The 288,358-nt window shown below is 39.5% G+C and overlaps 4 protein-coding genes and 1 long non-coding RNA gene across 11 annotated transcripts; 3 read left to right on the top strand and 2 right to left on the bottom strand.

Annotated features, from left to right (window-relative positions):
• The first annotated feature begins 23,019 nt into the window (after positions 1-23,019).
• LOC128821580 (uncharacterized) lies at positions 23,020-34,742 on the top strand. The gene is made up of 3 exons (XR_008441154.1): positions 23,020-23,107; positions 27,880-27,920; positions 34,607-34,742. It is a non-coding gene; the product is annotated as an uncharacterized LOC128821580 (long non-coding RNA).
• Positions 34,743-56,999: 22,257 nt separating this feature from the next.
• Positions 57,000-59,482, top strand: TMEM252 (transmembrane protein 252). The gene is made up of 2 exons (XM_054002771.1): positions 57,000-57,337; positions 59,152-59,482. The coding sequence occupies exons 1-2, from the start codon at positions 57,063-57,065 to the stop codon at positions 59,480-59,482; spliced, it is 606 nt and encodes a 201-aa protein (XP_053858746.1). The 5' UTR covers positions 57,000-57,062.
• A 6,540-nt stretch (positions 59,483-66,022) lies between these two features.
• Positions 66,023-135,674, bottom strand: PGM5 (phosphoglucomutase 5). Of its 4 annotated transcripts, none has more exons than XM_054002766.1 (11): positions 135,364-135,674; positions 128,663-128,825; positions 125,921-126,067; positions 121,655-121,780; positions 119,420-119,610; positions 118,380-118,534; positions 90,617-90,732; positions 82,033-82,168; positions 80,915-81,098; positions 77,403-77,537; positions 66,023-67,568 (listed from the first exon to the last, which is right to left on the bottom strand). In XM_054002766.1, exons 1-11 carry the CDS (start codon positions 135,622-135,624, stop codon positions 67,479-67,481), a joined length of 1,704 nt encoding a protein of 567 aa, XP_053858741.1. In that variant the 5' UTR covers positions 135,625-135,674; the 3' UTR covers positions 66,023-67,478. The 4 variants fall into 4 exon arrangements, with proteins under 4 accessions (XP_053858741.1, XP_053858744.1, XP_053858742.1 ...); XM_054002769.1 differs by lacking the exon at positions 135,364-135,674 and adding an exon at positions 134,937-135,001; XM_054002767.1 differs by lacking the exons at positions 66,023-67,568; positions 77,403-77,537 and adding an exon at positions 78,346-78,424.
• Positions 135,675-148,357: 12,683 nt separating this feature from the next.
• Positions 148,358-177,591, bottom strand: LOC128821486 (zinc-regulated GTPase metalloprotein activator 1A-like). 3 transcript variants are annotated; one of them, XM_054002600.1, is made up of 15 exons: positions 177,292-177,559; positions 176,129-176,215; positions 175,186-175,282; positions 173,875-173,966; positions 172,746-172,805; positions 171,671-171,708; positions 164,034-164,080; positions 163,354-163,440; positions 162,485-162,529; positions 159,944-160,000; positions 157,172-157,223; positions 155,241-155,309; positions 155,081-155,146; positions 149,533-149,662; positions 148,358-148,870 (listed from the first exon to the last, which is right to left on the bottom strand). In XM_054002600.1, exons 1-15 carry the CDS (start codon positions 177,401-177,403, stop codon positions 148,797-148,799), a joined length of 1,113 nt encoding a protein of 370 aa, XP_053858575.1. In that variant the 5' UTR covers positions 177,404-177,559; the 3' UTR covers positions 148,358-148,796. The 3 variants fall into 3 exon arrangements, with proteins under 3 accessions (XP_053858575.1, XP_053858576.1, XP_053858577.1); XM_054002601.1 differs by lacking the exon at positions 148,358-148,870 and having other exon boundaries at positions 149,542-149,643; positions 177,292-177,590; XM_054002602.1 differs by lacking the exon at positions 148,358-148,870 and having other exon boundaries at positions 149,591-149,678; positions 177,292-177,591.
• Positions 177,592-185,448: 7,857 nt separating this feature from the next.
• DOCK8 (dedicator of cytokinesis 8) lies at positions 185,449-274,839 on the top strand. 2 transcript variants are annotated; one of them, XM_054003222.1, is made up of 48 exons: positions 185,449-185,620; positions 203,707-203,809; positions 208,084-208,259; positions 211,232-211,303; positions 214,621-214,744; positions 215,495-215,707; positions 216,089-216,174; positions 217,336-217,402; positions 217,655-217,804; positions 218,423-218,503; positions 219,319-219,478; positions 220,069-220,202; positions 220,428-220,521; positions 221,670-221,832; positions 227,770-227,887; positions 230,295-230,365; positions 231,046-231,184; positions 232,716-232,817; positions 233,543-233,638; positions 234,785-235,019; positions 235,990-236,154; positions 237,915-238,090; positions 239,812-239,907; positions 240,851-240,946; positions 241,737-241,886; positions 244,237-244,350; positions 245,304-245,459; positions 248,094-248,233; positions 248,825-248,994; positions 250,307-250,452; positions 251,138-251,320; positions 252,003-252,138; positions 252,738-252,825; positions 254,435-254,531; positions 255,231-255,365; positions 257,499-257,651; positions 258,715-258,873; positions 259,636-259,736; positions 260,171-260,363; positions 264,904-265,047; positions 265,892-266,023; positions 267,649-267,783; positions 268,346-268,435; positions 268,883-269,119; positions 269,780-269,923; positions 270,860-270,966; positions 271,760-271,927; positions 272,530-274,839. In XM_054003222.1, the coding sequence occupies exons 1-48, from the start codon at positions 185,568-185,570 to the stop codon at positions 272,591-272,593; spliced, it is 6,312 nt and encodes a 2,103-aa protein (XP_053859197.1). In that variant the 5' UTR covers positions 185,449-185,567; the 3' UTR covers positions 272,594-274,839. The 2 variants fall into 2 exon arrangements, with proteins under 2 accessions (XP_053859197.1, XP_053859198.1); XM_054003223.1 differs by lacking the exon at positions 240,851-240,946.
• The last annotated feature ends 13,519 nt before the right edge of the window (positions 274,840-288,358 follow it).

Genomic DNA, 288,358 nt, shown 5'->3' with positions numbered 1-288,358 from the left:
ACAGAAGCAATGCAAGTAATCAACATATGAGCTGTTATCACTCAGCTATTAATCACATGGGTGCATAGAGCTCCCAGGATAAGATATAAATTGTGGTTCAGCAGAAAAATGTATGCTCCACTTTTTGGCTTTTGAATTTGTGATCTTTTGAAATCTGTCTTCCCTCACTCACCTTACCCTGCAGTAATTTTTTAGCCTTGTGCTTTAGAAGGATGATGCTGCCTGGCAGGGTGTCAGGAGCCCATTTGCCTAGCTGTGTGAACCTTTATGGCACTGACATTGGGCGGATCTTGTCTTGTGGGACCATCAAGTACACATCTGATCCCTCTGAGTGAATATAGCATGCTTACCTTGCTCTTCTAGGAGCAGGCATCATTTTGGGTGTCTTCCTCAAAAATGAGTAACCACTGTCCTATGCAAGATCAGATCTCTGGAATCTGTGGAGATGGACAGCCATCTGTGGAGATGGCACCCAAACTCACAAGCCCTTTGTCAGAGTTTATGGTAGTGCTGACTCATTTGCCTGCACAATATCTGCATCAAGACAGAAACAAGAGATGTGGGGAGAAGTTCAACCAGTCCCAGACATGTTTCCTATTGAAGGCAGTTTTCAGAAACCTTTATAATTCCACTAGGCTGGGTTCTTTTGCATAAGTATCACTGATATCTTAATGCCTTCACCTTCTAACAACTTTCCTTGCTATCTCTTCATTTATTTGTTCAGCATTAACCATTAATTTGTTCAAATACTCGTCAGTGTAACTGCACAGCTGAATCTCTGTAGTCTTTTGTTTACCCTGCCTAGATTTATTTCATACAGAAGATTGGCACAAATCCCAAAAGACACAAAACTAATGGTGACAATTCCTTGCCTGTCCAAGTTGTAAAGGAAGAAAACCTGGCATGTAGATAACACTGGGTGAGACTGTTTACAGTAAGTGTGTGCTTCAGTCTGGTGATTTAATGTAAAACTGTGATAAACACAAACAGAATTAATTTTTTTGTAACAGTGAGGCTTCAATTGCAATATTCTTGTCAAGGATAGCTATTCTACCCAGCAGTGCAACAACTACACCACTCCTATGGTCCTAAGAAATTAGTGGAATATTTTACCTCCCTTAGCTCAATTCCTTCTGAGAACTATGCTACAAATATTATGTCCTTCCTTACTTGCAATTATTTCCAAAGATAACCTTATCTTCACATGTAAGTAGCTTTAAGTAAGTCAGAAATCAAAGAGAAAACGTCACAGGGTTGCTGTAGATAAAGCTGCCTACACATAAGAGACTTACAGACTAAATGGCAAGAAAGATGTGGTGTTGATTATTGTTACCCTATAAGAAAAATTGTAACAACCAGATTAAAATTCATCAGAGTGATATGTCATCAAATGCAGAACTATTCTCCACTGAGGCATAAACATTAGCTACTACAATGATGACAACCTATTTCTAGTGATTTTTGAATACCTAATGTCATTCAGTCATTATAAGTATAGCAAAAAATGGCTGACATCCAGCTCAAATATCAAAATAATACACCCCAAGGCAAACCCAAAGCTCTGCTGGGCTTTACTGTTGCTAGCAAAGGCGATGATATTTCCTAGTGCAACGGACAAAAGAGAAAATATGTGGGCACTTCCTGCATGTTCCCATGCTTGGCTGTGTTCCTAGTTCACCAGTGCATCCCAGCTTGGAAAGGGCAATTGCAAAGCTCATCATCTACTTTTTGAAGATCAGAAATCTTTCCACTGCCAGCTCCTCCTATTTTCTGCATCCTGTCAGAGCTGCCAAGCCATTGCTGAAGGTGCCAAGATGCTCAGCAGGAATGACAGATGGGGAGCAGCTCCAACCCCACCAAGCACAGGGATGTTGGCTGCTTGGGAGGAGCAGGGGTTGCAGGGGGCAAAGAGGGTTGCTGCAAGGAGCAGCAGCTGATCCTGGCAGAGTGCTCCTGCCATCAAAATATCTAGGGCATAATGTGAGATCTTAGTAATGACACAGTTATTATCTATCAGCTCCATGTTACTATCTTATTTTTTAACATGGAAAAGCAGGCAATGCATTTTTCTGGTTTAAAAGAGAGAATATACTCATCTATTCAAAAACAATTCACCATATTTTCCCCCTTTTATTGACTGCCGACTGTAAGAGACTGCATGAAGTCAGCATCCATACCAAGAAAGAGGATAACAGTCCTACACTGAATTGGTTTTTTTTTGTTCTCCATCTGAAAGTGAATACCAACACGTGATGGCATAAAAACTCACCACTCCCATCAACATAGAGTAGTCACTTCAAATAGTGCTGTGAAAAAATGCAGCACTATCAGAAATAGAAATTAATTTCAGTTGAATAGTTCTTGATGTAAACTATGCAGATCTCGATCTTCAAAGATAAAGTAGAGAGTACATGTTTGGGCCATAGATAAGATGTCTTAGCCCTTGCCTGGCTCTTCAGGCACCATTCCACAATTCCCAAGGGGCCACAGTCCACCATCCACTGGCTCTGGTGTGGAGTCATCCATGGGCTGAAGCTGGATCTCTGCTCCCCCTTGGACCACCATGGGCTGCAGGGGCACAGCTGCCTCACCATGGTCTGCACCAGGAGCTGCAGGGGAATCTCTGCTCCAGTGCCTGGAACATCTCCTGTGCCCTCCTACTTTACTAACCTTAGTGTCTGCAGAGCTGTTTCTCTCCTCTCACTCCTCTCTCTGCCTGTCACACAAGGTTTTACCCTTCTCAAATAGATTATTTTGGAGGATCTACCTCCATTGCTGTTGTGCTCTTCTTTGGCCAGCAGCAGGTCCATTTGAGAGTCAGGTGGCGCTGGCTCTGTTGGACATGGGAAACACTCCTGGCATCCTCTCACAGAAGCCACCTCTCTTTGCCCCCTCCTACTACCAAATCCTTGCCACACAAACCAAATACACATAAAGAGCAATCATTTCTCAAAGATGCATGCGACTGTCTGAAATACTCTGTAGGAGGTGATCCAGGCAGGACTGCACTACAGTTTCTATTTCCTCCTTCAACTGGAACTAGTAAAACATTATTTGAAAAATCAAAGGAGTGGTAATTTAAATATGTCAGGGAGTCAAGATAAGTCAATGAACCATATAATTTTCTGCAAACATAAACTGAAGGGGATAAAGCTAAAAACAACTATTTGAATTTGTGAAAGCAGACAAAGCAAAACCAACTGAGCAAGGAAGAACTGCCGGCAACATTGAAAATAGGACAGAAGTCTTAGCATCTGATAGCATTCAATTTCAATTAATGTACAGTATTTAATTTCAATTAATATACTAATACAAGCTGTAGGATCTTGGGCATAAAAAGTTAAAGAAAACAAGACTTTTTGCTGAACAGAGATTTTGTAATAAATGTGTTTGCATATCTGTAACTTGTGCCTCTGCAGTTCTTCCAGTGTTACTAATAGCTAAGTCACTCCTTCTGCTTTGAACACATCTGGCTATATCTAATCCCACACATTTCCTCAATTGCTAGGAGCTTAGAAGAGTACTTCAAGATCAAGTACTGAAGACATCTGTCAGCATCTGCAAATAATGAAGAAATATTTCAAACTACAGTTTTGTGAGCAATAGCAGTTATTTTAATAAGGAAAATACTGCAAGGCCATAGTCTTGTGGTCACTTAGTTTGGAGTAATTCACCAATACGGTGTCACCAAACTGTCAAAGTAGTGAATATTCAAAATATTATTCACCTTGTGCCTATGTGTGATATGTGCAGACAATCTTTCAGTGCAAACTGAACAGGTAGTAGAAAAACAACCATTTCTAAGTCTCATGGCTGTAAATACAGATATTAACTTGCAGTATGGGACTACTGAAATAGATTAAAAAAGTGCTAATTTTTGTGACTTAAAAAAAAAACGTAGCTAACAAAATCATTATTGGATTTATTATGGATATAATCCAGGCAATGAATAGAACAGCATGCTATGGACCCAGGGCTAGGTTCTGTCCTTTCAACATCCTTAGAAACCAGGCAAAGGAAAATAATAAATTTGCTTAATAAAATGGAACTTTGACATGTTCCATTAAATTCTTGCTTCAGGAACTTTGGATGGTTAGTTTGGGTACTTATGTCTACCATTGATCAAAAAATTGACTTTTAATTTTAATCAAATATCTAATTTTCTTTATTTCTGGAAATACAGAATTACAGGAGCTTTATTTCCCTAGTACGTTCTAGCCTCTCTACATTGTATTAAGATGAGATGAGAACAAATTCTTGGAGACAGCTTTTGTAAATAAAGCCAGCAATTCTGTTTCAAACTTTTATGTGTCATTCAAATGATAGAAGTAAAGAAGTATTTTTTATCCCTCACTGAAAATATTTTATTAATGAGAAAAAATAGTAATTTAAAATTTGCATTTAGATTTAATTCTTTGGTTCTGAATGATACCCTGTCACAAGACTAACTTTAAATGTGAGAGTAGTGCTCTAAATTAAATTATTCACTTTTCTAAATTAGATATGCACATAAATAATGACTCTACATTATAGGAACCAAAGAAATTAAAACAATCACTGACAATCAATCCAGTCTCCATACAAGCTACAGGCAGAGTCTGCATCTTTTGTCCACTTTTGTTACAATTCTAAAAGTTATTTTTCATTTATGAATAAATTCTAATAGCAATACATTAAACAGATGCAAAAATGGTGAAAGAACAAATTATCAAGTGCCATTTCCATTTTCTTTTATTGTCCTAAAAAATCTGCCCACCATTCAAAGGAAAAACATTTAACTACAACCCTATTAAGCAGAAATAAAAATCCAAAGGTGGAAATTTCCAACTATCTCTGGTTATGCTTTGCCATGGTAGATGATCTGTACTATATGGAACATGTTCCTCATGAGCTCAAGCTTCCTGTTAGGTTTTCTTTAATCAGGGTATCACAGTTATTTCAAATTTCTTTGTTTCTGAAAGGGGATTAGTTTTACAAGGATCTGCATTAGAAATCTTGCATTACAGGTCTTTCATTATATATATTTCAAAAAGTCTTCGGGAAGAGAAATGTATTTTTCTCCTATTTGTTCCATATTTTGTCTTTTGCACAAAAAAACACAGCCATATGTAAAAACTGACTGTGACTCCAAAATTCTGCATTTAACTAACAGAAAAAGGATTCAAAGGTCAGCCAGCTACAATATATACTGAAATGGATTCAAAACAATGACACTGTCAGAAAAAGTAATAGAATATTGATGTCCCTTCTATTAGTGTAACAAGAAGATAAAGAAAGTGATGAATTATCATCATGTGTCCTTGGAAGAATATGCAAATGCAGAGTCCTGCTTCCAGATCTCTTGTGTTGCTTCTTAGTGCTGATAAAACATTAGTTCTTGGACCAAGCCCCAGGACTAGAGGCAAAACATCAGCACACTGATAGCACACAGAGCGGTTTCAGTTCTAAGGCTATTTTAAGGGTACCTCATAAAGAAACCATCTGTGATCTCCACACATATGCTGGTGGATTACCAGTCTTATGCCTCACTATAAAATGGTGGGGGAGAGCTAAGACCCATTTCTGACTTACCTTTATTACTATCTTCATCATCACAGGTCTGCCTTTTTTTCTTAATGACTGTAAGCAAGTGTTTGCCTTTAGGCTTCTAAACTGATTTTGTGACTCCATAATGCTCTGCCTTGCCACCACCAGTCTTTACAGGCCAGCTCTCTACTGGGCTGATTCTCATGGCATGATCCTATCACTCAGCAAATGGACACAGATACTGCCCCTAGCCCATATTGCTGGTGGTCAGTGCTGGTCATGAATGTACCCTGTTCATGGCAATAACCCCTAACTTGCTTTCTCCCTAGGGTTGCAGGGCAGATGGGTAGCAGTTAGTGAGAAGGAGAGGGTAATTGAGTGGGAAATCAGGCAAAAGCCTGTAAAAATCTGGGAGAAAAGCTTAGCTGGAAGGCTAATGTTTATTATGACTGCTGTTCTTGCCAGTGAACATAATGCACAGATTTAGGCTAGAATAAATGAACAGAATGCAAATCAAAAAACTAAAACAGTCAGGGAAAGCCACAGACAGGAATATATGCTTCATGAGCACTGATTCATCTCATTTATTCGTTAAAATATTTCTTCTCCAGAAGGCACACACCTATGCACTGCTTGCTGCCTTCAGTTAATGTATCTGACTCTGCTCCTTCAGATAAGCTGGCAGTGCTTTTAAGGAAGAGCTAAGCATCCCACAGCATACTCCAACTGTAACACACAATGAAGGCTGCCCACAGGTATAGCAAGGTGATAAAACAAGACAGCCCAGTCCCCAGCAGAACCACAGCAAGAAGAAAGCAAGATATAAACCAGAGGAGGCCAAATACCCCAAGCTGCACCAAAATAGCAAGGAAAAAAAGTGATTATGGACTTAAGTCAAGGTGAAAATAAGATAGTGCTGCCAAAGGGCTGGGTTAAAGAAACCAGTTTGGTCAGGTGGGAGAGAGAAGGAGCAGGAAAGCACAGCAGGGAGAGAGCAAAGTCGGAGAGGGATTTTGTGGCACCATAATACATTGCCACTGTTTCAATTTTTGCACAGTAAAAATTTGTCTTATTTTTCTGTTTTCAGCCTTTGAGACAAGTGGGAATCTTAAAAACTTGAGCTTTTGTAAATATTAAATGTTAAGTCAGTAAATGCACAGCACTAAACCTACTGGAATGGTAGTAGGGTGGTCTCCAAGGCCTTTTCTGTACCTTCCCAAGGGTGACACAGTATATGGTGCTGAAGAGTATCTCAGTCCTCTTCAGTGCCAGCTTGTTCATTACTGCAGTCACTGTGATCCATCTTTCCTCTGGTCTACAACCAGTACTTATTAGCAATTACTCCTGTAAAAACTGGAAAAGGGTAGGCAACGTGTAATGGAATTAATACTGGTCCCACCATTCCTTGAGATTGCAGACCACTCTCTAGTTTATGAAAAGACATAGGCAGAGCACAAAGTAAGAGCAAATAAGTGTAAAGAGCTTTAGAAGCAAAAGCTATTTGATCTCCTAAACTACAAAGAATTGAAATGTGATCTAAGTGTTGCTTTTCTTTAATATATGTTTGCAAATGGAAGATTATGATGCTGTTAATGCAGGTCCATGAAATGTATTGTATTCTTTCTTCTACTATACCAAACATCCAGAAATAATATAGTATTTTCCATTTTAAACATAATGAGCCAAATTTTCAAGTGATATCAAAAGGTAATTTTCAAAAATATATGGAACAATTACATGGCTGATTTTTGTTCAGTTATCTTGACAGTGCCTACATAACAGGTCATTTGTCTTCCAGATGGCAATTATGTATCACACAGATACAGAAATGCAACTGATCTTACACAGACTGTAGCTCTTAGGGATTTGGTGCCTTTCTGATAAGTAAAAACAATGGTGTCCTGGTTTAGGACAAATTAGGGGAAAACATCTCCAAAGGAGCCCCTTATAGGAAACCAAACCCTCCGCAACTTCCCCCCCACCACCGGGTTCGGGAGGAATTTCTTCAGAGGGGAAGTGGAAAAAACTTGTTTATTAAGGAACAACAAAAAACACTCCCCAGCACAAGAGAAATAGCCCGAGATGACCACAGATGTTTTCACCAGTCCAAGGGGGTTGAGCTGTATCTCTCTTCGCCGCAGAGGGTACAGAGCTTCTTTCGCAGACCCCGGGGGAGCTCCTGCCCGGAGTAGGTCCGATATCTTCGGGGGGGGGGGGGGGGGGGGGGAAAGGGAACAACGGAAACCGGGAAAAAGGAAAAAAATGGCAAAAAAGCAAGCGAGCGAAAAGCAAAGAAAAAAAGAGAGGAAAACAGAGCCAGCAAAGCAGGCAGCCAGCAGCAAGCAAAAGCAGCAAGCAAGCCAAGCAGCAAGCCAGCAGCGAGGCGGGGCGGGGGGGGGGGGGGGGGGGGGTGGGGAAGGAAGACAAAACAAACTGAGAACAGGGAACAGAAACCACGATTGGGATAATGAGCATGAAAATGTCCTGTCCCCACGACAAATGGGCACAATGACAACCTGCTTCCCTACTCCTTCATTACTATTAAATCCATACACAACTTTAACATTTTAAATATTTTCTGAAATCATGTTTGGCTCCAGCAGTTCCTGCAAGACTATAATAACAATGCAGTTATAGCAATTGCATTGCTCAATAGCTCAATAGCATTGAGTTCCTCAGAAACTACTGAATTTACTGTCAGGTCAGTCATTCTCATTTATATGTTTCATTCTCATTATTATGTCTGGGGTTTTTTTCTCTCCTTCAAAGAGCTTCTGCAGTTTCTCTTGATACCCATTGATCAGAGTGGTAAAAAGTGCTGCATATCATTGAGCAACGTCTTCTGGTACAGTAATTCCATTAGCCTGAGGCTGCTGCTGCAGATGCGGTATATGCACTTCCACAGCAAACAAGCCTTTTTAAAAAAGCTGTGAGGGTGTGTGGTGACAGTAAGATTCCTGCTCCCTGCCTGGGGTAGGCAATGAGATCTAGATAGCCTCTTTGGCCTCTTTGACTTCTCACAAGGCTTCAAGTGCCACCATCTTCATCCCCTCTCTGCACTAGGATGCTACAGGGAGTTTTATGAATCACCTCCTTCTGAGAAATAGCACCTTTCAAGTCATATAAGCAGCCACCAGAAGAGTTTTGGTTTTGCCTTGATTACTCCCTTTTTGCCCCAGGGCTCCTGGAGAAGGCTGTTCAGCCAGACCTCCACCCTGTGAGTCTGTACCACCTCCAGCCTGTCATTTCCCAGAATGAGGAACACACAAACCCTCCAGTCTGTGACTGTTTTCTGAGTGCTGATGGCACAGTCCAGATAAAGGGTCCTCACCTCAAACATGCGTGTCTTCAAACAAGCAGAATTGGCCCATTTTCTGAGGGCAATCATGACTCCATGCATCACCCACAAGGCACTGAGTTGGTCAGTAAGTCAGTTGCCCTTTTTTCCTCCCAGGCAGCTCATTTACAATTAGTCATTTACAATGCAAAGGGGCAAGATGGGGCAAAGGCTCTCACAACTTCTCTACTGTCTGGGAAGCCCATGTATGTCTGTCCTTCAAGAGGAAGAGGACAAATACAGAGCCACCATTCCTGGGTAAAGACGGGTTCTGGAGGACTGGGGACAGACACTGGCACAGCCTTGGTGTGGAGCATGGAGCATGCTGCATAAGCTGAGATAAAGTTGAGCCCAGGAATGGGTTCAATTTTGCCCTTTTGGTCAATGAGCACTGAACTCCACTTATATGAAAGCCTCCTGCAGAATTGACTTGCAGAATTTTAATTTTTACAGGAATTAAATACATAGATTCAGCGGTGGATTATCAAAGCAAGTGGGAAACACACAACACAAATTTGACAAAACCCACTTCTACATTGGTATTGCAGGAGCTTGGCTGAAAATATTGGTTCTTGCTACAGTATTTTAAAATTGCCTTACTTTATGATCCTTGTTTCACAGAATTGCCACTGTCTTCTAATACTGAAAGGGACAAAATAACATATATTTTTGAAATGTATTTTTACATTGCTATCTAAGGGATATCAAGAGACAGAATGAAATCTGCTGCCCAGCCCCTACAGTACCAGCAATTTGGAGGGCTGACAATTTTCAGGGGCAGAGAAATGCAGAGAAAACAAAGTTTACAAGTTAATAATCAGTGTGGATATGATTGGTAAAATATGCCAAAAGTCTAGTGACCATATTACAAAACAGATCATTCTGCATTTATGCTGACTGTAGAATCATTCCGCATGGTTTTTGACCACTCAGCTTTGGCTATTGCTGCTGCAGGCCCAAGTCTTCTAGAGCACCCATCTATATGCTACCCAAGAGAGAAAGCAGAGGCCTGAAAGGTGGGAGTGAATTTCTTCTCCCAGGTTTAAAAAAAAAAAGAGATTTCTTTACTTGGGTGAAAGACAGATGTGTGAAACAATGCCTGACGGGGTTGTTCTAAAAACAGGCAGAAGGCTTAAAGAGTCACTTTAATGTGTTTTATGGCTTTTGATTTTTTTTCCTGCATTATCAAATTTTTATAGCACCGGGATTTTGTCAACTGTATGTGATACCAAGACAGGAAGTTCTGCCAAAGATTTTGCTTGAAGGTAGGGGAGGAAAGAAGAGTGTTCTTCAATTTAATGTCTGTGATGAGCAGTTTATAAGGTCTGAATATTTAAAGTACTTTACATTGTTCCTGCATAATTCCAGCCTTGCTTTAGAAGCAAAGTCATGACTGATCATCTCAGTTGCATTCAAAAGTTCCCATTTCTTGACATCAGCTGACATTTTGTGAATTATTTACAGTGGGACACTAACGCATACATTACATCTCTCCTAAAAGCTTAACTCTTCAAGGCAAATGTCTAGACTTCCTGTCATTGGAAAAGCTCATCCAAAGACAGTATGCAGAAGCCAAATTTACCCTTATAGCCCCTCAAACCTATTGCCGCCATTTTATGATTCTGCAGATTCAGACAATGTAATTAAAGCACACTGAGCCTTTGAAAATTAATTAAATCCAAAGACTGCATTTTTTTTAAGGCAGGAAACTGCCAGGCTCACAATGGAAACTTTTGAAAGACAGATACAGGCTCTGCTGTGAACATCCTCACCAGCTGCAAATCCTCAAAACTGCTGTACAGAGAAAAAATACAGTCCAGTCCAGCAGATCCCCACAGTCATTCTGCTAAATGATTTTCAGGAAATGATGTTGAGCTCCTCTGGGAGATGTGGGCAGCATTACCATCTGAGGCACCGAAATACATGTGCACAAAAACAACAGAAACCCAAATGCATGCTAAGACATGGCACTGAGTAAGGATATCTATTCAATGGGGTAAGCAGGGGTTAAGGACTAGGACTTCCATTCACAGAATTACAGAAACACATAGTGGTTAAGGTTGGAAAGGACCACTGGAGGTCATATAGTCCAGCTTCCCTACTCAAGCAGGGTCCTCAGGATTCTGGACTGTATTCAGGTGGAATTGTAGCATCTCCAGGGAAGGAGAATCTGCAGCCTCTCTGCACAATCTGTTCTGGAGCTCAGCCACATGCATAGTAAAGAAGTTGTCCCTCATGTTGAGGTGGGACTTCCTGTTCATCAGTTTCTGCCCTTTGCCTCTCATTCTATTGCTCAGCAATATCAAAGAGGGATTGGCTCCATCCTCTGACACCCTCCCTTCAGGCGCTTACATACATTGATAATAAATTCTCACAGTCTTTTCCAGGCTAATCAGGCCCAGCTCCCCTAGACTTTCGTGGTAAGAAAGATGTTCCAGTCTCTTTATACTGAGGAGCCCAGAACTGGACACAGCACTCCAGGTGTGGCCTCAGCAGGGCTGAGTACAAGGGCAGAATCACCCTCCATGACCAGCTGGCAGTGCTCTTCCTAATGCCCCCCAGGATACCATTGGCCTTCTCGGCCACAAGGACACGCTGCTGACTCAGTGACAGCTTGTTGTCCACCAGACCCCCAGGTCCTTCTCTGCAGAGCTGCTCCCCAGCAGGTCAGCCCCAGGTGCCTGAGCCTGTTCCTGCCCAGGTGCAGGACGCTTCATTTGCCTTTGTTGACTTTCAGATGGTTCTTCTCTGCCCATCTCCCCAACCTGGCAAGGCTTTTGAAGGGCTGCACAGCACTCCAGAGTGTTGGCCATTCCTCCCAGTTTTGTGATCTCAGTGAATTTGCTAAGGAGGCACATTCCACCTTTTACAAGTCAAGGATAAACAAGTTAAACAGTTCTGGTCCCAGTATTGAACCTTGGAGGACCCTGCCAGTGACAGGGCTCGAACTGTGCCACTGATTTTGACCCACTGGATTCTGTTGTTTAGCCAGTTCTCAATCCACCTCTCTGTCCACTCATCCAGCCCCCATTTATGAGTTTGTCCATGAGGATATTATGGGAAACATCATGAAAAGACTTTCTAAAGTCCAGGACATCCATCTGCTACTCTCCCCTCATCCATTCATGTAGTTGGTTCATCCTAGAAGGCAATCAAGTTGGTTAAGCATGACTTCCTTTTGATGAATCCATGCTGACTGCTCCTGGCCACCTTCTTGTCTTTGTCTTCAGAGATGGTCACCAGGATGAGCCATTCCTTCACCTTTCTAGGGATTAAGGTGAGGCTGCCTGGCCAGTAGTTCCTTATGTCCCCCTTCTTCCCATTTTTGAAGACTGGGGTGCCATTTGCTTTCTTCGAGTCCTCAGGCACCACTTATCTTTATGACCTTTCAAAGACAATAGTGAGTGAAATAGCAATGAAGCTTCAGTTCCCTCAGCATTTATGGATGCACCCATCAGAGCCACAAGTCCAAACCTGTGGATGTCAAATTTGATTTAATGGTCTCTAACCCAATTCTTCTCAGCCAAAGGAGGGTATTCCTTCTTCCAAGTCTTCTCCGTGGTCTCCTGAGTCAGGGTTTCCCTAAGGGATAGGCTTGGCAGTAAAGAATGAAGCAAAGAGGCATTCGGTATCTCAACCTTCTCTACAACCTTGATTGTGAGTGTCCCTGTTCCATTCAGTAGCAGACCCACAATTTCCCTAGCATTTATTTCATTACTTATATATTTGAAGAAGCTCTTCCTCCTGTCCTTAGTCAGATTTAATTGCAGCTACGCCTTGGCCTTCCTCACTGCAATTCTGCATATGTTGACTATATCCATGTATTCATCCTAGGGATCCTGTTCCTGCTTCCACCCCATGTCTGTGTTTTCCCCGTTCCTTGTTCAACCGTGCAGGTCTTCTGTCCCTTTTTCTCAGTTGCTAGCCTGTGGGGATGAATGTACCTTCCTTGAACGTGGAGGAAGGAATCTTCAAATACTAACCAGGTTGTCAGACTGACTTTCCTGCAGGACCACTCCCATGGCATTCGTCCATGAAGTTCCCTGAAGAGGCTGAAATTAGTTCTCCTGAAGTCTAGGGTTGCAATCTGATGTTCTTCATTCTTGCCGGATACCGAACTCCACAATCCACAGTCCCTCAATCCAAGGCCGCCTCCAGTCTTTCTTGTTAATTAGTATAAGATCCAACAGTACACCTTTCCTTGTTGGATCCTTCACAGCCTCTACAAGAAAGTTAACATCAGGGGTGACCTGAAAGGAACCTCAGGGATTGTTATAACAGCCTTGCTGTGTTTTTCCTTCAACTGACAGCAGGGTGGTTGAAGTTGCCCACAAGAACCAGGACTCATGACTGTGAGGCTACTTCCAGATGTCTGCAAAAGAGCTCATCCACATCCTTCTCCTCATCAGAGGGCTTGTAGCAAACACTCACTGCAGTGTCACCTTTTTTACTCTGCCCTTTAATCCTAATACATAAAATGTCACCTCACTCATCATCCTCCCCAAGGCAGAGCTCCAGCTGCTCCCTGCAGTTCTGTTCATCAGGCTCCAGGCTAAGCCTGTGGGGAGCTGAGTTCCCCACCCCTATTCACAGTAACTCCACTGTAGCATTCAATGTGAATATTAGGATGGTGAAGGGGTTTGCACAGCTCCTTGTGTGTCTCACCAGTATGGATCATAAATACAGACCCAATTGTCTCTGTGCTGCTTTTCTGTAAGAATAAGTGAATATTTTCATAGGAGGAGATTTGCTGTTAATATTTGTGCCTGGAAAAGAGAAAATGGATGAGGCTAATGCCCAAGCATGCCTAAGCACATATTTCCCTATTCAATGCAAGACTCAGGCACACAGAAGATTTAACACAGCACATTTAACTTCTTTATGTCATCCAGAAAATCCATGTGCCACCTGGGAACTGGGCAGTGACCTTTTAGATCTTTGTGGATGTACACAACTCTCCCACTATCAATACAAGTGAAATCCTAGACTGGATGCCCTTGTTTAAGCACATACCTTAGAAAAAGAATATCGTGGGAATCATTCTGCACTAAATGTAGATAATTCAAAAATTTCTATGCCCTTCAGAAGACATGCTGTGCAGAGCAACAGCAGCAAAGGACAATAGTTACATTGATTTTTTTGGTGATTCAGGAAGGGCTGAGGTTCAGCCTGAGCTGAAACAGTTGCTTTCCCTTGTACTGATGGGCTACTATACCAATAGAACAGACCAAGTTAGGCAGATTGCAAGCCTTATCCCACTGAGGTGAAAGTGAAGGCCATTTAAAAGTATTCTTTATTTAGATAACACTAGTGCTTTGATGAATGCTTGCAGGGATGTAGGAAATCAGTAATGAAGCATCTATTTGAATCTGTAGGTGTCTAAAGGTGCAGGACAACCCTTTATCCAGATATCCCCTTCCTTTCTTTCTTTTCAAAATGCCTGTTTTCCAGCTGATAGCATTTGCTTAAGTCTCAGCTTCTGACTAAGGGGTTTACTGGCTGAAAAATTGCCTAAGGGTCAGAATATTCCAGCTCAGTTCATCCTTGGATCACTTCATTGAATCAAGACAGCAGACAGGAGCCTGACCTCTCCAAAGTATTTTATGCCTTATAGAGAAATGCAAGTACTGTACTTGATGTATTGTTTAAAAATGTAATTGATTTTAAAGAACTCAGAGTCTCTTGGATGAAGCCACTAATGGCACTGAAAGTTATTATTGCCATTCTAAAATTTGCTGAAATAAAATTAATGCTATAAAGAGCAAAACCCTACCTACTAGGGTTTTTTGGTGGGTTGTTGTTTTGTTTTTTGGTTTTTTTTTGTTTTTTTTTTTTTTTTGGGGGGGGGTTGGTTCTTTTTTTTGTTGTTTTGTTTTGGTTTTTTGGGGTTTTTTTGGTTTTTTTTCTTTTTTTTTTTTTTTTGTACATCCTGTTCAGAAAACCTACATGAAAAAGTATGAAATTTATACCCTACAGAATCAGGCAATGTGTTGAGGATATTCTGGCAACTAAAGGGCACATTGTCATATATTCATATGCACACAGAAAAGTGTGTGTGTCTGTGTGGTTGTTACCTCTCACCTAAACATGCATTAAAGAATACATGGGTGAAACAAGGTAAATGCATGTATAGGTTCAGCACAAGTTGGAGACCAAGCTTTCCATGTCATGTATGCAAAAGAAATCTTATTTGTCTTCATCAGTTTCAGAAGCTTTGCTCCATTTATGCTTCTGCAGGATCAGCAGAAAAACACCTTATGTATAACTATACTACAATACGCAGACATATAAGAAAAAGGGAAATGGCATTAAAGAATCCCAAGCAATTTGGTCAGTAAAGCATGCTGTGATATCTGGCAGTCTTTCAGAGCACTACAGAGCTGGTTTAACTGGTCAGCTACCTGTACAAAACTTTAAAAACATTTTCTGCTATAAACCATATAATCCATAGACCAGCTCTTTTCTGATAGAGCACAAGCTGTGACGGTCCCATATTTTATGCACAGCAAAATCTCCTGTGTTCCTGTAGATCAATCCATCTGGTATAAATTAGAGTCTCGGTGAAGAGAAGTATTGGCTTTTGGGGTTTTTTATTCATCACAAAGGAAAATGTAAATATAATCTTTGTATTTTTTATTCATCACAGAAGAAAGTGTAAATATACTCTTTCTCTTTTAAAACTGAACATGGAAAAAAAATATGGCAATGCACCAAAGGAAAAGCAAAAGCACAGCATTAAAAACAAGCATGAATGTATTTTTTTTTCCTGCTGTCTGACACAACATACAACCAGAGGCATGTCATATCTTTATTTTCTTTCAACAGCACAACTATATTCTGCATATAAAACTCTGGAGAGAAATTACTATAGAGAAACTCTGCGAAGTCCTGCACCAGCCTACTACAAGGCTTTTTAATCTGCAGAAGGGGCTTTTCCCAACATTACACAGCACAAGCTATCATATGCAGATTTAATGGCCCAAGCCCCAGCTGCTGCTACTCATGAGAGCAGGATTTGGGCTGTGTACACGTTACTGTACATGCTGAAGTACCCAGGCAAAACATCACTCCCCTACAGTTGAACTATATAAAGAAGACTCATATCTTGTGCCTTAGAAGAAAAATAAATTTTTGCTGACAAATGCAGCCATATTTATTTTTTGTTGCAGGACAGAGATTAGCTCAGTTGTTTAAAGCATGGTGCTAATAGCACCAAGATTGCAGGTTCAGTATGGGCTATTCCCTTAAGAGTTGTGGGTCCCTTCCAAATCAGAATATTCTGTGAATTGCTAAACAATGATTTGAAAACAATGTTAAAGGACAGTTTTAAACCAACTCTTTATCCTACAGGTTTTCTAGGCCTAGAAATAGAAAATATTACCTGCAGTTTTATTTTACTCATAGCTTATTTTCTCAGTCCAGCAGCTCCTGAGAAGCACAACATTGATACTGCTGGGGTAAGCTGTAGCACTTGAGACATTCCCGGATACTTCACTGATAAATGCAAACAAGAATCCCCCAATATTATTGATTTTTAAGGCTGGAGACAACATCCCTATTATTAATATATGTGCCAGCATAAAAAAAATTATCATCTCAGACATAATTAATGCTAACAACAAATTGGTAGCATTGCCACTGATTGCTAAAAGGTATAACTCAGGATCCTGGAACTGACACAAAGGGCAGAGGCATTGCTTCCCTAGAATGTGTCAACACTGCCACAACATTTCACTGAGGGATTAATGCCTTTTTCCCTTTCAGGAAATGTAATTGCCTGCTCTCAGAGTCTGTCACCCGAACAAAGAGAGTGAATACCACTCCTTGCAGAACAGCCCTCAGAAAGGCTGGCCTGGGACCCGTGTGATCCCCAGGGAGCAAGGCTGGCTGAGAACACAGTGAAGCTGGAGTAAACCAAGGAGTGGGCTCAAGCATTTACCATGCATCCCTTCATGAAACACATGTGGGGGAAAAAACCCTCTCATGAACATGCAGGTTTCTCAAAATTGTAAAAGGTTGTCCATGCTAGAAAGCCAAATTTATCCTCAGCTGCATCCAAAGCAGTGTGGGCAGCAAGGCCAGGGAGGGGATTCTGCCCCTCTGCTCTGGTAAGATCCCAGCTGCAGTGCTGCATCCAGCTTGAGGTCCTCAGCATAAAAGGTTATGGACCTTTTGGGGAGAGTCTAAGAGAAGGGCCATGTGTGGATGTGACAGCCTGGTCAGAGAGCGAGAAAACTAGGTAAATTTTCCCAGAATCGGCTTGTGAGACTTTAGGGAGTTAAAGATAAACAATGATAGCTTATTACTATAAACAACCTGCAGGTGGTGTTTTCCTACTCTTTGTTTTCTTGTTTTTCTCAAAGATTGTTTATAAGAAACGTGTTTTGTTAATTAGCCATCAGGTGAAATGTATTGATTAATTGACCAATCGGGTCTATCTGTGTCGGAACAATGTATAAAAGAGGATCCAAATTAAAGACATGGGGTGCTGTGCAAACCAGCCTTCTGGTGAGTCTGTGTTGTTTCTTACTCAACAGTGATAGCCATGAAGATGATCAGAGGGATGGAGCACCTCTTCTAGGAGGACAGACTGAGAGACTTGGGATCTTTCAGCCTTGAGGAGAACAGATTCTGAGGGAACTTTCTAACAGCCTTCCAGTACCTAAAGTGGGCTATAAGAGAGCTGGAGAGGGACTTTTTACAAGGGCAGATAGTGACAAAGCAAGGTGGAATGGTTCAAACTGAAAGAAGAGATTTTGATTGGATATCACTGGAAAAAAAAAAAAAATACTGTGAGAGTACTGAGACATTAGAACAGGTTGCCCGGAGAAATTGTGGATGCTCCATCCCTTGAAGTGTTCAAGGCCAAGTTGAATGGAGGCCTGAGCAACCTGGAAGTGGCTTGAGCAACCTAGTGGAAGATGTCCCTACCAATAGTGGGGGATTAGAACAAGGTGATCTCTAAGGTCCCTGCCAATCTAACCCTTTCTGTGATTCTCTGCAATTGTTTTTCTGAAGATTATAAAACCAGATAGGGTCAGCAAGAAGTGCAACCAAAGTAAAAATGTACTAAAAATTGTAGAATGTAATTTTAGGTATGAAAAGATATATTTCTGTCTGTATGTGTCTCATAGTTAGGATAGTTAGGATTTCCTCCCCACTGCTTGTGGTAATTACACACACGTATAGCGAGTTGCAGAGCTCAAGGAAAGCTGCATTTCTTCACACTACTCTCTGCTGACTAGGGTTTTGCAGGTTTTTTGTGTCAGTGTCTGACAAACAGTGTTGCAATTGCCCAGGATTCTGGTGAGAGCAGCAGAATACTTCTGCAATGTCACTCAGTGTGGCCAGGAATGGTTTTAATTTTATGGATGAACATTTAACTTATGCAGTGCCCTTTAAATCAATGTACTAGGTACACGCATTAATAATTAATATTTAAATGCAGTATAAAATGTGATAATGCTGCACATTTAATCCAATATATTTATACCAAAGCTGAGTTTGGCCCACTGTATTGACTTTTGCAGATAAAAACAGAAACACAAATAACCCAGAAGCTGAGAAGAAAAAAAAGAACCAAATATGTTGCTGTGGGGAAAATATATAAAAAACCTGAAAAAATAAGTGTATGAAAGAATGGATTAAAACCTGAAATACAAAACATTTATTTCTGTGTAAATATAGCATTTGGAAAGTGCTTGTACAATGCAATAGCAGAATTTCCCTTACGGATGTATGCGTGTTGAAGAAGAAAGGCAAAAAACAGCTTGTGGTAAGGTGGGGTGAATGTCAGCAATAACCAGGTTCACTGCAGAGAAGTACACCTAGCAGTTTAGAGTCTTTTGTTTTAATAAGCCTCTGAATCTGGAATTTTCACAAGTGCTTTCAAATTAGCTATGCACCTTCCTTGTTGTATGAGAACAGCCTGTGTGTGCATCTATTACCCACATGATGAATGTCAAAAAAGCCAAAATGCAAATTCAAGCTGCAGCCAATTAAATCTGGACTGGAAGACGTGTCAGGGGAATGTGGAGCAGCCGCAGCTCTCTGCTTGTTACTGGTGAACTCATGGTCTATGCTTTCAGCTGCAGACTTGCACACATCCCCCACCCCCAACAAGTCGCAAAGCAAACACAACATGCACTGAGAGCTTGCCTCACCAGGTGTCACCAGGGACCTGGTTTGCCAAGTGCTGCACTGGGAGAGAGTGCAGACCCCAGCACAGCTGAAATGTGAGATCATTTCTGGACAAGACAGTCCCAAACAATGAGTCCTCCCCACCTGCTTGAATGCATAGCTCTGCGAGAAAAATAGTGTAAAAACCTGCTCGTACTGAGACAAAACAAAATCAAGCAGCTTAAACCACCTTAGAGTCAATGTGGTTGTTTCTGTCTTGAACCCTGTAATCCTGTCATTGACCCCCTGCATCACCACTCACCTTCATTTTCATGCTTAACACTTGCAAGCAGGATCTGTTTTGAAACAGTGAATTACTGGGAGACAGAAAGCTTTGCCCCAGTCAAGAAATCAAATAGTCATATCCCTCAGCTATAATACAATTTACTTCCCACAAAGTTAATAATCCTTCCATGTAAAATTATACATACAAACTTCCCATATTGTCTTTCCTTACCTTATCCCCAGGCATCACATAATATTTGCAACCCCAAAGAGATAAAACATTGCAGCTGCTCCAAAATGTTCAGAAGTTAACTCACAAGAGTCACTGTGGTCTTTACAGGTCTTGTTCTGGAGCTTTTAGTTACACTAAATTGTTCACAGACGAACAAAAGTATGATAGCAAGACTGCAGAAAAGAGGAACAGCAAACATGAACAAATCACTCTAAGACAACACAGTAAGCAGCAATTTATTTCAAGAATGGTTTAAACGAAAAATCTTCTCTGCTCCAGACATACTATTTGATCTAGACAGTATTTTGAATTTGGATCACAATAGGTGGAAGAAACAACCTTTAGGGAATAAACAACCCTTTCCCTATGGATATTTCATATCAGCATCTCTTCCTCTACACCTGTATTTTGCAATAGTCCAAGTTGTGTTGTACAAGTGGCTTTTCTGAGAAAGGAAATTGCATTGGACAAACAGTCAGAAGCATCCAGGGGAAATCCAGGCAGATTTCATGCCCCTGCTTTACGATTCAATGTTCCCAGGAAGCAGGCTACTGGTGCCTTACCTTGTGGCACAGAGGCACTGATGTCTCATGTTCAGTGACAGCTGTAAAAGTAAAATGTGCATCTCTTTCACTCACAACAGCCAAGAGGAATTTAGGTACAAATTGATAAAGGCATGCTAAACTTCTTACTGGAAGCAAATACATCATTGCTGTTTGCTCTTACCAGCCCCTACCTTCATAAAAGATCATCACACATTCACATCAATACATCCAGCTACAGCAAACGTTTCTGCACATTTGTAATGCTGGGCATTGCTGCTCGACAGGTGTAGTAGAAAGTCAAATAAAGGAGTACTGGGCCAAATAAAGAGGCCAGAAGTAAAAGTTGGAGGTTGCTGAGAAGGGACAGTGAGAAGACAATGAGATCTGCCTTCCTGGACACTAACAGTGGGTGCAAGAGGGGTTACTCATTGCCTCAGAGACATTTCAACAAAAGTATCACTTTCTCTATCCTTCATGAAACTTTGACATTTCCCTTGCTCAGAAATAAGCACTGTTTTTTGAGTGGACCATGGTGGTGCCGTGGGTGGTGCTCCAGCACAGGTTTATCCCATCTTTGGCCTGTCCTAACTGAAATGGAAGATGAGAGTGTTCACAATGAGATGAGAGCAAAACCAGAAGAGATCACCCATGTATACCTGCAAAGCCAAGCCTTCAATTTACTCAGTACTCTGGGTGAATGCTCCTGGGGTGGAAAAATGTTATTTTTTATTGTCTGCAATAATAATGTTTCCACTCCAATCTCCACACCTTTCAGGATTGATTTGGCTATAAAAGACACTATCTGGCCCTGCTCTCTTCCCACAACTTCTCTGCAATTTAAGGACTCTGCTGTGTGGCCTCCAGTGCAGTCCCTTGCTGGAACCAGCAGCAGCAGGCCTGGAGTAGGGACAGTCTGCCAGGTCTTACCAGGTCCACCATCATGATGTGATGCTGGGGTTCTAGAGGAAGGAGGAAATTAATGACACAAGGGCTTCTTGACAATCAGCAGCTATGAAACGAAGCACATTGCTGTAGAACCATGGAAAGTATTTCATTCACTGTCTGTATGAAACCTGTATTGCCATTTTCCCAGGGCAAAAGCTGTTTTTATGACTTTTGAAGCTCCAAAATGTCACACAAATAATGCATTGATTCTAGGTATGTAGGTTTTGTGTAGGGTAGAGTTAATTTTCTTCACAGGGGCTGGTATGAGGCTGTGTTTTGGTCTTGTGTTGAAAACAGGTTGATAATGTAGAAATGTTTTTGTTGCTGCTGAGCAATGCTCAGCCTGCTCAGCAGGCTTTTCTGCTTTTTCTACTGACACTCTGGCAGGGAAGCTGGGGGTGCTTGGGAGGTTGGGAAGAGACAGAACCAGGACAGGTGACCCAAACTGACCAAAGCGATATTCCAGACCATTGTGACATCATGCTTAGGATATAAAGGGGAAAGAAGAAGAAAGGAGAGGACATTTGGAGTGACAGAGTTTTATCTTCAAAAGTAACATTATGTCAGATGGGGCCCTGCTCTCCCGGTGATGGCTGAACACCTGCCTGCTCATGGGAAGCACTGAATAAATTCCTTGGTTTTTTTCTGCTTGCATGTGCAGCTTTTGCTTTCCGTCAACCCATGAGTTTTCCAGTTCTCACCCTTCTGATCCTCTCCCCAAGAGGAGAGGATTGGCTGCGGGTGGAGGAGTGAGCAGCTGCGTGGGCTTGGCTACTGGTTGGGGCTAAACCATGATACTGGGTCAACTACTGGCCAGATACCCTCTTCCATGGGACTTTGCTGGTGCCCTACCCTGGACCATTAGCAAAGCAGTGACACAGGCAAGCTTCCTGCTGCACACAGAGACAGAGGTTTTAACTGACAAGTTTGTTGTGTTCAGTTATTGTTTCCATTGATGCTTTTACAGATCCTAAGTTAATATATTTTTCTCTTGTCTAGTACAATAACCTGTATTAAGTTTTTTCATGCAAATCAAGCATCTATTTATTTCCCTCTGCATGTCCTGCCTTTAACAACAGATTGATAATGAGAACATATAGACAGACAGAAAACATATGATTAGGCCTTCATCCCAGAGGATATTGTAGTATCTGTCCCAATTTTCCTCCCTTTATTTCTGTCCTTAAGCAAGGGTATCTCCTTTCTCAAGGGTAAAGAAAAGAGAAAGGAGAAGCAGAGGAAAAGGCTGGCTTCCTGAAATTTGGCCCATTTGAGAGTTTTGATACTTAAGCTATTATAAAAATAATTTCTTCTATTCATATACAAGGCTAGAGTCACACATAGTTGCTTGTCTTGGCTACTACATCTTACTGATCTCCCAAACTGTCCTAAAATGAGGCCATGGTGTGTGGCATCTCTTGGCTGGACATGCCTGAGCACTCACACTTTGGGAGCATCATGTTTTAAATACACCCTAGTGTCCATAAAAGGGAAAAAGTAGTTTCCTGACATGACAGTGAAGCCTCAGAAGGAAATTCTTTGAAGGAAGAATTTGAAGGCAGAGGAAAGGTTAATGAAATGTGTGAGGCAACAGAATTTTTTATTTGTCTCCAGTGCTAGTTGGGTATTTCCACTGAAGCGAATAAAGAAAATTAAAAATTAATAAAGCATTAGATACCAGACATTGAATCAAAATTGTGGTGCTGGAGCAATGTTGTCTGGATAATGAAACATTACACAAGCTAAAGATCTGATTGCTGTTGGGGTAGAACATGGATTTCGTAGAAAACTTCTCTCTGCTGCTCCTTTTGTTCACAGTTTGCCTAATTTGGCACTTTTGTTAGTGGGAAAACAGTCTCATACCCTCATTGTTGCTATTTTAATGAACAAGCTTGCACTCCTCAAAGGGCTGGGGGATAGAGAACATACACCTATCACTACATAATGAGGCATGGTGACTTCAACAGGAGTGATGCATGGCCCAGTAACCCTTGCTACTCATGGCTCATGTCTCCAGTAGCATCCAAGGGCAGGCGCCAGCCAGGGAATCACACGTGCCCTAAATATTCAGGGATGGGCCAATCTGTGCCTGGGTACAGGAGCTGCTGCCTCCCCAGTGTGAGTAATGCAAGACACCTCTTTCCTGCTGCACATTGCTGGAGTTCTGCCATGGATCTGTGCAAGTACAGCAGCACTTGCAGATTAGAAACTTATTCAAAAATGTAAGATGAGAGTTCAGATTTCCTGGTGCTTCTGTGTTCCCAGAGGGCAAGGAAGATACCTAAAAACTAAATACATGGCTCAGTAAGACAGAAGAATTGAGAAATACAAAGCCAAGTTTGATGGGAATGTATAATTGTTTGGCACCTGCTACTAAGGTTTTTCACACCAGGAGAAAAAGGAGGAAGAAGAACATGGTGGGGAACACCTTCAATCTGGAAACACATAAATTATAGAGCTAAGTGGCTCACAAAACCACCTTTCTTTAATGATGTTGACAAGAAATCAAGGACTTATCTAAAATAATAACTTACAAACAGTTTGTAACAAAAGCTGTTCAAAATTGTTTTGCTGTGTTTCATCCAGCTAATGAGCCTAAATCACTGCTTTGGCCATGGCAAGGGTTAGACTCAGATTGCTGTTGCAAATTCATCCATTTAATAATTTCAAAAACAGTTTCCCAACACTGTTGCAAATTACTGACATAATTCCTGCATTTCTCCAGTGTGGAGCATAATCTTCATTTTCAGAGCCAAGGAGTGCTGCTCAGAACCAGTAGTCAGAAGCCACAGCAGTTCATCTCAAACCCCACAGCCTTGCTATCACTGCCCTCTGCCTTGGGGACCTGCACTGGATGAACCAGTGAGACAGCTGGAGCTGGAGAGCAGAAAGATGGTGTTTCCAGTGTCACATTGTGTGTTGTCCTGATTTCCTGTGCAGGCACCACAAAGCTTACCAGATGGTCACAGAAAGGAGAGATAACACACACACACACACCTGCTCCTCATTGCCAAACAACAGGAAAACCCAAAGTGCAGATGTTTAGCTCAGGGGACACTTGCCAGACTCACAGATTGGAACTGTAGGGGGTTTTGGGGTCCCAAGACTGAGAAACAGTGAAACACTGCTAATATTCACATGAGCTCAGATTAAACGAGGGCCAAATATGGAGTGGGATCATTCACAACAGAGACCCAAACCTGCTGATAATACATGGACTCCAATATTTCTGGCAGTAATTTCATTCTCTGTGTTTTATATAAGATGAAATCTTATGAAAATGGAAACCTTATGGAAAATAACTGAAAACAAGTGATGGATTATAAGAAAGAATCAAACGAAGGCTGAAAAGAAAGCAGGGTAGATTTTCTGCTTCTTCCCTCCTACACGTATATAAAGAATGGCATACTTTAAATTGTGAAACCATTTCTTAAGCAGTTTATCTCAAAAAACTCATTATGCAGCTTAAAAAAGAGAATATTTTCATTATAGTGACCTTCTTTAGAACTGCTTTGAAAATTACTGGAAAAAAGGCATTATCCAGGAGCTACATGTTCCTCCACCCCAAAGGGAAAGAGCTTCACAGGATCCAAAACAATAACTGAACTACATTGTGAATGATAAAAACTATCATTATGCTAAAACATTTAATTTAAAAAAAGCCATGATATTGGCAATGTTATAAGCTTTCATTATGCAGGGCACACACCAGCTTCCTATCAAACAGGATTATAAAAAGCTTTATTTTCTGGAAAGGTTAATTTATGATTGCCCATATCAGAACCTTTTCATGTGTGTCTCAAAGCTGCTTCATTCATTGCTGAATACTGGTTTAGATCAGAAACTCATCCACTATCGCCATTTTCAAGCTCCCACTCCAAACAATTGTAATAAAAAGCAATGCAAAACCGTCTTAGATTCTGCTTTAAGAGACTGATTTTTGGATATATTTAACATGCTCATATTAACTGAAGCTCATTTTAACTGAAGTTACTTCAGGATCTTCACTAGGTAATCAAGTCATAACCCCTGTTACTGGCAATGCAGTTGTTACAAGATGCTTGCCTTGGCCATGAGGCAGACATGAGGGAATGTGTGAAAGTATTTGTTGTACATCCATCTTCAGCTTTGCAGGAATTGTGCATTAACAAAATCACATTTTTTTCAATACTTGAGAATTAAACACTAGCAACCCTACTGGCAAAAATGACTAATTATCAGATTAGTTAAAAAAAAAAAACAGAATGCCATTATTAATGTATCTGATCACACAGAAATGCTCAAATTGAATATATGGTTCTCTCTACTAAACCTCTGTATAAAGACTTCCTTCATAAACATTTCTCAGTGCTTCATTCAATATTTCTACCATACAAAGAACTAATTAGTATTCTCACAGATGTAAAATATTTAGAATACTTTTTAACTTCTGCAGAATGTTATTTTTGTACAGACATAATTATAATGAAATATTTTTGCTTACTTATTTTACTATATGCTAAACATAGCTGGTTTTGAACTCCAAAAAGTAAACCACTTCAAAAGTCCATTTGAAAACATTAGTGCTACAACCAAAATATAAAACTTGTTCATATTTTTCTTGTCCTGAAGTATTTAAAGCTGAGCTTCAATTGGCAAATGAGTCACCCCTTGTCTTGGGTCACTGTCTCCTATTTAGTTGATTTATTTCTTAGGATGGAAACTCTTCACTGACAAGAAACTGAGTCATAGAGCAGAGCTAAATAACACATCTGAAATGAAAACTGCTGTTTGAGATTTTGAGGCATTGTACCTCTGCCAATGCATCTGTAATGCTCATAATGGAAAGATATGAAGAGGACAAGACTTACGGGGTGGGTCAGTGTGACTTATGGGTGCTAGGGTCCTGTGGATATGGGCATGCAGTTGAAATGACTCAGAAAGAAGGCTGCCAGGCAGGAGCAGGCATGACTGTGACATTGCTGCAGCCAGCTGCCTCCAGCAGGTTCACGAGCTTCCAGAGAGCTTCCCAGAGGTTGGCTATTTCCCAGATGCAGCAGTCAGAGAGCAAGGGAAAGCTGGAACCACAGAGGCTCACTGTATTGCATCACTGTCCTGTTAAACTGCTGTCATACTGCTGGACTGTAAAGGCAAATTTGAAGCAGAGGGGATGGATTTGTAGTTTGTGTGGGGGTCTCTGGTGAGATTTAATAGCTGAGGACATACTTTTGTCCTTTTGACGTTTTTCTCTTTTGTATGGAAATAGCTTCAATCTCAAAAAAAAAAAAAAAAAAAAACCCTCCAAAAAAAACCCAAAACCAAAAACCACCACCAAAACAAAACTATCCAAACCAAAAACCAAAAAGACAGCACCCCAATATCTGAGAAGTATTTTCCAAATAATTCTTGCCTGCCTAAAACAAATCTCTGAGAACTAACCTGTATAATTCCACCTTTTGGCATCTCAGGCTTGTTGTATCCTGTACATTTATTCTAATTTACTTACTGCTTGCATCAAGCCAGTATTAGTCTGGTATGCTTAATGTAGAGAACAGAGAGAGTGAGAATCACCTAATGTTAAACATAAGCTCTATTTATGTTTTTTCAAGTGATGAAGTTAATCTGCGGGTACATCTTGAGTGTGACAGTCACTAATCTGCCACAGCAGTTCAAACCAGCCCTTTTAAAGAAGATATTCTACACCTAGAAGGTGCAGAGAAGTGATTCTACACAGATCTATGAAGATAACAATAACTGCCATAAGGCTTTATGGAAACTTCTCAACCATAAGGCACCATGAAAATGGAGCAGATGATAAAAGACATTCCAGTCTTGCTTCTAGCAAAGCTTGTGAATGGGTTTTTGCTAAGAAATGTGAAAATGCAGATGATGGCAAAGTGACTCAGAAAGTCTGGATTATAACGCTATTCATATTCTTACCCTTGGTACGTTTTATTCAAGATTTTCACACAGCTGTACTATATATTTTGATCATAAAAAATTCACATATAGCCTCCATATAGTACTCCCTCTTAGCAGAGGATAAAACTGGAGTCTCATCTCACATGTACACAGTTATCTATATAGGCACAGTTTGTCTAAAATGCTGAAAATAACCAAATTTTGCCTATCTGGGTTTTATTACAGAATTAAAAATAAACAATCCCAGGATTTGGTAGGATTTTGATTGCTGTTTTGGGTTTTTTTTTTGAGACCAGAGTGCTGCATTATGAATTTTTTTATCTGTAAAGAGTGTGCTACAGTCAAACAACTTGAATCTTGACAACAGATTATGTTTTGCAGATGATTTTGGAACACAGCATGAAAAACACTATCTATTTAGAGATTAATAGAAAAGTAGAGTGAAATTTACCTCTAGATAATTGTTCCATTTAGTTGATAAACTATACAGCAAAATACACCATAGATAGTCATAATTTAATCCTAAAGACTGTAACATATTCTGAATTACTTTTATTCATCTGACAGAAGTGTTTCAGAATGATAAAAAATTCATTTTGTCAAATGTGAATATGCCTGAGTACCAAAGCATTCTCTCACAAGACAGTTATGACTTCTTCCTGCTGCTGAAAGGCTAAGCATGTCTATCAGCTATTATATTTTACTTCTGAATACCAGATCAATTGGAAAAATCTGACTTTGCATGCATTAACGTACACAAACCATGCACTCCTTGAAGAAGAAGTTGGGGCCCAAAGGTTGCTTCAGCACATTGATTTGTTCCAGAGTTAACAAAGTATTTGTTTGGGAACATCTCATCAAGTGGAAACTGGGAAAGTGATTTCACTCCATCATATACCCAATCTCAGGCCTGATTGCATTTTATGAACAGAATTAGCAATCAAAACAGGTTACTCTTGCTTTATTCTATCCCATTTTTTATTTTGTAGAAAAAGATGCTGGCCTTCCAATGTCTCAAGTTTGCCATGAGGTACGGTAGCACTAGTTTATATACATAATATTGTAGGCTGAGAAACACAGTAGTGTTTGTGTATGCATCTTTTAAGACCTTTGCACCATTTGTATCCATCAAAGTTCAATTTTAAATAGTTATATGAAAATCACAATGACTGAACTTTCATTTTTGAAGTGTAGAAATTATACTTCAGTAAAGATGTACTTTAGGACAGACAGCAAGGAAGAATTAAGAATTCATATTAGAACCAGAGACATGTAAAATATATGCACTTAAAATTACAGACTGTCCTCTTCCCTGTTCCTGTACCATCTTCTCTACTAAACACCCAGGACAGATGTAGTCTGAATTCAATCAATCCACAGTAGGAAAGCAAAATTCCCTCTCCATTTTAAAGTGATCAGGCTGTGATCACCTTCCTTCCCCAAGAAGTGTCAGGCTTTACCCTGTTTCTGCGGCTGGGGTACATGGCCTTTCCTCCACACAGCAGACTGCAACTGCACAGGCTCCACCAACAGCATGTTCCCTGAGCTGTGGATGCTTACCCTTTCTCCTCTCCTAAACCACGCTGCTAGGCTGGAATTGCTGGGATGTTTGCAAACCTTTGTCTTGGAATATTTCATGTTCTGTAGAGATCTTCTCTACATCAGATGGCATGTTCCCATTTTCCCCCAAACCCTGTGGAATAACACCTTGCTTTGAAATGGAAAATGCTGCACTGGTTGTACAGACACTGTACTGGGCAATGACTGGTTTCCAATAACTGGAACTGGTAAAAAATATTGCCCAGTACAGTGTCTGGGCAAAAAATATTGTTTACCTGAAAGAGAGCCCAATAGACTTTTAACTACAGTTGTGGATCTGGCTTATGGGCTTTGAAGTGCTCAGCTGGCATCTATATTTTTCTCCCATGTGAAGAATCAGTAAAATTGTACCCTCTGCAAACTTTACTCCTTGAGTCTTGCCATAATTTTTTCTTTAACTGTGATCTTTCCAAAGGCAAAACTGCACTTGTCAGAAGCCTGTGAGAGGCGAATACTGCTCTACACATCTTCTAGACTGAACACAAGAGAGGACACTTCTTGTTGTTACCAGACATAATTAATTAATTTGTGAATTTTAGAGACAAATTTTCCTATGCAAATCTTATTATGACAGGCTCTTTCCTTCCATTATTTAGGAGATTGTTTCCAATGGGCCAGCAGCAATTCTCACTGCCACAGCAATCACAGCCACAGTCAGTCATGTATCTTCACAGACTGAATTTTAAGAACATGTCCCTGAAGGGAATGTCTTTGAATAGCTTAGTCAGAATTGTATTTAGCAACTCTCTTTTGACCCTGGAACAGAGAGGGCTTGAGTCAGCAAGTCTGCAGTGACTGTGTTTCTACAAACTTCTTGACTCAAAGAAAAGTAATGGATGGCCTGATGTTTGAGATATTTAATTATGGCATTCAAACATCTCTCCTCATTTATCAGCAAACAGCCTAGCAAAGACCACAGCTGATGTAGCAGTTGCCTTATTTGCTTTCTCTAAAGTTAAAGCAGAAATCTAGGCTTTCCTTTCCTGCTTTCTATATAGTGGCATTTTGAAAAAGCTGTTCTGGCAGAACCTCACAGCATATCAATAAATTCTTTTCCTTAGAGGTATCTGTTACACCTAATTGAAAATTTAATTTTACAGATAAAATATACTTCTGAAACATGAGGTGGAGGGCCCTTGATGCTGGGGACTTTTCTTCTCTGTTGCTTTTCCCTACAATCCAGGAACAAGAACATCACTGTGCTAAATCCAACTACTACAGCCAAGCACAAGCTGTTGTTTTTGTTTGGTTGGGTTTTTTGTTTTGGGTTTTTTTTGTGGGGTTGGTTTATTTCTTTGTTTGTTTGTTTGTTTATGGTGTCCCTTGTATTTTGAGCTACACTACTCCCCAGCACTGCAGTATATATTCCCACAAAATAGCTACCAGCTCCTGCGTCCCTTGGAAATTGAAAACCAAGCTGTGATTCAGCAAAATAAAAAAAATGGAAAATAATATAATATGCAACCGAGAGTAAACCACAAATAACTCAAAACCCAAAGGACAATAAATGTGGAAGAAAATCACTACTTTTCTATGGAAGAATATTCTTCATTAGAATGGCGTCATCCATCACTAGCTGTTACAGAAGTTAAAGTAAAAACAGCTCCAAACACATCAATATCTCAAATTATACTGTATTATTCTTTCTTCCTATACACGCAACAAGCTTAAAATAGATAACTTTATTAGTGCTTGATTTTTACAATGCCTTGTTCCTGTCAGCCCAAGATTTCACTCTCTAAAAGCTTTTTAAAAGGCAGGCTTCATTTGAGCCTGGCTTTGGTCAAACCGACAGCTACCTTGTGAAATTCCCAAGCTGGTGACTTTAGTCGTTTCCCGATTTCAGACAGCTTCTAGGTAATGAGAGTTTTAACCTTCCCCTTATCTGGCCACCTGAGTGAAGCAGGAGGGACCATCAACAGAGAGGACTCGTGCAGGGTGCATGGTTTACCTTTCCTCTTACAGGTTGGTTAAGAAAACTCTGAGCCTATAGTGAACCCTGGAGGGAGCAGAGAGGAAATATTTTTGATTGTGCTGATTAATTTCTGAGGACCCTAAGGAAGCCAAAAGGGTTTCCACACAAACTGGGAGGTGCCTGGTTAGGCCAGCCTGCTATTCCCAGCCATAAGCTTCTTCCACTGATTTCTTGCATGAAAACCAGCACAGACCTCACTCCATGCAGCAAAGCATGAACTTACTCCTATACATTATCTAATTAGTCTCAGTGGAGAGTGAATCTCAAAATGTCAGCTCCTGCAAGTCATGCTGACCTATATCAGCTAAGAATCTGCCTTCTAAAGGTTCTCAAGAGGACATTAAATGGATTCCAGTATGACATTCTCCATCACAGCTGCATGTTCAAGGAGAGCTCTAGTGTAAAGGGTGAATGGGGAAGTTAGTGCAAGGTTGCAAACACTAAGTGCTTCAATGTCTAAACATCATCTCCTAGGATACTTCTATTTCAGCAGTACCCAAGTCGGAACTGTGAGACACAGTTTCTCACCTATATGCAGAGCAATCTGCAACACTGTGCACACAACCCCTGCTTTTGTTCACTTTCTTTTTAGTTATTATTTTTTCCTTAGAGTTTTGGGTAATGAACTCAAAGATGAGAGAAACACCCTACTCTATCCAGAAATGGCAAAACAAAATCAAGAGCACAGGGAAAGCATTTACAAGATTGTTCCATTATTTTTTGACATAATGTTCCAGAATGAGTCTCATCTCAGACCGTCTCCATGCCACCCTGGGGTGACACATAGCTTCCACCAGCCTCCATTTTGTACTAGCAGTGGCCATAGCCAGATACCCAAGTCAACAGCAATTGCTGAAAGTCACAGCTGGGCTCCTGTCCCTACTGCCCAGCTGAGTCTCTTTGGATAACTGCTCTTCAGAGTTTGCCAGACTGTCAGGTTTTGCTCCTGCCCACATGCAGAACAGCCATGTTCTTTTGGATTATTCTCAGAAGGACTCTGCTGCTGTGGTTTCCTTATAAAACATACACCTTGTCAGGAGCTGGTGCAGGCAATGTTGCATTTGCTGTAACATCTCCCATGATTTCATCATTTCAGACAAACATCACCCAGAAGTTCTCTCTAGCTTCTCTAAAGCACAGGTAGCAAGACTGAGCTGCGCCTGCAACTCTCATCCACCCTGAGTAATAGGACGGGGAAAAGGAAAGGAAGCCCTCCCCTTCCTTCCCACCTGGGCCCTCGTCTGCCTCAAGCTCAGTAACACACTCAGCTGCTTCTTGGTGTGCCCACAGCAAAACTGCTATTTTACATCCATGGGAGACGGAACTAAATCAGAGCCCAAACCCAGAGCTGAATCCCCCAGGACCATGGTGTATACTGGTCTGAGGGCTTTCTTCCATGTGCCACCAAGGCTGAAGACACTCTGCTGCAAGCTAATCCTAAAAAAAATTCTATTCTGCTTCTAAAATCAGCTAATTTCTCCTCCTTGACTAGAGAAATGAAGGCAATTATACAATTTTTAGAAAGAGAGAGCAAAAAGGAATTTCGATGCCCCAGGGAGCAATGCTAAAGCAGATGGTAAGATGTGCTGCAGGGAGAGATAACCAGAAGGATTATAACAGCAAACCATGAGCCCTGACTATTCTCAAATAACTACTGAAGTAGAAGGATCTGTCTGAAATCCAGTGACATACAGACTAAGGCTGAAATTTATGAAAGCAATGCTTTGTTGATGCTTCCACAAGGAACATAGACACACCAACCACCAGAAAAAAACAAGTCTTGGCTGCATAGATTCAATAGGCTACATTTAAAAGGATTTTTAGTGTCAGGTTCAAACAACCAGTTTAAAAAACTGGAGACCTATTACCTCAACAGCTTGTGGGAAATTAGCCTGGATAATGTCCACTTACATTAACACTTGCACAATGCCCTTGTGAAATGCAGAATGCCCGCCCAAAACCACCTGGACACTTGTGTGGGGGAGCAGCAGCAGCAGATGCTTTTCTCTTTAAGATCCAAAGGCTCAAAGCATTAGCAGCTAAGCTTTGCCTGGGCTTCATTTAAATAAAAGAGTGAGGGTGATTTTTACGGGAATCGTGCCCTCTGTTGATGCAGGTGAAACACTTTACTGAGATGGTGTTGCTGGCTGAGGTATGGCTGCCTCAGTAAGACATGATCATATCTAGGAAAAGGTTGGTTTTGCTTGTTTATATTGATTTTTAATTATATTTTTCAAATAAGCCCATAGCAGACATCACCTGAAAAGGTCTTCATAGAAATGCATTAACCTGAAGAAGTTTTTCTGGTCACTACTTATTTGTTTTTCCCCTGGGATGAGTGTGAGAAGAGCAGGCCCATGTGTCCACCTCCCTCTGGTGACTATACACCTGAGATAAGAATAACTGTCTTTAGCAAACAGAAGCAGACAAGGCCATGCACTGCCATGTGAGTGACTTGCACCATTTGCAGGATTTCAGTGCCTGAGTTAAAAAACAGAGCAAGAATGAGAAGACTAATAACAAATTAAATTTATATCACAAATTAAGGCTTCACAAAGTATCTGCATTTCCTCATTTGTCCTTTCAGATATTTGTCTTTTCCAAATCATACTTCTAACAAATATTGTCTCCCCCAAAAAGTCAGAGGAGACAATGAAACTGTTCAAATGTACCATGTCATATTCAGCATACAGAATATGCCAACATAGCAATACAGAATACACATGAATTTTCCTTTAAGAGTGTTCTTTAAGCAAGGCTTTCTAAGCAAGTATTTTATCCTCCTGGTGTATAAGACTGTATTACATTAGCTCAGGTTAGATGTATAATTAAATCATTGGGACAGCCTCTCCAAGCACTCTTTTTGGCCTTCTACTCTGTAGGCTTTTCTAACAAGACCCAAGTGCTGTGTTCATTAGGGAGATTTCTAATGGCATTCACCCCAAACCTTTCTAAAGTCTCACTGCTCTATTCTGGTTTTGGATCCCTTTATTCTACACACCTCTATATCCTTTTTCATGTTTGTCATGCTTGCTGGAGCTGAAAGCTACCCTTCCCAGCAACCAGCCATAGATGCATTATTTGATATCCTATGATATGTATATTTTATATTTTCATTAAAAAAAAAAAAAAAAACCACATTACAAGCAGTGATTTCAAACCTTGGTGCAATTCTTGGATGCGAATTTCAAGCAGATTGGCTGCAGGGTATGTGCACAGACACACACTTGGGTGGAAAAAATCAGGAGTTCTGTAAAGACTTGCTATTTCCATCTGAGATGTGAATATGTTATCAGAGATCAAGACATAAAGCTTGGGAAACAGCTAGTGTGGTTCAGACTTACAAACTTAAAGCCAGGAAACCTGGCATCTGCCCAACAACAATACTGGCTGGTTCTCAACAGGAATGGAAAAGTCTCATAAGGATCAAGGAAACTTTGGAAATGTTAATTAAATGTTAAAGTTAAGATTTTAAGTCAATGCACTTGGCCTGACCCCCTGTTTGCATTGCTGCCTCTGCCTAGCAAGAGACAGCCATCTGTCATGCAGCTGTACCGGCTTTCCCAGGCCTCACCACTTCTCCACAGGGAGACAATATTCATCACCCAGTGCCCACATGTAGTCCCTGAAAGGGATGGGGGAGACAAATACCTTTCCCTCCTTCTTTTCTTACCCGTCTTATCTTCGGGTGGCTGGGACAGCTGTCCCACAGGCTGAGGACAAGCCCTGTTCACCCTGCTCTGGCAAGAAACATTAACATGGAGAGAGTTTCCAGGCTCTGGTCATATTACTGAAGATTTACCATAAACCAAAGGGAAAAGGAATATCAATTCCCAACTCTTAGAGCCTCCAATATATACATATGGGGAGACCTTATGGCATTTCAGTACTTAAAGGGGAGCTGTAAGAAAGATGAACTCAAACTTTTTAGCAGGGTCTGTTGTGATAGGACAAGGGATCATGATTTTAAAATGAAGGAGGTTCAATTTAGATGAAATTTAAGAAATTTTTTACAATGAGCGTGGTAAAACACTGGCACAGGTTGCCCAGAGAGGTGTCCCTAGTCATGGCAGGGGGTTGGACTAAATGATTTTTAAATTATTAATTCCAACCCTAACCCTTCTGTGATTCTATGCTTACAGACACAAATGTATCCTGTGATGACAGATTTACTGAGCACAAATAATGAAATCCAAATGGAAAAGGATCCAAATGGAAAAGTCCAACATTGCAAAGAGACATTGTGGTGCCACTGAGAGTCCCATTGCAAAAGGATTATCTTGCTCAAATATCACAGGTGTTTTTGGAGGTGGTACAGGAGCACATTAGCAAGAAGATTGCTCATAGAAGAGAATAATAGATGCACAGTTTCTTACTTTCTTGCTCAGCTTGTCAAGGTTGTGTACTTTATCTAAAAACAGATATAATCAAATAGTATATTCACCCCCAGCTGTTATTACAGAGCCCACTTACATTTGATTAGAATAGATAATTGTAATATACCATGCTACATTGTGCTCCATTAAACATATCTACAGTCATTGTCATCACCTCACAGATACACATACTGCTTTATTTAAGACATAGGAGGAATGCATAAAGGGAGAGTGTGCTAGAAACAAAACAGGCTTCTCTGTTAAGCCTTTGCCTAAGAGGAGTCTGATCAAACACGCTTTCCCATGTTCTGTATTAACTGGTTGACCTTGAATAGTAAGATAGTCTCTGGGAGTTTAAAAATCACATTGAATAATTAGTCCTAATTTATCAACTTACCTCACCAATATATTCATTCATTTCATAGATTTGTAGAAAAATCTGGAGGTTTCTAATCCAAATCCCTGCTTGAAACAGAGTTGATACCAAAATTACATGAGATCTTTCATGTCCCCACCCAAAAAGGTTTTGTGTATCTCCAAGGACAGATCCCCCAAAGCATCCCTCAACAGGCTATTTTAGTGTAAAGACAGTCAAAATGAGGAACCCTTTCCTAGTACATGATCAGAATTTCCCTTGGTGCAAATTGTGTCCTTTTATCCTTATATCTTGAAAAAGGCTCTGTATCCACATCCTCTATAACTCTTATTAGGTACCTGGAAACAGCAGCTAGATCCCCATCACTAGATCCCCTTTCAGGCTTTTTACTCCCTGGTGAATGCGGTTCACCTCCCAGGAAAGCCAAATTCAGATGTGTTATGCTGCTCCTGGTCTCCTGCAGAGTGCTTACTGAGGTGAGAGGAAACATTTTCATTCATCTAAACCATCATTTTTAAGCCAACTCCTAATTACAGCTGACTATCAGGAAGATTGATTTTAAAAATCAACTTTTTTCCTCAATAACCATGATTCCTATTCTGGTCCCACATCAGGAGTGGCAAAATAACTGGAGCACAAACCACAGTTATTTTTGCTGCTTCTAGCACAGCCAAGTCCAGGAAACAGAGTTTCTCTAGGGACAGGACCACCCTGTGAGTCTGCCAGGCCAAGGTGTTGTGGTTGTAGATGGAAAAAACAGGAGTCTTCCATGGTATGGGCTTTTCAGAACAGCTTGTGCTTTTTCCATGCCAGTACTGATCTAGTCCTCCTTTTGATTGCCTCACATTAGGAAGACACTGATAAAAAAAACCTGGGCACTTGATTCATTAGCATTTTGGAGAAAGGACTGCCTTTCTTACACTTCCAGTACACCAAGCAAACTGCCAGATCTTAAACAAGGGATTCATAAATAAGTAACTGTGTTACTATGTGTATAAGAAAATACTATATAAAAAAATCCTCAAACTTGTCTTGCATTCGGAGCCATCAATGGCTCAGCACTCCTCTCAAAAGAAATCCTGTTAATTTTAACATTGAGTTATGAACACAGGCCTCTTCCCTGTTTAACTTAGGACAGATGAGGCATCTCTGCATCAGCTGTTCACACTGCTGCCTGTGTTATAAATGCCAGGGTGATCAGATTTCTCCTGCTTTTTTAGATATTTCCACTGTAATTTCCTAAAATTATAAAAACATTTAAAAATTACACATTAGTATTACTAGTGGTAATCCTTCTTAAAAGGAGATAAAAAACTGACTAAACTGCTTTTGAGATAGCTCTGTTCCAAGCCCTTCTGTTTGCATTGTCTGCACTATTTGCTGACCATGCAAGTGGGTGAGCGCATTGAGAATGACTACGTACAGGGGGCCCTGTCCTGCCCCTGCTTGCATGGGGCTGGGCTGGCTTCCTGTGCCTACACACTCCTGGGAGGCATGAGGAATAGCCATATGCCCCTGTTGCACTTACATCAGGGGCTTCCCACCCTCACACCCTGAATAATTACTCATATTATTCTTTGCAAAGGAAATAATTTCTTGGAATGACAATAACATACATCTATGCTTTATTCGGCACATGATAGGAAAAATCAGGCTTTTCAAAATGGGAACGAATTAATCTCATAACCACTGTAGCTCTTTCTTTCAGTTGAGCTTTTTTTTAAGCACAGATGAGTCCTAAACCATTAGCCTATCATACAACAGTGCAGCACAGACAACATTGTAGGTTACCACAGTGTGTACTTGTGGCCAAGAAGGCAGTGGTGTCCTGGGGGCAATTAGGAAGAGCACTGCCAGCTGGTCATAGAAGGTGATCCTCCCCCCTTCTTCAGCCCTGCTGAGGCCACACCTGGAGTGCTGTGTCCAGCTCTGGGCTCCTCAGGACAAGAGAGACATGGAGCTCCTGGAGCAAATGCAGTGAAGAACTACAAAGATGATTAAAAAACACAAGCATCTGTTTTTACAGAAAGAACTGAGGGAACTGGGCATGTCCAGCCTCAAGAGATGTTTGAGAGGGGACATCATCCAGGCCTGTAAGTATCTGAAGGGTGAGAGGCAAGAGGAGGGAGCCAGCCTCTTCTGGGTGGTGCTGAGCAATAGAAGAGGCAACAGGCAGAAACTGATGGACAAGAAAAAGGTGTTCTCACCTGAACATGAGAAAGAACTTTATTGTGCAAGTGACCAAACACTGGAACTGATTGCCCAGAAAGGCTGTGGAGTCTCCATTACTGAGGATACTCCAAAACTGTCCGGACGCAATCCTGTGTCATGCACCCTGGGAGGCCCTTCTTGAGCAGGGAGGTTGGACCAGATGACCAGTGATCTGTTTCTACCTGACCTGTTCCTGGCATTCTATAATTCTATAACCTTTCAAAAATATTTGTTTTCCAACATCACCATCCACTCATGTTTTGTGGTGTAAGCACCCACTTATGTAAATAAACATGCTCATGTGTTAGTATTTTTTCTTAAGCCATCAAAGATCTTGAAGAATTAGGCCAAATTCTAAATTCTGGTCTCAAAAACCCATGAAGTTACAGGTCCAGTTAGAATGTTACTTCAGTTTGCATTTGAGATTGGTCTGTATCCTAAAATCTGTTGCAGCTGAAATTTCTACTTTTCCTCTAACTGGCCCTTATTACAGCACTTTGGTCAACACAGGGGCAGGTTGCTTGATGAGGCTGTGAAATACTCACATCCATCTGTGAAAAGGTCTGGAGAAACCCATGGTTGGTGTTGAGCAGGGATTTGACCACAGACCCCTGGTGTTCTCCAACCTGAAGTCTGCTGTGGCTCTCAACATCTCCTTCCAATTTCCCCAGTTCTAGCTTGATTCCCAAAGGAAGTTCTGTAGTTTCCTCTGATATGCACTGAAATCAGCATCACTTGTTCTTTTTGTCCCATCAGCATGTGCCCAAACTCTGTAGCAAAGGCAAATCAGCAACTTCTGGAGATGGCAGGGCTCAGTATCCTTGTTGTCAGCTTTTTGGTCAACACAGATGGTGGTCAGGGGTAAGACAACAAGCAGAACTATTTGCTTTTGGGTTTTTTTTTAGTGTGGGAGGAATTTTTATTTTTAAAAAATAACATTGTCTTGATGACTGCATTAGACTAGATTTCAAGGAAGAAAAATATCATCTTCAAGCTGTAACAACCCAGGGTCTAAGCTTGCTTCTTGCTTTCATTGTGGTCAGAGCTCAACCTGGAGCTGAGGGCAGAGACCTCCCCTATCTTCATGCTCTCTGGCTTTGCTTCTCTTTCTTTCCCCTTTATTCAGCTTCAGACACTCACACATACGTTACTGAAACTGTTATGGTTGTCATAATACTCCTTTCCTGCTCAACTACCTCTGCCTTTTACCCTTTCAAGCTCCCCATTAATAACCCTCTCCATCATGACCCTATTGTAGTCTCCATCATCAAAGATACTGCTAAAGGCTGTGCTTTACCTTGCAGAAATCGAGGAGCTCTTCTTCTCACACTCACATGCCACTGTCTCTGGTTATTCTTTTTGGTCTTCATTTTCCATGGCCTCCACTCCCTTTATAAAGTTGCCATGACAAGAAATGCAGATAGTGTTTGATCTGAATCTGTGCCACTCAGTCTGTTCCTGTAATGGAACTAGGGTCTTCTCAACAGTGATATTCAGGGGAAAAAAACCATCCCTTTATTTCCCCTGGACAACTAGAACCTGTAGAACAGATGTTTCAGTGAACTACACACAATGATGCTTAGTTCAGAAAACAGTAATTACTGTTAGGTCTGGCTGTATGAAATATGCATAGTAATTAACTATGATAGCTCTTTATGCACTAAAGTAACTGGGGCATATTACGGTGCTTTTTATTTGTTTTCCTAATCATCAGTCAAGTCCTGGATAAGGTGAAAAATCAGCTTTCTGTTAAACTATTCAGTTTGTTTTCTATGCAGCTTTATTGAGCAGCCAGCATTAAAATTGCATTCCTTAACTATGCTTTAGGTAAGAGCACCAAAAAAAAAAAAAGAAAGATACTCAAATCATTACATTTTGCAAAAGAACTTTAATTGCTACAAAAACGTGTTGTTACTTAATTTGGTAGCAGCAGAAATACCTGCAACTCCAATTTATTCAGTTTACAGTTACATTTCAAAAAATTGAGGGTGCCGTTTATGTAACCATACTAACAAGGAGACATTCAAAAGTGGTTTAAAAGGGCCAATTATTAGATATATTTCAAAATGAAGTATTAGCTTCCATGGGCCTACATGCTGCTGGTGGCCATCTGTTCAGCAACAACCACCTCTAACATGCAAGCTAGCTACTTGTAAAATGGCAGTGGTGCTTATTTGGGAATCTTCCAGCAGTGATGGAAGTGATGCAGTTTCAGTGTGATTCCATACAAGCTAAGCTTAAGGTTCCTTTTGTCTTCCTTAGAAGGTGATAAAGTAATAAAACAATGTGGAATTAATTCTGCATCAGACAAATGTCTGATGCAGAATTAATTCCACATTGTTTTATTACTTGAAGTCCAAGTAAGCCTTCAGAGATGCTGAGTGGGGCAGTTCTGTTACAAAAAGTCTATCTCTCTAGAATCATAGAATCATTTATGTTGGAAAATACTTTTAAGATCAGCAAATCCAATCATAAAGCCAGCACTGCCAGGTCCACCCCTGTATCATTTCCCTGGGTGCCACATCTACATGTCTTTCAAATAATTCCAGCCATAGTGACCTTTCCCCAGGCACCTTGTTCCAATGCTTGATGGCCCATTTTGTGTAGAAATTTTTCCAAATATCCAATCTAAACCTTCCCTGGCACAGATTAAGGCCATTTCTTCCAGTCCTTTCACTTGTTACCTGGGAGAGGACACCAGCCCCATGGAGCCTCCTTTCAGGCAGTTGTAGAGAGTGGTAAGGTTCCCCTGAGCCTGCTTTTCTCTAGGCTGAGCGTCCCCAGCTCCCTCAGCCCTCCTCCTAGGACTGGTGTTCCAGACCCTTCCCCAGCTCCATGGCCTTTCTCTGGTCTTGTTCCAGAACCTCAATGTTTTACTTAGAGCTAGGGCCTCACCAGTGCTGAGTACAGGGGGACAATCCCTGCCCTGGTCCTGCTGGCCACATTATTGCTGCTACAGGCCAGGGTGCCACTGGCATCCTTTAGCTAGCAATATGTTTTACAGAGAACAATGGAGACTAAAGAGGAATAAGTCTTTGGTGCAATGAAGCTGTGTTTGATTTTTGGTGTTTTGATAGCAATCTGAGCAAAGCTTATCTCAGTGATAAGCTACCCAATCTCATGGTATCATTTAAGCTAAATGAGAAAGTTGAACAGTTCAAAAGGGTACTAGTGATAACAATGGGGTACTGCATAGAAATTCTTCAGCATAACCACACCAAGTTAGATGGGGCTTTCTGCCACCTGTTTTAGTGGAAGATGTCCCTACCTCTGGCAGGGTACTGGGAACAGACTATCTTTAAGGTCATTTTTAACCCAAGCCATTCCGTGGTTCTTTGATAACCAGAGGTCATAAACTCTGGCCCCTCATTTTGATTCTCATAAATACAGGCTGGAAAGACATAGATATTTTTCTGCATTGAGCACAAATGACTGCGGCGTTTGCTTTCGTTCTCCCCGGCTGCACGCAGCTCTTGGGAGCCCGGCTTTGGCGTAGCTTCCACGTGCTGCCGGGGTTTTCTGCCGCGGGTTCCCGGACACGCCTCCGTGTCCCGGGCACGTGGGCTGGCCAGCCTCTGTTACCGTGCGCTAGGGATCCGGTAAAGAGGTAAGGAATTTGTCCATTTACTCCGTGCTGGGCAGGAATGGTTTATTGGTCACATGGCGCGGTTCGATGGAAAGACGCAACCGCTCCTGGCACTCGCATGGGAGAAAATGGCGCCTGGGAGCCGGCGGGGTAGGGTTTTATGGGGGGGCGGGGCGAGAGGATCCACGGCCTCCTGTCCAATGGGGCGGCTGCCATGGCAGTGACGTCAGCAACAGCGACCAACCGAGATGGGGCTGGGCGGTTCCCGGGTCCCTGGGCTAATGGGGATGCGGGATCAGGGAGATTGGCGGGGAACTCTCTGGCAAGGATGGGGAGTGTCTGCAGGAGTGATTGGGGTAAGCGCCAATAGCACGCAGAGAGGAGCGAACAACCACAGGAGGGGAAACATGGGGGGTGCGCGGGATTACAGAACTTGGTTATCTAGCATAAATTAAAAACCCCTAATCTAAACCTGAACCCCAGGATGCAACAATGACCACAAAAGCACAAGTAATCAATTCTGTGTGCATACAGATCACAAAAACGCCTGAGGAATACCTTTTGTAGACTATAAACCACAGACCTCTATGACTATTGACATCCTTTTGAAACCTTAATCAAGGAATATTATCACTGCATTTGCTGCCTTTCTAAATATGGATTATTCTCCTCACTCTGGAAGAGAACTCTTTGGCAAGAAATGTACCAAGTGTTTACTAAGACCACACCACCCTTGTACAAAGATATCGTATATAATCCACAGATATGCTGAAGATTAATTCTGTTCATCATAGCACAGACTTGTAAAGCCACAAGTAATATCCCTTATTTAAGGAGAAAGATGTGACTTTCTGATCTAACTGTGCCTTATCCAGGCTCACAGCATACATCTCTTGTTTCTATCATATTGAATATACAGGGTGAGTACTATCATTGTGGTAATAGGTTACTTCAATCTAACCACAGAACTGTAAATACAACATGTATTTATAAAGTACTGGAAAGGTGTGCAGATTAGCTCAGAGCAGTGCAACATTTAAATGGTGTTATTGTTCACACTTAATTTAACACCTAACATTTTAGTTGTGCCAGAATTACAGCCACAGCCTGCTACTGCCATTCAGTGGGAGTTACTGATATGACACTGGAACAGCACACAGAGCAGGGTGCCAACATTGCCAGATAGGCAGAGATCCTGAGAGAGAGGTCCGTGTCTATTTCAAGGTTTTGAAAAAGTTTTAAAACATACCAAAAAAACACCACGGTATGTGATAAGGTCTGTTGCAAACAAAGAGAGTGTCCTACCACCAAGAGGTTTTCTGTCTCCCAAGTTTTCCTTGCCAGAGGGCTGCTTGTGACCCTCATTTCTTGAAAGCCAGGAGAGTGCATGTTTCTCTGTTGGTATGGTAGCAAGGCCCCACAATTAACCAAACTTTTTTGTTTAAACTTAATTGGTCTCAAGAAGGTCCTACAGCAATGAAAAAAAAACTGTGGCTTTCTTTTTATCTTACCCTCAGTAATGCTGTAGATCAAACACTGCTTATTTCCAAAACACCACAAATGTCATGGAGAAAAATATTTTTAAAAGTTGGATTCTCCAGCATGTAGCAGAAGCCCCACTACATACCACAGTTCTTTCAAAACCCACTTGCAATAAAGGGTTTGCAAATCAAAGCTGCTGCAAAGTACACAAAGCTGTGCAAGAAGATTGGGGAAGAGGGTACTTCTGCGACTGGGAAAGGTACCCTTGCAGTTAATCCATATCACAACAAATTATCAAATGATTGCCACACTCTTCCTAGGTTTGGCTTCACCTGGAGCTAATGTTAGTGCACAACTTTGTGTCAGGTTCAAAAATGATTTTGCAAGAGCTGTTGTTTATCAAGACAGTCAAGACAATCAAGAGGACAAAGATGTTTCCTAATGAGCATGTGCTGTATATCACAGCAAACTGCAAGTGGTGATACATTGCTCTGGTGATGAATGCCCCCACTCACTTACTCATTTGAGTAAGTGCCCAGCAAGGCACTGGCCTCATTGGTGGGGGTGTCAGGATGGTGAGAGATGGTCCTTGCCTTGCCTTGCCTTGCCCTTCTCTCTTTTATAATGATTATACTATGCTGCCTATAAATGAATTTCTACTATATTCTGCAAGCATATGGCACTGGCCTTATCAAAAATATATACATCTTAGGTATTGAAATCATTCTAGTTTGAGGTCAATTTATCCTAGCTTCATGTGTAAGTTTTTCTACAAGCAGCAACTTACCTTCAACAGGACAGTAACTTCCTTAGAAGTTCTGTATGTCAGCCTAAAGATTTCCATACATGTAAGTCCCAGCAAAATAAGCATTTAAAAGTTTACCCTGCATGCAAAGGTACGTGATTAAAATCATGCTTCCACCTGTGCTAAATGTGAGCCTGTGTTAACCTAAGGAGGTCTAGGAGAGAGTGTTAGCAGTGTTATTGCTATTTCAGCAGCTCTTTTAAATGGAGTAGCAATGTAGAGTGTGAAACAGGTACTGTCCCCTCTTCCCATCCCACTGCTCTCCTCATCAGGCAAAACCATCAGCAAGTAGAAACCAGCTTCTGGATGGGCAGTGATGCTTCATGCCTGTCCATTTCAACTACAAGGCATTCTGCTTTGCATTGATCTTGATCTTGTAAAACACATTGTTAGGTGTGCAGCTAACACATGGTTAGCTTTTGCAGAAGAAGGCAAAATCCCTAAATCACTTTGCATGGATAATTCTCCCCCAGGAAAGAGAGAAAGACTGACAAACCATGACCTCACAAGTTAGCATGTATATCACTGCAGCAGTATCATGAACATTTTTAGACTCCTCAGGCAAAAGACTGAGGGAAGATACTCTTTTCCAGAAAGTTTGGGATCCGAAACGCCTGACTCAGAGTATAAACGCCTGTGTGCAATTCTGCCTTATATCCACAGGTGTCAGTGAAAGACCAGCACTTCTGACATTTGTGAGGCAAAAAAACACTGCATTGGCTGGAAACATAGAAGTTTAACATAGCTTAACTCCATGACTGTAGGATCATCACCTGGAAAACACAGTTTTAAAAAGACTTCAAGAGACATTTCCTGGAAAGTTCAGAAAAAGCATTCCTAGAATGAAGCAGGCTGAACAATTCAGCAGAACAGTTCCTTTCCACACTGATCTAATCCTTTCCTTTGTAGCATAAAATTCCATCTCTTTTCATTTAATTCCACAGGATAGACACCTCCCATTTCCCCATCCCTTAGCTCCTTCCCTGTTCTAAATTCCTAATGTGTTCTCCCTTCATTTCCCTGGACTCTGCAGGTCTAGGCTCACGTACTCTGTCAGCATTGGATAGCTCTGCCTCATTTGTACTTTTCCATTCCAATTCCATCCAGCCACCTAGTGCCTCCTGCAGCCCTTCAGATTAAGGCTTCCCAAACTGTTGTTGCTACTCTGAGTGCTACAGGAGGAGTGAAGGAGACGGGAAACCCCTTAGATGTAGTTGTTTCACAGTCCTCACACCCATCCCAGGTTCATGGCATACCTGGCTCTTGCAGTCAAGAAGGCAAGATGGGTCTTAAGGAGAACTGTTGTGGCAAAGAGAGAGAACTGGTCCTGGTAGCTGTCCCCAGGGACATGTGATCAGCTAACAGCTGCACTCTCCGTGGGGTCTGCCTGTGCAAAATGCTGTGCTATTTGCATCTTTGTGATCTCCATTCAGGCAGGGCTCCTTCAAGAGATGCAGTATAGGACATCCCCTTGCAGGAACTACCTGGCACCATTTGGGGATAAACACCTCCTACACATGAGTTACAGATATAAAGCATCTCTTTGCTGTGAGGGAGAAAAAGGTGCCTAATCCTTCCCTAGGAGATCACTGCTCTGTATGTGAGCATACCTCTAGCTGTGTGAGCAAGTATTTCTGACAGGAGCACACTGTGGTGTAAAGTCACCCTCCCTTGTCAAAACAGACTACAGATCAAGCTGGAAGACTGCTACATGGCTTCTCCAGTCATTTCATGATGCAGCTGAGAATGACCTTGGCTTCAGATGAGAGCAGTGCTGCTACCAGCTGCTGAGGCTGGCACAGTCCCAGCCAAGCCAGGACAGGAGGGAGCTCCTTGGGCCAGTACATTCAGCTGCAGGATGAGTCTGAGCTGCTTTGCCTGTGACAGACCTGTCTGGAAGGGATGACGGTGCAGCTCTTCCAGCTAGCCAGGAGCTAGGATTGCAGTGCTTGCCAGTCGGTGGCTTTTCAGAGGTTTTAGCATTGCAGTTCTAGAAAAACTAATAAAAGGCATATAAGCATCATCACCCATTCTGTGAAAACTCTCACTTCTGTGAAATCTTACTTTCCTTGACTTAACTTTTTAAATTTAACTTTTATAAGGAATGCAGAGATTTTGAGAATTAGGAAAGAACTGAGATGGATGTTACCATGAAAAATTGCAACTGTAATGCTGTTAGCATGTTAATTGGGAAGAATAATTATGTATATGGTAGTTTCTGAAGTGTGAAACTTCTACCTTGCAGAAGGGGATAAGGTGCAATGCTTCAGTCATGCAGGTTGCTTAAAGAAATGAGAAGAAAGTCCTATAGAAAAACATGGGAAATTGTTCCCTGAATGGAGGAAATAGTATGCTAAGAAAATTTCCTGTTGTGCAATGAAAGTGAACATAAATTCTTGATTTAAAAAAAATAAATATAATATATAAATGTATTTATAAATGCAAATATAAATATTATGCCACTGTGAAAAATAATGTTTAAATCTGAAGAATGGTAAAAGTTTCCCAACAAAAATGACTGTTCATGAGATTTTATGTCAAGTGTAAGCAGATGTAGAAATACATTCTGCTAACTACTATATCTTTTGAAAACTCTACTTAACTTCCAACTGTTCAAAAATCCTTCTGATGTACTGGAAGAGCAACCAAACCAATATTACAGTCTGCACAGACTTATATTAATCTGCACTATTTATTGTCAGTGAAGTAGTTTCATGCGTAATGATTTACAAACAGTTCTGATTATTGAAAATCTCTCCAGCTGCCACATCATAATCTCTAGAGCATCTACACAGAATTCAAGGGAAAACTCATAATTAATGTATTGTATTGTCCCATTGAGCTAATTTACGGTTTAGTGATATTTTTAATTTAGAAGAAATATGTTCCATTAGAACTAGCTCCAACCCTGTTAGTCTTGCAGACTACTCCAATCATGTGTTAAGAAAGAGAAACAATTTCTGTATAACTTCTCTCTGAGGTTGTTTCTGAGCCCTGCAGCTCTGGTCCTTCACAATGTCCAAACAGTGGCCACCTGTGTGCAGGTCTTGAGCTGAGCCATAATGCAAATGTCTGAGTCCCCAGGCTGTGCACAGCCCTGTCTCACCACCTGGCTGAGCTCTTCTAGGACTTCTAGGGTTCTTTGCACTCTTTTTGAATATTTGAAAAAGAATAAAACAACATTTTCATCTGAAGTTATACATCACCATGCGGTTATCTGGCAATTTATATGATTCATATGTCTATAGTCAGTCAGGTGTAAGGAAACATCTGCCTTTTTAAGCTGCTCATAAATAAGGAAAGAGAAAGGAGGATTTCAGGCTAGTGGGGAAGACAAAGAGATTGATGTTTACCCATAAGTTTTACTTTTGTAAAGAATATTGCAATCTTTTCATATTGTTATTTAAAAGGTGATGACAAGGAAAGTCATATGGAACCTGAAAATAGACATTTACTTCCATAAAAATGATAGAACTACTTAATTATCCACTTATTTCACTCAGTGCAGAATATAAAATACTCCCATGATCAAGTTTTTCCGATGTCAGGGCTGAAGGCACAGTCTCTTTCTTTTGCCTTGACCTGGAACATCAATTTTAACATCCATCTTGTTAAGAAAAAAAATCTTCATTCAAATGAGAAGTCTGGGGGCTGGGGAGTGCGGATGGTGTTACAAAGCCGTATTTTCCACACAGATGAGTAATTAGACTGCAGTGGGTATGGTGGTTCTCCTTTACCACTGCAAAATGACTCCCTTTCATCAGGTAAGTTTGCAAACAGAGCACAACAGAGCCTTAACATTAAATTTGTTGCTAGGAGTTCAAGATGTTTTGAGTTATATCAAAGGAAATAGCTCCCACAGTGAGATCACAAGTTACATGGTCCAAAGTTGTCTTTGTTTTTGCACAGCTTGGGGAGAGATCATTAAAGTTACATTACAAGAAAGTAACAATACAAAATTTAATTATTTATCTTTAATCTTCTGTAGGTATGCTTAAGACAGTAAAGATGGATGCAGACCTGGTCTTCCGCAGGGAATGGAAGCACTGACCAATGGCAAAATTTAAATTGTGTATGGACTGACATATTATTCCAAAGCCTAAATTTTAATACACTCATATGCCCTTCCCTCCTTTTTCTTCCTGAATAAGATCTATATGGAAGTCTTCTAGTTTATGCACAGACATTCTATGTTTGAGGATAATAAGAAATTTCAAAGAGCACTCTCTTTCCTCTTAAAAAACACTGATGTTTGTTTGCATTTGCTGGGCATCATGAGTCTGACAAACAGCAGAGTTAAAATGCTGTTTATCAGAACTCTACACATATTGAGGTGTTTTGTACCTGAGAATTGAAAGGAAAGAGCAAAGTTTCCAACCGCCAAACCTCATAAAATGTACAGGTGTACTTTTTTGTGAGAGCTTTTTCTCTGTCATGCTTCATGTAAATCATCTTTGCTGGCCCGTGGAAATGATCCAGGCGTAAATCAGACATAGAGATTAAATGAAGCTTAAAACAAAGCAAATTGCACATGAACAAAGTACTGAAGGGTATGTAGAAACTTCATCAACTTTGGTAGTTGCATTGTCAAGGGTTAGAGATAAAGGGAAGAAGTATTTCCTTTTTCAGGAACCATGAACAGGATCTATAGAGTTCAGGAGAGTAGATTGCGAGCAAATAGGATGGAGGCAGTTAGAAAAATGAAAAACAGTGAAAAATGTTGAAACTCAACTGGATATATTTTGTCTCTAAAATGTATCTGTCTTCATTAAGCAAATAACAAACTGTAAAGGAAGGTTAGTCTGCAAGGTATCCAAAGTGAGTTGCCATATAATAAACTCTTTCTTTTCAGTAATCTCCCTCCAGGAGATGGAAGGCTGCTTTAGTTTCCCTGCTTCCTTCTGCTCTCACTGGGATGAACAGGAACTCTACCTAACTTTTTCTCATATTTCCTATACTCCAGCTACAGCTATTTAAGTCATCCTTACCACAAGTCATTAAACTATATTGATATATGTTTTATAATCAGGACTTAAAATTGGACACTTACATGCTGCTCAACTTGAAATGCTGCATGTTTTAAAGAAGAATTGCAGCATCTTTAAAGAAAGAAGTTGGCTTTGCAAAAAGGATTGGGTAAGGGGCAGGAAGAAACTGGGAGAAAATGGTGAGGCTGAAGAGCGGGAAAGAAGAGAGAGAATGAGAAGCAGAGAGCAGAACTTCAGCCTGAGAAATAAAAAATTCTAATCAGAATATAGGTTGGAACTCTTTCTCCTTTGAGGGTATAATCAACAAGTGCACAGTTACCAAAAGGTTCACCAAAAGGTGAAGTTGTGCCTTTCTTCCTGACCCAGCTGCCCAATTCTAGCTTTTCCTTCACTTGGTGGAGGAACTGAGCAGCTGTAACTTGAACTGGATGAGTGGAAAAAAAGGAGAAAAAAAAAAGTTCTTTTCTCTGATTCAGACTGTGGCCATTTGAGTGTAAGTAAGGATCAAATGGGAAGGGAGCAAAAGAGGGGCTGGGAAGGACAAAAGGCAGTGACTGTGAGCTAGGACAGGTACATAACCCTTTGGATAGTGGTTTATGCTGACTGAAGGGCTGCAGCATCATTCCAGAAGTTAAATTACATGTGCACCATGTTTAACAGAAGCTGAGAAGTAAATGCACAGGACTGCAATTCTGCTCCTCCTTCAAGGTTAGGTTATTGAAGGCTTTGAAAGAAACATAACCCCAAAAAATCCAGGAGTCGAGTCTGGATAAAGAATATGTTCTGACCATATTAGAAAATACAGACTCTGTTCAGCAGCTACATTTTTGATGGAGAAAGCTCTGAAGCTGTACTTCTAATGTATTTTTAATAGCATTCTATGGGTTCAGTGTTTGAAATGTGATGGTAAAGACAACAGATATCTGGAGCATGGGACATTATACTTATGAGACCTAGCATGGTTCAGGTGGACAGAATCATTCATCAGTGATGGTCATCTGGGAAGAGGAAGCTGGGAAGGCGACTCCAAGTGATTTACCTGGGAAAATGAAGCATTAGCCATCAAGCTAGCATGAGGTTCCTGCATGTGTGTGGCTAAAGGTTCACATTTATTCTTTCTCCAGAGAACAATCAATCAGGAGCAGAAGTGAGTTGCTGACATGATGAGTTGGAGACCAGGTTCACCATAAACTTTGCAGGTAAAATACCTCCAAAAAGCCTTTTATGCTTTCTTGTTTTGGAGGCAACATTCTGGGAAGGATTTTGACACGATTTCTCTCAAAGACTACACTATTGTTTAAATTAGAATATGTTGTATGAGTTCACAAAACAGTAATGTGGTTCAGATGAGCCTCCCCATTGATTCATTCACACCTCCATGATGTTGCAGACCAGGCTGTATTTTAAATATGCACACATCAGCTTATACCATCTCTTTGGCCAGAAACAGGGTCTACTCTGTCACTCCACACCCATGGAAGGTCTTCAGTAGAGACTCTTATTTCCTGGAGAACCTTTGTGACCACTCTAACAGATGTCTGGTCTGAGATGGGAAGTGCCCTTCAGTCTTCTCTAAGAGGAAGTCCAGTGATCTACAAAGGAAACAGTGTTTGCACATGCATTGTGAGGGGCTGAAGAGGTTCCTGTATCATGTATAGTAGGGAATCTCCAAATAATGAGAAGCAATGCCAGAATTGTATTCTGTAGCAGCCTGCAAAGAGAATGGAAATGCTTCCCAGAAGCATGGAATTAGTCAGCTTTTGCAATGGGACTGCCAGCCTCTGCATGCACCTGTGGCTCATGCATTTCACATCCTGCAGTGGCTGGAGACATTTCTCCTTGAATCATCAGGGACATAGGGAGATATCAGTCTCCTGCACTCCACTTTCCTGTAAAGCAGCAAACTAAATATAGGTCTCCTTGCTCTATGCATTAATGAGCAGTGTTGTGTAGGTATTTCCTGCCTGTATTAGCAGTCTGGGTTACGAACTGAAAGTTAAAGAGCCCTGGGGATCTGCTGATGTTTCTGGGTCCACTTGTCAGAATGTAGACCTTCATCTCAAACACCCACCTCCTAAGACACTTCTTATTATTATGGGGTTTTTTTTGGTTGGTTGGTTGGTTGGTTGGTTGGTTGGTTTTTTGTGTGTGTGTGTGTATGTGTGTGTGTGCTTAGCTGACCAGTTCTCTGTCAGTCAGGCCTGTTCATTTGCACAGAAGTGTGCAAACTTTGCACAATGCAAGCTTCCAAGCTTCACACATGCCACAAGCTGTAGTTCTTGTCCATGTGCTTTTCCAGACAATTCAGATTTCTGTTAACTGCTCTTTAGGCCAATGTGCTTAACTCTCTCTTTTTAAATTGTTTTGTATTTTCTTGTGATATCCACCTTCTTCTTTTTTTTTTTTTTGGCAAATCAGGTATGCTGTAAGTTCTGAAAACCTGCTTCTTTACAAACCTGCCTGATTGAAAAGTAGACTGTTGACCTTTACTGGAGTATTGATTAACTGGTTTGGTTCAAATCAGAAATGAGTAGACCTCTGCAAGTAAAATTACATATCAAAGCATGCACTGCAGTTATGGAAACAAATACAGATAACTATAATTTCTAACACCAGATTCACTCTGAAAATAATTTTGAAAGATATTTTAAGATCTCACTACATGAGACCATTTGTCAATTTTGCATAAAACTCCAAGGATTTCTCTAACCTAGAGCTAGACTTTTGCATCTATTCCACTTAAAATTCTTTTAAAAGTTACACATATGATAATTAAACTCTACTGATGTACAATATTTGAGTGTACTGTTCAGCCAGCCTGCTGTAATGATGTCAAATAAGAAGGTCAGTTAGTTTTAAGGAGGTTAAATCTAATTGTGTTACAATATTTTATTGTATTTGAAAGACAATAGGAATCCTTGTTTTAATATTAAACAGTCCAGCACAGCCAAACAGCTAGCTCTAAGCTTTTTGTGCTTTGTTAGATCAAGAGCTACCAGCAGCTCCTTCAAGGTTCACTTTTGATCTGCTTTTGATAAAACTGCTGAAACCTTCAAGCCAAGATAAAACACCTGAGTTTGCCCCTGCTGTCAAAGGCAAATAGGCATCAGTGCCAACGGGACTGTGCTTCAGTGCCTCCCATACCATAAAACTAAAGGCAGTGCTTAAAACTTAAAAAAGTGCTCAAGGCAGTCCTTGCCTTTCCTAGAGGAGAACAGCACTGTTCATTTGGGTGGTATCTTATGTTCTCATGCTTATCTGAGCCCTACTTGGAAGTATCTATACAGGCTATATGTCTTACTTTGACTCCTTATACAAAAACATATTTTAGTCCTACACCTCAATTTAAAAATCCTTAGGACAACCATCTTCTGGAGGAAAGAAGTATGTTGGAGGAGTAAAAGTTAAAAGGAAGAGTGACACTTAATTTTTGAATAGAAAATAATGCTTGTTCACTTTCTCTCTAAGTAAAATTTTTCCCCAGACATTTTACACTGCCATTAAACCATATAATCAGCTAATTACATATAATAGCACTATTATTTAACTGGTAATTTTTTTTTTCCAATTTATGATTGGAATTCTGCCCAAATCCTCACACATGAAATGGTGGAATACACATCTTTCTGTAAAATGAACGTTTCAGCTGGCACATCATCTCCAGTACTGATGCATAAACAAAAGGGACTTTGTCTCATGTACAAAGGATGCTCATTCTTTGGGGTCAAAGTTATCCATATTTGATAAGCAGTGCTGTAAAATTGTTTCCTATTCAGAAGTCATGCAGATGAAACTGTGCTGGAGGCACCACAAACAGCTGGAACAGAACAGAATGGAGAGGATGGCCCTGCACAGCCTCTAATCTGCTCAGCCAGGCTGTCACTTTGTTTACCCACAGCTCTGATCCTTATGCTTAGGTAAACAGACACCAAAACCTTCTGTTTTGTGGGCTTGGTTGTTCTTTTTTGGTTTGGGTTTTCTTTCATTTTAAAATTTCACTGTACACATGATAACTTGTTTAACTCTTAATTCCACAGAAAGAAGCATAATGCTTGATTCAATAGATGTTCACATGCAATTCATAGCTTTCCCAAGCTTCTGGATATCAGACAAGGTATTTTAAAATATGTGAACATGAGACAAATAAGCATGCCAAAGCCTGTATTTTCATTGCCAGAGCCTTTCACTATATCTGCTTGCTAAGAGAAAAAGAAGAGCAGTGTCTACTGTATTTTTTTTTCTGACACAGATAGCATTCTGGTTTTGACATATATAAATTAAAAGGGAAGGCCTCAGATGTCTTGATAATCCATTATGTTCATTTCAAAGTTTTACAAAAATGTACAATTCTGATAGCTATATCAATAAATAGCCTGACAGACCACAGATAATTCCATATTCATTAGGGAACAATTCCATTTATGTGTAATTTTTTCTGACTAGCCAGTTCACATAATCACTTTAAACTATTTAAAATGTTAAAGCTTTAAACTATTAAACTTTGAATTATTGTTAGTTATCACAATTGTTGTCAAACTTCCTGATATATCATTCTTTTACTAAATAACTAAAACAATAAAATTTGTAAAGAATACCTGGGAAAAAAGAATATTTGAATCACCAAAAATAAAGTTTAAATGTTTGTTACAATATAATTTGTTAAACCTCAAAATTTTTGCAATGATTTTAAAACTTAGTATCTTAATTCTCCTTATTTTAAGTATTTATTGCTGTTTTCTGTTACTGTATCTGGAGTAAACTATTCTCAACCGTTTGGGGAAATCTCTCAATAAAAAATCCTGCAGTGTATTATTTTCAATCCAATTAGTTAATTTCTGCTCTTTTTAAGTATTTTTAGAATGAATTTTACCCAGTTTCCTTTATGAAATTCAATTATTCATTCTCAAATAGGAGCCACACCTCCTAAAATTGCAATACCTTCGGACACAAAGAGTAGCCCTGGCTGTGTTCATGCATCTTGTTTTGCCTAGGCATCACCACATTCTCAGACTGGAAACTTATCTGTGAAATATGATTTTGATGTTCATATTGCATCGACTCTCAGTCATTCTTAAACTTTTCTATGCTCTCAAAACTGTCACTAATTCAGGTATGATTTAGAATAGAGACTGCATCTGCAGAGCCCATTACCTCAGATACATATTTTTAAGGAATACTGGAATTGCTAAAGAAACCCATTGTCAAATCTGCTCTGAATTATTGACAACAACATAAAAAATTGTTTGAGTGAGTTTTTACAATAAATTATGTCAGCTAAGGGTGCTAAAGAGTTACAGAAGAAAAAATCAAAACTGGTGTAAATTCAGAGTTTTAATTTTATTAAAAATAATTAATTTCAGACCAGAGTAAAACATATAATCTTCAAATTTCTGGTAAAATATCACTTTTTAGTAGCAAATGTGACTTCTAATATGGCATTATCTTATATCATGCATGTACTGTGATATGCAGCTGGCACTAACACACCCCAAGTATTTGCATTAAACGGTCTATTTTTAAATTTTCTGATTATCAAATTTTCCATTTTATTAGTAGTTTAAAATAAGTTTGTGTTTCTCAACTCTCATAAAAATGTGTATGATATCACAAATTTCTTTTTGAGTAGCAGCGTAACTCTAGAAACTGGTTTGTTGAAGCCTTACATGTTTCAACAGGATACAAGATAAGCAGTGACCTTTCTAAGTGAAACACAAATTGCCAAACAATCGCAATCGTAAAATCATCCAGTGGAACACCCCTTAAGTTCATCTTCAATCAGACTTCCTAAGAACTGCTTTTTCTCCATCTGGACTGCTACCTTTTGACCTTGGTCTGCAGCCAATTCTGCTCAGTAACCTTTACACCATGTTAGTTATTCCCTTTTCCCACCTGATCTCATTAGAAGCAGCTTTCTTCCTGTTTTGTAAGAGAAATAGGAAATCTGCTCATCCAGTCTGATGCAGTCCAAGACACTCACTGCCAATAAAACAATCAAGCTGCAAAATGTTAGGGAAATTGGAAAAGGCCAAGAATAACATTACAGAAAATCTGAAGTGATGGAAAAGAAGAAAAATAATGGAACCCTGATAATTAAGCAGCATTATGGTGCTATTGTCACATTTTTTTTTACCTTTTCCTTTATTTATCCACTGGGTGAGATACAGATGCTGTTTACAAAGATAATATACCCATAGTCTGTTGCCATAGATGAAAATGACCTCTTGGAGAAATCACCGAACTTCTGCAGCCTACAAAAAAAAAAAAAAGCCCTGCAAATCTCCAAATGCAAAACAAGAGGTAGATATATATCTTATAAAAGGGGCTCCTATGTATGTTGTCTTCTCTCACAGCGTTGCAAGGACTAACCCCTCGTTGTCTGTGACCCCCACCCTCAGCTGCTGGGCAGTGCTGAGCTAGCTATTCTCTGGTCAGAGCACCTTGCAGCCCCTCCAGAGGCCTACTCCCACCCCATGGTGGATTCTGCCTTCGCCATCCTCTGGAGCCAGCAGCTGCCATTGACAGGTGTTGCTTGCTTCTCTTTCATTTCTTAGTGTTGTCAGGGAACTGGCTGGCAGAGAAAATTAGGGTTTTTTTGGCTAAAGATTATCCTGCTATCCGGTTCTTCCCTCTAAGTGAGGTGTAACTTAGTCACTGGCTTTTGATTCTTCTGAGAATTATAATATGTATTTAATCTTTTTAATTTCCTCATTAAGGATTTTTTCAGACTATGCTTTTTTATTTCTTTTCCTAGTAGAGGAAGGGAGTGTATTTGAATTCTTAATTTTTTTTTTCACATAGAGAGAATACAATTTTCCATCCAGGTTTCCCTGTAATATTTAACTAATCTTTTATCAGCACAGATATGATGCTATAATGTTCCAGGTAAAAATTTAAATGACCAAACAGGCAAGTGACTACAGAAAACAAGAAGTAAAAATCATTTTTATCAACATCATTCTTTCATAAATACCATCATGTAGCAGAAGGAGTAACATTATAGCAGATGTGAATTATATTAATTAACTAAACTTTAGGTAGCAGTCATTAATAACTCAGTACTTCTACTTAGGTGAGTTAAGATCTGAAACATCAAAAAACCCAGAAGTGATAAAAAGTATTTTGTAAAATAAAGTATGTTTAACAGATATGCAGAAAGTAGAAATTATACAGAAAAAAAGATTATTGTAAATTCAGCTGTATCTGTTAACCTGGGGGAAAACAAATGGAAGGAAGAGCATTCCTTAATATTTGAAACAACAGAGCATGAAGCAAAGGTGTCCTGGTAAACAGTCCTGCAGCAGAAGGAAGATGAACTGGTGGACTTCATATTAGGCAAGACAGATGTAAATTACTTGACTTTTGAAACAGTTTATTTTAATGTGTTTCGGTCACACTACACTTTTGCAGTTACATTTCTGAAAGAGTAGCTGTTGCTGTTGAGTGGGCATTCAGCAGCACTGACTCTACCATTTCACTGTGCTCCACCTGCCTTTCATGTTCTCAGCTCCATTCACATCTTCCCTGCACGAATTCCTACCCTCAACACGTGGCTTTACCCTCCTGGTTATTGATTTCTCTGTCATAACCGGGCCATCTCTTTCAAAGACCTGAATTTGGTGAAGCCAGTGCCTAAAATAACAGTTTTCCCTGACCAACGCCCCACCTCATCCCTGAGAAGCATGCTCTTGCCTATATGCTGAATGGCAACTCACATTAGTGGGAATCTGTTCCACTTTATGTCTTTTCCACTGAAGCAGGTCTTTTCAGGGTAGCAATCTGCTTGTTGTGTCACCAGCTGCTTTTGCAGTTGAATTTTTTGCTGTTTTTGCAACTTGAACCTTACAAGCCAGTATAGGGAGGTGTGAGCTGGCTGTTGTAATACCCATCCAATAATAACCACAGAAGTTAGGCAGCGGAAGAGAAAACTGAGAGTGCTCGTCAGAACCCAGCATATATTTGGGGTAACTCCACGTCTAGGAAACTGCTCAGTAAGAAATATATTGCCTTCTGCTGCTTCTTCTGGGAGCTCATAGACATCCCTCAAGGCTGCCTTGTGTCCCAGTCTGAGGTGCTGGACTCCTTTATGGACTACATAGGTCATGCAAGTGCTTCATGTCAGCTTCCTAGGCTCTTGGGACCAAGGTACTGGATGGCAACATGTAGTGCTTAGAGAAGTAAATCCTTTGTTGAGCCTAGATTGACACCTGCCAGACATTAATATTCTTTAGTGCTACCTTATCTTATCAAGAGACAAAAGGTGAGATGACATCCTCCATCAGAGAACAGCAGTTTTTACCTATGCCTATTTCCCTCCCATGTCAATGTCTGCATTTATATGAAGCATATTTTCCCTTCAAACTTTTAATGGGCATTTATGAACAGAATCTTTGTTGGTTGTTGGTTGTTTTTTCTTTTAAAGTCAAGTCAAATTTAACAAATACCGGTCTCACTTATAAGCAATGAAGTGTAGAAACCACTGCAAATCATGCAATGGAGGGAGCAGTCCAAGTTTACACTCCAGAGATTACAGTGGCAAAGGGATGGTTCAGGAAGCTTCCTTCCTAAAGTAGGTAAAAGGTTACAAATTAATCTCAAAAGAGTTTATAAGTCTCCAAAGAGTTAATGAGTAGGTTAAAACTGCTTGCTTCTCTTAATTGTCAACAGCGCAGTTGGTCCTGTAGCATATAAAGTACCCATACATGAATAGAAGTACAGCAGAGAGAGCCAGCAAACAAACAGCAGACAGGAACAAAGTGCTGTGTCTTCTTCAAAAGATGCCAAAAGGTCTTTTTACATTCATTCGTCTTCTTATGCTTTTACTCAGTTTCTCTACTGTTTGCCTGGGAGTACTTTGCATGTCCACAAATTCCTCCATGTGCAGATGTGGAAACAACAAGCTAGTATTTTATTGCCTGTTAGCTTTGGGGCTCTGCCTCCTTGTTACTGGCATTTTCTGGAGCACTTTCCATGAAGTCCTGAAATACAGGGCCCTTGGCATCTTCATTCGAAATCCCAGCCACAGAGAACCACATGTCTGCACCATAGACAGGTATGTGTTGCAGATGAATTGGGAGGGAGGGATGCTATTTTTTAAACATACCTTGAAAAGAAAGAAGCAATACAAGGTTTTTACAAAATGCAAATCCTATAGCCATTTTATTATTTTTCTGTGGAGAGAACTGTAGTCTCAAATTTTATTTGCTAGAGCAAGCAACAATGTGCAAACAGCCAGTCATGCAAACAATACCTAAGGTAAGATATACTACGTGAAACAGAGAAAGTTTCAGATTTTCCAAAGCTGCCAAAGCCATGCATGGAGGCAGCAGGTGCAGTTATTCCAACTTCATGCAGGAGCATACTGAGTTCCATCTCAGCAGACAATTTAAGATGCTGCTGTGGGGTAGATGCTCATGTAGGTCACCAAAGTTGAGGTATGCAGGGGGCCTCCGCTCATTCTTATGGCTCCTGCTTACATTTTATTGTCTAATTGTCCCCCTGATTTAAAAACCTCACAAAATTCAACCAGGCTAAGTACAAGGTTCTGCATCTGGGTTGGTGCAAATCGAAGCACAAGCAATAGAGAATGGTTTGAGAGCAGGCCTGGAGAGAAGAACCTAGTGGGGGGTTGATGAAGTAGGTCAATGTGACCAAGCAATGTGCACTTGCACCCCAGAAAGCCGAATGTGTCCTGGGCTACATCTAAAGAAGTGTGACTAACAGGTTGAGGGAGGGGATTCTGCTCTTTGGCTGTGTCTTTGTGAGTCCCCACCTGGAGAATTTGATCCAGATCTGGTGTCCTTGGCACAGAAAGGGCATGGACCTGCTACAGTGGGTCCAGAAGAGCGCCATGAAGATGATCAGGGGAATGGAACTCTTCTCCTGTGATGACAGGCTGAGAGAGCTGGAGTTATTCAGCCCCCGAGAAGGTTCCAGTGAGTCTACAGCACCCTATGTTCATGAAGGGAACTTATAGGAAAGATGGACAGGGACTTCAAAAAAGAACATGGAGTTACAGGACAAGGGGGATGGTTTCAAATGGAGAAAGGTTATGTTTATATTAGATATTAGGGAAAAAATGCTTCACTGTGAGGGTGGTGAGGCACTGGAGCAGGTTGCCCAGAGAAATTGTGGCTGCCCCATCCCTGGAAGTGTTCAAGGCAAGGTTGGATGGACAACCTGGTCTAGTGGAAGGTGGCCCTGCCCATTGCAGGAACTGAATGATCATTAAGGTCCCTTCCCAAAACATTCTGTGACCCTATGATTTTGTTCTTAACCAAGTATGATGCTTTGAAAGAGAGAGTCTCTTAAACTGCAGTAGGCCTGGCAAAACTCTGTAAGATGGTCACTGAATAAAAGTTTCTTTTCCTGGACTGTTGTGGAAACCATACTAGAAACACTGACAATGGGTGCTCTAAAGGCACTATAAAAGCAATATTCAGTAAATTTTGGTTAGATAAGCAGCAACATACCAAATTTATTATAAAACTGTGGAAAACAATGGTTATTGCAATAATAAATAACTTTGAACACTGATCCCATTCTTCTTCCAAATTAAACTTTTCTGTCACTTGTTAAAATACTCACAATCATGAGTGTTTGTATGCCATGGTTGGGAATTTTCATGGGGAAGGCTTGTCTTTTTAGAATTCTGTGTTTTAATAAAACATTCTGTACAAAGACAAGGCAAATGATACCAGTTATGCCTACATTTTATATTAATGTATTTCATTCTTTAAACACACTTAGATGTCTGTTTACAGTTAAAGCTTCATCTAAATTTTGGAAATATGACAGATGAAGCATCTAACCAAGCTCTGTGAGATAAATCACACTTCACCATGATATGTTTTTTTCTTATTTTAGGCCTGACTTCTATCCTCCCTCTTATGAAGACAGCATAGATCCTGAAAAACTGGTCTCCCCACTGTCATTTGCCTCCACACTAAAACAGCAAGAATTCATCAATATTCCTCTGTTTCCATACAGTGAAAGCAGTGCAGGGTTTGTCAGTGAAACAAATGAGCAGGAACAGCCACCACCATACACATTATCTCTGGAGCAGCAGCAAACAGCTGGCCAAGACCCAAATCCCAGAAGCGGGTTAAATTCTCATATATTCATGCAAGAAATCAGTTGCCAGGAGGACACAGATTTCCAGAGGATCTCAGGAAGAGCAACACCTGTCAAAACATGAGAGACAGGCAGCCAGTAAAATCCTTCATCTGCAGAGCAGGGAAAAGTGGAAGAAGATTTGTGTCAGTGATTCCTAATAGTACCACTATTTAAGGTGAAATTGCAGAGGAAAAACATTGATCATTTGTGACTTAGAGTGGAGTTGGAGGGGATATGTAAAAGTGCTAAGTATTTCAAATTAGAATAAATCTCCAGAGAAACAGAAATGCTCAGGCTTGTCTAGTAGAAGTCACCATCTCTGGCAATAGAAGTTTCTTACACTGCAAGATAAATGAAGCATCATGGTGTTACCAATCTTGACTTGTGCTTCATAAGGAGTTTCAGAAGAAAGCTCTCATTTTTGGTTTTGAGACATTAACTGACTTGGAAAACCCATTAGCTTAGCTTTCGTTTGAAATTTGCAGATTATTTGTTGCAACTGATTACTTTTGTATTGTACGCCTTTCAAGTTATTTGTTTTATGCGGGGGTAAAAATAACTGCTGTTTTACAAGTGAATTCATGAATAAATTTTGTATTTAAAACAAATGCCTTGTATTTGCTTATATGATACAAGGTGCCCATGATTCAGGATAAGGGCACAATAAAATACACCACCTAGCTGCCAAACAGAGGGCTCTGGTTATGCTTACATCTTCTCATAGGGAACTATCAATTGCAGGAGGAAAAATCATCTCTGATTCCTCTGAACCAAATCTCAGAGCAATTGCTTCTGTCACAGCTTACTCAAGACTGTGGAAACTGAAAAAGGAACCTCATACCCTGTTTCTGACACAAGTGGCTTCATAATTACACAACGAACACCAGAAAAAGGACAGGCTTGGACTCATTCTTCTGTTACATGTATCCTTCCTCCCACAAAATCACTGAGGCAAATTTGCATCCAGGCCACTGTCATCTATAATTCCAAATGGCAAGAAAAATTTCATGAGGGTTCACTCAGATTTGAACTTGTAATATTTACTTTGGAGGGAGTTTTTCTTTCTGCGTTGGAAGGTTTGGATTGGAGAAGATCATTTAGTCCGAGTCTCCGTAACAAGCAGGTAGATCTTCAATTAGGTCAGGTTGGTCAGAGCACTGTTCAACCTGACCTTGAATTTTTCTAGGAATGGGCATTATTGCCTCTCTGGGCAAACTGTTCCTGGTTTTGTTACAGACCAGTGAGACAGAAAATCTATCACACTTTCCAGATATTCATGTACTGTAAGACTACAAGTTAAGCATTACAGCTGTACATGCAAGACAGGTTGGTAGCCACGGCTAAGGCCAGGGAACTGACAGTTGCCTCAATTTTGTCTTTCAAAGAATTTCATTCTTTATGGGAAGAACATATAGTTCTTCAGTTGCTGTAAGTAGAAAGGAAAGAAGAATAAAAGGGGGTGGACAAGCTACAGAGGAAGAAAACCTCTTCAGGACAAGTTGGGGATGAATAATATAGTAAAGTACCCAGGGGGAGAAAGAGTCCCTGAGAGAAACAAAAGATAAAAATATTTTTCAAAGTGCCTGAAAAGCAGCACACCACAGAGAACAATAAAAATCAGAGGAACACAACACATTATTTCAAAAACAGTTAAAGAAAGGATCTGCTTGAGTGACCTTGTTATGGCCTTACCTCCTAGCATTACCATATCCATCCCCCAAAATCTCTTGCTTCTTTACTCCAGAGTCCCAGATTCTGAAGATAGCCAGCATTATGCAAGTATTAGTGCAGGCAACAATCTCAACAGGTAAGACTGATTAATCAGAAGATATCCCACAGCAAAATCCTTGTCCTCTGCATGTTTAGGTGGGTTTTTTTGTTTGGTTGGTTGGGGGTTTTTTTTGTTTTGTTTTATTTTTTTTTGTTTGTTTTTGTTTTTGTGGTTTTTGGTTTTTTTTTTTGTTTTGGTTTTCTTTTTTTTTTTGTTTTTGTTTTTGGTTTTTTTGGGTTGTTAGTTTTTGGGTTTTTTTTGTTTTTTTGGTTTTTTTTTTCCTGTGGAAATCTAACTTTTCCACTAGGTGATATTAAAGCAAGACCAAGAGAGTGGAAAATGGCTGGGACTAGAGTTCTGTGTCATACTAAGAGCAAGTATTGCAGAAGTACCACTGAAGTTTGCTCTTGGAGTGGTTTGCTACAGGAAATGCATTCAGAGCATTTGCATATATATTTATGAACAACCAGGAAAACTTTCCTTTTCCCCAGTTCCACAAGAGTCCTGTAGTGTGCCTTTTTAGCGCCAGCCCTTTGCAGATGTTTTGAGGTCATAATGGATCCAGAAATGTGAAACTGAGGATAAATGCATCTTCAACTGCAGTATGCAATTAAGTATTTGAAACAAAAAAAGTTACTGAGATAGGGAGAATATTAATGTTAATACCTAATATTTTCATACAATTTGGTTTTAAGTTTCTCTTTTCAGCTAATGGTTATGAACTTAATGCAAAATGGCAGGGGCAATGAACTCAAAAATGTCAACAATCTTAAGGCAGCAAAAGGCTTTAAACACTTTGCTTTTGATCTTACTTAATAGCATGAATTTATCTTTGCCAAGAGTAGCAGCTGGAAATTTTACATTAAAATAAATTTTCTTTGGGCTGAAGGATATGAGCTGGTCAAACTAAAGCCTCAGAACAGAACAGATTCAGTGCATTGAGAAGCAGCTTCCTGACACTGGTGACTGAGAAGCCAATCTTGGCACTCACAACACCAGAAGGAATGTGTGGGCATGTGAAGGTTTTTGTTGCAGGGATCATGAGATGGTGAATTCAGAAATTTGAGAGGAGGGAGAATAGCAAGGAGCGGAACCAAAGTTTGCAGAGCAGACTTTACCATCTTTAGAGTTGCTTAAAAGAGTCACATGGGTTCTGGCCCTGGAGAAAAGATGAGTGTAGGATAGCTGTTTAATTTTCAAAGATCACCTCTTTTAAGCTCAAGGAATCATTCAACCCGATATGCAGAATTCAAACAAAGGGAGCAAAAGGCCTACATGGATGGCCAGAGAGCTCCTGACTAAACTTGGATATAAACAGGAAATGTAAGTGGAAGCGGGGACAGCTGAATTAGGGGGAACGCAGAGCCCTGTACAATCATGCAGGGATGAGATGAAGAAAACCAAAGCCCATCTGGAGTTGAATGAGGTGATGTTATGGGTTTAAGACCAGCTGGAAATTAAGCTCCAAAGAGCCACTTCCCTTCCCCCCACCCCCTCCAGTGAGAAAGGGACAAAAAGGGAGAGATTATGGATTGAGACAACAATTTACTGGAAAAATAGTAATAAGATAAGGAAAACAAACAGTTAACAGCAACAATACTAATAATAATATATAAAAGAGGGCGATTACCCGCCAAAAATGCTTATGGAAGTCCAACTATCCTGTTGGACTTCCATGGTTGTTACCATGGCCAGCGACATGCAGCTTTTCCTGAGACAAAGGAGAAAAATGGCGGCTGTTACTGCATCCCTGGCGGCCACATGGTTTTTCCAGAGACAAAGGAGGAAAGGCTGGACGTTACCACAGCCAATGCGGGGATTTTTGTCCTGCATCTGAGACAATGGAAAACAACGATGGATAAATCTCCCAAGCCAGTCTGCATGGCACCACTCAGACCACACCGACTGCACTACTCAGTTTGGCACTTTGCTTTCACAGGTAAAGAAGGAACAAAAATGTCTGTCCTTTCACTCTGCCTTTTCTTCTATCCAAAGCCATGCCCTCCAGTGATGACATGACTAGTATAGAATAAATCATCTGTCCACATCCATATAGCTCCAGCCTCCTAGACCTTCCCATACCTCCATCCCAGGAAATGCAAAAATAACTCTGTATGGGCTGAAACTAGGACAGATGAGAAATGTGAAGGGTAATGGGGAAATTTTCTACAGCTACATGAGTTGAAAGAGGACATAGAAAAGGCTGAGGTGCTAAATGCCTTCTTTGCCTCCATCTTTACTGATAAAAGCAGCCTTCAGAAATTTTAGGCCTTTGAGACTAGAGGAAAAATATAGAGCAAGGAAGACTTACCTTGGATGAACCAAAAAAAAGTCAGGAAGTACTTGAAAAAATAGGACATACACACATTCATGGAATGACTCAGGATGGCACACACAGAGTTGAAGAACCTGAGTTGTGCTATTGCAAGCTACCTCTATTGCCTTTGAAAGATTGTGGCTGAAGTGAAGTCGTCCCTGAGGTAAGAGAGTAAATATCACTTCTGTCCCTGAAAGAAGGAGGATCCAGAGAGTTATAGGCTGGTCAGCCTTACTTTAGTTCCTGGGAGGTGATGGAATAGCCAATGCTAGAAATCCTTGCCAAGACAAAGACAAGAAAGTAATTAGGATCAGGAAGGATTTATGAAAGGTAAATTGTGCTTAACCAACTTGACGACCTTCTACAATACTGAAGTTAAACAAAGGGAAGTCCTGCCCTTGCGGATGAACAAACCCAGACACCAACACATGCTGGGGCCAGTGGGCTGGAAAAGAGCTACACAGAGAAGGATCTGGGGGTCACGTGCTTAACAAAAAATTGTCAACTCACCAGCAACTCACCTGCACAGCGAAGACAGCAACTGACATCCTGAGCTGCACCAGGAAAAACAGCAGGAGCAGCTGGAGGAATGTGATCCTTTCCCTCTGCTGAGCACTGGTACAGTTAAGATACATCTGGAGTGCTAGGTCCAGGTCTGAGCTTCCCAAGCACAAAACAGACATGGACATTACAGAATACCTCCAGCAAAGGACCATAAGGAAAAAGGGACTGGAAAATTTGTTATATGATGATACACTGAGAGAGCTGGGAGTGCTTAGTCTGGAGAAGAGAAGGCTCTTGAAGGATCTTACTGATTTCTAGAAATATTTGTTGGGAAAAAACGTGTATGGACCAAGGTTCTTCTCAGTGATGAGACAAGAGGCAATGGGCACAAACTCAATGGTGTGAAATTCCATCTGAACACTCCAGAAGGTTTTGCTGTTTGGTTTTTGGTTTTGGCCTTTTTTTTGAGGTTTTTGTTTTGGTTTGGTTTGGTTTTTTGCACTATGGAAGCAGTCAATCACTTGTACAGTTTGCCCAGAGAAGTTCTGGCATCTCAGCCTTTGGAGATAATTAAAACCAATTACACATGGTCCTGGGCAGCCTCCTCTACCTGACTCCGCTGTGAGCTGGAGCTGAGACATAGGTGATTTTAGTCCTGATGAACTAGATGGCCTCTTCCAACCTTGAGGATTCTGTGATCCTGTGGTTCAGGTGAGTAGTATATTGCCTTTCAAACTGTCTCTGAACACAGAAAATATGAGGGTTTAGGAAACAGAATGATCCAAATAAATGTTAGTGCAATCACAGCTGAATAATACAGGAATCTTGCAACTTCCAGACTTGAGGAAGCTGCTAATTAAACAATAGCACAAAAGGGTGTGGGTCTCTGTCACAGTGCCTAGACACTGTGGTAAAATGAGCAGTATTAATAATAGTTTTCTCTCTACTAAATGTATGGTCTGGTTTTAGGAGCTCTGCATCTTTTTGTAAGTTCAAAAAATTGCTTTTTTCCACACATTCATCTCTCACATTAATAATGAAAGGACCTCAAGAAATGCAGCACACTCCCATGAGACTGTGGCTACAGTCCTCTCCCACACACATCAGATAAAAAGAGCTGTACTTGAGCCTTACAAAGTTTTATTCATCTTCTTGCAGAGAAAAGCAGTTAACTGGTGGAAAATACCAGTAACATTTTATCAGTATCACCCATCACCATAAAAAAGTGATGGTGAGCGGATTTCGGGTTAGGCTACTTCTGCAAGTCTGCTGTTTGACAGCTATTCAAAACCAGACTCAAACAACCCTTTTCTGAAACAGCCCTTTTCTCCATTTCCCTACACAGGTACAACTAATGTTTCTCCAGCCCAGGACAAAGTCAATACAGAGATTTTAAAACATGCCCTTTGTTTATGATGACTGCCTTAATGAAAGTAGACTGCCATCTACTGCAGCTCTAGTGACAGCTTTCTGATAAAAGCACAAATATTCTTCAGTCTTCATCTGTTCTTGAGTCTTCCCACTGCATCCTGAATGACAGCTGGCTTCAGTATATTTTACTTTTCAAACTGCATTCTAATTTCAGAAAAGCTTGGCAAATGGGATAAACAGCTAGTTCACTGTGTGATCAAAAATAATTTCATTGTCAGAGAATGTGTAAGAAATTTTAGAAATTTTAGTGGACTGACTTTCAGAATGTTCTTTCACGCAACCCGGTACTTTGAACGGTCATAATCCAGAATGTGTCTATGCTTGACCCTGTGTGATCTACTAGTTAGGAGATTATCCTGCACCTAGAGAAGTTTACTCCCTAATAAATATAAAATATTATATAAACAAGGTTTCTGTAAGATAATTGCTCTAACATTATCAAGCAGATGTCCAAACTGTGTGAGAATGTCATGGTCATATAAAAGAAAAATCTTTACAAAAAGAACTAAAGTCTTAAAATCTCTTTTGGTTTATAACAACACTTAATGGTACGGTAGGAGAACATACCTCATTTGTTTAGAGTCAATTAAGTAATAATGTAATTGTAATAAAGGCAACTTTATTAGGATGCTTGAAAGTGCAGGGTGTCTTGTCCACAATTATGTAATAAGACAGATATACAGCATTACTCTTTATTGTATAGTAAGTGCTAAAGCCATTTTCTGACAAGAGTGTTGAAAGAAATTTAAACAGTTTTCTTTGCTGCAATATTATATAAATTGTACTAAAATTTGACAACCACAATTAATTGAAATACACTGCAAAGAGGCAAGCTGCATAAAGCCACCTTGACGAACAATACAAGTGATCACACCGTTTCCAAGGAAGCAAAGCTTTCAAGCAAATCACATGCATAAAGTGTTTGTGTTCTTTTTCAGAGCACAGTATTATAGCTAGAACTACTGTATCATTTCAGGCAGAAAAATGCTGATGTCCATATCCCCAACAGCCTTCTCAGATCTATGCCGGGAACATCTCTTGCACTCCCCAAATTTTTATTGCGTGATCCACTGTTACCAAGAATCTAATAGAAACCATGTCCAGAGGGTGAATCAGACTAGTATTTCTTTTCAATTGATTAGGGTTTAATTCCCTCTCACTCACTTGGTTTGTGGTAAGTGGAGAATAAGTATTCCAAAGACTTAAAAAAACTTCTGTAACTCCTTAAGGAATTTGTGAACTTGCAGAGATTATCTTTCAAACACAGTAAGCACCAGTATCATCTCCTGACATGAGGAGTATTATGGAAGACAGTCAGATTCCATACCCGACATATTGCTGGAAGGACAAAATCAGCTTTATAGAACAAATGCCTCCTTTTGGAGGAAAACAACCAAAGAGTCAAAAAATAAGGAAAATCTAAAGGCACAAGTCACATTGATATGTTTTAAAAGCAGGGATAAAAATGTATGGAATAACCCCATCTTTGGGCACAAGTGTAAGTGTGTATACAACACTGCTGTCAGCGTGCATCTGTGAGCAACAGGAGAGGCCTGAGAGGAGGCATGGAGCCAGGGGAGGAAATACACCCCATGCAAAGCTTAGTACATGGCACTGTGATTCAGACACGCCCTGTACACCTCTTCAGAAACCTACCAGAAGATGACAAGAATCCCAAACAATACTCACCAAGCATGCCTTTGCTTTGCAACTCCTCCCTCTCTCCACCTTACTGAGATTTCTTCAACTTTTATCATAGCATTCAAAACCAAGCAGTTGTCATTTTCGGCTACATTACTGACAACATTTGAATGTTAAGGCCTCTTTCTTTGGTTATACTGTTATCAGAAATTATGATACTGCAGGTAAAACAAGTCAATACACTATTGAATTTAGAGATCAATGCTAATGATTACACTTAATGTTATATTGAATTTTTCTTCCCACCTAACTTTTAATATCATACAAGGCACAAATGGCTAACAAGTTTTAACAAGGTTATGTCTCTTCCTTGCTGCTCCTCTTTTGGCCCTGGCTTAACAATCTTCCGTGGCTTCAAGTGATGACAGTGGGTCCCTTTCGTCCTGTCCTCTCATGAATCTGAGATATTTTCAGTGCAATTGCTATAAGAGGACTCAGCACGGCCTAAAGATGAAGAAATACATTGAATTACATAAAATAGAAATATCAAAATACATCTTACATTTATAAATCCTTCTTTTAACTGCACAATTATACAATAATAACAGTAAATAACAATATCAAAAACTGGCACAGCTATGGTGTTGATTGCTGCTATACTTGACGCAATGAAGTATCATGCTTAGCATATGTTTTGTGAAGTCTTACATTGAGTACACCTAAGCTACGAAGAAAAGAGAAACAGTAAATATATGCTGTACTGATCACTCTTTGTGTAACAGGAAATGTGGAGCTCTTTGAAATCTGCAGTACAAAACAACCCAGAAATAAGAGAGGTAGACTTGTTTCTATTCTGATGAGGGGAAACCAAACAGATATTTTCTTCCTAAATACACTTAATATGTGAAGCTTAGGGTCAAAAGGTACTGTAACAACTAACTACCTTAACAGAATTCACAGAAGTGTGTTTTGACTAATACTACATGCAACTGTATTAATAGGATAAATTCCAAAAGAACAGCAAGAACTTTCAAGTTTCAGGCTGCAGGCTTTATTAAATAGCCATTTATAAGCCTGAATGGGTGAGTACAGATGACAGCTATGACAATACCACATGAAAATCAAGTAAAATACAATTTTTAAAGTGGCAATTGGATTTTCTTTCAGTTCATTAAATGATTCACAAAGATAAAATGGCAGAAGTGAGTTTTGTGTGAAAACTTTCTTTTCAGAGACTCATATGTTTGGTTACCAAACTAATTCTTTGACCCCTAGAGATTTTCTACAGCTGTCCCTTTCAAATAAACTAATTCCAACTTCACATACATTAGGTTTGAGAATCAAATGAAACAGAACAGTAATTCTGGAGAGCTGAAATTTACAGATACCTTTTTTTATAAGCCTGTATAATCAATACTTTGAATCTGTTTCAGCCACCTGTCAGTTTCTGACAGGATGAGGTGTTTGCTTTATTTATGCAGTCAGACAGTTAAATCAAAAGAGTGGAGAGACTAACTGTGCAAGCAGAGTCATGGAATAACACCATGAATGCCATTGGTGTCAAGTGAGTTTATGATTAAGCTCAGTTATGCACAAGCGTGAGCAGTCTGACATGTTATTGTTAAAAAGCTCCATATTTGTAGATATCTATCTACTGAATAATCACTGAGGCAGAACACAAGTCTAGTAAAGTCAAACATACTTAGAGAAGATTAATATGAGGAGCACAAATTCACATCTGTGAGAAAATGCTGCAAAAGTAAATATTAAAATGTGCAAATTTATAAGGTCTGGATGAGACTAAAGCATTTGAAGTTCTCCAGCACTCCTCTAAGAAACCTCTTCCTTATTTAATATAAAAAGTACAAGAAAAATTGAAAAGCAACTCTCCTGACCCGCTTTACTGGACCCTACTTTTTTAGGCAAAAAATGCACTCTGAATTAAAAAAAAAATCCACAAGCAACACTTTACACAATGTTGGAACAAAATATGGAATCAAATGAGTTTATTTGACACCCATTTACAAAAGCAATTTAGCTTGCCAAATGATTCCAATTACTACTAAGTATTCTGCTTGTTGCAATCATGCTTCTCACCAGAGAAAGTCCTTTTTTAATTCTGTCTTTCCACACTTCAATTTATTTTTTACACTTTCTTCATCCAAAATATGTAAAAAAGGCAAAAGTGCATCATATATGGAATAGCAAGAACAGGACAGAATAACAGGATACTAGGACTACATATGCCTTTTAAAAATTCCTTTACCTCTGCCATGAATAGTTTACATTTCAGTTGCAAGAGATAAATCTCAACCAACAATCATTTATCACTAATATTCCTCTAGAAAGACTTCTATATCTCAAGGAGATAGTTTTAAAAAGCATTCTTTATTGGTTCTGTCTACTTGAGAAATTGTAAAACTTTACTATTGACATTTCAGCTCTAAGTGACAAGTGAAATTACTCTGGATGTTAAATAGCCCATTTATTCTTGGCAACTGTTTAGGACATATGGCATGTTACCCTTTAGATAAAATACAAGAATTGAAAATTAACAGAACTAACTTAAACAGAATCTTGCTTTAGTAATTACAGATAGTAGTTATATCTCAAAAAAATAACGGGGATGAATGATTACAAGAAAATAAATCAAGCAAGCAAGATATCTAACATCGGGCAAATACAGATTAAAAGCCTTTTCCCTAGAAATAATGTTGTTCCCCCACAACATCCTTCTTTCTTGACTGGAGAAAGATGGACTCAGTGGACTCTCCACAGCACTGGTGGTGTTCATTTGATTCAGTTGAGAAGAACACCTTCCACAGAAAAAAAAAGGAAACTGACCTCTCTAGTCATGTGCATGGTCTGCCTGTTAACTTACACGGAATTACAATAAAGGTCAAGAAGCCAGTTGTTCTGCCTCTGGCAATAGAGGGCAGACATGAGAGGTGAAATAAACAGAAGGAAAATGGAAACCAAGTGGACCATGAAGACATCTGTGTTCGCAAAAGATTACTTCTTTTCTAGTATATCCAAAGAACTTTGAGGGAAGATGAGTTTTAACTATCAGATTAACTAATTTCCTTGATTTGAGGAATATTTGATAATTAGTGTCTCATGATTTATTTCCTTTACAGTCCCAGTTGATTTAAAATTTCTTCACTCTGTAATGTGACTTTGGGAAGAATCTGAAGCTAAATTACCTGAATAGCACAAACATGCTGCATTATCTAAGAGTGTGTTCAAACAGATGTAAATCTCCACATTCCATGTGTCCTCTAAGAAAATCTTAGGAATTTTAACAGTAAAGGCAAAGCTTTTATTATGGTTCAACTCCAGCCAGCAACTAAGTATCCCACAGCTGTTCACTTACTTCCCTGACCCTGGCAGATTGGTAGAGAACTGGAAAAATGTAAAACCTCTGGACTGAGATAAGCACAGATTAATAACTGAAATAAACTAAGATACGATAACAAAATTAATAATAAAAGGAAAAAGGGTGAGGAATAAAATCCAACCAAACTCCCACAAATGATGCATAATACAGCACCCACCACCCACTGACTGATGATCAGCCTGACCTAAGCAGCCATAACAGCTAACTCCCACACGGTTAATACACTGAACAAGGTGTTCTGTGGTATGGAATATCCCTTTGGCCATCACAGCTATGGTCCCTCCCAGATTCTTGTGGACCTCTGCACTGAGAGAGCATAGGAGACTGAAAGTCCTTGACATGGGTTAACTTCTATTTAGCAACAACTACAACATCAGTGTGTTATCAGCATTATTCTCATACCAAATCCAAAACAGCACTCTACCACCTAGTAAGAAGAAAATTAATTCTAGCCAGATGAAACCAGAACAATTTAATGTAATTTTTTATGGACTGTACTGTATGTTCTGATACCTAACCAGAGTCATGCTAAAAACCCCCTAAAAACCCCTCAAAATTAAACAAAGAGGCAATAATTGTCTAGCAAACTGCTCTTGTGCTTAGTGTTGTATGTGCCTTGAGAGAACCATATAGATTCCTTTCATTTTGTCCCAGTGAACTGATATAGAACCAGGACTTCTAGATTGTTAATTTCAGTTCCCTGCTCTTGGACCATCTCACACCATAAACAATCATTTTTTATAATCACTCACAGATACAACCACATATAACAAAAAAAAATTCATATACCAAACAAGATCCATGTGCAAATCAGAGGGTTTTCCCCTCTGCTGTTCACTGTTCAATACTCATTTCAGAAATTCTGTGTTTGATGATCAAACACTGAATTTGATTATTTTAACCTTTTTTCTTTTTTTTTTTCCTTTATAATTGGCTTGCTTTTTCCAATAAGAACACAAAGAAGCAACTCCTGCCCTAAAATCTTTGCTTGGCTGCTGCTAATCTTATAATTAACTAACTAGCAAATTGTTTACTGGTCTTCAGCAAAAGTAATTGCAACATTTGTGATTCACTGCATCCCATTTAAAGAGTGCCCAATATCGACTCTACACAACTGAGGGAACTGTCTGATGCAGTTGCACAGTCACTCTTCCTGATATTTGAAAAGTCACTGCAGTCAGAGCAAGTCCCAGATGACTGGAAAAAGGGAAGAACATTGTACCCACCTTTAAGAAGGGTAGAAGGGAGGATACTGAGAACTACTGACTCATCAGCCTCACCTCTGCCTGGGAAGATCATGGAACAGATGCCCCTAGAGCTGTGCACATGTGGGATAGGGAGGTGATTCAGGACAGACAACACAACTGCACCACGGGCAGATCCTGCCTGATCAAGCCAGTGGCCTTCTACAATGGGGTGATGGCATCAGGGGACAAGGGAAGGATTACAGATGTCACTTATCTGTCATTTTACTGTAAAGCTTTGGCACAGTCCCCCACAACATCCTTCTTTCTTGACTGGAGAAAAATGGACTCAGTGGGTGGACTGTTCAATGGATGAGGAATTGGTTTGACAGTCACATCCAGAGGGTGGTGGTCAATGGCTCAGAGTCCCAGTGGACTTGAGTGACAAGTGGTATCCCTTGGGGTTCCATAATGGGACCAGTGTTATTTAGTATCTTCATTAATGACATGGATGAAGGGATCAAGTGCAGCCTTAGCAGATTTGCAGATAACACCAAGCTGAGTGGTGTACTTGACACACCTGAAGGATGGGATGCCATCCAGAGTGACCTGGACAAGCTTGAGAAGTGGGCCCATGGGAATCTCATGGAATTTATAAGACCAAGTGCAAGGCGCTACACCTGGGTCAGAGCAACCCTGGTACCAGCACAGGCTGGGGATGGGCAGATCAGAGCAGCCCTGCCCAGAAGGACTTGGGGGTGCTGGGGGATGAGAGGCTGGACCTGACCCAGCCATGGGCACTCACAGCCCAGAAAGCCAGTTGTGTCCTGGGCTGCATCCAGAGCAGTGTGGGCAGCAGGGCCAGGGAGGGGATTCTGCCCCTCTGCTCTGCTCTGCTGAGACCCCACCTGCAGTGCTGCATCAGCTCTGGGGTCCCAGCACAGGAAGAACATGGACCTGTGAAGCAAGTCCAAAGGAAGGACATGAAGCTGAACAGAGGGATGGAGCACCTGCCCAATGAGGAAAGGCTGATAGAACTGTATTTGTTCAGCCTGGCAAACTGAAGGCCTGGGGGTGATCTAAATGCAGCCTTCCAGCACCTAAAGGGAGCCTACAAGAAAGAGAGGAACTTTTTACATGTAGTGATAGGGCAAGTGGGAATGGATTAAAACTGAAAGCACATAGTTTAGATTAGATACTAGGAAGAAATTCTTTACTGTGAGGCTGCTGAGGCACTGGAACAGGCTGTTCCAAGAAGTTGTGTATGTCCCATCCTCCAACTTCAAAGTCAGGTGTGGATGGAACTCTGAGCAATCTGGTCTAGTGAGGGAGGTTGGAGCTAGATGATCTTTAAGGTCCCTTCCAACCCAAACCATTCTATAATTCTGTGACTCTATGTCAACACCTATTTATTGCTGACAGAATTCACATAATAAATTATAATGTACTGTAAACAGAGCTAATTAAGTCATTATCAGAATAATGGGGACTATTAACTACTGATTCTTTTCAGGATGCTTATCCTGAAACAGCACAATATGTTGTTGAAGAACACATTAGATTTACAAGTACAACCATTGTGGATAATTTCTTTCTTTGTCTTTGTATATGAAACTTCCTGTTTGAATCTTATCCTAGTTCAATAATGCATCCATGTGGCTAAACAAAGAAGAAGACATGTGTGGGGAAGTACAAATATCAAATATTGAGGTGACCAAACAAAGTAAGGCTATAAATGAGATTAAAGGTCAACAAAGTCTTATTTTAGTAGTTCATGCCCACTGAACATCTCTCTACTTTTTACAACTGTATTAAATTTAGGAAAACTCATAACTCCACTCACTTAGAAAAAGATACAAGCCAATGAATAAAGGTCTAATTCATATAAGACTTCAGAGAGAAACCTGTTGTTTGTTATAATGAACTGAGCTTTCTAAAATGCTAGTTGGATGCCTATTTGAATAGTTAAAAACAAAGAAATTATTTTAAAATATAAATCTTCCATGCAAAAACTATCTGGAAAGCACTATTCTCAGGAATGCCCAATGATGAGGGGCATCACCTGTGACAAGCCACATCAATTGAGTGGTCTTTAATTCTAGAGCAGAATATTTCAGTTTTAGAAAAGTACTAGGCATTGTTTTCAAGACTTTGTTTTAGATCTAGATTGCATCACTACTCTAAGTTACACAATATTCAAATGCATAATACATTGAATTGAATTTGATTTGTTTGAATTGAAAACATTGAGTTGTTTCTGATATACTTTGGAGAGAGTACGATATTAATTTTTCTTTATTGCTCCTGATTTTCAGGATGCTGTTGATACTGGCTTGCAGAAAGAACTGAATGGAAGAAAAATAGCAAACCCTTATTTCCCAGGTGTCTATGAAGCTGCTTCTGCAAATTTCTTTAAATGAGTAATTCTACAGCCAGAAGTCATGGGTATTCACATTTGTCCATGACCTCAACCATAAATTATTGGCATATTTTACCACTTTCCCCTGAACTCCTTTGTTGTAGATCAGGATCTATGTCTATGCTTTATTCTAGGTAGAAAGTATTACCAATTAATTGTATGACAGATGATACTAAAATATGATTTGGGTGATTCTTACATTCATTAACACCTATGTTTTACGACACATCCTGACCTACATATAAACTGGAACAAAAAGTCAAGAAGGTCCACTTTGACTCAAAAAGTGCCGCCATTAGTGTTCCAGAATGATATGCACATCTCAACATGCACATTGGAAAATGTAGCTCAGATATTTAATTATCTGTGAAAGATTCACCATCAGAAGCTACATTGTCAAAGACTACAGAAGCAAAATAAAAGAACTTGAACACTACTGTAAAGTTGGATGATTAATTTTGGAAAAGGTTTTGTCTGGAAAACAAAAGGGAGGAAAAAAGGGTGCTGGTATGAGGCAAAGTCAAGCTAATTACCATAATGATTCCACAAAACAGAACCTCCAACATGACTGAGTTCTCTGTCAAGACAGAGACATTTATTTTCTGTGACAAAAAGCAAAAGATATATCAAGGTATTTTTGTGTTTCAGTTCAGGTTTTGACTGGAATTATCACCAGGCAAAAACATGGAGCAGAGCATTATCTAAAACAAGACGCTGGAAAGACATGGTGCAATAAACAGGACCATCTGAATATTTACTTAAGCAGCAACCATCAAATAATCTTGTCTTGGTTTATGATATAAAAGGTATGGAAGGGAGATTTTCTTGATCAGCTGTTTCAGAAAGAGTGCAATAATACAGAAACCATATACAATTGTCTCGTCAGCTACAGAAAAATATGCATTTATCATTCAAAATGTAACAACTTTCTTAAATACCATAAGGTAATACATAAGGTATACGTATATACTTAACATACTCCTTTATGTCAGTGCTTTTTCCATAAGTGACCACTTATGTATATGCTATGTTCCTATTACTGACAGCAAATAGGCAACAAAGTGCTTGAGACTTCAAATCTGTCACACCCCTTTTAGATGTGTGCATGTCAGTATGAACTTTAAAACAAACTGAACAATAAAGGAATTACAGTATCAGGAAAACTATGGCACTCCTTCCTAGCAATGCTGTTTTCTGAAAAAGGAGTATTTTATTCACATTCTTTTACACACTTCACTGAAGACTATCAAGTGTTCTCCTGGAAGATGTTTAGTTATTTTTGTACATGAGGATCTCCTAAAATTTATGCACTGTCTTGAAGTCCGCCATCTGCCTGTTGGATGCAATCTATGACCTTGTTGCTTCTAATACACTCCTGTTGCTGGCAAAGCATGCAGCTAGGGCAAGGAAGCAGTGGGAACTGTGCAATATTATGCAATAAGAAACCAAATAAAGAATTTATTGTATTAATTGAGATGAAACTTCTATTTATCCCAGATGTTATGCATATGGCAGGACATGAGGAGAGTGTTTACAGTACCATGTTATTTCCTGAGACAGTCTGGATATTAAAATGCCTGTCTGCAGTGCATAAATGCAGGAAAATCCCTGTAGCAAGTTTCAAGGCAATATCATTTCTACCCCTGGGATTATTTATTCACTACTGAATATCCTGATTAAACAGCCGAAAGTGCTGTGATCTGACAGGCTCTGTTACCAATACAGAAAAAAGTCCCTTCCAGCCTTTTTTCTGTCCTTGGGAATAGAAGACCCTTTTGGTGTGCTGAATAGAAGACCAAACTCTGAAATCCTCGAGGGCAGTCATAAGCCCTAGTGGCCTGCTTAGGATCCCCTGAGGACCTTCCCCTGCAACCTGGCCAAGGCCCATTACAGCCTGTCCCAGGGGTGTTGTTCCCCTCCCTGAGCTAAGCTGTAGAAGTGCTTATCTCTAGCCTTATCTCTGCCTCTGCTGCCTGGGTGGACCTCAGGCCCATGCTACAGGCAACTTCTTTCTCTGAAAGACTGCTTGGATATAGGCTGTATCTTGTCTCTAGTTTTGATTTTGACCCTGTCTCCTGAGTAGGTCTACTCATCCTTGTCTCCAGCTTTGTCTCTGGTACCATCTTCTGCTGCCCCAGATGAACCCTGCATCTGATCCATCACTTGTTGAGGGAGCTTGCCACCAGAGAACTGCCCTGTCCTCCTCACTCTCCTGCTGTAGGACTGTCACCTACAAGGAGGGCACTGCCTGTGGCCCAGCAGGTCTAGATGCCTGGCTCCTACTGCCTTGTGAAGCAGACCCATTCCTGCTATTCCCTGAATATTGTCTGTATTCTGGTGAGATTTCATGCACCTCTCTCAAGCAAATGCAAGCATAATTTAATAGATCGTATCTGCAGACATGGTATCTGCAACATTTGTGTGACAACTGAAGTACTTTTCATGACTGATACATGACTGTTTAATAACATAGGAAGAAACTCACTGAGTTTATGGTCAGAATCTGGTGAAACATCAAACTCTTACCTAGGGTTCAAATTCATTTGACAGCATATATGTTTTGGTTGATTTGCATTTGTATTCCATTCATGGAGACACAACTACATGAGACTTAAAACTACAGAGTTTTGATTTACTACAAGCCAAATGCTTAACTTCTTTTCCATGAAATATCCTTAGTCCTCTCTTGTATATCACAGCATAAAGAACATTTACTAAGAACCTGAGAGTGTGAAGTGTGATTTATTTTATTAATTGTATAATGCATCTGCTGGACAATCTAGCAACTTGCTCTTAACCTTCACTCTTAGGAAAAAGTCTGGTTTTGATAGATGATTATTAGACAGCAGTAAGTCTTTGTCTTGCAAGGAATCCCTACATTGTTTAGATGCTGGTATCCATATTTCCTAACTGTACTCTGATTGTGAAGAATCCTTGGGATGCCCTAATTGAGTGGTTCTTAGATAACCTGCTTCAAAAATGGTTATCTTATTTTTAAAATACTGCTCCATAAATCAAATCACAACTCTTAAAAACTTCTGAAAAAATTATAACTATAATGACTTCTCTTAACAGACTTGAAGTCATTACTCAGCATTTAACATGAGGCATCTCAGCCCTTGACATTCCTCTTGTGTTAGATATTACACCAATATATATTAAAACTGCTGGTCCTCCCTCAAAGGTGTACATTTACAAGACTAAGGAAATAATCTACAAACACAGTACATGGGTCAAATTATTGAGTGTTGCTTCTGATCAAAGATGAAAACCCCTGGCCACTGCTATTACAGAGGCAGTGCTTTACTTACAAACTTACTACAATCCTATTGCATTACCTGTGGTTCCTTATTGTGTTGGCTCGGATCCTTTTCATAACTCTCTGCATAGATCCGCAGAGTAGCTCTCACATGACTAGAAGCACTCATTCTGAAGATGAGTCTGGAAGCATCTGAAAAAATAATCCGCAGCCCCTACGAAAGAAGAAGGAACATGATATATGTAAGGTCACAGAACTGTAACAAATCACCAGCCACTGCTCCAAAATAGAAGTGAAGGGAAGACTCATCTGGATATCATTCTTCTTCTTTCCCCACAGCTTTGGACATCACACACTTTTTCCCCCCTCTGAACACTAGAAATGATGTTGTGCATTCCCTCCTACTCCTATTAACAAATATTCTTACTGATGTTTTTACTTCTTTTACTTGATTTGCTCTTACTCTGTGTGGCAGAGCACAAAATCAACAGCCTGAGAAACAGGTATAAGATCACTAAAGGTAAGTGGCCTACAAAACAGCTACAGAATCCCTGGATCAAAAAACAGTTGTCAGTAGTGAATACAAGAGACAGGACCCACTGCTACCCCTCAAATACTACACATCAATATATGACTGCAAGAATTTCAATAAGTCTAGTACAATTTGGAAAACTTAAGGTGTTAATTAATTTCAAGTACATTAATTAATGCACATTAACTGTGTGCATAATAAGGAGGATTGATTAATTCATTAATTAACTAAAAATTTGCTCTTTGCTGCCATGTTCACATCTTTTTTCTTTTCTCCTCCCCCCTGTTTCACTGCATATATCAACACTTTTTTTACAGACCACAGGCCATATTCTTGGATCCACAGTTTCTGCACAGGAAGGCCATCAAGGCCAGAGGACTAAATTGCACAGATAAATAGTTGTAGTGTTGCAATATTCCACCAGCTGTGCATTAATACACATTCTAGTTCCCTTTATTTAAATGGTATCCTTAGACTAAGTACAACCTCTGATAAGTGACTGAACTTTTCCTTCCCTTTGTCCTTGTGCTGTCAAAGGTCTAGTGCACAAACTGAGATCCTTGCTGCTTCTGTTTAAAGGGCAGTAAACCAGTAAAAAATGAGAGAAGAGAATTAAAAGAAATGCATTTTATTTTTCCAGTTTTATCAACAGCTTGACACAACACTGATTTTGGAAATGCAGTGTGTCAATATTCTAAAGTATAAGTAAAACCTAAGCAAAACCTTTGTTTCCTCAGATATATGCCAAAACATCTTTAGCACCATATAAAGCATTGTTTGATAATCACAGAATCATAGAATGGTTTGGGTTGGAAAGGACTTCTAAAGGTCATCCAATCCTGACATCATCAGGTCATCATGTTCACTGCAGTGGGCAGGGACATCTTCAATCAGATCTGGTTCCTCAGAGCCCCATCCAACTTGACCTTGAATGACTCCAAGGATGGGGCATCCACCATCTCTCTGCACAACCTGTTCCAGTGTCCCACCACTACTATTGTTAAAAAAAAAAAAAAGGTCTTCCTTACATCTAGTCTAAATTTACTCTTTTAGTTTAAAGCCATTATCACTTGTACTACTGTAACAGGCTCTGCTAAAAGAATTGTCCTCATATTTCTTATAAGCCCCCTTGAAGTACTGAAAGGTCACAATAAGGTCTCCCTGGAGACTTTTGTCTCTTAGTAAAATGGCCAACTTTTACCTCTCATCCTTATAACTCAAATTTTACACAAAAATTCCACTGTTCCCATTCCTGGCTTGTGGACCCTCAGGAGCAGCATTGTTATGTGCTGATGTGTGCAAAAACACAGTACAGCTTTAAAAATCAGAAGTCTTCAAGAACAACAGAATGTTTCATTTGATTTTAAGTCTCATTATTGCAGCATGATAAACAATATTCATGGGTTTCAATAAACAGAATTAATTAGAAGCAAGAGTCTGTGTGTATTGTTTGTTGCCTATTTTCTCATTGCTGTGTTTGTTTTCTAAATATTTTGTTTATTGACACTGAATAATTACCATTACCATTAGCTTCTCATTTATGAGACATCGCAGTTACACTGAATATAAATCTCTCTCCCCAATGTTCTGGGGAATAAAGCTTGGCACATGCTCCTGAACACTTAGCTGAAAAATCCACAAAGCCTATGATAGTCTGAAAGCGATAGCTGCATTGAGATGATGAGCAAGCTACTCAAGGAAAATGGCAGCAGTGAAGTGTTGTTTCATTAGCATAGATCAATATTCTCTCCAATTTAGTGTGCTTGGAGAATCCCACTGAGGCTGCAGACATATGAATCTAGGAATGTGTCCTTGCTGAAGGACAAACTGGTTGAACTGTACTCTGAATAAATAGGAGCTACTCCCTATGAAAAGACATGCTTTCTGGTTTTATGGGCTCCCCTTCAGAGTCTGCCTGAAAACAAGCCAAGTCATGTTTCTCTGTTTGTGTTACATGGTGATATGATTAGCAATTATATTCCCATATAGAGTAAGTGCTTTGGATAAAGAAATTAAAGGAAAGAAAAGTGCAATTAAAATTCACAAGCTGCTTTTTGAACTACAAAGGTCACGAGTTTGCCATGTCTGTAATTTTCCACTAGACTTGGATATGACGATGTTCTCATATCTTGTTTCAAAAGTAATACACAACTAGAAAGTAGCTCAGTGGCAGATAGGCTGCTCATATTTTCTGAATGCAATGATGAATGGAAACTACAAAGACTCTGAGCAGAAAGGCATGACAATAGTTTTAATGGCTTGTAATATAATTTCCTAGGGTCTGTTTAGGTCAAATAATTTAAAAACCAGAGAAACTAGGACCATAAAAACATAAGCAGCAAAAAATCAGGACAAACTTTAATAGGAGTCACAGCTCATATTCAAGTTACAATAAATTTAATATAAATATAAATTTACACCTGGTAAAAGTACATGGTTACTTTCAAGCACATAATGAATTTCCAAACACTTAAGGCTCAGTTTGAACTGCCGTTCTTGATAATCAAGGAATTAAGTATAGATAGAGTCCAGAAGGAGCTGGTAATTTGGGCTAGGGAAGTCAAATATACCTCCATAGGCTACAACCTTCTAAAGTCTTCTGTATGCTACTGCCTACAATAGATATTGTATCTCAGTTATGTAAATCCTGCGGGTCACCAAGAACAAGATTTTTTTTTTTTTTGTAATGTGTAGCCAGCGGAGATTTCAAATAGAAAATAGAAAAAGGAAAGACCTTCTTTCTATATGATAATTTCTGCTGTTCTGGAAAAGGAACCCTCCCTGTACACACATTGCTTTCAATAGGGACTTCATCCCATCCTATGTACACTGTGACACTATTGTCTCCAGTTATGTACAGCAAGCGCAAGATAAACTAAAGGTGGATTATTTTATCCAGACTGAGCTACTCTTAAGTAGGAAATGCAGTATCTATCACAGCAAAGGAAACACCATCCCATAAATAAATGGACAGTCTTGCCAGCTGAACTTCAGAAACAACACTGTTGGGGACAATATGACAGCTGCAAAACTTTGCTAATCCATCACTACAGTCATACCTGTCTTTTGGTCACAGTGCCATCCACAGGATCTATGTACTCAAAGCTGTCTGTTCTCTCCACGCTGTACATATTGTTACCCACAGCAAACTGCTGATGGCTGAATGATTTGTCAGTGATCAAAGCTTCCAGGTCTCTCATTATGAAATACGCTGTTCTGGGTTCCAGTGCTTCATAATCAAACCTTGCACATATATCAAAAAAAGGTAGAACCAGAAAATAAGTCCCCAGAGCTTTCAGAGAGCTCTATATACTCACAATTAGCAATTTACTGCTTACTTCAAAAATCAGAAGTGCACCACAGAAGTACTGATTGCAAACAAAACCAGCACACACATTCAAGTCCTGTGCCATCTAATCGTTACATGTGTGCAACCACAGTTCTACACTGGCCACCTGACTCTAAATCAACAGAAAGCATCTAGAAAATGCAATTTATAAAGTGGCATAGAAAATACACAGCTAGCTTTCAAAACTTAATGACACAATCAGTACAGTGCTCAACAGACAAGTGAAACAGAGTAAACTTAGCAACAAGTTTTGAGGAACAGCTGTGTCCAAAAGATCTCACAAATTATGAACTCCTCTAGATTAAGTCTGGATTAAGAGAGAGACAGAAGCAAAAATGAAAATGACAGCTAGAACTCACCATATTGAGACCTTATTAAAAGTAAGTAAATGTTTCTATCTTTGAAGGAGTTATCCTGAATTGGAAGCAGGTATGGGTTTCAGTTCTCACTAAAACAATGTCACATGGAGGTATTTACAGAAAAAAAATGCAGGAGCAAATCTTGCTGGGATTATGTTTCTTTTTCAACATCATGTAACAAGATGCACCTATATATTCCACAAGTAAATAATTCAAATCTTTTTGCCACTCAATATTTAAAAATTCAATTACTCATATGCTAGCAGTGACATACACACATAGATCCTTTTTCTGACACTTACTCCTCTGGAAATACCTGTCTACAAAACAGTGATAATCTGTGGCACATTTTCATTCTGTAGGCACAGCGAATGCACCCCTAAGTGCAGCTGAGCACATCTAAACAAGCAATGATTGTAGCAGAATTCTCCTATCAGCTGCATTAGTTCCTTTTCCCCATTTTTCTCACCTGCAGTAGTAATGCCGGCCAAATTTTGCCCAGTGATCCCTGACAATCTCCTCCACACTCTGCTTTCGAGTTGCTAGGATTGAAAGCCAAACTAGCACAGCCCACAGTCCATCTTTCTCTCTGAGGTGGTCAGACCCTAAGGAGACAGACATTAAGCACATTATTTGGTATCACTGCAAAGCAGAAAACAAGGTAAGAAGGCTGGAAAAATGTTTCATTTAACTGTGTATGTCACATAACAGTAATCAATAGTACTAGCCCCAGCATCTCTGATATGTTCCAGACAGAAAACCAGAACTAATGTTTAAAATCTGATCTCTTAGCATCTCTTATTTATGCATGAGAAAGCCCATACTTGTAAAGTTAAATCAAAATATGTATACGTACTTGAATAGAAATAATAGCAGTATGAAAACATTTGTAGTCATTATTCCTTCTTATTGATATACAGTGTTTTCACATCTCTGCTGCTGTTTCCCAGAACTGGGCTAGATATGCAAACCCCAGCCATGAGCCAGAATGAGAGTCAAGCTCAACAGAATCTCCTTATCTCTGCAGATGTTCATTTGCAGATGTCAAACTGCAGAGAAAGAACTTCCCATTCCATAAATATTGTGAATTTCCACAAAGTTCATGACCTCCAGTCAGGACAACAACCAAGTACTTGAAAAGATTCTTCTGGAGTGGGAAGAAAACAAGCAAACCAGAGAGTGGGATTGTTCCCTTTTTTATATTTCTTCTTATACCTCTCAGTGCTAAAGAAGACTTGATGCTTCTATCTTATGAAGAGAGAAATTGTTGCAACAATGAAGACTAGGAACAGTTTTGGAATACCCTACATGATTTAACATATAGTCTCAGATATAAGTAAGATCCAACACTGCTGGCACTCAGTAAATACTGATGGCAATTATATAAGCTAACAGACTCAAGAAACTTGAAGAGTTATCAAACACATAGCCATTGCTCTGACATAATAATACTAAATTTGGTTAAAGTTTGTTGGCTGCAGACTTAGGGCTTTCTGTCTAGTCACACATTATTTAAACATGAGTACAAAGCAAGTGCAGTAATTCAGAAGTTTTGTTTACTCCATTAAGTACCTGCTGATTATGGAGGCAACCAACTGAATTATCTGTCTTTAGAAGATAGTTAACAAAATCCATCAGAGAGGAATCTAAAAACTCTTAGGCTGAAACATTGTTTCCTGAAACATTCTCCTTCTTCAAATACAAAAATCCTGTTGCAGCAAGACTGCTTCATACGGCTCGGCTTTACATAACAGCCTGCAAGGTCCACACAGCCAGCCATCTGTCAAAATAGCAGTTACCTTGAACTTGCAATCCCTCTTCTTGAGAGAGAGCTACAATCAGCAGCCTCCGCTCATATGGATTTTCTAAGAGCCCATTGTCCTGGGTCTGCCACAGATCTGCCTGCCACTTATGCTTCTTGTGTTACATTCAGCCTCAACACTCTTTATCTAACATCAGTCTTAACATTAACTACCACAGAGTTAAATAAAAGTAAATTACTATTCAGCACAATATTGAAGTTGTATAGGAATGATTATTGAACACTTGTTGATGAGGATAAAGATTTGCATGAAGATTTTGTTTATGTCTGTGTGTTAGGTATTACAGAAAACAAAAACACTGTAGATAGACTTGAGAGCTGAGATAGTAACATGCCTTCCATTTGCAAAGTAGCTGTCCTGATAGTAAGAATATCTCTTTTTTGCTACTTGTTCTGTAATCTGCAAGCTCTCTGCAACAGCAGTGTCCTATTACAGCAGCCAGAGTTTAGGGCTGGTGCTTGAGGAGCTGCTGCAAGAGGAGCCACAGCTCACTCTGATCCCTGCTCCAGTACTGTGAAAGCATGAAGTGCCAACCAGTCAGATGAAAAAGGGCAGGGTTATTTATGAGCTCTCAAAGTTTTGCAAATAGCTTCAGATAAGAAAGGAAAACAAATGTCCCTCTACAGCAAGTCAGTCCTTCAGACACTCAGGCATAGAATCACAGAATTGTCTGGGCTGGAAGGGACCTTAAGGTCACCTCTCACCTCTTCTACTCCCTCACTGAAGTAATATGCTAGATCAGCTTAAGGATATATTCAACAGGAACACCAGTAATACATTCTATGGATAATAAAGTCAGCTTACTTGTAGGCAAAGCAGGCAGCAGAGTCACAGTCATTGCCACCAAAGCCAAGAGTCTGTTCCCAGATAATGCTGCAGGCCTCTGCCCCTCCAACCAAAAGAGAAATTTAGAATAGAGCTTTCACTTCCCCCCAAACATATATTGTTCCTCCTCCATATATTCTAAAGCAAGGAAAATCATCACATCACCACAGGGGCTGTGGACACTCAGGAGACTGGGAACAGTAGGGCATGAGTAGCCAGGGCCTGTCCAGTTCCACCACCCCCCCAGCAGGGCAGTCGTGGGCACCAGGGCAGCCCCAGCTCCGGGCATCAGGCGCTTCCTGGGGATGGGAATAGGGCACTGCCAGGCCAGGATGTGTGAAGCATATACAGACCTGGCTTTGGGGGACCCCTGGCTTGACATGGCAGGGCTGTGGGGAGCTGGACACTGGCCCTGCTGCAGCATTGCTGGGGCAGGGGCTGACAGCCCTGGTGCTGCTTCTGGGCAGAGTGAGGGAGCCCCAGGGGGACAGGCAGGGCCCTGGTAACAACAGGCTCACGCCAACACAGCTGGTCCTTTCTCTCTGAACCTGCATGCATCTGCATGCCTCTCCTTTCAGCCATTCATTCTTACACAGAAAAAAATCTGTTTTGCCTAAAATGTCACCTCTGTTTCTGATTATCACTAGTCATTTAAATTACTTAACTGTTTCAATAGACACTTAAGAAGTGGAAACATGGAACTAAGCTTAACTCTTTATTAATTTGTTCCAATATGAATGACCATTTATTCTCCTGCTACATAACACACAGCAGACTGCAGGCCAGCAAATCATACAGCGAAGAGCGCTGCAGTCCTTCAGCAAAATGGTCTACATCATGACAATAGAGCAATAGGCTAAGCTGAACATTAAAGAAATGCGTTCTGATTCAGCAAACACTTTAAGTACATTTCACTGAAGCAAAACATTCTAGTGGAACAGGGACAGAAGCATTTCTGAAGAGCTTTTTGCTGTATTCTGAACTTTGCTCTGGTATGGCTTAAGCACATAAATCTGTATGAGGAGGGCTGAATGTATTTTCTTCATATACATTTAGCAGATTTGGCATGTTCTCTGTCCTTGCATGTCCCTCAGAGGACATATTGTTTCTTCTCTGCAAAGAGAAAGCAATGGAAGAAGGTAATCTGGAGACAAAAGCCTGGATATCTAGGATCTGGCTATCTTGATCCTGTTTCAGAATCAAAAATCACCAATTAAAAATACTAGCCTGATACAATGACAAGGACAGTAATCTTGTGTGCCCAGGAAGTGTTTCAGTTTGTTAGTATTAATGGATTTAAACTAAGAACATCCATCAGCTTGGTTACTGCATACATATATGTTGTTGTACTTATTGCTCTTCCTTCTTTCAGCAAATTAAAATCTGTTTCTGTAATTTCATTACTCTGATTTTCACCTACCAACAGTCATCTGCAGGTGCCTTTGCTTGCTCTGTCTTAACTTAGTCCTACTGCCCAATTCTCATTGTAGAAACTCTAGGGAGGGAGTTTGCTGCCTCAGTTCAGCTAACACCATTCTTTGCTCCACAGACCCAATTAATTTGCAGAGGCAGACCTGTCCTGTGCAAAGGGAAGAAGGAAAAGCTCTGTATTCCTGAAGTTGCAATACTAACACCACCTCCAGCTTTCTCGGGACTCTGAGTAACCTCAGGATGATTCTCAGTGCTACTTTTAATTGAAAAATCACAGAATTAATGAATTCCTGAGCTGAAGCAGAAAGAGACAACAGATTACCCCTTTATATTTAATTTGCCATTGGTAAAGGAAACACTGCAAGTGTTTCAACAACATATTTTTAAGTTAATTCATTATTTCTCCATACAACAGTAGGAGAAGTTATTTTTTACTGCAGTAAATTGCTATGTCCAGACTCAAGAGTAAACAACCTGGGCAAAACACTCAGAGCGTGCTCCCATTCATAGAGAAGTACTCCACTTACACAGTCTTAAACTGAAGAAAAGTCTTCAGAGACAGTAGCTTGAGAAACAAAGCAAAATCATGCAAATATGTTCTTATTATGATTTTTCTACTATGTGAAAGCTGTCTAACTTTGTATCTGAGACATCCAAGTCTGATAGGCAAAGCAAACCTTGTGGGTCATATGCATGAATAAAAGGTAATTGTTTTCCCCTAATTTAGTAATCCCAGTCTATGATACTGCATTCTGTAAATGTGATTTTAAAACAAGAAAATCACAGGAGTTCACAAACTCACACCAAATAATTTTGTTTGCACATACTTGAGTCTTACAAATTTATCATCAAGCTGAAACTTAGCAATATTTTAGGCAAATGAAGATTTAGGGGCATTCTGATCTGATCATTTTTTCAAGTTAATAAGATTATTTTAGTTTTGTATTACTGAAACAGACAACCAAATAGCTCCTTTGTGGCTTTCATTCATGTCAGCAACCACACATTTTTATGTGGAAGAAAAACTAGTGGAGAATATAATCTTTCAGGGGAAGGGGGTTGATGTTAATAGAATCTGGGAATTTGGAGATGAAGCAAACAAATTTAAGAAAGTTGTAGCAATTACTGAAATGGCTTAAACTGCAGAGAGATAAATCAGCCACACAGTTCCCCTAATCCTGATTAATAACTTGCTGATGAAATTTAGAAACTAATTGCTGTTGCTGAGGCCTTCCTTTGAACTGTGTGCTGGGTATTAGTCATAGAACCAGAAAGCTACTAACCTCATCTGACAAGCTCCCCACACTGCTACAAAAATGGAAGAAGTTTTTAAAGCATTGGTTTAGCTCCAAGATCAGCTGCCAGAAAACAAGTTTGGGAAATACAGCTGTATGGGATGTTTTCAACATCTTTTCTCCTTTTATAGCAGAAAATTTGCTTTTATTTACTTGCCAGACCAAAGTCCCTTATGTTATAAAACCAGGGCTCTGTATTACTTGGGAATTTCAGCTGGGCTTTATTACCTGGGTGCAGAAGCAATTGATTTCCAATGCAGTTTGATGACAGAAGGTGGATTTTTAAAACTCCTTTTTCTTACACAGAGCTGTAAATTTCCCACTCTGATCACTGTATCATACACTTACATAAATATTCCATGCTGAAAGCTAAAAAAGTGCCAAATTTCAGTTCCCTAAATAGATATGATTTGGCAAAAGCTGTAAAATTGATTCAAATGCCCAATACTAGCAGAAACATGTGAGGGTCACACAGCTTAGGACATTACTAAAAGATTCGCAATAAGGTAAATATTTACTGCTAAAAACAGATCACATTGCTAAAGTACTGGTCATCGACAAATCAGAACATATCTTAAAAATAAACCTCCTGGCATATGAGTTTTCAGACATCTGCACTGAATTGAAAAATGATAAGGAAATTAAGGCAGTGAGAAAAACAAACTTTAGACATCACAGTCATTACATAATTTGCCCTAAAAGTACCACAGGATCACAGAACAGATTGGGTTGGAAGGGACCACAACAGGGCATCTAGTTCAATCTCCCTGCTCAAGAAGTCTTATCCCAGAGCACAGGACTGAGTCCAGACAGTTCTTGAATATCTCCAGTGAGGGAGACTCCATAACATCTTTCAGAAATCTCCTTCTGTCTCATACTTTTTTACACAGGAACTACACATGGACTGAGGAATTCAGGCCCTGTGCTCAAGTTCTCTGGATGCCCATGGGATCAAATATCTAGTGTCCAGATTTGTCTTTAGATGGAATTGGATAAAACTGGAGGTCAAGAGGCTTTCTGCACTGAAGTGCTGTAAGTACAACAAAATTAATCGGATTAGAGCATATCAGATGCCAAGATATTGCTGTAGGACAGCTCTCCATGCTGGCCAGCAATATGTTGTTCAAGCACTCATTTACAAGAGTCAGGATTTATGAGTAATCTGAAGAATTGATGATAGGATAGAAGAACCAGATTAATATAAGGAACACAGAGTGGTAATGAATGTAGAGACTAGTCTGAAGTAAAGTCCTGCAAATTTGGAAGAGAGCCTATAGTACAGAAGGCAAATGTTTTAAGGCCTCACAGAAAGACACAAGCAAAGAAAAATGTCAATGGCAAGCAAAGAGAAAAATCAGAGTAATTTTCTTGCCTATCTAGAACAGTCAAACCCTAGAGGCACTTCCTTGACCTCCCTGAGTGTTTCTCTTCCCAAATTCAAATACTATCAGATACTCAGGATAATAAAATTAGACCTACAGAGATCACAATGTCCTCATTGTTACAGTTGATCAAAACACTTTATTTTCATTTCTGTATGACTCATCTTCAGGGCTAAAATCCACCAATACTTGGGACACCCTGCTTAGCAAGACTGAACATGCTTTTGCAATGTGAAAGGGAAATCTGATGTTTGTCTTTTTTTATAACTGCACCATAAAATTTAAATGGCAAGTTTTCTCAAAGAAGACATGGCTTCTACTGAGCACAACCAATGATTCCTCTCTTCTCCCTCAGACAGACAGCATCTGAAAGAGTCCTACTCAACACCATCAGATGAAGATGGTCTAGGATAATAACTCCCCAAGCAGAGACAGAGCTGTGGCAGTGATTTGTCATGACATACAGCACAGGGAGGCCACGCCTGTTTGTTTTACATACCTTTACACATAAGCCTACATGCAGCAGGAGGTGCTGTACTCTGTAGGCTAAGGTATCTAGATATACTTCAACATATGTGAACTCACCATCAAAAGTCTTACAAGCTCCTTCTAGTTAAAATCCTCACTTAACTTTCTTCAGCATGATGATGAAGCCAGGAGTTTTCTTCCAAATAATTTGTGTGCTACTGAGGTCATACTGGTGTCTTTAGAACCACCCAAATTTCATGAAAGTATCTGATTTTGCATAAGCAAGAGGAACTTCAGTATTTAGAGGGAAGGGGTAAAGAACTGGCCCAGTGAAAAAGAATTAAAAGCAGTGAGAGTTGAAAACTTCCCAGTTCACCTCTCATGGATTAATGGAGATGCAGTTCAACAACACACCACAACAACTAGCAGTACATTCTGAAAGGTACAAGATCTTCCTGCCCTTCTCTCCCCAAATTACATCTCCCTCAATGACCTCATAGAACACATTGTAGAGGAAGTTTCTATTCAAAAGATATAGTCAAGGCAATACAAACCTGTGCCACTCAGAGCAAATAGTGAAGGCATACAGTTTGCCAGTCATGGGACATTGGTTCCCATTGACAACAAAATTAAGATTATCGTTCATTATAAATTTAAATTCTCTTCCTTTTTACATATAAGACCCAAAGAAATATAACATATTTTTGATTCTTGCATCATAGCCCATTCAGATCTATAGAGCAAACAAGAAGATAATACATGAACTGCCATGTCTATGGTTGCTTAAAAGTAACATTATTTTTTTTAAAAGCAGCATTCTGCTCTAATTGACCCTAACAAACAAACTTAATAATTAACATAAGTCAATTAAAGCAAAATGAAATTTGTAATCAAGTTTCACTGCATGGTAAATAATTTTCTACAAAGAGCTGCAGCCAAGGCATTACACATTTGAAATAGAGAACTCCATATAACTCACATCAAAATATAGAATAAACTATTAGCCAAGCAAATTATTAAATTATTCTGATCTGTGCTTTTTCAAAGACTTGTAATATAGCTCTACTGATGAAAAAAAAGGAAGAATTTCTGTGCCAGAATCCAGGAAAGAAAAAAATAAACACTCCAAAATTTATTCCATTATTCTCATAAACTAAAACCACATTTGTGTACATTTACAGACTACATCGTTCAATTATTTGCTCTATTTCTTACTGTCCATACTATGTTTCTGATGGCTCAAATTTGTCATTCATTCTGCATTCTGTTGTTTGATTGGTTCTTGGGACTGATAAGGCAGAAATACCTAGGGAAAACACATATGCTCACATGTAACTGAATTTCTTCTAATGATGGTTTTATCTGACACTTGAGCAATTGTGATGTTCCAAAAAGGAAAGCCTGAAACAGTTTTTTCAGATGTACCATCAGATATGCCAATCCTTTGTACAGCTAATCACATTAGGAAACAACATGTGGCTTCCATATAGGCAAAATCCCTACAAATGCTGCTGCAATCTGTGAAGACTTGCAGAGGAACCAGTGAGGCTTTTTTGTATTATGTTCAAGTCAGAAGAGAATACCAGGCATCTCCAGAAGCTGTCTGGACAGTAGTAAGATTGCTTGCATCTGCTTAATATCCATTTCCCACATTTTTCATGCCTCAAAGTGCTGAACACCACACTTAAAAGACAAACCTCAAGATGTGAACAACAGGAAGTTCTCTGTTTGAGCACAAGACAGAGCTAATTTGCTGATTGTTCTGGATTTGACTTGAGGCATCCAGGAAAAATTAAGTCTGTGGTAATTTTTGATTATGTATTACTTACCAGTGCCAAAACTCTCCTCACCACAAAGGGAACAACGTCCAGAGTCCATGAGATTGGAAAAATACCTCCATCCTGCTGGTGTCTCATACACAGGAACCTTCATTACTTTTGCAACTCTGGAACAGTTATACAATAAAACATCACATGATTAGGATTGTGCTTTTTTTACATGTGATCTGAGGTCAGCTGAGGAATATTTTAAGTCTCATTACATCTTCTGACAGCTGGGCTAGAAGTAAAAAAATAAAACCCAAAACCAAGAACAGATCAACACCACCATTCAAAACTGATCCTTGTCGCAGCACCTAACTTCAGCCAGAACCTAAGTATGTTTATACATTAAGTGTATTATTTGGAAAATGTAGGATCTCAGTTCAATAGGCTTTACCAGTATCTTTCTCTTTTTACTGACCAAGAAACAGCTAATCTACAGATGGACAATTTTGTTATACTAATGGAAGTTAATGGAAGTTAAAATATCTTGTTGAAGCATCCCCCTTTACAGGTAGTCAAGTATCAAAATGCTTGAAAGATACTTTTACTTCTTGTAATGTGTTCAAAGACAAGACAATACAGGAATGCTTCCATTAAGCAGTATGTTCTTTGAAAACCTTTCCTAGTCTCAACTTATTTTCCCTATCTCCTATCATGTAATACAAAAAACCCTCTCACTATCTGGGTGATGTGCCAGTGTTTTCAAGAAGCAAAATTAACCACCTTATAAGCTGGATGTGTATTCTTTTCCCCAGCTTCTTAACTGGTAAATATTCCTGTTATAAACTATAATGAAAAAAAAATCTTTCTTGGATTAAAAACAAGAAAGAAAGAAAACCCACCCAACAAGTCCAAAGAACTCTAAGTCTTAAGATGGGATTTATGCAAAATGGATATTACCGATCTTCTTTCTAATTATATTTTCTGGTTTTCATTGTGTGCCTAGAGTTTTCAGAATCAACTGTTTTATAGCATGGAAAGTAAGAACTGAGATACAGTGAAGCAATCTGACCAACTACCAAGGACCTTACAATTGCTTTAACTATCATACTTAACAATATTTCTTAAAGCAAGAGAGTTTACTTAATTTTAATTCCAGTCAAGCCAAAGCAAAGCAGATTAATCAAACAATCTGTCTAGAAGTGTCAAGGTGAAAGCAGTCACCCTTCTGATCAAAAAAACACCTGTTTTCTGATGGCACATCTCTCTGTCTTACATTAAGTGCATAAAGTAGATGGGATAGACTGTCAAAATATGCCAGCACTGACCCCTTCAAAACCTGGTACATAAATATATCTAAAGGACAGAATCACAGAATCGTCAAGGTTGTAAGAGACCTTCAAGATCATCTAGTCCAAACGTCAATCTAGCACCACCATAATCACCCCAGGTGCCACATCCAGACACCTCTTTAATACTTTGAGAGAATTACTCCACCATCTCCATGGCAAAGTTATTCCAATGTCTAGCCACACTTTCAGTGAAAAAATCTTTCTAATATTGAATCTGAAACTCCCCTTGCACAACTTAAGGCCACTTCCTCTTGTCCTTTCACTTGAGAAGAGATTGAGTTGGCAGAAGAGATTGACCCCTACCTGGGCACTGCTGGCTCATGTTCAGCTGCTGTCACCAGCACCCCCAGGGCCTTTTCCTGTGGGCAGCTCTGCAGCCACTCTGCCCCAGCCTGTGGCACTGCCTGGGGTTGTTGTGACCCCAGGGCAGGACCCAGCACTGGGCCTTGTTGAACCTCACACCACTGGCCTTGGCCCATGATCCAGCCTGTCCAGATCCCTCTGCAGAGCCTCCAGCAGATCAACGTTCCTGCCTGATGGTGGTGTCTGTGAACTGACTGAGATGAATTCTATCTCCTTATCCAAATGATTGATAAAGATGTTAAACAGGACCAGCACCAGCACTGAGCCCTGGGGAACTCTACTAGTGACCAGCCACCAACTGGATTTAGTTCCATTCAACATCATAAGTGGTGGCACTACAGTTCAGCCCTTAAGTATTCTCACTGAAATTTTTACACTGTTAGCCTGCACTGTAATGTAGTCTCCAAATCAACCTTTCTTTTATGTAAGAATATCAGTTCTCTGAGCTGTCTCCTATTCAGCCTAGGTGTTCATATTACATCTAAAATTAGTGATTTTTAAATGAGATGGAGTAAGAATTGCTGATATTTATTTGAAAAGAGACAAAAATGTACATGAAGAAAAGGGTACTACCAAAATTTTTAATCCTAAACTTGGATTTAATACCTCTAGTTTAGAGGTAATGATGGGTATGTACCTCCTTGTGTTTATACAGCACTACATATATTATTAACCCTTAGAAATACTGTTCCATAAAGAAGGTTTCAGAGGGCACAGCTGAACAGGTTTCTGTCTGGCTCTTCAAAAAAATCAAGAACATAAAAGAATTTAATCTCTGTGTGACAATAACTTCAGGCTGAAAACAGGACTGTACTGCCAAAAAAAGAGAAAACAATAAACCAGAAGGCAATACCTAACATGCTGGCAGACCAAAACCAATTCTCTTAAGGTAGCCTAACAATACAGCTGGAATGTGTTTGCTTGCAGAAATGTCCCCATATTCTGGTACAGTTTTTGGAGAAGGAAATACTTCCCCATTTACTTTTCTATATTCCTCTAGCTGGGGAACAAATAGCTTAGGATGGATTTATCCTGACCAGCACAAAAAGCTTCAAGAGGATGTAGCTGTTTTCAAAGATTTCTATGTACTAGGCTAGCAATGAAAACACAAATGTTGTTTCTGTTGGCATGTGGGCTCACTTTGTACAGAGTTTATAATAGGAATAGTTTACAGTAGGAATATGGCAGATTGTTCTATGCACCTTATTTTTTTCTTGTTGTTTCTGTTTTTTAACAATTCAACAGAGTAAGTAAGTAGAAGTACATTGAAAATTAAGCATAGTCGTTATTGGCATTTTTCTGAAATAAAGAATCATCACTGGAAGTCTCAAGAAATGCAGAATCTGCCTTTATGCAACCTATAGACATTCACTGCGAAAAATCACCCCAGAAAACATGAAGGGGGTTCCCATGGAAAGTTGTAAAAATTCTCAAAGCTGCAGAATGAGAAATAATATGCTGCATTAGATCAAACATAAGGATAATCACATAAAATACAGGAAAACGCCCTCAGAGGAAGGAAACTAATATGGGACGGTAAAATTACTAGATCTTCAAAGCCAGGGAAAACAGAGATTAGATGAAAGATGCAGGAAAGGGGAGGGATTTTTAATGCCCCTACATCTACATCTTTCTAAACTAAAAATATGACTGGGTATTCAATAGAGAAAAGTTAAAAAAAAAAAATCTTCATATTACAAATTTTTTTTCACTCTGTATTTACCAATCTGCTTTTTAATAGACAAAAATCCTAAATCAGAGCTTTCAATCATTGATACAGCAAGAAGCTAGGTATTTTTTAAAGAAGTTGAGACTGGTAGAATACCTGTGGACCAAAATTTGGAAATTAGTTTCTGTGTTCTGCTGAACTGAACATTTGCAGCACTATTTAATGGAGCATATGGCTTCCTGACAGGCTTGATAGATGCTAGGCAAATAAATACTTAGGATGAGAGTTTCAGGAACTTGCAACTCTGCAAGAACTGCTGATGACTCAAAGTAAGGTATTTTTATCTTTAATAAATCATGGGTCCATTAATTACATTTTACAATGTTTTTAGAAGTACACCTTCACAGGACAGTTAAACTAAGACTTTTTAAGTTTCTTTTTAAGTTACTTTTTAAGTTTCTCTTCTTTCTGTGTACTCACACTAGAATCCCCAAATTTGTGGAGTTAGAAATGTAAAGTCAAGTAAATGTAAAGAGTTTTATCTGTATGAGATCTCTTGATGAGAGAGGATACTACTACTCTCAGGAAGTGAGTCTTGGAACTGGTACTGCAAGTGGTATTTATCTTGCAGAAGTCTCAGATAACACAGTATATTTTATATATCCTTATATAACACATAATCAACAAGATACTCATGCAGCAGTGCACCTGTAAAGGTGATACATCAGACTCTCAGCTTTCATGTTGTAGATATTGGCTGTTAAAAGGCCTGATTTAATGGATGGAATATACTTCCAAAGCAATTCAAAATAAAAAGTAGGAAAAAATATGCCCCATAAATAGGTTCATTTCCCTAATCTATTTGAAGTAAAGACATTCTATTTATGTCTAACCACACAGTTGATATACCTGCATTTATATGTTCCACGAGTATGAACTATGCTGAAAGAAGACAACAAACCATGGACATTCTGGTTCTTGTCATCTTGGACATTTAATGGGATTGACTTCAAACATTGCATTTGCTTGCCTTCTTTTAGTGTAAGTGCTCACTACATCAATGAGATTGTACAGTAAAGTTTCTTCCATCTGTGTTTGGCAGTAATTACCCCTTGCTAGACTAGGAAACAGAGTATTTACATTTGGAGCCAAACTGAAAAGTAACCTTAGTTATAACCTTAGAATAACTTTAGTTAGTCTGCCCATATCAGAACTAACAGAATTTATGTTCCCAAGATGCTGAAATACTAATTAAGGAGGAACAGGTTACATCAAAGAAGAGTGGACTGTACTTTTTGCAATTACACATGTTATTTAAAATTATACTTTGTGGATTTAAAAAAAGCATGAGCAGATGCTTTTAAATGTGGAGATAACACAATGAGTGAAAATAGGAATAAAAATTATTACACAGTTCCATAGTTAAATTTACCCTCCTACTGTTTCACAGTTTCACTGTAATTTTTATTTTGAAGAGCTAGTCCCACGCTACCTATACTGACTGCCCACTTCTTTTCAAACATAAGAACATCATACAATGCAACACTGAAAAGCAGTTCGAGTTATTTCATTTCTAGAAAACAGAATTATTGGAGAATTTAGTACCAACACAGAAATGTAAAGCCAATTCTTGAGCTCAACAGTAAGTCTCACTTAAGCATGAGCTGGACAGCTCATAATAAAGGTACTAATTAACATAATTATAGTCTTCTAATAAAGATTAAAATTTTTAAAAATTTCCTGACAGAAGAAAAAATGCAACAGCTAGTCTAATGTGGAAACCCTTACCAGGCAACTGGACTACTTATTGTACAGCTTCACCTCTGAATATCCCAGGTCTTCTTCCTTCATAGCCATCTACATGTCACCTAACTATGAAAACAGAGAGTACAGGATCCTTGATAGCCCAGATTATTTTCCTTGGAATTCTAAAAATATTAGCCTGCTAAATTGTGTAAAAAAGATTTTCACTTTTATTTAAAAGTGTTAAAGATCCTTGTGATAACTTTCTTTCCCTTTTCAGTAGACACAACAGATTATTTTTCACAGATAAGCTCATATACAAATACCTATGACACCAGCAGAATGACTCTGACTTACATTAACAAGAGTCAGAGGGAAGTTTTCTCCAACAATGCCACAAAAACATCCCGATGACTATAAATCATTCAAATACAACAGCCTGCAGCAAGCTGACTTTCTTGTGCCAGTGAAACTCTTGTAACTTCCAAGAATAGATCAGTCAATCAGACAGAATCATCCTGCCAAAGCTGTGATGCCTATTCACCACAAAGATAAAGGTCACAACACTGGGGGAAGAGCTTTCTTTGACAGGTCTCATGAACTTGTAAAGATGTAAGTGACTGGCTAGAGTTTTGTATTGTAGGTGAAATGCTGTCTAGGGTAAACTGCAGCACCACTTTCATTTTGGAGTCTGAACTTGGAGAAAGAAATAGGTATTAATGAAAAAAAACACTAGCGAAGCAGCTAAGGCATGTCCTTGTCTCTCATCTTCCACCACCTGTAGCTGATATGTGAAAGATGCTAATGTAAAGTAAGGCACCTGGGTGAACAGGCTTCAAAACACTGGCTGGTGTTCCATGGATACACTTATTTTCAATCCTGCTCCTCTCTGTGGTGCCAGAACTGAGGTAAACAAGGTGCTGTAATTCAGAGAACAGCATGTCTTCCTCTGCAGAAGGGTAAGCACTGACAGGCACTAACAATCAGGAATTGAAGGAATTTGTGGGACAGATATGGGCCACTGAAGGATAGTGTGTTGTAGCAGCACTCCAAAGGAGAACAAACCTCTGTAATGGTTTCTTTCAGAGTTACTATGGTATGGCTATAGAAGGAAAAGGTTTCTCATTAGGTCTTCTAAATCTCTACTTAGCCACTGAAGTAGTCTTTGTTATCTAATCTCCAGCTGATAAAGGCCTCATTTGATTTTAGGTCTGAAGTATATTTTATTTCAAAGACAAGACTATTATTTGACTGAAACTAATAGACACTTTTTTCTTTCCACTTCTGTAGTTTTGCTTCATGCAAAGGATTAAAAATATCTCAATGAGGGACCTGCATCTGATTTATCAAGAAGGTAATTTCTCTAGCTGAAAATAAGTCTAAAACACAGTCTAACCTTAGCCTACAAACCTTTGTATCTGATATTTTACTGCCTGAGTTTTGGTTGGATTTTTTTCCTAACACTCTGGACACTTCTGAGATCAACACAAGTGATTTATGTTTGCCTACATCAATTTTGCTATCCCTTTATTAAAGATACAGGGTTGGCTGTTTTCTAGCCACATACTACAGAATTTGTCTTAAGCGTACTTTTAACCAGACCCAAAATTTAATGGTTTCATTCTTTTGGAGCACTCTCTTCAGCATTCAAATTTCTTCTGCAAAAAACACCAAACCATTTTTTAACTTTCTTGACACCATATTCATTGCCTGATTAGTCACCAAGTCTCTATCCCATTCTCATTGCATGGTATTTCCACTTGTTCTCTCTTTGGTCTCCTCTTCCCAGTGTTGGAGAGCTCTTTGCTACTTCATTTTTCAACTTCTGAAGTCTACTTAATCTCACCTTTGGTCAGTTCTCTCTTCATTCTTACTATTTCTTAAGATGCAAGAGTCATTAACCAAATGGTTGTAACTTTTTTTTTTTAGTCCCATCTAAGTCTTCACTTTTATCTATGCAACTGCAATAGACTGTGAGAGACACAGTAGTAGCAATGACAGCAGGAGCACTGGCACCAACTATAACATGAAATAGACGTTCTGCTTCTGGATGTTTTCACTCTGTCTGCACCACCTTCCCTTAAAAGGCTTCAACTGCATATTGTGCAAGGAGCAGAACTAAAAGAGTCACCTCCCTTATATGGTCAAGTATTACAGTGTTACTCCTTCCCAGTCTTTAATTTATTAAGCAAAAAGTAGTGGAATGCTAAGCCCTTGCACAGAATACAGATAACCAGGACACATCACTAAGATAAGATGCAAGCTGTCGTGTCTGGCAGAGAGGCTGTCAGGACCCTATGGCAATGAGAAAAATAGGTAGTAGACAAGTTCCCTTCCTTTTTGCTTTCTAGTATGCTACATCTCACAGAGAACAGTCATAGTAAAAGAAATCAATACAGAAAAAGTATCTGGAGACACTTTAACAAGCAGCATCTAAAAAAGGTTAGGATTTGTTTTGTTTTCCTTCCTCCCAACCCCTGCAATGTTTTAACTAAAATATTTACACAGGTGGAATAAAGGTACGCTGAACTAAGCTCTGGTGTTCAAGGGTAGTTTCTCTCTTGAAAACTGGCAACTTCAGGTGGATTTTTTTTTTTTTTCTGACAATAGTCCTGAGTAATGGATTGCTAATAATTGCAGAAATCATCAATAAATTCTAATCAGTACTATGTGAAGTACTGATTAGAAGGCTTAATGGAGCCTTCTGGCATTCATGTAACCTAAATTGTGTCAATAAACTGTTCCAGTATTTTCTCCTGCCTCTCAGTCTCACACTGGCCTTTCTTTGTTTTTGAAATCTTTCAACAGCAAAAAACTAAAAACTGCTCTAGCAGAAAGGCAAAGTCATAGAATCACAGAGTCGCAGAATCATAGGATGAGTTGGATTCAAGTGACCTTGAAGATCATCTAGTTCCATGGTAAGGATGGAACTAGATGTGATGGATATGGATGCCACCCACTAGATCACATCGCTCATAGCCCCATCCAAACCTGGCCTTGGACAGTTCCAGGGATGGGCTGTCCACAACTTCTCTAGGCAACCTGTTTCGGTGCCTCACTACCCTCACAGTGAAGAACATCTCCTTATTTCTAATCTAAATCTCTCATATTTAATTTGAAAACATTCCCCCTTGTTCTGTCATTGTGTTTGCATGTGGAAAGGTGTTCTCCATCTTTTCATAAGCCCTCTTTAGGTACAGAAAGGCTCCCCGGAGGTCTCCCCAGAACCTTCTCTTCTATAGGCTGAACAACCGCAAGTTTTTCAGCCGGTCCTCACAGGAGAGGTGTTTCAGACTTCTGATCACCTTCATTTGGACCTGTTACAACACGTCCACACCACTCTCGTGCTGAGGACCCCAGAATTGGATGCAGCACTGCAAGTGGGATCTCACAACAGCAGAATCCCCTCCCTAACCCTGCTGGCCACCTCTCTTTATGATGCCATGTGAGACCATGTCAGAGGCATAACACAAACTTAGGTATATGACATCTGTCAGTCTTCCCTTGTCAGCCACTGTAGTCACTGCATCATACAGGGCCACCAGGCTGGTCAGGCACAATTTGTCCTTAGTAAAGCCGTGCTAGCTGCCTTGAATCACCTCCTTGTCTTGCATGTGCCTTAACACTGCTTCCGTGAGGATCCATCCCATGATCTTCCCAGGCACAGAGGTGAGGCCCAGCAGTCTGTAGTTCCCAGTCTTCCTTTCTCCCCTATTTAAAAACAGGATTGATGTTTCCCTTTTTCTAGTCTCCAGCGACTTTGCCTGACCACTCTAACTTTTCAAATATGATGGAGATTGGCTTGGCAAGAATATCATCCAATTCCCTCAGGACCCTTAAGTGTATCTCATCAGCCTTACAGACTTGGGCCAATTTAGCTTCATCAAGTGGTCTCATACCCGCTCTTCACTGCCAGTGATATGAACTTGACTCCCCCAGCCCCCACCTGAAGGTTCAGATACTTGACAGCTGTGGAAAGCCTAACTGCCAGTGAAGACTGAGACTAAGAATTCTTTGAGTACCTCAGACTTTTCCATTTCTGTTTTCACCATTCTTCCTTCTTGTTTATCATGGCCTTTACTTTTGGCCTTCCTTTCTGAGCTATGTACTTATAGAATTATTTCTTGTTATTCTTCACATCCCTTGCCAAGTCCCATTCCATCTGTGCCTTAGCTTTCCTGACCCATCCTTACACATCCAATCTGTATCTCTGTACTCTTCCCAGGTCACCTGTCCTGCTTCCATTGGCTATGCACTTCCTTCTTATTCCTCAGTTTGAGAAGCAGATCCTTGCTCAGCCATACCAGTTTCTGTCCTGCTCTCTTTGATTTTCTGAACACTGGGATGGAAAGCAATTGTGCTCAAAGAAAAGTGATCTTAAAGAATTGCCGGCTATGGTCTGCTCTTCAGTCCTTAAAGACAATTTCCCAGGGGATCACATTCACTAATTATTTAAACAACTAGAAGTTTGCTTTTCTAAAATTCAGCATTCAGTCTGTGTTCTTTGCCAGGCCCATGTTCCTTGGGATCATGAACTCAACCCAGGCATGCTTGCTACATTCCAGTCAGTCTCCAATCTTAACCACTCTAATGAGCTCATCACTAGCACTAGTCCAGGCCCAGTAATGCTTTTCCTTTGCTCAGTTTAGCTAACAAATCCATGAATACAATCTACCTGTCTCGTGCCTTGTAATTCCACAGACACATACAAGCAACTGAGCTACATGGAACTCTTGTTCAGCACAATCACCACCATACCCAAGGAATATTGTGTGGAAAGTCAGACACTTGGTTTTAAACCTCTAAACCAAATAAATTTAAAACTTATTATCTCCCTTTGCCCCCTTGAAGTTCACTTGACTTCATCTGTCTTCCTTAGGAACAGACTTGCACCATCACACAGATGATTAAAGCACTTATCCCAGAACTCAGGCTCCCCAGTAACCACAGTGAGGCCTCACAGTCAATCATATTTCTTGCTGCCTGCCACCTGTAGGTCATGGTGTGAACAGACAGCTCCATATTTCACACCATCAAGTTTTCCTACACAAGCTCTGCAACACCTCAGCCAAATGTTACAAGCACCTTGTGCAACACACAAAAAAGACAGCACTCTTAAAAGTACTTGAGACACTTTACAAAATAATGGAAAACTAATTTGTGTTACAATCCCCACAGGTAACTTTCTGATTCTATCCCAAAGGGTAAAAGTAAATTCATATGCCTAATTGCATAGTCAGATACAGAGCCAGAGGAGCACTGCAGAACTGAAATGCATTTGTAAGCAGGTCGACAGCTGCAGCACAGCTCTAATCAGATCTCTGAGAAAGTACTGCAAAAAGCCACTGCGTCTTCCTTACTCCTCAGGGAGTTAAGTGGTCAAAGTAAAAATAGCCAGCACATCTCCTTGCTGAGTCTGCCTTTGCCTTCAAAACTAATGTGATAATCCTGTCCACTATGGGCAGGAGGTGCAAGGATACTTTTTATGGACACTGTACTCTAGCCTAGTCTCACTAATCTGTGATGGAGTGAACTGCCACTGATGCAGAACTCACTGGTGAACAGAATGGTAAAGGCACCTTTAAAAAACACATGAAGCAGATGGCGTGCAAAGCTGGGATTTATCACCCCACAACTGCAGGTGCTGCAAGTAGGTTATTGTTGCAGTGACCAAGGTATGAAATTACTGCAAGGGTTAATACTATCAAGTGAATGCAAGTTACACACATGTTATAGTGAGATTGTTACCATCCCAAATTTGGGAGCACTATGAGCCATTAAAGAATCTGCTTTCTGGAAAGTTAAATCACTTTTAGGAAGTTACACTGGTGGAGTCCTCATATGCAGGTCTAGGTTTTTAAGGCCTTTAGTACAACTTTGGCTTGTTCTCCTCTGTAATGTGGATGATAATACAGAGTTCTAACAATGAGATTCCATAGGAGAAAACAGTTCTTAGAAGAGCTAAATGTTTAATTCAATTTAACTGAAATTTGTACATATAGAAACTGAGAGCTATCCCTCCTTTTGAGGAAATTCAGCCTTAAAAAAATCCTACTGCAGATTTTATGAGAAGCCCCTCACTTCAGTCAAGAAACTGGCCAGTAAGTCTGTGGCATCTGCTTCTGCTCAGTAAGACTATTATGGTATGGACACTGCTGTCAGCATGAAAGCAGGGTCTAACTACAAAATACACAGTTCCTTGCAGTCTCCAGAAAGTAAAAAAAAATCACAACCTAAACCTATTCTGTCAGCTTTTTAAAAAAAAATCACAGCACAGATTTTAGCATGGAGCAGATCTTCCAAAAGGAATCAGAAATGGATGCAACTCCTAGATAACAACCTTTGGTACAATAATAATAAAATGTAATTGAATAAATACAGGTAGTGTTTTCTATGAGCAAAGTTACTAAGGAGCACTGTCTTGTTCATCTCTATTAAATACATTGTTAGGTCAAGCGAAAACCCAACACTCCTGCCTTTTTTTAAAAGAAAACTTTATTTAATCATAATGCAAAACACTTAAATTTCAAAGGAAGTATTTATGCTGTCATTACAAACAATTAAATCAGTGAATTTACTTTTAACTACTAGAAATTACTCCTAGTTACCTTTTACTAGGAATAAGTGGATTGTAAAATTCTTTTTCCAAACTATTGATAAGTTTAGCCTTTTGAACTTATCAGACTACCAACACTTATCTCTTCTTTCTCTTCCACTGAATGATAAAATTCAGAACGGATCTCCTATGTTTAGAACTAACCCAGACTGTCAACCTGAATGCCTGTATCTGGACTGAGTATCTGTATCTGAGTTTGCTAAGAGCAAGCGTTTATTTTAAGTACGGTATTTATAATAGTGTTCTTTTCTGCTGTGTATGCAGGAAAACACAGACATGGTAAGATGAGAATAAACAAGAAAGGAGACTAGAAAAAAGCATTCTGCATTTCTCAGGGGCAGGTCTACAAAGTTCATAGCTAAACTTTTTGTGGGAGGACTAGTGATTTAAGTCCTGCTGGATACTCACCACCTTAGGCACCTTTGATGGTGAATAAGTGCTACACTGAACAACGCAGCATGGTGCAGGTACCTGTAAGCTCAGGATGAAGGAGTTACCTGTTAAGCAGGAAGCAGTCTGGGCCCATCAGTGCCTATGGCACTGTGCCTATGTTGGCTAATCTCCTTCACAGGCCAGGTTTGGTGCTTTGCAGGCACAAACAGGCAGTGGGACTCTACAGAACACCTCTGCACTGCCCTGCATAGATACCATGTAGGAATATGGGCTTATCCAGGCTTCCACAGAAATCACCACACTGCATGAAGAATGTGTAATTCAGGCTTTGATTAATCTGTTATCTTCCTTAACTGCAGCAGTGTTCAGAATGTTCACAAGCTTTATGTGATTTCACACTACAGTACTGTCTGTGGACATGTAACTCCACCTTCTGAGTTGTGCTCTTCAGCACTCTTCCCCTTCCATATCTTATGTCCTTCTGGCCCAGCTTCAGCATGCCACCCACACTGAGATTTATGAAGAAATGCAACCTAGGAGGTTTGTGATAGGGGATGCTGACTCAGGCACAGAACAGCTTCAATTTCTCCTTTACAGAACAACAAGTGTTTTATACAAGGGTTCAGTGACAGAAAGAAGCTAATAAATAATAAATGGATAAAAATAAAAAAAAAGAAGTAAGTAATTAAAAAAAACCAGTACTTTCATGCAGATCTTTTTTATATATTCTCCACACATTTATTTTTTTAAATAAACTTCTACAAGAGGCTTTCTTATTTCCCTTCAAATCTCTAGAGCTTCTCATGAGTCCAAAAGTAAAATGTGCTTAATTACATTGCTTAACTGGTACCAAGAGGAAAATGTCAACTATTTTGCTTTACTGAGTATTAAACACCCATTATAAAGCAACATATTTATGTGGACTGTAAGAGCTGTTTCCAATAAACCTGTTAACAAATTGAGTACCTTACAGACAGAAATACCACTCCCTGTGAAGAGGGGAAAAAAATTATGCCAAGGTGAATAGGTCTGTGTATAAATAAAAATAAGTTGGAAGGTTTATTGTTTAAAAAGGAGGGAAGAAGCAATTTCAAAGTACAAAATTCAAGTGTTCATCATCTTGCTTCTGAATTCTCATGATCATTTTTCATCTATACAGAAAAACAGGATGCTGTCAGCACACTGTATAAAGAAGCCAAACGATTCTGTAGTTTAACATCTAGCTGAGAGGTTTATCTGCACTGAAACTACAGATTGCATGGGTTCCTCCTGCCTAGCCCCTGCAGACTCCTCCCTTGCCTTTAAACAGAAGTACCAATAGGAAAATTCCATTTTCTAGAGGAAAAACTCTAATATTGCACTTAAAGCCCATCAAACCAATTAACTTGACCAAGTATCAGTCACCACTACTAGCTACTAATTGTAGCTGAGATGGACTTCAAATACTACAGGAGGAAGGCCAATTTGTCAGAGCCACACGCGGAAAGAAAACCTTCTAGAATAAACAGCTACTGAATCTTAAGAAATTAATTTCCTTCACTGAGACTCTACCCATATAGATTCCACTAACTTGGCGTCACCTTCCAGCACTCTCCCAATCTACAGGGTAATGTTTAAAAGATTTAAAGATAAGTAACTAAATAAGGAGCATGTAAAACAGCTCTGGGGCATGAGGAGGAGCAGGCAGAGGAGAAACACAGTAGACTCCTTGCCCACTTTGCCTCGGGTATGGAAATACTCGTAGACATGCTAAAGCATTGCCAAGACTCTCATCCATTCATTAGTAACAAATTTTAATGTTCTGAATGATTCATTTGAAGAATTTCTAGAAAGGTTACTGCCAGGCTTTCCACAACTCTTTCCGGTGAAACAAAGAATTGATTGATCTGATAAAATATGATCTATTTGATCTATAAAATATGACACTTGGGCCTTGATACATCCTACATTTAATGGTGGCTGTAAAGATAGAAATGGAAGGGTCTGATGGGTTAGTTCAAGCTGCAGTTCAGTATCATTACAGTAAAATTAAGCAGGACATTCTACTAATACATCATTGCAGTGAGCTACAAGAACCTTAATTAGCTCTCTAATTATGCTGGCTGAGTGATACCCACCACAAAGACAATTTCTGCAAAGAAGCAAAGTCAGATTAAAACTGGACAAGGAGCATACAGCTCACAGATTGGTAATGATGTTAGTAAAATCCTCTAATTGGCAAAAGCAAGAATGAATCAATCACCTTAAGCATTTCTAAATGCTTAAGGAGGAGAAAAACAAACCTTATTTGTGCAGACATTTGACAAAAATAAGCAAATAGAGCTTTAATTGTACCTGATAGGGAGTTGATTCATTTGAACAATAGAAAGTACTCTTAGAAATCTATAAGCTCACAGCAGTATTCCTGAGACCACATTAATCTGATTTTAGACAACAATTTCTTGTGTTTCTGAAGAACAATTTACTCAATATTATTTTAACTAGGAAAAGTGTAGAATTAGCTCTTGATTCTGGAAACCTCAAGACCTCATAGCTGGTGTGGACCACTGCCCAAGGGCTAAAAACCAGTGCTGACTGGCCCACAAAGGAGCTATCCTTAGTCTCATCATGTTCCATCTTCTCTAAGAAATCAATTTGCACTTGGGAGGAAAGATACTGAGAAAAAATATGACACTGGATGATTGCAGAGATAAAACAACCCAGCAGACTACTCCAGCACTGAGTGGTCAGCCAGTCAGGAGCATATCCTAAAGAATTTAATTCTACAGTTTACAAAGAGAGCTCTGACTAAGCTAATTTCCTAATACAACTCAGCAGTAACTTTATGGAGACATTTGCTCTACCTATATTATTCCTCTCTGGAATCATAGAAAGACGCTGCAAGCCAGTCAAACCATCCATAACTACACATACCACCCCTCAGATCCACAGTACCAAATGAAATAAAACAAAAAAAGAGCACTTTTAAGGGAATTTACAGACTATGGCTTAGTTCACTCTGTAATATTCTGGCAACCTCATGATGTTGCTTTAGTGGTAATAAATGCTACTTGGACAGCGAATATATAGTAATTTTCATCAACAACAAAGCCCATACTTCTTCTTATAAACTCAGACAAATAATACAATCAATAAAAGTGATGAAAACACGAAAATTCTCACTGGATTCCCAGTCAAACCAGTTAGGATAAAAAACTACTTATGCATTACAGTTGCAAACAATATATATGGGCAACATATCTTCTCTTTAACATAAGTTACACACCCCTCTACACAGAATACACAAGTTTGTGAAAGTGCTATAGTTGAAATGTACTTTTCCACAAACCCAAACTTACAAGTCTGACAACTTCCAACAAAATGTGTTGGAGCAACTAGTGTTGTTTCCAATTGTTTCTCTTGGTTACAAATGTACTGGAAAGCTTTGCACAAGCTGTAGTCTGTGTAACTCTTTCTTATTAGGGGGTTGTTTTCTTCAGTGCGTGGGATGTTAACAGGTGTACTCATCATGATGTTCCACACCAAATGCTGTCTCATGTTGCTTTAGATTGAGATTCAGATCCAAAATGCGTAACTTCTCACCCTCCTTTGCAAATGATTCAAGAGTCATCTCCCAAAGGAAGTATAACCTTCAGGACAGTGTGCCTGTGACTCCATGCATTATGAAAACCTCATTGCCCTTTTCACACAAGCTCTAATAGAATGATTAAAAACAGCTGTTGACAGATACAGTATTCAGCTATGGCTGGGTTAGAAGTAGGGCAAAAGCAAGAGACAAAAGCTTTGCCACAGACAACTAGCAAATACACACACTTCTGTGACTAAAATGAGAGAGAGATGTGCTTTGGCAGCAACATACCTAACAGAATTTTGTCTTTCACATAATAAAACCAGCTTGCACAGTGCTCAGAGTTCTTGTGAAGTGAAATTAGAATCGTAAAATATCTCAAGTTGGAAAGGACCCATAAGGATCACCAAGTCCAACTCCCTGCTCCTCACACAATGACCTAACAATTAACCATATGACTGAGATCATTGTGCAGATGCTCCTTGAACTCTGACAGACTTGGTGCTGCAACCACTTCCCTGGAAAGCCTGTTCCAGTGACAAATTGCACACATATGTACTGCATAACCACAGAGAATGAGATTTGATTGCAGAGTTCACAGTAGTAATGAAGAAAAGTCCAACCAGCTGGAAAGCATGCAGCCATGCTCTCCAGATGTATTGCAGTAATCCCTAGGGTTATTCATGCCCTTCCTGGCTGAGATACAAGAACCACTTTTCGTTATTATTTCAGCATTCATGCGCCTATAGAGTAAGTTAACTCCTCATCATCAGGACAAAGAGAATGCAGAGTTTCAGTTACGATGACTTCTAGCATTCTGTGAACTTCTACAAAACAAATGTAATTCCTTTAAAAATTCCAAGTTTATTTTAGCCTCCTAATTCTGTCATGGCTAAGCAGCACGAAGATTATGCCCTGTTCTAGAAAAGACACTGTCCACTTCTTTTATGGCAACAACTGACTTAGCATTAGACAGCCTGTCTCTGCCCCATTCCCAACAGCATGGCCTGTGATGAGCTAAGCGCTGTGAGCAAAGGCAGGGTTTTTCGAACATACATACAGAAAACCAGCTGTCATTGCTATGCTGTAATCTGCTGTGTTAACAGCCTGACTTGTTCAGTTTCCTGAGTAAAACAGGAGACCAATCTTCTTAACGTGTGGAAATAACAGAAACAAACAAAAGGCTGATTAAAGCATGCTGGTCCCCGGAAAATGAAACTTACCTAAGAGTATAAGAAACACCCAAGCATAAAATGACACAAATTAATTTTATTAGTGGACCTCATCTCATTAAGGAAAAACTTTGTGTTTAGTGCAACAATGAAGTATCAGCCAGGTCTGTAATGAATGCAAACTACAGAAAAACAAAAAAATCCAAAAGCATGAACAAGGAAAAAGCAATATTTAAAGCCTTCTCATCTCCCCACCGTTAAACAGGTACCTTTTCTGTTCTAGTCCCAAGTCCTGCACAGTATGTATACATGCTGTATACAGAACCCATGGGTTTTTCAGCAATACAAAGGTCTATGAAGGCAAGGAGAAATGCTTTGTAAGTTTTCTAATTCTACAGAAACTTTCAGGAAGATTTTATTACACCAGAGAAGAAAAACGGCGTGATGAATTATAAGGTGTAATAAAGAGGTTTTCTCCTTATGTTCTTCTGCAGATACTTAATGAGGTGAATAACATCATAACTAAAGACTGGCAAGACCCAGGGTCTCTTTCAGGATATACAACGATCTTATGAACTAAGCACAGGGAAAATACCCTCCATTAACTCAGGAGTACAAGTCTCATATTCATTAGCCTTTCCTGGCTTCCTATAGTGAGGTCAGCTGGTTCACTGTGCCTATGCTCATTGACAAAGATGCAAACCAGATGTGAATATATCTACTACATGTGTTACAAAACTGTGTATTGACTGTGATTCAAATTCGGTTACCAGTACTCTGAATTATCTGAATAATAGAGAAAGAATGGCTTTAGGTACATATCAGAAGTTACTGATTGCCTCCCCAGCTGCTTCTTCACCTCCCAAGTACTATAATACTACTTCCATCCTCTCATGCAGAGACAACAGGATAGCTCAGAAAGCCATCAGGACAGAAAAAATGCAGTTTCTCCAGATAGGTAGTTCCTTGGTTTTGAAGAAAAAAAAAAAAAAAAAAATAAGGCAACATAATTTTTTGCTATGAAACACCTTGCTGCTACATAGTAACTACAAGAGTGCAAAGGTGCAGGCAAGCTCAACAATCTTGGTGGTGTAAGGGCTTTCCAGCAAAGGTCTCTTCATAAGGACACAGAACTGTAACTTAGATTGGAAGTGACCATGGAAGGTCTCTAGTCCAACCTCCTGGACACAAAATTTCTTTGCCTCTTGTCCTTCCACCATGCACAGCTGGGAAGTGCCTGGCTCCAGCTTCTCAACAGCCACTCTCCGTAGGTTTTGGGCAGTTGTTAGGTCCCACCAGAGAAGCCATCCTTTTCCAGGCTGAATACAGTTCCCCAGCCTCTCCTCTTAGGGCCTGTGCTCCAGCCCTCCTCTGTGTTGGTGATCCTCTGCTGAACTCACTCCACTTTACTGATGTTTTTCCTATAGTGGGGACCCCAAACCAAACAAAAAGCAAAATCTGGGAGTGGTTTCACACATGATAAGCAGGGAATAATAACTTTCCTCACTCTCTGCACCACTTTCTTATTCATACAGCCCAGGGTGTCACTGGCTTCTTCTGATTCCAGAGCACACAACTTCTCAGACAACTGTCCCCCAGGATGCTGGCCTGTCTCTGCAGAGCTGCTCCTCAGTTCCTCTGCTGCAGTCTGCATCAGTGTAGGGCTCTGCCTTTCTGAGGGCGTGGTTTGTCACTGCTGAATTTCATTAGGTCTTTGCCATCCATTCCTGCCAATTGTCCGTGTTCCCATAACAGTATCAAGAACAGCGTGGCCAGCAGGGCCAGGGCAGAGATCGTCCTCCTGTATTCCTCACTGGTGAGGCTGCAGCTAAGTATTATGTCAATTTTTGGGCCTGTCACGGTGTGACACTGGCACAATGCCAGCGCCACTATCAAAATACACCTTTCTAAAAAAAATGCTGTGAGATGCGATCAGGAACAGAGCAGAGCAGGTCCAAGCTTAATAACAAAGGGAAAAAAACATTATTAAACTACTACTGCTATAAAAGACACACACACTAAATCCAGGATGAAAACCTTCTAAAACATTCCTCCTCCCACCCCCCGCCAATTCTAACAAAACTACAGTGAGACACAACTCAGACCTTCAATCAGGTTCCTACTCTTCAGTAAATTAATACTCAGTCCATCAAGGTAGACAGGAGTCTCTCCTGTGCCACAGACCCCCCAGGAAACACAATTGCCACTTCTTGTGTTTCCATGTCACACATGGCAACTGCCTGGAGAAAATCTGCCAGTGTGACACTCTCCTTTCCATGTCACAGTGCTCTCACCACCGTGCATGGACAGACTGCCCATAGGGCTCCTTTAAGGATGCTTTGCTAAGAACTAAAGAAACAACAGTTCAGTTTCTTATTTTGGGACAACAGTCCCCCCATTTTTCCCTCCCCTGGGGCTGAGGGTCTCAAGAACAGAGATCATCTTCCCCTGAAGACAGAGGGCATCACCACACCCTCCTCAACTTTCCTCTGTTCACTCTACTCCTGCACTTGCAGCTGCTGAAGCAGGTCACTGCCACTTTCTTGGCTCTAACCATTGCATCCCCCTAAAAATGCAGTTGCACCAGTTGCAGGAGAGATTGGTTCAGTCTATGGCTATACAAGAAAAGTCCAGCCAAAAGCCACTCCATCATTTCCTCCTACTTAGAATTCTTTTCCTCATCTTCTTCTGACATCTCAGTCCCAGACTGTCTTCTTTCTATTCCACATTAAAGAGGAATAGTGTTTTGTAAAGCTTTCTTTTCTCAGGAAAGGGTTAAAAGTCTCAGGCTCCCAGGACTACGACAGCTGAGATCTCACAGCAGGCTGCCAAACTCCCACACTCCAAGGCTGGGCACTTGTCTCCCCTCCGCAGCTCTGTCTTCTCTGCAGCGACTTCCAGGTGCCTCCAGGCTCTCTGTCTCTTCCTCTCTGGGGGGGCTGCCTGGGACACCTCAGTGCTCCTCTGCTCTTCAGTCCTGGGGAGCCAGCCTGGTTCCCTTCCCTTCACCCCCTGCCCCCTTCTCCCTCTGGGGCTCCAGCCTACCTCTCTCAGGCCGCCTGGCTTCCCCTTCCCCACCCAGCCTGTGGCCAGGCAGGGCAGGTCTGCACTGCACTCTGACTGGAACTAAAAAGAGCACTCTCTTAAGAGTTCTTGCTTTTAACCCACTGTGGTCTCAGAGGCGTGTCCATGCCCTTAGTGGTCACTCCAGGTGCCAATATCCAAACTTGACTACTGATTGGTTTGACCCAACTTCCTGAAAACATTCACTTCCGTGTCAAACCACGACAGGGCCATTCACTTCAAAAAGGATTTGGAGGTTCTGGAACATGTCCAGAGAAGGGCAACAAGGTTCATGAAGGATCTAGTAAACATATCATATAAGGAATGTCTGAGGCATCTGTCTATAAAAAAAGGAGGCTCAGGGGAGACCTAATCACCCTCTACAATTTCTCTGCAAGGAGGTTGTTACTTGGTGGGGGTTGTCTCTTCTACTGTGCCTACAGTGAGAGGACAAAGGAAATGGCCTTAAGCTAAGATAGGGGATATTCAGATTAGATACTAGAAAAACATTTTTCACTGTTACAGTGCTCAAGCACTGAAACAGGTTGCCCATGGAAGTGGTGGAGTCACTATCCCTGTATACGTTCAAGAGATGTCTGGATCTGGTGATAGGTTTAGTGGTTTAGGGGCGACAGTGGCAGGCAGTACCAGGCGAGTGGCTGGACTGGATGATTTTGTTGGTCTCTTCCAACCTTGATGATTCTATGACTGCTGGCTCTGCTCTCCAGCATATCAACGGGCACCACATATACAATTTGGTGTTATCTACAAACTGGTTTGAGTGTTCTCCATCTCCTTCTTCAGACCATTGACAAGAATGTTAAACAGGACAGGTCACAGAACAGACTCCTGCCGTACCTCACTTTTTACCAGTTCATTAACCAATCGCCCATGAGTCTGAGCATCAAACCAGACTTTTACCTACCTAGCTCTCCACCCTTTATATTCAAATATAAAGTCCTGAGTTGGATACAAGAACAACATGGGACAGTTTCAAAAGCCATGCTAAAATGGCAGTAAATTACATCTACTATCTTAACACCATCAATAGATTTCATTGTTTTATCAGCCAGGCAATCAGGTTGGTGAGACATGATTTATTCCAGTAGCTCCCTAATGATGCCATTTAGATTTAGATTGCCTGGCTTACACAAGTTTTCCCTTCTCTCTCACAAACTGCTCTGTAGATTTTAGAGACTGAAAATCAGTAAGTGCTCTTATTGGTTGTAGGACTTGTCTGGGAAGGGAAAGGAAGAAAGCAGTTTCACAAGTACATTATAGTGCTCAGGAAAAAAATACAGATAGAAGAAGAAAGTATAGTATGCCTTAGGTATAGACTGTTACAACAGAATCAAAGAATTGTTGACGTTGAAAATATTTTCAGCCTGTTTCATTTCCCCCACAAAAGGAAACAGGAGACAATGTTTCTTCTTTTTATTAATATAACAATTCAAGTGATTATTACTTAAAGTAAGATCTAGTCTAACAGGACTCTCAAACTTCTTAAAATAATTTTAAGTTCCCTGGATCTGCAAGTCTTATAGTAATCTTCTTCAAAACACACAGTATGTAAAGAACCATTTACTGTCCTCTTAATTTCTAACAACCTAAGAAGATTATACTTTAATACACTCTAGAAGTAGAATTTTAGATACACTGTTATGAAATTCTGTGCCAGAAAATTTTTATTTTAAATCAGCAGGAAGCACTCTCCATGAAGGTCATCCATTGACAAAAAAATCCTTTGATGGGAGAGGTTACTCTAAGGTTGATACCAGCTGTGCTTTCCAGCTTGGGCAAACCATGTTCAGACATGCTGATATACCAGGGAGCCTTTCTAAGTTGAAGCACGTAATAAGATGGCATAAAACCTGAAAGAAAAGGGCCCTTAACTTTTAAGTAGTTACAAAGTCTTCTGTAACTTTGTGATTTGGATGCAAAATTCCTAAGACTGTTTTAATTAAAACACTTTTGGACTTTTTAACAGGACATTTGTAGGGATTCCTGCTGTTTATTCATAGCCATATACGTTTTGAGATGTAAGACATGAAGTACTAAGAATCTGTTACTTTCTGTTACCCACCATCAATCTACTGCACACTGCCCTGCTCCAGGCATTTTGCAAAACATTTCCTTTTCTCAGATAGTTTTTCAGATACAGCACATTAAGCTTAGACAAAAGTCTGTTTGTTTGTGAGAACTACAAATACACATACTTCTGAACAGGAGTCAATCAAGGTTACAAAACATATTTATTACTCACCAAGCACCAAATCTTCATCTCTTTAACTCTGTTGACAAACAGACCTAATTCTCAGGCAAAGATTAAGCTGGAAACAGAGCGCTGCATAGTTTTCAACTCATTTTTTTCCTCTTAAATAAAGAAAGCTTTCAAATCACCTTTATGTATTCAGTCCTGCAAGCTTCACATTGCACAACCAATGAACCTACTGATTTTAAGCTAAGCAGCTATAGCAGTCCACTCCATGCACAGGCCAGAATCCTTTGTGTAAGAATAAGAGCTGTGTGTTGCGTCAAGCTGCTCTGCAGCCTGCCATTCTCAACAGGGAACAGCTGCCTTCAGGCCCAGAACTGGCCATGGAATCCCTCTCAGACCCTAAAGCTAAAAGCCATGGGATTGTTTAGCTTCTCTCGCTATTAATCAATAAAGGACAATATAGATACTCAGATATGACTGAAATATCAGTATCCTACTGATACTTCACAGGATAGGACACCAATATGTTTTCTGTCCTTTTCTTCACAAGCAGCCACTGAAGAACACAAGATTAATTCTCTCCTGTTAGTATCAAGAGCATGCAATAGATTGATATATACTCATCTTTCACTGAAAAAGTGTTTTGAGTATCCAACTGCTGTTGTCCTGTAAAGTGTTGAGAATAAACATTTACCCCATACACATTTAATATGTAACCTGTCATGACTTCAGCATGTTTTGACCAGTGCAGGCTAGGATAATGAAACACTGGATAGTCAAGCATATGGTGGGTTTGCAACAGTCAAATATGCCACACTATAGTAAAGCATAACAAATCCACCATCAAAGAAAACATAAGGACCAAGACAACTCCCTAAGGATATCTTTGAAAATGTTTGCAATGATAAGTCACCTCCACTGCTTAAAAAGAATTTAGGGATGAAAGGATAGCAGCTAGGTTACAAGCACTTTGTAGAGAAGCACAGCTAAAGAAAGAACATTAGTGCCTTGTAATGATAGTTGGTTTTTCCTCCACAAGTTTTTTCAAACATGTCATGTTTGTGTAAATAAAACATTTAGCTGTAGAACATATTTGAAAGCTGATACAGAAAAAACCCTATTTTTTTACGATATATACAAGTATACAAAGGATTTATATGGACACTTTTAATATTGCAATGTTAATTTAGAAGTTACAAATCCTAAACACCTTTCCAATCACAGTGCTCCCCAACTTTATATTACATTTCAAACATGTTAAATTATATTAATGAAGGTTTTATGCAGTTGTCCTTCCGCAGCATTCCAGAACACAAATTGTCTTTCTGCTCTACCTAATTTAAAAACCGCTTATATGTGACATGCACTAAGTTTGACAGAGGTGTCTCAAAAAATTCACAGTGAGCCTATTTCAAATAAGAGGTAGTGAGACTGAATTATCCTGCTGAAGAAAGATAAAAGGAGTAAGGTCATGGCTGGCATAACTTGAAAAAAACACAGTCACAAAGTGAATGCAGTATGAACCATGTAGAAAGACATGATTTGGAGAAGCCTTTATGCTGAAAAAATCCCTTAAACTCAATAGTACAGTGTGTCCATGCAGAGAAAAATAAGCACACAATACCTATCCTTCTTCTGGCACAAACTTTTTCAGACGACCAACACAGAAGAAATGCACAAGAAAAGACAGACAAAAAAATCCATGCAGGATTTGTATCTTAAGAATTCAAGGAAATAATGACAAAGGCACAAGTGGGATGTGGTGTGTTGTGGCCTGAGGTATATATTTGAAGAAAAAGAGGAGACACTGAGTGGGAAGGAGTGGGGTAAGAGGAACAGGGGAAGAACATGGAAATGTGGAAGATAAGAGAGAACAAAGATAGATGAAAATAAAGGAAGTGTTTAGCAAAAGAAGAGAAGAAATCAAATGTGTAAGAACAAGAGGGAGGGAGGGAGGGTTGGACTTCATGATCTTATTGTCTTTTCTGACCTAAATTTTTCTATGACATAAGCAAAGCTTCTTGGTGTGCTTCAGACAAAATGGACCACACTCTAAAGCATAATGTTTCTTGCTGCCAGGGGCAGCCTCCTTAAGGCAGATTGGTTAGAGCTCATAGCATCTCTGCCCTCCATGACTACAGGACATAAACAAGCCAGAACATTTATTGTCACCACAGCCCCCCTTAAAAGCTGTCTCTAGATGATCAGACAACAAACAGACAATCAGCAGACAGAACATTGATGTGTCAAAGTTGCATTAAGAGATAGGCTCCTAGATGTAAAGTGGCAAAGTACAGCACAGTAACGTGCTTAGCTTTGCCCAGGCTAAATGTAATGAAAGCACTTATATGCTGTTGAAACACCCTTGCTGTCAAAACAACCTATCAGATGCTAGTCTGAGAATACAGTAGTATTCTCTCAGAAATCCATTTTTCCAGTACCATCTTGACTGTTATTTTATACACACACCCAACTTCGTATTTCCTACAGAAACAATTTTTATTCACCCTTGTGATTCTCATTTTGTACACTGTTAGCTAACATCTCAGTATTTCATTTCCTTTCCTGTTATGCAGGCATCAGATAAATCAGAATACAAGGATATGAAACAAGAATAGTTTTTTGAACAGGGAATACAGGTTCACATTCCCCAAAACAAAAAGAACACCAGGCTATGAGTACATATTGCCAGAGAATTGAAGTCTGGAGATGTATTGCCACAATCCTGTTGATGTTGGAGCATATTAAAGCAGATGTTTCCTGTCAAGTGTTATCCTCTCCCTACAGTACATACTAGTATATTCCAGCAGTCACTTCAAGCAAACACATGCAACACCGGTTAAATATTTTGAGTGAATTCTCTTGTAATTCACTGCTCCATTTGTTAATGCCATATTCCTAAGCAACATTTAGAGTCCTTTGGATTACCGCTTCCTTCTTTTTAAGTTTAAGAATGCCCTTTGAAAAAGTCTTAAGCAACACATCATAAACAAAAATGAAAAAGGAACAGATTTTCTAAATCCTTAAGTTATTGTGCATATTTCTTTTTCTATAATAGAGCTAAGGGAAAGCTCCAGTTCAATCATTTAGGCTAACCTGTGGCCACACAATATGGACACACCATAGAAAGAGGTGGTTTTCATTTGCTGTCTAGCACAGACTTCAGGAAAGATCTCCGTGACCTCAGAAAACAGTAGTCAAGTGGACAGGAACTGATCCAGCTGCCCCACAGGAGAACCACTTTTATTAACAAGGTTCAGAAGCAGGCCAAAGCTCAGTGAACCTCCAAGGAAGTGTCTATGATACTTCTTACAGTGTCCTAATCCATGCAGTCAGCCCACACACACCCATCCAAGGACAGTTAAGGAACTACGGAGAGCTTATGGGTCAGGATTAAAGGGAGAGCAGTGACCAGAGACATTACAGTGAGGGTCTGGCACAGGCCACCTGACCAGGAAGACCAAATGGATAAAGCCCTCTACAAACAGATAGGAGCAGCCTCACATTCACAACCTGGTGCTCATGGGGGCTTTCAATCACCCTGTATCTGTTGAAAGGACAATGCAGCAGGGCACTTGCAACCCAGGAGTTCCTGGAGTGCATGGATGAATTTTTTTTTTCTCCAAGTGACAGAGGAGCTAACAAGGAGACATCCTAAACTGAACCTTGATCTCACCACAGCGAGGGACTGGTGTGGAATGTGAAGTGCACTGACCATGAAATGGTGGAATGCAAGGCTGTGAGGAGAGCACACAGCAAGCTTGCTAGCCTGGAATTCAGGAGAGCAGGCTTTGGTCTCTTCAAGGATCTGCTCAATAGAGTGCCATGGGACAAAGCCCAGGAGGAAAGAAGGGCTTAAAAAAGCAATATTCAAGGATCACCTCCTACATCCCAATGAAGAGGAAGTAATGCAAAAACACCAGGAAGCCTGTGTGAGTGAACAAGTCGTTCCTGGATGAACTTAAACACAAGAAGAAAGCCTAGAGAGGGTAGCAGGGACAGGTAACCTGTGAGGAATACAGATGAATTGTCCAAGTAGCTGGGGATAAGGCTAGGAAAGCTAAAGTCCTGATAGAATTAAATCTGGCCAGGGATGTCAAAAACAATGAAAATAGTTTCTATAGGTACACTGGTGATAAAAGGAAGACTAGGAAAAATGTGGACTCTCTCCAGAAAGAAGCAGGAGACCTGGTTACCGAGGGCATGAAGAAGACTGAGGAACTCAGTGGCAGTTTTGCCTCAGTCCTTACCAGCCACAGTGCTCCAGCCACACTGCCTGAGATGCACAACTAGTGGAAGGTATCCCTGCCCGTGGCAGGGGGTTTGGAACCACATGATCTATGTGAAAACTGCATGATCTACACAGAACTACATGACAACATGTAACTCCTAAGTCTTCAAGAAAACAAGAACCACAAAACAAAATAAATCAAGTGTCCTGGATACAGACTGAAAACTTCATAACAATAAATATTTGTAAAAATGGAAGGTAAAATATTTAAGTCTTTCCATCATTATCAGTTGCTCAGTTTTATTTAATAATCAGGATTAGCTCCACAAAACTAAATAAGGCAGTAATCACCATGAAACAATCTTGGCACCAGAAGGTCAAATAAACATCTCAAAGAATATAATTCAGTCACAGTGTATTGACGGGGACTTGAGTTCATACTTTCTGACGTATTTATCAAACTTTATGAAAAGCAGATAGAAAAACAGGTTTACATGTCACTCTTCAGTTCTTACAGAAATGCAGATCTGGTGCTTACATACAAAATTAATTCTACTTATATCGTATTTCAGTATAACAATAATGAGATATTTGGACTGCTAAACAGAATAAACAAAACACATTGAACACTGACCTAACAGTATTTCCTTAAACTAGACTATCTACCCACAAGTAAGGATTACCAAAGACTCTGTCAATCATTAGAGGAAGCTGCAAGCTCTGAATTTAGTAACATCTCAAAACTTCCTGAATAGGCAAACTGTAGATACAGCTATCAACCTTTTCATATATAACCTACCTTTCACTTTAGAATTACTATTTCCTGATTTGACACATTTAAGGAGAGCAGCAGATCACTCTTGTCATAGTAAAGCAATGCAGCCAGATGAACTGAGACACAATTGATTTAGCCAAAGCTTTTCAAAATAGAATATATTAATGCAATGATATATAATCATCTTTGATATTTACAGAAAACTCAGGCCTGGATGAGACTTGTTCAAAATTCAGCTCCTAACACAAGATGCTCATATTTCCTCAGTTTGAGGAGGGTTTTGATTTTTTGAATACTTGTTTAGTACTGAATTATTACTTCATCCTTTTTAAACTTCCATGACTTTTGTAAAAAGGGCTGCCAGATTAGGCCGTAAACTATTATTTACTATTAAAAATAATAAAGTTTTATGGAAGAATACAGTCAAACCAATTCACTTCTTCTCCAAACTGAATTAAACTCTTTTAATGCAAGTAAAAATGGGAAAAATTCATCTAGGTAAAACCAAAATCTTGTCAAAACCAGTTTAAAAAATAAAGCACATAAAGATTGGGAAAATTAGAAGCCCTTCTCAAAAGACTTAACAATTTTGGAATTGCTATGTAATAAAAAGTAGAGATAACTAATGTAATGACCAAGGTAATACAAATAAATATTTAATCTTACTTGTCCAGAGCTGTGCTGGTAGGCATGCTTCTGCCAAATCCTCGGACACCCATCTGACAAAAGTATGGAATGCAAGACAGATTGGCAGCAATTACTGCCAGTGAATCTGATGCATTAACAAAGAAACCATTTTGGCCAAGGATCATGTAGCGGTCCTGGAGAAGAAAACAAATTTAAAATAGCATCCTAAATTCCATGTATTGAGGACACCTAATTTCTTTTCCTAGATCCACTGGAGGTAGAGAGAAAAAGAGCAGGCTTTGGGTAACTCACATCCCTCTTTGGGCAAAAAAATTTACTGGCATCCTCCTGGCATGTTTATAATCTCACCATCACACCATCACTCCGTCCTGCCTTGCAAATGAAAGCTCCAGATCAACTTTTAGCTTCTGCCTCCTACATGTCATTTCAGCAGCTCTGCTTCTGCCAAGAGAATGTTTGCGTAGGAGAATCTTTTTGCCAATGGCACACACTATTATGGGAGTAGGAGAATGTTTTGTGTTTACTGAGAATAGAAAACAGCTTTTGTTCTTCAGAATCTTTTAATCTTTCTCCCACCTTGTCAGGGCAGAAAGTTCTTTTGTAATACATTGGTTTTTATTATGCTGATAATATGACATTAAAAAATTAAACAGAGATCATGATTCAGTGTTTTATTTAGCTAAAAAGCCCTTAATTCATGATGCTAACCAAAAAGGACTTAACATTGTCACTGTTTACTGTGACAAGTCTGTATTATCTATATGCTGTGTGCTCCTAACCAAGGAAAAAAGTGTTACACTGGCACAAAACAAAACCACCCTGATACTTAAATAATTCTCATCCTGCCTTCAAATTCTGCTTGATTTTCAGTCATCTGCAGAGAAAAATATGTGTCTGATTTATGGGTTGCAAATGTTACCATCTGTACCTGAAAGTAATACCACTTTCAGCTTCAATGGGTTACTGAAAAGCGGATAAATTATACTTACATGTCCCATATCTGACCCCAGACAAAACAACAGCTACAGTGGAACCTCAAGACAGATCTAAATACTTACTCCATCAGCATCAAAAGCAGCTCCAAATCCATACTCGCCACCTTTCATAGCCTCCAGCAAGGCAGTTGCATATGTTAAATTTGGATCAGGAGGCTGTCCACCAAAATCCTCCAGAGGAACACAGTTGATGGCAGAATTTGCAGGAGCTCCCAATTCATCACACAAGATCCTTCTCACATAGGGTCCCATAACTGTGAAAACAGAAATCTACCATGCAATCACAAAAGCGTATGCTTGACATTCAAATTTTTCACAGCACTACGGACATTGCATACAAAACATACTTTCAGCAATTCTATACATCTGTCCTTGCAACAGCCCTCAATTTATTATTTCACAGAGGAATATGTGATTGTCCTCAAAGTAAATAATTAATCAGTATGAAAATAATCGATTCAACATGAAAATCACATTGGTGAAAAACACAGAGGTTTTTTTACCCATTATTAAGTACAGAAATTAAAGATGTTTTTCTCAATAAAATAAAAATAAGCCACTATTCCATGTGTTTAAATAACACATAATAGCAAGAAAAATTAACAGTAGGCGAATACATCTGGAAAATACACCTACCTTAAGATTCCAACTCATGTGAAAATTGCAATAGATTTGTCCATCAAAGAATTTTACTACATTTTAGTTGCTACCATGCAGAGAATAATTAAAATTTTATCAAAACCAACTCCAAAATACTTTTTTGTTTTGTTAAAGATATGATCAGCTAAAACCCCATGCTGTTACATACCGTAACTATTACATGCATTTGGTGTCTAAACGGTCACCACCTGAGCATGCTACATCCCTGATGCAAGTGTGAGCAGGTCACTCAGAGGTAAAAAATGCATGAGTGACTGCTCTCTCTTTCTCATAACTTACTCCTAAATCTTGCTAATTGGAGCAGCAGAAACCTGAGGTAAAACTGTGTGAGTGAAACTTCTTTTCATGAAAATGTAGATGTTAATTCTGTAAAATATACCATGATTCAGGTTCTTATCTAAAGTGGACTCCTATCAAATTACTCTTTTTTCTGCCAGTGTTAAACTACCAGCATGTACAGCCATAAAAATATATTCCACTTGTATACACTTAAATCTACATGTTCTTTAAATTATAGATATCCATCTCTCCACCAAAATGCAAGGTCATAAAGCCAATTCTCTGTCACCTTGTGAATAAAGTAAACATGCTAAGTCCTTGAAAATGTTTGTGATGCGTGAGTTTTTCTAACCCTAAGACAGACTATGCGTCTTTTTGACAAGATGTAAAAATTCTGAATGGTCAGTAACAGACCTGAACATGAGAGCTCCAAGGTATTTTAGTAACATTCTCTCCAGTATGGTACTTGACAAGAGGCAGTACCTTCCTCACTGCTCCCTCTGCATTGCTAAAGGACACTATCTGCCCTTTTGACACAGTCTGTCAAAACTGGGTGTTCACAGCTATCACATTGTACTAGATAAAATGCTTTACAGAAGTTTTCTAAGTCTGTTCAGCTCCTTTTATGGGTCTGTTTTTGTAATCCCATTAAAGAATGAAACCTAGTTTGCTTGATGTAATCTGTTTTCCATAAGATAATGCTAAACAATCTTACTCACACTCCTATCCTTCAACTCATTATCTGCAGCAATCCTTATTTATATATTCATAATGTAGCCTAAAATAGATCTTATCCTGATCTTTGTTTCCCCAAGTGACACAGCTTATATTTTTTAATATCAGTACACCATTGATCCCCTTGCTGTCTCCCATGACACTTCCAACTTGTCCACAGTACTCTGAAATTTGTTCACTTTTATCATTAGTGAAAGAGAGGTCTCAGCTAACTCATTAATTTATTTATTCAGACTTTACTAGTTTTATACCATTTATAATTTCCTCTTATTAGAGACTGCCTTGTAACTGGACACTGCAACACACTTCATCACCCTGTCATGGCAAGATTACCTCATCCTGCTTGTTTCAAAATGCAGAAAGAAAACTTCTATTGGACACATATGTCTTTACTCAAGTAAGATAAATCTCTTTGCCTGGTAAGAAATCTAACCCATTATTAAGACTGCCTTTGTTGTTAGTATAAGGTGCAAATCCTTTCTTATTACCCTTAACTTCTATTACATAAAAGTCCAACATTTATATGCTGTATTGTTACTGGGAAACCATTGCAGTGTACAACTTTTATTGGAAAGTTATTTCAGTGTACCTAGAATTATGTCCCAATAGCACTTAAGTTCATACCTCCATTCATGGCATCAATCCTTATTTTAATCTGATTGGGTCCAGTCAGCAAATTTCTGATGGCATTGAAGTCAAAAATACTTCGAAGGAGATTGAGGTAGATTTCCACAGAATCCACAATTTCCACTAGAAAAATCACACCAAAAAAAAAAGTGACTACAATTCACCCAAGTGAAGTTATTTCTTCCAGCTCTCTTCCACTCAACAGAGCACACAACCCCCATATGACATGACTTTGCTTTGAAAAGAGGAAAAGTCTAAGGCTCCCGCTGCCTTCAGTATGGCTACTATCAAGCTTTAAGCCTTGAAAAGATCAACAGTCTTGCCTGCCAAAAGACTGCAGAGATAATGCAAGTTGACAGCTCCTATTTCACTGAAGACATTAATGAGTGTATGTTATATCAAAGTAAACTCTTAATAGATCGTTCACTAAACCACTGAAAAACTTTGTAAGCTAAGCAGGTTTATTCTCAGAGGAAAATGATGTTCATGACAAGTTGACACCACTCAACTTCTATCTGACACCAGTATCTATCTGCATGATTCCTTCAAGAGAGACATACAAACTATTTTCTAAATTCTGGCACAAGAAATACCTGTGCTCAGTTTGCTGTAGATGGACAACAAACTATACTTTTGCATTGTAGAAAGCAAGGCTCAGATACAACATCTGTGTTTTTTGCCAAGGTCTTGCTAACTTGAAATTTAAATTCATAAAAGGAGAGCACTACAATTTTTCTAATTCTTTTGGATGTAAAACAATAAACAAAAATGAATTAAGGAAAGTTAAGTCTATCATAATGAAAGCAGTAACCAAACAAGTGTCAAAAGCCATGCTTCTCAGTCATCTTGGAATGAATTACATTTCCTGATTAAATTAAAAAGCATATGTTATACAAATGTCTTTGCATGGGGTTAAATGAGTATCTTGAAATATATTACTTGTAAGTTAAATTATTACTTAGAATCTCATCCAATTTTGCTCAGAAACACTGACCTCACACTAATGCTCTTCTTTAGAGTAACATGAAAATGACACAGACATTTTTTGAGCCTGAGAAAAACACTTAGAATAGACTGTGACAATATGCTTGAAGAAACAAAAAAAAAAGGTTCTCAAGGCTGAAAAATTATCTGTAAAACCTACTTGAAAAAGAGTCAATTCTATGGTTTATGCTGGAAGTTTTAAACACTTACTAGGATTATATTATTTCATGTCTTCTGTGCCCTGCTCCTAACAGCATTTTAGTATGCCCTAAGCTTTACACATATGAACAAATGTGGCAACTCTGGTGGAGCTGCTCACACATGTGAATATAAAGAACATGAATGATTAAAGTCTAAAAATTACTTTAACTATTGCCAAACACAGCCTCAGTTGTTCCAACACCTCTGTAGCCTTGATTCACAGGAGTTAGTTCATACAAGTGAAGAAAATGCAGAAGTTTTAAATACATCAGATAGTATCTTAAATTACTTTTTAGATTATTTTCATTTTTTTCTGCACCTTCAATCTGCATTCAAATCTGTGTAAACTGTATTTATTCACGGACTTATAAGCCAATTACATTGCTTCAGTAAGGTTCCCTTATAACTCTACTGTCTCAGGTTGATGTATTCTTGGAAGACATGATTGGGAAATTATTTTTTTCTTAGAAAAACATCCATGAAACCTGCAAATATTTGTATGCACTTTTATACATATTTGGGGGAAGGAGTGTCTTGTCTTCATTTTAAAAATACTATTTGGAGAGATTAAACAGTTTAAAAACCAAAATTTAATACTGTAGCAATTCTATGATTCCAGAGTGGTGCTGAATTCTCTTTGCTTTTTGTTTGCCTAAAAAAGCCAAACATGTTCTTTACAATAAAATAAAATACTCCAGTGAAATCAAAATTTAAAGAGTTTTTTGAATGAAAAATTTTATTTCTCAAAATGTAAATTGTCCCGAAATGTGACATTTGGGTTAAAACCAAAATGGCTTTAACTCGAGGGCATCAGGAATGCAGAAAGTTCTTGAGGCTGCATTGATTTTTACAGTATTTGAAATATATGAAATATACACTAAGTTTGAAATACATGTCAGGACCCCTTAATTTGTTTTTGACTCCTTCAAGAAAGCAGCTCTGTTAGATAATTTTAAATCAATTGTAAGCATAAAAGTATTCACTATGCCTAAAATTAAACACGTGCTTAAGCAATCCCTTTACATTTGGAGTCACTGGATGTTCAAATCCCACAACTTTTCAGAAAGTGTGAGCAAAAATGAATACACTGAAAGTCTCACTTACTCTTTTATCAATTAGACTTCAATAAGCAAACCATTCCTAGACCAAAAAGGTTTGTGTTTGGTGTTTAAATACTAGCAAGCATAAATTTGGCAAAGATCCTTGGCTGAAAGATGAGGCCTGATGCACTTAAAAGTCTGTAAGCCACATTCCTAAAGTGCCAAACAAACGTAATGCTTACCTATAAATGCACACAGCATCGGACACAAACAAAAGGAGTTGGAAGCCACGGTGCATTTAGAAAACTATGACCTAATTGCTATCACAGAAACATGGGACATGAGTTACATGACTGGAGCACTGCAGTTGAGGGCTATAAGCCTTTCAGAAGAGACAGGCTGTGTCTTTTCAGACAGACAGGAGAGGTGGGGGTGTTGTGCTCAATGTAAAGAAAGAGTTAGACTGTGAAGAGCTGCCTCTGATAAACAGCCATAAACAGACTGAGACCCTGTAGGTGAAAATCAAGAAGCAGATCAACATAGGACTCTGTGGTTGGCCACCTGACATGGGGAGTCTCTTGATGAGACCTTTTGCTTTATGGAAAAAAAAAAAAAAAAACAAACCCTACCTCCAGTGGCAACCTCAAACTTCACTGCCATCTCTCCTCCAGGTTTCATGGGACTGTGGCTAGTTGTTAGAATAATTCCAGCAGCTGCTTTGGTCTTTTAGATGATACATGATAGACCAGTGTCATCTATCTAGCCTTCTTTAAGGTTTTTGACACTGTACCGTACGGCATCTTATCTCAGAATTGGAGAGACATGGACCTGATGGATAGACTACTCAATGAAAAAGGAGTTTGCTGGATGGGCACAGCCAGATTGTTGTGGTCAATGACTCTGTGTCCAGGTGAGGAGTGGGTTCCCTCAAGGCTCTGTCTCCAGTGAAGAGCGGGTTCCCTCAGGGCTCTGTCTTGGGACCACTCAGTACTCTTCAATATCTTCACCAATGACATCAACAGTGACATTGAGTGCTCCTTCAGCAGGTTTACAGATGACAAAGCTGAGCAATGCAGCTGACACAACAGAAGGAAGGGATGCCATCCAGAGGGACCTGGACAAGCTTGAGAAGTGGAACTGTGAGAATCTCCTGAGGTTCCACAAGTCCAAGCACGAAGTGCTGCACGTGGATCAGGGCAATTCCAGACAGAGGTACAAACGGGGAGAAGAACTCATTAAGAGCAGCCCTGCAGAGAAGGACTTGGGGGTTCTTGGGAATGAAAAGCTGGGCATGACCCACAGACCAGAAAGCCAGTTGTGTCCTGAGCTGCATCCAGAGCAGTGTGGGCAGCAGGGCCAGGGAGGGGATTCTGCCCCTCTGCTCTGCTCTGCTGAGACCCCACCTGCAGTGCTGCATCAGCTCTGGAGTTCTCAGTACCAGAAAGACATCGACCTGTTGGAGCAGGCCCAAGGGAATGCCACAAAGATGATCAGAGAGATGAAGAACCACTCCTAAGAGGACAGGCTGAAAGATCTGTGATTGTTCAGCATGGAGAAAGGTTCGGAAGAGACCTTACAGCTGCCTTCCAGTACCTAAAAGGGAGCTAAGAATTTTGAAACAGGCAAATAGTGTTACGACAAGGGGGAAGGGTTTTAAAGTGAAGGAGATTTAGATTAGATTTTAGGAAAAAATTCTTTACTGTGAGGGTGGTGAGGTACTTTGGGAACAGGTTGCCCAAAGAAGCTGTGGATGGCCCATCCCTGGAAGTGTTCAAGGCAAGGTTGGACAGGACTTTGAGCAAACTGGTCAATGAAAGGTCTCCCTGCCCATGACAGCACAGTTGGAACAAGATGATCTTGAAGGTACTTTCCACCACAAAGCATTCTATAATTCTATACCACCTCGTATTTTGATAACTTTTAGTAAGGCACCTTGAAGAACTGAAGTTCTGCTTATATAATTACCCGTTGGAATTCTACACCAATACTAATATTTAAACTCAATGGATTTGGCATGAGTAAAAGCCCACACTGATACCTCGGAAAGGTTTGAATTTGTTCTCCAGATCAAATTCTTGTCTTCCTAAGCGTGATAAATCAACTCTGAGATCAGGACAAATTGCATATTCCTCCAAGGTTTTGCTGATTTGATAGATTTTTTCTGAAACCAGGTCTGGAGCAGGTCCTATAACAGAAAATAATGTGGTGGGTCATTTCTTTTAAATTTTAAAATAAATTTAAAATTTTAAAGATTTTAAAAGATTTAAAGATTTCCTATTTTAAAAATGAGTGCTCTAGCAAACATTTTTCTGAATGTATTTTAATTACTATGGAATAAATAAAAACAAAGTACTGTGGTAAATAAGGTCTGTTCTTTCCCTACAATACAGGTTTAAAACATTTTTCAAAAAAATAAAACATGGAAATACACTGCATTACTCACAACATTTTGATTGACATAGAGTATTTAAATTATCCAGGGGCAGGAAAGATAAGATAACCACAATCATATTTGTTTGGGCTTATTGGTCAAAGACTGCCTTTTTGCACTCTGCAAGGAATCTCAACATAGCTATCAAAGGAAAGCCTGTTCTTCAGCAGCAGGTTCTGGTGTTTCACAGGACTTTCTGCAAATGCACACCTGTGAAGATCAGATAGCTTGGTGTTCCACATTATTTCATTAGAAAAAAATACCAATTTTAGAAATCTTACCAGTTTGATAGTGGTGCTGTATTGCTGTATTGCAGTTTTCCTACCTGAATGAAACTTATTTTTGTTGGAATTCAAAATACCTTAATTGCTTAACAATTAGCACTTATGACCTGGATTGGTTACATCATTCAGAAACAGAAAACACATCCTACTTGTGAGTTACTTTCATTGCTAAAGCCTGAAAGATGCCTGTGTTTTCAAAGATTTACTGTCAACTAAATTAAAGTTGCAGGCTTTATGTGAAAATTACTAGAGGAACTATGCCATATACAGGGCCAAGGATGAGTCCAAGCTACAAATGAGTGGGAATTGCAGCAAGTCCCTTTCTGGCTCATCTGACTCTGTACAGTTTATATTAAAGCTACACTTCTACTCCAAAAATAATTTCTTTTGTTCCCTCTGTTGTGTTCTCTCTCCTCATCCAAAATATCTTTGAAGGCTTTTTCAATATGAACTTTCCTTTTGACTAGCAAATATGCAGTGCATTGCTATGTAAATTAGTGTCTTCCATCTCAGATGCAGTGTACCAGATGGTCCAAATCACTTCAATAAAAAACAGCGACTTGACTCTTCATTTATCTTACAAAATGACTTCTTACTAATCTAATCCAAACCCATCCAAAGGGTGAGGATGCCATTAGCTACAGATCTTCCTTGATAGATGGATGTACTGTCAACTGATATTTCCAGTTAAGGATATCCTACATTCACTCTACATTCTCTTCTACAGCTACAGTGACAAGCCACTTCTGCTTGACCTGGATCTGCAAAATAGACTGATCAAGAATATAGAGCAACAATAACCTTCCCTAGGAGCTTGTTGCTGTGGTTAAACACTGTCTTTAAGTTCAAACACCTTGCCTAATACTTAACCCACATTTTCTCAGCTGGAACTTAAACCAACTACTTCTCATTATGGCCCTACTGATTAATATAAATAATTAAACCCTGTGACCTGTGTTTGAGGGGTGTTTCATACCAAAAGCTTAATAGCCTTTTTAAATTCTCTTAAAAAAGGCAAAGCACACTAGAAAGACCTCATCACCAACTGTTACCCATTTATCAAGCAGATTTTAGATGCATGTGGTGTTTTAAAGTTCATAGAGTGCTAATTCATCTAATTGTTTCACTCTGGTATATGTGTGCTGTGACCCTGGCTTTCTTACTGGCTGACATGACATAGTCCCTGTAATCCCTCTAGGATTCAAGCCTCTCCTGTTTATAAAATCACATTCATTTAACCATACACATTTTTCAATTACACGAGAGAAGGGAGAAAGCACCCCCATCACAAGTTCTCCCATCTTCAAAATGGGGAAGGAAACATTTTAAAACCACTTTCAGTTCATTTTTTTTTCAGATGGAAAGCACTCTACATGTGTGAGGTATACAAGGTGTCAGCAACCTCACATAATGTTATATGGGTGTACACAGATCTATAATGTAAACCATACAGAACCTACAACATACACAGGTAAGTTAGAATCCATAACAACATGTTAGTTGTCAATTTTGGAATACAAGACTTTAGCTATATACAAAAATTCCCTTATTCAATGGTGGAATTGCAGTGGTAAAATGGTACTCCAGCTCTCCACCTGGATAAGTTACTTCCTGGGTAAACATAAGAAGTTTCTCGTGTGCTTTCTTCCACACAAGACAATGAGTTACACTGGTTACAGTACTTCTGAAATTACATGCTTTAAAGTAAATGCCAAGACAAGCAACACAGAAATATGAGGAAAACAGAGCTCCCTCACAGGCATCTTTATAAAAGGATTGGAATTGTTACAGTAATCTGGATGCCTACATAAATGACTGTAAAAACCAGATGGCAAGTTGTTTATAGAAATCTTACAGCTACCCCAAGGGCTTCAATGGACATGTAATGCTTATTTTTCAGACCCATGTACACAAATACACTTATATTATTTAAAGGAGAAGAGATGTCTACATTCTTCAGAGTAAATTAAAAACACTAATTACAGACAGCTTGTAATCCTCACAAGCCATTTCCAGGATACTAAGATGCAATGTTGTAGTGTCTTTTAAAGAAAAGAAAACATACCTCCATTGGCAACTTCAAACTTTACTCCAAATTCTCCTCCAGGTCCTCCAGGACTGTGGCTAGCTGTTAGGATAATTCCACCAGCGGCTTTGATCTTTCGGATGATGCATGAAACAGCAGGTGTGGATAAGATCCCATTCTGTCCAATAACCAATCTGCCAATCTACATGGGAAAAAACAAGCCAAAGTACTCTGAACAGTACTAAATTTCTGAAAATTAGTATATAAACACACAATAGGCATATATGTACATATATGTACAGGATAGAAGTGGTAAAGTCTTGGTACAGAACATAGTCTTTTGCAGAGAAATATCCATGAGTTGGCTGCATGCTAACCTGGAGCACTGACAAAAAATACTGTAACCTGGCACCGTTTTTTAACCCCAGTGGCCGGGATGTGACAGTAAAGCAAGAGCACAGTAATGATAAGGATTTGCAAAGCTCCCAAGCATAACACTAGGCTATCATCCTGCTACCAAAACTTGCCGGGTAAACCCACAAATCAGCAAATAAATCCTCTCAGATATTAGTATAGTTTATGGCTGACCCAGTGGATGCATCTGCAGGGCTGGGGCTTTAATAGAAAAAGAATAGAAAGCAAGCTGCCTTTCATGGAACAGCCTTTCAGTGTAATCACAAGTATCACTCCGCATTAGGAGTGATGACTGGTTAGTGACTTCTATTGCCAAGACAGCCTTGGATGTCCTACCCCACAGAAAGCACAGCTCCTCCTTCAGCTATCAATGATTCCTTGGTTATTCCAAATGAACAGGTTGTGTTTCCCAGGGCACAGCTCAGCAGGGGAAGTTCCCACCATTCTTAAAATAAAAAAAAAACCCTTTCAGGCAGTGTTATTAAACACTGACTCAATATGCTTGATATTATGTGCAGTTCCACTGCAAGGTTCCAATTTCAAAACCATGCCTTCATCCCCTATGCAGATACTACAGTTTCAGTTTAACATAAATAATCGAGGAGCCAACAAAAAATGTATTTACAAAGAAATACAAGAGAGTTCCAATTTCTGGGGAATGCAAAAGGAAGACACAAAAGAACAAGGGGAGAAGGGGAGGTTAAGTGTTACAGATTAGAACTGAGGCAGCTGCATATGGAGCTTAAAAGGAAATTGTCAAAATCTGGAATTTCTTAATAACATCAATATTTTAAAAAATCAAATAAACCCCCATCACCACCACCACTACTGAGCAGTAGCTTGGGAAGGGGCAGGGCTGTTAGGGGAGGCAGAAAGAAAGGCAGAACACTGAATCCCTCCCACTCCCCATCTGAAAGCAGACTGGGAATTGAACTTCAGACTTCATTCTCTAGTTTGAAGGAGATTTGATAGCTCCACAGTCTGTTTGGCGAATCAACAGCACAGGAGGTGTCACTACCTGCCTCCTGTCCATAAAGAGCTGTTCCTTCATATACAGATGACCTTCTTCTGGGCACTCACAAGAGTAACATTAATGGTTACTTAAAAGTGTGGGTTCAAATAATTTCAGAAGAGCAAATTATTAGGAGATTATTTAAACTGCTTTTGTAAACTATTTTAATTTCAAAAATTAGGATTACAGAGGTACCAACTTCTACCATAAATTACTTTTTTGATAATTTTCACCAATCCCAAACTATGCCTAGCCATTTCTCTTTCAGTAAGAATCACAGGATCTGCTTCTGAATTTTAAAAAATGTGCAGAAAATGCACTCTTCTATCTCAGATTTCTACCTCAAGCTCTGATGAAAGAATAATTGTCTACCTGCTTCTCTTTTCAGAGTTTTTGCAGATAATTCTGAAGCCTATGGAATGTTGCTAGAAAACAGGAGAGCCAATAAGCTAAGAAACAAATAAAATATTATCATGAAAAGAAAAATATGATTTTAAAAAAACTTGAAATTGTTTGTTTTGAATATTGTCCTTCCCTTTTTTTAAACTATGAAGCATGTAGAAAGCTAGAGCAATGACTCAATCTTCCAAATACAGCTGTCAGAAATGGGTGCCAGCTTTTAAAACAGTATTGTGTATGAATAAACAAAAGGAATATGACAGCAATAACATTTTACAAAACGCTTGAAAACAACACTCTGAATCTATCTGGAGGTACTCAAATATAAACATATTTACACTTGCATGCAGGCTTATCACAAGCATGGGTTTGGTATTTCTAAATCTAAAGTAGTGAATTTTAAGTTTTTGTCCTCATGCACATCACTGTATTTTTAAAAGTTAGTAGAATAATTAAATTATTCACAATGCACAAATTATCTAGGACTATCTCTTTGCTATATTTCATTTCTTCCCATTCAGCACATGTCGCACAAACCTGTTTTCCCATTTTTCTGGATGCAAGATATTAATATAAATCTGAGTAATTTGATTTGCCTTAAGCACTTGTCATGAGGCTGCTACTTCTGTACTACTTTGAAATATTATTTATTATGCTAATTTCTGTACTATAGAAATATTGCACTATTTAGTATTTTAAATAAAGGATCCTACAAATCAAATTACATAAATGATGCAACAGTATTTTATTTGCAGGGACTACTAAAGTTTCACCTTTTATTAAGGTCATCAGTGGTTCTACAAAGCTCCCTGAGGACAGTTCAGACCTTAGAGGTATAAATGTGCTATCCATCTTTGTGGCTTTGATTTTGCAGGAATGCACAAGGTCTCCTTCTCTTCTCAGAATCTCTTCATTTTGAATCAAATGCTAAACTAGCATTTAATTATTTCTTTAATTAATTTAATTAATACCTGTTTTTACAGACTTCTGATAATCTGACCTAAAACAGTAACCGAACTCTACCTACATACTGGGTCACAATTAAAGTTCCAGTAATATCCTTCTGAAAATCTTGGACAATTTCATAGCATGGAAAGATTATCTCTAGAATTAAAAAACTTGCACAGCTACAAGATCACAGGTATGTAATATCTCTTCTAGTACTGTGTCCCTATGCCACATTCTATTTTGTCCCTGTACTTTTAGTAACAACAGCAAAAACAAAGATCCTCAGCAAATAGTTACAGCTGAAAGAATAAAGTACCATAACAAGTACTTTACAACAACACTTTACAAGAGCACTTTTATGCAATATTACCACTTGCAGCTGTGCCTTTTCAGACGATTCAGCTGATTACCATAGAGTCACTTAATGCTTTTTAAAATTATTTTTCCCAGTAATTTCTCACATGCCTCGCTCAATTATACTTGAAAGAACATGAAGCATCACATTACATCCTGAACAACTTGGGGCTGTGCCTTTCTGTATTTTACTGTTGTATCCTAAAGATGACTGAATACCACACTCAGTGTAGAAGCAAATAAATATCACAAATACCCAGGGAGGGAGGGAAGATTTGCATGAAAGGCCATGGAAAATAAAACCAACATGGTATTACATAGGAGACAGCCAGAAAACTCAACTCTCTGCCACCTCAAACTTCTACAACATTAGTAGCAATATCCTGAAGTCTCTCTAGCATGTTGTCATGACTTTCCATATTCAGTGTAACAGTGTAACAGCCTTCTGATCTGCCCCTGAGAGTCACAAATAAAAGCTTGTCATTTAAATGTATCCTAAACTTTCCATCAAAAATGAGACACCCCATCCAGTTCGTGGGTCTAATGGAATATTTCCATCTCATACATAGAGGAATTGTATTGCAGCTACTGGAACCTTCTACCTCAGTTCTTCCAGACATTAAGGTTGACAGACATTACTACCAGCACAACACAGGTGAAAAGGGAAATAGACCCTTGAATACTTTCCTCCCACCTCCACTTTGTCAAACTGCTTCCTGCAACCCAGAATGGTACAGGACCTCTGTCTGGCCTTCCTCACACTCCCCCACCTTCCCATGACATGCAGTCCCTTACCCAAATGTGTTTGTTATCATCCCAGCTGCGTGCCCACTGAAGGGTAACCCTGGTCACCCTTGGCTCTGAACAGGAGTTGGTGGCACATGTGCTGCTGGCAGCTGCAGAGTATGGCCCAGCCTGTAGCTGCTGCCACCACGGGAAGGCTGTGCAGGCTGTAGCTGTGGTGCATGTACCTGCAGCCCAGAGCTGGAGGGCATGAGCCAGCAGCACCGAGGATGAGTAGAAGGCAAGCCAAGCATCCGCAGCTGACTGAGCAGGGGACCTCATCTCATTCCTTGTACTGAAGCCTATGCCAACCGTGCTAGGCTGTTTAGCACAGGGGGAATGTGGGATGAGTCACCAAGTTAGAACAAGAGGAACCTAGCAACTCTAAAGGGCAATCCATTTACAGATGATAATAGAAAATCACTTTTATTTTTGTCCTCAGCCAGCACAACTAGCCATGGCTCTCGGTATGTGTCTTCCAGCAAGGAGATTAAAGTTCAGTTTATCAGCACTGCTGGCACTCGGGGCAGCTGAACATTTTCAATGCACCTTTCAAGCCTTCCCCACGTTTCACCTGATCCAGCCTACATTAGTTCACTTCTTGCCCTTGATACCAGCTACATGCTTTCTCGTGATATTAACCTCATTCAAAGTGACAGATCTTTGCTTTCATTAATCTTCTCCTCTCCCCCTATTTATATAGCACAGCACTAAACAATGCTATAAAGAAGATTTACATATTTTCCCAGCAGGTGTATTTTAACAGCCAGAAAATAAAACATACAACTAGCACTAATGAACTAAATGTGAAACTTACGCATTTACATTGCGCTTGAGAGAAACAGGGTTGAAAGTGACCAAGGTGAAGATGTTAGAGAGGGGAGAGAGCATTAGAACATTGAAGTGGGAAGCCCTTTCAATAACTCCCTACCAGCTGGGCTGCTGAATTTCTGAGGACTGTGTCATTAGCAAGAGAATCATACATAAATTCAGATATTTGTGAGAACTGTGAGCAGAAACGTTTGGGGTTTGGCTTCAGAAAGCACTAGGGAGAAACTGTTTCTAAGAAACTTGCAGTAACTTAAGAAAGGGTTGCTGCATTATTATTACAGCAAGGTGTCAGAATCATCTCAAACTGGAAATCTCCTGAGGTCAGAAAGATATTCCAGCAAGATGGGGGGTGTGACAGAAGCAGTAGGACAGAGGCAGGCTGACAGGAAAAATTAGTCAGCGTAACGTGGATGAGAAGCCCCTGCTTTTCTAAATCCTAAATTTCTTCAGCACCTCAGTTCTTGTGGCCACCCTGCACTGAAACCCATTCTTGCAACTCCTACCAGCATGCGAGGACCTCAGACTGCAGGGCAGCTCTTGCTTTAGCTGTTGTTGCACTTTTCCCCACCTGGTCAACAGGTACAATTCCATCAATGAGACTGTCTCCACTGAGCTACAAGGGCAATGGGGCTAGGGAGCAGCAGTCGTCCGTGTCTTGTCCCAACTCTCCACACACCAGTCCACTTCCTCTGCCCTACACTCACTCCCTGCATGCCCCCTTCCCTGACACTGCAGATGGAACCACTGTGCTAGTCTCATCACTGTCCCTATTTTCACCAGTGTCCCTCACAGAGCCTTCTCACACCCTGGGCCACACAAACCCTGGCCTCTAACAAATCCCTTTATGAACAGTGATTTTGCACTAAATAGACAGTATGTAACATAGTCTCTGAAATCTTAAGGCATCTGCTTAATAATATCAGCATCTGCTTGAAATTATCAGCATGTTGAGAACATGCTTTAGACGTAAATTTAAAATATTCATTATTCATATAAGACTGGTTGGTCTTGTATGTGACAGCAAATCAGCAGGGAAAAATCAAACACATATGGAGATTAATTTCAAAATTGAAAGATCTTTTGAAAGGAATGCCTTTAAAGTACTGGGCTTTTGAATAATAATAAAAAAAATCCCTGTTAAAAATAACCCCGATAGAATTATAACACTCCTTTTGCCAAACCTAGAGGATCAGTAGGCATCATAACAAGAGATAGCAGTTTCAACTCTGCTCTGAAGTGGGAACTTCAAGCCTGCATTATGTGGTGTTTCCATCCTTCTGTACATACACATCCACACATGAATGTGCATGTACCTAGCAGAAGACATAAGTTCTCTTCCTCAGTTCTTTCCTGCTTCCAAAACTGGACAAAAAAAATTGTATCCTGTCTGACCTGCGGTTTCTGCCACCACTGTCCTCCTGCATTTTATAATTTGTTAGTAAGTGACCAATAGGAAAGAACTATTATTTTCCTAAGGTTGTGCATAAAATGCTGAATTCCTCTTCCTTCAACAGTACCATTTTCCTTGAATTAGTTTTAAAATCTCCTGAGCAGCAGATGCTTGTCTGATACCTTTGTTTCCCGCATACTTAGTTTTACCTCTGCTACATTTTCTCCTGCAGAGTGAGCCCTATGTTTCGGCTCCCATGCTTTCCTCCTTCTAAAGTAAGGTGTGAAACAATACGGCACGGCTTCCAGAGGTTGCCACCACCCCGATGGAGCCACCACCTCGCCAAGGCACAGTCGCACAGCCCAGGGACGCTGGAACGGGCACGCGCGGGACTGGCCGGGGCACCTGACGCGCGCAGCGCTGGAATACAGCCGCACGCGGACTCCTCCGCTTTATCTGTGCCTCAAGCGCTATCCGGGTGATGACATTGGAAGTTCTGCCCCGCGCATCCCGCAGGAGCGCCGGCGCGGGCAGGGCGCAGGTGCCGCTGCCAGGGACGGGGAGCAGGGGCCGCCGAGGGGCGGCGGGAAGGGTGAGGGGACAGCTTACCCCGTTGGCAGCGGCCATCTGAACGACGATCTCGATGGCCGTCTTGCTGAAGTACCTGCCGTCGCTGCCCACCACCATGGTGCAGCCCTGCCGGTCGCGGAGGTCGACGGAGGAGAGGAGGCTCTGCACGAAGTTGGGCAGGTAGTTGCGCTGGCTCTCGAAGAGCGCCGTGGGCCGCCGCAGGCCCCCTCCGCCCGTCGGGCGCTGGTCCTCGTAGGGCGCAGTCTGCACGGTGAGCACGGGGATGGGGGTCCGCTCCATGGCGGCTGCCGCCCGCCCGGCTGCGGCTCCGCTGGCGAGCGGCTGCCCCCGCTGCCCCGGCGCACGCTGCCGAGCCGGCGCTGGGGAGCCCAGAGGCGTTCCCCGGGCGGGGCCGCGCCGGCTCGGCCCCCGGCGGCCCCCGGCCGGCGCCCGGCGTCGCGGGGAGCTGGGGCGGGCGCGGGGTGCGCGCCGCCCCTTCCCCGCCCGCCCCGCCGGGGGCCCCGCCGGCGCCTCGTCGCCCGGCAAGGCGCCCAGGGCTCGCCGGCTCGCTGCCATCAGCATGCGGCGGCCCCGGCCAAAAATAACTCTGGAAAGCGAAGCCGAGAGCCGCGGGCTCCTGCCAGGGATGTAACTGGAGGCAGCGAGGAGCGGGCGGGCCAGCGCTGCACACTTGCTCGTGGGGATCACGGTCTGTCAGCGCCGGAGCCTCGCCGCCGACCCCCGCCGGGCCCCGGGACCGAGTACCCTGGGCACGGCGACAGAACCCTCCGGCCGAGGGCAGCACCCACACGTAGCGGAGAATCCCGGCTGGGTTGAGACCGCGCAATGGTACAGGAGAGCAGGCAAGGAAATAAGAGAGCAGGCAGTTAAAGAACGAACAAAGAGAATATATATATATATATATATATATTTTTTTTTTCTCTTTTCTTACTGTATTGCTCAAAAGCAAGGTTTTGGTATAGTAAGTAAACTTAAAGAGGCGCTTGCTTACTGACCGTGCTGGTTTTTCTCTCCAGGCTCACTCTCTGTAAAGCCAAACATGAAGGAGCCTTTCCCTGTGATAAACTAAGGCATTTCATACAGATGTATGGTAAAGCTTAGTTCATTGACATGGGTTCATTCTGCTTAAATGAAATGCAGAGGTGGTGGCAGTAGCAACTGCGAAGATGCCTGACATTTCCCAGTATAAAGGCTGTGTTTATAGATGCTTGTGACTGTCAAACATCAGCTAAAATTTTCCATCCAAATGCTCTTTTCACACTGGGCCCACACAGCATTTTTTTTCTGCCTGGACAACTCTCTTGGTAGGAGAGTTGAGAAAGATAGTCATGTAACCTTGGTGTTATTCTTGTGCTTAGGAAATCCCTGTAGAACTGCATCTGACCAGGCAAAAATAGTTTTGTAAGGCATTTTTCTCATTTCTGTGAAGGAAACTGCTCATACACCTCTCAGAAGCCCAGTGTAGTGTTATGGTTCAACAAATGTTTGCTTCAATGATAGGAGGTGGCCAGGGAAACATGGGGTAAAATGTTTTTGTCTTCTACAGAGACTGAGAGTCCATTCAGTAGTTCATTAAGAGACAGTGAGAGTGACCTGCTGAATGGTAACCAGAGGAGCTCAGTCATGGTTTTGAGCCCTATTTCTGCAGGCTTTTTAGTGGTTCATATTTAAGACTGTTTAAGACATAATTTTCTACCAATACATTTCTTTGGCAGGGATGGCTGCCATCACAGTAAAACATTGCTAGGGTAGGCAAGGCCCAACAGTTTAGTTTAAGCAAAGTAATCCATGTAAACAGATACAAGAATTCTAGCTCTGTTGACAGAATATCTTTATAGTGGGCCATATACTGCAGCAGAGGGCCAGAGCACATGCAGGAGAACAGTAATCTCATTTCTTTCATTAGACCTCCTAGCCTGTAGTCATGATTGTGGCTTCTTATACTGATTCAGAATGCATTTTAAACAGCAAAAGGGAAAAATCTGCCCTGTGGAAAGGCTATTTCTCATATCCCTAATATTAACAAAGCACAATTTAAATGATGTAGGTGTATCTTAAATAATTTTGGGCGCTGCCAGCAATGAAACCATGACATTGCATTAGTGTGCATTACTGAAAGCTGAAATAAAATCAGATAACTGGTATCTACCAGAGCAAGTACCCAACAAGGAAACAGCAACAGAGATGGAAAGCGTTAGAAAGAACAGATAAGATCCCAATAAAGGAAAACGCATGACCAAAGTAAGAAGAAATGTGATAGTCTTTGAAATAAAGAATTGACTGCATTTTTCACATGGATAGAGGAAATGTGTTTTTCCAATGTATTTTGAAAAAAATATATCAATTTGAATCAATTTTTAAAACTCTGCAAACACTGACATTCTCAGAATGTATATTTAAGAGGTACAATCAATGACAATTTTCCAGAATTGCTTGTCTCCAGCACTTGTCATTTATGTACAGTAATGAAAAAGTGTATTTTACAGTATTTTCAAGCATTGCCTTCACAAAGGCATTACCAGAAATGTAATCCAAAAGTTTATGTAAGTTCTCTTTCATTATGATTCTTGTAATATTTTGCAAAACTGTGTTGTAAAGTCATGCTATTTCAGGGGGACCTCAGGTTTTGTTTTAAAAAATAAATGCCAGCCTTCACAGGAGAAGTGCAAAGAATGAGGAGGTTAATGCAGAGACCCTGAACATATTAGTACAAAAGCTGAAGAAAAGGAACTTTTTTTTTTACTTTTTTTAGTTCAGTTCTTCAGTTTTCCAGCACCCAGATTAGCATTATGTTGATACATTTATCCATGGGTAAATGCTTCGTTTTCTGGTTTATAGCAACGCAGTCCTGTTCTTGGCAGATGTCATTGAGAAGTGGAGATCTCTGTAAATGGCCAATACCACAGTGCATTGACTGATTACTGCTGTATATCTTCAACAAATGAATAATTATCAATTTGGGGTGATATCAAAAGTCTGGAATGTCTTCTTGGGAAACAACAGCTAAATGTATTCTTAGTATTACCAAACTGTGTTGTGAGTGAGTTTTTTAAAGGTTGTTAAAATAAAAACAGGCTTAATGGAGTGACAGGAGTGACAGTTAAATTAGTTCAGTTTCCGACTAAAACAATTAGCTTTCTGAATGCCAATTTTAGAAACTTGGTTTGACATATGCAATCTAGTTCAGGAACATTTTCACCCCCTACTTGGGTTCTTACTTGATTCTTAAAGCTTTTTAATTCCTGAGCCTTAAACTGTTTACCATAACTCATTTGTCTTGTGACAACATAGCAGTGTTAATTACTTTAAAAGTAATGTTTTTGTGTTTGCCCATCTTTTTTTTACCAGCATTGTACTAGTGCCTTTGTCCCTTTAGGTGCAGTTTTTTCATGCACTGAACTGAGAATTGGGTTGTTGCCTGTGTAGACTTGAAGCAAAGAAGTTTGTCCCATTGCAACAGAAGCCCTTTATAGCCACACAATTACTTCTAATTCAGTTGGCCTTGTGACTTGGAAGTGTCCCCTCTGCAAGATGGCAGAAAATATTAATGGATTTTCTTGAAGGCAGATTACAGAAGCCCAGCCCAGTTCTGATTTGATGCCAACGTAGAGGAAATTGCCATGGACATGACACTTCCTTTCTGTTAAGGAAAATATTGCAGGGGAATTGAACAAGTGCTATTAACTAAGCAAGTTTTGCCTTTTAAGTTCACAATTCATCACTAGTATAATATCTGAGTTTTAGATGGAAACACATTTTTACAGTTTTTTTTTTGTGCAATATGTGTTCCAAATAGAAATGTGGATACTCAAAATTAATTCAGCCACTCCCCATGGTGCCATGTTTTGAGGTTCAAATTCTCATCCTCCACTGAGCTGGATACTCCAGTTCCTCTTATAGTGCAGTTATCATATGAGGAACAGCATGCACTTACTGTAAGTTGTTAACTTGAGCTACTGAAACAAAAAAGTTCTAAAAATACAATGTCAGTTTATTTAAACCACTCCAAAAATTGCAATTAAATTAATATATTGTTTTGTTTTTATAAATAAAATTATATATTTTATTTTGTATTATTATGTAATAAGAACAAAACCACTTTTAAACCCAGTGCTTCCAAATGGGGCATTTTCTGCTTTTTTCTTAAACTTGCAGTGATTCTGTTCAAAATGTAAATTACTTAAGAGTTAAAATAAATTAAAAGAGAAAATAAAATTGAAAATTGGTGGATATTTTGACTGGCTTTATCTGTCTTGTCTTTCAGTTCACAAATTAAAGCTTTTCCATGTGAGTATTTCTATTACGTTAGAAAAGGCAGAGAAAATGTATTTTATATTTTTATAGGAAAATTAGTTCCCTTGTTGCAGAGTTTTATTGAGAAGTAGTGTTTATGAACTTGTGGATATCCATCAAGTTCTTTTCTGGAAATTTTACTTAATCCCCAGAAAGGCTATATGTCACTACAACTACAAGTCTGTAATTACTGTGAAACAGGGTGATTGTTTTAAAGAACATTTTCACACAAACTTACATGCAAATTGATTTATGAAGACCAAACAGGAAAAATGCCCTGAAAACATATTTCTCATAACTGATACCTGATTTACTGCTATGCCAGCAACTTATGATGTTGTGTAAGTCAGGTCCGACTTATAAAATTGCCTGTTAATCAGGAGAAACAGGAAGGAAGAAAAGATTGAGAGAAGTAACCAGGACAATCATCAATCATTAACCTAACAAAGAAAGCAACTCTTAGAAAAGGAACATTCTCCAAAAAGTCCAAAGGATGCAGAAAGTTTATTCAAATAGTTTTGCCCATTCTCGAGTGAGTGATACTCTCTTTCTAACTGAAAATAGGTTAGGTAATCTTACTTTATGTAAAATTAAGTGTGCAGTCACCACAATCTCACTAGACTGTGTGACGGAGATAGATATGTTTTGTTTAACAAGTTGTTTGTACTGCCAAGTAAGCGCTGTGTTGTCAAGGCCTGATTTAGCAGGAACTTATTTCATAGACACTGTGGAAGCCTTACACTTCCATTTATGGTTATTTGCCAATTATGTCACCAGTTAAAAGTGGAAAATTTATCCATATGTTTGTCATTCCAGCACATGATACGCAAAGAATAAAACACACCTTCCAAACTGTTCCTACTGCTGCAGACCTGCGGATTCCCAGTCTGATTTTCAGAGGTGCAAGAAGTAGCTACTGCCACTGCATCCAATCAGAGTGGCATATGACAAGACCCTCCAGGCTGTAATCCTCAGATGGCACAATGTTCTACAATGTTCTACACCTTACAGATACTGCCAACCAAATGGCCTCTTTCACATCATCACCCACTTGAGCACTGTGTGTTCCCGGCAAACAAATTACTTCAGGGTCTAAAGTCCCCTCCTTACAAGTAAGCGTGTTCTCTGTGTATCTCTGTCCTTCCAGGAGTGGAATTGTAAATTAAAATGAAAACCTCAGCTGAGACACAATGGTTTGATGCTGGGTGCTGGGCAGCAATAACACAGAAATGGGACATGCATTCTCAAATTTATCCTGCCTATCTATCTCCTAGCCCAGGGATGCTAGGTAGTAAAGGTTGCAGAAATACTGCTGGTTTTTCTTGCTGTACTAATAGATTAGTACATGAAAGAGAAACTGAATTGATAGCAGAGATCTATTTTTCATCCATTTTAAAAGCCCATGTTTTTTAACATTAAGTCAAAGCACATGAAAAGTTTAAAAATACAGAAAGAAATGTTCCCACAACACCTCTTCACCAACATATCTGAAGGAAGATACACAGTCAACATAATGATTGATACAAGGATTCCTTGCCTTATAAATTTTGGCCCTCTACAACAATAAAGCAAGGGAATAAAAGCAAAATACCATCACTCTGCTCTGAGTCGTAGCATCTCTGACGAGAACTCAAAGCTAAAACTACTCAGGAACACAAACACAGAAACACAAAACAAACAAACAAACAAAAAAGGAAGAATAAAGCAGCATAGAAAAACAGCTCCTTCAAATGGATGAGGATTTTAATAGCAGCTTTATTTCTGAGTTTTTTGGGAAAGACACAATATGTTTAAGTCTCAGTTCAACAAACAAATTCACTGGCCTTTTAGAAAGCACTTTGACACCTAAGGATTAAATAGCCCTGTTTTAATGAAGAGTCCCAGACAGAATTCTAGTAATTCTTTAATAAGTGTCAACATCATGGTATAGATCACTTTGCATAGTTGCTTAACTGTCTGCTTTGGGTTTGGTTTTTTTTTTGCACCCACTGAAAAATAAATAGTTAACTTCACCATGCCATTTGTATCTGGTTCTGCCATTTAAGGGAATACTATTGGATGAAGCACTTGAGATTTTTTTCTCCTTTGAAGAATTCTTCTCTTTCTCATGTCAAGGGTCAAGTAATTTTTCAGTACATAGTCTAAATTCTACCTGACAAATTGATTCTGCCAGGGAACTTGTTTTATCTTCTGACAATAGCTGATGAAAGGAAGAAAATTTCTCACAGTAACATACCATGTCTGCTGAACAGCCTTTCCATATTCAAGTGACTCTGATTGTTTCTTGTGGAAGATTAGACAGACATGAGAACAGTTCTTTAAAATTATAAAAATAGTCCAGAAGAAACCTTTCACCAAGGTCCAGGGAAAAATAATACAAAAAGAGTTAAAGGTGTAATTTCAGGATACCTCAAGAGATTTGGATCCATGTCCTGGCTAGCAGCTGAGGACTCTGGGTGATTGCAGGTGCCTCAGTGAGGTGTGGAAAGTGGTGGAGCAGCGCCTCCTTCTGTGGACATATCTGCTCTCTCAGCCCCTGCAGAGCTCTGTCTGCAGCCAAAGTCTGATTTCTCTTTTGTAACATACCACACCTTCTGGCTCATCTCTGAAGAGTTTGCTCTCACTTCCTATGACCTGCAAGCCAGGAAGGGTGCTTAGTTAAGGATATCCATTAGTATGTATGCAGTTTGGAAAATTGTTGTCAGACAAACTAGCCTTTCTCTTTTGGTGTGTCTTCCATTCTTGTTTTTGCCTGCCCTTTCATCTGGTTCTGCAGCCCACCACTGCAAAAATTAATCTGTCATTGAACTCGTTTGTACAAGTTTGTCTTATTTAGACCACAATGCTTTTAGAGAAGTAACACGCTAACTTAGTTACTCTAGAATTATCAGTTCTTTTTCCCCAGGATGCTCCTCTTGCACAGAAAGGAAGAGTTATTTCTACCTACCTGTTTAACTGAGGGTGCAGGCTTTACTTGCTGTTGTTGACTTTTGCCTGTCGGGTTTTACTTTGGGTCATATTATGTCAATTATACCAATTCCCATCCAGTCATTTTCATGGCTATATAATTAATCAGCAACACTGTCCATCCTGTAGCATCAGGAATACCTGAGGGGTGTGGGGAGGTAAAAAGAAAATCCCCACCAAAATAAAAAATGTCATGAAGACAGCACTTTGCACTCTGACCACTCTTTTTGAAGAACGTGATTAAAGTTATCCCTCTTTCTATGGTAGTGGGGCAGGAAAGCTAAAACTTACCTTCTCAGGCACTTTTGATATCATAATTCAGTGTTGCAACTGTGTTAAAAAAGTCCTCCAGCAAAATCATTAAGTCAGTATTACCTTACTTTTAGAAGAAAGAGGAAAGAATTTGCAGGAGGAAAAAAAATCTCACTCTGATTTTAGAGTGAACCATCAGTCTAAAGGGATACAGATTTTTATTTTCCACAATCTCTCTCCTTTATTAACTAGAAAAAAGCATAAGACCAAAATCAGATAGAATTTCCTAGAAGACTACATCTGCATTGTTAACAGCTGACAAAGTTGCTGAAACAAATGTTACCGCTAGATGACACTAAATACTTGTTTAATGTGACCTTTCCTACCAGTGAGTAGATCTGCTCCTAGACGGGAAAAAACAAAGAAATGGAGCAGCTGGGATAAATGCTCTTTTGCAACAAATTCGGTTTCCCCTGGAAACAACAGCAGAGTTCTTCACTGAATAAAATTTGCTTACTTATTGGATAGTAAAGTCTTTATTTCAATTCAAGTAATATGCTGCTTTGCACTCTTAACTTTGTTGTTAAGTTGTCCCCTGAGATATAACGTTCTGATATTCCAGTTTGCAAACCAGAACTCCAGCAACTGTGTCAGTTTTCATTTTTACTCACCTTCCTCCAATTCCACTAAGGCATATGCTGATCCCACAGGCATGTTTTCAGAAACAAGTAGCAGAACATTTACAAAGAAGCAAATAAAAACACTGTGATTGAAAAAGTTTTGTTTATTCAGGCTGTGATTTATAAGCAAACTGATCTAGTTGAAGATGTCCCTGCTCAGTGCAGGAGCTGGACTAGATGACCTTTAAAGATCCCATCCGAACAAAACTATTTTATGATTCTGTGATTCTATGGTTATGCTTAAAACCTTCTGGAAAGTACAGCTTAAATGTCATAGGAACGTCAAGCCTTTGATCAGGTAGCCTCCAGTACATTGATAGCAGCCATATCAGTTTACAACAACCAGGCCCTTTCATCTTGTTGTAACATTAGAATGGCATTACATTGTTATATATTGCTAGCAGTAAATTGTACTATATATGTAGGGGTTTTTAATAAACTTTCACTATGAGATTCAATACTGTGATTCTGACCAGCGTCTTGTGAATTAAAACAAAATTCTGCACTGGTCAAGGCAGAGAAATGTAGCCTGTACTGTTTGCATTTAAGTGAAATTATTTTGAAAATACAAATTTTAACAGTATAAGATTATTATTATTAGCTGCTCATTCAGATTAAAAAGAAGCTTGAACATTTAAAGAACAGTACAGAGAAAGCAATAAAGAAACTAAATAACAAATTAGTTGTGCTTGTCAATTGAAATTATTAAGCTGAAGGAGATGCAACAGATCTGAATCCTATTAAGAAAGCAATGTGAAATTAGGAGGTATTTCAGACTAGCTGAGTGAGGACAGCAAGATCAGTAAGTCCGTTCTGCTCAAAGACTGGAAGCACTACAATGAAACCACACTTTAGACCAATATTTTAAAGTAAATGCAAGTGTTTTACTTATTTCTTGATGGGTAATACACATCCTAGATTGCTTGATGCTTGATCTGTTACAGCTGTATTCTTTTCTGAAAATTTCTGTGAACGTTGGTGTGTGCAGGACCAAGGCCAAGGTGGACTGGAGTCCTGATGCAGATATCTCTGTGAAGCTGTTGGCCACAGCCACACTTGGATTTCTCCTTTGTTCCCTTTGCCTGCATGTACACAGCTGGAAGAGCAAAGGACTGTGTGTAGGGCATTGGGATGGGAATATAGCCTTGTCATCCTGCAGGATGCCACTGCCACTGCCAGTAACAGGCCACAGGCTTTGCACTGAGTGTGCAGCACCTCAGGGCTGAGGTTTGTCACACCTGGTCTGGCCAATATTTTCCTGATCTGCCTGAAACTCTGACTTCTTCAATTTGTTTGTGACAGCAGTTTCTCTAACTAGCCAGGTGTAAATTGCTAATTTGTTTAACTTTTTTATCCTTAGATGTTACAATCACATTTTTTACAGCTAGTAGTAACAAGCTGCCATTCTGTGTAGGATGATATGTTTATGGCTTTAATGTAAGGATACAGGATAGAGAAACATGACTGATACAGTATCAGTGGCCTTGAGAAGTGGAAACAACGCTGTGTTGTAGAGGAGTACAGGCATAAGGGGTGATAAGAAATGCAGCACAGGCCTAGCACTGGAATCCCACTGCTATAAACAATTCACCTACAATCAGTTAAAACCATGCAGACCTGGACCTGTATGTAGTGTATATAATGTACATGCAATTTATATGACAAATTTGAATGCAATGTGAAGCTGTAGAGCAGTGCAGGATGAGCAAAGCATGGTTGCAAGCACAAAAAAAGCTCGTGTGGACTGAGGGAGGAATAACAAACAATGGACACTGTTTGGACCAATATTCCTGGCAGCAGAGGAAATGCCCCACAAGGAGAGGCAGATGCTGTTGCTGTGAGCTCTGCAGGGCAGCTGGGCTAATGATGGCAGTAGGGAAACAGGGTGGCTCACAAGGACAGCAGGTGGCTGGGACCCCAACCCTATCTATCCTGTCCCCTCTGGTCACATCCTGCCTACAGGCAGGAGTTGGAATGGAACACGGACAAGATGTTCCATGCTCCAGCAGGTGGGAGGCTATACATAAGGATTAAAAAGTAAGAATCTAGTAAAATACTACCAAATTCAGAACTGCCTAAATTTTAAAGGGCATAATAAATTAAACCATGATCACCCATTCATCTTCCCAGGTAATTCCTGAAGATTAAACCTAACAGATGACATAAATAAATGGCACAAGAGTGCAAAGATATATTTTTTGTTAGTTTCAAGTTTAATGGAGCTCCTGGAAACATGTGGAAAGTAGAATTCTGTGGGGAAAAATGCTGCTTTGTAAAGTCTATCTCTGTAGCTGTTCGCTATTTATGAAGGCACAGGAGTGATCAAATCATTGCAATTTGCCTCTAGGACAGGAACTCCTCAGCCTCTGCTAAAGAACAAAATGTGTGGGGTTTGTTGACAAGATCACTTCCTTCCTAGAGCTTTGCATCTCCTGGTGTAGGGACTGAAGCACCATTAGTGGGAGCTAACTGGCTGGGAAGTGAGCCCAGGTCTAGATGGCCATCATTTCTTCAGAGAAGGTGTAGCTGTGCCTCTGTTGGAACCTGCACAGGAAGAACCGCTAATGCTTGTCTTCACCAGATCCCTCCTTACCCCAACCTGAGAACCCCCTGGCTGCCCCACCATCCACACCACAACCCCAAAATAGGGCTGAGTGGTGTTTGCCTGCCCCTTCCACCCTCCTCCACAACCTCATTTCAACCCAAATCCAGTTCCTTGGAGAAGGCCATTCTTGACAAAGCTCCCAGTAACACAAATATTACAGTAATTTCACAGCTTTTACAGAGCTGTCTTTATCTTTCCTCCTTCTTTGGTTCTGGCAGGATGCAAAGAAAAGACTTAGCACCCCAAGTTGGGCATGTAAGACCAGACCAGAAAATGTTGGTTAAATAAATATCCAAGAAATGTAACCAGTGGTCTTCTTGGGAGATGAAGGTAAAGACGAGCTGCTTGGCATGTTTCCAGTGTTATTATGCATGAACAGAATAGAGAACAAAGCACCGGGGTATCCAGACAGCCAGCAAGAGGAGTACAAACTCCACCCCTGCTGAGCTGCTTGCCCTCCACCCCAGAGGATAACTTGAAATATGCAGGCAGTTTAGAGAAGATGAGCAAAGATGTGCATACTGACTAGTGCTTCTCTGACATTAGCTTTGCAAGCAGTGCAGGTAAAGTCCTAGCAAGAAAGGGTAAATGGTACCAACATGAGTATACAGAGTGCAGAGCCTCTCTTCCAGCTGCAGAGATATCCTCTACAGCAACAAAAATTCCCAGCATATTGACAGAGATCATGGAAATTTTAGAGTGTGGTCTGGATTGTGTGGTGGGTGAACAAATATTAAAAAATAAGCATCCAAAAATGACTCAGTGTAAGCCATCCATAGCTTTTTTTCCTTATGACTCGTGGTTGAAGCTCCTCTTATTAGATCTCTGAACTTTTTTTCAAATTGAAAGTTAGTAACACTTAGAGATTAATCACTTCAAAGAGAATACAGAGTTCCTCCATTACATGAGGCATTTATAAGATAAGAGGTTTTTGATCGCTTTTCCTGTGACAAATGGAAGCAAAAGCACCAAAAATTATAAATGTATTATCCACAAATTTAAATGTATGTGATCTTATTACTCAGTGAATAACAGTGATGGCAATCATTTGACAAATTTTCATGCAGGACTGTGTCATTTATGCAGTTCAAAACAGTGTGAGAATATATACTAGTTTTAAAAATGAAGAGTTCTAAGTGCTAAGGGAAACAGTATCACTCAGCTACACCAGTTCACTCAAATGCCACCAAGGTCTGGTAAACAGAAAGCAACATTGTGTAAGCAGATTGTTCTCTCTTTAGACCTTGCTTTAGAGAAAAAATTAAGTCCTGAAAACTACTTCAACCTATCTAAAACTACTTCTAATGTGAGGAATGAAGTCATGCCTGATGTATCTACTGGGAGAGTAATTCTATCTTAGCTAAGATACATGACTTAAATATTTTAATCAATTGAGACACCAGCTCCGGGCAGTAAAAGATTAATGTCTTCATCCTCAGCTCTTTTGAAAACAAATTCCAAACTCATATATTCCAGTAGAAGCAAAGCGAAAAAATTTAAGACTGCTGATATGGGCTGAAGGAGAGACTGAGGAAACGGCCCTCTTTCTTTTCTTTTTAATGTTACGTGTGAGACAAGTAGCATCACCTACTTGTCCCACAAGTCGTGTCACCTCCTAGTAGTGAAAACAAGTTTCTGCTTACTCGACACATCACCAAGCAACCACAGCAAGCACTATAGCTAAAAGTCCATCCTTCAGAACTGCATGTCCCAGAATTTTGTTTGCAAACATTTTTAATTCTACATTATCTTCTTGCATTGACTCCTTTTGTTTTCACATAGCAGTATTCAAAATACCCCTCCAAAGCTAAGAAGTGAACAAAGAGTACTGGAGAATGTACAGGGCAAGAAGTTCAACTCTTAAATTGTAATGAGTAGAGAGATAAAAGCTTCAAACTAGGTTTTTAAAGTAGTGTCACAGAACCCCATAACAAATCATGCAGAGCAGCCTGAACATGGTGGAATTGTGCAGTCCCCAGTTCCCCAAATCCGGAACTGGCAGGGTGATGGCCTGGAAGATCGAAGAGTTCAGCTACCTCTTTCAAACTGGTGACTGTGTGACCAAACACTGCATTCACAGCTTTTGTGTAGACAGCATTTACTTCATGTGATCTTGTACCTCTGCTACCTGTGTATTTTTAGTTTCATTATACAATAAGTTTACAGGTACAACAGTCCTGGGATGGGTGCACACAATCAAAAATTACAAAGCAAGTGGAAAGAGATGGAATACAGTTTAATAATAAACACTAAACATTTTGTACTGTGGCAATAATCACTATTGCTTCATTCCCAGTGGAAGAGTGTTAGCAAGAGAAAGCACTAGGCTTCAAACATGTTTCCCATACCCCTAAAGTAATGCTTCATGTAGAATAGCCTTTTGCCTATCTCCATTTCCACACAGTTACATGATGTTGCTGACACAGCTTCAGCCAAATCCAAAATAGGAGAATTTTTGATGTTTGATTATAGACCATAAAAGCTAATCTTAAAGCAGTAGGTCAGCTGGAATTCTTAGGAAGACTTCAGGGTTCAACTGTTGCATAAACTGCAAGAGGATATAGAAACTACTGTAGTCCATGCCATTCAGTCTTTTCTGTCATAAAATCCTTAGAGGATTAAAACAGACTTTTAATCTTTTTTATAGTTTTGTGTCAACTGTTTCCTCGTTCTTCTCTCACAGTGGCTATGAATACTTCTTTGATGATCTCCTTATCCAAGTTCCTGCCTGTAAAGAGAAATAAAACATCTAACTGTATTTTACAGTGCATTACAAAAAACCACATACAAGTAGCTTCTTCTAACCTAAGGAAGTGTTTATATCAATCAGTGAGAATAGCAGTATTAAAATTAAGGCAACAACAGATTTCAAGCTGCAACAAATAAGTGAAAGGGAAAAAAGTAGGTTATTTCTGGTAATAAAACACTTGGCACAGCAAGCAAATAAATAGAAAGTAGAAACATAGAACCTCAGCACTGCAAGCTTTTCAGAAACAAACCTGATTTTAAAACATTTTAAAGTTATAATAACCTTCCTTGCAGTTACTAAATATTTGATCAAACATTCAAACTATTCCCATCACTCAATTTATAACTACAGATTTTAGAAATAACATTAAATATGCCAACATAATTTATGAAAGCTTAGTATTTTATTGATTTGATTTTGGTGGCACTAATAGGGATAGTGTAGACTCCTCTCAGCTGCAATTTTGAACTTCAGGAGGTTTTGATGGAGAAGCCTTTGAGAGAGTGTTATGCTGAACATACTCACTGCACTAATTCTGGCCAGTGTAGCCTGATTGCTTTTCACTGGCCAAGTCTGTGAGACTGTCTGTGAAAAAAACATCTTCTTAAACTCAAATGAGGAGATGTGTAATTTCATCTTACCAATTAGGACCAGCCTGTTTGTTCTCTTTTCATCTTCTTTCCAGGCAACTGAAGTCTCTTCTAGGTCATAGAGTTCATGGACACCTTGGACTATCACTTGATGAGATTTGCCTTGAATAGATACCAGTCCCTTATCAGAAAAATAACTGTTAGGGTATATAAACAAAACTTTAAAAATAAAATATGTAAGAGGGGAAACAAAACTTTCAATCTAGTTCAAGCAGGGAATAGTACTTCTGGCACCTATGCACTTGTTAGTCAAAATAAACATATATTATCAATCAATACATCTACTCATAACATCCATTTTCAGATCTCCTTATTTTGTTAAAGGCTAAGAATTACACTTTACCATACTTTGCCTTCTACTTCTCATTGGTCAGTACATAGCCTGCCCATGCAAAAATTAAATGTCATCATCTAAATGTCACCCCTAGCCAGGCGCCACTTCAGAATAGGTATGAGGCCCTGGATCTAGAGAGCCAGCCAGATGGTTTAGAAGAAAATCACTTGCCCAGTGAGCTGCCCAATTATGACTCATCTAAAACATGGATTGCCACCTCTAACATCAAGAAGAAAAGAAGGGTAATCGTAGTGGGTGATTCCCTTCTGAGGGGGACGGAGGGCCCCATATGTCGACCTGACCCATCCCACGGGGAAGTCTGCTGCCTCCCTGGGGCCCAGGTACGAAACATTACTGAGAGACTTCCTAGGCTGATTCAGTCCTCTGATTATTGGATACTGCTGGTACTCTAGGCTGGCAGTGATGAGATTGAAAAGAGGAGTGTCAAGGCGATTAAAAGAGAGTTCAGGGCACTGGGTCAAGTGGTTGACAGGTCAGGTGCACAGGTAGTGTTCTGCTCAGTCCCTTTGGTGGCAGAAAAAAAATAATGAAAGAAATAAGAGAACTCACATCATTAACAAGTGGCTCAAGGGTTGGTGTCATCGGCAAAATTTTGGATTCTTTGATCATGGGGCAACCCTTACAGCACCTGCTCTACTGGAATCAGATGGGATGCCCTCTGTTAAGGGCAGGAGGTTTTTAGCTCATGACCTGGCAGACCTTATTGAGAGGGCTTTAAAGTAGGTCTGAAGGGGGAAGGGGATGCATCTGGGCTGTCTGGAAGCAGGCCCAAGGATGGTAAGACTGTGTTAGGGGAGAAATCAGTAGCCCAGCTGAGGTGCATGTATACCAATGCACGCAGCATGGGCAACAAACAGGGAGAGCTGGAGGCCATGGTGCAACAGCAGAACTATTATATAGTCGCCATCACAGAAACATGGTGCGATGAGTCACATAGTTGGAGCACTGCACTGGATGGCTACAAGCTCTTCAGAAGAGACAGGAAAGGGAGAAGAGGTGGAGGGGTGGCCCTTTATATTAGGAAGTTTTGGATGTCATAGGTATTGAAACTAATGACGATGAAGTTGAGTCCCTGTGGGCAAGAATTAAGGAGAAGGCCAACAAGGCTGACATCCTACTGGGAGTCGGCTATCGTCCACCCAACCAGGATGAAGAGGTGGACAACTTATTCTATAAGCCACTGAACAATGTTTCAGGATCATCAGCCCTTGTTCTTATAGGTGACTTCAACCTACCAGACATCTGCTGGGAACTTAATACAGCAGGAAAACAGTGGTCTAGAAAGTTTTTAGAGTGTGTGGAGGATTTTGCCACAATTGGTGGGCCAGCCCACCAGGGGAGGGACTATGTTGGACCTGTTGTTCACAAATAGAGACGGACTGGTGGGTGATGTGGAGGTTGGAGGCTGCTTGGGGCACAGTGATCATGAAATTATAGAATTCTCAATAATTGGAGAAATAAGGAGGAATATCAATAAGATCTCTACGTTGGACTTCTGGAGGGCAGACTTTGGCCTATTTAAGAGACTTATTCAGAGAGTTCCTTGGTCAACAGCCCTTGAAAACAAAGGAGTCCAGGAGAGATGGGTGTGCTTCAAAGCAGAGATCTTGAGGGCACAAGAACAGACTGTCCCTGTGTGCCGAAAGATGAGTCAACGTGGCAAACATCCAGTCTGAATGAGCAACAAGGTTTTGAAGGAACTTAGAAATAAAAAAAAGATGAATCATCTTTTTAAGGAGGGACTGATTTCTCAGGAAGTATTTAAGGGAGCTGCCAGGGCATGTAGAAAAAAAATTAGGGAGGCCAAAGCTCAGTTTGAACTTAACTTGACAACTTCTGTTAAAAATAATAAAAAAAGTTTTTTCAAATATATTAATAGTAAAAGGAAGGGTATAACCGACCTCTGTTCCTTATTGGATGAGGCAGGTAACCTAGTAACTAAAGATGAGGAAAGGGCAGAAATGCTTAATGCCTTCTTCACCTCAGTCTTTAGTGGTAAGACAGCATGTCCTCAAGACAACTGTCCTCAGGGGTTGGTAGGTGATGCCAGGGAGCAGAATGGTCCTCCTGTTATCCAGGAGGAAGCAGTCAGAGAAATGCTGGGACACTTGGATATTTATAAATCAATGGGACCAGATGGGATCCACCCTAGAGTGATGAGGGAGCTGGCAGACAAGCTTGTGAAGCTGCTCTCCATCATTTATCAGGAGTCGTGGCTCACTGGCGAGGTTCCAGATGATTGGAAACTGGCCGATGTGACACCCGTTTACAAAAAAGGTAGGAAGGAGGATCCTGGTAATTACAGGCCAGTTAGCCTGACCTCAGTACCAGGTAAGATAATGGAACAGTTCATACTGAGTGCTATCACACAGCACTTACAGGATGGCCAGGATATCAGACCCAGCCAGCATGGGTTTATGAAGGGTAGATCATGTCTGACCAACCTGGTCTCCTTTTATGACCAGGTGACTTGCCTGGTGGATGCAGGAAAGACTGTGGATATTGTCTATTTGGACTTCAGGAAGGCCTTTGACACTGTCTCCCACAGCACACTCCTGGAAAAGCTGGCAGCCCACGGCCTGGACAGGAGCACTCTTCGCTGGGTTAGGAACTGGCTGGATGGCCAGGCCCAGAGGGTGGTGGTGAACGGTGCTGCATCCAGCTGGGGCCAGTCACCAGTGGTGTTCCTCAGGGCTCTGTGCTGGGACCAGTTCTATTTAATATTTTTATAGACGACATGGATGAGGGCATTGAGTCCTTCATTAGTAAATTTGCAGACAACACTAAGCTGGGAGTTTGTGTTGATCTATTGCAAGGAAGGAGGGCTCTGCAGAGAGACTTAGATCGGTTGGATGGATGGGCAGAGTCCAACAGCATGAAGTTTAATAAGTCTAAGTGCCGAGTTCTACATTTTGGCCACAAAAATCCCCTACAATGTTACAAGCTGGGGACAGTGTGGCTGGACAGTGTTCAGGCAGAAAGGGACCTGGGGGTGCTGGTCGACAGCCGGTTGAATATGAGCCAGAAATGTGCCTTGGTGGCCAAGAAAGCCAGTGGCATCCTGGCCTGCATTAAGAATTGTGTGACCAGCAGGAGCAGGGAGGTCATTCTGCCCCTGTACTCGGTGCTGGGGAGACTGCATCGTGAGTACTGTGTCCAGTTCTGGGCCCCTCGGTTTAAGAAGGATGTTGAGACGCTTGAGCGCGTCCAGAGGAGGCAACGAGGCTGGTGAGGGGCTTGGAACACAAGCCCTGTGAGCAACGTTTGAAGGAGCCTGGAGAAGAGGAGACTCAGAGGTGACCTTATTGCTCTCTACAACTTCCTGAAGGGAGGTTGTAGACAGGTGGGGGTCAGTCTCTTCCATCGGGCAGCAGCTGACAGAACAAGAGGACACAGTCTCAAGCTACATCAGTGAAGGTACAGGTTGGATATTAAGAAGAAAATTTTCACCGAAAGAATAATAAAGTAGTGGAATTGTCTTCCCAGGGAGGTGGTAGAATCACCATCTCTGGATGTGTTTAAAAAAAGACTGGACATGGCACTTAGTGCTATAGTCTAGTTGAGGTGTTAGGGCATAGGTTGGACTTGATGATGTTAGAGGTCTCTTCCAACCTCATTATTCTGTGATTCTGTGATCTACTATGCCTTTTTGAATACATGGTGTTTGACATGGGAGTCCATGAAAGCCTGCCTACCAACAAAATGATGTAAAATGAACAAAAATGTTTGATTTCAGGTTAGTCCAAATAAGCTCTTATGCTCAGTATATTTACTTTTCTGAAACAAAATCTCTGAATACTGGAGAAAGAATAAACATTTGTGAAGTAAAACAAAAGCAACAGACTTAGAAGGGATCACAGTCAGCGTGAGTCCATTAACCCACATATCAAAAGCTCTAATAAAACAGTTTTCATCACTTCATAGCACAATGTTCTAAAATATTTTAGTGGAACACATTCTGTAAAACATGTCTTATACTTCCGGGAAGTTCCTCCCAGAATTTGCCCTAAACCAGGACACTTCCCTAAAGAAAGGAACAGTTAAAATATTTCATAAAATAGGTCTCCATTTGACCTACTAGTTGGAATTCTATGACTATTACTGCCAAAAAGGTTATGACTGCAGATAAAATATAAATATAAAAGCAACAAACTCTGGAACCTGTTATGTAATTAGTTGCCTGGAGTTCATTTGCTTTGATCTACTTTTCTGTGACTGAGGGATGTCACATGTATTATTACAGGCTTCACATGTCATAAAGGATTAATTTGATTACAATGCTCAATACACCAGAAATGTGCTTGTGCATGGCATTACTGCTTTTCAGGCAGCTTCAGATACATCAGTGGCTAGTCTCTTCTATTTGTCAGGAACAAGAAGACCAGGATATTCTAATTTTGTTGCTGAGAAAGCAAGAAAACAACTTTCCTTCCAATAAAATAGAATAATTATATTGCTATTTATGATGGTCAAGTGTTCTCAGGAAACAAACCAGAGCTTTACTTTCTTATATTTCTTACAGCCTGACAAATGACTGGATTCTCATTATTTACTTGGCTGCTTGGTATAATGTAAGTGAAAGCAGATCCTGAACTGTCACCTCTACTCCTTTCAAAACCAAGCAACTGAAAAACATATGAAGTGCCCATGAAGATGAATTCTTATGAGCTGCATCTTTAAAACTACAGCCTGACAATACTGTATAAAGCTGTTAATTGTAGACCACAACTATTATTGCATTCCTATGTTACGCCAAATTGAATTTCTGCATATTATGGCAACAATTTTAAGTACACCTAGCAATCTGTAGGATCCAATCTACAGTATCCTAACCCTAGATATGTGAGATGGATGGTATCTTTCAAAGCAATGGAGGTAGAAAATTAAAAGTGATTTAACTATGGCTTGATTTTTAACCCTGCCACTGATGTTTGGGGACTGTACATCTGCCCTCCCCATTCAAAATAAGTACAATCAATGTTTGCTCCTCTGCCAGCTATCTCTTTCTGAGTCATTCATGGAATGACAACTTGCTACTCTCCATTTCATCTGCTCTGCTACAGTGATCAGCAGCACCTCTGATAGGTCTTTCATTGTACTGCCACTGTGTTGACAGCATAATGCAGTTTTTTAGGTGTAAAGACGAAAAGTACAAAACAAAGAAGCTGATAATTTCTGACTAACCTTCAGTCTTATGACATCCATGGTGCATCCAGTCTTATCTTTCACATTCTTCTCCCATAGAAGATTCTATGAAAAGAAAAAGTTGTTTCAATAAACAAAGTGGCAAGTTTCTATAAAAAGCTACAATGATTTTTTGAGTTGACAGTGATGTATTACTTACCTGAATAAAGAGATTTAAGTTTTCTTCTTTTATATTTCCTGGAACGTCAAATGTTACTGTAATTATAGCCTGCAAACAGCAAGATACACTTATTATTACCATCCCATAACAGTAACTTCAAAAACAGTTCTTTATAACTTGGCCTCATAAAAAGGCAAGTATATGACAACATCAAATTACAAAAAAAAAAAAAATCTCTATTTCTGTTCTGCTCTAATTTGCTAAATTAAGCTCTATTTTTTGTTTCTGTTTGGTGTACACTTATAGGGCATACACAATGCTTTGAACAGTTTAATGCCATTAAGCTGCTACCATGTAATTCTTTGCTGTAGAGACTATTATGATCAAGCTTTCAAATATGGTTAACAATGCTATTTTTTTGGCTTCCAATCTTGACAATTCTATCAGACAAAAAATAATCAACATAGTTTTCATAAAACGCAACCTGTACTTGCCTCATAAGAAAAGCTGTTTATAAACAGATTATGTAGGAATAGATTCAGAAAATCAAGATGTCTGAAGTTAAGTTTTGTGCCAAAGCAACTACCAGCTAACTGCTCAGGATCAATTATCAAAAAAAAAAAAAAAAAAAAGAAACATGTAATTTAAAATTAACAATTTATGTAAAGACTAAATAATGCATCTTATTTTTAGCACTATAACTGCTCAATGGTATGGAAGAACAGAGAGAGAATTACTTCCTGTAATGCTTTCAAGTGACTACCTTCTGATGACTAGTCCAAGTTAAGGGAAAAAAAATAAAGTAACAAGCAGCAAATGTTTGTCTAAGTAAACCAAGTAAACTTATCTAAACAATCAAGAGCTAACATTCTGAGCAGCTTCAAAACATGTCAGACCTAAGTTCACTGTGCTCCAAGCACAGTGCAGTTTGTTTTAGTTGACCTTCAACACGAAGATAATAAGCACACTTTGTGTTACAACAAGGACTTGCAGCCTACTGTGAGAAGTGTTCTGCCCTCATGACGCCTCAAATGTCTCAACAATCATCTTAAATATGTGGGTGTTAAACTAAACACAGATACTAACAATAAATTCTGTCAAATGGCTCCACACTACAAAACTAACAATAATCTCCTTGATAATACAAGGATACTATAACTCATAACATTCAGGAAGGATACTATTTAACCTTTCCATCTACTTTAGGGGTCTATTATGATGCTATAACTGAGCATATTTTAGAATTTTGATTAAACAAAAACTATCAACATTGTCATTGTAATTATAATTAAGCATGAACTGATTTTGTATTTAATCTTTAGTTCCAAAATTAAATTATAATTGCCTTTTCCTGTTTTCAAGACCAGCAACTTCACAGTTAAAATATGCAGCTTAAAAAGCAAAACACAGACAGTGTATGCATCATATTTTAACCTGAAAATTAAATTTAATCATAGAAACCTCCTGCAGAAAGCTCACTTTTCTAAGACACCTTAACGAGATAGAAGTTTTTACTTTTTTGCAGTACTGAGGGGACTGGTGGCCTATGGGTGAACCCCACCCACCTAGGGACACTCCAAGGAGGACTGTCACCACAATTGAACCAGAGAGATTTTCTTTTGGACAGAAAACCTACAGGACAGACTGGCTGCAAATTTAGGACTTGTTTCTGCAAATAGCTAAAAAAAAAAGTAGGTCTATTTGGTTCACTAATACGCTCCATGGGACTCAACAAATGACATGACTGAGTGGAGCACTGGAAGCTTATAAGCTATTTTTGAAAGTGATAATATAATATAGCCATTTAGAATCTATCTACAACAAAGCACATTCCTTTTGTGTAATCTAGGTCATCTTTCAAATACCTTAGAACACATTACTCCCTAACTAGAACCTTCTGAAACAAAATCAGCATGCAATATTGAACAGCCCTGTTGCAAAAACATCAAAGCAGTATTTTTGGTAATTACCTTATCTAGATGTGCATGTGTTGTCTTTACATGCTCAAGCTTTTTCTGCAAACTGAAAATAAGTGAAGTTAAATGTCTTATTTGAGTAGAGTTGGCAAAATGTCTTCATTTCAAAATTTAAAATTCCAGTATTGCAGAGCAAAGCTGAAATATCAAAGATAGACCATATATTCAGAATAAGCTTCAACGGTTAATTCATTTTTAACCTCAAAATAGAAATGTTTAATTATATTTGTTTGATATAGTTAATTGTTTGTGTTAGAAAATTAGACTTTTTAAAACATAAAGAGAATTATAGTCCTGATTTGCAATATCTTCAGCATTAAAAACATTTATACTTCAATGAACACAAACCCTTGATACTCCTTTCTGCAAAAACGGCAAACTACTTCATAAAAACAAGCAAGAAAAAATAAACCACTAGAATTTATCCAGTTAATAGATGTTGGTTTTTTTAGAAAATTTCACAATTATTTGAAAATCAAGAAGAAAATAATTTACAAAGCTGTTGCTTGAGAGAAGGAAATCTGTAACACGAATTGAGATACTGTATACCAGCTTCCACTTCTCAGCTGTACAGCTCACGTCTACTATGCAGTGTGCCTGCTAACTTAAAACAGATACTCTCTACTCAATAAGACCCTAAGTTCAAGCTCTACTTGGGAACTTCTTTTGTAAACTAATATTTAGGGTCATACTGCATCTTTTTGTGTGACAACAGAAAATTGTACTGCAGCTTTAGATTTCACGTCCATATCTGTCTCAATTAATCAAGACAGCTAAATTTCTTCAAATACCATCTTCTGTACTGTTTCTGTTTTCTCTCTATATTGTGAATAACACACAAAGAAATACTGTAGCACAAGTTACTATGAAGCCCTCTGCCACTTCAGAGAAGACTGCCCATAAAAATCCCTCCTCCTAATTTGATAACTGTAAAATTTTAAGAAGCCTTTGTGGTGGGGAAAAAAGGCACTGTCCACGACAGAAGTAACATTTCACATTCCTACTTCTCCTATTTCCTTTGCTTTGCTGTCTTCTTCTCATACTGCCCTTCACAGAATGCAGAATTCATGATGTGTTTCCTGTGACTTCAGGGTATATACAGATTACAAGGTTCTATCACACAGTCACACTAAACAGATGTTGTATCTGTCTGCTGACAGAAATCCTTCCCGCAATATGCCATTAAAAGAAAATATTTATGAATGTACTGTGGTGCTGGATGCAAAGAGTTTTTCTGCTCAGGTGATGGCACTGAAACTACCACTAATATTTTATGTAAGAATTTCTGTGTCTGGGGACTAAAAACAGGGTAAGCAATTTTGCTGTACTGAGTTCAAACATAAACAAAATAAACCGAACTTTATTTAAGTAGTCTACAATCTTCTTGGCAATTTAGAATTTGTCTTTAAATGCTGCATTTTAGAGTGTTTCCTCTGTTTTAATACCAAATATTGAGAAGCTCTAAGTAACTGAGTGAGAAAAGAGAGAAGACTAGCCTGAGGAAAGCAATAAAGATTTTTTTTTGCCAGTTCCTTAAGAACTTTCTCAGATCTGTGGAGTGCAGCAAACTAGTAAACTACACAGAACACCACTTAATGTTACAAGTAATCAGATCTGTGAACTGCTGTTAACAGGAACAGGAATCTTTTTCTGGTTCACATATTTTTACTGCTTTATCTCTGTTGTGAGGCTCCAGCATGAGTCAATTCAGTTAGCTGATCCATTATAAGAACTTGGAACATGGGTTTATGATCTGGCTTACAAACTAATAGTTATCTATTGCCTCTAAAGGATGTATCACTCTCCCTCCTTCCTTAACTTTGTTTTGGATGCCTAGTTTGGTATCTCCCTGATGCTGCCATTGGTAGAAATCTTGAAACAAACACTACAGTATTTCACTGATTAGACAAAAGCCAGTGCCAGGAGAAAAAAAAAAAAAAAAAGACAAAACCTATCATTTTGATAGTACTGTACCAGTTCAGAGGGAAATCTCACAAGCACATGTAATCTAATAGAGGTTACTAATTTGCATGTCCTGCAATTTCTCCCTACTGCGAATAAGAAATTTGCTCCATTCCATTATCTGAAGTGAAAAGTTTGTATCCAGGAAGAAGAATGAAGCTGATACTGCCCTCCTTTTCCCTCCTTTCTTTTATGATTGCTCCAGTACTCCTGACTCTCTTTGCTGTGCTTCAGCACACACAATGAACAGAAAGACCTTCCCCCCTTCCTTCCCATTTTATTTCTGCACCCATCCAGGATGCTGAATCATGCATTCAGCATTTAAAAACGCCCGGAATGACAAACACAGTTATCAGAATTTGTAGAGCCTTTGTTTGCTGTAGAACATCAGTCCCTCATTCTTTTGTGTGTAATCTACAGAGGCCTCCATTTCATCACGATGCAAAGGAGAAAAATTTTGAAATGCTTTAAAAGAACCAGAGAAGTGTACAAATCTACTCTGATACTATACCAAAACTTGCATTTTGGGGAAAAAACCGAAACAACCACACACACTCTGGCTCATTTAACTTCATAAGGTCAAAAAGGTTTTTGCAGGTATTTGAAGAAGAAAGGAATTCCATCTGATATTACCACTTATAAAGCAATATTTTTTAAAATGTGGCTGTCCTGGTCTAGACAGGACAGACTAAAACTAGAATTTCTAACAGAAACTCAGATGCAAATTTGAGCCAGGATTTCAGTGAGTCTGTTTCATACACAGGTATTTTTATCTAATAGAAGACAACAAAATTATCACCATACCTTACTCCAGATAAACTGTCAAAAGCATGTAGGTCCAAGACATTAGAGAGATCAACTCTAAAGAGAGAGGGAAAATGAAAGCTTTGTATTTTTCATGTATTTAAATGTCAGGTTTTAAAGGTGTTTACTGAAGCAAATATTTGTTTTCTTGTCTTGTCTATCAGACTAATGCCACGAATACTTAGCCTTATATTTGGGTATCAGTGGCTGGTACTGTCTCCTACAAGGAAATGCTGTGTTCGATTACACAATAACATGTAAGCACAGAAACAAAATTTTTAAAATTTTACTGTTTTACAGTAAAATACAAGGTATTTCCAAAAATATGATAAAATCCCTTATACTGGATGCCTGAATAATAAATTATTTTCCCTGAATGGGAAAAGGAACCTTGAGCCTCTCAAGACAGATACAAACACCTGGAATACATGTAGCTTATACTGACACACTGTTAGCAAACAAAACTGAAAACAACTTTATGAGGGAAGCACTACTACTAGGAATTTCAACTCTACAACTTGAAACATACAAAAGAAAAATGTAATACAGAATAGGCAGTACCAATCATATCTGCTTACAAGAATGGCTACCTATAAACTTACATAAGAAATTTTTCTTCACAAAGCAATACAGACTACAGATTTCACTGCTAATAGCAACTGACAGATTTTCAGATGCAGTTAATGAAATGTGGCTAAATAAAAAGAACAGGTAAAAAAACACCCACCTCTTGAATACAACCAGAATCATTAAAGTTTTGCATTCAACAGCAGTTGTACCAAGCAATTTCTAAGATGAAAGACGTATAATGGAATACACAAACAATTCCTGCGTAAAATTCATTACCAGCTCAGTTCTCAGCAGTGTTCTAAAAAATCACGTAGTAACCCTCCCTTTTAAATGTGGGCTTTTGAGGGACAAACCCCTCTTAAAAGGGGTATGTCCTCAAATAACATGCCAATAAATTAATTTTGTGCTTATTTCACATTTGGAATGTTTAATAATGGAAGAGACCACATGTATCATTTACAGAAGAATATTTACAAGTAACAAAAAGTTGTCATGGAGGACTGAATCTGAGGCCCACTTTATCTCATATTCAAAACATAGTGCTAACTGGCATCAGACACCATACAATATGTGAAGAGATCACAAGTTGAATCTCCCCCTAATGGACATTTAAAACACAAATAATGTAGTTCAGTATCTTCTTCAAAATTGGTCCTATCTGATCACCCAACAACAGCAAGTATTTTTCTTTACAATTTCCAATGACATTTGACAATACCTTTAAAAAGCAAGTACACTCTATTAAGGTTATGACTATTATCTTCCCTTTAAATTTGTTTAAATCAAAAACCTGTATTTTATGAACTTTGACCACAATAATTGATGTAAAAGTGCACAAATCAGTCCCACCAGTCTGGAAGATATACTGCACTCCTAATGCTCCTGGGAATACAGTATCTGTTTAAGTCCTTATTAAAGAAGAAATCTCAGTCAGAATTTCAATTAAAAATAGCAAAAAACAGTGCAATGATTTTTTATTTTTTTTTTTTTTTTGTTCTTGTAACTTCCTTCCACTGCTTTCAAAGTAATTTTGTAGTAACAACTTATTTGCAGCAGCAATGAGAATAATATTTAAGGTGACACAAAGGAAAACACTGTAGTGCACATGCCCAATTATTAGCTCAAAACCAACCTGGCCATGCAAGCTGCTCTTCAATCACAAGGTTGTTTCACAGTATAACTTTGTGGCCAAGAAGGTCAAGGGTGTCCTGAGGTGCATTAAGGAAGAGCATTGCCAGCAGTTCATGGAAGGCAATCCTGCCCCTCCAAGTCAGCTCTAGTAAGGCTGTGCCTGGAGTTCTGTACCCAGTTATGGGCTCCTCAGCACAGGGGAGACATGGAGCTCCTGGAGGGAATCCAGGGGAGGGCAACAAAGATGTTTAAAGAACTGGAGCACCTCACTCTGAGGGAACTGGGCCTGTTCAGACTCAAAAAGATGACTGAGAGGGGATCTCCTCAGTGTATAGAAGTATCTGAAGGGAGGGTGCCAGAGGATGGACCAGGTTTTCAGTGCTGCCAGGCAACAGGCAGAAACTGACACACAGTAAGTTCCACTTGAACGTGAGCAAGAACTACTTTACTGCGTGGATGACCAAGCACTGGAACAGATTGCCCAGAGAGGCTGTGGGGTCTCCTTCATGGGGGATATTCAAGAACCATCTGGACACAATCCTGTGCCATGTGCTCTGGGATGACCCTGCTAGGCAAAAGGGTTGGACAAGATGACCCACTGTGCTCTCTTCCAACCTCACTCATTCTGGCATTTTGAGATATGAACACTAACAAAGAAAAATACAAATTAAAAATACATTTTTACTTCCTCAAAATTTTTTTTCTAGATGCTTATTCATAAAATAAATATTGGATTTCTAATTCAATAATTTTCCTTTAATAAAGCTGATTTAATAGAACACTTTAAAGTGTCACTAAATAAGCAGGATCTAGTACCTAGTAATAGTGGCCATTTAATACCTTGATCTTTGTGTCTCTAGAATTTTAACAAGTCCATTTATTGACCTAAAATAAAACAGAAAAATCATTAAGTTAGATGAAAATATAGCTATGATATATTGCTTGAATATGTTAACAATGGACAGCATCATGTGAAATAGCATCCCAACTATATTATTAGCTTGTTAAATAACTATCAGATATGGGCTGAGATATTTGGTTTCCACTAACAGCTGGGGAACTTCACAAGTTCTGACAACATGATACCACCAGTGAGAACAGCGTTTTCCTATCCAAAGCTATTCACAATACATTCTTCTCAGTCTAAGCATTTTTATTTTCATATTTAAAAATACTAATATAGTTGTAAAGTATTTAAAAATGTTAATGTTTAATTTGGGTTATCATGGTATTGATAGTAAAGAGTAATGTCTTCGATCATTAATTTGATTCAGACCATTGGTTCTTCTGCTCCCATGACAATTGTTTGAGACTTCCTCTATATATCTTTGCATTTGCTAGTGAACTCGTATTTATCAGCAGATTTTTTTCCACTTCTGCTAATTCTCAAAGATGGCAACAGCTGTTCAGAAATGTAAAAATATAAACACTTAAGACAAAGGCCTGTCCTTGTGAATAACATCAAATATTACCTAGATAGACAAAATGATAAGATTGTGTAAGTACATAGAAGGACTGATATATCTTTAGCAAGAGGCAGTCTCTTTTCTCTTATAAGCTTACCAATTTTTGCCAATCCAATGAGATCTAATTTCTATTCTAACACCAGTAAAGAAGTAACTATGTTTAAATTAATTTTTGATGAAGTAGTTTTACTACTAATTTTTGATGAAGTAGTGCTGGCATTAGTCATTCCAAAAGTTTCATACCTCACAGATGTTCTGACTTTATTCAATTCTTCTTCTGAAACCAAATCTGTTTTATTGATGATTATAAGATCAGCTAATGCAACCTGCCTATGTATTAAGAAAAAAAAAATGAGAGAAAAAGACATCACTTACAAACAAATACTTTATCTGTAAGGCAGAAACATCACCTCTCCCATGGCCCCAAAAGATAGTATGAACATTGTTAGTACAGAAGGGCAAGCATTAATCAAACTAGAACATCATGGAGAATGATTAAAGTACAACTGACTTCTCCTCAATATGTTCTTCTGTACCCTAACAGATCAAATCAAGGCTTGCTAGATTCTTTTATTTCAGGGTTGTTTTGTTTGTTTGCTTGTTTGGATTTTTTATGTCATCTAATCCAAAGTGGTTAGTGATTTAACAACTTTACAAATCCCTATTTGCCTTGCATGTGGTCCTTGTAATACAATACTTGAAGTCCCTTTATTTTATGAAGACTTCAACTGTTACAATAACCCTTAATTATAGTGGCAGAAAGATCAAATGAAGCATTTATAAACATTTTACTTCATTACACCAATCTACCTCAGTTTAAGCAAAGCAGGAGAAAAAAAAACCTATAAAAAACCCATTTCCAATGAACTTTTATACAGTGCAATTCCCAACTTGATATATAAAATTAATTTCTACATCCATACCGAGATGCTTCATTAATAAGGCCTTCTGGTTTCTCCTCTGTCAAGTGCTAAACAAAAATTAAAAGAATTGGATTAATCATATTCAAATTAAATTTAAATTCATTTGCAATTGAAGAAAGCCAAATCCAATTCAGTTGAGGTCTGTTTTTCGATCACGTATTGAGGAAGATGGCATCTAGAATCTTTCTGTTAAATGATAATGAAAAAGTACATTTATACATTCACCATCACAGAGATTTATAATTAGCTTAAAGCAAACTCTTCTAAACTTGTCTAACTCTTCTAACTCTTTAGTATTATTATTAGAATGCTAAAGAGTTGGAAAACTTTCTAATATTTATTTTAATTACTTTTCAGCTTTAAAATGAAGTTAAAAATTTACCATGACATACAGTAACAATGAAAAAATGTACCTGGAAGAAAATGAAGGCTCAGCTATTTTACAAATGAGTGTGAACTCAACTAACTAACAAAACACAGGCTAGGCTTGCAACACAGCATTTCATATATGCAACTTCACACTCTTTTTCTCTGGAAGATTGTACAAGGCAAACTGTACTTTGATAGTAAAACTGGTAACTTTTTTCAGGTGCGTATGAATAAATCACTGCTCTTTGGCAAGTCTGTCCAAAATCAGAAGCTACAGGAGTTTCAGTATCATCTCCACTTGTCTGCCCAAGCTACTGTCTTCACAGAAGAATTAGTGAAAGGGAAGAAAATACCTGCACCCCAAGCAGCAGCATAACATTTAGCAAGAAAAAGGCTTACTTAACTTAGGCACAGCAACAGACTACACTGAAGCAGCAAAGTTCTAGGTACAAGTTATTTTCTGCCCATTCTGCCATGGAGGTAGCAATCTCTAGGAGAGAAATGTCACAGACATCTGAGGGAAGTAAAACTTCTAACTGATGCTGTAATATTAGTAAGAACTTGGCACTTATGCTTACATCGCCAGGAAAGTTAAGAGTCCTGTGCACTCCTTCATCAGCTCTAAATGTACCAGGAATATTACTTTAAAATCTCAGTTTCAAGTTACAGAAATACCTAATTAAAAGTGGAATCAATTGTCATGGGAAATATATAGCTTTTTTAAAACCTAGAAAACTTTTTTCTTTATTGGAATTATCAGGCATCTAACAGCATTTTACTTGTAGAAAAGCAAAAATAGGTTATTGCATACTGTGAGTCTATCATGTAAAAAGAAACAGAACTATTTCCTGATTGTGCACAACCTAAGCAGAGAACAACAACAAGATTACTCTCAAGAACCTCTCCTCTAACCTTTTCTTTGTAATCCTCTGTGTATTGATTCTATTCACTTAATGTTTAGGTTTGTTGCCCTGAAAAGAACAAATGTCAGTAGTCCAGATGTCAGGTCCTGGAAGTTGAGGACTGCAACTTCAAGCTGTCCAACCGTTTGCCATCGATTAAAGAAATTAGTATTTCAGATTGCTATGTGACAAACCTGTTAGATTGATAACCCATGGCATCAATTAGCACAAAGATGGTGGTATGGTTGGCCACAGGGGATGTTTGTCAGCTTTTCTTGCAATGGGTTGGTTCTTTGAAGCATAGCATACTTAAATTGCTGCCCATTATCTCAATGTCATTACCTGTATGGCTTTTAAAGTTCTTAGAATAATAAGCAGCTGTTGAGGTCAGGCTTTGCACTCAGAGGAACTAAACAAGTTAGCAAATCCTTCTATACCAAAGTTTACTTAGTACACAACTGAGAAAGTCTGAAGTTCCTGCTATTCTGAGTAGATGTCAAGGTTATACAGGTTTACTGATTAGATAATATATGTTTTCATTGAGGTGCCAAAGGTAATAGTAGATGGAAAATTTGAATGTTTCAAAACATTTTTGTGTTGTTTCTGTTATATTACTTGAAAGTCTAGCATTTGAAAAACTAATTTTCAGTAATAATTTACCGCTGCTGTGTGCAACACAATTATATTTCATCTAAGACAGTAATTCAGCACTGCATGGAAAAAAGATAAACAGAACAACATTTTTGCAAGCAATAAAACACATCTGAATTAGTATGAGGGAACCCAGCTGAAAAGGGGCTGACCTAAAACATATGATTTCTTGTGATAGTTGAGCTGATTTAGAAAGATAGTGACTACTTAAGGGCAAATCACCCCCTTCCCCTCACTCTTCTACCAACTCCTCCACAAAAGTTCTTGCAGAACACAATGAAGTTAACTTGCCAAACTGCTATGAGGTTAGATTTGCTCTCTTCCAGTCCAACACAAATTAATGAGAGGACAGGACTGCTGATTTACCCTTTTCGTAAGTCACCTATTAGATAAGCACAAATGAAAGGAGAAACCAAAGTAATCCAAACAAAAAAAATCTTACAAAGGAAGATTACTCTCTTATTTTTAAAACATTATTCTTCAGTTCTCTGAGCCACTTGCAGCCATTTTAAATGCAGAAATATTAAAAACACTTCCACAGCATGGAATTTTAAATGATTGTTATAGATGGGTAATGCAGTGGCTGGCTCCTGCAATTAAAGGATGAATATTATGTGTATATTAAGAGAAGTTCTATTAATGTATAGTTACATTATTGTGATTTCTTGTTTGGATGTCCTCTGTTCTCCCCACAGTCCCCCTTTCCCCCCTGTATGGTTGCAAAGAGATGGCTTTGGTAGTTGGGACATGTGGAAGGAGGGCGTTTTAATAAACCTTTGAAAAATGAGCATTGTTTCTCACAAATGAGGGCTTGGTCCGGGATATAAAACCTCATCTCTGTGGCCCTAGGGGATTTTGGACGACAGGCATGCCTCTGCCGGGTTTAACAGAGTTGCCGAGTTTGACCTCTCCTGGGACCATTGGTGATTGCAGGTTGACACCCTGGAGACAACAGAAGACTGAATAACAAAAAGGAAGAGGGTGAAGATAAAGCCCCCTGAAAAAAAATGCAGAAAAAAGTGCATATTGTGTGTGTGTGAGATGGAGTCTGGGAGTGTGCTTGGAGTGTGTGTGAGACTTAGGAGAGAACCACAAGCAGGAGGGGGAACTCAAGAGCACCTGGGGAGGCCAAGGTGAGAGTTACCAGATTTAGTGGGTATTAGATCAGTAGGAACTGTCAGTCAGCGGCAGCCACGAATGTACTGGAAGGTTCCAGGCACATACAGCCACTGGTGGTGGGAGTCACCAACTGCGGGAACTGCCAATCGGATCCGTGTGATGATCCCGCAGGTGGGGCCACACAGGTAGACTGGAAGGGAAGGTTCCAGGTGCGCGGGGCCACCAGCAGCAGGAACAGCTGAACAGTGTGGACCACCTGACAGAGTGTGGGACCACAGGGGTACCACATGGGACAGCAGCACACGGTGCAATGCGCTTCCAGTGTGCACTCGGCATGATACGCTTCCAGTGCTGCCAACCCAGATGAGGGGGGGCGGTGGCAAGTTAGAGCATGCTAGGTGTGATTGCGTACAGCACTGCCAAATTTCTGCACTTGCTGACCCAGTGGAGTCTGCTGAACAAAGTTTGCATGCAGCACTGCTGACAATCGGGAGCTAAGTCAGTGATCTGGGGGCCACGCAGCTGTGGGAGCACATGTGAGTGGCTCCCAGTGGTTGCCCCACACTGGTGCTCTGGAGGGCACTGGGCTGTGGCAGCTTCCCTGTGATCTGCCAGCATAAGGCTGCGCGACTCCAGGAGCCCAGAAGGGTAGCTTTCAGCAGTTGCCCTGCACTGCACTGGAAGGCACCAGAGCACTGGACCATGCCAGCTTCCCTACGGTATCTGCCAGCATAAAGCCATGGCACTGCAGGAGGCCACCTGGGTGGCTTTTGGCAGTTGCCCTGCGCTATGCCAGAAGGCACCAGGGTGTGAGACTGCGGCAGTGACAACTTGGTTACATGGGACTACAAGCGGGTAGTTTGTTTGCTTTTGCTTTCCAGGAAGAAGGTTAAGGGTTTATTTCCTTTCCTTTCCTTTTTTTTTCCTTCTTCTCACTGTTTGGAAAGCGGGCTAGAACCTGTAATTGGCTGATTGGGAAAGTGGGCCTTGTTGGGAGGCCCTGTGGCTGGCCAATTGGGAAGGCGGGCCTTGCGGTAGGATTTTTGGTTGACTGATTGGGAAAGCGGGCCTTGTTAGGAGGGCCTGTGATTGGCTGTCAGGATAGGACTAGGAGCAAGTAGGGAATCCCTAAAGGAAGTAGGAAGTGAAGAGATATCAACAGGTATACCCTCAAATAGTCCCCTGGGAAGAAAACTAGCCCAGTCGAAATATGACCCCAACACCAAAGATAAGGACGAGGCTAAGATGACAGAGTACTCTATGACAGAGTGGACTATAGGAGAAGTTAGGCCCGATCATGTACTTTGGCTGAGATATGGGTCGGAAAAAAGAGTGGATATATCGGGCTTTAAACATCTATGTAAGGGCTAAGAAACCATTTAATCAGGGAGTGACTACACTGCTTGTTGGGAAGAAGAAATCTCGCCTTCAAGGGTGGGCGTGTTTAAAGTAACAAAGAGTAAAGAATGGGACCCATTACACTATTTGCCCCCTACACTTCCACTGGCACCAACTGCACCTCCCTTGTCCTTTCATGGGCCTACTCTAAAATACTAGAAACAGAATGGCACAGCAAGAAGACGACAGTTAAAGGAATGAGAACCAGGGAGTGACATTATCTCCTCTGAGGGAAGTACCACTGAGTGGGCATAGGGGGCAATTAGATTTCTAACTGTACCACTCAATTCCTCTAATGTATGTTCAAGAAAGAGTTAAAAAGATTACTAGAAGACCCCATTAGATTAGCGGAACAGTTAGATCAATTTTTAAGGCCAGCATTTATATGTGGGATGAAATGCAATCAATAATGATTATTAAGAAACCATGTTATTTACACCAGAGGAAAGAGAGATGATCTGGATGGCTGGGATGCAGATATAGGAAAGGGAGCACATGCAAGGACCCCCTGGGGATCTGAAGATGCCCACTATATGCCCTATTTGAGACCACAACAACCTCAGGGGAAGGCAAAACATGGAGGAAAGATTATAGAACTTTAATTGTAAGGGATATTAAGGGATATAAGAGGCAGCCCCGCAAAGCCAGAATGCTTGTAAGGCTTTTGATGAAGAACAAGAGAGGAAAGAAACCTCAACAGAGTAGCTAGAAAGACTGAGGAAAAATATGAGGTAGTATTCAGTTATCAACCCTGATACAGCAGCCAGATAGACCTTGCTAAAGATATATTTCATCACCCATGCATGGCCAAATATATGGAGAGAATTAGGGAAGTTGGACAGTTGGCAAGAAAGGGGATTGGAGGATCTCTTAAGAGAGGCACAGAAAGCATACGTCAGGAGGGATGAAGAGAAAGCAAAGGAAAAGGCCAGAGTAATGTTAACTGCCATTACAGAAGAACAGATTTTTTTTTATTGTAAGAAAAATGGACATATCAAGAGAAATTGCTGCCAAAGGGAAAGGGACCTGAAGGTTTACGAGAATGAGTGAAGAGGGGAGACGGAAGACTAGAGGTGTCAAGGGCTCTGCCTATTGGGAACAGAGTATCAGGAGCCCTTGGTAATCTTAAAATAAGTCCCCAAACTGAAGAATTTGAATTTTTGATAGACAAGAGAGAGCTGAAAACACTTGTGTTTGTAAAATTCAAAAGGGATGCAAGAAAAGTCAAAATACCATGCAAGTAGTGGGCGCAAATGGGGAAAGGTTTGAAAGCATTACCCCTCAGTGGGGAGGTCCCTTTTCAGGTACTAACCACTGAATCAGCTGTGCAAACCACAGAGCAGCAATGGACTCATGTCAACAGAATTAAAGGCATGATGGAAGAACCCAAAGAATGGACTATAACATCCAGACCACGTAAGACAAGATTGACTCTTAAGCAGAGACTGAGAGATAACCAGAGAAGCACTAGGATGTCCAAAAAGTAGAGTCACACTTCCACCAGCCAGCTTGAGGACTGTTTTAAGTAACACTTTGGGTGGGGAATTTGAATTGTATCAGTTATTGATGTAATTGTCCTATCTTAATGGGTGGGGATTGCAAGTGTCTGTTGAGGGGAAGTACACAGGGAACAGTGAGAGGTGCTGGGGTAGTTCACTTGGGCATTGACAAGTAAGACAGGAACTAGAGGGCAAGACCAGGCTGGCCCCTGTGCTCGCCACCAAGAAGATTATATAGCCCTGCTGCGGGCAGCAACCCCGTAAGCATAGTAAGGTGGGGGCAGAAGCTACACCAGACCTCTATCATTCCTCAGTTGTCTTTTCCCTACAGAATCCAATACAGGTACAATTGACAAATAGAGTACAATAGGGACTAGAGGGCCAACTCAAGCTGGCCTCTATACTCACCCCCCAAGATACACCTGCTATGGGTAGCAATCCCATGGGCAGGGTAGATGAGGGTAAAAAGCTATACCAGACCTCCGTGATTCCCTTTTGTCTGCCCCAACCAATTCATGTCATCAACTCCACCAATCATTCTGCTTAAGCAAAACCTGAGGTTTTATTTTTTCCCCTTATCCCACTGTCCTCACTCACATCAACAGATACTATTATGACTCAACCAAAATAAAATCTGACTCAAGAGAAATAAGAGTAGATAATCAAAATTAAAAATGGGAATTAATTGCTCGAGCCAAATGACTTACAGAAAAGAAATAGGGGGGTTTGGTATAGATGATTAATGCAATGGTTGGCTCTCGCAATTAAGAGATTAATATTTTATGTATGTTAAGAGAAGTTTCATTAATGTATAGTTACGTTATTGTGATTTGTTGTTTGGATGCCCTCTCTTCTCGCTAGAGTCCCCCTTTCCCCCTTGTATGGTCTTTCTTCTTATTCAGTCCTTTTGTTCTATTTTGTTACGGTTTAATAAACTGTTGAAATTTTAAAAGTGAGCGGCATTTCTCACAATGATGAAGGCATTTTTTCATATGGTCACCTTTTTTTGAATCCTGCAAAATCAATACCCAATCAAAGCAGTAACCTCCTAAGTTATTAAGTTGCAGATAGTTATATTTACACCCACCTATTACCAAAAAAAAGGGAAAAAAAAGCTGAACTATTTGAATTAATCACAATTTTTGCTGACCCAAGCTTACTGTTCTATATGCCTGTTCTTACATTATATTTTATATACAGATTACTCTAATACCTGCTCTTTTTGTCTGCTTCCATATAATATTTTCATGTGAAGCAGTACCAGGACACTCTGTGCTCTCATTTATCCCTGCCACAGCTACCATTACATTAGTACCCTTCCCAGACCGAGCCCTACAGTTACCACACTGTATAAGACATCTGTTCTTAGTACTCTCCTTTCAAGAAACACAGAGCACTGACCAATTTCTCCATTGTTTTTACAGCAATTGGATTAAAAGCAACATTCCTGAGTGAAGAGATAGATCTAGAAGAAACCAAGAACTTAGCAACCTGGCAACTCTTGTCACTCCTGTTGCTGTGTCTGTATGAATCTGAATTCCTGCAAAAATCAGTAATTCCTTGTGCCCAATCAAAAGATAGTAATAATTCAACCTAAGAATTACAGCTATTGTTAAAATTAATTAATCCACATGAACATTACTGCAATAGTTGTTCTAATGCTGCAGTTTTAAACCATGTAACAAATCTAGTAACTTACCTGTAATCCGTGCTTTGCATCAACAACAGACACAATACCTAAAATATTAAAATGGAATAGAAATGTGCTGAAAGCAGTTGACAGTTTAATAACTTGCAAACCTCCTGTACAAAGGAAACAATATCAGCACATTTACAACTAGTTATAATAAACTGGAAGCACTGAAAGTATGTGAACATTAAACTTGTTATCTAAGTATTTTTTTATTCATTGTCACATCTGCAGTAGTAAAATGTCTACAGAACCATGTGAGATAAATTCTCACAAAGTAGATGACTCATCTTCCACAAGAGGAAATTGTCTGAGGTATGCTTTTACAGAATATTGAAACAAATTAAGGGACTGACTGATGTATGCAGCCATTCTGATGGTAAATGACCAGGAATTTCCAAGTCTCTGCCAGAAACTTAGGAAGCTCCTTCATGTTGAACTCAATGTTTCCTTCCTTGGTTAGATGGGTATTTCACAGACTGACCAAAATGTTAGTAGGGCATTTTTTTAAGCCAAAATTAAACTTTTTTTCCTACATTAAAAAATTGCTCTTTAACTACATATAGTGATGACTTATCTTTCAGTAATCTCATGTTTTTATTAGAACACAGCAAATATTAAAGCCAATGAGTACAATAGGCAAAGAAAGCAAAAAACAAAAGGTAGAAACATCCAGGTGTTGAGAAGTTATAAATTCAGAAAAATAGGAAACCCTTTAGGAAACACTGCATTTCAGGAGAAGTGGGGGAAGGAAGAAAGAAAAAAAAAAGTATGCTGTAATATTACTCCTAAATGAGGTTTTATAACATATAGCTAATGGGATTTTCTGCATACATCACTATCAAGAGCTGTCCATATCTGATCCCTTAGAAAATCATTACACAACTTTTTCTGGATTTAGCAAGATTGAGCACCTCACCAAGTAAATAAACAGGGATATCTCTGTGATCAAATCTGGCAACGTGAAAACCAAGTTCATAAATTTCAAACATTTTCTGAAACCTTGCCTTAAAACACCAATAATACATTACTCCAAATCCAGATATGAAATGCCAACACAGGAAAATAAGCTTGCACTTCTTACCATCAAGATAGATGTCACTTCCCAGCTCAGAATCAACCCAAAACATGGAGGCCACAGCTCCTAAGAAGTGTAGTATACATACAGTTGCAAAACTGAGATTTTCCCAGTAAACTACCAACATTGAGGTATTTCATAGAAAAATTGTATTTGCAGTGCTAACAATAAGATCAGTGACTAAAGTAATTCCAGCACCTGAAACTATCTACCTGAAGTGATACGATGCAGTCCTTCAAACACCACTCTGTATCAGACTCAAATACCTGTCAGCTGTTCTAGTGCTTACTCAGGCAAGATATAGCAGGGATCACAACATGAAATCGTTTTCTGGTATCTATTGATTTTTTTTCCAAAAAGCTTAATAGTTTTCCAATTTGACTCAGACAGAATTTGTGTGTAACAGAGGCCAAATCAATGTCCTGTCTTTTTAAGAAAATTACTTTATAATGACAACTATTTAGCTTTGAGCTGGAAAGCACCAGTCTCCTAAAGGGGAAACAATTGAATTTCTGATAAGAATTTCCTTCCCTCTCCATCTACAACAGATTTTTAATGTGGATGATTTAGAGAAAACTGTTTTGGATGGCTATTTCTAACATGAGCTCAAGTTTAAACACTTTTTTAATAATAAATACTACTAAAGAGCACAGAAGGATTTTGTAAAATGTATTATTGCTCTTTAAGAAGAATGTACTGGTCTGTTTCACAGTATATTTTACGACTCCACAAAATATGAGGCCTATCACAACCAGTGTAACAATACAACAGATGCTAACTATTTAGACTTTAAAAGGAGGAATGTAGAACATCAAAAGTGTACTGAAAACTACTACTTTCAGAGTATGCTTCTCTTTGCTAAGCCCAGTGCTTTCTCTAAATGGAAATACATTGTAGCTGTATTTCTACCAAGCTTTAGAATCAATTTAGAGCACGTTCAGCAAACAGAACCCAAACAAACACAACCTCATATCTGCACCTTGAATCAATTCATTAGTGTCTCTACCAAAGCATAGGCACCTGACAACTCACCACTTTATATTACCACTGTCGAAGTGAACTAACTGGTGAGCAAATAAGCACTTCATAAAAACAGAATAATTATCATGGTTATGAAAATTGTAATATGAACTACCTGGATCTGCCAAACCAGTTGTTTCTAACAATATATAGTCAAATTTTCCTCTCCTTTGCATCAGGTTCTCAATTGCTTTCACACCATTGTCCCTGTAAGAAGAAACAATTAAACCTGAGAACAGAAAAAACAAGCTAAAACATGTATTTAAATGTATCTTCTGATGCAGAACACAGTGTCAGTATCATCAAAGAAAAAGGTTTTGAGTCAGGACATTTGCAGACTTACAGTTTTCAATGAAAATTTAGTTATCTGCTGGTATATTATTAGGCAAATTTTAGTTTTCTGTTTCATTTTGGTCTGAAAATAGCATTTGCCTAATCCCACCAGGCGACTTAAAGATTTGTTTTCAAACACTGAACAACCTGTAAAGGACAGTAAGGCTGTGTAGATATGTAACTATTTGGTTTGGCAGCTCATAGATACAGAAATAAGGGGTGAGGTAGAAATGAAGCATGCTGCCCTGCCTTTCTACCTCATCTACACCAAGATTAACATGCCATTTACTTAAATTAGAGCTGATGAAGTCAGCCTGAAGCAGAAATGTATAGCATTTACATAAGAAACCAATGTACATAAAACATAGCAGCATGTAAAAACAATAAAAAAACCAGTGTATATAAAACTTTTATGCTTCTCTTAAGACAGCATCCCTTCCACCCCAGAAAAACAGAATCCACTAAGATCCTCCATTTTCCACTTACTACCTATTACTATTTAAGACAAAAGATCAGTTCTCCCAAATTTTCAGGACAAACAGGCCATGACCCTTATTTACAAACTTAGCACAAACAATTCAGCACTGAAAAAAACAGGGTAAAAAAAAACATGTCAAAGGAACAAATACTCTCTTGCTTTTTACCATGACCATCAGCTTACAGATTTGGATACCGTGTCTCATTAGGTCACAAAAGGTTTTCCATTCATCCTTTTTGATGAATACAATATTGAAGTAGGAACCAATGTACAAAGAAAGAAGCAGACTAAGTGTTTCGTGAGGAAATTCGGAAACCTGAGTCCTAGTTCCAGCCTACCTGAATATTCAGCTCTCTATATGGAAGTATATTATACTAACAGTAGAGGGACAGATCCCTACTCAACAATAGCCCCATGGTGTATAAGTTGGTATTTAGATTACTTTTCTGAAAGACACTAATTCCAAATCCAGTAAGGCAGCAATAGGAAATAAATTTCTACCTCCCAAATTCCAATTGTTTTATCCAACAAAGGAATGAAATTCTGGAGGTCTTCTCCCTTCTTCAATTCCCCACAATATCCACTGTAAGAACTTGGACAATAGCCCTTACTCACTTTACTGAACAGCACAAGCAGCCATTTCTGAGCTCCAGCCATTCTTCATAGAGCTCTCCCCCTTGACTGATTGCCAGAGATTTCTCCAAGGCACTTCCTGAAAACACAAGTAGTGCTATATTTTTAATCTACAATCTTGCATAACAATGCCTGTAAGAGAGAGATATGTGGATTACATTCTTTTCTCCTGAGACCACGTTTCTGACATGTTCTTAAGAAATTTGTATTTTCTGAGAAATTTAAAAGCTAAGACAAAGCTTATTCCACAAAGATCAAACCCCATTGGATGATGGTACATCCTAAGTGCCACAAACTTTGCTAAAAGAAAGGGATGCCAGCCTATGCCTGCCTATCAAATAAAGGCTCTGTCTGCACATTTTATTTTAGGCTCTGTGACCAGAAAAGCTACGTGTATCTTTATTGATGAAAACAAACCAACAAAAAGCCCCCACCAACACAGGATAAACTGTAAACAATGTAAGCTTCTCACTATGGTACAGATATGAAATTACAGCTAGAGCAATTAAAAATCCTGAAAGCAAAGAGTTCAAAGAACCATAGCCATCAAGCATACATCTCCCCATTTTCTTGGTGATTTGCAAATAGCTAGGGGAAAGCAAACAAAAGAAAATATTATGTACCAACATATTATTTTAATTTCCATTTGCTTGAAACTGAGTGGGACAAATGGAGGTATAGCACTTTCCAACAGGGTGATGTATTTACTCACTTTACTCTGAGGGCCTACATTTATGTGCAAAATAGATTAATGCATGTCACTATTTTATGAAAACCAGCAAAAAGACTCTCTGCCCTTCTGAAGACTATGAGATATGTTAATAATTTCAGTAATGGATTTAAAATTGCAACAGTCTTGGTTTCCAGCAGTTTTATATACTTGTCATTTTGTGGCAAAAAGAAAGATTTCTGCATGTTTACATACCTTCTCCGAATTCATTCAGAATAACTGCTATTCTTTTATTGTGCTGTTCTGTGAGTATGTAATTTAGAAGAGTTGTTTTTCCAGCTCCTAGAACACAGACCATATTTCTATTAAAATGTAAAAAAAAAACCCATAAAGTTTCAAATAAAAACTAAATACTATTATGCATGCACATGTACACTTCAAGCAATTCTAAACAGAAGTTTTCATTCTATTATCCTACATTCTATTCTAATGATGTAGAAATTAATTTGTAGATATATTTCAACCCATAGAACTATCAGGACATTAAATCTCAGTCTTAAATGACTCACAGATTTTCCATTCATTAAATGTCAGTACTTGGTAAACTTATAAGTTCCCTACTAGCTGGGCGGTTTTTTCCTACAAAACTAACTTCTATGCTTCTCTTTACAAAAGGCAAACTTAATCTTCTCCCTCTTACTGCCTTTTCTGACCAGTTCTGCCATCAGTAACCATGGATGTGCTACTAACTGCCTTTAAACGGGGCGTTGTTAAAAAACATGTTCACAACCCCTGCGACACCACCTTAGGAGCAGTTTCATCCCATGCACAAGATCACAGAATTGTCAAGGCTGGGAGGGATCTCTGGAGATCATCTAATCCAAAGCAGGTGACCACTACAACTAGGGAACCTTTCTTACTTGTCCTTAAGAGGTTTTTCTCTGCAACAGTGTGATGCAGAACAAAGTTACAACTTTTAGAAGAGTGATGGAGATCCTAAATTTAACCAGATTCTTACAGTCCATAACTGTGTGTAGCACACAGTAACTCTGCTGGTCGAGGAGTACGGGAAAAACGTCCAACTTCACCTTTTTCAGACCGCAACGCAGTGTGCATTTAACTGAGCCAAACACGTTGCGCTATTCTGACGCAAAGTGACCAAGAGCCGTTTGTCAATCGCGACCTGAACGAAGCGGCCTCTGAAAGCAGGGTGGTGAAAGCAGCAACGGGTGCCTACACCGCTGCTCAGAGTGGCCCTGCAAATCCACTGGAGCGGCCGGAGGGCCCCGCGCTGCACACCCGGCCCGTGAGGCGGAGGCCCCCCGCCCGGCAGCCCTGGCCCCGCGGCCGCCCGGCCGCCCGCCCGGGCCTTGCCTGTCTGCACGCAGTCCCTGCCGCGCGCCGCTCCCGCTGCTCACCTAAGTACCCCGTGATGATCGTCACGGGGATCTTCCTGCCGGGGCCGCCATCGGTCTGCTCCGTGCCGTCGGCGCCTATCGGGACCAGGTCAGGGCAGTCCTCGTCCTCCATAAGCGCTGACGGCCCCGGCCCGGCCCAGCCCAGCCACCCCCACCACCGGCGCCCCCCTGGCGTCACACTCCTGACGTCGTTCGGGTGGCGTCATCGGAGTGACGTCACCAGGTGGTGTCACGCACCGCCGCGCCTCGGCCCCCAGGGCACCTCCCCCGCGCGGGGTTCTGCGCAGGCGCAGCTCGGGGAGCGGGGCGGGGCGGGGCGCTCTCAGTAAAGGGAATTTTGGTTCGCGGCGTGTCGGCGCGGGCTGGAGCGGACCGCAGTGCCTGTGTGCGGCAGCCTCCTTGCTCCAGCAGGGACATCGCAGAGCACGTGGCACAGGAGTGTGTCAGACGGTTCTTGAAAATCTCCAGTGGGGGAGACTCCGCACCCTCTCGGGGCAATCTGTTCCGGTGCTCAGTCACCTGCACAGTAAAAGTTCTTCCTCAGGTTCAGGTGGAACTTGATCCGTTTCTGCCTGTTGCTTCTTGTCCTATTGCCCGGCACTGCTGAGAGGCGTGCTGTCCTGGCTCCACCCTCTTGACGCCGTCTTTCATGCGCTGGTAGTCACCGATGAAGTCCCCTCTTCTCAAGGCGTTGTTTCTTCCTGAGTCTGAACAGGCCCAGCTCCCTCAGCCTTTCCTTGTAAGAGAAACGCTGTCCTTTAATCACCTCTCTTGCTCTCTGTTGGACCCACTCCAGGAGCTCCATGTTTCTCTTGTCCTGAGGAGCCAGAACTGGACACAGCACTCCAGGTGTGGCCTCAGCAGGGCTGAGTACAAGGGCAGAATCACCCTCCATGACCAGCTGGCAGTGCTCTTCCTAATGCCCCCCAGGATACCATTGGCCTTCTCGGCCACAAGGACACGCTGCTGACTCAGTGACAGCTTGTTGTCCACCAGACCCCCAGGTCCTTCTCTGCAGAGCTGCTCCCCAGCAGGTCAGCCACAAGCCTGGTTCAGACACACAGGAGCACTGAAGGAACCCCAGTGTGAATAACAAACACAGTGAAGGATGCATGTGCTGTCATCTATCTATAATCAAATAATCAGCAAGATGAATGTTGGCTTTCTCTGCTCTCCATTAGGGACTGCGAGGGGGCACACACCATGTGTAAGAAACAACTACAGTTAATTTTAACAGTGTTATGTGCTCCCCGGCTTTTTGTGGGCCAGAGGTTTAGCAAATAGGTAACACATTTCTCCATGTCAGAAGGTGTAAATGCAACAGTATCAGGGAGGCACAGAGAGGGGATTGGCCTGATGCATGCTTATACATGCACATGCCCAAAACCTAGGTGGGGTTCTCTGCTCTCAAAATAAGGTTCAGTAGCACTAGTTTGAGTGCTGTTATGGCAAAATATGCTAGGCTTCATCTTGTTTGTCCATCTTATATGGCTTGTAATAAATGTACTTGGTATTTATTCTTGACTCTTCCTAGGTTAAAATATTTAATACTGATAATATTTGATGGTATTCCACTCTAAATAGTTGGCATCTCCTTTCATCATTCTAATTTTACCAAGCATGTGAAAACCTGGTTTAAGAAATGATAAAATAATTCATTTAATACATTGATTCAGCCTGTCCATGGAGATACAACCATATTTATTCCAACAGAAATACCCACAGTATGCACGCTGTTGACTTCTAGAATTTTAGCACCAATGCATTATAAAATGCATCTTTTTGCATTCTTTTTTCAGTGACTCAGATCACCTTGTATGATGCATCCTATTTTACAGGAAAAATCTGATCAGCTTTTCAAAGCTGTATCTGCTAGAACCCTGCCTGGTGGTAGATGTTTTTGCTGTCCTGGAACTGCACAGCTTTATAAAATGTTATTATTAAGACATTGATTTAAAAAAATTACAAGATTGTGTAAAAGAGGAGAAGGTCAGAAATGCATTGGGAATAAGCAGTTTTGCATTGCAGTGCATACTAAAAAAGGGGTGTAGTTGTCTTTCAAAATTAGACGATTTGTAATACCAAAATTTCAATTACATGTCAGTGAGACATCTGGTATTGGGAAAGAAAGGTGATTAAACCAGTGTCATGGTTCCTTAACTGGTTCTGCTTTTCATCAGCTCACATAACACTGCTTATTACTTTTTTTCTTTTGAACAAAATTAACTAAAACAAATACTATGGTTTCTGGGTTTTCTTTTGGTTTCTTTAAAGTTTGTATTCAAATACTAGAATTTTGCTATATTCGCTGTCCTTTCTTTTCTGCTGAACCATGTAATAAAGTCTACTTTGTAAAGACAGATGTAAAACCTGTGTATTTTAGTTTGGTAGCAGCCAAATGAGCATTGCAAACTTAAATCTGGGTGGCACAGTTGAAGCGTTTTATTCTAACATATTTGTAGATAAAACATACAACATCAGAAAGCAAAGTGTCTCTGGGTACCAGGAAGTTGTGTTTAATTATTACTTTAGTTGGCTGCACTTGAAATAACTTACTCCCTTTCCTAATACTGAAGATCTCAGTGCAAGCCAAGGCATTTTAATGATGGACCAAAGACTGGTTTTAATGATGGACTAAAGTGTTTAAGGCTTTAGCATAGAATTAGGGAAGGAGACTATAACAGGAGAATAAGGAAGACCATTGCAACTTGCTAATTCCTGATACAGTAGCAAGGGGAGCATGATCTGAGCAAAACAGCAGGAGAAGAAAATAATTGGTATTTCAGTATTATGTTGAATATGAGTCTTAAAGCACAATAGCCCTGTGAGAAGGAGGTTCCTGCATGTTCCTACTAGTCAGTATAGAACTGAATATAGTTCAGCAACTCGGAGAAAGGAATTGCAAATTCATACAATGATACCAGTTAACCTGCAAAACAATAAGGAAATGGATATTAAGTTCAGTTTTGTAATCACAAAATATAAGCTGGTATGCAGATGCATAACTTCAGTCAGTATGATTTGCATATTCCCCAGGGTACATTTACTCCTTTCTTGTCTGTTACCTGTTAAACTATTCCTATATTAAGTTATTTTTATTTTCTTATCTGTACTTGCATTGACAGTTTCTCCTGATAACAAGACTTCGTTTTTCTTTGAAGAATGCAGGTTATTCACATGTCATTTAAGACAAGGAAGATCTTACTTCAGCTAGTGCACCTGCTTTTTAACCCTGCTACTTTTTATGGCTTATGTTCTCAATATGCTGATATAATCTGAAACTTAGTGAAACTGGGAACATTAGAAAAAAGATATGGTTTACAATCAGAATTTAAATATCAGACATCATCTAGCAAGTTGCCTCATTGTATGTAAGAAAATTATGTCAGTAAGGGAAAATTTTGTGAGTGTTGTTTCTGCTAGAGTTTTGTTCACTGTGAAGGTGAGCAAACATTTCTGTTTGAGAAACTCAGATGTGAATTTGGCCAGTAGAATTTGTATTTCTCTAGAAGAATTTGCACAGACAAGTGGAAAAAGAGGATATGTTTTCACATAGACTGGTTTTCTTCTTTTAGACTCAAGTGTTTTATAAAAAAAAAAAAAAAAAGGCTGCAAAGTGATCTAAGTTCCCTTTGTTCTGCTTCACCAACACAAAACTGAAACTTAAACCTAGGGAGTAACTTTAAATTTATTTTTTTACGGGAATTCAGTATTTCCTTGTCAATCTATTTAAAACATTAAAAGAAATAATGGAAAATTAAACTCATTTTTCTGAGGGTTAGTCTACTAAATTTCATATAACATTTTTTGTTTAAAGCACTTTTGACTAAGTTACTTAGATTTTACTGGATACAGTTGAGATCTGTGACAGAAAAACCACTGAACTTGATGGCAGCTTCCTTTAAGGAAAGAGTGTCTAGCTTCACTGGCTACATTACACTCTTCTGATGCGGTAGGAAGGTCGAATATGAGCAAATGTTAGCAGGCATTGTGTGTTCCTGGCAGGTTGCAAACTGAGATCATTACAGTTTTCCTCTTGGTGTGAACCTCCAGATATTCTTACGGGCTCATCAAATCACATTTATTCATTAGTGAATTCACCATACCACTGGTGTTTTTTGCCAAGGATGCAAACTTAACATTATAAAAGATATTGAGGAAACTCCCATGGATCTAACTCAATTGCTGGTCAATCAGCAAAGGTACATCCTCTACAAATAAACAGGTGACACTTAAGCAGGGCTTTGTTGGGATACAGGCCATGTTTGTGGTAAGATACAAAGTTGTGTTAGCAATATTCATGGTGCCCTGATACTCAATCATGCAGTAGCATTCCTCACAGGGATACTGCTGCCAATGAAGAAATTTGAAAAGGTGTACCTTACAAGGAAAAAAAAATCCTTGGTAGGTGACATGTAGACATGCCATCATGCCAATCATTGTTTCTTCCAGTGTTTCTTTAATCCCAACTTTCAAACCCCTTCAAAACAATTTGCAGCAGTATCCATTCTTCCCAGGCACCTATACAGAACTGGTGCTGACATTACCACCACTCAGCTGTTCTTTGTGGCTGGGCCTGCATCTCCTTAGCCTGCCCAGGTACAGTATCCAGCCAGCCATGGACCCAACACCTCCTAGTCAGGTGCAGGAGGAAGACCAAGTTGAGCATTTGAAACCCAAGAAAAATTACAGGAAAGCATAGGTTTTGACTGATTCTAGGGGTGAGGTGGTGAAGCAATGAGGTGGGGAATGCAGGCATGATTTCCACTAATCTAATACACCTAATAGCAGCTACTGACACCCAAACAAGCTAGTTTTGGAAAACGATGGTCTGTTCTGAATTGCACTGTTTTCTTTAATTTTGATTTTTTGATGCCTTCACAGGAACTTGGTTTGATGAAATTTTTTTAATCCTCTGACTGGAAAGATCTTGTTCTACTTCGTGTTATAAAGGAGTGTTTAGACTTCATTGCTTTGTATTGGTAGGTTGGTTTGTTGCAGGAATTCAAACAATACTGTTTGTTTAGCAAAAAACTGGAGCATGCACTCATACTGACAGTATTGAATTGGATAAGATAACTTAAAAAAATAACTTCACCAGCTTCTCATCTGGTAGTGTTCCAATGAGTTAAAATCATGTAAACTTTCTTAATAGAAGTCCTTTTTGTAAGGAAAAAAAGTACTTTTTTCTTCTTCCCCCCCCCCCCCCCTTCAAAAAAGGCAATGTAACTGCTGACATAATAGATTAAATGAGTATTTGATGAGTTTTGCTGCTTCTATGCCAAAGTAGGGTTTCCAATAATTTAGTTCATTGAAAAAGAGGAGAACTTTAAATTATCTAAGTATTTGTCCTGTGTCTGCTGAATATATATCCTGGTTTTGACTGGTTTGGTTGCGTTTCAGTAGAATAAATTTTCTTCATGGTAGTTGGTATGGGGCTGTGTTTTGGATTTGTACTGGAAGAAGTGTTGATAACACAGGGACGTTCTTGTTACTGCTGAGCTGCTCTTCCATAGCATCAAGGCCTTTTCTGCCTCTCACCCCAGACCACCAGTGAGGAGGCTGAGGGGGCACATGGAGTTGTGAGGGGACACAGCCAGGACAACTGACCCCAAATATCCCAGACCACATGGCATCATGCTCAGCATAGAAAGCTGGGGGGAAGAAGAAAGAACAGGGGCTTTTCAGACTGATGACATTTGCTTTCCCAAGTCACATTACCCATAGTGGAGCCCTGCTTTCCTAGGGATGGCTAAACACCCACCTGCCCATGGGAAAAAGTGACTGAATTCCTTGTTTTGTTTTGCTTGTGTGCACAGCCTTTGTTTTCCCTATTAAACCGGCTTTGTCTAGAACCACGAGTTTTCTCACTTTTATCCTTCCAATTCTCTCTTCCCTTTCCACTGGATGAGAGTGTGAGACATAGTTGCCAGCTGGGGTTAAACCATGGCAGCATCCTCTCTCTCAATGTATATACATACTTGCCAAAACTTTAAAGTTCTGGAAACTTTAATTTTGTGTGTCTTCTCAGGCATTTTTTTCCTGCATGTGGCTAAACATTTTAGAGCAATCCTTTTGTCCATGCTTACCTAGACTATATGAAGGTGCAATATAAACAGTTGTATCATTAATAAATGGATGTATTTGTGCTCATTTGGTATGTTATCTGCATTTCTGCTCTATTACTATAGCAAGATTTAGTAATCAAGGAAGGTCTCTACTTCATGCCACATGAGCTATTAAAATGAAGCCTGGATTCTTTTTTGTACCTTCAGTGAGGTAGTGTCTTGCCAGACCCAGTATCTATGGCATTCAAAAGTTTTTCTCGTCACCAATACATGTTGAACTACAGCTAGATATCAGTGATTTGTAATTAAGTGATATTTAAGTTCAAGTTACATGTAGGTAAGTGGCTTTAGCTTTATCTTGGTGAGGTAAAGACAGGATGGGTGTGGTGGGTAAATTCCAAGCAATAAAGTGTCCAATTTATTCTTCCCAAAGCAAATATTTGTTAGGTAACAACATCCTATTAATAATAGATTTTAATATTTTCACTCATAAGTTTCTCTGAACTATTTCAGATCTTGTTCTGCTGTAGATCCTTGTGGGTTTTCTTCCCAAAAACATACCCATATTTGTTTCAATTGCTGAATTTTTATTTACCTCTGTTTTCTTAAACCTCTTTGGCATTTCTAGATTTCCCTAGGGGCCCTTAGCCAGAGGTTAACCTAGAGATTAACATTCATATTTGAGACCATGCATACTTAACAGTACTTCAAAGAATGGTGAATCCTACAGAGATTCAGAAAAAGGTAATTGTTAGTAGAACATTTTAGGCCCTCACTGTTTGACAATCTTCTGTTCCATGCCTCCTATCCCACTTTTTTCCTCTAGACTCCCTCCAGGTTACTAAGAATGGAGAGATAAACTATGACTGCCTTCAATGGGTGAATCCTAATGTTGTTGCCATCAAAGCACAGGTTTAATAAAAACAAGACAATCTAAAACTGAACTGCTTCTACTACCTCAAAATTCATCTGTAGAAACCATATTTGGCTTTTGTTTCCCCTTTCAAATGAAGGGTGAGTTCTCCTTATCTGCAGCAGCAGTGAAAACTACATCAAGGCAGAAAGAAAAACACCAGTCAGGAAACATAATTTTGTAACACAACCACAAGATACTTAATAAAAATGGCCTTTTTAAAAAGCTGAGCAGTAAGTACTGGTGAACAGAACAGCAGTGCCAAGCTTTGTGCCAAGCTGAGCTGGTATCTGGTTTTGTTACCTCTGAGTTTTTCTTACACATACTGTTTAGATGTAAGAGAAACAAAGATCCTGGGTGCACAGGTGTACTGGCAAAATATTGTCCCAGGTAAAGAGTTGACATGTATTTACCTTTCACAACTTGCTGTCCCTACTTGCCCAAACAGCTCCATCTATGCGCCGTTGGGGCCGAAGGAAGGTACCTGGCTATCTCTTATCCCTGTGGGGCAGTGGGCGTGGTTCTGCCCCGCTCCGAGCAGCCCTACTCCGGCCTGCTCCGCCCGATCCTGCCTGCTCCGCCTGGCAGGACATGCTGGAGCCTCGGCTCCCGGGGCCGGCCCAGCTACGGCAATGGCCAGCGGTGCGCAGCAGTGCCCGCTGCTTCTTCGCCCGCCCCCGCAGAGCAGCGTTTGACCCCCGGCGGGCGTGCATATGTGTGTGGGTGTGGTGTGGTAGGGCGGAGGCGTCTGACACTCGCACTGCAGTTTCCAAAAGAAAAAGGGTCATGCGGGGCGCGCGTGGATTCCCGCAACTATGCGTGTTCAGATGTACACGGTGCCTTCCGTTCCTGTCCATGCCTAAGCGCTTGCCTTCCCCGCTGCTTCCCTCCAAAATGCCCCCCGGAGGGCTCAGGGTTAGCCTCTGTAAAAGAGGGAGGGAAATTCCTGCTCTCCCCCAGTGCCTATGGGCGCCCTGGCCGAGGCGGACGGCTGGTGAAAGCCGCCGGGAAGGCGCAGGACGCCCGGGACGCCGGGCTGGACGCTGCTGGCGGTGGGGAACACGCGGCAGGGTGAGCAGTCTGCCGTGCACTAGGGCAGATCCCTCCCACTCCGGCCAATTTCAGTGAGGAAGGTAAAATGCGGAAGTTGCCACCCAGAACTGTCAGTGGATCGTCGGGTTTTTAGCCCGGGGCACGCAATTAAGAAAAACAAATAAATGAAATAAAGCCGCCCTTCGTGCGTACAGCCAGTCTCGGTCCTCGTCGGCAGCCGACACCCACGGCTGCTCGCCCGTATGGCGACGTTACCTGCCGCAGACAGGAGGGCGTTCGCCCTGAAAATCAACAGGTAAGCGGCTTTCCTCGTACCCGGCAATTACCCCTCGCCTGGCCAAGACAAGCGGGCGGGCGGCGAGAGCACGGCGGGACGGCTCCTCCCCCGGAGACCCCCGGGGCGGGGAGCCATCTGACAGCTCCAGATAGCCGGGCTGGCCAGCCTTCGACGGGCGCTGCTCCGCGCCGCCCGCTGCTCCTGCGGGAGTTGCGGACCTGGCTGCACTTCTGCTGTAGGGTTTGCTTTGATGAAGGGTACTCAGACGAAGCCGGCCGTGGGTCCATGTCCTCTGGAAGGAAGGAGACGTCCAGTCTCACCCCAGGAGTTCGTTCCCTATCTGTTCTGTTCGAAGAAGTTCCGAGTTCTTTGGAGGGGCTGCTCGCTGGCGATGGGGCGGGGGATTTGGGTTCCCCTTCACAAGAAGTGGCAAAATTACTTGATCCCTCTAAATTAGCGCTCCTGACAAATGAGGAGTTCATGTAGAGCATCAATACTGCAATGGCATACATCAACTGGATTCTTTTTTCATTCTTTCGTCTATGAAAAGGAAAAGTGCCCCGATGACTGAAAATATATCTACCTCCCACATTCCCTCCCTCAACCAAATATATTAATATGAGTTCGGCTGTTGGAACACCATACTCTTGAGACTAAACTTGCTGTCTGATAGACTTTGGTGTCTTTTCCCAGGGAAGTCCTGACTCTCAGCTTGTCTGTGCTCTGTGGTGGCAATAAGAAACCAAGACAATTATTTTCATATTGTTAGGTTAAAGAAAAAAACAGGCCTCCTTTTCAAGAGTCTTGTCATCTGAGACAAAAACTGTTTCCAGGGTGTTGATGTAAGTAACAGGCACCTGAGTTTGCTGACACATAAAAGAACAAATAGCATAATGGTAATATAAACTAAGGATAAGTCTCTGTGCCAGAGAGAAAAGTATGCAGAGAAACTCCACCTCCTCAGCAGTTTTTTGGAAGACATGGGGTTTGCAGTCAGGGAGGATAAAATTAGCTCCTCTGTGATGTGCCTTTCTCATGGCAGAATATGCATCAGCGTACCTTTCTGTATCCGTTGGGAATTTATTTTAAATTTATGGTGGAATATTCACAAGAGTGAGACACCATATTTAGAAGCCATCAGATGAGCAGCTCATGAGAGGAGCAGGCCACAATTCCTGATCATTTGGAGACTTGCTTGAACAGAAATCATAACTAGCCGATGGTTACAGAGTTTATTTTCTTTCTTCCTATTTTTAGGGTCAGCTTTTTGGCAGCTTTTCCTAGCTTTGGTGATGGTCACTCTTCATCTCTATGACTAAAGCAGCAGAAAGTAGCAGAATCATAGCAATTAGTTCCACTTCATTTCACGAAGATTCACAGAAGTTCTGTTAGTAAGAACTGTTCTGAAATTAAATTAGCTATATTTTTTTAAATTTTCTTTTTCTTTTGAATCAATAGTGAAATAGTATTTTTCATAGCAAGTTAAATGTTGAAATATATTATAAAAATATTCTGAATATTATTCCTATTTAAGTGTGTGCCCTTTTATTTTGTGAACATGGATATTCTCTTTTACACTTACACTTTATTCTCTTTTATCAGTATAGTAGATATTTTTAGAAGGATATTTTGTTTCCCTTTCTTCAAAAGCAGCAGGACATTTTTACATGCCTCCAATGCCGTTTGTACTGCTGACAGAAGAGTGATCTTTGCAAGAAGCATTTTTAATGTGGTAGTTTGGATTTTTTAAAGTAATTTTTAAAATAAGAGGAATAATAGGTTAGTGGGATTCTTGACTGTACACAAAAGGTTAATTTACAGCTGTAAAATTTTCTTTCTTTTCAGAGTTTGTGACTTCTTCAAAATACAACTTGTATTGAAAGTTGAACATTACTGACAGGGCAACATTTTCAGGAGTTAGTACATTGACTCTATAATTACTTTGCATTCACTACAAATTTGCATGCTTTTTTGTTCACTCCTTCTTTTGCCAGTGATTTATGTAAGCCATACACTGTTTTTATGAGGACCAGCAGAATTTTAGGTTCTATTCTGCCTAAACTTCAGCCACCTCCCTGCTAACCCTGGTGTGTTTGGTGAGCCATGACAGATATCTGACCAACCTATGAAATCTGTTCTGTAAAAAATCAGAAATAACATGATACAAAATATCTTAGTGGTCTCATTAGGATTTAAATTTAGTGCAAGTTCATGAGCACTGGAGTTGCAGATGTTTCAGGAACAGCTATTACATGACAAGCAACATATTTGTTTAAAGCTAGGTCAAACTTTAAAAACAGGTCTTCAAATGCCTTCAAACTCTTGTATGCAACCTGCCTACATAACCATGTTTTCCTATCACTTTATTCTTCCTTCCACCCATCTGGGGTCTGTTGCCCCAACCTGTTGCTTCCTGCCTTTTTTAATCCTGCAAAGACTTGCACATATGCTTTTAATGCATGTATGTAAATAGTTCCTTCTGCATTAATAGGATAGGTTTTATGAATAATGATGTTCATTCCTATGTAGAAGTGAAGGAACAAATTTTTAGTGTCCCTCAAGTCAGGCAGCTAGAAATCAGCATGGGACACAAAAAGCTAGATCATCCTTGCTGAGCTTAATTCAAGATAATAATTAGAAGATATTTGGATTGTGCAAAGTAACTGTGTCTACTTTCCCATCACAGTATTTATACCTAGGAATCAAGGAAGTTAAAAAATAATTTTGTAAACCACTGAGGAGAAAACAACTCATCATGGCTAGAAATGTGGGCTCTAATATGTACCAGCTGAGCATTGTAGGTTTGAGAGACCAGAAAATCTGACTTTTAATCAGTTTGTCATGGCAGTGTGTTAGGATAAATGCAACATTAACAGAAGATATATTCTATTTTTATTATTTTTGTTTAGCTAGTGTAATTTACTGTCTTATCTTTCACATAGGTCTTGCAGCAGTAATTGTTTGCTTTAACTTCAAGTGAAGAAAATTGTGCTTCAAGCACGTAGCTGGGGCACTGGTCACCAATGCTCTACATTAAAAACATTTCAACACACAAATTACAAAACAGAAGGTTATCAAGAACAGCAATACAGGTCCCTAACAAATCACCTAGCTTTCAGTAATTTGTCTCTTGCAATTAAAAACCCTCCCAATAGACATACTCCTCAACTGCCTCTACAGACAACTGTTGTCTGAATTTCACAAGTATTACATAAGAAATTTTCAACATCCATTTCTGTAATTTCATTTCCTTGTCCCTGAAATTGCCCAGTTGTGCAACAAACTTAGCTTTTCCTGTTCTAGTTTTAAGATGTGTACTTAAGGATGTGTTTACATACATAGACTTATATTAAACAATAACAAACTCACACTATCAATATTAAAGGCAACAACTAAAGATTTCAATTTTTTAAAAGCTTACATTAAAAGTCATACTCATGTAAAATTCTCCAATTGTATCAAGAATTCCATTTTACATTAATTATGATTTTTTTTTACCTGAAATGAAACTATCAGCTTAAAAAAATTGTAAAGAGTGTTGGGTCTGAAGATTCACAAGAATTTAGCCTAAATGACAAAGGCTGTTGTAGAAGAGTTAAGCACAGTGCAAAAATTGTTTTCATTTCCTACATACTCTGATAGCAGATTGCTGTTCAATGCAACCCCTTCATCGGACTGAGACTAACATCTTTTGATTGAATTTCAATAAAACCATTGTTATATGGTATAGTAAGATTTTAACTACTTAAAAGCATTGACCAGACTCCATTGTATATACTAAGCTATTTATTTTCATTTTTTTATTTTCAAACTCTAAATATATAAAAGAAGCTCCATAGAGGACCTCAGTCTTTTGTATGTACATTAAGTTTATGTAGTAAATATAAAAATCTAGTGTATACACGCATACATGTGTGAAATGGTAATGGTTTGGTACTTGGTACACAGAAAAGAGAAAAAAAGTAAGATGAACATGTTTCATATGTTAGGTATAGCAATGTAAGATAACAATTTATAATAAATGGGCATTTTTCTAAGACTTCCACAAAAATAAATGAGATTATTCTTCTAAATACTTGGGACAATTACATGGAGTTCACATGCACGGGGTATACAGATCAAGTTTGCATCTTAGATCCCTAAAAAAGTTTGCATTGGAAGGTTCCTACAATGATCATGTAGTTCCAAACCCCCTGTTATTGGCAGAGATATCTTTCACCAAGTCAGGCTCTTCAGAGCCCCAACAAACCTGGCCTTGAACATTTCCATTGATGGGACATCCACAGTTTCTCTGTACAAATTGTTCCAATGTGTCACCACCTTCACAGTAAAGAAATTCTTCTTAATATCTAACCTAACCTATCCTCTTTCACTTTAAAGTGAGAGGAGTCACTTTCTCCCTTGTACTGTCACTATGGGCTCTTTTAAAAAGTCCCTCCCCATAGTTCTTGCAGGTCACCTTTAGGTACTGGAAGGCTGATATTAGGCCTTTCCAGTGCCTTCTCTTCTTCAGGCTGAACAAATCCAACTTCTCCAGGCTGTCCATCCCTACAGGAGAGGTGCTTCAGCTCTCCTCTGGACTCAGTCCGAGGGATCTGTTTCCTTCCTGTGCTGGGGACCCCAGAGCTGATGCAGCACTGCAGGTGAGGTCTCAGCAGAGCAGAGGGGCAGAATCCCCTCCCTGGCCCTGCTGCCCACACTGCTCTGGATGCAGCCCAGGAAACGTGTGGTTTTCTGGGCCTTAAGCACGCATTGCTGGGTCATATCCAGCTTTTCATTCATCAGTACCTTCAATTCCTTCTTTGGACAACTATTCTCAATGAATTCATTTCTCATATACAGGTCTTGGTTGCCCTGAACATGTTCAATGCCTTGCGCCTGGCCTTTTTGAACTTCATCAGGTTCATATGAGCCTTCTCAAATCTGTCAGGGTCCCTTCCCTCTGGACAGATCCCTTCCATCAAGTCAATCAAGTGAACTACTCAGCTTGATGGTGCACTCAGTCCCACCATGTATGTCATTAATGAAGTTATTAAATAGAATTGCTCCCTCCACTTCCCCTTGAGGAACAGCTCTTATTACTTATTTCTGTTCTCTGGACATTGCACATTCACTGGAGATCAAGCAAGAAAGCTATCAAGCTAGTTCCTTTTCCAGCTACGAGTCCATCCATTAAATACATGTCTCTCCAATTTATAGTAAGAAAGTTGTAGGACACCATACAGAAATTCAGTTGGGTAACACCAGTTGCTCTACCCATGTCCACTGATGCAGTTGCTTCATTGTAGAAGGCCTCTAGATGAGTACAGCATAATCTGCCCTAGGTGAAGTCATGTTGGCTGTCTTTAATCACCTATTTGTATTCCATGTGCTTCATTATAGCTTTCAGGAGAATCTGTTGCACGATCTTACCAAGCACTGAGGAAAGGCTGACTAGCACTGTTCCCGGATACTGGTTTTGTTTGTAAATCATTTAATCTGGCTATAGGAAATAAATACTGGAGTATACAGGAATATCACCATACTTTTTTCATCTTTCATTCAATTTTTTTCCATTTTTTTTCAGCTGATTACAACATGTGTTTCCTTCCAATTGTCCACAGCATTTTTCTCCAATTTCTGGTTTACAGGGATAGATTATAAACTGACCAAAGTATCTGCTCAATTCTTTCACAGAATCACACAATAGTTAAGGCTGGAAAGGACCTCTGGAGGTTATGGCCTCCAGGGCCATTTAGACCTAGCTGCATATGATCACATCCAGCTGGATTTTGAAGGCCTCCAAGGAGACAGACTCCACAATTTCTTTGAGCAACCTGTGCCAGGGCTCAGTCACCCTCATGGGAAAAAGATGTTTCATATGGAATCTCCCAAGTTTTGGGGCAGGCCCATTGCCCCTAGTGCTGTCACTGAAAACCACTGAGAAAAGTCTGGCTCTGTCTTCTTTACTCTCTCCCTTTAGATATTTGTATAAATTGATAAGATGCCCCCAAGCCTTCCCTTTTCTGAACAGTCCCAGCTGTCTCAGTCTTTCCCCACTGGAGAGACACTCTGGTCTCTTTGTCACCTTAGTCACCCTTGGCAAGTGTTTCTCCAGTATCTCTGTGCTTCTCTTGTACTGAGGAGCCCAGTCTTGGGTAGAGAACTTAGGTATGTCTTACCAGCATCAAGCAGAGGGCAAGGATCAGCTCCTCCAACCCACTGGCAATACTCTGCCCAGTGCACCCTGGCATAACATCTGTCTTTTTTGCAACCAGGACATATTGCTGGCTCATGTTCAACTTTGTGGAAGTCTCAGTCTCCTACAACAAATGTAGTCATGGTCCTCTAGGACCTCTGATGCTTTCCTGCAAAGCTGTTCTCCAGCTAAGTGCCTTCCAGCATATATAGGTGCATGAAGATGATCCAGGTGCAGGGCTTTGCACTTTTTGAACTACACAAGTTTTCCATCAGTCCATTTCTCAAGCCCATTGAGTTCCCTCTGAATGGCAGCATGACCCTCTGGTGCATCAAGAAGGTAATGCTGCACTGTCCTCCCACTTCTGTGTCATCAGTAAACTTGCTGAGGGTACACTCTGCCCTGTCATCCATATCATTAATGAAGATGTTAATCAGGATTGGATCGAGTACTGACCCCTGAGTTTTACTGCTAGTTTATACCCTCCACCTAGACTTCTTGCCCCTGATCATCACCAACTGTTCAGGAAGTTTTCAGTCCAACTCACTGTCTTTTCATCCAACTTATACTTCATCACCTTTAGACATTATTCTTTTAGACAAATGAAGAACCACATCTCTTTACTCCAAGCTGTTTTTTCCCAGTTTGTGACATCATTGTCTTGGTGTCTTCTGGATTTGTATTCAGCATAAGGAATAGATTGTACATGGCTCTAAAGCAGGTGAAGAGAGGGGAAAGAAGACTGGGTGCTCTGCAACTGCATATACTACTCATAAAGACCAGTCCCCACTGCAGCCTCTGCACATAGATGCTTTACCTTCCACCTTCCCACTGCTTGAAATCAAGGCAGTATGAGGGAACAGAAAAGATAAAAAGGACTCAATACCATGGTTTCATCCCTGTTCTATCAGTTACAAGTGCTCACAGTATGTGAACAACTAAATAGTTATTAAAAGCCTCAGATGGTTCTTCCTCTAGGCATATTGACCTGTGTGTCATATTCTGGGACATTTTTAACAAGTACTCCTCCACTATAAGGGAGAGACATAAATTAGCAAAAGTGGATTGTAAATCAGTTATGGGAGTAAGCTGAAGAAAAAAGCAGCATCATAGGTCTAGATTGTGCCATAGGGTAATAATTTATATTTTTGTTTAAATTTCCTGTGAGCATCTCCCCATTTTTTTAAAAGTAAGATTATTCAGGATGATGCCTTTACTACATTTGGTATCATAGTGTCTATCACAAAGACTAAAAGCCCTTTCCTCTGTCATACTCTGCAAAAATTGCAACATTTAATGACTAAAATATATGTAACTTTTAGGAAGTAGAAAAGAAATAGCAAGAGAATGTCCTCATAACTACTTGTCAGAGGGTACTGGTGCCTGGGTTATTCATAGTGACTTACTTTTGGTTTTTATTGATTACCCTTTCTGGAGTCATCTGCCTGCCATACAATGAAGGTGATAGTAGCCACTTAAGTAGGAGGTTGATGACAAACACAGGCCCACCCAGCCATATCTCTGTGAAAAATTACAAGTGCAGGAAAGATAGGCTCCATAATACAAGGGTACACTTTATCAGCTGGTAGGCAGCTGTAGAAACTGTGTCTTTAAAGAACAGTTGGTCATACAAGCAGGATACTGTTGTTACAGTTGAGACAGATGTTATTGACAGCTAGAAAGCTCTCTAACTGCAGACTTGATACTCAAATAGAGTTTAAAATATGGCCATCTATTTTCTGTTACGGTTGCTTCAGCATAGTGTTATACAACACTTACATATGTGCAATCATTGAACTCAGGTGTAATAATCCCTGTTACAGGATTAGAGTAATGGGATTTTTGCTTTTTCTCTGGGAGATGACTGCTGAGCTTGAAAGAGACTTTAAGCTTTGAGCAGAAAAGCTCAGGAAAGCATTTTAACATTATTTTTTAAGATCTTATGTCCCTCAAGACTTCAGACATCTATGTGCATGGTGAAGCCTGGCCTGCAATTTATGATGAGGTTCTTTCTTTCTTCTTTTCTTTTTTTTTTTTTTTTTTATATATAGTCAAGGAAATCCTAACCTTACCAAAGGAAAATGTAGGTGCAAATAAGAAACATTTTTACATCCACTAAGCCCTGTGTATGAATATTTCTTATTCATTGTTCCAAACAGTTCTCATTTTCAAACATGAAGTGAAAACCAGCAAGAAAGAAATATTTTATACCTTCTACCATTTTCAGGTTTTATGGTCATTAAAAATTACAGTTAATGAACACAAGTCTATATGGTTGTCCTTTTTTCTTATTCTGACTTGACTATTTTTTAAATTTGATTTGAGAAACTCATACCAGACTTTACCGTTGTCTGTAGCAGTAGAAAAAAGGGTAGTCTGTGAATGTGTTATTAGTGTAACACAATTACACTAAAAGTATGCCATCGTAAATGCAATTACAGAAAAATAGGCCAAGGCTTAACCAGCTCTTGGACCAAGTTCACACAAAAAGTCCCTATCAGTTCCTCATGAGTTTTGTAGAATTATACTTGCACATGATGAATCACAGTTTTCTGAGCCTTGTTAATAATGGAGATCTTTTATAAGGGAGTCAGCACACCTAGACTCAATATTAGTATTTTTCCCTAAAGTCAAGCAAACTGAGTTAGATAAAAGCATATATTATTTCAGTTGTTACATGATCTGAGCCTTACAAAGATAATAGTATCAAGATCTCATATTTAGAACACTGAGCAAAATGTAACATTTCTCCAGCTTGAAATTTTCCAGATATTTCAGTTTGTAACTTATGATATAAAATGTCTTGCATAATCCACATATGTTTGTAACAGTGTATAATAGTGAAATTTGTACATGTAAAGACAGCCAGCAGATACAAAAATATATTATTTTTAACAATAGCTTTTAATGTTTGCCAAATTCTGTGAACACTTTATTTTTAAGAGTGTGAGCAAAAGATCCTGATTTCAAATGTATCTTAGATATTATGACTTTGGCTCCTGCTGAAGTTGAATCAAAATTCCCTGTTCTAGAAATAGCAGTACCCCTTCATGTGCTTGAAAGTGGGCCAATTTTTTTTTAAGCATTTTAGTAAATGATCCTAGCTTTTCTAGTTCAACTTAGCTCTAAAGAAAAAAATGTTGCTCTAAGAAGTGACTGGGAAAAAAACTCTCATGTTTTTTCCATATCAGAAAAGTCACACTGAAGCCCCACAAATCTGTGTTCTTAAGAAATGAGGGGCCAAAATATTAACAAAAATTATTTTTCCAGTTCTGTCCCATTTACCTTCTTTCCTCCTCTGGCCTTTCCTGTACCCTTTAAGAATATATTATGAATTTATTTGAAATTGACAGCAACATTTTTTGCTGGTTGATAAAATACAGATTTTGATCTTCATAAAGAAAATAAAAACAACCCTATAGGAGCAAAAAAAAAAAATTCCCTTGAATAACATGTACATAGTCTTTATTTTAATATTATTTATTATTGTTGTTAATGTCTGACTTTTTCCACTTAGTATCAATAATTGTTTCTTAGTAAAAAAGTGAAAACAAAGCACAAGAACTATTAAACTTGGTATAGGATTTACAAAATTGTCAGTATTACCATAGCACCTTCTTAGTGAAGCCTTTTGGATACTCAGATAATACACATTAGCTGGAATATAAATCTTTGCACTTATTTCATAATCACTTTGTTATGAATTGCAGGAACAATGCAGACAAAACAAAAATCTAGAAGAGTAAACTAACATTATTTTATTACTTTCAAATCACAGTATAAGGAGAGGGTGGCACATGCAATCATTACTGGCCTTGAAATTACAATTATCATTTTTATTGTAAAGAATGTAAGCTTTTGGGAGACTTTAAAACAGTTTAGGAAAGAAAAAAAAAAAAAAAAAAAAAAAAAAAAAAAAAAAAAAAAGAAGCTATGCCATAACTACAGTTTTGCAATGGAATATAGACCTGTGTGTCTCCTGGAGGCTGTAGGACATATTTGTTAAAAAGTATTTCTTCAGACATCTCAGTTTACAGAAAATAATAAGGTGAGCTTTAGTGCTTTTGAAGCAGAGAGGCTTCTGAGCCAAACACAGAAAATTGTCCTTAGATAAACTGAGGTTAATCCATTCAGAATGAAAGCTTTGTGTACATATTGCTGTGTGCTGGTGGATATTAAGTCAATGGAGACAACAAAAGAATTCTGGTGTTTACACACATATTTATCTTTTGTTAGCATCAGTAATTAGCATCAAATGAGATATTAATTACAAATTTTCTATTGCATATATAAACTATCACAACCAGTCTAAGTCTGTAATAGGATGGCAGATGACATTGACACTTTCTGCTTTCCAGGAGGCACCACTAAACTATCACACCTAAAACTACTTTAATTGCAAACACCAGCAGTCAACAATGTATGCACATTGTCTTCTCAAATGTTATTTTATAGCTATTCCTATTATCCATACAGTGATTAAAAACTGCACAAAAAAAACATTGTTCATCAGGAGCAAATCATAGGTTGTTGGTTTCTTTGCTTGGCCAGGATTAGAAAATTATTTTTATCCGTGCTCATGTCTCTTCCCGAGGGAGAAACAGCAAAACAGAAAGGCAGAGAAAAATCTTCTCTGAATAAATATCATACATGACCTGGGAAAGAAATAAAAATTGAGCTCTTGCCCATTTTACTTTGTAACAAGCTGACAGCATAATTAAGTCAACAGTTTCCTCTTCTAAATTTTTTTTCTTTCTTCCCACACCATTCCTTGTAAGAAGATTGTTGTACCATCTTGAATAGGATCTTTATTGCTTTAACTGATATAGAGTCTTAATGTGTTAGACCCCAAAGTGGGTGTATGCCAGAGAGTGTACAGCCTACCTGAGCCAACAAGGAAACAGCATCAGTTCAGATCGACCACTGCTGTAAACAGTGACTAACACTGTCGAGCTCTGGTGCCTTAAGGACTAATTAGAAACTTAGAAGAAAAACAGGCAGTGCCACTGGCAGTAAGAACAGGAGATCTAAGTGAGATTCCCATATTTGCTAGTTAAAGATCTGGATCATTGCCCAAAACTTTGTGTGTGTTTGCGTGTGGGAGTGAAAGAGAGCGGTAGGTAATTGTTACTTTTTTCTCTTCTAGAGCTTTTTAGTTGCTCATTTTCAGTTGTAAGTAGAGAAGTTTCATCTTAGACTCAGAAAAGAACAAAAGCTGGTCATTAATTTTCTTTGTCAGTGTCAGATGAAAAGGATTACTCTTCAGGGTATCTAAGACTGAATATTTTACCTGTTAAGTAAAAGTTTTAGCTTTTTTTTTTTTTTTTTTTTTATTCTGCCAACCGTATACGTTTTAGTATGAATGTGTCTGTCTTTGGGGACAGTTCTTGTACTTTCTATTTATTTATTTATTTATTTTCATATTGCCTTGCTATCTAATTGCATATGCAGCTCTTGCAGAAGACTTCAGTCTCCTGGAAGGGGTTGTGAGGTTGTTAAGGATTACCCTTTCTGCCTCTCCTCTAATAGTAAGTAACTCTGGAGAACTTCATCCAGTAGGCATGTGAAGCATACTTTTAAAATCAGATCTTTTCTTCTGAAGTTTCTGATTTTCAGTTAATAGGTGATCTTAAACGTTGTTCTCTTTCACTTTTATTTTTAAATTGTTTTTCTCTGTTTAAATTTTCATATTATATGCATACTAAAAAAATACCTATTGTGCCTGATTTTAAATTACACATTTCAAAGACATATGTCATTTAAATATGACATGCAGAATTTACAGTGAAACTGCAAAACCTGCTTTATGCATTATAAGCATTCATATAATTTTAATCATAGAACCAGCAATGTTCGGCCGTAGATCTCACATATGTTACAGGAAGAAAATATATGGCTGTTTTATCTTCCTTTCCTGATACCTCATCTGGGCCCAACTAATAACCCAAATCTCCAAGTTTACAATCCTTCAATGGGCTCTGTTGCAACACTCTGTCCTGAGGAACATTCCAGAATTTGACCTCCAAGATTAATTTACTTTTAAGAACCTCCAGGTGTAGTCTGTAACTTTGGTTACACTGTTAATATATTATGCAAACTCAGTGTTTTGCATTGGAGAGTATTTGTGAAATATAGACTGTGTCTCAGCTGTTTGTTAGTAATTACTGGAGGTTTATATCTACCTGTGGGACAGACACTGGTAAAATTGAGATTGAGAAGCACCAATTTGGGGTTTGAGTTCTGTTTTGGTTGGTTGTTTTTATTTGGCTACCCTCCAGTCCTGTGTGGGTCGATCAGGAAATCTGGTGAATTCCAGCTTTTTCAAGAATTCACCAGATTGTATGATTGTATGCCATCATCATTCACGGCCCAAGACATCACAGAGTGGAAAAATCAGTTCCAATTTATGTTATTTTGCTCTGATGCTGTGGTTCAGCCAAGGACCTAAAATCCAGAAAATCCTTAGTATGCTGTCATCTGCCATCTTTGTACAGGTTTATACTATCTTTCTACATGCATGTTGACAAACTGAATTTAGCAGTGACCCTTGTGGAAAAGTCTTCACTTTTTTTTTTCAGCTAGTGAAAAAGAGCAGCTATCAATATAAGTGATCCATAGAGCTATTAACACTGCTGTGTCCCACTGGTCTTTGAAAGGGTTGCAGTTGCCCAGATGACATTTTCCAGGTAGTTCAGGGACATCGCAAATGGGCTCTTCACACTAGGCAATCATGAGATGGCTGCTTAGAATCACAGAATGGTTTGGGCCAGTAAGAACCTTAAAGGTCATCCAGATCTAACTGTCCCCTTTATGGGCACGGACACCTTTCAATAGGCAAGGTTGCTCAAAGCCCCATCCAATGTGTCATTGAACACTTCCAAGGTCAGGGCACCCACAACTGCTTTGGGCAACCTGTTTCAGTACCTCACCATCCTCTGAGTAAAGAATTTCTGCCTAAAATCTAATCTAAATCTCTCTTCTCTAAGTTTACAACCATTGCTCCTTTGTCGTATCAGTATTTGCCTGTAGAAAAAGTCACACTCCCTGTTTTTGACATGTTCCATTTAGGTAGTAAAAGGCTGTGATGAGGCCTCCCCAGAGACTTCTCCAAGCTGAACAACTCCAGGTCTCTCAGCCTTTGCAGGAGAGATCCTGCAGTCCTCTGATCCTTGTGACCCTCCTTTGGACCTGCTACAACAGGTCCATGTTTATCATGTCCTAAGGACCCCAGACCTGGACTCAGTATCCCAGGCAGGTTGCAGAAGAGCAGAGTAGAGAGGCCAAATCCCCCTCCCTCAGCCTACTGGCCACAGTTCTTTGGATGCAGCCCAGAATGCAGGTGATTTTTTATGCTGTGAGCACACACTGCTGGGTCATGTCCAGCTTTTCATCCAGGAGAATACCCAGGCCCTTCTCCACAGAGCCACTCTCAATGAGTACTTCTCCCAGTCTGTACTCACATCTGGGACTGCCCTAGCCCAGGGATAGCACTTTACACTTGGACTTGTTGAACCTCAAGAGATTCCCATGGGCCCACTGGTTAAGTTTGTCCAGGTTCCTCTGGATGGCATCCCTTTCTTCTGTTGTGTAACCTGAACTGCTCAGCTTTGTGTCATCTGCAAACCTGCTGAGGGTGCACTCTATGTCACTGTTAATGTCTCTGGTGAAGATATGGAAGACCACCAGTCCCCAGACAGAGCCCTGAGGGGCACCACTCCTCACCAGCCTCCACCTGGAGGGCTCACAAGAGCCATTGACAACAACTCACTGGCTGTGTTCATCCAGCCAATTCCTTATTCACTAAATAGTAAATCCATCATAGCCATGCCTCTCCAATTTGGAGATAAGCTGTCACATGGGATAATGTCACAAAAACCTAGCTACACAACATCAGTAAGTCTTTTGTTGTTGACCTTTGCAGACACTCCCTCATACAGGGCCACCAGGCTGGTCAGGCAAAATTTGTCTTTAGTAAAGCCGTGCTAGCTGCCTTGGATCACCTCCATGTGCCTTAACACTGCTTCCATGAGGATCTGCCCCATGATTTCCCAGGCACAGAGGTGAGGCTTACCAGTCTGTAGTTGCCTCTGTGTTCCTTCTTTCTCCCTTTTGCAATGGGAGCAATGTTTTCCTTTTTTCAGTCAACCAGGATTTTACCTGACCACCAGGACTTTTCAAATATAATGGAGAATGGCTTGGCCACAACACCAACTAGCTTCCTCTGGCCACTTTTAGTGTCCTGCTGCTGTTGCAGTGGGAACTTTCTTCAAAATGCTTTACTAGAGCTTACTTTTTTCAATTTAAGCGCATTAGTTATTCTTCTTCCCTCTAAGGACATGAACTGTTCACCATTTTCTTTACTTTTTGCTGTCTTCTACATAGTCAAGGACAACTGCTGTCTCCTGTCAGTCTCCTTTTTTGTGACACAACTGGTTTTTTCAGTCTTTCCTCCTGGGTCATCCTTGCCAAAATTTTTAGCCTTCTGACTGCTCTTTTTTGAAGCCTTTTAAAATTGATTGCATCTTGCTCTGTGTTGTAATAAGTGTGTTCATCAGCCCAAGTATGTCTCATTGTCTTCTATAAACAGAAATAGCATCAGTTTCTCCTCACTGTGGTAGTTGTATTGGTAAGTGTCCCAGTATACTCTCTCAGTGTTTCTTCTGTGATGTGCCTATATTTTTTTTTTTACAGTTAATTTACTTTTTGTATTTCTGCAGTTGGCTTTTTTCTTCCTATGTTTAGAGATTTACATTCATTTTTATTGACTCTAACTGTGCTGATTTCAGACTGTTTCTAAAATACTCACAATTCCTCCTGGGTTGATATGATCCCCAGACTTCAGTCCTATGTTGCCTATATCATCATCCATGTTGTAAAATAAAATATAGACTGGAATTAGATTGAGGAAAAATTAAATTGCTTCTTATAGTAACATTTCCTTGCAATTGTCTTTTGAACCAATAATGACTATGCCTTGAATATGTTTAATTAACCAGCTGTGAGCTCTTTTGGAACCAGCTGTGATGATTCCATCCAGCCGCTCTCTCTGCTTATAGGAATGTCATAAGGGACAGTATCAAGAGCCTCACTGAGCCAGTTAAACTGTCACAGAAGAGCATTAGATAGGTTTTATGTGACTGCCCTTAGATAAATCCATATTGTCTGTTCATCATCTAATAATAATTGCCAATAATATACCAATAATTGTGAAACGTTTTGAACCAGAATTTACTGCAGTCCATATTTTCTAGTTGTCCACCATATACTTCATCATCAGACTATTAATAAGCAGGCATGTCTAATGTGATGTACATTTTAAAGTTAAGTCCAACTTCATGGTCCCCTTGCTTCAACTGAATGGAAACCACAGAACTTTTTCTCATATTTTTCAGTGACTGCTTTGCATTTATCCTTAACCACTTGCCTTCTTTCCTTCTTTTTTAACACATAGATAGACCATTGTTGCTGTCAAGTATGACTGTAAAGCTCTCCTCAGAATCAGACAGGCCTTTGTACAGACAAGGAGGGCAAAAGTATAGCCAGGCATAGATCAACTGCAGCCTCCATGAAAGCTAAGACATGACATGCACTAAATGACTGTGAACTACCATTTTCCTAAGGGTACACCAATAGTGCCCAAGGCAGCTCTTTGATCAGGAAACAGGCATGTCACAGACAGCAGTCATTCTGGCATTATCAAAGAGCCATCTAGTAGGACCTCTGTTTCCACAATTCCACAAGTTTTCAAAAGTTTCCATGCAGATCCCTGACTGTTACACCCACCTTTCCTCCATGTTGGTGTGATTAACTTTTGCTTTTGGTTCTTTTAGCAATCGGAACTTTCCTTTATCTAATCCTAGCAAATCTAGGCAATAATTTCTGAGTTAGTTCAAACAAATTTTGCTGTCTTCTCTTATTCTTACTGTACTTTCTTTCTTTAGTCATTGCAAAACTGTGAAGTCAGTCAAATGAACTATTCTTATCTGAAAGTTGCCATTACAGATTACAAGGTTTGTCATCCATTGGACTGATTTAGTTTGCAAGTTCTTTCTATTGGTGAGACAATAGAAAGGAACTAATTGATGACAGTGCTCTTGAGAACTGTATTTGCTCTCACTTAGCTACATTTGCCCAGGTTTTTACCAGACAGCAAATTTGGTCCTTCATACATATGTGTGCTTCCTCTTGTACTGAAAATTCCTATAATTTCCTCTTTGAAGCATCTGATAGCCTCATATTGGATGTAATTTAAAGATGTCTTACATCATTGTTTACAGCAGCAACTTCTGCTATAGACTGCAACAGTCTACCTCTGCTGCTACCTCTACTATTTCCATTGGTAATAGATACTTTGGCATAGGGTAGAAACTGACTCAGTTTGCAGTAAAATAATAATTTTGAATAATTTGAGTTTTGTACATACATTCATTATCAGAGATTATTTGTAATGGGAAATTGAGTAACAATAACCCTGATATACAAGAAGGTTTTCTTTATAAAATATGTCAACGATAATCTACGGAATGCACAGACTTTGTCATTTTCCCTACATGGCTTCTTGCTTATGTAATCATTGACTAACCTTTAAAAGGTCTTGGTTTTGAGTTTTGGAATACCACTGATGAGTAGGAAATCCTCTTCCAAATGGATCTCTTTACTTTCTCTATAATTCTGGCTTTGTTCTGTCTGTGATTGCTGTTGACTTCAAATTGCAGCAGCATTACACTCACATCTGTCATGGCCTTTTGACCTAAAAACATCTCATTTATGCAACTTTTATTTTCTAAATCAGGCCTAATACCTCTAATACGTTGAATGCCTTCTGCCAGGTGGCTGTTGCTTCACATGAACAGAAATGTATTAAGTGAAATTCAGGGTTTCATCATGTTCAAAAAAGCTGTAGTAAGTGTCACAGAATAGGTACAGTGGTCATAGGAATCAAGAGGCCACAAAGGAGAAAAAGTACAGGCAAAACTGTCCTGTGGCATCTGGTAATTCTAAAATGCCTATTAATGCTTGCTGAAGCTGAAAGAATCTCATGTGGAAGGGAGTGTCTTCTTACCTCTGTGTTTTATTTTTTCCCATTTGACTGCTCTGGTGAGCTGCAAACTATTATTTTTGCTTGCAATCTGCTTAACTGCATCTTGTTTTAAAAATCTTGTCCTGCATTCTTATGGTGAAATATAGTGTAGGTGTTTTGCTACATTTCATGGCTGATTATTCTTAAACTGATTATTCTAAATTATAAATATTAATTGATTTGTTTCCATGAAAAATCACCACACTACTCTGCTATCTTTTCAGACTGTGTACATTATCACCCTGGGACTTCTGAAGAATTCAGTCCTGGGGTCTCTCTACCTCAGTTGCTTAGCACTTCAGAAGTTTTTTCCTCAAATGTTTAGCTGATACAATAGGCAGATTTTTTAATTCCTTCTTTGGTTTGCCTTGGGCTTTTTACAGCAAATTGCATTAGTAGTGTAAGTCTGGGCTTACACTGTTTAATGAGTGGTCTTGTTTTTATCCCTTGATCAATTAAAATATTTGCTTATGTGATGTTCATTTTTCTTTCTCTGCTTTATTAATGTATTTTTGCTTTGCAGAAGTGAATCTGCAAGTATTGCTATGAAGGTTGCAGTCACACTTTACTTAAGGCCAAGGTTATTCTTTCTTGCATAGCATTTTCCAGTTGTGACGGCTGCAAAATAATGATAAAAATCTGTTGGAAGAGTGACAGAGTCTTAGTTATATAGGACTGCAAATGTTTTATAAGATTTGCATTAACTACAAACCAAGAGGAGTCTAGATCATTATAAAAATATATTTCTAAACACTGAGACTGGAGACTAAATCAGCTAAATGCTGGCATTTGGAATTTGTAAAGGGATGATTGTAATTATAAGGATTTTTCTCTGCTTAATTAAAGGCACTCATCTGCAGAAATAAGAAAACAATTTACTCTTCAACCAGGCTTTGCACAGTTCTGTCAACGAAGCTTAAGCACCCCTGGCTTTTCTACATTTCATCTGGTAAGTTCTGGGTTTATTTTCTTTACACAGGTTTGGCATGTACATTGCTTAATCATTTTAGGGTAAATTAAATTATCTTCTAAGTTGTCTTGCATTCCACTGGCTTCTACCTGAAACTGTTAAAAAATACTCTCTAGTGAGCTGCGGAAATGATGCCTTTGAGAAATATGAGACTGTTCCTTAGAGCCTGGAATAGACAGTCCCTCTACATATTACTATGAATCAAAGTTAATTAGTAAGTGTTGGAGTACATTCTTTCCCTGATGGAAACATTCAACAACTTCTTCAGATAAATGCTTTGAGTGGTAGTCCTTCTTCCCCCAGTTTTATATACTAAGCATGATTCCATGTGGTCTGGAATATTCTGTAGTCAGCTGGGGTCACCTGTCCTGGCTGTGTTCTCTCCCAGCTTCTTGTGCCTCCCATCTCCTTGCTGGTGGGATGGTATGAGGAGCAGAAAAAGCCTTGCTTCCTTGTAAGCACTGCCCAGCAATAATGAAAACAAATTTTACTATCAACACTGTTTCCAGCACAAATCCAAAACATAGCTCCATAATATTTACAATGAAGAAAAATCAACTGTATCCGTGCCAAAACCAGCACAGATCAATGAATAAAGAAAAAAAATCAGAAAGGTAGAGGCTCAAAAAGCTCAACTTAATATAGTTTCCAGAACCAGTAGCAGGGGCAACATGCTGACTGTTTTTCAGTGCTGTAGAATGTGCATGTTAAGTGAGAAATGTTGAAGCATATCCAATTGACATAGACAAAATTGAGTCAACCGTTATGTGTCTCCAAATCATCTTCAGCCTTCCACGTTAATCACCCTCTAAAGAAGGCAGGTCATATGACAGTGCCCTTATGACAAAGGGAAAAAATGCTAGATCTTTTTATTGCCTTTCGGGAAGATGAGTGTTCTGCAAACATACTATGCCATAAAAGAATCTGATTATGATTCTGGTCCCTATCCTTTTAATTTCTGATTCTTTTTGTGAGGCCTGATAAGTAGAAGCAGGAAGAGGCTTTGTGCACCAGTGATTGTGAAAATCTAGATGCAAGTGGGTGCTTCCTGTGTCAGGGCCTCCTGCCACTACTCACTTCCTTAATCTGAGGCGCTGTGATCTTTTAACTTGTTCCTTGTGGTTACTTGGCCTGACGCGGCCAAGTCCCTTCTTCTGCACGCAGAAAACCGCTTGTGCTACAAAAATACTTCGTAGCATTTCATTTACCAAGTATTACGCCGTAGCTGCCATTTTGTGTGTGCTGTCACAATCTACACGCCTCTAATTCATCATCCTTAAAAAGGTATGTTTGCAGTAATGGTTTGTGGCATTTTCTGTAGAAAATTGTTTTGCACGTTTTTATGATATGTGAAAAGGAGTGCCGGCTTCTTATTTAAGCCATTTTCTGTGTTTCCTTTGAAAAGTTGCACCAGTTGTTAGGGAGTTAATGTCCCTCCACCTGCATTTTCTTTTTACTCTATCTTTTTTTACATTTGTGTCTAATTTACAATAGTCAAAAGTGCATATTTCTAGTGATTAAAGATTATTGTTAAGACTTGAACTAGAAAAAGAGGATACAACGAAATGCAATGGATTTGACCTGACAGAATGGAAAAGTGTGACTTCTGAAAGGAAGTGCAATGGTTAATCAAAAATTAGATTGTATTAAGCAAAACTATTTTGCATGCAAAACATTGTATCTTCAGCAACTAAAAAGATGTAGTACACCTTTTATACTTTAAGCTGTGTTTTACTTTAATCTTCTGTGAATGGCTTTTTTTATTAGATCTAAATATGTGTTATATGTATTTATATATTTATAGTTATAGTTATTAGTTATAGTTATTATACATTATTTATTTATTTATAAATATATTTTTAGATCTAAAAGTCTCTATATAGACCTATTTACATATCTATGTATTAACATGCTATGCTTTACCTACTGATGGTACAGTATGTGAGCTTCAACCATATTATGCTGATAATTAATAAAAAACAACAGCAAATAAGGTTTACTATTTACTCATAACTATTGATCCAGCATGTTCAGCACTACACTGGGTGCAAACCAGAGATAGTGCGTAAACTAAAAACCAGCAGAGTATTTTTCTTTGGCTGACTGCCTCATAATTTGATGGACTTGCTGGTAATGTTAAGTTTTCCTTTTGGCTAAAATGAGCAAAGAGAGGGAAAGATTTTTCCCAGAGACATTTTTGATAATTTAGTCGATGCCTTAAATGTAAAGGCAGAGGAATGAGTTCAGAGACTGTGTTTGTGCAGAAACCAATATAGTTTCCCTTTAAAAGGGGAACCTGAGGTAGGAGGTGGTACTTGGTTGGGTTCAAAGGTCTCTACTAAAATATTTGCAGGAGTATTTACCACATCTGGGTTTTTTTTTTTTCAGAAGATTAAATTAGTTTGCTTCCCCTAGATGCTTCCAGCACATTTCTTCCAAATATGCTTTACTTTCTGCAAGATATTTCTGGATTTTTGTTATCTGAAAAACTTCCTCAACTATATTCCCAGAACACAAAAATGGTTCCAAACCTTGCATTTACTATTAATTGTTTTTAACACTTTTTTTTTCCCTACTGTGGCTAATGTGGCATATTAAACTCAGAGCCATTTTAGTTCAAAGTTGCTGGAGCTTTGCCATTGTCGAGTCTCTATGCATGTGTCATAAATTAAGAAATTTCTCATTGTCCCATTGAGCTAAAATTCCTGATGTTGTAGATAGAACAATGGTGTCACTGGTGTCACTTCATGCTCTGATGAAATTCCTGTTGACTTCCATGAAAGCCTTGCATGAGCGCGCTTCAGTATTAATGAGGGATGACTTGCTGATTTTGACACACAGATTTTTTCTGTGCAGAAGAACAGTGGAGTATAATGAGGATAGCTTAAGAACACATTGGATGAGACAATAGGCAGAATAACATGGAATATAAAGATGTGTTGATATGAGGGACATTGGAAGCCTTCTTTTCCCCACAACACATCAACAGCACCACAGAGGTTTGGGTTTTTTTGGTTTTTTTTTGCTGGCAGCTTCAGAAGAAAGCCTTGTGAAGGATATCTGGGCAAATCAGTGCAATACAATCCTCACTCTTTACAGAAAGGAGGATTTATTAGCTGGAATTCTAGCTATTTTGCTAGAATTCTTCCTCACAGTAAATAAGTTATTCCAGTCCTGTTATTCTAATGCTGCAAATGAGTTTCTTCACTTTTACAGTGATGAGGTGTCATCAGCCTTTCTGGAACACACAGAAAATACACTAGAGATATTCTAATGCTGTAGTTTTTAGATCTACTTTTTACTTGTCAAGAAAATCAATTATAAGAGATTCTAGTCTCTGTCCTCAACTGGACAAATATTGTATTTCCTAAAGATATACAGGGTATTTTTATTTGCTACATAGCAAATAAAATAATTTTCAGTTTTGTCTATACATACACTTTTAATACATCAAGTCACGTTTATTTTTATGTAGAACATCTCTAGGTACCAAATAAAACAAGAGTTTCTTCCTCTGTTTTTGACACTAAACAGATAAAAAGCAGACAGTTTAATGGCATGCATGAGTCATAGAGCTTGTAGTTGTTTAACTTTGTTCTGAGGGGACCTTCTGTTTAAGAATGGCTAATTAAATGTAATGAGATACAACTGCTGTCTATCAAGGTGCAATGCTGTGAGCTGTAGAATTGGGGAATATCTAAGGTTTGCAGGAATAACTTTAGTAGTTCCATGTAATCTTTTGCAAAAGCACGGTACAAACCCTTGAAAAATACGATAAATTAGGAACTCAAATAATAAAAAACCCAGTAACATTCAGAAATGAAAAATAGTAATTTTTTTTCCTGATTTTGAGTATATATTGTCCTCAATTTTGCTTGCAGTCGAAAACACAGAGCATTTCTATTAGTGTATTTCAGGCACAGCACCTCAAATGAGTCTTTCTTCATGACAGCAGCAGCCATGGTGCTTACAGTTGATCCTTAGCTCTGTTACTTGGAGTAACTTCCAAGACTTGGCCTTGTTATTCCTAATGTGTTTTGTCTGCTGTCTCCTGCTCATTGGCATTGCCTGTCACTGCCATTTTGGTCATCTCCCTTATGTCCTTTCTTGTTTCTAGGTTAGAAGTTTAGATGTTTGTTTCTAATGTGTAATAAAGAATGGGACAATTACAACAGTTAAATAAATAAGCCTAAATTACACTATCAAGAAGAACCTTCTGTTGCTAAAATAAATGCTTCTTTATTTCTCATTAGCCTTCCTTTTATGATGCAGTAGACCCAGTAGATTTTGAAGGCTTCCTGATGACACAGCTGAACAACTTGGACTTAGATCTAGCACAAGAACTTGGGGACTTTCCTGAAGATGATCTGGATGTTGTCTTTACACCCAAAGAGTGCAGGACTTTGCAACCCTCTATGCCAGAAGATGGGTAAGGAAAGTTTCTCTCCCTCCAAAATGCTGCAAAAATAATTAAAGTTAGTTTTGAATAGTTAAAAATAGTTTTAAAGATGCTGATCCAACATCACTCTTCCACCCATCCAGCCAGTACACAGTTCCTGAACTTCAAATGTTTGAACTTTGCCACTGGCTCTGTTAGGCTTCTTTGCACACTTAAAATTATTCAAGTGTTTACACAACTTCCTTGGTAGCGGCACAAGTGGGGTAGGCATCAACCAGGAAGAAGAGTAAAGAAGGACAGGAGGATGGTACCAAAAATTATTTTTGCAGCTGTGATGCCAGAGATAAAAGTTTACTCTGACCATGTAACAAGCACAGTATTGAGTTTTTTGGATTTTTTTGCCAGCTGTGTGTCACGTGGCATTGATCAGATCACTAAGAATCTCTTTCTCTGTATCTGTCTTGCTTAAATGGGAGGAAATGGTTCATACTTTACAAGGTTTGGGAAGGGGAGCGAGTGTTAATTTCTCTTGTAGAAGTCACATGTAGTTTCAGGTTGGCATTGCTGAAATAATTACCCTGTTTTAAACAGCTTCTATAGGTAGCTTGTGGTGACACTGGTGCTCAATGGTCCTGCAAATATATAGGGTGGTTTGAAAAACAGGCATGCTTTGAGCAAAAGAATTTTTCAGAATTAGAAAATCCATCAGGGAGTTTTCGGATGTGGTATAAGAAAGTCTGTGCATTGTATACAAAATACTCTTCAGGGACTATATCACTGTAAATGGTACCTTTAAGTAGAACTCCAAAGGCCTGTTGAATTTTGCAAGCAGTAACGGTGAGATAAATGTGAAGTCAGCACCATTTAGCCCCAAACTGCTATATCAGCAGAGATGGCTAACTATACAGTGTGTTTGGGATGGGGGCTGACTCCTTGCAGTGTATCCAGGAAATGAACAGCACAGGCTATATTCAGTGCTGTGCTGAACTGCCACACTGAGGGACGAATAGGCTTAGTTCACATTGTCTTGGCTCACAGGGTAGACCTGCATCCCTCTCTGTTCCTGCAAAAGTTGCTACACGCTGCTCTAGTTTTTACCAGACAGTTGTTCAAACTAGAGCCCAATATAACAGCAGTATTTGTTCAGTGTTTTCTGCCTGACACACCAAATACAATGAGGCTAAGCGGGAAACACAGTTTGTGTGATTTTTGCCAGCTGTAGATTAGTTGAGAATCCTCTCTCTAAGCAAGGTTTCAGTCTGCAAGTTTCTTCTTGGCCAGTGCTTCTCTCAAGAAGTTCAGGAGAACAAAGAGATATGTAGAGATGAGATGCCATGCTAGGTTACCTGAGAACTCTAAGAATCACACAGCTTCTAAGGGATTTTCTAATATTTGCACAATATGTGATTCTCACTTGAAGTTACTCATAGAAAAGTCCCAATCTTTACAAGGTATTCTTGTTTTTTCTGTGGATTTGAGAGAGAGAATGGATGTAGGACACAATGAATGGGGTTTTTTTACTTTAAGTAATCTTTTATTTAAATGATGGACAAAAATATCAAAATAATTATTCAACTTTTGAAATTACATCTAAAATAAGGCCATTTCTTACCAATTTTCAAGGAAAGAAATAGGCACTCTTCCCACCATGCTTGATGTTTAAAACATCAGTTACCTTTTTGTTTTTCCAGTAGAAGACCATGCAGGCTCATGCTGTACAATCAATTTTAAGCCTGATTTGCACCACAAAATAATTAAGACTCTATAACAAGTCTGTGACAAAGCTCAAATAGTCAATACCAACAAATGTGCTTTCAGCAGATTTTTTTACACAGCAGCTTGCCGCTTAGCCATTCACATCAATATCATTAATATCAGTGCTTTTATAGAAAATCCTGATCAAGGGTGCCAGGATGTGTTAGGGAGGTTGAGAATTTAGGAGGGGCATGCACCAAGGATGGGCCTGCACGCAATGTAGTCTTTGATGTCTCTGTGCACCGAGAGCAGGAAACAGGTACCACTGATCAAACTGGGTTAATGTGCTGCCTGCCAGCAAACACACCTCCCACCTGACCCAGAGGCAGGAACCACCAGAGGCAGGGGCACTTGACAGCCTGGCATCAGCCAAGGCTCTGTCCCACCGTGCACACACAAACCCGAACAAACTGTTAGCCAGCCTCACTGACCAGTTGCAAATCTCATAGGAGTTCTATGTGGAAAGTGCTAAAAATTATCATACCTTTCACCTGTTTCTATATGAATGTGCATCCTACCTACTCTTTTACTCACTTGGATTGGAGAATGCTAGAAATTATTTTGGAACAGGTCATTAAAAATTTTAAGAATGGGCATAGGAGAATTATGCCACAGCATCATGATGTAAAGTTCACGGGACATTTTCTTTGGCCAAAAGACCTGTAGTTCCAAATAGTATCCAGGCTATCAAGGAGCACTGACAACCCCCTTCATTAAAGGAGACTTATTTGAAAAAGATAAAATGATATTACAATGTATTCTTAGAACTTAAAGTTTTATTACGCTATCTGATTAAAAGCTTAGGGTCCCTTTTTAAGTTTTTCTTTGTTTCTGTGAGAAAAGAAAATTGCACTTACATAAAAACTGGGTAAGGAGCTGAGGCCTCTAAAAGAATATTTCTATATCTTGAGACTTGTTATCAAGTTTTGAAAATCAGAAGGTTGGTTATGTTGTATAATTTATTTAATTTTACTATATTTTATAACAATGTCACTCTTATATTTATAAATAGGTAGTGTGGCAAGTGGTTACCTCTGTTAAATGTATGTTTATCAGCACAGTACCAAAAACCTGCATAAGGGAATTCATGCAGTACAGAGGATTTTTTTAAAACCTCAAACAATAGTTTATCAGTAAAATAAATACATGGGAGAGGACTAACAGAGAGGCCTTTATCTGATTAGCATGTTTAGATAAATTTGTTTGTCCTGAAAGTATGACTTAGGAGCTGAAATATTTTTCCACAGGGTTGAACTGGACTCACACGTCAAAGACTGTGTTCAGACTTACATCCGTGAGTGGCTGATTGTGAATCGAAAGTAAGCAACATAAAACTAATTGTAATAAAAATTACACTGCGTCTTACTTATCAGAGAGGAGATGTTTGCTGTTATAAGTAATCCTAAATTATAATGATTTTAGTCATTGATTGAAGATAAGAACTGACTTTTCAGTAGTATAAATAACCATATTGTTTTGTTTGAGATGGTGTGCATTGCCAAATAGTGTTGCATCTCCTTCTTAATTATCAGGCACGCTGGGAATGGATAAGAAGTTGATGGGAAGAAATTCACATCAACCCTCTGTAGTGATGATTTATCTTAATCAGGAAAACTAGTACTGTTTGATCCCAATAAAAGGAAAGATAACAGGGATAAAGATTATATTTGCATGCTTTTCTCCTATTCATGCCCTGAAAATTCAACATGATTTGATTTCCAAATGTGTTTGAAAACTCAAGGATTATGGGTTTTCCCAGCAGTGATTGAGTGTATTCATGGGATTATCCATGTTATACCCAAATTGACTATTTTATATCAATAAATTATTTCTACACTTGAGCGCAGTGTAATTCAACACACAGAGCTGGGCCTGTAGTCATTATAAGTGCTTAATTTCCTTTAGTTCATTATATTTTAATTTTATTTTCTTTTATTCTGTCCTATTCTGTTTCATATGTAAAATGTGAAGGGGACTCTCAGTCAGTGCTCTCTGTTGCAGCAACGTCTGTTTCCAGACTCTTAGGGGAGTCTTGTGGGATGTCTTGCCTCCTTCCCTATCACCTCATCCTTTTCTTCAGAAAGAGATTTTTGGAGCTGTGTTTTGTCTGTAGCACTTCCTCTTCATCCACTCCTACACTTGTGCCCAGCTCTTGAAAAGCAGAAGGAGCAGCAGGTGGTTGAGTGCTGACACATTTGCTGCCATTTTGTTGTACCTCTTCACTTGCCCTTGTTACTCTGAGTTGTTCTGATGTACATCAGCAGCCAGTGCCTTATGGGTTTACAATGTTGATTGTAGAGGAATTTGCACTCTTTAACTGTGCAGCTTGTGCTCCTCAGTGGAGCAGCTGCTGGGGGTTATTAACAGACTTCCTCCAGGGGTGCTGATGAAATTGATTGAATTCTCAGAACTGCTCCACAATGAGTCACTAAAAGTATGCTAGTGGGTTTTGTTGGCTCTCCTCCCTCACCACTCAGAGCAGAGGCACTAGCCCTTTCACACAGTGCTGTTCTGTATGCTGTAAAGAGCCAGTGTGCAGCTTTGTTTGTGCACAGGAGAAGGGAGTAAGCAGTAAAGTAGGTGAAGTGAAAAACAGAACATAGCTATTTTTGCATTTATGTGTGCTGGTAGAAGTGTGAATGGAGCCATAGAAACACGCATATGTGGAAAGTTTTGCTGAGTGTTTTACTATTTCATTCAGTCAAGTGAGGTAAATTTGCATTCAAAATCTTTATTGAGCAGTTGACTCTGTGGTAAGCATTATGGTGGACTCTGCCAGAGAGCTGAGCTTTGGCATCTGTGGCTAACAATGCAAGCAAGTTATTAAAAACTGCAAAGAACAAAACACTACCAAATATGCTGCAGTGTCACATAATCCGTAGATTGATACTGATAGATTGTTATTGGGAATCTCATGTTATGCTTGGACAGCTTTTTTTTTTTCAAAACAAGCATGAGAGGAAGAAAAATTATCAAGAGAGAAATGAGAAAAAAGTAACTGTAGAAGGTTTTCCATTGTTTTGAGGAAGGGTAGAAAAACTGTAGCTGCCTACTTGACAGATGTTATAGAACAAGTTGCTGAATATATTGTCTGGTGAGCTATGAGTGAGAGAAGTGTGTGAGTGACTTTGATCCACTCATGAATGTGAAGGCTCAGAACAGGAGATTGAGGAGTCTCCAGTGGGTGGCATGAGCAGAGGTCATCCTCGGGCCCCAGGATAGCGAGGTATGTGGCAGAAAAGCTGGGCAGAGTCTATGTGGACTTGCTGGAGGCTGAATGGGTAGCTTGTTCCTGTGCCTATATCTCCTTTCAGTTGTCCTTTGGGGTTTTTTTTCTCATCTCATTTTCTTAATTCAGTGTATGTCCATTAAATTGACATATGTATTAAAACCATGGTTTGCCACTTGGTGAATTTTAATTGCTATAATGCTTTTCTAAATAAATGAACAATACAAATAAATCTTCCAGGAATAGTTTAGGGAAAAGGCATCTTTAGTGTAGTTTTCACACCACAGGGAAAATGTGAACTCGGGTACATACATTTCTCCATTAATTATTTGTTTGCCATCAGAGGTAGGGAAAAATAATCTATACAACCTCTTTTGGATTCTTAAATGTCTTAAAGTCATGCAAAATTTCTGTCTTCCATTCTGGATAATTACAGTGGTTCCAAAACAAGGTCACATCCAAGGAGAGCTTGGATTGTCTTTTTATGACCAGTTTTCATTGCAGTGAACTGGCAAACGATTAAAATTCAAACAATTAAAATTAAAACACATCAGAGCATATAATTCAGTTACTCCCAAAATGTAATAAAAAGGTGTCTCCCTGATCAATAATTGCTTATTGTGTCTTCTTGATGAAAGTATTCAGATTCTTAGTCATTTCTTTAGGAGTGTCACAGAAAGGAACATAAATGAAGTAGAATGTTGTAAATAAGGAGATTGATTGCAAAAAGACCATCACAAGATTTAGCAAATTGCATACTAAAGTGAAAGAAACAGAGCTCTGGATGTATCCAACACCTTTCTTTCAGGGTACCTGCTGTTTTTTTCCATCTGCCTCAAAAATGTAACTTGAAATTTCAGGAGAATTTCTGGAAAGCTGCCAACCTGGAGGGTTACGTTGTGGCATAGAAATAGCCCTCTTCAAAACCAGGCCTTTTTTTGGAAGCTGTAGATTGTTACTTGCAACTTGGGATACTAGCTAGGTCCAGGATAAGAGCAGTAAGAGTTTTGATGTATATAACTGTAGAAGCCAGCCAAGAGATAAGTGATCCTGATTTGTGTTCTTAAGGTCACTGAAATAACCACCATGTCTGATGAGGAGATCAGAGCAGATTTTGTACCTAAGTCAGGTTTTCCTGCTGTCTCAGACTTATACTCTGGGAAAAATTATCTGAATTATCTTTTTTTCCTTTTAAACTGTTCTTAATATACATTGTAGAGTTGGAATGCTGCATTAAAACACATTAAAGTTGTGAAATGTCACATTTCTACATAAAAGCTGTGCTATACTGCTTTTTGCAGAACAATCTTCTCAGTTTTTAAATAATTTTTTATTTGTCTTTTCTGTTTTATTTTCCCTTAATACCTCTTCATGTTATCCTGACTTTCTGGGGCTTCTCCATAAAAGAAACCAAGGGAATTCAGATGCTTGTAGCCTGAAAAACAAGGGATCCCGAAAAGATTTTCACAAAACACTTCAAAAACAAACATTTGAATCAGAAACGTTGGATTCTGGCGATGCAACTCTTCAGGTACATTTTCTTCGCTTTGGGAAAAGTGATCAAATACAGCAGCTTCCCTCAAAAGAAGCATCTGGTGTGACCTCCCCCTGAATATTGTGTGCAGTTTTGGTCATTGAAATATAAGAGAGATATAAAGCTATTGGAGAGCATCCAAAGAAGGGACACAAAGATGGTGAAGGGCCTTGTGATGAAACTGTGTGAGAAGTGCCTGAGGTTGCCTGGTCTGTTCAGCCTGAAGAAGAGGACACAGAGGGGAGACCTCATTGCAGTTCACATTTGCCCTGTGAGGGGAAGAGGAGGGGCAGGCACTGATCTCTGCTCTGTGTGAAGAGTGACAGGACCCAAGGGAATGGACTGAAGTTGTGTCAGGGGAGGTTTGGGTTGGATATTAGGGAAAGGCTCTTCACCCCAGAAGGTGGCTGGGCACTGGAAGAGGCTCCCCAGGGAAGTGGTCACAGCACCAGCCTGACGGAGTTCAAGAAGCCTTTGGACAGCGCTGTCAGGCACATGGTGTGATTCTTGGGGTGTCCTGTGCAGGGCCAGGAGCTGGACTCTGTGATCCTAGTGGGTCCCTTCCAGCTCAGCATATTCTGTGATTCTGTGATCTGTGATGGCATCAAGCAGAGCACCATGCTCACCATTAGGCTTCATGGCAGAGGATTAAGAGGCATTAAGGTCCCCTCTGCCAGCTCAGCAAGAGCCATTCTGTGATACTCTGGTGCCCAAGCCACACCTTGCCATTTTCCTGTTTTCCAACAGGTGGGACCCCAACATGTGCCTGCTCTTCCGGAGGAGACTTCAAGGACGAGCCTGGCCTGCTCAGACCTGGAGCTGCGCAGCCTGCAGCCAGACCCACGGCTGGAGCACCTGCTGCGGCACGTCAGTGTGGAGGAGTTCGAGAGGCTGAACGAGGAGGCACGCCGCACCAACAGGCACCCTGAGCTCCTTGCCCTCTATCCTTCCGTGGATGAGGTGAGCCGGAGGCCAGCTGTCCTGCTCATCTGTCCCAGCGCACCTGAGGTTAAAGCTGCACCACAGTAGATAAACACTACACTGCTCTCAGTGGCCAAGCCACATGCTGGTGATATGGCTATGTCAGATTGTGACCTTTCGTAGTAGCTTGTACTTGGGGTCCACAACTGTAAATATTTGGTGTAAATGCCAGTTAGGGGTCAGAAATGTAAATATTAAGAAATAATAAATCTATTTTCTTTCATCTCTGGAGACATTAACTGCCCACTGAGGGGGGAAGATGTTACTCTGTAGCAGTAGCTCAGCTACTGTCACATACATGTTTTATGCAAGTGTGTAAATTTACAGTTGTTTTAATTGAGTATGACTGTTTAATGATAGGAAGATGCAGTGGAGATACGGCCAGTGCCAGATTGCCCAAAGGAACATCTGGGCAACAGGATTTTGGTGAAGCTGCAGACTCTGAAGTAAGTAATCCTTCACAATCATTGCTCACCATTTCTAAGTTCACAACAGTGTGCAGCAGCACGCCTTGTTGCACCACCACAGTTGTCCCCTACAACTGCATTCACTGCTCAAGTGTTCTTTCTTAGTGTAGCAGAGAATTTTTTCTATCTATCTTTACAAAAGTCTTTAACGTGCCGGGATGAAAAGGAGTTGGGAGTGAACACAGATTAAATATTAAAAAAAAAAAAAAAAAAAAGGCGACTGGTGTCCTATGCACTGCTCTGGTGTCCTATGCACTGCTGGACTTCCATTGTGGTTTAACACCAACCAGCATCCAAGCCCCACACAGTCATTCGCTCACTCTTCCACCAACGAGATCAGGGAGAGAATCAGAAGAGTAAATCTGGAGAAGTCATGGGTTGAGACATGGACATTTTAATAGGGAAAGCAAGTGGCACATAGATAAGCAAAGGAAAACAAGGAATTAACTTGCAGGTTCCCAATGGTAGGCAAGTGTTCATCCATCTCCAGGAGAGAAAATCCACACATAACATGACTCAGGAAGACAAACACCATCAGTTCAGATTCCACCCCCTTGCTCCTTTTACCCCCCCCCATTTGTACTCTGAGCATGGTGCCACATGATCTGGATATCCCTTTGGTTATTTGGGGTCATGTGACCTATCTATGTCTCCTCCCAGTCTCCCACACAGCACAATTTCCTCACCAGCGGGAGGAGTACCAAAAGCAGAAAAGGCCTTAGTTTTGGGCAAGCCCTGCTCAGCAACAGCAAAAACATCTTTATATTATCAACCATGTGTTCAGCACAAATCCAAAACCCTAGCCCCACTCTGAAGAAAATTAATTCTCCCCAACCAAAGCCAGCACAACTTCATAAACAGGAAAAAATATGATAATTTTAACTGATCTTTGAGACCACCTTTCTGTCAAATTTAGAAAATACGTTGTAAGCAGTCTACTTCTCTTCCTCTCAAAATCATCTAATATAATGCACTAATAAAAAAATCCTCAAGACTTTGAGAGAGCTGAGGTCTGGAGCTAAATATTTATCTGCATTTTTTAATGAAAGTGCCAGTCAAAATATAATTCCTCTTTTTTTTTTAATACATGGCCATATGACTGCAGTATCAATCAGTGTCTTGTATGTCTTTCCCTAACAGGTTTGATATAGAGATAGAACCTTTGTTCGCATGCATAGCTCTCTATGACATAAAGGAAAGAAAAAAGGTAAGTGTACACACAATATTTTGTTCACTTCGCCTGAGTTTTTATCTTCAGAGTAATAACTTAGGAAAACTTACAAAAAAATTGCTACTTTTTTACACATGCAGTCTGATTCAGGATTCTTGTTATTCAGACAGTCACATGCTTGCAATTATTTATTTTATATATTTATTTTATAACTTTTGACTTGTTTTAAAATAAAATTTTAAACATTTTTGCTTTACAACATATTTTAACCCCTTTTTTCTTTTCAAGATCTCAGAAAATTTTCATTGTGACCTCAATTCTGATTCATTAAGAGGATTCTTACGTTCTCATACACCTTCCATTGACTTGTCTACTCAGGCAAGATCAGCAGTATTTTCTGTCACTTATCCCTCATCAGATATATACCTGGTAATAAAGGTACGTTACAGAGGTACTTTGACACCATTGTGCCTGTTCCCAGCTGTTCCTGTTGTCTGACAAACATGGCTTTTGTCTAGATGAGATGAATTATGACAATTTTTAATAGTAGTACGTGAGCAGGTGTCCAGTGGTATCTCTCATTCTCAAACTATGAAGTTATATTAGTATCCTGTGTACTAGTTCTACTAAGTACATAGAATTTCCTATATCTGCCTAAGGGATGTCAAAAATATAGTGAAATAAGGCACTTTTAAAAATTTTGTTTACATTCTGTGGGTTTTTTTTGGCATTGGTTTAGTGCACTTTACATCATTTTGTTTGCTTAATTCTGAAACTGAGTTAGCCTGAACCAAACTTAATTTGGAATGTGTTAATTATCCTGGTTTCAGTGAAAATGCAGAGTAAGTGATTGACTGTGTTGTCACATATATATTTTCTGCTTTCTAACAGATGGAAAACTAGAAGGTTTAGTATCAGTTACTCCATAAAGAAAGTTTTAAGACATTATATACAACTATATATCTAGGCGAGCTCTTTCAAATTGCTAGAGAAGCAACATGTTACTATTTGGATGACATTTTTTCTTTAATTGTCTTATTGTATTGCTTTTTGTAGATAGAAAAAGTGCTTCAGCAAGGAGAAATTGGAGACTGTGCAGAACCCTACATGGTTCTTAAAGAAAGTGATGCTGGCAAGGTAAGTAAATAACTGTAAAGAATATTTAGATCAAAAAAGTATGCTAAAAACAAACAAACAAGCAAACAAAAACAACACAGAACGACCAGACCCCTTGAAATAAGATTAAATACCAAATACACTGGAGAAAAAGCTGGTTAGATTATCCATGGTGAAAGCAGTTTGATGTCTGTGGCTGACAGAAAGAAATCAGGAGAAGGCATTATTGTTTCTGACCCCTTTGGAAATCAATACTGACAATCTGGTGTCATGAAGCAGACAGGGGTGAGCAAAGGAAACGATTGAAATGTAGAATTAGCAGAAATACTTGTACCTCAGAGACATGCTATTGATTTGGATGGGCAGATGGCCTGTTGTAGTGTGCAGCTGTCCCATTCAGTACTGTTGTCCATAGATAATGCAAGTTCTGTTCAAGGAATTTACAGTCATTTACCTCCCTGGAACAGACTGACAGTATTTGCTGGGCTTCCACACGTCTCACCTTTAGAATATTACTTTCAATAGAATGTTTTTTCTGTATCTGATGAAAGAAGTAGAATCTGCTAACGTTTCATGGTGATTGTTCACTCTGGATTTGAATATTACTACAAAAAGACTGACTTTCTACATTTCTATAATGCAAATGACATTGAAAAGAAATTGAAGTGAATGTACAAATCAAAACAGCTACCATTCTGTCTGTGATGTACCAAGAAAATATGAGATACCAGTACAAATTATTTACTGAACTGTAAATATGTAATTTACATTTTTGTCTATGATAGCATTGCAATAACTAATTGCTTTTGAAACAGCTGATATTTCCTCTGTTTCAGACAAAAGAAAAGATTGAAAAACTGAAAGCACAAGCTGAATCCTTTTGTCAGAGGTTAGGGAAATACAGAATGCCATTTGCCTGGATTCCCATAAGCCTAAGTAATTTCTTCAACCTTTCAACACTTGAACGAGAAATACAAGAAGCTGAAGGTTTAAACGGTACTTGTCTAACTTTTCTAAGGCAAAATGACTCTTCAGTAGGACTGGCTATAGGAAACAATGTTATTCATTCTGGCATCAAAAGTGAATCACAGATTCAAAGTTATGTCTTGTCAGCTTTCCTTTTCAGTCCTCAAACACATACAAATTCAATTGTGCTCACCATGTTGTCTCTGCATATTTATTTTTATGTCTGCTAAATATTCTTTCATGGTTTAGGCCCAATTTTCACTGAACACTGGCTTTGTAGAAGTAAAATTCCCTTTGCCTATGGAGTTAGCTAGCAATACTGAGGAACCAAGATAACAAACATATCAGTTTGGTAGGCAGGCCCATTGTTCAATATGCTTTACAACCCATGAACTAAAAATTTTAAAAACTTTTGCTCTGCAGCAGCAATAATGTAACTTCAATGTCCTAGTGTTCCACTATTTCACACAGTCTGAAATAAAAGAAGCAGAATGTTTTACGTGCTCTATCCTCTGATGTTTGTGAGATTTTTCTGTGATTTTCTAGTGTATTCTGAGAATCTTTGTACTGCAGCAAAAAGCAAAAAACAAGATGATGATACAGTTAATTTCCCTTTGAAGGGAAAGATTCCAGTAGTGACAAGAAGGCAACACTGCTACAGGCAAGAAGGCTTTCTGAAAGAAGTTTCAACTCAGAGGATCCAGCATCAAACTTCAAAACAATCTCTCTGACCCTTTACACCTTCTATAAACAGGTACTGGATTCTCTTTAGTCCTGATTTCATAAGATATTTTTTATCTGTGTAATGTGAATTGTGTTGGGGAAAGCTACCAGTTATATTTGTGTGAGGACAGAGGACAACTGCAGTCAAGTAAACAGTAACCCACTTGCTTTGTATGCCTCAAGGACATGGTTCACTTCTGAACCTTTTGTCCATTCTATGAAGTATAGGTACTGATTTTTGTCTTTCTCTTGGAAGGAAGGAGACAGGCTCAGTGATGAAGATCTGTTTAAATTTTTAGCTGATTTCAAAAGATCATCTTCCTTGCAAAGAAGAATTAAGACTTTACCAGGTACATAATTAATTTTGGATGGAAGGTGTTATATGCATTTTTCTCCCCTAAACTATTCTGTAAATTTCAAACCCAAAATGTATTTGACTTGGGTTTAAAACCTATAATATGTGCCATTATGGAACTTCCTGGGTTTCTGGTGTCTACCTGAACACAGATGCTTTTGATTTTTTTTTTTCTGCATGAATGAGTATGGAGATTTAGATCTAACTTGATATTTTTTAATTATTTGTTTTTCTCCCTAATTTACAGTGTACCTACTGGATATCTTTTGTTATTATTCAAACAATTTGAAGACAGTTCTTTAAAGCAAATTTCTAGGATCCTTGCTACTTCCCTGCAATGCTTTGAAACTGTTCATATTTTATAGAGAGAGATTAAAATATGTACACATTTCATCTTAGCTTGATATTAGACTCAGCATTAGTTAACAAAGTAGAGAAGTATAGGCAGTGTTTAGCTACTGTCTAACACCTGACCAGCTTAATTTTTCTTTTTAAGTAAATTACAGTTCAACCTCTTCTGCATTGTGGAGGAACCTTAAAAAATATGAACTGAGGGCAAAGCTGTTTTTCCGTTTTAGCTGATTGCCAGAAATGACAACTCTGAGCTCCACAAACGGTTTTAAATTACCACAGCAGAGAATTTAAATTTGAAGTCTGTTTATAATGGGGTAAATGTTATCAGTATTAACTGTGTAACTGCTCACCACAGAAAGCCTAGCTTTCCTGGTGGGTGGTGCCTGTTTTGTCAGAGATTAGTCTGAGCAGAATCTGAGGGGGAGGGGGAGTAAGAGAGAACTGTATTAGACAGCATACCTTTTGTTTGTCTCCCAGTTCTATTATTTGTGTGTGAAAGACACTAGAACATCAGCCAGCATATAATATTCCTTCTTTTTTTGTATTTCCTTTGAAACAGTACAGGGTAGACTTAAGGAGCTATGTGTTGCCCTGATTGTGAAGGGATGTGTGTAGGCTACTTACTCTGTATCCTTCTTGTGTACCTATAATTTCCTTCTCATGCAGCTCAAGAACCAGTTCTTTTTTCTGCACTGTTGCTATGTAACCTTACATATTGTGTTAATTTTTTTTTATTATAGATTGATCAGTTTTAAATTTTTGTTAAGATTTTGTGATTTAATTTTAAAGGAACACTTAAAGTGGAGATTTCCCCAGCTCCAGAAAACATTGGTTATTGTCTGACACCAGAACTACTCCCAGTGAAGCCATTTTCAGAAAACCGTAATCGCCCTCTCAAAGAGATTTTGGAATTCCCAATTAGAGAAGTGTATGTTCCCCACACCATTTATAGGTAAGAAATAGCATATATTTTTAACATTTATTTGAAAAATATGATTCAGATTCTTTTTCAGAAGTAGAAACAAAAAATATTTTTTTAAATGCTAAAGACAATGTGTTGGGCTGATGATTTAATCTTCCTAGCCATTACAAGATAAAATACCTGCATGATATTCCATAATGTGTTTACTGATCTAATTGTGCTGTCTTTTGAAAAATTTTCTGTAACATTAAAAAAAAATCTCCTTTAACAATTGTCATTGATTTAGCATCTATCTATCTATCTATCTATCTATCTATCTATCTATCTATCTATCGATGTAAAGCTTACTCATTTCTTGCAGTGGGAATTAGCAAAGAGCCAACCGCTGACCCAACCCAGGAGGAGAGAAGGACTTGTACAGACTTGTGGTTCTGTACAACTCAGAACTGCACCATGGCAAACTAATTTGTTCTGGGGAGATGATCCACACCTTCACAGTAAACTAGAGATCTGTTTGGCGCTGGTGACACCTGGATTTGTGTCTCAGCTTTAAAGGAAAGCAAAAAGAGGAAGTGGCAAATCTTATCTTACAGTAACAACTTGCAGTGTGGTGTCAGCAGGAAATAAGTAAGCCAGTTTGGCTGTAGCCTCATTAGAAGTTTTGGAGGAGTTACTCCTGGGCTCTGCCGCAATTCAGTGGTATTCAATCTTCCGAGGGCAGCTCACAGCACCAGTACAGTAAAATGCACTTCTTTTCTGTGTATCAAAGATAGAATTGGATGGTGGTAGAACTTTAATGCAGACATTTCTATAGGGAAAGTAGTTTTTATAGAATTGAAAGTGGAAATGTAAATGAATGTGAGCAAAGATGCCTTTTTTTTTTAATTTAATGAAAAAATAAGACAGAATTTTAACTTTTCTACTCATTGTCTGGCCCCAGTAATTGTCAATTCCAATGTGCAGTCTCACAGTGTCTAAAGGTCTGCTTTTGACAAAAACCATTAGTAATTACTGTGTTTCTGAGCTGTAACAACAGCTGAGTCTGCACAGAATATTCTCCCTTTAGTTCTCAACAGGTTCTCACTTCTGCAGGCATAATGAATATCAAAGCCACCATGCCGAAAATTAATTTGTGCTTCTCCTAAAGCAAATTTGGGTGTCTCCACACCATCCTTCCGTTGCCAGGGTGTCTGTATTGAATACATACATCCACATTAGAGGAAATGCTTCCACATTAGAGGAAATCTCTGTTGCCCTTCTCTGGGCACACTCCAACACTTCCATATCCTTCTTGGAGTGAGCGGCTCAGAAATGCATACAGGATTTAAGGTGCAGCCTCACCTATACTGAGTATGGGAGGTCAGTCCCTGCCCTGCTCCTGCTGGCCACACTATTGCTGGTACGGGCCAGGATGCCATTGGCCCTCTTGGCCACCTGGGCACTGCTGGCTCATGTTCAGCTGCTGTCACCAGCACCCCCAGGGCCTTTTCCTGTGGGCAGCTCTGCAGCCACTCTGCCCCAGCCTGTGGCACTGCCTGGGGTTGTTGTGACCCCAGGGCAGGACCCAGAACTGGCCTTGGCCCAAGAGTAGACCTCACACCACTGGCCTTGGCCCATGATCCAGCCTGTTCAGATCCCTCCATGGAGCCCTATGACCCTTTCCTTAATTTAACTGCCATGCAATTCTCGTTGCTTGGTTTTCAACACAGTGAATACCATTTTGAGTCTGAGATTAACCCATGAGGAGTAACTGGATTTGTAATAGAGCCAAATACAAAGTGTTAGATGTTATTTTATTTCCTTTCTTCTCATCTGAAAAGTAGAATCATCCTGTCTTACTTAAGCAATTTGATAGCATTTAGTCATAGATGTGAGTCATGGCTTGCTAGGGCCTTCAAGGTGATTTAGTATTTTCTAATTTTTACATGTAAGTCTACAAACTTACATGTAAAGTGCTATACATGGGGGGGTAGACACTGGGGGGAGAGGTTGTCAAAGGTATTTCAGAGGGATGAATTGTTGGGTTTTTTGGTTTGGTTTGGTTTGTGGTTTTTTTTTTTTGTTTGTTTGTTTGGGGTTTTTGTTTGTGTTTTTGGTTTTTTTTTGTTTGTTTGTTTGTTTTTAATAGCTTTTTCCTTTGTGAAAGGAAAAATGGAGCCTTCTGTTATAGTCTTTGAACTCAGGTCTTGCAAGCGTTTTTTTTTTAGTGGTGAAATGCCATTATTTTAAATGATGCTATTTCTGATTTATGCTAGAGAGATCAGCCAGCCCACTTTCTTTGTGCACTGTGAAATTGAGCACTTCTTTTTGTTGTGTACTTACATTTCTTTAATAAAAATATTTCCCTGAAATTGTCAAAACATTCCAAGATTTATTTCTTTCATACCCCTCTATTTTTAATAGGAAAAATCATATATTTTAAAGTTTGTTTGTCATTTTATTTTCTCATTAAATATTAATGAAAATTATGCTGTTTACTGCCACTATGAAATGTTGGTGCTGAGGAAGAGAGATTTGTCACATCACTTCAGCAGTAACTCAGCTTAACCAGGCACAGGAAGTCCTGCTTATGTTAGGGGTAGTACCTAACGCTTAGGGGATTTTTGAAGGAAGGGGGAAAAAACCCTTTTCTTTGTGGTTTCGTTTCATTTAATTGCAAACCACTTAGCAATGTTCTCAGACTTGCTGTAGTCTGCAGTGTGAGCTGGAGGCCTATGCTTTGGTGGTAATCATTCTACCCCATCCTTGACTGGTTTGAGATGAGGAAAGGTTGTTGATGAATGACAGTATCTCACTCCTGTTATTGCCCTCATAGCATTATTTACTCCTCTCTGCCTCTCTGCCTGTGGAAGCCAGAGAGAACATGTTTACTACATGTGAGTCTTCTAAGGGTCCTTTGGTCTAGTTTTACATCTGTTCACCAACTCTTCAGATGATCCAAAATTTTAGCAACGTGAGAAAAATCATTCAAACTATTTTCCAAATTACTCATCCTATAATATGGAATTTATGACTCATACACATCCTCTTGTTGAAGTTCTGTCACTGTGTTATTTACCTAGTCAATGACTGACTAGAATGGGTTTCCATGTTTACTTAAGTATTTTTATTTTTTAACAATTTTTTTTTTCTGAAGACTCCCCACCAAAATTGTGAAAGAATCAACAAATATTGAAAATTGTAACTAATGGGTGCATCAGTGTCTAGTACCGTAAGTTTTAAATGTCAATGTTAACATCACTCCTCACCTACAGAACATTCAGCAGGGGTTACTTGCACATATGTTGAGTTTTGCTCTGTATGGAATTCTCATCACAGTCCTCAGTGAAGATGTCTAATATTCATAAGAAGTTTGAGATGCACTTGTTGACACCTCATACGAGGTGCAATCTAGCAAAGAGAAGGATTCTTTTATGTGCACATATGCACAAGCAGTATTTAAAAACACTAAATAAGAATGGTCACAGACTTGAAACTCTGAATAGATTTTATTTTGGCAGAGGATAGGTCTTTGTTGCTTTGCTCATGGGAAGTGATTAAATCACTGCTAAGCCCCATGAAAATGTAGGAAAGTCAGTAAATTTGTATGAGAATTGCCATGTGGTGTCCTGTGTCAGGTTAAGGGGACCCTTAGCTTTCCCAGCATGTAACTGATTCTGTTACCACTCTTCTGGGTCATTCTTTGACCCACAGAAGCTGTTGGCATTTGTGCCTCACCCAGGACTCCGCTGGCCTTTGGGGCGGTATTCTCAGTGACATTGGGTGTTCTGCCATGGCTTTTGTAGACACACTGTCCCTTGAATAGCTCTTTTGTATCTGGAGGTAGAGTCCTGCACTTTCTGAAGGGAGAGTGAGGGGAGAAAGTTAATCACACTGACCAGACGTGTTTGCTGTGATGTGTTGCTATAGTTCTGCTCAACGCAGAACCTTGGGGAAGACGCAATGCCTTCTGGAGCCCAGCACATTCTTCTGGGCATCCTATTTGTCCTATTATTTAAAAGACAGCAGTATTTGCTGCCCCAATGCCCCTGCTAACTGCCATGTAAAAATGCTCCTTGTCTTTGCTTCTCCTCAGGCTTTTGGAGTGTATGGATGGAGTGCAGGCAGTAGTACTAAGGCAGTGGTCAGCAGTGGGTTTACAATTCATACCTGTGCGAGGGAACATCTTTTGATTATTGTCTCACTTTCCTGCTTTAGATGTCAGCCATCACTTTCATCTCTGCAGGATATCCAGAGTCAGCATTTGCCTCTGTTCTTCCTCCATGCTGATGGGTTTAATACACATGTAAGCAAGATCCCTAAAACTACTTCAGCATAAGTGGCACAAGCTTTAGCTTTTCAGTCCAGTACTTGTTGGAATAATGCTTCCTCGGTTGTGTAGTCAGCAGAGAGGTCTCTGTGTTTTTACATATCTTTCATCTCAAGTCACTTCTAAAACTAAAATCCAGTGCTCAGGTACATTACATAGATTTGTGACATCTTGTCCTAGGCTGCAGATTAATGAAGCAGTGGCTGTATTATTCAGCCTTCCCTACATGTATTTCTTCACTTCTGGCAGATGTAGTATTGACAATATCCTTCATTTAATATGTCAGTCCCCCAGGTATAATTCAGTAGAGATTACCGATATATTTTGCTCTTTCACTTAGCTTTCCTTAACATCATCTAGGAGAGAATTTGGCAAAGCAAATTTGCACATAAGATAGTAAGGAAGAGAGTGCATTAGTGTGACAGGCAGAAATACCATTCTGAATGAAGGGAAAGGCAAGTTAAAAGCAATTTTTTTTTACTAAGGAATGCCATGTGCCATGTAGCGCATGTTGGTTGAAAAGAGTAGCTTGTACTGAGTAATTGAATGGTACTGTCATGTTGCAACACATGGAAATCAGAAGAAGAAACCACAGTTTTCCTGGTCTTGGCATATAGTAAAGGGAAGATGGACTGTCTGACTTATTGACAATATTCTCCAAGGCTGCTTGACTTTTTCAGCTGATGGTGGTACTGAGGAGATATCTGTGATAAGGACAGTACAATTCTGTGTGCAGCTTCTGACTGCCACAGACGAAAAGAAATCTTGAAAGTTCATGAGCAATCCTCATTGTTTTTCACTGAAAGTCAGCATGCTTCCTCCAACACTAGTATTATTCCTTACACTCAGAGGACAAGCAGTGAGAATCCTATATCAGATGGGGAAAACAATTCAGTAAATATACATAATCATGATTCCAGAATCTGTGTATAATCCAGGTCTACCTGAAATCTGAGATTTGCCATAAACTTCACCAGAGAAAAATCTTTCTATTAATATTTTTACTCTTCTATTGGAATTATACATCAGAAAACTACCTATGCTGTCAAATTCCCCACAGAAATTAAATGTGCTTTTTATGCTTAGAAATATGTTCATGTACAGACGTTAGTAAACAGTAAAGTATGCTATATTTCAAAGCATTATTCATATTCATTACTAATAAGAGGTAGCTTATAGAATTACTGTTTCAAATCTTCTTATTTGTATTTACTCAGGTTCATTGATACTGCTTTTTGGTTTGTATAACCTTCTTTTTTGCTTTAAGCTATGAATGTATGAACTTCAGTTGTTGATTTCTTTGTTTTTATCGCCTCTGAGGATTCTTTTCCCCTTCCAATATCTGATTATTCACATCTGAGAAAGGAATTGCTTTCTTGAGAGATTCCTGCTTTTCATTACATCAAGCAAAGATAATTGTTTGTTTGTAACAGAACATAGCTTAGTGTAGGTGAAACCTTAAACATCTGATGTTCTATGTGTCACACAAAGAAATCTTCTCTTATGTGTGGACTTTTGAAATTTAGTTCTGACAGATCTTTCACTATGTAGGTGGAATTGAAGGACAGGGAGAGGAATGAGCAAGACGCTAATTTGTGCACTTAATTTTCAAACAAGAATGCTTGCCATTTACCAGTTCTTCCTTATCTTTCTTCCAGAAATCTCCTCTATGTTTACCCTCAGAGGCTGAATTTTGCTAACCGACTGGCTTCTGCAAGGAACATTACCATCAAGATCCAATTTATGTGTGGTGAAGACCCATCCTGTGCAATGCCGGTAATAAATGCTGAGATTTCTTAGCAGGCTTTTGCTTACATGCATTCCTGAGAAACCTCTGACAAGAGAAGTCATTATTTACTTCCCATCAACACAGTTTGTAGTGGGGCCTTAGGAAGCCTAACACAGAGAGCTTGAGAAGCTTTCATTCTCATCCTAAAGCAGAGCTGTACTCCTTATCCACAACAAAAAAGACTTGTGATTCTAGTGCAACCAGAGGCATATTGCTCTCTCGTATCTAAATCTTCCTACCCTATTTTCAGAAGAATGACATAATATTACATCAGTATCATGCTGGAATTTCTAAGGGTAAAATTCACAGAGCTTCAGAGACCTTTTAAGAATGATATAGTCTATTTTGCAGGGTAACTCCTCTGCATGCACTATGTTTACACAAGTGCTCAGGTATTACACTGGAAGGTAAAAGTTGGGATCTTCATCCCATATGCTCATTATGCTTGAGCATAAATGGATGCACAATCATGCTGCATAGGTAGAGATTTCCATGTTTGAAACACACTGTGTGTTAGGGCATACATGTATACTACTAGCAGAGCAGACAGTCCTATCTACGTTCAGGTTATTCAGCATCTCTCATTGTAAAATCCTTGTCATGGTTTGACGCTGGTGCAATGCCAGCGCCCCTGTGAAGAGCGCCCCAAGAGACCTGCTTCAGCAACTACTAGCAGAGGAATAGAGTGAACAGAAAAAAGCTGAGGAGGGGTGTGGTGATGCCCTCTGTCTTCAGAAAGGAGATCTCTGTTCTCGAGACCCTCAGCCCCAGGTAGGGGGAAATGGGGGGGACTCTAGTCCCAAAATGAGAAACTGAACTGTTGTTTCTTTTGGTCCTTAGCAAAGCATCCTTAAAGGAGCCCTATGGGCCGTCTGTCCATGCACAGTAATAAGAGCACTGTAACATAAAAAAGAGAATGTCACACTAGCAGATTTTCTCCAGGCAGTGCCATGTGTAACATTGAAAGACAAAAAGTAGCAATTGTGTTTCCTAAGAGTCTATAGTGCAAGAGAGACTCCTCTCTCCCTTAATAGACTGCGTATTAATTATCTAAAAGGTAATAACTTGATTAAAGGTCCAAGTTGTGTCTCACTATAGTTTATTAAAGTTTGAACAGAAAAAAGAATATTTTTTAAAGTTTTCATTCTAAATTTAGTATGCATCTTTTATCATAGTAGTAGCTTAATAAAGTTAGATCTTTCTCCTTTATTTCTAATCTTAAACCTACTCTACTCTATTCCTAATCACATCTCACAGCATTTATTTAAGAAAAGTACATTTTAATAAAGGCACTGGCATTGCACCAGCGTCAAATCATACCAATCAACTTTACCAAGATTCAGAGGTTCGGTTTGAAGTGTTCTAACCCAGATGCCTGCTTCAGCCTGATTTTTTTTTTTTTCTATTTTCAAGACATTGTTTTTGGCTACTTGAGAATGACATTGAGACAAAAATCTTCTGTGATTTTATGTGTTGGAGAAGGAAAACAATGAGTGGAAATATTACATTGAGGAATCTTTAGTATAACAATCTGTTGGACAAAGGACTATCACCCAACCAGCCTTTATCAGTGTGCTGACATTGTTTAGTATATACTTCACAACCCTTGCTCCACATAACCTGTGGATGTGAAATCAGAGCATCAGCAGTGTTTCCCAAGCTACATTTCTTCCAGAGCTAGAGCTTTGCCATGTGAATGTAATACCTTCTTTTACACAATACTTCATTTTTGGTTTCTTTAAACTCTACCTGTGTTATGATTAGGTTTTGAAAAATAGTTAGGACAGACACAGTTAATCTGTCTTCTCTCTCCACTGTAAGTGACCTTCCTCTCAATATATATATAATGGCTTGCACAGTGCAGAGATTCTTGTCTAAGCTCATCTCCCTATAAATTATTTGATTTCAAGGCCTTACCATAGACATGTGTCTTAGGAAAGCAAATCTAGCACCAGAAATGCCTATTTTTCTTCATTGAATTTAAAGGTACTTTGGACCTCTAAGGTAAGGCGAGATCTATCTCACCTTGAATGAGCAGGTTACTGGAAAACAAAACTCCTAAATATAGATTTTATTTAACTTTTTAGATAAAGATAGTGTTACAACATGTAAGTGGCTTACCACATTTTTTTTTCCCTATGATTCCCAGGCTTTTAGTTCATGACTAAAGAATGTGATGTGAAGTAGTTAATGGCTTAGAAATAACTGCTTCATTTTCCTGGTGTTTTACCCTGAATGGAGTGTGGGAAAGGTGCTTGGTAATAAGACATTTATGCCAACAAGCTAAAATAAAATAGCGGAGTCATTTTAAATCTTTAGAGACTGTCTTAAAATTTAGACAAGATGATGACAAATAAATGCTATAGTCCTGATTTTCTATTCTTCTTAATATAGGTAATTTTTGGGAAATCTTCAGGTCCAGAATTTGTCCAAGAAATATACACAGCTATTACATATCATAATAAGTAAGTGTTGTTACTATCTATTAACACAACTTGAGAAGTATTCATCATGATCTCTGCACGTAATTGTTATCCTACATAGTTCATCAAGGAATGCCATTTTAAACATTTATGTTTTGTGCAATTTGTCATACCTAATTTGGATTGCTACTTTCATTTGCATAAGTGGGTGTTGTAGAAGCAACCTTTGCTTTTCTTGTTTGAAGCTTTTTAGTAGTTGAGAATATTTCTACTGTGAAGATTAAGGAACAGGAACAGGAAGCAGCACAACTTTTAAAATCATTCACTTCAGTGAATTCATAGATTCAAAAGAGCTGAAGGGACACTTCATTCTCACAAATGAGAACTTGGGATTTAGGATTTGCAGAATACTTATGCAAAAATCCAAAACAGAGATTGAAACCTAGTGATACGTGGAAGCTGAATCTGTCCAGCTGATACTGTTTGCTTCTGATTCAAATCTGTAGATTGTTCTTAAATATAACTTCCAGATTCATAATGCATAAAAATATTTCAAGTTCATAAAAATGTGTGTGTATATATATGTATACTTTGTTTAATTCAGCTCTGTTTTCAGGATTTATCTGGTTTAATAATCATAGCATCTAAAAGCCAACTGGCAAATTTGCCTCTTGCTCAGTCTTACACTTATGTTGGGAACACGCTTGGCATTTTTTTAACAGATCCCCTGACTTTTACGAAGAAGTGAAAATTAAGCTGCCAGCAAAACTCACAGAGAAACACCATCTACTGTTCACATTCTATCACATCAGCTGCCAACCAAAACAAGGAGCATCTGTTGAAACCCTCCTAGGGTATTCAGTAAGTTCCATGTGATATATAGGAGTGGGGGTGTGTGGGTGCGTGTATGTGCATGTCTATGTGTATCCCATGCAGACTCTCTGCTTATCAAGAATTTTGTCATTTATTCCTTTTCTGGTTATGGCAATACATCAAAACCAGTGGAACATCTGAGTGTGAATTCATAGAAACTAGGTGCCACCTGAGATGTGTTACATCCTTATCCTATAATTTTACTGTGTTAACTCTCTTTGTACTTAATGAATTCACTTGAACCAACCGAAATATGCAACAGCAACTAAATATTTGCAACAGCAATACTTTATAGCACATAATCTCATTCTGTTAGACTCTATTTATTTCAAAAAAAAAAATTCCCTAAACCATACATAATTACAACTATTACTGTTACCATGTTCATACATGAGGTAACGGCTAATGTAATATTTTTATTTAGGTTTTATTTAGATTTATTTAGGTTTTTATTTAGAATGGCACTTCATTTCTGTTCTAAATTGTCTTTTATCCACATAAAAATTTAAAAACCAGAAATACTCCAAAAGCTAAAATGTAATTCTCTTGCCTTCTTTATCTTCATGTTGAGATTAGAATGTCTTAGGTTAAGAAGTCTCTCTGACCATTTTCTTTATCAAATGGCAATTTTAAATTGAGAGATTTTTATATAAAAGGAAAGAATTGAAGATGATGATGCTTCAGATTTGAAAATGTCCTAGAGCTTTGATCAGCAATTGAAATGTGGAGCCAGACAAGTACTTTCCATGTGTTCTTGCTAGGAAATTTGGGAGGCCATTGTATTTGTGTATTTTTAGTTGTTTGCTTGTTTGTTTCTTTGTTGGCTTTTGGAGTTTTTAAACCACAGTACTGAGAATCCTTTCAAATGGGCTTTTTTTTAATGGACAGTTATAGTCCCAGCAATGTTAGTGGGATTGTTGAGAAATAAATTAGTTCAGGACCAAGATTTGATATAGGTGAGGACTAAATTTTCAAGTTTTTGTTCACCTAAATTCAAAATGTTTCCACCCTGTGATATTCAAATGCCCAGGCTCTTTCAGACTTGAATAAAAAATTAAATGTGTCCAAATATCAATGCAGGGATATGACAAGTCAATCTGGCATGGTGATCACAAGGAAGATGTTCAATTTAAGCCCAGAAAAGCTTTAGCTGTTGATTTGCTTCAATACCAAGAATTGGTGTATTCAAGATACATGAATTTTTAAATCAAAATGCAGATTCCACTAAATCCTTCTGATAGGATTTATTAGAAAAATGTGTGACACACATGAGAAGCTCTGTGTTTGTTTTCTTCAAAAGAGATGGTTTATAAAGCAGTCTTGTACATTTTTCTACAGTAGCTATCAGCTATCTTTGAATTTTAAAATACAAAGAAATTACTGTTGAATGGGTTAGAGCAGAGAAGCTTGGGTCAATATCTCATTTGTTGTTTTGTTGACTATATCTAACAAATTAAATAAATAGGTCTAACCATATATCATTAGGAATATTGCTGTGTTTTCTCTTCATTTGTTTCAGTGGCTGCCAATTCTATTAAATGATCGTCTTCAAACTGGACATTATAGTCTTCCTGTTGCATTGGATAAACTGCCTTTACACTATTCAATCCAGTCTCCTGAGGTAACAAACAAAATTATTAAAAGATAGTATTTTCCTAATGTAGGAGAACAGAATAAGTGTTTTACAAACTAACATTGCTGTCTGCTGGTAAGCAGTGCCTCTTTTTGTTCTTTAGAAGGGGAAAATCTGAAGTAAAGTGTTGTTGTTATTATTGTCACTGGTGTTAATATTTTATATCATTATACTGTTTATTAACAGTGTATGCAAGCAAATTCTTGTAAATTGTCTAATCAGGGACACGTTTGTTTCAAGAGTGTCAAGGCAATAATTCGATTTCTTCCACAGGATAATTTGGGGTTTTTTTCTGTGACTTTGTGGGAGGGGGAGTAGAAATGGAGCAGAAATACATGCCCTCTCAGAAAACATGGCATGTAGGAAACTTGTCTGGGGGTTTAAACTGCACTACATAACCATGGAATGCCTTTGGCAATGCTTTGACTAGGAAATTTTAGCCTTAACAATATCCCATGAGAAGATGTATACTTACATGGTCTGTGCTAGACATCCAGCAGAAATTCTCTAAGTATCCCTGTTCAGTGCATAAGCTTCTGTCCAAAAGTCTGTGAGAATAAGGAGATACTTAGCTGTCATCCTCTGTGTGGCATTAAATTTGTATGTCTAAAATGAAGTGAATAGTGGGAATACACTATAGACCCTCATGTAAGCAGACTTTTTCTTTGAGCATTAATAGGAAGATAATTCCCTTTTTTTTTTTTCCATCACAGAAAATTCCATCTCAGACACCCCCTATAAAGTGGGTTGAAGGACACAAGGGCATTTTCATTGTTGACATTCAAGCGGTGTCATCTGTTCACACCCAGGTAATGCATCAGCAGTAACATACAGCTGTAGTTTCATTTCAAAGAAAATTCAGATGTCCAGGCCAATTTAGCAGGTTTATGAAACTCAGGTGTTTCAGCCCACACAGTTTATAAAAAATTTAGGAGCTATGGAAATAATCTGATATCCTCCGTGAATGAAATCCTTTGGTGAAATTAAATCTGTTAGGGAAGTGAACAAATGAGCACTCCTGGCAGCAAGTCACATGGAGCAATAGGGAGCCTGGTGTCCTCTCAGCTCAGCAGGGCTCAGCTCAGGCTCAGCTCAGCTCAGCTCAGGCTGTGATTGAAAGGTGCTGGCAGGGCACAGTCCCAGTTTCTGCAGTCAGCATCTTCTGTTCTTCAAGGCTAGTTCAGACAGTGTGTCCACTGAGCTAGCCAAGTGAACTAGTCCACTGAACTGTCCAAAGACATAACACCTTCCTGCCCCATTGACATGTTATACACCACCAGTATGTGTTAAGCAGCTCACTTGTCAATGCCATGCGCTTTGGGGACACAAGCTTAGTGCTGGGTGAGACCTCAATGATTCCCATAATTTAAATGCCATAGGAAATTTGATCTTTGCCCATCTTACTGAGATGCCGGTTTGAGGCAGATCAGCTTTGTTTTGTTTCTGTTGTTTTTCAGTGGCTCTTATCCCTTATCCCATTCTAGTTAAGCCTGGTAAATATGTCCTAACAGCTGAAGGCCCTGTGTTTGAAGCAGGTCCATCACCCCTTTGCAGCATGTTTTTTAAATACAAGTAGGGCATACTCATATGGCACATAACTTGTAGGTAGCTGGAACTCAGGTGTGAGTGGCAGATGGACTATAATGTGACAGAGTTTTATCAGATAGAAGGAAAAGTATTTTCATTAAATGAAGCAATCAGTTTAGTGAGGGCAATAACTTTCCTGCCTTTAAGCTGATCTCACCACAGTCTGAATTTGAACCAAATGGATAGGAGCAAACAAAGCACTGTGACAGCTGCTTTACAAGTTGATCACTCAGAGCAGCCACTACTGAAAGCCAGAAGGGCAAAAATCTTTCCTTTCATCCCATGAGGTAATACGATCAGGCTTTTCTTAGCTAGTGCTAGCCTGAAATATATCAACTTTATTAACTGTGAGTGCACTGTATTTGCAGGACAACCATCTGGAGAAGTTCTTCACCTTGTGCCATTCTCTGGAAAGCCAAGTGACATTCCCCTTTCGAGTGATGGATCAGAAGATTACAGAGGCTTCACTGGAGCATGAATTGAAACTCAGCATTATCTGTTTGAATTCTTCACGCCTTGAACCTCTTGTCTTATTTTTGCATTTGGTACTAGATAAACTTTTCCAGCTGGCTGTACAGCCAATGGTCATAGCTGGCCAGACAGGTATTTACTGGTTCATGGCCTTCAAGTGCTTTGCAAGCAACTTTGATATGTGGGGGAAATGGTTGCTGAAATATTCAGGCTTGGATTTATTATTTAGGGTAGCACCCTTTAGAAAGAGTTGTGCTGCTCAAGACAGAGTCTCAGTGCACAATTTAATCAGGCTTAACAGAGTTTCTACCTTTTGTCCTTTCCCCCTGAACTTAAGACTCTTAGTCTGTGGTTGGAAGATACATTAAACTGTAGTAATTTACTTATCTGAAAATATAGGTCAGAAAGTGGGTTGTGGTTCAGCTTTGTTTGGAATTGAGTTGTTTTGCAAGCAAAACACCAGCAAAACACCAGCAAAATAATTATCTTACAACTGACACTGCTATCTGCATCATATCCTCTGCCCAAAGATCTTTAGACAGAGTTGAGTGAGCACAAAACCAGAGAATACAATAGTGAACACTGGTTTTGTTTTAGTGAGATGCCAGTTGCCCGTAACATATGTTAAGTCTGGAAGAATGGCATACTTGCATACAGTGGTGTGGGTAATTTCCTATCTCATTCAGATAATTAACATCTGTCATCCACTACAATATTTCTGCTAAAGCCTGCTAGCTTGTATTTGTCTGTCAGCTGGAGAGTAATGAGTCTTAGTATTCTGCAAGAAGATAGTTCATAGGAATTATGTGAAGGCTGCTAGAAATGTAATTAACAGCTACATTAAAGTCTGCTTTTATGTAGCACAAAGTGACAGAATACCAGTGATTCGATTGAAAGTCAGTGGGTCTGCTAAAGAGTGTTTTTTGGCCTATGTAGACTTTGGTCTGGTCAGGCATAGCAATTGCTGTCTAAAACCCTGAATTTGTTATTTGTTAAGGATTGAATTGAACCTTGCAAGATTAGTTGTTGATACTACGAATGCTCTCATTTAATTATGTTATACGCTTCAGTGCTAACTCTAAGTCTTGCCTTTGCTTCACAGCCAACTTCTCACAGTTTGCCTTTGAGTCTGTGGTTGCAATAGTGAATAGTCTCCACAACAGCAAAGAGCTGAGCAAGGATCAGCATGGAAGGAACTGCCTCCTGGCATCTTATGTGTACTATGTATTTCGTCTGCCAGACCCACAAAGAGAAGTGGTCAAACCAGGTATTGTTGGTGCAAGGGTTGCAGAAGTATTTTTTTTATTGATACATGCTGTTCAGCATGGTGCTTTTGAGAGAAGGATTTAAGGCACTGACCTGTAAGACAGCAAACACAACTTCTCAGACCCAGACTGTGTACCATTTAAGCACTACACTGTTCTGATATACTATTTTTCTCAGAGGTAGGTCATGAATATCAGCACTGCAAAGAGCAAAATAGATTTGCCCTCATAATCTCCAGCCCTCAGTTATTAATTTAAGACGAAGGGTTGAGGTGAGAGGTTTCCACAGCTACAAGCAATGTTGCAGCTTCATGAAGATGAATGCAAGAGAAATTGCCTAAACTTTCCTGAACCTTTTTCTAGAAGAATATTTTCATAAGTTAAAATGGCCTTAAGATATCATTTTTTTACTGACCTGTACATAAATAAATTACTTTCCATGCAAAGTAACCTACTGCCAAGTGGTATAAGGCCAAGCTCACCCAATGTCTCCTTTGCATTAAGGATGTCATTAGAGGATAAAATACAGTATGACCAGCAGGTTTAGACAGGTGATCTTTCTCCTCTTCTCAACCCTGGTGAGGCCATACCTGGAGCACTGTGTTCGTCTCTGAGCACCCCAGTACAAGAGAGACATGAACATGTTGGTCAAAGATGGGCCCAAGGGCCATAAAAATGACAAAAGGGTCTGGAACATCTCTTCAATAAAGAAAGGCTGAGAGAGCTGGGCACTTCAGGCTAGAGAAAAGAAGCCTCAGGGAGGCTCTTCGGTGTACACAAAGAGCTGAAGAGAGAGTGCAAAGAAGACAGCCTGGTTGTTTCCAGTGGCACCCAGTGACAAGATCAGAGACAACGGGCACCACTGAAACAGAGTGAACATGAGGAAACACTTCCTCTGAGGGTGACTGAGTACTGGTACACGTTGGCCAGAGAGGTTGCCCAAACCTCTCACCTTGGTGATAGTAGAAGGCCATCTAGTTGTAGTCCCAGGCAGCTGATTCAAGGTGACCCTGCTTGAGCAGAGGGGTTGGACTAGATGGCCTTCAGTGGGCCCTCCCAATCTCAGCCACTCTGTTATTCTGTTGCAATCATTGTCCTAAACCCTATAGGATTAATTTGATTAATTTGTATAGGCTCAATGATTTACCACAAGCAGCTGTGCTGTGGGAGCTAAAGGTCTGTAGGCCTTTTTCTCTTTTGAGTATTAATTTAAATCCCCCTTGAGGCAAATTTAGACTGATGCTGGGATATGCAAAAATCTGTGAGCTCACATACACTTGGGAATTCTTTGTCCTGGAGAAATAAGCTCTGTGGTGAAACTGAAAACTAGATATCATTTAGTGAAATTCATGATGGCAGTTCTCCCCGTTTCCTTAGATACTTCAAACATGGCATTAAATCATGTGTTGAAGGTGGTATTTTGTGTTTAGGCCTGTGAATATTGTCTTAATCTACAGCAAATTTAAAAGAACTGATGGGAAGAAAGAGCTATTGTAATAGTGGTGATACTTAGGTAGCCCTATTACTCTTTTGGTACTGCTTGTGCAATGACTCTGTTAGCTGTTGACTGGGATAATATCTGTAACTTCTCTTTCAATGCCTGTGTAGATTGTTAATGAAGCAGTTGGTAGTGGGTTTTTCAGGAGCTTTATTCTTTTCAAAATGCTGATGTTATAACACCACTGAGCAAAAACAGCTTGAACCTGATGTTTGTCTCATATATATGTCCTTCAGTCTTAATTCAAGCATCTCACTGTGGCAGGTGGAGGCAGCAGTGCCGTTTCGACAGAATCTCGTTATTACACTTTTGGACGCACTTCCGCAGTGTCTGTTGGAAGTAAACTCCTGCAGAGCCGAGTGATAAGCTGCAGCAATCCTGACATCACTGTTACACAAGCTGCTACTGATGAGGAGGTCAAAAACATCATGTCATCCAAGGTAAGAGAATAAGGTCAAATATATGAAGAATGTTATGGTGCAAAACTTAATAATCTAGATTTTGTCTTAGAGGGTTGGATTTGCTCCTTGTAGATGAACTGTATGTATCACCGGAAGTATATTCTGTTTATCTGATTTGGCATAAATACATGTAAAATCCCATTGCAAAATTCTGATTCAGTGGAGAGCAAGAGGTACCTCTTGTTTGTAGCTTAGACACTTCACAGAGGCATTTGCTTTTTTTGATTTGCCTCACTCTCCTGTTATTCCAGATTTTAACTTCTGTTCACAGCTGGTGACCTGGTCTGGTCCAAGTTGCAGAGTCAGTGCAGCCACAGAGCCACAGACCTTTCTTCCTCTTTTTGTTTGGTGTTATATAGTTTCCTATTAAAAGAAAAAAAAAAAAAAAAAAAAAAAAAGAAAAAAAAAAAAGAAAAAAAAAAAACCCACAAAAAAAACCCCACCACAGTAAGTAGTCAATTATATGACAGCAGCCCCATAGCTTTATATCAACTACAGTGCAGATGCTATGTGCATCATTTGCACCTGAGTCTTTCCAAATACTTCATTCAACCACAGAGTGAAATACAAGCTTCCTCTGCATTCTCAACCACTGCTACATATACCACCAATGGCTTGCAGGACAGAACAGTCGCCAGCATCCTAGAGGAAGGATCTTGTTTCCCTGATTGGCACCAGATGCTTGCTGGTCTACAGCATCCCAGCCCATCTCAGAGCTTTATGAGAATGACTGTGTGTCTGGGGAAACCAAAACCTAGAGTTTGCCACTCAGCTGGAGCTGGGAAGCTATGCCTCTAGCAAAAGCAGGATTTTTTCCCCTGTGCAAAGAGCCTGTTGCTAGTTGCAGCCCTGGCAGAGCTCTACAGTAATACATGTGATGAGGTCTGAACTGTATCCCCCCTTCACTTTTCTTTGAGTGTTATATATGTAAAATATTGCTTCTCAAGCAGGTTATTTTCAGAAATATTTTGAAGTCTTTTCTCTACTGAATGAGCATGTGCCTCTCCATCGAAAATGAATAGGTACTGGTCTTCAGCTAACTAGTAAGATACACAGGCTTTGACAATTTATTTGATTTGTTCATATGTGCATATATATCCATCCATAGCAATTTTTAATAATGTAGATTCGAATTTTATGACTTTTACTCTAATATTCTGTGTCCTAGGGGAAAAAAAAAAGCAAAACAGGGCTCAAGGCATTTTTCCAAATTAATACAAAATTAAAGTGTTTGATATTACAGCTTCATGACATTGAAAAATGTAGAAATTTACAATTGGTTACTGCCGTTTCACTGCTTCTTAAATTGGCATCACTTTTAATGGAAGGAAGAACTTCAAGGGGCTAATTATTTTCGATGTAGAGCCGGGGATAAACATACACCTTTAAAGGGTGAATCGTATCCTCCAAAGTACAGCTGCAATGCTGCCACTGGGCACGCGATGGCAGTGCATTTGCACCCTGCTGCTGCTGCTGTCAGGTGGTCTTCGGACTTGAGTGGGAAGGGGGATGGGAAGAAGGAAACAGAAGAACTGTTTAAATGGATGTGTGTGCTTAGCTAAACAAAAAAAAAAAAAAAAAAAAAAAAAAGGCAAAAAACAAACAAAAAAACCCCACCCAACTGCAGGTGATTTTTTCTCTGATAATTAGATTAAGTTAGTTATGGATTTACTATTATGTATTTCTTCCATGTGCCCCAGCCTGTGGATCACAGCTCCAGTCGGATGTCTTACTACATTGAAGGAACAAATGATATGTCAGGCCTTTGTGCAAGCACAAGACCCTCCAATAAAAAGGTAGGCTATGGGTACACATGAGGGAACTCCTTGCAGAACCTGGAGCATCCTGAGCTAGTGCTGGCAATTAGCACTTCTAAATGTGGAGAGGGGAGCAACAGAACAAAATATCAACCAGTTTTATCAAATAAGGAATTAGTGATGAGATATTGAATGTGTGGGCAAACACTACTCAAACTTTTTTACTTCTGCTCCAGAGTCTTTAGATTCTTTATCCAGGTCAGATTTAGACAAGTAGCAGCCTGTCTAAATCCTCCCTTTGCTCTCTTTCTCAAGGTCTTAGAGCTTCCGTCATTTTCCACTGCTGTTTACCTTTGGATACATGTCTTTACATGTTACAGTAAACTCCATTCAGAAGTATTTGCCTCCTTTTTCTTCTGTAATGAATTATTTTCTTTGTCCCTTTTGTAGCTTTTAGAACCAAGCTTTTTGTAGTCCAGATTTGAATTTCCTAAAAGTTTAGATAGTTGGGTTTATGTGTCTTGTGTTTAGATGTCACTGTAAAAAGTACTGTCTCCAACTAGAAATGTCTGTACAAGGTCTGCTGTGGTTATTGCTCTGTCCTTCTCCTCCACCACAGAGTCAATCTTACTTTTACCTTCTCTCAGAAAAACATGGATGTGCTAAACAAAAATGCTTAGCAGGTAGTGGGAAACATGACTGCTCCCTATCATGTACAGACAATGACCTGAGAATGGTCCAAAGGCATTTCCCTCTTCAGTTACATGCAGTTCTAGATCCACAGAAAAATGGGTGCCAAAGTCTATTTGCCAACAGCATTCACTTTGGTGAAATCTGCCTTCTAATCCTGCAAGAATGCCCATACATCCCCATTTGGCTGCTCACCCTCCAGTATGGAAAAGTTTCCCTCAGGGAAGATGTTGAAAATGAAAGATGAGTTGATTGAAAAGCCATTTTCCAACAGTCTGTGTTTATTATGTAGCATTTCCATGAGGAACTGGCATTGCAGATGGTGGTCAGCACGGGCATGGTGAGAGAATCAGTCTTCAAGTATGCCTGGTTCTTCTTTGAGCTCCTGGTAAGACTCAACAGTGGTATTTTAAAGTTAGTTAATGGTGGCATGTAGTAGGTGCTCCAGGCACAGATGCAGCTGGGTGCTGACCTCTTCAGTTATTCTTCTCTTTGTAAAGGAAAGGTCTCAAATAATGAAAGTGCAAAGAGTACAAAATAAAGTTCCTCGTATTCACCCTCCTTCCGCACTATGGCAGTGATAGCAAAGTTCTGCATGAACTACATGAGCAGTAGTCCACAGCTTGCAAAATACTGAGAGACACTTATCAACCAAGTCCTTCCTTTTTGGTGAATATCTATTCCTATCTTTTCCTTTTTGTTAACAACATGGGAGCAGTGACAAAGTTCCACAAACTCACAGTTCTACAGAGCCCTGCAATGACGCATGTCAGTGGAAAAACTATAATGATTTCCACTATCAGCATGTAAGTAATGCAACATTAGAAATAAGAATTCCACAAATGTCACTCATTGTCTGTCATCATAAAGGACAAAAGTGGCAAGCAGCAGCATTTCAGAAGTCCAGATAAATGGGGTTGCAGGAGGGTGATTATGATTTCAGGTACTGAGAGTATTCATGTATTCACATGAATATGAGCAGTAATCAATATCTGTCTGTATTGGAGCCTTAGACCCTCTGTTGTCATTGTGTAGGATTTATCACAGCAGCTCTGAGAAAATGAGTAATTAAATTCAGGGGAAAGGAAGTAGGAAATCTTACTCTTACAAACAAACTTAAAGCTGTATTTTACCTCCAGTCTGGGCATTTTTTTAGTATTCTTTTTTCTGCTTTGCAGATAAAGAGTATGGCTCAGTATGTTCACAACAAAGAGAAGCAAGATAACCCAAGAAGAAGCCGGTTCTCTGATCGTTTCAAAGATGATATTACTACTATAGTTAGTGTGATTACTTCAGAGATTGCTGCACTTGTAGTCAAACCACCCAAGGTAAGTGGATTAAATAAGCACTGTGGATCCTTGCTACTCATCCTGTGTTACACTGAGCTACATTTAATCTCATTTCAATATCAGTAGTATTGCTAGAATTAGGCAAATATTCTCACATGGACCTTAAGTGAGAGCTGTGGGACTGTAAAAGGCAGCCTTGTGCTCTCTTAGCAGACTGTTTTTGTTCAGCTCAGTTCCTCAGCCTTCTTCACACTGTGGCTGCAGTGTACAAAAAGATAATTCCCTTTCCTATTGACAGGAAAGGCTGGACATCCATTTTCAGTTGTAGTAATTCTTTATGCCATGTTAGCCATCACATCAGACTGCAGCCCCATCAGGACTTCGTTTTATACCCCTTTGCTGTTACCCTCTATCCTGCTGCATTGTGGTTAATTCCTCATTTGAGTTCTCTGTAACAGTGGAATATGCCTTAGGAAGGCAGTGCTCCTCGTGAGTGTTACGAAAGCCAGCCACAAGTGATCTTACCCTTGATCTCTTTAAAGAGACACTGGCCACCTGAAAATTGAAGAACAGAAATAAACCTTAAGTCCCATGAAATTCTTTCTACTTTTAACAAAATGCACTCATACAACAGATTATACAGTTGAAAGAACCACAAACTGTAATTTATATTTTAACATTGCTGCTGTCGGCCTGTATCACTGACACCTCTTTGGACTGGCCAGTAGAAAATGCTAAGGCCACAGAAAGGCACTGAGAGACTGTTCAGTTGTTGTAATCAACTTGTTTTCATGCCCCAGAGCTGCCAAATGCAGCTAGCCCAGTAGAGTGCTCTGAAGCAGGGCAAGGCAGAGCAGCCAGGAGAGCTGGCCTGCCAGGTCACTTTCAAGAAGCTCAGTTTCATAATCCACTTCTTCCAAGTGCTGTTGAAGATCAGAAACCGGGAAAGGGCAACCAGACAAACTGGGGTAGAGAATGACAGAATGGATGGTCACTGTTCACCAAAAGATTGTTCTTGAAGCTCAATCCATTGGTGTGCTTCTGTGATAGCCACATGCAGAGAAATAATTTCCACAGAAATGTTTACCTAAGCCATCAGTGCCTTTTTTTTTAAATACATTGTGAAATAAAAATTCATTACAATAAAAATGCCTTAACAGAAATGTAGGCTTTGCAAATAAATTAGTATGTATGGCTTCCTCACAAGAAGTACATAGGTTTTTGTGGGCTGTTAATTTAATTCTCATTTTGATAGAATGAGCATATAGAACCTGATTGTGTGTGAAAATCTCACTGTTGTGTTTTTGGAATTAGGGCCACTGGTTAGGTGTACAGAGTAGTAGGCAAAATATGTCTGATTTTTAAATCCAAGAAGTGATAATTGATGTTTCAATACATGGTTGAGCATGACAGATTGCCCTGGATTTTTACAGCAATATGTCTGGCATATGCTTGCCTGCCCTATAAGGTAGTGGAAAATCATGTTTTTCTTCATTGTAGAAAAATATTTTCCTGTGCAAATTCCAGATTGTAGAGAATGTATATATTCCTGAACAGCAACAAAAGGCTTGAAAAATGAAAAAGTGAATTGTAGCCACCCTGAGGTGCTGCACACCTGTTGTCACTAACCAGAGGTGCCAGTACAGGCAATATTTTTCTCAGTCATCTCCTTTGTCAGTTTTGAGCATTAAATGTGTGCAGATTCCTCAGGCATCTTTGCTAATTCCTCTTGGTGAACTACATAGGCTACTGAGAGTTTATAGTTTAAATTGGTATGTTTGAAGTAACTGTAGCCTCATTTTAGAGGGTACATGAAGTTCTTTGTGATTCTTACTTGAGGCTGTGTAACTCTGGTAATCAGGCCAATGCCAAGCATACAAGAGTTTAACTGCTGGATGGTGAACTCCACAGATTTGTTTTACCAGTATTTTGTTACTATCAGTTTTACATTTAAAATTTCTAAACAAAATACTTGGCATTCCATCAGCAAAGCCAGTGCAGGTTTTTCTTAATATTTTATATGTTTTAAGTTCCTAAACCAGCATTCTATTATATTCAATAGGAAAAAAAGTCATTTGCAGTACTGCAGCCAATAGACAATTCATTCAGATCAGGTCTCAAATTCATTGTTGTCAGCCCAAAGAGGTACAGAAATGAACTGTTCATCCCGTGACATTTCTCTGTGAAACAGCTGAAATAATTTACAGAAGTGATTCTGTGCAATTTTAACAAGATCATGTGAACTGGAGAACTGAAACGATCTTATCCTGTATTTTCCTCGAGATAATTCTGAGAGCAGACCCCTGCACTATTTTTCATTATTCTAAAAAGTCTTCCACCTTTATGTAAGTTTTACACATTATAACTGGAGTTTTTTTCTTTTTTTAAGGAAAGTGAACAAGCAGAAAAAATTAATATCAGCCTGGCATTTTTCTTGTATGATCTTCTTTCTTTAATGGATCGAGGATTTGTGTTTAATCTCATCAAACATTACTGTAATCAGGTAGGCACCATGCATGACTGGGATTGCATTTGGCTTATGTGTTTTGTTCTGTTTGATTAGTTTATCCATCAAGATCTTTGAGTTGTGTTAAAGGTCTGGGTAAATTTCCTATTTCTTATTGCATATGCAATGATTTTAATTTGATTTGTGATCTGCAGGGAAAAAAAATGAGTAGAGGTAAAGACTCTTTTAGAACTGTCATAGTTTGCACTGCTGCAAAACATCCATGGAACCATTTCTCTTCCCTTATTTTTTTACTGCCCTTAGCAGAAGGATCTGCAGATAATACAGATCAACTTTCTGACTTCTCCTGCTGAGTGCTGTGAGGACAGTATTTAGCTTTCAGGGAATCACTCAAAATAATGCATCTGTCTTGCTTCACAAGTCTCTGAAAATTAAAAATAAATGGTGATGCAGAATGTTGTTATGGAATTATTTGTTGTATTTGACAGGGAGTGTTTTCCTTCTGTTTTGTGACCTGTATTTGTGCAGGTCCATCAGGTATCTTCATGAATTCCTTCACTGATGTCATTGTTGATAAGAAGGGAAAAAATGAGACCACCAATGTCCTATGTTGCTTAGCAGGACATTTTATGAGTTTGCCACAGACTCAGAAAAGTTCAGTTTGTTTTTAATTTTTGTCTTAGGCAAAAGACAAAAAATATTGTACATTTTTGTTTTGGGAGAAAAGAAGAAAGAAACAATTTGTTATCTCTTGGGTTGTTGAAAGTCAGCTGGGGAGCAGGGAGAGAAACATCTCATTGAAACAAATGAGAAAAAAATCGTCACACAAAGAGCAGCTAATGTATGGAAACTAGTGAGGTACAGTGAACATTTTAATGTACGCAGGGCTACATGTCTATGTCCTTTTCAGGGAGCAAGATATTTCACTACATGGTAATTTAAAAAACACTAGCCCATCACTTGACACTTTTTTTGTTTGTTTTTTCTAGCTTTCAAACAAGCTGAATTCGCTCTCCACCCTGATTTCCATGAGACTTGAGTTCCTGAGAATTCTCTGCAGCCATGAGCATTACCTCAATCTGAACCTCTTCTTCATGACATCTGCATCTGCTCCAGCATCTCCCTCTCCCTCCTTGTCCTCCCAGGTGTTTATCCATTAGATAGGTATTGCATGAACGTCACATGAAGCACACGTAGAAAAATACTTACATTGCTCTGTATTCAGATACTTAAGTTAGAATCAGCCACTGTTGGATCAGGGAGAAAAACTTCCCACTTGAGAAAAAGGGACAGAAGAAGAAAGGCTACAGGAGTGCTACTGCGAAACTGCATCTACAGGAGTAAAAGTTGAATGTGACACAGACATATTCTCCCCTGGAAACAGAAAATTACTGTTGAGGTCTAGACATGAGGTCTAAAAGGAACACAGGCACACACTTATCCCATCCACACACAACCACAAATATGTATTTCAATATCTGTTTTGGAGAATTATGGCATGCAGCAGTGCATGCTTTCTGTGTGTTTGCCTTCTAATGGAACTTCTTACTTTCCAGGTGGAAATAGATGGTACCACTATCCAACTTAGTGACTAATAGACTACCATTTTCAACATCTTGAATAGTGAATTTTTGTTGAGTCTTCATGTTGCTTAAAATAGGATTATCATGCTTTCTTTTTCTGATGTTCTTCCTTCTGGGTTTCTCCCCCACTGTAGTACAGATCATGCTATATCTTTGTCCATAATTCTCTGTGTTTTTTTGAACAGTGTTCTCCTTTTAATTTAAACTATGTTATTTTCTGTGTGGAAACACTCAGGTGTTCTGAGTAGACCAAGCAATCTGCATCATATCTCATTCTCCAGAAATTTTTCCAGATTTGGTCTGATACTGACACAGCTCTAGAGTTCCTTAATGTCAGGACCTCCCATGATCTTCCTGACCACAGAGTTCACAAACACATCAAAAAAAGAAATTGTTGATTGGCATGCAACACACTATTTTGCCAGTCTTGTGCTCTTCTCCTCCATTCTCCTCTACATTCTATGGAGATGGTTTTCTACAATGGAGCAAACCCCCCATCAAATGCTGCTCACATGTCTGTTTTCCACCTCAATGTTCTTGCAGAGGTCAGGACTGGGTTGAAGCATTTCAGTGCAATGCTCTATAATTGCCACAATGCTTAGAGGCAAGGGGATGGAATTGAAACAAAAAATTATGGGAGGTACAGAAACAGCCTCAGTAATGGAGCAGTTCAAATTCGTGGTTTCTTTTTTGAGTGTCATTGCCAAAGAATTGGTTGGATGCTAAGAGGTACTACATCTCATACCTTAATAAGGGTTGTCAAATGTTTGTTATAGTAAATAATATTTTCTTGAAGTTTTTCCTAATCCTAAAAGCAAAGCATCACAGTATATTTGGTTAATACTAATCCTGGATGCCAAAGAGCTAGAAATATGACTCTTCTGCTTATGGAGATAAAAAATATTAACATAGTTCTTGTAACTAGTTCTAGCATGTCACAGCTTGGCCAACACCAGTTTAATTAATCTTTCCTTCAAGCAACATCATCAACTCCTTTAGGAGTAACATACAATGTGCAACCTGTGCAAATCAATAAGGCTTTTGTGGCCCTTGCATGATTTAATGCGCTAGCTGACCACCCTTGCAGTAATTTTGATCTGTCTGCAGGAGTGCAACCCACTTGAGTTAGACTTGCAGTAGAAATATGGTCTTGTGAATAAATCTTGTGAAATTTTTTGAGAGAAGCCAAACTCGCTTAACGGAGTGCTTTACACTTTGACATTATTTCACACAAACATAGTACAGCCAATACCTGTTTGTTTGAGGTTGAATGGGAGTGGGCCTAAGTATAGGGATCCAAAATACAGGGCTGCTAAGAGACATGGGGTTCATTTGACCCAATATACTAGAAGATAGCTACCACAGTGTGGTATACTGATACTTCATGTGTTTGGGCTCTGAGACTATTCCCAGGTGACTGACAGAAATATTGGAAGGAATGCTGAAGAATATAGATTAAAAGCAAAATTTGGACTCATAAAACCTAGTAGCTACAGTGGGAGTAGAGTCTAAGACTTATGCTCACCTGAGCAAGGGACAAAAACATTTCAGGTGACCTGTGGCACACACCTATGACTGCAGAATCTAAGTTCACAGCACATATATAGCAGCAACTTTCTATTCCTGGGCTGGCTGTTTATCAGTCACAGCCATAAGTTAGAGCAGTTTGAAGGCTGGTCTAAATTATACCAGCTGCCAGTAAGATCAGCCAAGGATTTCCAGGGCAAAAGGAAACATGGTTCACATGTCTTTCCTGACCTTACTTCCATACTAGACATCATGGAGACTGAAGAACACACAGTGAACAGCTTCTGGCACCTAAGTCCCTCTTAATGTAGAGGCACTTCTTGCTCTGTGATAGCTAATGGCTGCTCTGCAACAATAAGAGCAAGAATGGAGAAAATTCTGACTTTGTGTCCTGTCCAAAATAATGAATACAGGGTAGGAAATTTATGTCTTAAAAAGTGTAAAATGAGTTGCTTGCACAGAATGGAAAGGATGAGATTGCATCCTAGAGAGCTTTTAATTTCACACACAGATGTCTTCCTCCAAAATGTCCAACCTTCTTTCAAAGTCTGTGGTTTTCCTCTGGTAGAGATTTTCTACAAAGTTTGTTACATTGACTGTGACGGTGATCTCTTTAAGAAACTTTGGTTTCAGTGATTATTCTTTAACACTTCTAATATATTTCTGCAGAACTCCAGCTCCTGCTCTAGTTACCAGGACCAGAAAATCACTGGTATGTTTGACCTCTCAGCTGAATACCGTCAGCAGCACTTCCTGACTGGCTTACTTTTCACTGAATTGGCAGCAGCACTGGATGCAGACAGCGAGGGGTGCGTATCCTCATTTGCAGGTTTTAGAATGGGATCAGGTCACACTGTTATTCTTGGCAAGGCCACAGTTTGACTCCAGGACAGTCCTGCTTCCCCCATGCTTTTCAGTGAGTCACTCTAACATAGCAATGACCCAGTCATGGTTTTAGCTGCAGTATGTTTCTCTCAATTAATAAAAATATATTATTTGTGGTAGTAGTGTTGGCTGAATACAGAAATTGAGAACACAAAATTTCAGTGGCTCTTCCCTCTAAAACACCTCTGTTTTTGTCTGAACTTAAGCGTTTAGCTAAACTTTGGCCAGAGATTGATGCTTTTCCTTAAGCATCTCCCTTTAGCACAATGATTTTTTTTTGGGAAGTTTGAAAGACTTGGGTGCTCTTTGATTGTGGTAAAGTGTCTTGGGGATTTAAGATACCTATTGTTTGCAGGGAACGGGAATCTCTGCTCAGAATGAAAGAGATTATCAAGTGCATACTGGCATTTATTATTTGTTTTGTTCACCTCCTTTCTATTTATTAAATCTTTGATTTATAAGTGATTTGTGCATGATCCGTGAATGGAACTCATGAGTGGTTTCTGTGTTAACAGGATTAGCAAGGTGCAAAGAAAAGCTGTCAGTGCTATCCTTAGCCTGCTGAGTTCCCATGACCTAGACCCACGTTGCTCCAAAAAGGAGGTGAAGATTAAAATTGCAGCTCTTTACCTCCCTTTGGTTGGTATCATTCTGGATTCACTACCGCAACTCCATGATTTTACAAGTAAGACCTTTTTACCTTTGAATTTTTCAACTTCTAACAGGGACTTGTCTAAATAATTTATCAAACATAAAAGATTAATCTAGTAATGTAGAATATTTCTTTACTTAAAAATAAACTGGATTTTTACAAACAGGAAAAACTTCAATGTCCTCAGTTCATGAGGAAGTGATAGACCAGAGATACATTTGTAAGTGCTCCTGCATATCTCTTTGTGTAAGTTTTCTGACCTTCCAAATAAAGCCTGCAAGGTCTGCAAGAAATACTTAGCTCTAGATACACTCAACAGTAGTGAAAATACTGATAGTGATACTGACATCATGTTACACCACAATTATAGAAATTAGACTGTATTCTCTTTTTCTATTGCTTTTTTGCTGCTATTAACATGACACCAAAATTAATTAATTAAAGGTATAAACTTTGAGGAGTGTATTTTTGTCAGTGGTTCTGAAAATATTTCACATTTAAATGTCTTAACAAAAAACTTTCTAGTATGAACTTAATAGTTGTTTATCACTTTCAATTGGGTAAGGTGAAAGCATTTACTATACGTTGGCTAATTAGATCTCACACCATTCTTTTAATCTAAGTATTATCCTTATACCATAGATGAAAAGAGTTATTATGAAGAAGCCCAGGTGTACCAATATGCCTAGGTTTAGAGTGTCTTCCTTTGAGAATCTGTCACAAGAGGCCGTGATCACATTCTGAACACCTGGGGTCCAGCTGATCACTCAGCTTCTCTGAGGAACAGAACTTGCAAAACACAAAATGGATGCTCAGAATCAGACAAGATTTTTACAAAACTTAGATATAAATAACTTCATTTCCTGAAAGTGATGTCAAGAACCAGCAGTTAGAAGCAGTTATGTGCCTGAAATAAAACTTGTCTTTAAGTCAGCAGACAATACTGGATCTGTCAGCGCTTAGCAGACTTACATACTTTGTTGAATAGTACCAAATCCATGTCTAGTTTCTGTGCTTATCCTCTTGACTGAAATTAACTAGAACTGGATGGTTCCAAGTCTTACAAAGTACTGGCTTGGATTTGAACTTCAGAGGTAATCTCATGTTTGCTACCACCTTTTATGTATTTTATGTATTTGAATAATTTGGCAGTCTTTGCAGATGGCTGCAATTTCTCTTGCTGATGCTGTGCCTCTTTCACCGCTTGGTACATCAGACATACAAACAGTCTCAGGGATGGAAGTGCCAATTGTTTTGCTCAGTTACAGACTGATGGAAAACTATGACACGTGAGCAGAAGCAACTGGATTGACCCTGAAGTTCCAATGGGATATTTCAAATTTAGTTTCAGATATCCGCAGTGGAAAGGGACGCACAGGAAACCCAGAAGAAGAACAAGAGCCTTCAGGTGCAATCAACCAAAATGTGGCCCTTGCCATTGCAGGGAGTCAGTTCAACATCAGGAACCCTGGAGTACCTCTGGTATCACTGGTATGTTCACTGCTCTGCCAATCTCCTTTCTTCTATCTGTTTTCATCTTCCTTTTTTTATCCTTTCTTACCACTAATAGCTACAGTCATGAGGAATTGCATTTTTGTTTCCTCCAACCCCAATGGATCTCTCATAGTCCTTCTGTCATCTTCTCCTATTCTCTTCTAGTTATTTGCTGTTTTAACATACATTGTTCACTTTCTCCCACATGCCTATTTTCATTTCCACACCAAATCTAGACTCCTGCCCAGATCAGCAAATGCCACTATGGCGGCCCCACTGTTTCAGTCTTACCTGAATCCATGCATCTAGGATTCTGATGCTTCTTTTTCTCTTTGTATGTTTTTTTTTTTTTAATCTACTATGCAGTTGGGCTGACACAACTACATGGTAGAGGGGAAGCAAATGATTACAGAATCTTTTCCCTACATTTTTATAAGGAAATTATTATAAAAGCATGTAGCAAACTGGTGCTTCTCTCAGTCTTTCACTTGCATTCAACTGGTCCTTTCACTAATTACATATACAGTCAAAATTACAATAACTATCACCTGGAAGATTTTAAATTTACTGAAGTCCAGTCCTGAGATTCAATTCCAATGAAATTTAAATAAGATTACTTCACCCAAATGACCTTCCTCTCCTTTTTCTTCTTTCAATTGACATTTACTTTATGTGTTCCTAGCCCTACAGACAGAGTGCTACATTAGGTCCTGATACTACTCGCAACCTTTTGATCTGTTTCCTCTGGATTATGAAAAATGCTGATCAGAACCTAATACAGAAATGGATTGCAGACCTTCCATCCATGCAGCTGAACAGGATTTTAGACCTCCTCTTCATTTGTGTTTCATGCTTTGAGTATAAGGTAAGTGAAACAAGGAATTTTGTTGTCCTGGTTTTGATCAATTTTCTTCCTTAAATTCCAGCTGTCCAGGAGACATCTGTTATTGACAATGGTTAAATTAGCACTTATCTAATATACACAAATTACTTCAGATAAAATAACTGACAATAGCCTTCAAGCACAATGCTACCGAAACTTTTGAGGAAGTTCTATGAAGGTAACCTAAGCAGTTTAATTATTTTCTTTACCTGGGTATTTGGGGGCTATTTTTGGTGGGAATTATACCAACAGCTCCTGTAAGTACTGGACAGGACACTAAGGATGACTCTTTAGTTATGAGCAGGGACTTGATGTCAGTACTTCTCTTTCTGTGAGGGTCTGTCTGAAATGGACTAAATAACCTTCTCTCTGAACTTTAATTTCTTTCTCAGTAGAACTGAACTACATCTTTAGCTACATCTTTACATCTGAACTACATCTGAACTTTACATCTGAACTACATCTTTAGTTTCTTTTAGCAGTACACATTGTACCTCTTTCCTCATTTGCAACATTTATTAGACTTTATGTATTAATCAATCACATTCATTGCTTTCTGCCCCCTCTACAGGTCTCTCCTGTTGTATCTCATTCTGGAGATGTAATTTGGTCTCATGATCAAAAATGGAGGCATTGGTAATGATTGCTTTAACTTTACTTCCAGGGCAAGCAAAACTCAGATAAAGTTAGCACCCAAGCACTCCAGAAATCACGCGATGTGAAAGCTCGATTAGAAGAGGCTTTACTGAGAGGAGAAGGAGCCAGAGGAGAAATGATGAAGCGCTGCAGAATACCAGCTGGTATTTCATACCATTGCTCCCCATGCCTTTTGAGAGGACCTCGAGTGTCTATAGTCATAAATGAGTTTGTTGGGTTTGTGCACACTATCCATTTTCAACCTTGTCCATTTCACCCCCTTTTCACCCACAGTCCATTCCTTTGCAGACCATTCTTGGTTTTGCATGGATGAAAATATCATTAGGTTTCAACTGTCCAAGGTGTAGCTAGGACTGAGTTCCTCTCATGTGAAGAATATGAAGCCAAGAAAGAAGTTTCAAGATATTCTAAAAAGTTATGTTAGTATCTAATCAAGAGCCAAGAAATGGTATCAAAACTATCACTAAAAACAAACCGTTCATAGCAAAAAAGGTTGCTTCATTTAATAAATGGAAAATCTGTGGGTTGGTTTTTGTAGGTTTTTGTAGACATTAAGCAAGTTAATAATCTAAAAATCCTAAGTAAAAAAAGTGATGAGTCTTTCACTAGAGCCCTGAATCTGTAAGTTGAATGGTTTTAGTTCTGATAGACTGCTACAGAAATATATCTCCTCCTTTTGGCGAGCTGTCAGACTTCAAGTGTCCCCTTTTGTTTTAATCTCTGACATATGTTGCACTCTTAGGGAATGACAGATCAGCAGGGGTAAATGAAAATTTGCGCTGGAGAAAGGAGCAGACACAGTGGCGGCAGGCAAATGAGAGACAAGATAAGTAAGTAGTTTAATTAATGCATATTGCTTTTGTTAGAACCAAGCTGCTTGGGGTTTTTATGTTTTGTTCTTGCTCCCAGGATGTTTTATTACAAAATGAGCAGTTTCAACCCTTTCTCTCTTTTGTCAAAGAGGAAGAAAAAGAAAATGTTTCTGTAGCGTAAATATCCAACTGTTGCTATGACACAACAAAGAGGTCACAAATACTAGAAGGAGAATTTAAAATAGCTATCTACCCATTTTTTCCTTCTTATTAACAGTGTGGCAAACATGAGTTAGTGGTAGAGTTGTATTAAGTACACCACAGATGCTTGCTACATTTATTTTGATGTTGCTCCTGGCTCCTCAGTACATACAGTACTGTGGTACTGTGGTATCAAGCTGGTTTGATATGCTATATTAATATTGAGAAGCTCTGTTAGCAGGAGTCAGGGAAGATAATGCCTTGGGATTGTAGCAGCAGTTATAAGATATGTGTCATGCCAGAGAAGATCCAGTCAGCATGTGGATCAAAGCTCAGTGGTTGCTGGAAATAGTCCAAAGACCTGTAAAGTTAACTAAATTTGTTCAGTTCTTACTCTTATTGGGATTTCTGCCCTTATTATAGCACTAAAATTTTTGCAGGTTTTTTTGTTTGTTTGTTTGTTGTTTTTTTTTTTTTTTTTTTTTTTTTTTTTTTGTTGTTTTTTTTTGGTAAATTAATGTAGCAGAGCAGCTATATATTTTTGAAGTCACTCAGAAGTGTGATTATAAGGGTGTTGTTCCAGCCACAGAAATGCACCTTAGGAACTTTGGCCAAAGTCAAAGGATCTTTAATCTCAAGCTCTAGAAAGCAGCCTTTAGCCAGGCAACAGCATTTTTTTGAGCAGCTTAGGAAAAAGAGAAATACCTCTTTGCGCTTCTGGTATGGATGTGTGAAAATGCGGTTTCGTTAGTAGCTGCTCCTATGCTTATTCAGCTGCAGAGGAACTGTGTTACAGACCTTGTTCTTAAGTCTCAGCTAAGAAGGTATCATGTGTTGCCTTACCACTATCTCCTGTCTTTTATCAATATTTCAGTTCTCTTAAATAGCCTGGGACACTGCTGTATGGACCTGTTGTCTTTTGTTTTCAACAGTCTCAGGAATCAACATTTTAAATTGCCTCCACTAAACAATGCTTCTATGGCACTGAAGCAATTTCCACTTTGGTCTAGTTTATTGGTTTTACTTCTTTTAATGAAATTGTCAGATCAGTTATCAATTACTCCATTTTGGAGTTTTGTGTCCTGCTACAGGCAATGCATTCAGAAATTACAGCATAAATTACTGAACAACTGAACATGATATTAAGTGGCCATTATGCAGATGACTATTAAGGAAGAAAAGCATCTATCCAAACTGTCTAGAGGCCTAGTTTTCAGAAGTCCCCTTTGTGACTGCTCTTCTATGATAGCAGCTTTCCTAATTTCACTCCATAGTTTTTAAGAAACACTTCTGAACACTATTGTCATTGTCTACTCTTATGGAATCATTCAGAATAGTATGCATTTGTATTTGGCTTTGTTTAAACAGCAGGTCATCTAACTCTTGGGATACCCTCTGCTTGCTTTAATTAGAACTCCTTTTGCAGGACGAAAGCTGAGCTAGACCAAGAAGCTCTGATCAGTGGAAACCTGGCAACTGAAGCTAACCTGATCATTCTCGATATGCAAGAGAACATCATTCAGGTGAAAAATAGTACAGGTGGCTTAGTACCAATCCCTGCTTCCTCAGAAGCCAGTGGAAGCATGATTATTTTTCCCTTTTGTTTCTTAGACAGTGCAAAATATTTTGAGATCTTCTGTAAACTTATAGAGTTTTGACTAGAAAAAAAATCATAGGTAGGAAGGAGAAAACTTCATGCTTGAAAACTAGAAAAGCATTTATCTGCTAGACTTTTGTTGTACTGGACATTATTTTTACATTACACCGCTCATAGCACCTAGTCTCTCCACTGTTTTGGTTGTGGGTTTGATCAGAACATACCAGTATATCTATTTAGTCTAGATGCTCAGGATATCAAGGATGTAAGGGAAGGAATGGTGCTTGCCCACCAGAGGATCAGTTCCTAACCCAAAGTATACATGAAGAATTGGAAAGAACAGAAGTGGAGCTTCAAAAATCACTGCAGGAGCTCACTGAGCTTAAAAGTGCATTGGAGAATCTTCAGAACTTGGAAAATATTCAGGACCATTCCCCCTCTGTCTTCTTGTCTTCACTACAAAAGTGCTTTGAAATTTCTCCAAAGCAGATGTTAAAAATAAAGAAATTGCAAATTCTGAATTACTGGATGTCTCATGGACTGGAGAGCAGAACTTCAGTTTCCTGTGTGCCAGTTCATTGCTGAATTACCTCATACAGTTATTGTTTTTCTCCCTCCTATGTAGGCGAGCTTTGCAGCAGAATGCAGAGATAATCTCTTGGGAGGAGTTTTGAAGGTCCTGGTAAATTCTCTTGGCTATGATCAGAGCACGACTTACCTGACTCATTGCTTTGCCACACTCAGAGCTCTCATTGCCAAGGTATGCTCTTGATATACTTTTGTTTTCATGCTTCCAATCAAGTTAATAGAACAGCATTTCTAGAGCAGAGCTGTCTCCATTCACTTACCAATTTTCTTTGACATTTATTAAATACATTTTGCATATATAAGTACAAATTACTATCTATGGGGTTGTTACAGGATTTCTGCATATGTTGTAAGGTTATTTCACGGATCACACAAGATGGAATAATTAAATCTGAATAATTTTGTGGGTTTAGCAGTCTATTCTTAAACATATAAGATTTACTAATGAAATGGTAAGCAATTCCACACACTTTATTTCAAATACATTCTGATTTTAATTAGGAATCTTAATGCCAAGAACTGCACAAGAATTCCATAGAGTCAAATTTAAGTTGTTATATCAGCAAGACTAGTTTCCAGTCAGATGGGCAGCAGAGAAATTAAAACTCATGAGACATTGAGGGCATCATTCTAGGTTTCTATTTCTAAGATGGGTTTCAAAATTCTAAGTGGATTCTAAGACATTGACAGTTTTCATCTTTGTTCTGCCTGAAAACTAAGCCAAATCCTCATCTTTCTTCCACTTCTGTATCACCAATAAAAAAACTCCAGGTCAGAAAAAACAAAAAGCAAAACAAAACAAAAAAAACAACCCAAAAACCAAAAACCAAAAAAAACCCAAAACAAACAAAAACAAAAAAACCCAAAACCAAAACCAAAACAAAAACAAAAAAACAAACAAAAAACAAACAAAACAAAACAAAACAAAACAAAAAAAAAAAAAAAAAAAAAAAAAAAAAAAAACCCAAACACTTGCAAACTTCAAAACATATACGAGGACAGAAATTGACCCGAAGTATTTTTTCTTTTTTTTTTGTAATAAAGGTCATAAGAGGTTGGGTGCTTCATAAGGACTCTAAAATCTTTTTTTAAGATTCATTCTCCTACAAAAAAGAGCAGCTCCACTAAGAAAGAATCCATGAAATGTTTATTTTCCCTAAAGTATTCTAAAATACAAATAAGAAACAGGATACTCCTTTCCAGTTAATGCCTGTCTGCTCTTAAATGCAGATTGGCTGACAAAGCCTAATTACAGGGTAGATATCTGAATAGTTATGAAACAAATAATTATCTTTTCATTTTCCTTTATCTTTAAAAGCTAACTTCCAATTAGAGTAATGAATTTTGTGAAGCAATTGTTATTCTCATTGAAATAGATCTTGTAGTTAAGCTGACTCTGTTCTGTATTTCATGAAGCAATCAATCCAATTATTTCTATTACACTGTAGGCATATATATGTCATTTTACAAATAAAAGTGATAAAACCCTGTGCCCAGCAGGCTTATAATGTAAATTAGACACAAAACAGTGAGATAATGGACTGAAGAAAGGCTGAGAATTGGGAAATTGGTCTGCAAATTGGAAACAATATCTTGTATTCACTCAGACACCTTTATCAGTCCTGTGTATGTAGATATGGTACTGGTGCATCTGTGCTGTCTCTGCTGAGAGTTTCTTTGGACAGACATCCTGCCCCCTGGGTTTATTGCCTGCTATGTGCATTGTGAAGACACTGTAAAGGAGGGTCTGGTATGAAAGCTTGGCAGTGGAAGTTTTGTCACATACCATAGGAGGAAGAAGATATTGGAAGCCTGGGGAAGGGTAGGGTGTTGGTGCAAAGTTGTTATATCAGCAAGAGTAGTTTACAATCAGATGGGTAGCAAAGAAATCAAAGAGCTAAAAGTTGCTCTTAATATACTTAAGGAAGTATTTGTATGCTTCATCAATCATTATGTATTCTGAAAATAGCAAATCTCCATACTTCTAGGAATTTTGCAATCTTTGATGTTTGCAAAAACTCCTGGAGCCATCATACTCTGAGTTTATTCTATCTTTCTCTTTTTTCCAGAATACAAACTCTTCTTTTCAAACCCTTCTTTGTAGAAAATCTTCTTTCTTGTAGAAAATCTTAAAAATGGAATCTACAGCATCTCAGGAATCAGAAGTCATAATAAAAAGAAGTATAAAATGTAGTTTTTGAACACTTTGGACTTTTTGTGAATCCTGTGACTTTTGTGCACTAAGATAGTGATGTTTTAATGGTTATAAATAAGAGTAATAAATGTTTTCTTCTCTTTCCCTCAGTTTGGAGATTTGCTGTTTGAAGAGGAGGTTGAACAGTGTGCTGACCTGTGTCAAAGAGTTCTCCATCACTGCAGCAGCAGCATAGATATTACACGGACTCAAGCCTGTGCCACACTTTATCTCCTCATGAGATACAGCTTCAGCTCTACCAGTGTAAGATTTTGAGAACAGCAGTGTATTTTGTGCCACCTTTTTTTGTGATCAATTGAAACAAAGACTGAAGTTGCAACAGCAAGTGGAATGCATCTGCAGTCACCTGGTCTACTGTTTCACACATTTGAGCCAAGAGAACTGCTAGAAGTGCAGGGGGAAAGTAGCTTTAATTATTGTTCATTTCTTTGATTCAGGAAACATGACTCAATATTGTCCTGCAATATCTATAAATGCAGTTTCAAACGGAGCAACATTAGGCCTGTGACAGCAAAGACTATACAATGCATAAGAAATACCCTTCACGTTGTCTTTTTTCTTTCATTCTTGTGTCAGAATGACTCAGTCTAGTTCTATTCTAACACAATTGCAACCTCAGTAGAACTCCCGTATACTTGTATTAATGGGAATTCTTCGCCAGCTCCTTGGTCTTAGAACTAGGCTCTGATTTTTACCACACATGTGGAGCTAAATACATACATTATGCATGTAGATTAATAATGTTCTGGCACAAAAGCATATGCATTAGCATTTTGGATAGCATCTGATCTTGCACAGAATTTTCTTCAGTAGTTACTACTTTAAAAGCCTTGGATATGTAAAAAGTATAAGCTCTGCAGAAGGAAAATATACTGCAGCCACACCATGATCATCAGGGTGTAAAGCATCCCCAGTTGAAGCTCTTAGAGGCCTTTTGCCTCCCAGATTTGTTTCCAGAATGTTTTTCCAGTCATTCTTCCTCATCTGTTTTGGTGTGTGGTCTGATCCACACACCCACTGGCCTGTGCAAAGGAGGAAAGGGGTGTTTCTGGCTTTCTTCTGTCTCAAGCAAGCATACATATTTCAAGGAACATTGTAGCGCCAAAGTACAGACATGTCAGAATTAGGGATCTCTGGCTTAAGTGGGTAAAACATGATTAGGTTTGATGCACCAGAGGCCACTTATGTGAGTGGTGAGTCTACTGCACTCGATATGGACAGGAGAATCACTTTCATAGAGGAGGTAGACATGTGAACTGCAGTGCAGCCATCATTCTTTCATGCTTTTGTTTTTTTCTTCTGGAAGAATTTTTCAAGAGTGAAGATGCAGGTGACCATGTCGCTAGCTTCTCTGGTTGGAAAATCACCTGAGTTTAATGAGGAATTCCTTCGACGATCCTTGCGAACCATCCTGGCCTATGCAGAGGAAGATACAGATATGCAGGCAACACCATTTCCCATTCAGGTTAAATCTTTTATGGCATCTGTGGCTTTTATCAGGAGCTTTCACATAGGACTGTGCTTGAAGCAAGTTCTAGATCTTGGTCTTTCAAAGCAATGAAAATAAGAGATTATTGCATGAGTTTATGTCTAGCACAACAGTAAGTGGGGAAGAAGTGGATATTATTCTATAAAATAAACTCTAAAGAATTTTCCCTGAAATCACATTACAGGAGAATCATCTCTTGGTTTTGAGTTCAGCTTTCTCATAGACCCCCAGCAGGAATTATGCCCTCTAAGATTTTCCCAAAATGGAATTTGATTCCAATTTGATTATGTTTTCAGACAAGTACCATCTGGGAAACTTCTCTCTCTTTGCCAACTTGTAAGGTGTCAGCAGCAATAATGAAAAACATGTCAGACAACTGTCAAACACTTTGTTAAAATTCTTAGAGTAACTCAAGTTGTGCTGAAGACTTACGAAAACATCTGGTTTCAGATGTAAGATCAACTAAAGCTGAAATCCATTATCACATTTGTTTTTTTTTTTTCATTCAGAAATAAATAGATCAAAGGACTTCAGCTCATTTTGATTAATTAAAATGTGTGTGTGTAAGACTTGCTATGTCAGCAGCCGTTGCTGCATTACATAGAACTGAAGAAAACATCCTGACATTTCCTTGGGTAAAAGAGGCTTAAGAAGAGTAACATCATCTTGTGCAGATGCTGTTGTTTTTCCAGAAGGAAAAAATAAACACATTGCACATTGATCTTTGCATTGCTTCAGGTAGAGGAGCTGCTGTGTAATCTGAATGGCATCCTGTCAGATACAGTGAAAATGAGGGAATTTCAGGAAGATCCCGAGATGTTGATGGACCTCATGTACAGGTGAATCCATTTAGAATTGCTACTGAGAAAATTCTACAGTGAGGTGAGCTGAACTATGCATTTTATGGACAAGCTGTGACAAACTATCTGCTTGTGCACATTTCCTCTTTAGCAGAGCTGATCTTTAGCAGGAGGCCCAGGCTGCAGCAGTAAGCACATTGCAGTGCAGCCTCTGGGAGGTGGACATAAACTTGGGCAAGGATAAGAGTCAGGAACATTGAAGAGTCTTGGATGCAGCAGTTTTACTTTCCTCATAGCCCCTCTATCTCCTGCCCAGCCCTGCCTAACCATTTCTTTTGCTTTCTGTTTAATGAATCATATAGAATAAAGACAGAGATGTCTTCTTCCCTTCATCCCAGGGGAAGAATTATAAAGGTATTTTTTGTTATTTGAGAAGTGATCATTCACACCTGCTTTCTGGCCTGTCTTTTCAGAATTGCAAAAGGATACCAGACATCGCCAGACTTGAGGCTGACTTGGCTGCAGAACATGGCAGAGAAGCACACCAAGAGGAAGTGCTACACAGAAGCAGCCATGTGCCTGGTCCATGCTGCAGCACTGGTGTCAGAGTACCTGAGCATGCTTGAGGATCGGAACTATCTCCCTGTGGGCAGCGTCAGTTTTCAGGTAAAAGGCTTTGACGGCATAAGGCAGCTCTGGTGTTATTCTTGTGCTAAGCAAAGCAGAGGTGCATGTATGGGGTGGATGCTACAATGGCAGTCTCCAGCTTCTATTTCCAGCAGTTTGATACTGTAATCTCTCATTTGCTAAGTAGAACCCCTCTATTATCACATGCTTTTTCTAGGGCTGTTACTTACCAACTGTGACAGATGCATCTTTCAAACTTCTTTCTCATAATCTAGATAATTGGAGCTGCTCACCTCTTTCAGGCATGTTCTCCAATCCTTTGACTGCCCTCAAGTGACTAACCAAACCCTTTTGACTGATGAATAACACAATCACTGCAGTCAATCCAGTATATCCAAGTCAAGTAAAAATATCCCATAAGTTCTTTCAGCATGAGCTGTAGCTCTCACATCCTCTCACAGTCTCTCTGAAGACTTCACTGGTTCTTTTGGCATTGTTGAGCTCTTTACTCAGCAATAAACTGATCTTTTCCCAACAGTTTTCTTGGGTTTAGTTTTTCACCTTACTTTTCTACATCACATAGATGAAAGCATAAATCCTTGTGGTTAAACTTTTTTAAATGCAGATATATATACACTTAGTTTATCAGATTATGCAGTTGCCTGAACTGACTTCATATGCAAATTCAATTGTTTTAGTGCTTTTCTCCACATTATTAAAAACAAAAATGGACAAACCCTTAATTTATTGCCATGTATTGATAATTTCTCTTATATCATTACTCTCTGAAACCAGTGAATTGTTGGCTGCAATGATTAAAGTAAATTATAAATAATTTCAATTAATGGAAATATTTTGTAGGATCACCTTAGATGTTATATAGACATCTGCTGTTTAGACATTGTTATCTTTATTAGACTGTAATCCTTTTCTTTAGAAAGTGTCAGGCTTGCATAGTCTGGTGTTGATTCAGGCTAAGTACAATACCTTTAAGATTTTCTTTAGTAATTTCTTATCAGTATTTCCACCATTTTGTCCTGATGCAGTCTGATAAACCTACCACCATCTGCTCATCTTGTACACTTTAAAGTAGATGATCCCCAAAGCATATTTTGTCTTCTGGAACTTCCCCAGTTTTCTAAAACAAATGGCAGCTCAGGATTCACTGCTTGAATACTACTTTGCTTAGCTCTTTTGATCTGTTGAGGAGCACATCTTATTGTCAAAGTGAGTTTGAAATACCTAACACTAATATTTGGTGCATTCATCATCCCTTAATAAAACCATACCACTTGGGTTTTTACCAACCCCACTTGGGGTTTTTCCCTTCAAAACAGTAAATGTGAACATGATTGAGCCACTTGGCATTTTGCATTGAATTTAGTTTGTTAGGCATTACTATTTGCAATTCCACCTCAGCAATTAGGTTATGGACAAGTGTTTATTCTTAATTTTCTTTAATATCAAAATAGCTGTATATTCTCTTAATGGCTAAACTTGTGGCCATGGATTTATACTACTGCCATTTTGCATCCCTTATCAATTTTGTATACCTTCAAACTTCTAACTTCCATGCATTACTTCTATTTACCCTTCTTTTCTCTCTACTTGTTGGATACATTTAGATATAAGTGAAATCTGCATTTCCTCCCCAATGTCATCCTGCTCCCAGGCTGCCTTGAGTGCTTGTAAGCTCACACACTTGACCCTAATGCAATTCCTCTCTCCATTGCTCCTAGATTATGCAGGTTGTATAAATGGATATGTTTTAATTTATGTTGGAGAATTGACGTCTATTGTGCAAGGCAGTAGGCAAGCAAAAACTTAGGAGTACAAAAGCAGCAAATCAATTTCTCTCATCAAAATGTTTGTGTAAATACATGTTTTCCAAAGAAATAGTTGCCCCATAGGAGAGAGGTAATAAAATGCCCTAATGACAAGGACCCAATTACACAACTCTTTATCTAACAGGACAATTTTGAATTTCAGTTTACTCAATAACAGTAATTAATTATAATAACCCTTTGCATTTTTACATAGGCTTTCAACAAAAGCTTTCCCATTCATTACAAACAGGCTTATGTTTTATGGCACCTGTGGAGATCTTATTCAGATGACTTTGTTAAAAGAGGGAAACACTATGCAGACTGGCTCCGCTTTACGTGTAGTTACAGGTCTCACTCCCTGACCCTTTCTGTGATCATTTCTTCATTTGGCTCAGATATGAGATCAACTAATGTTGGTGATATGCATTTAGTTGTGGAATTGAGGGTGATAATAATGTAAATAAAAATATTATTCTAGATGAGTAGAAGTATTACCTCATTTTTACAGATGAATAAAATGAGTCAGCAAAGGATCAAGTCAGTTCTGATTCTGATCTTCTGCAGTGAGTCTGTTAGCATCCAGAAAACTGACTGTCAGTAGAGTAATATTTTCCTTATATTGCACCAGACAAAATGCTTCACTATATGCAATTAAATCTATCACTCAAAATCAGAGTCGGGTCACTTTCAGTGGAATTCCCTTTGAGCTTAATTCATATTTACACTAAATCCCCTTCACAAACTGTAAAGCAGAATTAGTGAGATTATTAAGTGCATAGGGACTGACTTTAAAACCACTTTGTATTAACACAGACAAGTACTTAGTGTGTGTGTCTACCTGCTGAGGACACGGCTCAGCAGCAGCCTAATTTGCCTGGGCTATTTGGGCATTTAGGTTGCAGACTATCCTGGCCTTATTTAACATGGTGATAAGGGCTGGGGATCAGAGGGTTTTTTGAGTTCACAGAAGTACTTATTTTCTTTAATGAAAACTAGGCTTGTGAAATTCAATATAATTGCTGATAAAATACGTGGTGATTTATGCATTGACTTTATTATATAAGGGATATTTAAAATTCTTCAATACGAAAGGTAGATAAAGGCTTAAGTTGGGTGAGGCATGTCCACTTTGCAGAAGATCATGCAAGCCCCAGGAGTATGTCATGCAGGCTCTCTCCTCTTAGAGTGCATGGACTGTAAAACATGGAAGTACATTCCTGACATTAGTTATTAGAGGCTTAAAGGTGGAGAAGGGATAATTCGTGTCCATGACTCTCTCGTTACTTTTGTATATAAATCACTTCTCTAGACTCTCTTCTCTTTGCTAAAGGAAAATAAAAAATAATAAAAAATTTTTAAAGCCACCGGAGTCACGTGAAAACAGTCCTTAATGGCTACTGTTACAGAAAAGGAAAACCTGAAATTAATCTGCATGGCTTGTGAGTTTCTGCAGATATGAGCCAGTAAACCTAAGTCTGGTTGAAGTCACTCTCTTCAATGACACTGGTTGGTAAAAAGTGGCATAAGTGTGCCAGATGTGCTATAGTTCTTCCTCTGGCCAAAATTCAGATGTATTCTTAACTCCTGTGAATGCTGTTCTGAGGCGGTGCTCACCCTTCCAGTGGTGTTGACATGATGTGCAGACTAGGCAGTGTGATGGCAGCATGGTTGGAGTAAATTTCACCCATGGAGAAATAAATACATCCATAAAACCCAGGAGGGAAAGCCCAATGCTGCTAATGGTGTGTGGTGCCAATTCTTTATCTGAAATCTGATCAATAGTAACAGCCCTCAGTGTCTCTGCTATTTTGTAAAGATGCCTTTAAGGACTCAGCTAGCTAGCCAGCTGGCATCCATCCTGCACTCAGACAGATTGTCATTGCCAGTTTCTGCTGAAAAGAGACACTATGACACTAATTTAACTCCTCTTAATTAATAGAAAATCGAAGCTTAGCCTCTGTGCTCCTGCTGAAAGTTACATATGCATATATGTACACATATTTTGCTGTTATTTGGTACATATTTCTATATATTATAAAATTTTTTATGTTGATGCCACCCAGTGTCATATATTGAAAGAAGTTCTGAGGAACTGTAGACATGTTATAAAGGTCTAGAATCTCAAGAGTGTCTTAATCTAGTTTTATTTAAATGCACAGTGGGATCCATACATTAACAAGAAACTGAGTAAATTCTGCAGGTGTGAAGTGTAGTATGGCAGAGGATAAACCAAGAAGAAGCAATCAATAATTGTGGTTTTTAGTATGATATTGTCTGTGTCCTACTTCTCCTCTGCTTGGAAAAGGTGGATAAAACCCTGAAAGTTCAATTTAGTCACGTAGGTGGCAGAAGGTCAAGTGCAGTTTGGAATTTCCCACCCCTAAGTGCCAGCACTAGGAAGGGCAAATTGCTTGTGACCCTAGTAGTATTGGGGATTGAGCTCACTGCAAGCTCCATGGAAATCCAGCCACCAGAGAAGAGCTAGTTTGACACCTACAGGAATCTGCATTTTAAACCTGAGGCTAGAAAGAAAGTTCCCGATTCTTACAGTGAAACTCCTGATCTGCCATCTATGAAGATTTATGATGTTACTTTCACTTCTAAAAAAAAATGTAACTATGTGTCCCCTGGTTGCACCTGAAAAAACTAATTCCTCTTCCCATCATGTAAATATGTTGAAACAATTTCTTCCTCAATCTTTGTGAAGTACTGTTGATTTAGGGTTTTTATTTGTGTGCTTTGATGTATTTTAGAACATTTCATCCAATGTGCTGGAGGAATCTGCTGTTTCAGATGATGTTTTGTCTCCAGATGAAGATGGCATATGTTCTGGGAGGTATTTCTCAGAAAGTGGACTGGTAGGCCTGCTGGAACAAGCTGCAGAGCTCTTCAGCACAGTGAGTGAGGACCAGAACTACCAGGAGGGAATGGATAGTGGGCTACCTAAGCCAGATCCACAGCTTCCTTTCCTGCACATGAGGAAACAATGTAGTTCTCCTAAACCAGGCATCACAGACCTGAAACAGTCCAAATTACAAGAGGACACATTTTTGTCTGTCCAAATACTGCCTCAGTCAGATTGATTAACCTAGGCTTTTTCAGGCCAGCTCAGTCACATACACACCTCTACTGTGCAGACCACAGGCAACACCAACAGAAAGTGATTGTCTCAGGCAGGAACCAAGATTTTCAGTTGGTATTATGATGAGATAGTACATTTAAGAAAAAGATCTTGCATAAAGTATATATTTTAGGAGGCATGTGAGAGTTACTTCTATTTACTTTTATAAAGCATACAACCAGGAGCCTCATAATGTTCACTTACTATATAAGGACCTTTGATTTAGCATCTCTAAAGATATCACTTGGGTCCCTTTGTCCAGACACAGCTCTGGTTGCTCTGAACCATACATGACAAACAAATCCATTTCCTGCTGCTAACCTGCATTTCTAGTTCTTGTAACCCTGAGGCAGAAACCAGGGCTTTACACAGGAATTTGAGCTCAAGAGCCGAACAGATCAGAGGTCCAAATTATATCTAGTTCATTGTTTGCTGTTCAGAACGGCCCATTTACTATTACTAGTTTTCAGAACACCAAAACAAGCAACATAGCAGATTAACAGATGAGTCCTATAAATCCCCTTTTCTCCATTGATAGAGATATAGTTTCTTTTGAGAGTGCACGAAAACTCACTTCATTCCTTCCTCCTTTTTTTTTTTTTTTTTTTTTTTTTTCTAAGGGAGGTTTGTATGAAACTGTGAACGAAGTGTACAAAATTGTCATCCCCATACTGGAAGCACATCGAGACTTCAGGAAGCTTACCTTGACACACAGCAAGCTACAGAAGGCCTTTGACAGCATTATTAATAAGGTACTTTTGAGGCAAGGCACTGCTAGCAAGACACATTGCTGGGTTGCACTATTTGTTTGAGACTGCTGTTAATAAAACTGCTCATGTCTGTATTGGGTTTGTGTGGCCAGGTTTTGATAGTGGAGGGGAAGGGTTAAAAGAATAATGTCAATAAGAAGCTGCTAGAAACTTTACCCATGTCCAACAGAGCCAATGCCAGCTGCTAGTCAGGGCTGGCCAAGGCCGAGCCCATCAGTGACAGTGGCAGCACCTCTGGGATAATATATTTTAAAAGGGAAAAAAGTTACTGGCCAGATGTAATTGTGCTCAGAGGAGAGACAAGTGGAAAATATATGAGAGCAACAGCTCTGCAGACACCAAGGTCACTGGGGAAGGGGGGGCAGGAAGTGCTATGGGTGCCAGAGAGAGATTCCCCTGCAGCCCATGGTGCAGACCAGGGTGAGACAGCTGTGGCCCTGAAGCTCATGGAGATCCACAGAGGAGCAGAGATCCACCTGCAGCCCATGCCAGAGCAGGTGGATGCCTGAAAGAAGGCTGTGACCCCATGTGAAGCTCACACTAGAGCAGGGAGGAACCACAGGCTGGAGGAGGAGAAGGACTCCTCTCCCTGAGCAGTGGGAGAAACAACATGTGATGAACTGACCATAACCCCCATTTCCCTTCTCCCTACACCACTGGGAGAGGAGATGTAGAGCCTAAGGAGAAAGGGGGTAAGATGTTTTTAAAATTTGTTTTACTTCTTGTTATTCTGTTCTGAGTTTGATTGGTAATAAATTAAATTAGTTTTCCCAAGTTAAGTGTGTTTTGTCCATGATAGTAACTAATTTGTGATCACTCCCTGTCCTTATGTCAACTCATGAACCATTTGTTATCGCTCTCCTGTTCAGTTGCAGGGAGGGATAATACTGTGGCTTTGGTGGTACCTGGCATCCTGCCATGATCAACCCACCAGAATTTGAAATAGTTCCATTTCCTTTTTTCAAATAAAAGCTTCCATCTGTTTGGGTCTACCTACATAGCCTACAGTGTAAAAAGGCTCTCCATACAAAAAAAAGTAGAAATTAATATAAAATGGGTTTCGCCGACCATATCTGTGTCCACCTGGCCACATCTGTTTAACAAAGATAACTTTATTGTGTTACTGGTTAGTGGTTTTGGTTTTAAACAGAAGAGCGTTTACATTTATAAAACATATTTCATAAATATGAAAACCCATCTAAATTGTCAGCACTCATACCATCCCTTCACTTTCTTCAGAAGAACCTTATTGCTGAGCTTAGTTTTAAATTTATATCAATTTTTATTGCAAATTTGCAAAATTTTAATTTTGTTACATGTATTCAAAGGAATTAAGAAATAATAAGCTATTTTGTTTTGTGCAACCTCCTTCATGATCAGCTTAAATTTTAAATTAGATTGCAGTCAAATGTCCCCTTAGTTGTATGCTTTTTCTCCTGTGCTTCTAATCCATCAGCACTGATGATATCTAGAAGTGGCTTTGAAATGGGAAAAATGTAAGAGTAGTGGATTTTCTTATACATCAGCTGGAGGGGAAAAAAAGGCACCCAGATACTACAATGTCCACATAAAGCACTTGTAAATTTCCTCTTCTTTTTATCAATTAGGGTCAGAAACGAATGTTTGGAACTTACTTCCGTGTTGGTTTCTATGGATCGAAATTTGGGGACTTGGATGAACAGGAATTTGTTTATAAGGAGCCTGCAATTACAAAACTCCCAGAGATTTCTCACAGATTAGAGGTAAGGAAAAACATTATGTTAACAGGATCTCAAATGGTATATTATACTTTTCAATTAACCCACGCAGTCCTGATATTATCATTGCTATATAAAAAAATCAGTAACAGACTGATTTGTGCCATAGATTATTTCCTTAGTGTTTCCCTAGTATTTTCTTAGTGTTTCCTTAGTATTTCCTTTTCACTGTATCCCTTTTTAAAGCATAATTATGTAAGTGAGCCATTCTTTTGAGGCTATGTCTCTTTCAAGCAGGCCTGTAAAACGTGGAGTGATTTTGAGCATGCCAAATATTTGCTTTGGTATCTTTTCAGCTTTTTTTTTTTTTTTTTATAGAATTGCTGTGTTCCCTTCTGGTTGTTTAATTTCAAGCTCTGTGATTGTCTGAGCAATTCACAGTGATCTTTGTCAGAAGATGCCTTACCCTGGCCAGCTGTGGTTTGTGGAACAGTGTACTGACTGTACAAAGCCCAGAAATCGTCATGGTTGTCACTCCTTTCTCCTAGAATTGCTTTAGCTTTGCATTAAGGACTAGAATTTTGGGATGATTCTTTTTCCTTTGCAGGGATTTTATGGCCAGTGTTTTGGGGAGGATGCTGTGGAAGTGATTAAGGACTCTGCTCCTGTAGACAAAAGAAAGCTGGATCCCAATAAGGTAGGGAAAGTACTACTGAGAGGGTTGAATGCCTTGTCTCACAAGAGAAATGAGGAGAGAAGGTCCCCTTTGCAACTTTTATGCTCAAACATTAAGGCACTAAAAGAAACCACCCAACTTGGTATCTCTGTGCCCAGGGGTATTAAAACCTCTGTGACAGGCTTAGCGAGGTAACTTGTCAGAGAGTATAGAAATTAAAAGTTCTGATCTCTGGTCCCTGCCCTGGTTCTGATCCCCAGAGTTAAGTTCTGCCCTCCTAGATGCAAATTTTGTTAGCTCTGAATAAGAAAATGACCTCTGAAGGATTATCAGCTGTGTGCTTTTCCAGACCATTCATTGCCTACACATCCTTAGGCAATGTGTACTATGGAATACTTCACACGCTCCATTCCTTTTACATTCCTTGGGTTGTAAAGTATTGTAAATGGTTCTTCCCTCTTTTTTTAGGCATACATACAAATTACTTTTGTGGAGCCCTATTTTGATGAGTATGAGATGAAGGACAGAGTTACCCACTTTGAAAAGAACTTCAACATCTGTCGGTTCATGTACACTACGCCTTTCACTATGGATGGGCGTCCCAGAGGAGAACTTAGTGAGCAATACAAGAGGAACACCATCCTAACCACAATGCATGCTTTCCCCTACATCAAAACTAGAATCAATGTCATCCAAAGAGAAGAGGTAATTGGATTTTCAAGACAGATCTAATTTCTCAAGGACTGAATGAATCTCTGGATGGGAAGATTTCCAAATTTATGCTTGACAGAAAAAAAGAATGCTGAATTTCTCAGACACTGGTCTTGTAAACAGGACTATGACAGAAGGGACAGACAAGGCAAGATAGAGAGATACTGTGGAGAAGAGACAATAGCCAATGTACATTCAATGTACAATGTATATTTTTACCTCCTAGCTCTAATGCTGTGTAGGAGGATATGTGGAGCTCTGTAGCTATACTTCTAGCTGGTAAAGCAGATGTAGGATAGGAGTACAGTCAGAGAACTAGATTGTGCTTAGGGCTGGTTTAGAGACAGGGAAGCTTTACACATAGAAATTACACCACCATTTCAGGCATGAAGTAATTTAGAATAAGAATGAATTTATGCCAACAGAAGGTCTGATTCACACCTATTTCTGCAAATAATAAGACATCTAAGAGCTTTGGATCAGTTGCACCATCTACCAAAATGACCATCTACCAAGTTAGATTGAACAGTGTTCCTGCATGTCACAACTACTGCTTTTGAAACAGGAGAATGATAGTGATATTGCCATATTTAGAATAGGTCAACTGCATTCATGATTCAGGTAATGAAACATCTTTTCTTTCCTTTCACTTAGTTTATTTTAACACCAATTGAAGTTGCTATTGAAGATATGCGTAAAAAAACACAGGAACTAACTGCAGCCACCAACCAAGAACCACCAGATGCCAAAATGCTCCAGATGGTTTTGCAGGGCTCAGTTGGAGCCACTGTAAATCAGGTAAGGGATCCAAATAAGCCAGATGAAGTGTACTTTTCTCACTGTGCATTATTTTTTGCACTCCTATTTCTTGCACTAGAAGAAGTACATCTAGTCAGACACATTTAGTCACTGTGTGTATTTAAACTTCATCCCTTGATATTTAGTCACTGCATACTGTTCATTAGCTATGCTTTTGGTGAAAGTGTTCATGGGAAGTGCTGTCCTGGCTGTAGGTGCAGAAACTCATAGAAATCTTATGAATGCATCCAAGGATTTTTATTTCTAACATGCTAGCCATCTCAGCCATTTTGTTCATTCCAGATTAATCCTTGGGGAATGGGAATAATAATAATAACAATTTTCCTGTGGAATCATCACAAATTCAGATTCATGGAAATTAAGTCAATACATGAAGTCAAGTCCTGAGCACCCCAAAATAAAGCTGAGATGCAATATATATAACATAAACATACACACTAAAAAAAGCCCAGGCAATTAAAAAAAAATTAAAATGGAATGATGAAGCCATGGCTGAGCAAAAATTTGGTGTTATGTACAGTTTCACAGAGTTTGGGTTTTTTTTCTGAAAGCCTAAATACTCTGTTACCAACCAATGCATCTATTATGAAATGTTGTAAGCTTTGCAAGAGTGACCTTTTTCAGTACTGGGCTTATTGCCTGAAGGTCTTGATAGGCGGAATTTGTTCCCTTTGTTGTGGAACTGGAAGACAAATAATAACAGGAGAAGATAAGATATGATGGGCAAAATTTCTGCTTGCCAAAGGAAGTATTGTGGGGGAAAGGGAGCTAAAATCCATCCTATTATGGTAACTGTGCATAGTTTTGTTTTCTTTCGTAATTGCACTCATGAAATAACAAACAGCTTTAAGCAAATGTGTGTTCTGTTTTCAGTCTAAGGAGGTGGCTTTCACATTTTCCTGTTATTTCTATAAGGGACCACTAGAGGTAGCGCAAGTGTTCCTGGCTGAAATTCCAGCAGACCCCAAACTTTATCGACATCACAACAAGCTGAGGTTGTGCTTCAAAGAGTTTATAATGAGGTCAGTAAAACAAAATTGAAATGTGGAATTACATCAATACATTCAATATTAGCAATACTGCAATGATAATATAACTGAGTAATTACCTATGCAAGTTAGCATCATGAATCCTGGCATCTCACACTTTGAACACTTGGACCACACTTGTTATTTCTGCTTCACATTAATGCCTAGGTCGGCATTGCATTCTCAAAGGGAAGAAATGTTAACACCCTAAACTAATAATATAGAAATTAAGATCTTCCTTTTGTTTTGTCTTTTGACATCTTGTAGAAACCAAACATCAGACTATTGCATTGATTTGATTTTTAATAAAATGACATTCTTACTTAGAAAGCTGTTCATAAGAAAACCACATCTGTCAAGCAGACACAGTGGTAGTGGCAGACATGCGTCCTTTGCTTTAGATACATTTGTAAATCTCAACAAGAATATTCACATACGATGATACTCACCTCCTCAGTCCAGACTATCCTCCTTGCTAAAGGATAAGTTAAGTAGAGTTAAATAAAAATAAGTCTTATACAGAAGATACAGCTTCTAAGTAATGCTATTGCCAATTTATCTGTTTATACAGTAAGTAGGCAGATAGCTCAGTATTCTGCAGTCATTAAATTTGCTTTTTATTAGTTCACTCATGCTTTCCTAATTTCTTAAAAATATCATCTCAATTTATGTACTTGAAAAAGCCAGAACTGGATTCTTGTCCATTTAAATTACCTAACACAAAACGAGGGAATTTAACAGAAGTAGATTATATATGTCATGTCTTTTTTTCTTTCCTTTTGTCTAGGTGTGGTGAAGCAGTGGAGAAAAACAAGCACCTTATTACTGCTGATCAGCGGGAATATCATCAGGAGCTCAAAAGAAACTACATGAAACTGAAGGAGAATCTTAGACCCATGATTGAGAGGAAGATCCCAGAGCTGTACAAACCTGTAGTGAAAGTCCATAGCATAAGGTATAGTTAGGGCAGGTTATCTGTTATGGCTATACAAAAATATGCCATTTTTTGCAAGGAAGAAAAGGAGTGTTACTGGCAGCTAAAACCAAGCCAGAATACACACTGCCAACTCCATTACTGATTAAAGAAATCTGCTGACTTCCACTGGAGATGACTGTAGTGTTAGCTGTGTTTTTCAATCTCTGCATTCTGGGGGTAGAGGATTTATGTAATTTCAATGCATTGTTAGATAAGACTTCCCTCTCACCCTAACAAATTTACTGGAAATATCTTGTGATTTTTCAACCTTTGAAGCCAGAAAGGAGATAGAGCAAGTATAGCACCATGTGGTGTTAGGCAGCATGAAGCCATCCTTTCACTACAGAAAACATAATCCTTTTTAGTCACATGACTGACACAGAAGAGCCTAATGTACTTTGATTATGACTATATGCTTCTTCACAAAGTCACTGTGTCCAGTTTGGGGTGGGAGAAGAAGAAATGACAACTCTGACCTGACAACACATAGCATGTTTCAGCAGAGTTCCTTTTCACAAGACAGGTATTTCTTTGATTGTTTTTCATTTGCCAACTCTATTTATGAATCTGTTTCATTGCAGGGAATCTTTTCGTAACCACAGTTTTAGGAAATATGATGCCCAGACTTCTTCCCAAAGCACCTAAGCACTATCTGGTTTGGCCAAGGAAGAGCTTCATGCTGCAAGACAGACAAGATAGAGTATTTATTCCACATCTATGAAATCAGAAATCTCTCACAAGACAGCATGTGCACTTTCTGGACAGCATGCAGAAAAGCATTTACACAAGATCACTGAATTAATACTAGGGGATCAATCCTAATCAAGCACATATCATGAGGGCTTGGAAAGGAAGGGGATACTTTTTAGATACTTTTGTATATATTGTACAATAATGGCCTAATGCAGAGGGGTGGACCTTAGAGTGGCCAGTGACATGAAGCCAGTCATGACTAGGTAAGAGACATAGAACTTTGTGTGGTTTGATTGAGGTGAATCCAAATAACATGTCTAAGGAATAACAACAAATTATATATGTTTATAGTCCTTTATTAAGACAGCATTTAACAAGTAAAAGCACATTCTACAAGTTAATCACATGCTTAAATTTTGTCTTAATGAGAAGGGACATAGTTACCTGCTCAGTGTTTGCTGGGCAGGCACTCTAGGGAAGGATCATTTCCTCAGTCAGTTTCTGAACAGATTCTTGTCATGGCCCTTAACTGCAGGAGTTCTGCACAAGTTTTCTCAACCAAAGCATGAAAATCAAGAAGTAACAATAGACAGTTCTTGTAGGTCTTCTGAAGTGTTTTCTAAGTATAGGGACATGCAGTATAGTGACTTGACATGCAGTTAGTAATCTGTGACATATTTAGCAGAGCTAACAAGTAATAGTTTAAAAAGAAGATGCTAAGCTATGAGTGATTCTTTATTACATAAAGCTCTTACATAGATAAACTTATTGAAAATTAACTACAGAAGCTCACAATGGGGATTTCCTGCAAATCACTTGACTCAGTCTTTACTGCAGCTTAAGATAAATTAGCACATAATTTATAATACCTAGTGCTTGGTATTTTTTGAGTCCTAAGCATATATCCTACTAAGTAATCTTTACACCACTTCTCTGAATTATGGAAATGTTATTACAATTTTTCAGATGAGGATGCAAAGAGAGAGGAGAAATTAGGACTTTGGAACTCATTTAGGACTTTTGGAACTCCTTTAGTGAGGCAGTGGAAGAGCTACAATTTTTATTGTGACTATGCTTGCCACATAATGTTTGTATTTTGAAACAAGAATGTGAGAAAGCATTGTAAATATTAGTTCCTCTCCTGCACCTCTTCAATGTTTTGGAAATGATACTTTAATGCTGATTAAAGTAACCAATTCAATTTGCCCAAGCACAGAATTTAATGTTAAAATTCAAGGAAATGGTAGATTTTTTTTCCTTTATGCTTCATTTTAGAAAATTACAGTGAACTTTTTCAGAGCTGATGCCATATGTTTCAAAAGGCAAGGCCTCTTTGATCCAAAAGTGTAAGGGAGATTGAGGCTGTTGCTTTTAGTGGAAACATTTTGACTTTTTATGGTCACCTGTAGCCTTGCAATTTGATAATATGAATATTCCAAGCACTTAATTGACATTTGTATCATACTTTGAATGTGCTTTGTAGAAGATTAGCACAGATGATCAAAAAAGATGAGATGTAGAAATAGGTGAAATAAACCCTGTAGTTACACAGTGCTTGGAGTGTAAGAAAATAATTTCAGTCTTCATTCATAGTATTGTTAAATGAAATAATCAGGAATAAAAACTCCCTGACTTTGAAGTGAGCATATCCAAAGTATGTAAGCAAATGGTATAAAAAGCTCAAAGTAAAAGATGCCTCGATGTCAGAGTGGCTTCTCTATATTCAAGTTGCTTTGAAACAGTTCTAGATTGAAAAATTACTGATTTCCCAAAGTTTTGAAGCTATGCCTATCAGAACCTAGCCCTTTCTCTATTGTTTTTAATTTCCAGTTGAGGAGAAAGGTCACAATTTAACATCACTGTTTACAAGATACTTATCCTTTACAGCCTAACTAACAGAAACCTCAGGTAAATTAAACCCCTAACAGGTGTACAATATACTAGATAAAAGTAATGAAGTGGTTCCTTGAACTGAAATAATACTCAGGATAATATAAATCCTGGCGGACTCTTCCCTCCCATTTTACAAGCTGAGCACCTCGCAATCAGATGGCCAGTCTTGCCCTCAGCTTGCATTTCATGTTGTCCCTGCTGCAAATGGAACATGGGTTGTACATTTATTTTAAGAGCTGAACTATGTGAAACAAATTTTCTATCTTACAATATTAATTTTGCAATAAAGCTATTGTTATACAGTATATTTTGAAGTGCATTTGTGTTACGTCTTGTATCTCAATAGAATGCAGCTGGAAAGAAAATTTCAGTAGGAAGAGCATTTTCTTGTGGAAGCATCATTTAGCAAAAAATACATGTATTTGGGCAGAGGATGTGTTGGTCTGTCTTTAAGATAAATTGTGACTATTGCAGGGATTAAAAGCAACAAGTTGCTTCCCAACTTCTGTTTTTCATTCAGTATATGTGAAAAATGTCAGTGGGAAGCTCAGTGACAGTAGTGCCCTCCTATCTTCCCCTGGTCTGTAGCTGTACAGCAGAAACATGCCTGATTCCTGAATTCAGTATCTGGATGATTCAAGACCAGGAAGAGTTTTGTGCGTCCAAACTAGGTAGATCCAGGGCTAAACTGCTGAGACTGTCAAAGGGGTACCAGCAGATAAGCATGACACCCTCTTAGACATTTAGCTAGGAGTTCACCGGAGCTCACTTACCCCTTGCATTTACCACTAGCAAGCACCAGCCTTAAGGAGCACAGTGCTGAACTTGGCACAGGAATTCTCTAGCTCAGCACCAGCCTCTCTCTGTTGACACATCAGCCATGCCCCATCCTGCAGCAGCACATGGGTGGCAAGGTGGTGACCAGCAGCCTCAGGTCTGGGCACAGCCCCACTGCCACAGGAGAACACACCCGATCCAGAACAGGTGTTGGTATACACTTGCACATCTGGCAGATGTAAGGAGTCAATGCCAGGTATGAGAGGGTCAGCAATAATGCCTGGAAGTATAAATATCAGCGCATTTTGAAAACATTTGAATAGTCAAGGCAGCTGCTTTTGGTCAGAACTATGAACCCTACATGGGCAGCACTGGATTTCCTGGTTTGCAGAACAGTATCTATACAGGGAGCACACCTTTCATGCTACATGAAAAAAAACCACAACATCAGGAGGTGATGGACTGAACAGGCATGACCATGAGTAGGAGTAGCCACATTTGTGCTGGGTACAGAGAAAAGCAGTGTTGTCACTTAAAATTGGCAGGTGTCTGTTATTTGACCTCTCCTGGGAAGCTGAATGCTTTCTCGTTATGTTTCCCACCAATTGTGAAGGCTGGGGAAAGCGAAAGCAAACATTTAAACTCTTTTTTTGTTGTTTCTCTTTGTCTGTTGGAAGTATCATTGTCTTAAATATTTCAGAAAGGGCAATTAAAGTTTAGCAGAAAGCCTGACACAGAGCCAGCTAGGACTCTTTTAGGTGTTTCAATCTCTCAAAGCAATGCTTGTTATGAAAATGATGCACACAGTCACTGTTTTACTGGGGTTTACTGCACTACACTGCTGATGTCTTCTGATAGAGAGGAACATGTACAAGGAGTGCTCATAGGGTGTTGCCATTAGCAAAAGTCCCTTTTGATTACACGAATAAAGACAATGCACTCTCACAGTAGAACTCAATTTATGTTTTGGAAAGCTACAGTAAATTCTGGCATTCATTGAGCACTTCACATAGTGACGACGTTTCTGTCACTCTTTATGTCCTTACTGAGGGATTGGTTTAAATTACTCATTTTAATTCAAAGCCAGACTGTTTTGCAACTTTATTATCACTCAATATTGATCAGTAAAAGATCCTGAAAACATCAAACAGTGTTTATCTGACCAAACCATGCAAAACTGAACCCCTGAAGATGCTCAATAACAACTTTTATAAGAATAATTTAGAAAGCCTTGAAAGTTATAACATTTTGTTCTGCTTGTCTGTTCTAAGCAATTTGATGCTTTGCACCCTTCAAAACAAAATTTTCTCTTTAGAAAAAAAAATACAAAGTTGAATTTTACCTTTTTTTTAGTTTCTCTTCATTAATTTAAAAGATACCTAAATCATTACACACCCTTTTTTCTATGTTCTTTTAGAATTATGTCCTGTTACAGAAATAAGGTTCTTCACTATCAGCCTCTATTCATGGAATATTTCTAAACATGCAACTACTGCTAGGATGCATATTACAAAATAAAATTAAATAACCAAAGGGACAAGGTGTTTCAGCTGGATGGCAAGAGGACTAAGTCTTGTGCATTTAATAACATGTGTAAAACAACTGAAAGAGAAGATTTCCAATCACACATTTCTGACTTTCCCAAATGTGAACATCTGGGCAAATTTCTTTTCCCCAAGAAGAGCTCAATGGAAACAAACAAACAAAAGCAAGATTAGCACTACTGGTACATCTAGAATTTGAAAGTGCCAGAAAGCCATCTTAAAAGCTTAAGAACCTCAAGCAAACAAGTGTTTCTGGACTTAATACATAGCGAAGAAAGGAAGTACGTACAAAACCCTATCCCTGTCTTTTTTTTGCAGTCAGTTTTTCAAGAGATGAACAGTCCCTTCTCAGGTATCAAAAAAGGGTTGGAAGTGCTCCAAAGGAGTGTGTTCCTTTTTGACTTAAAGCATAAAATCCTGGGCCCAAATCTCCTTGAGGAGATGTTTTTCCCAGAGGAAGAAAGGGAAGGGGAAGGAAGAAGGAGAAGGGATTGTGAGCAAGAACAATTTTGCAAAAATTAAGTTGATAGCACTTGTCTCAGAGGCTGGAGATTTGTTAGCAGCCTGGAACAATGGCATCTTCACTGTAATTCATAGTGCCAGCTTTTAATATTGGGAAAATAATATTAAATCAACAGTGTCTAAATATTTCAAAGAAGTTGTTTTATGTAAGAGGCTTCAATAATTGATTAAATTAGGAAGAGCAAAATTCTTGTAATCTATGGCAGATTAAAGAGCATGTAGGATGTGTAAAAAGATTGCTCAGCTCAGGTTGTAGGGAATATCAGTTGCCCTCAAGGCCTGCTGCAGCCTAGGACAAAGGCTGCATCTGAGTGAAAGGAACCCATCCATTAATAAGCAATCAGAAAGAAAAAGATCAAAACACCAACGCTGCTGGGAACAAAGGGAGCAGTACTTTAAAAGGGCAGGGTAAATTGCTGAATACATCTCATTTTCTAGACCATGTGGGGCACTCAGCACCAAAGTGAGGACTGTTGTGCACTAATGGCAGCTGTCAGGCAAAATGTAATAACAAAATATTTAAACAAATAAATAAAATAGAGAATTTTTTTTCCTAATAAAAACATTCTTATTTTTGTGGGGTTTCTGTGGATTTAGTGGGCTGTGTTTGTTTGTTTGTTTGTTGATGTCATGGGTTTTGTTTTGTTTCATTTTGGTTTGATTTTTTTTAATGCTGACTTCCTGGATTTTGCCAGTTTACACCAAGAACTGGGAAACTGCAAAAGCAACGAACAAAAGGCACATCCTTTAACAGCCTTCCTTTGAAAGAAACAGAACAAACTTGGGATTGTTGCTTCCAGGAGAGGATTCAGGCTGTTTAGGAGGAGTGACACAGCCCTTCACATCTCCTGCAGTAATGACCAGTAATGCCAGGAGCGACCACTGGTTCCACATCCTATGCACAAAAGGGGTGCTGTGGATGGAAATGACATAATTTGGAAATAAAGTCACAGACAGGCATTGTTTGAGGAAACAGAGGGCACTGCAGCATGTCCTGTTATTTCCACTAGTTTTGGTTCACTGGTAATTTTCTGTATTGCTAATTGGTGGGGGATGCACCCAAATATACCCCCCCAGTGCCTTTGCGCTCTGGAGTCCTGCTCACAAGGGAGGCACCATCACCAGGGCACTGGCCCTGCAGCACCAGCTGCTGTGAGAGCATTCAGTGTTTCCATGGTGATGAAAATCTTCCTAGAAAGGTTACCTGAGCCTTCCTACAGTGCTGGTCATTCCCACAGCCTGGGAAAGCACTTAACATAAAGTACGTGTGGTGGCAAAATGGGAGCTTGTTTAATCCTCCTTTAACTTCAGCAGTTCTCTTTCAGGTAGTTCCCGTCCCTGCTCTCCCTGACGCACCGCCTGCACAAGATCCCTTTGCCTGACTACTTTGAACCTATGTGTGGTTTGAGTTGGACAGTTCAGTGTAGAAGGGAGTGCCCACAAAAGTAGCGGGGTGGCTCACAGCTCCACAGGCACAGCTGCAGGAACACACTACAGAGACCATGCAGCAGAGCTGGGACACGCCAGCACGCGACACTGACGGAGCTACTCAATGCCACTGCTGGAAAGCTGCCCTGACTCAATAAGTCATTTGGGGATTAACTTATTTTTTTGACTCCTCAGCAGTACTCTGCATTAATAAATAGTACCAAAGTGCATTCCCTGCATCCAGGGAGAACTGCACACCATTGTAGCAGCGCGTTTGGAAGGGGGGGGCGGGGCTAAGCCGTGAGTTCGCTGGTAGCAACAGGCAGGCAAGGAGACTCCACACGGCTTCTGAGGATGCCAATTAGATGAGGGTTTATTTGGGGTCCTACCCCCGGGAGGCAGCGTGGTTTCTGAGGGAGAAGGGGGTAAGGGGGAGTGAGGGGGGAAAGGGGAGGGGGAGAGAGGGGCAGAGAGAGCACCAGCCACGAGAGCCGGCTAAGAGAGAGCCAGCGCAGTCCCCCCAGCACACTTAACAGGGAGATTCAAAGTGGGCGCGGAGTAAGATTGGGCCAGTGGGATTAGAGACACGATACTTCAGGGGAGGATCACAGGCTTGGAATAAACCATACATTTTCGAGGGGTGAGACAAAGCACACCATTTAACTAAAATATAACACCACACACTATGTATTAAAAACTGGGACTCTTCATGTGCTCCAGGGTAGTCTGAGACAGTGAGAGGATACCTGTATCCATACAACAACTGCCAGGTCCCAATGAAGCATCTGGCTACCAAAATGAAGCAATGGTTTAGTTTAATGGATCAATCTGTACTTACTATCTGTACCAGCTTGTGTTGGCAGTAGGTACATCTGAAGGCTGAAGGCTTACACTGCTAGTCATGAGTTCACTGAAACACAAATACAGGCATGTTGCACCCCTGCTGCTGCAAAAGCCAGTATTGGATGCTTCAGGATGAAAAATCTTTGTGAGTTATGGGAGAGGATCTACACCCACAACCAGTGTTATAAAGATTAATCAGCATGCCATGCGTTTGAAGAACAAATAAACAGTCCCCAGCCTCTGAAAAGCAGCTTCACACTGATGTCTTCCAAACAGGAACAAAAGGCCCATTGTTTTCTTCAGCTTGATGTCTAGTCAAGATGTGACCTTTAGTGTTGAGAATCATCATTAAATGACCACCAGATGGGCCCTTATTTGTTAAATCAGTCAGTAGGTGAGAAGAACAGAAGATGGGTCCACCACTCTTCTCAACAAAATGCCCAAGTACATCAAGTTTTTTCTTGCATTTTTACAGTTAAGACCCTCAATATCCTAATCATATTTCTTAAGAAAAAGATACCATTCCTCTAAGTTAAAATACTCTCATGTACTTGAAACCAGAATGAAGGCTGAGGAACACCAGAGGACAGTTGTCTAATGAATTTGATGAAATCAAATAATCATTTGTACAAAGTAAACAAATTTATCTATGCAGGAGAGAATAGGACCTTCCTCACAAGGAAGGAGAAGCTACTCCAATGACCTATGCATGAGGGAAAAAAATGCTGGGGTCATTAGTTTCCTCATTCTGCTATTCCTTGGCATTAACATGCATAAATTTAGGATTGCATCAAATGAGTCTAATTTTGGGAGTTGATTTTATAAATTTCTTGTTCCAGCAAGAAATTGCCAATGGTTTTTCTGTCTTGAGTTCTTCCTACAGATGTTGTTTTGCCTATTACTATAAGTCTCAAGTTTGCTTCTGAGGTGCTGTAAAATATTTTCTCCCTGCCCTGGCATGTAAGACAGTCATCCTGTGAATATCCAGCCTCATTCAGGCCAACTCTGCCTCTCACAAGCTGTCATGCAGACATGCTCATCTTTCCCAGCACAGGCATCCAAAGAGACCTTTGGTGATAATTTTAGGTTTCAGCATGATTCTCCAATGTACATCAAAACCCCAGCTGCTGTATGCACATATCCATTAAGGAAATTATTCTATTAATCTCTCAGATGAATCACGACAGGCATCAAGTCGAAGTAAGGCCTTTTGCAGAGATTGAGCTTGGTTGTACAACTTCATTATACTAATGATACAACTACATTAAACTGCAGTGGCTTTCTCGTCCTGCTCAAAAATGAAGGTCTGGGAGGTCTGGAGAATCAAGCATTCTTTAAAATATTTCAGGGACAGAAGTTTGGTGGCAACTTTTTCCTCTGTCATATTAGAATTGCGCAAACCTTGGGGAGCATATTTTGACACTGCTTCTCCAAAGAGAAGTGTTACATTTCATCTAGTAAATGATTTCTGGAGTTGCATTCTTGTGCATTCATGCACAAATCCGGAACACTGTTCTGCCTCAAATATCCATAGGCCTAATGGTGAGATCCAAGACAATGTGTGGCAAACAGCAACACGTATCCTCCAGCATTGAAAACTCTGATGATGGAAAATCAGGTGTCCTGTTGCATTCTTTCATCTCACTCTGGACTCCCAGGCAAGCATATGGTATTTTTTTCCCTGCTGCCACTGATGTGAGCCACGAACCAGGGTGGAAAAAATGCCCTGCCTTCTTTTGTGTTTGTATAACATCCTTCCTTTGCAGATGGGGCTCTGCAGAAACCAGCCATGCAGTGTGAACTGCCAGTGGTGTCCTGTGCTGAGAAAAGAGAGACAGAATGTGCATCTAGTGAAATTACTGCATCTCTAAAAGTAAGTCAGGACAGCAGATGCACAAGAGAGAAAAAGCTGGGCTTTTACAGGCTTGCAGTGGAGAGGATTACTCTGCCTCTCAGCTGCCATGCCCACTGTGTGGGGACATTCACACCAGTACAACGCATTACCCCTGCTCTCACTGTGGTATGCAGAATATTCACAACAGCAAACGTTCAGTATTTTTAAATAGTGTTTTATTTAATTCCTTAGGCTGCTATCCAGTTTTGGCATTGGCAGCTGCTTGGCAGTAGTCAGCACTTCACAGTGTCCTTCAGAGGCAGAGGTGCACCAGAGGCCTTTCATGGGGGATACTCCAGCAGCACAGCCCTGCCCTGCCCTGTTTGACACACCACAAAGGCAGGGAGGACTTGTGGGGCAAGGGTGGGAGGGTCCCTCAGTTCTGGTCATTCTTAGGTGGGTGCTTGAAAACCATTTCCTACATGCCAAATCTTCCTTTTGGATAAAAAAGAAATACATGTTTTTTTCAGGTAAGTGGTATTTCTAGAATGGACAAAATAAGGCACAGGAAAACATTACCATTTCCTATGGAAAGAACATTTCAACTTTTTGTTTTGTTTGGCAGAATCAAAATTATTCTTTTTATAAAATTTTCATAGGATTGGTGTTTTTTATACATCAGGACTGTTTCCACTACCCCTCAGCCAAATCAGCCAAAGTTTACTGTGGCTTAAGGAGCTTTCCTAAAGCTGAGAAACTTGTGGAATTGTCAGCATCCTATTTTCTGAGGTTGGAGAAATGTGGGAGAAGTGAAATTATGCAATTTATGACTTAGGGTGCTGAGGAGCTGCTTGCTGTGGAGCCATAGACATACATTGTAGTTTGAGGAAGACCTAAAGCAACTCATCTAAGGTAACTGTGGCCTCTCATGCGCCTCTACAGTGGCAGCAAAGCAAAAAATTGCTGCCAAATACAGCAGCAGAGAGAATGTCTGATGCCCCTCCTTTTACACTTTTACAAAAGTGGGCCACAGCTGGGAGCAGGGTTGAAGCAACCTGCCTCTAAATTTAGCCTGCAGATCACCTGCACGCAGGTGCACTTGCAGCACAGAGGATGCTGATGTGACTGACCCAATGGCTCCTGAGTAAGCTGTGAGGGATGTCCAACAATAAACAGGTTTCAGGCATGGGAAGTGTTAAAATCCAGGATTGGGCTTGAAAATCCATGAGAGCTCACTCTGCCTGAGCCTCTGCTCAACCCATTGCAGAAGGGCAGGATGATTTCTCTGAAGTCCTTCTTGTTTTTAACACATGCTCTATGTGTGCATAGGGTTTATCTGTATTGTAAGCAATCTGAAATGTCTGCCAAAGCATACCACAATATTTATCTGGACCAGATAATGGAAAAATACAATGTGTTATCTCTCTTCAAAGTATTACTTTTACTTACTTCTGTACATGCCCCTTATGATTTCCTACTCACAGACATAGGGCATCTGGCTTTTTGAAAGAAATAGGTGGGTTTGGGATTTTTGGGGGTGGTAGGGACTTTTTCTCTAAATGTTTAATGGTCCAGACTTCCTACCTGTTAGAGCAGATTACAAATAAAAAACATACAGGGATCTAGAAAAGCCCTGCAGAAGCAACTATTCCCAACCCCAGTGTCTCTTGCTGGTGCTTAGGCTGAGCAAGGCAAACACTCACTCCCACAGCCCCAGGTGGGAGCTGCACAGGCATCTCTGACAGTGACAAAGTCAGTGCCAGTGCCAGTGCCCATCTGGGAAGGAGGAACCTGCTCCTCATGTGAAAAGGAGTAGCACCTGTGAAAGAGAAGCAACACATTCACATCGTCATCCCCTTTCTCCTGGAGGCTTTGGCCGGATTAATTTAGGCAAGTTTCTCTCTTTGGTGCTCGACAGGGTGGGGTCTCTGTTCCCTCTCCCAGCCTTCGCTATATGCATGTGCACGGCAGATGCAGACTGGCAGGTGCTTACTGGCTCCCTTCGCCTCGTGCTCACCTGTACACCCCTCTGCCCCATTTGGCAGATCCCCGGGGCTCCCAGTTAGTGCGCTCTGCAAGTCCTCTGCAGGGCCAGACAAGCCCCAAGGAGCTGAAGGGTGAACCGAGACCTGCCGGTTTTAATTGCACCATCAAAGGAAAAAGCCCCATCCACTGCATGACCGCACCCACTGAAAGACTTGTCATTCTTACGTAGGTAATGCAACAATTGACTTCTTTATTTAATTTCACTTGTTTTAACTGTCAAGAGCTGGCAGCTCTTGAAAGACAGGATTAAGTGGGAGAAGTGGAAAGAGTCCTATCTGCTTGCTCTGTACACTGCCGTAGTCTGAGTGCTTCCATTCTGTTTGTACAGTTTCTGGTACAACATGGTCCTGACCCAACTAATCGGATGAATAAACTGATGGTAAGGAGTTCTTTGCTAGTCTGAATATACTTTCTTTTTTGATTGTTAATATAAAAAATGGTAAGTGGTGCTCACTGTTATCTCAACTACTTCTTTCATCAGTAATCCCTTTTTTTAGAGTTGGTAACTCAGCCATTAAAAAATAGCCTCTGGATGGGAAGTTAACAGTCAGGATTAATAACTATTAGCATCTTAAAGAGCTGCAGGGCCTGTTTGCAAATTTGGACTGCCAATATTTCCAAAAATACAGGAATTTGAATTAAAATGTACAAAAGTCCTTTTTTTTAATAAAAGCTCTGTGGTTTGAGAGGTCATAGGAGCTTTACATCAATGTCATAGGAGCTTTACTTAGAAAAATACTAGATGTGATTTAATCTCTAAAATGTTTTAATGGCTCCAGAGATTTCAGAAGAAATACTGGAAATTATTTAGATGGAAATGTCACCGAGCCTATTAGCTTTGTATAGAATGAGAAAACCCTAACCTTTTTTGTCTACCATTAGTTGAGTGTGGTCCATAGGGGAAAAAAAAAACAACAGAGATTTTCAAATTTCGTTAATATTCTCCTTGGTCTATTCTGGAATCAATATTCATTGAGAGAAATTTTGGTGGTCTCCATTCATGAATTTCAGGCATCATGTCTGAAAAAAAAAAAAATCTGGGAATATTCAGAGCTTCGGGAGAATTAACCAGGGAAAGGCAGAAGAAAAGCAGAGGAATTACACAGAAAGAAGGAAATGAGAAGAGATCAGAAGACACCAGCATTTGATAGCACACTAAATGTAAAACCAGAAAAAACAAGGAGTGTTGCACCACAGCTGTGTCCTTTTGCTCTGTGAAGTAACTCACAATAATCACCTTGCAGGGTCCAATATCCAGAGCTGGAAAAGAAAACCAGGCATTGTTTTCTGGACGTTCCTGACTTTGCTGAGTCTCCTGCATCTTACTTACTCCTAGCCTGTGGATTCTGATTTTTATTTGTAGGGACTGTCCTGTGAAACCCTTCCTGGCATCACCACAAAATTTAAGAATCATTTGCTCCTGGAGACACTGGAGCCCTGGGGCAATGGAGATAGCGCTTGAGATAGGAGTGGGAGGAGTGAAAGAAAACACCCATCAATCCGTTCCGAATATTCAAACCCTTAAGCGAAAAAAATCAAGGCAGACAAAAAACGGGACTACTGTATGCTTTCCCAGCTGAAAAGGCTTTAGAGATGGCCTGTTCTGACCGGTAAAAATCAAGGCAAAAGTCTAAAAACTGTGTTTCTAAGCTGAGGTTCACAAAACAATGCAGAGGGAGCTGATGTCCATTTTGCTCTATGAAAGCCCTGCTGAGGATCCCATCTAACTCAGTGCAGTCGCAGGGCACATTCTGCTCCAACATGAAAAAAGGGCTTCACGCGAGAGCCTCCACTGGGGAATCCCCAATCCCTCGGCACTAGACTGCACCAGCCTTGGACAGGTATCGGATCTGACCCCATTAATTGGACCTGATGGGGCCAACACTCCTTTTCTCGGCTTCGAACCAGTCCCTCCAACCTGCACACATCGCGGACTCCACTTGGGTTAGCCTCCGGCAGATTTTCCCAAGGATGGTTTATTCCCAAGATTTCCAGGCGCAACCCCGACGGTAACCTACTCTCCCTGACGAGCAGCTCCCGCATCCCGGCGAGCCGCCGAGCCAGGCTCTTAAGCGGGGGGAAAGAAAACTCCGCTGTGCTGCCGCCGCCACCAGCGCTCCAGCGCACCGCCGGGGCTCCCCCGCCGCGCCGTGCACGCAGCCCACCCCACCGTCCCGCGGCGGGGCAGAGGGGCTGTCTCGGGGGATGCAAGGGGGGCAGGAAGCCGCGGCCCGGGCCCGGGGCGGGAGGGTGGCCGGCGGCGCCGTGTTGGTTTGGGCAGCGCGCAGCCGCAGTGCGGCCGCCGCCGGGTACAAAGCGGGGCCGGAGCGCTCCGCGGATTCGCAGCGCGGCGGCGGGAGGGAGGCAGGTGGGGGGGGCTGAAGTTTTGCGGGGTCACTGGAGCCCTCCTCCAAACCTTCTCGCCGGGACGCGGAGCCCGGAGGTGAGCGGCAGGGGATGCAATTGGGATGGGCTGGACGTGGGCGGTCGGGCGAGGGGCAAGCGTAGCGGCGGCGAAGTTGTTGCCGCGCTCTCGTCGAGAGAAGCAGCGCAGTTGCCCCCGCCCTGGGGGAGCTCCTGGGTCTGTCGGAGCGGGGAGCGGACGGCCAGCCACGGCGCTGCTCCTCCCGGGGGACCGGTCTGTGAGCGTGTCGCGAAGAATTGTTGATCTCCCTCCCTCCCCGTTTTGAGTAAAAATGCTTGATTATGCCAAGCGAGGTGCGGACGCGCGTGTTCCGTGCCTAGCCGCATCGCGCCCGCTCTCGGAGCCGCGGAGGCGCGACCCTGCTCTGCGCCCCGGCGGCGGCTCCCCCGGCCCCGAGGAAAGCGCTGCCAGGTGCGGTGGGAAGTACCTGGACTGGGGAGAGGAGGGGGTGGAATGAGTCACATGTGAGAGCAGCGTTCACCGGTGCTTTGTTTAAGTGGACCGTCACTAACTTGTGAGCTGACACTTCAAAAGAGTAGAGAATTTTTTGGGGTAGGGGGATGGGAAAAGGGGAAGGTCTTCCGCTTTGATGCTCAGTACATGAAAGTGCCTTAACTTTGGCTGCTTTTCACGAATCTCACGAATCCTCTTCACGAAATAAGAAAAAAACCCAACTCACAAACTCTTAAAGACATCCTGAAGTGTTTGAAAACAGTCTTAATTTTTCTGAAACAACGTTGTGGGACCCAATAGCTTGATACACATTTACGTGTAAAAACTGATTCAGACGTAATTACAAGCCTCAGTAATGATAGTGACTTTTTTGTGACTGCTTTGTCCCCGAGTTACACATAAGACCAAGCTTAGTTTAACTTTTCTTGTACCGATGGTAAGGTCAGGCATAGTATGCTTTTTGTTAAATCAAAGTTCTCAAACATTTAAGTAGCAGCTAAGCCCGTTTGGCATATCAGTAGCATAGTTGACTACCTTGTATCTTGGCAAACCATAAAAGATACCATGACAATTTGCTGATTAAACATATCGGCTGTATTTTACCCTTTAATTTCACCCCTTCTGTCAGACTGACTTCTTAAAGGTTGTGTGGGTGTCTGTTGAGAAGGAAGGAAAACATGGGAAAACTGAGAGGAGGCTGGTTGGGTTAATGTGTGAATTTTAGAAAGGCCAAACTGATTTAGAAAATGTTCATGATGTGCTGAGAAAGCCCTGACATTTTTGTTCAGGTGGTGTGTCAAGTCCTTAGAAGTGCTGCTTGGGTCTTCAAGTCCAGAGTCAGTTTTCCAAAGGGAGTGGGTGCCAGTAGGGCGCAGTGCTGCTGCCTGACAGGAGTAGGGTTGCAATCCCAGGCAATCCGTGCTGCAAGCAATATCTTTGAAGTCTTGTCTCTCTTCTGGCTGGGAACATCTGCCATGTATTAGTGACTAGGTGAAATAGGATTCCACCCCAAAACTGCCTCCTCAACAGAAGATGAGATATTGCCATATGATGGGACAGCCTGTGTCCTTCCTCCGTTGGTTTTGAGTGAGAGAGGTTGCGGCTCTGGTGTGAGGTGATGGGGTGTGGAAATATGTTGCATTCCACACAGTGCTGAGTGTGGGTCACACCAGTGCTAGAGGCAGTGGCACAACCCCAGGTTGTGGCAGAGTGCAGCTTGGGCTGAAGGATAGGCGGATACAGGCTCTTGTGTGCCTCAAAATCTGTAGCTTTGCTGACCATGTGTTTAATGGAATTTGGTGTTACATTTTACTCTGTTTCATTTGTCTGACATCACAGTGTGGTTTGTCCCTTTGTATTGCTAGCAATCTAACTAGAAGAGAATTAATATTGTAAAGTATTTTAGTGACAACTTCTTAGCACTCCAGCCCATACGGGAGTCCCTAGTATCTTAATTTTTAAATTTGTGCATACCTGCTTTCTTTTAAGATTGGGCTTTATTTCAGAATTGGACTGGACAAAGCCTTGGCTGAACACTGAATGTGAACTGGTTTTAGGTGTCAGTTCAGTGTGTCTTCAAAAATCCCACCTCCTTGGGAGAACCTGCTATGGAAGTATTTATTCTAGCACAAATGACTTCAGTTTGAGATGCGTTGATCCAGTAGCTCCCCCTCAATATCTGTTTGCCTTTTCTCACTCTAGCAGTTTCCTCAGGTTTGTAAGCTTCTGGTACAGCTTGTCATCTCAATTTCTGCAGTGCACTGCATGTCTAAATAATAGATGATGAAAGTGAAATGAAAACGTCCAAATGAAGAGTCAGTTTTGCAAATGATGCCGAGCTGCTGTAAAAAGTTGTTGGGAATGGGCATCTGATTGTGCTTTTAGTTGCTAAAGCATTAGTTGTTAACTGAGGAGAATTGCAGATTTTCTTGTGGTGTCAGCACCTGTTGAAG

This window comes from Vidua macroura, chromosome Z (genome assembly GCF_024509145.1).
Source record: "Vidua macroura isolate BioBank_ID:100142 chromosome Z, ASM2450914v1, whole genome shotgun sequence".
Classification (NCBI taxonomy): Eukaryota; Metazoa; Chordata; class Aves; order Passeriformes; family Viduidae; genus Vidua; species Vidua macroura.
Note: the sequence above shows the minus strand (reverse complement) of the source record. Positions and strands in the feature narration are given on the sequence as shown.

Coding starts and splice junctions, on each gene's coding strand:
- TMEM252 (XM_054002771.1), top strand. CDS start 57,063: ATGCCAAAAGGTCTTTTTACATTCATTCGTCTTCTTATGCTTTTACTC. Junction 57,338..59,151: donor CATGTCTGCACCATAGACAG/GTATGTGTTGCA, acceptor TTCTTATTTTAG/GCCTGACTTCTATCCTCCCT.
- PGM5 (XM_054002766.1), bottom strand. CDS start 135,624: ATGGAGCGGACCCCCATCCCCGTGCTCACCGTGCAGACTGCGCCCTAC. Junction 119,611..121,654: donor GATTGATGCCATGAATGGAG/GTATGAACTTAA, acceptor CTGTTTTCACAG/TTATGGGACCCTATGTGAGA. Junction 118,535..119,419: donor CTGCTTTTGATGCTGATGGA/GTAAGTATTTAG, acceptor TTTCTTCTCCAG/GACCGCTACATGATCCTTGG.
- LOC128821486 (XM_054002600.1), bottom strand. CDS start 177,403: ATGGAGGACGAGGACTGCCCTGACCTGGTCCCGATAGGCGCCGACGGC. Junction 163,441..164,033: donor CTTATTAATGAAGCATCTCG/GTATGGATGTAG, acceptor CTTAATACATAG/GCAGGTTGCATTAGCTGATC. Junction 160,001..162,484: donor CTAGAGACACAAAGATCAAG/GTATTAAATGGC, acceptor CTCTCTCTTTAG/AGTTGATCTCTCTAATGTCT.
- DOCK8 (XM_054003222.1), top strand. CDS start 185,568: ATGGCGACGTTACCTGCCGCAGACAGGAGGGCGTTCGCCCTGAAAATC. Junction 232,818..233,542: donor ATTCAATCCAGTCTCCTGAG/GTAACAAACAAA, acceptor TTTCCATCACAG/AAAATTCCATCTCAGACACC. Junction 248,995..250,306: donor GCAACTCCATGATTTTACAA/GTAAGACCTTTT, acceptor TTTCAAATTTAG/TTTCAGATATCCGCAGTGGA.